General features: G+C 41.2%; 7 protein-coding genes across 23 annotated transcripts; 4 read left to right on the plus strand and 3 right to left on the minus strand.

Moving 5' to 3' along the window:
* The first annotated feature begins 15,090 nt into the window (after nucleotides 1–15,090).
* Nucleotides 15,091–50,701, plus strand: FERMT1 (FERM domain containing kindlin 1). 2 transcript variants are annotated; one of them, XM_060612445.3, is made up of 15 exons: nucleotides 15,091–15,673; nucleotides 19,425–19,593; nucleotides 20,232–20,465; nucleotides 23,988–24,134; nucleotides 25,696–25,909; nucleotides 27,649–27,751; nucleotides 32,712–32,819; nucleotides 33,242–33,373; nucleotides 34,854–34,903; nucleotides 42,181–42,305; nucleotides 43,258–43,364; nucleotides 44,554–44,775; nucleotides 45,398–45,522; nucleotides 46,619–46,760; nucleotides 48,434–50,701. In XM_060612445.3, the coding sequence occupies exons 2-15, from the start codon at nucleotides 19,443–19,445 to the stop codon at nucleotides 48,605–48,607; spliced, it is 2,034 nt and encodes a 677-aa protein (XP_060468428.1). In that variant the 5' UTR covers nucleotides 15,091–15,673; nucleotides 19,425–19,442; the 3' UTR covers nucleotides 48,608–50,701. The 2 variants fall into 2 exon arrangements, with proteins under 2 accessions (XP_060468428.1, XP_060468437.1); XM_060612454.3 differs by lacking the exon at nucleotides 15,091–15,673 and having other exon boundaries at nucleotides 19,464–19,576.
* Nucleotides 50,702–72,076: 21,375 nt separating this feature from the next.
* On the plus strand, nucleotides 72,077–83,485 carry LRRN4 (leucine rich repeat neuronal 4). Its single transcript, XM_060612434.3, has 5 exons — nucleotides 72,077–72,338; nucleotides 73,582–74,224; nucleotides 75,474–75,678; nucleotides 79,672–79,809; nucleotides 81,391–83,485. The coding sequence occupies exons 2-5, from the start codon at nucleotides 73,591–73,593 to the stop codon at nucleotides 82,637–82,639; spliced, it is 2,226 nt and encodes a 741-aa protein (XP_060468417.3). The 5' UTR covers nucleotides 72,077–72,338; nucleotides 73,582–73,590; the 3' UTR covers nucleotides 82,640–83,485.
* Nucleotides 83,486–86,719: 3,234 nt separating this feature from the next.
* CRLS1 (cardiolipin synthase 1) lies at nucleotides 86,720–112,240 on the minus strand. Of its 5 annotated transcripts, none has more exons than XM_060612464.3 (7): nucleotides 111,791–112,240; nucleotides 108,614–108,751; nucleotides 103,442–103,571; nucleotides 93,067–93,152; nucleotides 91,645–91,713; nucleotides 89,792–89,883; nucleotides 86,720–87,705 (listed from the first exon to the last, which is right to left on the minus strand). In XM_060612464.3, exons 1-7 carry the CDS (start codon nucleotides 112,094–112,096, stop codon nucleotides 87,618–87,620), a joined length of 909 nt encoding a protein of 302 aa, XP_060468447.1. In that variant the 5' UTR covers nucleotides 112,097–112,240; the 3' UTR covers nucleotides 86,720–87,617. The 5 variants fall into 5 exon arrangements, with proteins under 5 accessions (XP_060468447.1, XP_060468457.1, XP_060468452.1 ...); XM_060612474.3 differs by lacking the exon at nucleotides 111,791–112,240 and adding an exon at nucleotides 110,930–111,033; XM_060612469.3 differs by lacking the exon at nucleotides 111,791–112,240 and adding an exon at nucleotides 110,919–111,021.
* Nucleotides 111,142–139,685, plus strand: LOC144615893 (uncharacterized). Of its 4 annotated transcripts, XR_013554575.2 has the most exons (5): nucleotides 112,171–112,533; nucleotides 117,290–117,403; nucleotides 122,041–122,116; nucleotides 123,456–123,512; nucleotides 139,601–139,662. XR_013554575.2 is itself a non-coding variant. In XM_078444256.2 (2 exons), the coding sequence occupies exons 1-2, from the start codon at nucleotides 112,171–112,173 to the stop codon at nucleotides 117,296–117,298; spliced, it is 372 nt and encodes a 123-aa protein (XP_078300382.2). In that variant the 3' UTR covers nucleotides 117,299–117,593. The 4 variants fall into 4 exon arrangements, 1 of the variants encoding a protein (XP_078300382.2); XR_013554576.2 differs by lacking the exons at nucleotides 122,041–122,116; nucleotides 123,456–123,512 and having other exon boundaries at nucleotides 139,601–139,685; XR_013554577.1 differs by lacking the exons at nucleotides 112,171–112,533; nucleotides 122,041–122,116; nucleotides 123,456–123,512; nucleotides 139,601–139,662 and adding an exon at nucleotides 111,142–111,215 and having other exon boundaries at nucleotides 117,290–117,593.
* MCM8 (minichromosome maintenance 8 homologous recombination repair factor) lies at nucleotides 126,101–174,173 on the minus strand. Of its 4 annotated transcripts, none has more exons than XM_078444252.1 (19): nucleotides 173,818–174,173; nucleotides 168,497–168,649; nucleotides 168,102–168,185; nucleotides 165,951–166,033; nucleotides 165,389–165,538; nucleotides 163,393–163,496; nucleotides 162,421–162,619; nucleotides 158,725–158,810; nucleotides 150,693–150,844; nucleotides 150,251–150,446; nucleotides 147,088–147,118; nucleotides 146,429–146,569; nucleotides 142,820–142,961; nucleotides 139,565–139,760; nucleotides 137,650–137,869; nucleotides 137,143–137,352; nucleotides 135,777–135,853; nucleotides 131,643–131,832; nucleotides 126,101–126,474 (listed from the first exon to the last, which is right to left on the minus strand). In XM_078444252.1, exons 1-19 carry the CDS (start codon nucleotides 173,855–173,857, stop codon nucleotides 126,397–126,399), a joined length of 2,532 nt encoding a protein of 843 aa, XP_078300378.1. In that variant the 5' UTR covers nucleotides 173,858–174,173; the 3' UTR covers nucleotides 126,101–126,396. The 4 variants fall into 4 exon arrangements, with proteins under 4 accessions (XP_078300378.1, XP_078300379.1, XP_078300377.1 ...); XM_078444253.1 differs by lacking the exon at nucleotides 126,101–126,474 and adding an exon at nucleotides 129,119–129,436 and having other exon boundaries at nucleotides 173,883–174,173; XM_078444251.1 differs by lacking the exon at nucleotides 126,101–126,474 and adding an exon at nucleotides 129,119–129,436.
* A 115-nt stretch (nucleotides 174,174–174,288) lies between these two features.
* On the plus strand, nucleotides 174,289–186,782 carry TRMT6 (tRNA methyltransferase 6 non-catalytic subunit). 5 transcript variants are annotated; one of them, XM_060612565.3, is made up of 11 exons: nucleotides 174,289–174,595; nucleotides 178,083–178,210; nucleotides 179,639–179,748; nucleotides 180,290–180,381; nucleotides 180,505–180,588; nucleotides 180,860–180,984; nucleotides 181,888–182,246; nucleotides 182,703–182,788; nucleotides 183,627–183,729; nucleotides 183,800–183,914; nucleotides 185,278–185,389. In XM_060612565.3, exons 1-10 carry the CDS (start codon nucleotides 174,468–174,470, stop codon nucleotides 183,890–183,892), a joined length of 1,308 nt encoding a protein of 435 aa, XP_060468548.2. In that variant the 5' UTR covers nucleotides 174,289–174,467; the 3' UTR covers nucleotides 183,893–183,914; nucleotides 185,278–185,389. The 5 variants fall into 5 exon arrangements, with proteins under 5 accessions (XP_060468548.2, XP_060468567.2, XP_060468530.2 ...); XM_060612584.3 differs by lacking the exon at nucleotides 185,278–185,389 and adding an exon at nucleotides 184,022–185,262; XM_060612547.3 differs by having other exon boundaries at nucleotides 174,290–174,595; nucleotides 183,828–183,914; nucleotides 185,278–186,782.
* Nucleotides 186,783–199,926: 13,144 nt separating this feature from the next.
* On the minus strand, nucleotides 199,927–212,891 carry CHGB (chromogranin B). Of its 2 annotated transcripts, none has more exons than XM_060612523.3 (5): nucleotides 212,664–212,891; nucleotides 208,472–208,515; nucleotides 207,864–207,957; nucleotides 201,415–203,150; nucleotides 199,927–200,325 (listed from the first exon to the last, which is right to left on the minus strand). In XM_060612523.3, the coding sequence occupies exons 1-5, from the start codon at nucleotides 212,710–212,712 to the stop codon at nucleotides 200,242–200,244; spliced, it is 2,007 nt and encodes a 668-aa protein (XP_060468506.3). In that variant the 5' UTR covers nucleotides 212,713–212,891; the 3' UTR covers nucleotides 199,927–200,241. The 2 variants fall into 2 exon arrangements, with proteins under 2 accessions (XP_060468506.3, XP_060468498.3); XM_060612515.3 differs by having other exon boundaries at nucleotides 208,472–208,518.
* Nucleotides 212,892–227,317: the final 14,426 nt, after the last annotated feature.

The raw sequence follows: 227,317 nt of genomic DNA on the forward strand, positions 1-227,317 counted from the left end.
AAAAACAAGAGTCCAGGGCCAGATGGCTTTCCAGGGAATTCTACTAGACATTTGAATACATAAAGAAGAGTTAACACTTATTCTCTTTAAGCTGTTCCAAAAAATAGAAATGGAAGGAAAATTTCTGAACTCTTTCTATGAAGCCAGTACTACCTTGATTCCAAAACCAGACAAAGACCCCATTAAAAAGGAGAACTACAAACCAATTTCCCTGATGAACATGGATGCAAAAATCCTCAACAAGATACTAGCCAACCAGATCCAACAATACATTAAAAAATTATTCATCACAACCAAGTGGGATTTATATCTGGGATGCAGGGCTGGTTCAAAATCTGCAAAACAATCAATGTGATACATCACATCAATAAAAGAAAATACAAGAACCACATGATCCTCTCAATAGATGCAGAGAAAGCATTTGGCAAAATACAGAGTCCTTTCTTGATAAAAAAAAAAAAACCCTCAAGAAAGTAGGGATAGAAGGATCATACCTCAAGATCATAAAAGCCATATATGTAAGACCCACCGCTAATATCATCCTCAATGGGGAAAAACTGAGAGCTTTCCCCCTAAGGTCAGGAACACGACAGGGATGCCCACTCTCACCAGTCACTCAACACAGTATTGGAAGTCTTAGCCTCAGCAATCAGACAACACAATGACATAAAAGGCATCCAAATCAGCCAAGAGAAGGTCAAGCTTTCACTCTTCATGGATGACAAAATACTCTATATAGAAAACCCAAAAGATTCCACCAAAAAATTTCTAGAACTGATCTATGAATTCAGCAAAGTTGCAGAATATAAAATCAATGCACAGAAATCAGTTGCATTCCTATACACCAATAATGAAGCAACAGAAAGGAAATCAAGTAATCGATCCCATTTACAATTGCACCAAAAACCATAAAATATCTAGGAATAAATCTAACCAAAGTGGTGAATAATCTATACACTGAAAACTATAGAAAGCTTATGAAAGAAATTGAAAAAGAAACAAAAAAATGGAAAAATATTCCATACTCCTGGACAGGAAGAACAAATATTGTTAAAATTGAATTTCAATGCAATACCTATCAAAATAACATTCTTTTGTTATTCATCACAGCATTCTTCACAGAGCTAGAACAAACAATCCTAAAATTTGTATAGAACCAGAAAAGACCCTGAAGAGCCACAGAAATCGTGAAAAAGAAAACCAAAGCAGGAGGCATCACAATCCCAGACTTCAAGATGTACTAAAAAGCTGTAATCATCAAGACAATATGGTACTGGCACAAAAACGGACACTCAGATCAATGGAACAAAATAGAGAACCCAGAAATGGACCCACAAACATATGGCCAACTAATCTTTGACAAAGTAGGAAAGAATATCCAATGGAATAAAGACAGTCTCTTCAGCAAGTGGTGCTGGGAAAACTGGACAGCGACATGCAGAAAAATGAACCTGGACCACCTTCTTACACCATACACAAAAACTCAAAATGGATGAAAGACCTAAACATAAGACAAGAAGCCATCAAAATCCTAGAGGAGAAAGCAGGCAAAAACCTCTTTGACCTCGACCACAGCAACTTCTTACTCAACACATCTCCAGAGGCAAGAGAAACAAAAGCAAAAATGAACTATTGGGATCTCATCAAAATAAAAAGCTTCTGCACAGTGAAGGAAACAATCAGCAAAACTAAAAAGCAACTGACAGAATGGGAGAAGATATTTCCAAATGACATATCAGGTAAAGGGTTAGTATCCAAAATCTATAAAGAACTTATCAAACTCAACACCCAAAAACCAAATAATCAATCCAGTGAAGAAATGGGCAAAAGACATGAATATACACTTCTCCAAAGAAGACATCCAGATGACCAACAGACACATGAAAAAATGCTCAACATCACCCATCATCAGGGAAATACAAATCAAAACCACACTGAGATACCACCTCACACCTGTCAGAATGGTTAACATTAACAACTCAGGCAACAACAGATGTTGGCAAGGATGCGGAGAAAGAGGATCTCTTTTGCACTGTTGGTGGAAATGCAAACTGGTGCAGCCACTCTGGAAAACAGTATAGAAGTTCCTCAAAAAATTAAAAATAGAACTACCCTATGACCCAGCAATTGCACCACTAGGTATTTATCTAAGTGATACATGTATGCTGTTTCGAAGGGGTACATGCACCCCAATGTTTATAGCAGCACTATCAACAATAGCCAAAGTATGGAAAGACCCCAAATGTCCAGTGATGGATGAATGGATAAAGAAGATGTGGTACACACACACACACACACACACACACACACACACACACACTGGGTTATTACTTGGCAATTAAAAAGAATGAAATCTTGCCATTTGCAACTATGTGGATGGAACTAGAGGGTATTATGCTAAGCGAAATTAGTCAGGGAAAGACAAATATCATATGACTTCACTCATATGAGGACTTTAAGACACAAAACAGATGAACATAAGGGAAGGGAAGCAAAAATAATATAAAAACAGACAGGGGGACAAAACATAAGAGACTCTTAAATATAGAGAACAAACAGAGGGTTGCTGGAGGGGTTGTGGGAGGGGAGATGGGCTAAATGGGTAAGGGGCTTAAGGAATCTACTCTTGAAATCATTGTTGTATCATGTGCCAGCTTGGATGTAAATTATAAAAAATAAATTATAGGAAAAAATACTTTTCTGTATACAATTTTCTACATGTAGACAGAAAACAAAAGACTGAATGAATTTATATACAAATATTAACAAGGTTATCATTTCTGAATAGAAGGCTATGGATAACCTGTGTGTGTGTGTGTGTGTGTGTGTGTGTGTGTGTGTGTGTGTGTGTGTGCACGTGCCTAGGATTTTAATTAAGAGACTTTCAAAGACTCAGTTGTTAGCAGATGTGGGGTGCTGGGGTCCTCTCACTGCCACCCTCCCCACTGCTACCTGAGAGCTGTCAGGGTCCCATCAATCACCTCAACTGGAAATGGGCTGAGGAAATTTTCTTGAATCTACATTTGCTAATACCCCTTGGTATGGCCACCCATCCCAGTGTCTCCCAGTGTTGGACTGAAGGTACCATCTTCCAGGGCTGCCATAAAATTCCCTCTTATTTCTGTTTGGTGTCTTCTCAGTAAAGGACTATCCAAGGGGCATAGAAACAGTTTGGCACTCACTTGGGAGCTCTCCCATGTGGAAGAACTCATGTGGTCCTTTGAAGAGAAGAGTGTGAGGTTCCATGCAGGGGGGTCTCTTTTTTACATCTTCTACAACCAATGTGCATCTTTTAATAGAGAAAAAATGCATTTTTAAAAGAAAATATTTGTTCCATAAAAGCATTAAAATATATGTTGAAGATATACTGGAAGCAGTTGCTAACTAGCATCCTGCCAAGCATCACAGTGCTGAGAATAATTTTTCCCTAGCATTTTTTTTTTTCTCTTTGGGAGCCCTTAAAATTCAACCAACTTTGAATCATCTAGTCTGGATTCTTTAGTCTACACATCCTCTCAGTTGCCTGGCTGATATCCTACTTTCACAGAACAGTTGTGAAATCTATAAAAATAATACTTAAGGTAGGTTTTCCCTAATTTCTAAAAAAAAAATTGTCTTTATTTCAATACGCAAAAACTCAAGAAACTACAGAGTAAGTCTGACCCCTCTTTATCATTTAGCAAATATTTGTTTAGTGCCTTCTATGTGACAGGCCCTGGGGGTAAAGTGATGAATTAAAACATACACTCTTCCTGCCCTACAGGAGCTTAGAATCTAGTGGACTTAAACCCCACTCATCTCTAGAAGTGATTGCTTTTGTCATCTTTCTATGTTAAATACTCTGCAAATTTTCGACAATCAAAGATTCCCATGTACCCTGAAGAAAGAGGTATCAGGGGTAAAGCCATTAAGAGAAAAGAAGTTGCTTCATAGTTTAACTTCCTAGAACTAAACTCTGCCTTTGCAACTGTATTTCAAACTCCATGAGAACAGAAACCCTATCTTTTTATTCACTGCTTTATCTCCAGCACCTAGAACAGTGTCTGTCACTTAGGAGGCACTCAACAAATATTAATTTATTGAATGAACCTAGAAATACTGCGTGGCAGATGGTAGGTGCTCATTTGTGAATTGTTCGGTGGATGAACAGGTGGTGGAGCAGATGAATGGGTAAGTGTATTGACGAGTTAATGGTGGATGGGCAGATAGAAGGTTGGGTAGGTTAATGGGAAATGAATGAGTGAGTGAATAGATGGATGGTTTGGGTTAGTGCTTATGTGGGTGAGTGACTTTTAAAATGGCAAGTTTCAGTACAGTGACCAGGATACTTATGATAATGTTCAGTTTGTAGAGGCTTGAATTTTTTCTAGTCAGGAAGATCTCACAGAACACCACCAGGATTTGGAGCAGCGCATGGCCAGGAAGTGGCCTGTACATTGCTGAATCGTCATGCCAGGTCATGAGGCTCCAGCAGCATATGTGGTTGGTGCTGGGAGCATCTCCTGTTTTTGCTATTCTCATCATTTTCCCTGCTCCTAACAACAGCATCTCCTCTCCCCTTTGAAGAACTACTTACTCCTCCAAATATGATCTCATGGGTGGGCATGTGACATAAGCTGGGCTACTCAGATGCTTGCCCCTTGGAATTTGAACCTGGAGCAGAAGAACACTAATCATGCCCTAGAGCTGCCATAACAAAGTACTACAAACAGGGTGGCTTAAAACAACAGAAACTTTTTGTCTTACAACTCTGAAGGCCACAATTCCAAAATCAAGTAGTTGGCAGGGCCAACATGTTCCCTCTGAAATCTATTGGGGAGAATCCTTCCTTGCCTCTTCTATCTTCTGGTGTTTGCTGGCAATCCTCGGCATTCCTTGGATGCATCAACCCAGTCTCTGCTCCCACCATCACATCGTCTTCCCCCTACATGTCTCTGTCTCTCCTCCTATATAGACACCAGTCTGGATCAGCCACCCTACTCTGGCAGGACTTCATCTTAACTTGAGTACATCTACCAAAACCCTACCTCCCAATAAAGATCCCATTCATAGGCATGGAGAGCTAAAACTTCAACATATATTTTGGAGGGACACAATCTAACTCATAGTGACACGAAGCCTGAGAGGATATGGAACTTATTCATCTGAAGAGAGGAGCCTGAAGAGACTCCTTGGATCCTTAATGTGCCTTGGACCCTGGTTTTCCAAAGTCTAATGGGGAGATTTTCCTTGATCCCATGAACTATACCTTCATATCCTTACCATAAACTCCTTTTAATTTTGTCTTTTTACCCTTTGAGACAGAACTGGTTCATGCTGCCTGCTACTGAAATATCCTAACATCTAAACCCAGTCCTCCAAGACAAAGGGGCTGAGTGTGGAATACACACACACACACACACACACACACACAGAGTCATCTCTCCCATCTCCCCCTTAGACCTTGAAAAATGAGTTTGGCAAGAAGAGGCCAAGGGGTCCCTTTATTAACTTAAATGAAAACAAAAGGACTTTCCCAGTTCCCCTTTATTCAACAAGGGCACCTCTTTGCCTCTGTATTTTAGTTCAGGAAGCTCAGATGGTTCACCAGCTGGATTGTGTTGAATTCTTGCCTAAACTTGTCACAGGGCTATCATGACAATTAAATAGGGGAAACCAATTTGAAAGAAAAACATGAGCTACAAAGTACTACACAATAATGAAGGCCCATATCTTCAAATGAGGAGGATTAAGCAGTAACTTTAGATTCAAAGACCCCTTCAGTTAAAAAACAATGCCTTATCCTACTTTATTTCCCTCTATAAACACTTTTATGATCTGAAATTATGTTTATTTGTATTAATTTGCTTATCCACTATTGTTCTTTCTCCACTAGAATACAAGCTCCACAAAGGTAGGGGCTTGGTTTCACTCACTGCTGAACTCACAGTGCCGGAAGGAATAAATGAGGGAATGAAAGCAACAAGCTCCAAACCAGCTTGAATGTTAGCACTGTAGACAAATTACTTAACCTGAGTTTGAATTTCCCCATCACTAAAATGGGGATGGTAAAACCTACTTTGCTAGGTAATTTCAGGAATTAAGAGGAAGTAGTAAGGCTGCCTATTCATAGTGTCATCTAGACACAACAGCATCAGCACCACCTGGGAGCTTGCTAGAATGCAGATTCTCAGGCTCCAACCCAGGCCCACTGAACCGGAATCTGCCTTTTAACAAGAAATGCAAATGACACATATGCACATTATAGTCTGAGAAGCTTTGAACAGAGGTATATGAAAATGTTTTATAAACAATAAAGCAATAAACACATACATAATCACTACCGTATTTTCAGTTGTTTGCCATTAAGTACCCTATTTCACTTATATGTCACAGGCACATGTCCCAAGAGCCTGGTAGAGCACTTACCACAGTTTAAATACTTAATGCAAGGAGCACCTTCGTGGCTCAGTCAGCTAAGTGTCTGACTTTGGCTCAGGTCATGATCTCACAGCTCATGAGGTCAAGTCCCACATTGGGCTCTGTGCTGACAGCTCAGAGCCTGGAGCCTGCTTTGGATTATGTATCTCCCTCTCTCTCTGCCCCTCCCCTGCTTTCTCTCCTCCCCCCTCAAAAATAAACATTAAAAATTGTTTTTAATTTAAAATAAATAAATACTTAAGACAGTGCCTGATAACAATAAATAATAATCTTAGAGCTCTGATATACTGCTGGAGAGTATATTAACATGTAAAATCTTTCTGGGAAAATACTCTTTAAACTTTTGTGCACATGCACACAATTTACCAAGATGTCTAGGACAACCTTCAGTTAGGAAAAAAGAGAGACAACTCAAGACAATATATTTGATGGGTTAAAATAAATTCTGTATACACAAACAACAGAAAGCTCGCAATCACATGATTATGGAAATACTGTATCCCCACTACATTGACTAAGCAAGATTTATGCAGTCTAATTTTTTAAAATCATTCTATTGGGGTGCTTGGGTGGTTTACTCGGTTAGGCATCCAACTTCGGCCTAGGTCATGATCTCACCAGTCCCAAGTTCAAGCCCCACATATGGCTCTGTGCTGACAGCTTAGAGCCTGGAGCTTGTTTCAGATTCTGTGTCTACCTCTCTCTCTCTGCTCCTCCCCCACTCAAGCTCTGTCTCTCTCAAAAATAAATACACATTAAAAAAATTTTTTTAATTACTCTATTTGTTTCCCAGTCTGCCTATTGACACAGGAGGAGGGGTATTTATTCAGATGCCATATGCAAGAATTGTGTCCCCATGTTACCTATACTCTGTCTGACTTGGATACAAAATCAGGGGTTCCCACAACCTCCTTCCCTCAAGGCTTGATAATTTGCTAGAACTCACAGAACTCAGAAAAATGCTGCATTTACTCTGTCAGTTAATTATAAAGAATACAAATGGACAAATGAAGGAGGTAGTTAGAGTGAGGTCCAGAAGGGTCCCAAAGGCAGTGGTCTTTGTCCCCTTGGGTTTGGGGTGCACCCCCCTTCTGGCACGTGGATGTGTTCACCAATTCAGAAGCTCTCCAAAACCCAGAGTTTAAGGGTTTTTATGGAGGTTTCTAAACGTAGGCATGATTGTAGCAGTTAGTGATTAACCCAATGTCCAGCCCACCTCCCTGATGATCAGAGGGTGTTGCTAAAAGTTCCACGATTTTGGGGCGCCTGGGTGGCGCAGTCGGTTAAGCGTCCGACTTCAGCCAGGTCACGATCTCACGGTCCGTGAGTTCGAGCCCCGCGTCAGGCTCTGGGCTGATGGCTCAGAGCCTGGAGCCTGTTTCCGATTCTGTGTCTCCCTCTCTCTCTGTCCCTCCCCCGTTCATGCTCTGTCTCTCTCTGTCCCAAAAATAAATAAACGTTGAAAAAAAAATTTAAAAAAAAAAAAAAAGTTCCACGATTTTAATCAAGGTCTGATCTTTCCAGGCACCAGCCCCCATCCTGAAGCTATCTAGAGCCTCACCAAGAGTCACCACCTTAGACCAAGAGAACATTCCTGTCATTTTTATCATATGGGAAATTTGAGGGTTTTAGGAGCTCTGTGTCAGGAACCAACCAAAGACCAAATATCTTCCTTATTGTACCATAATAACAATGTTTACATTATTTCATAACTATAATTCATAGTTGCTTTGTTTGTAGACGAATTTTTAAAATTGAAAGAGTTATAATTTTATTTTATTTTCTACAGCCACTTGCTTTCCTGAATTTTCTGACTTTATTTTTACTTTTTGCACTATTTTGTTTTTACCATACCCCAGGTTTTTTTTCCCAAACTTCTTATAATACCAGATATTCTATGAGGTCTTCATTTGCCTCAGAGACCTCTTCCCAGGAACCTCAATTCTCCTTCTTACTCTTTTTGGATTGGATTTACTGTTTTCTGCATCCTGGGTCTTCCCCTTTCTGGATTCATTTGATCGTTTTCTAGGGCTCATCTTCGAGAACATTTCTAAGGCAGGTTATGTGAGAATTAAAGTTTGAGTCCTTCCAAATATCTTGACTGATAATCTGTCTGGGTATAGGATGTTGATTTGGGTCCCTTTGTAAGTAACCTGGTTTTTCTTACTGAAAGCTTTTGGGGTTTTTTGGGTTTTTTTCTTCCATAGTGATCTTACATTTCACAAGGCTGTTCTTCGGTTTAGCTACTTCTTTTTCATTTGTTGGGTATCCAGTAGACGCTTTAAACTGGAGGCTCAGGTTCCTTATTTCTGGGCAGTTTCTCATATTATTTCTGTGACAATTTGTTCCACTCCACTTTTGGTCTTCTCTTGTATTAATCTTCCAGGTTTCTTATCTTTGTACTCATTCATTTCTGTTAAATATTGTCATGTCAATTATAGGTCAATAAAACCAGAAAAAGTAAAATAAAGATTCAAAAAACATTTTTTTTATCTGCCTTGCATATTGGAGGATTTTCCTGAAAAAAAAAAAAATATTTGAGAATAGGGAGATTTTTTTTTTTTTTTTAAATCTGGGAGCTCAGTGTCCAAGGTTCAACTGATAAGGTTTGCTAAGGGTGAGTGGAGAGTTGGCCTTTAAGCCAAGTAAACTTTCAAAGGAGACGTTTAACTTCTACAGAGTGAGCGCTCTGTATTTGGGCTAGCAGGGTGGAGATCTGGCATTCACAACTTAGCCTACAGGTGATAGTGGGGGACTGACTGTTCTGTATGGAGGCGTTCTATTCATTCCCTTATTTTTGGCAACACATCTCACAACCACTGTCATACCTGGCATTTCCGAGTCATGAGTTTCTCTGAAAACATTCTGGAAAGCCTCAGTTATACCTCCTTTTCACATACTCCTAGACTATGGATTTCACTGCCCTTCATCATTACCAACCACTCTTCTTCAATGTTCCATCCTATAGAAAATCCTTGAAATCTCTCATTGCCTGATGACCTTTCTCCTGTTAACCTTTGTCATTGTAGGCTTATAGCTTTTTATTCCTATACTATTATTTTAGCAGGGAATTCCATAGGGAGAAATGATAAACAGGAGTAGCCAAGTTAAGTGAGATTTCGAAAAATAAAGAAACATGACTGTTCTCACACTCAGCATTCTAGATTTTTCAAAATCATAGCTGAAACTATAATAACAACCAGTGTTTATTGAGCATCCATTACCAGAAGTCATTCCTGTATTTCCAGAGTACCCTACAACCACACTGGGATTTGGAAAGAGTTCACCGTGGTGCTTTTCCTACTAACCTAGGAGGAAACGATCACATTTTTCCTGTGGTGCCATCTAAGAAAGTTAATAAAGCCACACAGGTTCACCTATATGACCATTTCTCCCCTTGTTTGATCCCCTACCTGAGAGCAAGAAAAGAGGAGAGGGAATACAGTCCTACCTCCCTGAGATGAGATGCAACATTCAAGGAGTCTCCAGTTCCTCCTTTCTCCCCAAGACAACCTGCACTCTTTTTCTTTTTTTTTTTAATGCTTATTTATTTTTGAGAGAGAAAGCATGAGTGGGAGAGAGGCAGAGAAAGAGGGGGACAGAGGATCTGAAGCGGGCTCTGTGCTGATAGCAGAGAGCCTGATATGGGGCTCGAATTCACGAACCGTGAGATCATGACCTGAGCCAAAATCAGATGCAACTGACCAAGCCACCGAGGTGTCCCCAACCCTCACTCTTTTCTTATTTACTACTCTAAATAAACTTACTGAACATTTACCATCTTTCAGGCTCTGTGCTCAAGTGCTTTACAAACATTCTCTCATTTCATAGTACCTTATGAAGTGGGTACTACTGCTCCCATTTTACAGAAGCAGAAACTAAGGCTCAGAGACCAAACTAAAACATGCCCAAGCCCTCTGATCTATTTAGCGTCAGCAATGCAAGCAGATAAACCCAGATTTGTCATTTTCCAAAACCTTTAAACCACCATGTTGTAAAGTCACTGCCCGAGGTGAGAATACCAAACATGGTCCCCAAACCACTATTAAGTTTGAAAACTCTGGGTTACAAGAGTCATCATCTGTAATAGTCTTCCCTCCCCCTGCTCACCAGAAGGTCATGGCTGGCTCCAGTACCCCAAGCCTCCTTACCCTCTTAGCAAGTTGCTTCAGGGTCAGGGCATGCTCCTATCCTCCCCCTCCTCCCTTTTCTCCTCTTCCTCCTCCTGGTTTTAAATAATTTTAGACTTACATAAAATGTCACAAAAATAGTACACAGAGAACCTTATACCTTTCACCCAGCTTCCTCTTGTTAACATCATACAAAACCACAGTACAATTACAGAAACCAAGAAATTAGTATTGAAATAATGCTATTAACTAATCTACTGCCCTATTCAAACTTCAAAAGCTTTCCTTCTGATGTCCTCTCACTGCTCCAGAATTCAGTACAGGATCTCAGATGGCATTTAGTTGCCATGTCTCCTCAGTTTCCTCTTATCTGAGACAGTTCCTCAGTTTTTCTGCCTCCTATGACCGTGGTGTTTTCTTGTGATTAAATTGAAGTTACACATTTGGGCAAGAATGCCACAGAAGGGATGCTCTGCCCTTCTCAGGAGGTGTGTGAGGTCAATGTGCATTACTACCAATGATGTTCATCTTGATCACCACTTTTTTCCACTGTTACTATCTTTCTCTAGGTAATTGACAAATACTTTGCAAGAAGTTACCTTGAAACTGCAAATATCCTGTTTCTCGTCATATTTTCACTCACTAATTTTTAAATCTATCAATGATTCTTGGCTACGATGATTCCCCCAAGCACATCCTGTCTCCAGATCTCATTCACTTCCAAATTAAAGTCACATCTGAGTATACCTGAGGGACAGAGTCCACTTTGTAGGCCTGTGCCCCAGCTGCAGGGGAGGTCAGGAATTTGAGTCCTGATTTCCAGACTGGGATACTAACATAAGGATTTCTACAAACATAAAGAGGACTTTCCAAGGATGATAGGCAGTCATGAATATGACTGATATCCACTGTAATCACCAAGTTATTTTAAAATCAAAAAAGCAAAAACACAGAACACTACTTATACAATATTATCACTTGTACAAAGAGCAAAAATAGTCTACATGCATAGACTATCTCTAGAAGGTTCTAGAAGAAATAGGTAACTTTTTTCTGAGGAAGGGAAGTTTATTATCAAAGAGGGGGAAGACTTGATTACCAGTGTATACTCTTTTGTACCCTTTGATTGAGATGGATGTAAAGGAGGTAAGGAGAAAGAAAGAAGGGAGGGAGGAAGGGAAAGAAGGAGGGAGGGAATGACCATCTTTCTTGCTCCTGTCATCCTCAATGGTGGGCTCTAGTGTGGCCTCCAGCAAGCCCTTCTTAACTTTTCTTTCTCCATCTAGTGCCTGTAGGTACAACAGGACACACCCTTTCCACCCTCACAAGGAGAAAATTATAGAACTTGCCTGGGCATAGAAAGTGCTCGTTACCCATCCAGCTGGAAAGGAGGGTGTAACTTTAATAGGCATATTCGGCTTCTTCGCACCGAACACAACATGTTCTCCACAAACACGAACACAGCTCCTGAGTCCTGAGGACTGAGTGAAAATAAAAATATATTTCAGGAACCAGTTGCCATTTCTTAGTTGCTAGACATTTAGCATGTTCCTAATACTTAACAAAGAAGTTTACATTGGATAACACCCTGTCTGGTCAAATAAAACCATAGATAAAGGAAAAAAAAAAAAAACCCAACAACAAACTCCACCCCTTTCTCCTCCCAGCAGCTTTTTCTCATTCTCTCTCAGTTAATTTATATGGAGGACTGAGGGCTCCTACAGTGGGAGTGCAAAGATGCTGGAGGAAGAAAGTTGTTTGTGTCTACAAGACAAGCAGGACCTTCAAAGGTCCTCTGAGCACTTATTTCCTTTTCCTGTTCAGTGAATAAGAATGTGGTCACATTTCTTATCCAGTCCAATCCACTCATATCCTATATGATAATGCAGACATGACTAACATACCTCTGGAGAACACTAATTGTCACATCAGTTTTTCAGTATCTCAGTGTCTGATAACAGTTATTGTTTTAATATTTGTTTGCACAGTGGACACAAAGTTTTGAGATCAGGAGACAGAGCTCCTCTTTATCCTCCACCTTCTGCCAACAGAAGCCAACCACAACTATCTGCTAACTTAAAAACATCTGAAAACAGGTTTCTAGACACTACAGGTTATTATAGGCAACTATCAAGCTCTTATCCAATGCTTCAAAGTGCATCTCAAAGGGGTGCCTGGGTGGCTCAGTCGGTTAAGCGTCCGACTTCGGCTCAGGTCATGATCTCACGGTTCGTGAGTTCAAGCCACGTGAGTTCAAGCCACGCGTCGGGCTCTGTGCTGACAGCTCAGAACCTGGAGCCTGTTTCAGATTCTGTGTCTCCCTCTCTCTCCTGACCCTCCCCCGTTCATGCTCTGTCTCTCTCTGTCTCAAAATAAACGTTAAAAAAATTTTTTTTAAATAAAAAAAATAAAGTGCATCTCAAAAATCATCTCCTTTCCAAAATCTTTTCTCATACTCCCCCCAACTCTGCAAATTTGAAGTAGATACCCTACTTCTGTATTCTCCAGCATCATAAATAGATCTGAAGATAAAGTCTGTGCCTAGATAATCTGAGTACTTTCAGCACATATCACAGTGTCTGGCCCATGGTAATACAATGGCTGAATGAATTAAATAAACTAATTCATTGCTTGATTAGTATCTGTAGATTAAATAACTGATTCTGTGTGTTTTTTAAGAAAGGGTGATTGTTATATATATATATATATATATATATGCATATATATGTATATATATATATGCATATATATACATATATATGCATATATATATATACATATATATGCATATATATATATATGAAATTTTAAAGCCAGAATACACCTTTTAATTCATTTCTAACCCAGGACCTTAAGGGATGTGTCAGACCTGTGTCATAAGAATGATAATAACCAGGTAGTAAGTAAAAAAAAAAAAAAAAAAAAAAAAAAGTCAAGGACACAAAATATGGATGAAACTCAAACTCAAAAACATAATGTTAAACAAAGGAAACCAGACATTAAATAGCACATACATCCTGTACCATTTATGTACAGTACAAAGATCAGCAAAACCCATGTAAGTAGTTAAAAGTCAGGATAGGGGTTCCTGCTGGGGGGACCGGGGCAGGGGGGAGTTGGGGTGGGTAGCTGCAACTAAAAGGGGGGACTAAGGAACTTTGGGGGACTGGTAATGTTCTATTTCTTAATCTTGATGCTCATTATACAGGTGTCTTCCATATGTGAAAATTCATCAGCTATATATTCATGATTTGTGTTCTTGCATAGAAATATAAAATATATTTCAATTAAAAGCTTAAAAGACAGAGGTGCCAGCGTGGCTCATTCGGCTAAACATCGGACTCTTGATTTCAGCTCAGGTGATGATCTCATGGTTCCTGAGATTGAGCCCCACTTGGGATTCTCTCTCCCTCTCTCTCTGCCCACCCCCCCCCCCCACTCTCATGTGCTCACTCTCAAAACAAATAAGTAAACATTTTTTTAAAAAAGCTTAAAGAATAACAGACCAAACAGAAAGCTTAAAGCCAACTAAATTCTTCAGCAAAACCCAGATATTTTCAACTAAAATGAGACCCCCATTTGGTATAAATGAAACCATTACTACTTCAAGGTCACACAGGAAATCGTAAAGAATGTCTATGTCCCAAGCAGCCATGCGCAGTCTCCACAAAGCAAACCTTTAAACATTTTCTGCCCCAGACAACATATCTGCTTAGTTGGTGTTGGGCACACAGGGAAGTGAGACCAGATGACAGCTGACATCATTCCCATAGTTGACAAACTTTACCATATTAGGAAATTCGGTTTCAAGTTTTAATTACTTTGTTTTAATTATAAAAACCCACATTTGCTAACAATTATTCAACTGGCCTTTTAAAATTAAATGTAAAATACTTTCAAAACCCATTACAACGGCTGAATATGGTAATGTTCAAGCAAAAGCAAAGATTCCACTTCTAAATTTTATAGCATTTTAAATGAAGTTCTTACAAGCGTTATGTACTTGGTGTAAATCGCTTAAAGCCTATATTATACTGCATGAAATTCTGCCATGAGCTGAATGAAATCCCACCCTGCAGTGGCTGTGGACTTTCCATCTCTCTACCCATTTCACAGATGAGGAAACTATCATTGCCTTGACTTTTTATAAAACCACTGCATCCTTAGAGCTCAGCCCCAGGCCTAGCACGTAGTAAACACTCAACGGATGTGCGTAATATGAACCAAGGAGGCTTGGACAGGTTGTGTAAACTGCCCAGTCACCCACCCTTCAGGGTGGCCCAGCCTTCTTCGGGAGTAAATCCGACCGGAGGCGACGGGCTGCACCAGGTGGTGAATCTGAGGTGAGCCACCGGATTCCGGCCTGGGGCATGGCCTTGGGTAGCCCCGGGTCTCCCATTGTGCATATTTGCGGCGCCTCGCCCTTCTCCGGGGTCTACATCATCCTCTTACTCAGAGATAAGCCGCTCTTGTGATCGCAGGTCCCCAGGCTCTTTAAAGGAGACATGGGACTCTCCGGGCCTGGACGTACCCCCGGGGTGTGAGTGACAGGTATACCTGGAGGGCAGGGGACGTAGCCAGTCTAACCACCCGGGCTGCTAGCCCCAGCGGGGCCTCGGGGAACCGGGAAAACTGGAGGCGGCCTGCGAGGGTCGGCTGAAAGGTCGCTAGAGGGGCGCAGAGGGTGAGCGTCCGCCCCGGTTCTCCCCGCCATCCCGCCGCAGCCCTTCGGCCACCCTCGGCCCTCACAACTCTGCGGAGCGCTTCTCCGCTCCGGGAGCGAGACCCAGCAGGCCCGGGGCTGGGCGTGCCCTCACCTGCCTCGGCCCGGCCTCCGGGGGCCGCGCAGGGCGGAGACCGCGCACCCGGCGCCCCGCTGGAGGCGGGCGCCGAGCTTCGGCAGGAGGTCACGGGCGGCTTCCCCGCAGCGGCCGCGCGCAGCACGGCCGGCCCAGACCAGCGGAGCCGCCGCCTCCGCGAGCGCGGGCCCCGGCGCCCCGCTTCGCCAGTTTCGCCACCTTCGCGCGCCGGCGGGGCAGGGGGCGCCTCCGCTCCGGCTCTGGGGGCGCAGGCGTCCACGTGCGCGTCCGCGAGGCTGCACGCCACCCTCGGCCGGAAAGCAGGTGGGTGCCGAGGGCTGGCGGGGGCGGAGAGGGGGACCGAAACGGGCACCACCGATGCCCGAAACCCCTACCTCTTCTTTTCAGCAGCCCCTTTCACGTAAATAGGTGCTGAATTAAAAGTAATGTCCCTGCTTGGGACCACTTTACCCAGGCTTGCGTATCTGGTCTCGCAAAATAAACTCTCCGTCTAGCCGCAGGGGCTGCGCTCAATGGGTCGAGGAGCAGGTTTCTAGCCACACACCACACACCTCCTGGCCCCAGGACCCTGCAGGGCTGCAAACCGACAGGCCCAGGGGCCTTTGGACAGGCACTCTGATCTTCTAGGGGAAGCATCAGGGGCTATTTCCCTCGTTTTTCTGTCTGGCCGCCTGTCTGCCTCTATGTCTGTCCTTCTTTCTTGCATTTTCTGTTTGCAAGGTGGACAGCTGGGCTTCACCCAGGGAAGGCAGGTCTGCTGGTGCACTTTGCTTCCCGTTCTGGTCTCCTTGGATGTACTTTCCCCGTTGGAGTTTGCTGCTCTCCTCAACAAGTAACAGCTTGCTGCAGATGAGAAGTTCTCTCAAAAATGAAGGTGCAGAAAGATAGGAGAGGAATGTGGGGAAACCAGATTGTCTAATTTTAGCCTGAATTTCGCTGTAAGGGAATCACCATGTATTGCCTAGGTGAGAAGTGTTTTGACTGCCCAGGTTAGGAAAAGACCTATGACTGATACTCATGAAACAAGCAGTAAGGAGTCGCTTAAAAGTACAAATTTTTCAAAATACCTAAACCTCAAACCATAGCGTTTTAGAAATTGTGAGGGTCTGTCTTGAAGTCAAATAGTTCAATGCCAAGTTATGGAGTTATCTTTATTGCCTCCTCACTGGGAAAGATGTTAGTAGAAACACTTAGTGAAGGCTCCTGAGAGTTTAGCTCATGTGGTTGTAAGAGTTTTATTTCATATTGGTGTTGCAACTTTGTCAAGGACGTGTTCCAGTGTAGTGGTTGAAAGTTTGGAGCTAGAAACACCTGGATTTCTGTCTGGGCTCCACCATCTAACTTGCTGTGTGACTTCCAACAAGTTGCCTTACCTCTCAGAGCCCGAGTTTCCTCATTTCTAATTGGGATTGCTGAGCAGGTAAACAAGATAACACGTACTCCGTGGTTCACACAGAATACTTCACCGGGTAAGTACAGAATAAATGATACTTGAGCCTGATAATGACAGTGAAGTGAGAGTTTAGGCCCAATTGCATAGCATTCACTGTCCACGCAAGAGGTGTCCGCAGGTGCCTCTGTGCACGCAGAGGTACAAGCGTTACATCGCTGGGCTCCTTCTGGTCATAAAAACACAAGGCGCTGCTTCTGAACTCTTGAACTTGATTTGAACAAATGAAATCTGTCCTAAGCCTGTTCAGATTTGCAGTGTATCATTTTTGTGTATTTTGAGATTCTCTGATGCTTTCAAGCGTGAACAGTTTCAAATGCACACACAACTGGTATAACACTGGTGGTATCATTATTACTTATTATTAAAAGTAATGTTTCTCAGGTATCACCATGGTGCCTGGCTTAATATCGATTTGGGGTAGATTGACGGGGGGGACTGAGTCCTGGAGCTGATTGTTCACGTGGCTGCCTGGACTCAAAAGTGTGAGCCCCAGACCAGTGTCACCTGGAGCTTGTTATAAATGCGGGGTCTCCACCTCTACCCCAGACCTGCTGAACAGAATCTGCAGGTTAACAGATGCCCAGCGGACTTGTGCACTTTCCATCGGAGAAGCTCCTTCTTAGGAGTTCGAGTGCACTGATGTTTCTCAAAAATAGGCCTTAAGTTAAAAACTGAGAATAAACCGAGGGTTGAGGGGGGGCGGGAGGGAGGGGAAAGTGGGTGATGGGCATTGAGGAGGGCACCTGTTGGGATGAGCACTGGGTGTTGTATGGAAACCAATTTGACAATAAATTTCATGTTAAAAAAAAAAAAAAGGCCTTAAAGAAAACATGCATCTCTTATAAGCCGTCTCTATGTAGTAAAATGAAAAAGATGTGTTATCATTTAAATGCCTGATAATTTTATTTTAAATCTTTAAAAAAATTTTTTTTTAATGTTTATTTATTTTTGAGAGAGAGACAGAGTGTCAGTGGGGGAGGAGCAGAGAGAGAGGGAGACACAAAATCTGAAGCAGGCTCCAGGCTCTGAACTGACAGCACAAAGCCCAATGCAAGGCTCAAACTCACGATCCATGAGATCATGACCTGAGCTGAAGTCGGACACTTGCCAACTGAGCCACCCAGGCGCCCTATTTTAAATCTTTAAATAGCCAGGAGAGGTAGTATCATGAGCTTTCTGTTATAAAAAAATTTTTTTTAATGTTTATTCATTCTTGAGAAACAGAAAGACAGGGCATGAGCGGGGAAGGGGCAGAACGTGCTTTCTGTTTTAAAAGTAAGACAGAGCTGGGCTGCCTGGGGGGTTCAGTGGGTTGAGAAACCAACTTCCGCTCGGGTCATGATCTCACAGGCTCGTGGGTTCGAGCCCCGTGTCGGGCTATGTGCTGACAGCTCAGAGCCTGGAGCCTGCTTCAGATTCTGTGTCTCCCTCTCTCTCTGCCCCTCCCCCACTCATGCTCTGTCTCCCTGTCTCAGAAATAAATAAACATTAAAAAAAAAAAACACCAAGGCAGAGTCCCCTGTTTAAAAAAAAAAAAAAAAAAAAGTAAGACAGAGCTGTCATTTTAAGTTCAGCCAATTTTGGATCCCAGTGTTCCTATTTCCCCCTGAAACATGTCAGTTGTGATACTGCTTAGCTCATTTTTATTCCTGTTCCTCGAAAGAGAGGAAAACTCTGAGTCTGAAGTTCTCACCCCATCTGTGTTTTGAAGAGTGGGCTTTGTGTGTCTGTCATTCCTGTTTTCAATCTTTTACCAGAGTTTTGTCCAAAAACTTAATTGATGCACTGAATTTACCAACTCTTATATAATATAAAATGGTAACTCAAGTAAATCAAATACCTGGCAATAATTGTTAATGACCTATATCTTTATATGCATTTAAGGTAAAACTACATATTATATGACTGAAATAGAAACTATTTTGCTATACTTTTGTTTTTTTAATTTTAATACCAGAAGATGTCATCAATATTTGTAGGAGGAATGTAATAATATACATAGATAGATAAAGATTTTCATGGCATCCTTTTCTAAAATAAACTTTATCGAGGCATCATTTGTATATAACAAAGGCATCAAACTGTATGTTTAAAATCTGCATTTCTGTGGTGAGCACAGCATAACATAGAGTTGTTGAATCTTTATATTGTATACCTGAAACTAATGTAACATTGTCAACTATACTCAAAAAAGAATCAGTGCATTTTTATTGCATGCAAATTATACTTCCATGAAAGTGATTGTTTAAAAAGATATCAAGGATTGCCATGATTTGTTGCCTATTGCCACAGTAGTTCAGAGAAAGTCAAGAAAAGTCCATAGAGACAGAAAATGAAGATTGATGCATTGGGCAGGCACAGAAAAAAAAATAGGTCCTGGGGGAATAGAAAGATAAAGTTACACAAATCTGGAAAGCTTGAGACCTTATAAGACTTTTTGTCTTCAAGGTGCAGATGTTAAATTTAATATTGAGCACGGGGAACCCTGCAGAGTTCCTGAAGAAGAGGCTAAAATGGAAAAAAGTTTTGCCCTGCAGGATGTACTGGCAAGCTCCTGTTTCCTTCTCACTTTCTGATCCATGTCTCACTTTTTGTCGGCAGACACCTGCTTTTGCCACGATGCTCTCATCCACGGACTTTGCATCTGCTTCTTGGGAGCTCGTCGTCAGAGTTGACCATCCAAATGAGGAGGAGCAGAAAGATGTCACATTGAGAGTGGCCGGAGACCTGCATGTTGGGGGGCTGATGCTCAAGTTAGTAGAACAGATCAGTAAGTTCCCGTTTCTTGATGGTTTCCCTACCTTTGAAACCCTCTCTGTTGTACTAACAGTAAATGGCTAATCTAGGCTGTCTGATCATCTAAGTTTTTCTGTTTATTTTTCTTACGATGGCTCAGAGAGCAAGCCCCCTCCCCACAGGAGGAAGAGAAATAGACGATCCTGCAAAAGGATGTGTCTGTTTCTTTCACTGTATCTAAATATCACTGTGGGGGTGCCTGGGTGGCTCAGTCAGTTAAGCTTCCGACTTCAGCTCAGGTCATGATCTCGCGGTCCGTGAGTTCGAGCCCCGCGTCGGGCTCTGAGCTGATGGCTCAGAGCCTGGAGCCTGCTTCCGATTCTGTGTCTCCCTCTCTCTCTGCCCTTCCCCCGTTCATGCTCTGTCTCTCTCTGTCTCAAAAATAAATAAAAAACGTTAAAAAAAATTTTAAATATCACTGTGATGAGGTTCAGGCTCTGTTTTCTACCCACCCCACTTTAGAGACTTTGAAGAGGTGCTGAGGCTTGTTAAGCCTTAGGTTGTAAAAGGGAATGGGGAGCTGAAGACCCATTTGTTGAAGTTCTTGCACACAATGGATGGACTCTTAAAGTTCGTTCTTATTCTACTTCATCGTATTTTTCATGTTTGCAGACATATCCCAAGACTGGTCAGACTTTGCCCTTTGGTGGGAACAAAAGCATTGCTGGCTTCTGAAAACGCACTGGACCCTGGACAAATATGGAGTCCAGGCAGATGCAAAGCTTCTCTTCACCCCTCAGCATAAAATGCTCCGCCTCCGCCTGCCAAATGTGAAGACAGTGAGATTGCGTGTCAGCTTCTCGGCTGTGGTTTTTAAAGCTGTCAGTGATATCTGCAAAATCCTGAGTGAGTACCCCAGAGGGGCCCTGTGCCCTTTGGACTGTTAGCAAAGGAGGGCAGGAAAATTATGTGTGCTTTCTGCCTGCAAGCATTTGGCTTTACAGAACATTTCCCTTACTAGGAAGCATACTTTTCAAGCCTGGTTCTGGGGACTTTAGCCATGTAAGTAGAGTTAAACCAAATGGAACATTATTGGAGGAAATCAGATTCACTTCCACAAAGCTTAAAGCTATTTCCAAAGAAGTCTTTAAACAGAAGAAACAGACCCATTAAGATCCCCGCCCCCCAAAAACAAATTCATTTCTCTAAGCCATAGTAATATCATCATTATATTTAAGACAAACAAGCAAGAGTTCCATTAAATCATTACCACCAGGGGTGCCTGGGTGGCTCAGTCGGTTAAGCGGCTGACTCCGGCTCAGGTCATGATCTCGTGGTCCGTGAGTTCGAGCCCCGCGTCGGGCTCTGTGCTGACAGCTCAGAGCCTGGAGCCTGTTCCGGATTCTGTGTCTCCCTGTCTCTCTGACCCTCCCCTGTTCATGCTCTGTCTCTGTCTCCAAAATAAATAAACGTTAAAAAAAAAAAAAAAATTAAAAAAAAAAAATCATTACCACCATAGAGTTGATATATGTTTACTGATTTTGAGATAATAGTGTTGCAATGTCTTAACTGCTTTCCTAACGCTTGGCTCTAGTAAATATTCTATCCACAAAAATTATTTGTGGAGTATAAGGAGAAAAGTACACTTAATTATGGATTGAAAACTAATTCTTATGGCTTTAACAGTCATTAGGGACAACACTACCCAAACCATTTATTTGTGGAACCTCTATAATGGAAGTAAACCCTGCATCATGGTTCTTATTCCATATTTTTTGAAAGCGTGTAGGTACATTCTATGGTTCCAAGGCTGAGATTCAGCATTTGAATATAGTATATACAATATATGAGTGAGTGACCTATCTTTCCCATTAAACTATTCATTCATTCCTTCAACAAATATATATTGATTAGGCAGGCATTGTGTTGAGTGCTAGAGATTGCTTAACAATAAAAATAGGCCTAAATCCCTTCCCTGCTTGAGCTTACATTCTAGGATACAGAGGCAGAAAATAAATAATAAATGTAAACATTAATTTAAAAATAAGATGTTTGGGGCGCCTAGGTGGCTCAGTTGGTTGGGCATCTAACTTCGGCCCAGGTCATGATCCCGCGCTCCGTGGGTTCTTGCCCTGCGTCGGGCTCCGTGCTGACAGCTCGGAGCGTAGAGCCTGCTTCAGATTCTGTGTCTCCCTCTCTCTCTCTGCCCCTCCCCTGCTTGTATTCTGTATCCCAAAAATAAATAAATATTAAAAAAATTTTGGGGTCGGGGGGCGCCTGGGTGGCCCAGTCGGTTGAGCATCCAACTTCATTCGGCTCAGGTCATGATCTCACTGTTCGTGAGTTCGAGCCCTGCGTCCCACTCTGTGCTGACAGCTCAGAGCCTGGAACCTGCTTTGGATTCTGTGTCTCCCTTTCTCTCTGCTCCTCCCCTGCTTGTGCTCCCTCTCTCTCAAAACTAAATAAACATTAAAAAAATGTTTTTTTAATTTTTAATAAAAAATTTTAAAATATAAGATGTTAAAAGGAGATATTTGGTAGAGAAAAAAAGAAAAGCTGTGACAGTATGTTCAGGACTAGGAGTTCCAGTGGGCAGTAGGGGCTGGTGTGGTATTAAATAGGGTGAAGACAGAAGCCATTACACATTACCTGTGTTCTAACACCTAGCACAATGCCTGGCACACATTAGCTACTCATTAACCGTTAAGTGAAAAAATGAATGGAACCTTCTAGTACAGAACTCCTCAGCAGTGCCCTGGTACATGGTGGGCAAATGGCAAGCACCAGGGCACCTTGTTTTCAGTAATATTCCAATGAGGATTGGAAAACAAAGTAAATGATCAAATAAAACCCAGTCCATAGTAGACTGGAAACACACACATCATGGCTGGGACTGAAAATTTGAGGTTCCAAAATATACAGAAGCAGTCAGATGTTCTTCTCTTTTCCAGATTACGTCTTCATAGTAGTCATAAAGGGCTCAATGTGCCATTTTTAGTCACCTTTTTTATATCTGTTCAATTGAAGCTAAATCAAATTTAGTAATATGATGAGTTTTCCCACAAAGATAGGACAAGACACAAATCTTGGGCTTGGAGATGTAGGTTTTGTTTTGTTTTGTTTCTAATGCTTCTACTGGAAATTCTGATTCATCTCCAGGTCTCATATATAAATTATGCATTTGGAATGGGCACAGGTGTGTGTTGCAACCTGACAATCAAGCATCGTTAGTTATAGAGGAAAAGGATGGAGCTGAACTGCTAGCCTCAGCACTAAGCAATGTTTGAAAACTGGCAGGACCTATGGAATCAGTGCATTTGCCTCCCAGAAAGCTGCTCACAGACTCTAACGTCCATATTCCTCAGCTTTCACTTGGAATCATATAGAAGCTCATGGTGGTTCATGGTTATCAGGAGCTCTGATTGGCAATGGCAGTTATAAATATATTGGACTAATGGGAAAAAATGGGAATCATCTTGGTTTGAGTTCTCCAGAAGCAGACCCTGAGATAAGAATTCAAGTACAAACATTTATTTTGGGGGGAGGAGATTCCAGAAAACACTGGTTGGGGGTGAGGAGGTAAGACTGGAAAGAGAAGCTCTTCAGTAAGAGAGCATCACCAATCAAATCACACTCGGGGGCAATTGGGGGGCTTCTGGGAGACAATGTAAACATGCCTCAGAGCTATCCCACCCAATGGGTCAGGGACTGGGGGTATTAATATACCGCTCATGTTAGTCACTGAGGGCTGTTTTTGGAAGTGTTAATTCTCTGAACTTGTGTGGCCTGTTGCATCAGTATTTGGGCAGTGCACACTCTGGCATACAGAGCAAGCCCTCAGGCAGAAAGACTCTTGTCCTTGTTGCCACTGGAAGTCGGGTCAGAGTGCACTGAAATGGTGAGGGCCCAGAAGAGATGGGCAGGACACCAATACTGTCTGCCACAGGGATGAAATTAGCGATTGTGCACAGTGAAAGGGAAAGGTTCTCGGGATCTATGTTCAAGAAAGAAAATGGTGGGGTTCTTGGTTGTTATTTTTAAAAAAACTGAAGAAAGAAAAAAGAGAGGGAGGGGAAATTATAGCCAAATGCTTATAGTGGTTGAACCTGGGTGATGAAAGCATGAGGAGACCATTATACTATTCCTTTTGCTTTGTGTATGTCTGAAATATTTTCATAATAAGTTAAAAAACAACTAGAAATTTTATTAGATTAAATCTTCTGATCTTTGACCCCCCCCCCCCCACACACACACACACACACCCATCTATTTCTTCCAAAGGGATGCAATTTAGTTCCATTTACTTCTCAGGAATTTCCTGAGAAATTATTTCAGATGCCTAGCATGACTCTGAGTCTTAGAAGGTATTTTCTTTTTACTCTTTGATAGTTTTTCTTCCTTCTTTATATTTATTCATTTGTCTGTTAGACATTAGAAGATCAGAAGAACTCTCCTTGTTAAAGCCTTCTGGTGACTATTTTAAAAAGAAGAAAAAGAAAGACAAAACTAACAAGGAGCCCATAATTGAAGATATTTTAAATCTGGAGGGGTCTCCAACGACTTCAGGTCCACCAGGTATGATTCATGACAGGTGTTTTGTTTTATTCCATGCTTGAATCCAAGGATTTCTTAAATCCCTAGAAATCTCACTCCTCGGCTCCTCCCTCCTCTTCTTCCCTCCCCTCCCCTCTCCTCCCCTCCCCTCCCTTCTCCTCCCCTCCCCTCCCCTCCCCCCCCAAAGAAGGACTAAAATTGCAGGATTCCTGTGATGAGGAAAGGATGTGCAATTAATTTTAGAACTCACAGAATTTTTTTAACAAGGTTTTTTTTATATTTCATTATTTTTTTAAGTAGGCTCCACGCTCGACGTGGGGCTTGAACTCATGACCCTGAGATCAGGAGTCGTGTGCTCTACCTGCTGTATAGCTCATTATTTTAACTGTGTTAAATAATGTTACTGATGAAAGCAAAACTTTAGGAGAATTGGCTGTGAATTTGGGGAGAAAAGAGATTAGTTGGATCACTCAAATATACTTTTCCTGATCCTATCTTCATGTGATTCTTTTCTGAATGCAGTTTAAATTTTGCATTGGGCATATGGATGGGGTACCTGAGTGGCTCAGTCGGATAAGCATCCGACTTCGGCTCAGGTCATGATCTCGCGGTTTGTGAGCTTGAGCCCCGCATCAGGCTCCCTGCTGACAGCTCAGAGCCTGGAGCCTGCTTCAGATTCTGTGTCTTCCTCTCTCTCTGTCCTTCCCCTGCTCACGTTGTCTGTCTCTCTCTCTCTCTCTCTCTCAAAAATAAATAAAACATAAAATTTTTTTTTAAATAAATAAATTTTGCATTGGGCATGTAACAGGAGGGCAAGTAAAAATTCTGGAAAGACAATATCCTTGTCTTTTTATATAAAAACAAACTGCTTACAATATCAAAGGTTTTCATACAGAGTATATCCCAATGCAAAGAGTAAAAGGGATTATTTGCATTTTCCTTACACAAACCATGTGATTTATAAGCCATCAACTAGCTATGTTCTTAAAACTGGCAAGTACTATTATTTGTTTAAAGGATTTGCCCAAAACTATAGTCTGTACATGCATTCTGTGAGATCTTCTGTTCTCTAATGGTGCCAAAACTTACTGCTGAAATAGAATTTTGGGGTTTTTTTTAAGTTTATTTATTTATTTTGAAAGAGAGCACACACAAATGGGAGGAGGAGAGAGACAGGGAGAGAGAGAGAGAATCCCAAGCAGGCTCCGCACTGCCAGCAGAGAGCCCGATGTGGGACTTGAACTCACAAACCATGAGATTCTGACTTGAGCCAAAACCAAGAGTCGGACACTTAACCGACTGAGCCACTCAGGTGCCCCAAATAGAATTTTGAATTATTGAGAAGGAGATAGTCCCCAGCCTTTGTCTGGGTTGGTTTTGGAAGCTTTTGCGGCCTGTGAGTTCTCAGCCTTCCCAGGAGGTAAAAAACGCCTCCCCCGTCATGACTCATCTCCTTACTTTAAATAGTGCAAACAATTAAATTCAAAATCCATTTTAGCATAAGCAGTGTTAGTATTTATTTTCCCAAAGATTCCTCCCTCTGAATCTCATGTCATAGTACAAGCTTGCCTCTACCTTGCAGTAAGTCCTGGATTATATAGTAGAACCATGACTCCCACATATGATCCCATCAATGGAACGCCGGCGTCATCCACCATGACATGGTTCAGTGACAGCCCTTTGACTGAACAAAACTGCAGCATCCTCGCATTCAGCCAGCCCCCCCAGTCACCAGAAGCATTGGCTGATATGTACCAGCCTCGGTCTCTGGTTGACAAAACGAAGCTTAACGCAGGGTAAGGACATGGCTCCGTTTTCCTTCTCTGTTAACTGGTGTTGATACAGTAAGAGAGATGCCACAGAGGTGGGGGAGAGGGGGTTGTTTAACTTTTAAGTTAGCATGCCTGGGGATTGTACGCTATTAGCAAAAATCAGCACAGATTTCGGCTACAGAAGGGAGAAATGCCACCTTTGGTCATTGCAAGAACATTTGAAGTATGGCAACATTTATGTGTTCTGGTAACTCAATGGATTGCCCTATGTGAATACTACTCCATCCCTGTGGATGTACAAAGTGTTTTTGAAGGGATGTAGAGCAGTGTATAAGTGGGTTGGTCCCATGGGCCAGTGGGGAGATCCAAGGTGGCCCACCTGGCCCTCATCGCCTTTTGTGGAACACCACATCTTCCGTTAGATGTTTGAATGAGTGAGTCCTTCAGCTTTGAAGTCATCTCAGAACATACACTCAGACTACTTCTCAAACCACCATTTCTTTCACTCCCCACTGTTCACCACATAAAGTCAAGTTTGTTCACAGCCTTCTACTCCCAATGAGAGCTGGCCCAGCAGATGTCTCCATCCTGTGCACTCACATACCCCATTCCCCCTACGGTGCACACATACACTTTCTATCACTACCTTTGCTCTGCTGCAAGATTCTTTTCCTTCTTCCTGCTCGACCCAGCCCCTGCTTGTCCTGTAAGACCCAGCCACATACTGTCTCCTACTCAGAAACACCATTCTGGATGGGTTCACCTCCTTGCACTCCTGTTCTGACACTTACTCGCTCCCATGCCACCATTTCCTACCTTATGATGCTCACTCCCCCACTGGACTATCACTTCCTTTAGGACAGAGGTTGCATCTCAGTCATCCTTATGTTCCCCCCACCCCCGAAAGCCTGTTATAATAGACTTTCAAGCCATCTTCATTCTGTGGTACTGGATGCCACTCATCCCTGCCTCGTTCTGCTGTTAATTTTTCATCTCCACCTCTCTACCCCTCACCATTGCCCAGTACTTATTTTTCAACTCTAGAACTGTACCACCCAGTATAGGAGTCACTAGCCACATGTGGATATTTACATTTAAATTTGAATTTAATTAAAATTAAAGCGTGGCACGAGCCACATTTAAATCTTCAGTAGCCACATGTGACTAGTGGATACTCTATTGGACAGGGCAATATAGAATAGTTCCATTGTTACAGAAAGTTCTGGACAATAAGATAGACCCAGCGTTGAGTCGGACCAGCTGGTGTAGAGGAGAGGCTGTGTGGGAAGTCATCAGGTACAGATTTTCATTCTGGCTCCACGACAAGGCACATGACCTTGAACATATCACTTAATGTCACTAAGACTCCATTTTCTCACGTATAAAACTGAGAAAATAAGAACTGCCTTGGCTCCTTCACTGAGTTACTTTAAAGTATCTGTGTAAACAAAATATGTATACAGAAAGCACTTAGAAAGTTGTAAAAGCTATAAAATGAAATGCAGATACAAGTTATTATCAAGTCCTCTCCCTTACAGGTTTTTGGTTATATTACTCGGACTTTGTTCAAGGAAATATACACACACGCACGCACGCACACACACACACACACACACACACACGTGTACATTTATATATATGTGTATATGTAAATGTAAATGCATGTATATAAATTTAAGTATGTATACAAATATGTTATGTAATATTGTAATATATGTGTGTAAAATGGATTGGCTTTTAAAACCCATCCTATTGTTTTCTAGTTGGCTGGACTCCTCCCGTTCCCTTATGGAACAAGGCATCCAGGAGGATGAACAGCTGCTGTTACGATTTAAATACTACACTTTTTTTGACTTGAATCCCAAAGTAAGATACTTTTTCTCTTCTGTCTCTCCTTTTGCTTTAATGTGAATGCATGGAAGTGTAAAATTGAGTCATTTAGTTATCAGAAGTAGGGTTCATGTGTATAATCTTCTGTTTCGCTATGTAGGGTTAGAACGATCAATGTATATATACTGTCTTTGGATTTTCGTCTTTTACTTTCTGGCAGGTATGGTCAGCTGCCCCTGAGTTGGCGGGAGTTTGTGGGGGTCTTCCCGCCCAGCACAGTGTGCTCTGCCCTTTCCATCTACATAAACAAAGGAACAAGAGGAGAGTGGCTCACAGAGCTGGAATCCTTAATGCTTAGGAAGGAAGCCAAGGTTAAGAGCAGGTTCTCATGAACAAGCCCCATGATGGTGCACACTACACTCCCCACTGCAGTCAAGAGGGACCATCTGTACCCCAGCTGGCTACCAACTCCCATTACGTGCACACCTGCCGCCTGAAGTTTACTAGGACAACTGAGCGGTGAAATAAATCCTCTGAATTTCTGCCCCTTCCTCACTCCTGCATGGCCCTTTTGTGGAGCTGTAAGTCAGCACTTAACTGGCCAAATGTAGAAAATGTAAACTGAGTCACCAGCCTCCACGCGCACAGGGTGGTTTTATCCTAGTTTCATGCTTATTGCTCTTTCCCGTTCATTGCCAGGCACTTGTTTGAGGAGGATGCCTCAGGCCACCTCTTCTGTGTAGACCCTTTTCTCATGCACGGTGGTGATTCTGCCTCTCGTGGCACTGTCTTCTCCTTGATCCTGATTTGAAGTCTGGTCTTCAAAGGCACATCTCTGCTCCCACTTCTTCCTTAACTGGCATCTTCTTCAAAATAAGCCCTATTCCTTGTCATTTCTGTGGAGCTCCTGCTCAGTCTTTGGTTTAGATCCAACTTAATGCCCATGGCCCTAGCTTGTGTCTAGAATGCATAACTTCCACTGAGTCATGGCAAAAGAGCGAGTTCTGGCTCTTTGAAAAAACCAAACCTTCAGGAGAAACTACCCTATGTCTTCTCCTAAAAGGGAAGGGATTTTTTTGTTTTGATTTTTTTTCAAGGGCACTGTGAATGTCATGTTTGCTTAAGTGGTAAGCAGTTCTCTCTGTATGGCTCATGAACAAAACTGATTCGAATCAAACAGCCAAATAGAAGCTGTCCACCCAAAGGTGACAGGAAGACTCAGGCTTTGGGGATACAGCTTTGGGGCATAAGAACAGTGATCCCCAACCACTTTAGCATTCCCTTCTCCCCCTTCTAAAGTAGGGAATGCTATAAATATAACCTAATTGAAGGTTCTTACTATGTGTTGAGTAGATAGAGGGGTACAGAAATTTAAGATGTGGTTCATGTTTTCATAAAACCTACAATCAACTCTAGAAGAACAAAGACATCACCCAGAAAACCATTATAAAGCTGACAAGGCACCCTGCAAATGGGAACCCAACTATGCAGTAGGGTCAGGGAGCTTCTCTTCTCCAGCTTTCAGAAGAGAGATGCAGGCAGGCTGTAGCACTGGGGTAGCAGGTACTGATTGAAATCTCAGATATACAAAAATACTAGAATATACAAAATTTCAAAAATAATATACTTTAAAAATACAAAACCCAGCATCCATAAAAGAAAACATTGGTACATTCATAAAAAATGAAAGTTTTATGCGTGCCAAGAAACTATATACAAAGTTTAAAAGTCTTGGCAACACATACAGATAAAAGGTTAATTCCCCTAATAGAGAGCCCCCAGAAATCAGTAATAAAAGGACCAACAACCCAGTAGACTAATGATCAAAGGATGGGAACACACAGTTCATAGAAAAGGAACTACAATGGCTTTTAGCCTTGTACTGACAAAGATCAAAAAGTTTCATGCACTATCTTTGCAAGAGTGTTGGGAAAATGGCTCTTCGTACACTGCTTGTAGGTCAAAGTACAAATTAATCTGATCCCTATGGAGGGCAGTTTGACAATATGTATCAGAATTACAATTCTACATAGCTCTGACCAGGCAAATCCACTCCTTGGTATTAATACACAGTTATACTCAAATATGTGAATTAACATGTCTGCACAAGAACAGCCTTTGCTACATAATTTGAGGAAGAAAATGGGAAACTACCTAAACATCCATCAGCAGGGAAGTGGTTAAGGACCTTATGATACATCCATACAGTGTTGTAGCTAAGAAGAATGAATCAGGTTTCTTTTGATGTAGAACATATTCAAGGTATATTATCGAGTGAAAAAAAAAAAAAACAAAAAAACAAAAAAAAACAAAAAAACAAGGAACAAAACAGTCTATAGAGAAACTACCATTTGTGGGGGGAAAGGAAGGGAAGGAGACTTAACTTTTTATTGTACATTATTTTGTCCCTTTAGGATTCATTCAAAATGAATTTCTTCATTGTGTATTACTTTTCCCCCATTTAAATGTGTGGATTAAAAAAACTTTTATAATTCCAATAATTCACAGTATTTTTTTTTAAAGGTTCAGTAGAGAAAAGGCACTTCAGTTTCAATGAGAATCCTAGAGGACACTGAAAGTCGCCTCACAGCTAATAGGGAATCCTGAGTGATTAGATCTAAATAGTAACCCTTTCCTGAGAGAGTGAAACTGTGGGAGGCACGTTTTGTTATTTGTTTGTATTGGTTTTGGGTGGAAAGAGAGAGGGGTTCACTGAATTGACTGGAGGGGGAGAAACAGGGATTCAGGCAATGGAGCTGGTAGAAACCACAGCTTCCAGTCTGGGGTTTCTATTTTCAGTAAACCAGAAGACAAAGGAAATCTAGGGCCAAGGAGAAGGCAAGAGTAGCCAATCCCCACCAAGGGAAACATTTGTTTCTAAGTTGGGAAAACCAGGGACTGAGTTCTCAAAGAGAAAAAGACCTGTCAGGGTGCCTGTTAATAAGTGACCTGCAGGGGCGCCTGGGTGGCTCAGTCAGTTAAGTGTCCGACTTCGGCTCAAGTCATGATCTCACAACTCGTGGGTTCGTGCCCCTAATCGGGCTCTGTGCTCACAGCTTAGAGCCTGGAGCCTGCTTCAGATTCTGTGTCCCTCTCTTGGTCTGCCCCTCCCTCCCTCATTCTCTCTCTCTCTCTCTCTCTCTCTCTCTCTCTCTCTCTCTCTCTCAAGAGTAAACATTAAAATAAATAAGTGACCCATAAAACCTGGGACCTTGTGATGTTCCAGAGCCTCAGGGGGGAACGTGAACAAGCCTCCAAAGAAGAAAATCCAGAGCTCTGCTGGCTCCACAGAGAAATCCAGTATTCCTCAGTGGGAGCCAGGCTTATCCTGTCCTTTCTAACATCTTCTACTAGATCCTGTTCTCCTGATGTCAATTTGTAAATGTAGGTAACTTTTTCTTTCAAGGAATTGTTTTACTTGGCTTCAAGGGAGTGGTGGGGAAATTAGGTTTGTTCAAGTGTGGAAGCTTTAATTTTTTTAAATCTTTACTGACTGCATTGGAGAGAAAAGCCTTATCAGGTGATCTGACTTAGTCTCACTAAAAGTCCTACAGCATTAGGATTGTAGACACTGTGAGTGAGTGGCAGACAGACAGATATGATATGACAATCCAATTCAAATTTTAGTGGCTGCACATACTCTTTAGATTTTTGTCTTTAGACTGTTAATTAAGCAGGGGTCTTTGGTGGGGGAGGGGCAGAGATTGTTTAGTTTTTGGTGTGCGTTGTGTGTGTGTGTTTTTTAGTTGTTGTGTCTTGACTGCAGTATAGTGCCGTAAAATTCTAATATAATGATTGTTAGTACATTCACGTGGTTGTGCAACCATCACCACAATCCAAAAAAGTTTTGCATCACCCAAAAAAGTTTCCTTATAACCCATTTCTGGTCATTCCCTGCTCCCAGCCCACCACTGGTCTGCTTTCCCTCTCAAGTTTTGCCTTTTCTGGAAGCTTCACATAGATGGAAGCCTCCAGAATATAATCTTGTGCATCTGAACTCTTTGACTCACCATGTTTCTGAGGTCCCCACTACATATCAGTAGTGTGCTCCCTCTTACTGCTCAGTGGCCTCCCGTCATGCATGTGACCCACATTTTGTTGAGGGACATTCACCAGTTCACCAGCTGAGGGACACTGGAGCGTTCCCAGCTCAGGGTTGCCATGAATAACACTGTTGTGAACATTCTCACATGTGTTCTGTTTGGGCTCGTTGGAGGAGGAGACTGGGGCTAGCTCCTGAGGTGTACCATGACACCTGGCAAAGTTCAGGAAGCAAAGACAGACTTTCTTAAGGTTCTTAGTGTTCCAGCTTCTGGAATACCACACTTTTGGGTTTTCACTTGTCTTGCCTGGCCAGCAGCGTTAGCACTGTTGAGGAGGAGCGTGCCTGTGGACAGGTCCCGTTTCCTGCTGGACCAACAGCAATGCTGTTGCTGGTTTGGGCTTGCTATGGGTTTTTACCTCCCCTGTCACCTTTCTTCTAGTGTGTATAAGGGTAATGCAAAAGGAAAAATAAACTAATGATAACCAACCTTTGATAAATCTGTTTAGGTGCTCTATCTTTCTGTTCCTCCTCCATACTTTCTTCAACTTTTGTTTAGAGGATATAGTAAATTGTATACTCCCTGTGGGGAGTACAATGGATATAGAGCTGCAGTTTTGCAAGATGAAGAGAGTCCTGTAGATGGATGGTGGTGATGGGTTTTCCCTCCAGTGGAAGTGGTGATGAAAGAGAGGGGAAATAACGGAATCGAGATGGGTCTATGTGGCCCCTTGAAGATGCTCTGGAAAATATTTTGAGAAAGTGCTAAGTTCAGAAGTAAAATGAACTGGGGTGGTGGAAAGAAAGAGAGAGGTATTTCCTTCACTTATCTGAATGCAAGTTTATTGTTTCTGATTAACAAGGAATGGCCTCAGTTATTCCAGAATTTTTGTACTGAGGAATATAAATACGTGCCCTCCACCAACACACACACCTACCTGTTTCTTTCTTTAGTATGATGCTGTCCGAATAAACCAACTCTATGAACAAGCCAGGTGGGCCATTCTCTTAGAAGAAATTGACTGCACGGAAGAAGAAATGATGATCTTTGCAGCATTACAGGTATGAGAACTTCAATACGTTTTTTTCTGGAAGAAAATGAACTCGTTTTCTTAAAGTTTCGTTTTCTTCATACTGTTTTTTTCTTTGAAGAAAGAATTGAAAATGAGGGGAGTCTATTTAAATTTAAAATACGCCTCATAACCCACACACATGCCCATCTTATATAAGGTGTTAGTCTTGCAATTCTTATCCTCACTACAAGTTCAACCAGTGGTGGGGAAGAATTGAGTTTGAACACAACTAAATATAAATCTCAAAATAATGCAGATTAAAATGTCATCTTCCCTTCATAGGAGAGAGATCTCCTTCCAGGAGATGTTTGTTACTATGAGGGAGTGGGGGGGATTGCCTTCAAAAAGAAGAAATGGCTAATCGATTTATTTGAGTTTATAACATTTCTAAAACCTCTGTTTGCATTGTAGTATCACATTAGCAAACTGTCATTGTCAGCTGAAACACAGGACTTTACACATGAGTCCGAGGTCGACGAAGTAGAAGCAGCACTTTCTAATTTGGAAGTGACCCTAGAAGGTGGAAAAATGGACAATACCTTGGTATGAACTTTTCTGGTAACTCAGAACTGTGGCTGTGTTCTCATGGATTGACAAACGTTAAATGAGTTGTTTTTTTGTTTTTTTGTTTTTAATTTGAACTAAGAGAAAAATGGCGAGCAAGGGAGAAGGGCAGAGGGAGAGAGAGAAAGCGAATCTTAAGCAGGCTCCATGCCGAGAATATGAAAGCGGTCCCTTCACTCAGGTCTAGAGAGAACTGCCCAGTCCATGGCATGGCTAGCTGTGAGAATGAAGAAGATGCTTTACAGATACAAAGCCTATGATCTACCTAGTCATCATGCGTTGCACCTGGGCAAGGTGGACACAGTGAGGGCCTTTATTCTGGGACACTGTAAAAAGTTTGTGACACCTACTGACTTCAGTAAATAAACAAAACCTTCCGGTGAAACATAAAGTAGTACAACTATTTTATCATATCCTTATCCATGAAATGTGGCCAAACAGCAGCTTTATAATCAGAATGCCTCTCCTATCTGATTCATTCGTTGAATGCCGCCCTTCCTTTAACTTCTTCAAACGGTAGGAGTAAATATTAGTTTAATTCACATTGAATTAGACAGTGGATCCATTGTAACTGAATATAAATAGTAACATAAAAATGAGTCATATGTTCTTAGCTATTTGGTTCATGTTTCCTTATGATTAATTTCCTTCAAATGGGAAATTGGTATCACGCAAATGCAAATATTCTGTACAAACTAAATGCCAAGATTCTGTAGAGATTCAGAGCCCTGTCTCACATTCATGGGAAACACAGGCCCATGAAATTGGACCTCTCTTTTGTCTACTTCCTCCACTAACTAGATACACAATGACCATTCTCAGAATAAATGAAAAATTCCCTCCTCCTTCCCTCGATATTTTCATGCGATGCTAAACAGTAGGCTTTTCACTTAGGAGGCAGGCACCAACAGACACTGCAGAATGAACTTTGAACCAGGTTCCTTTTGAGAAGTTAATCAGTGAACTAAACGTAAGGAGAGCTACTCGCTCTGAGGTAGAATTTGTACAATATTTTATTTGTACATAAAAGTAGCAGTTTCTAACTCAGATTTTTAACTTGAAAGGTAGTGTTTGGTCAGTTTTTTTAACCCCTTTTTTCATTTGCATGACATGTGACATAAAAGTGAAAAAACAAAAAGCAACCTGTAGCTTAACAAATTTGTATTAAATTATCACCCACATCACCACCCAAATTAAGAACTAGAACTTTGCCAGCCACCCAGAAGCCCCTGCACATGCCCCATCCTACTGTCTGCCCTCCTCCACTCCCCAGCCGCTGAGGTAACTGCTAGAAATGTGGCTAGTATGATTGAGGAACTGAGTTTCTCATTTTATTTAATTTTAATTAATTCAGATTTTAATAACTCCATGTGATGAGTGGCTATAGTACTCGACAGTGCAGGTATAGAGTATCAACACCACCTAATTACTGCTTATGAAATATTATCTTTTTCCTTAGGAGGACATTACTGATATCCCTCAACTTGCAGATAACCTCAAATTATTTAGGTAAGTCACCTTGAAGGAGAAAGAGATTGCTCATAACAAAGCCTTGCAGGTAAAGAGTCCAGGAATTTACATTTTTTTTAATGTTTATTTATTTTTTGAGAGACAGAGACAGAGTATGAGAGAGAGGGAGTCACAGATTCCGAAGCAGGCTCCAGGCTCTGAGCTGTCAGCACAGAGCCCAACGCGGGGCTCGAACCCATGAACCATGAGATCATGACCTGAGCTGACGTCGGCTGCCTAACCGACTGAGCCACCCAGGTGCCCCTTTATTTATTTTATTTTTTTTTTTAATGTTAAATTGAACCTCATTAGTCAGGTTCATGGTTCAAAGGTAAGAGCATGGGCTGTGGTATCAGATAGACAATGGCCTGAATCCTAGCTCAACAACACACACTAGCTGAGTTACCTAGGGCATTGTCATGTATTGGAGCCTCGGTTTCCTAATCTATAAAATACGGATATACCTCCTCTTGGATTTATTGGGGGGAATTAAATGAAATAATATATATGAAGCATTGAGCATGGTGCCTGGATCACATTAAATGTTCAGTAAATGAGGGCGCCTGGGTGGCTCAGTTGGTTAAGTGTCCCAACTTTGGCTCAGGTCATGATCCCATGGTTTATGAGTTCCAGCCCATCAGGCTCTGTGCTGACAGCTCAGAGCCTGGAGCTTGCTTCAGATTCTGTCTCTGCCTCTCTCTCTGCTCACCCCACCCCCCACTTGCAGTCTTCCTCTCTCTCTCTCTCAAAAATAAACATTAAAAAAATTTTTAAATGTTCAATAAATGGTGGTGTAAACATGGCCAGTGTTGGCAATTAGTGAACCTATATACTAGACTGGAGTTTCTGTCATGGTCATCTGTGAGGCTCAGGACTTGACATCATTTGAAGGTTCTTTCATGGTTTAAAAATCAATTGTCTCTAGAATGTTGGTGCTGGACTTGCACACAGTGGTCACACAGGTTTATCTACCTCTGCCTGTTAAGGTGTTTCTGAAAAACTCCCCAGTGACCTCAGATCAATCTGAAACTGTTAAAAAGGCAGAGAATTTTTTTTTATTTTGTGGAAAGAAAGGACTGCTACATTTGTGACGGTGCCAGAGTGTGTTAAGATGAAAAGAATAAGACCCCTTTGAAGTTCTATCAGTTATTCATGTCACTTTATGGTTTGTTGACTTTTCTTAACAAGCCGGCACCTCACTGGGTCAGTTGGCCTGAAAAGAAACACAAGTTGCTTTTGGTAATACATGATGCACAAAAAGACTTGGAAAAGTGAACAGTGAATCAGGTATAAATGAGAAACAAGCATCCAAAGGTACCCATATTTGTCACTGGGTTTCTACAGGTTGCTTTTTTTTTTTTTAATGTGTTCATGGGATGTGGTCTCAAACAGTAGGATCATTAATTTAACTTTTGTGGCATAAATGGTTGCAACCACACATATTGTTATAGCCAGAGCTACATAAAAAAAAGTAATCACTTGAATCCACAAATACATCTTTATAATTTTTAAACAATCATTCTATGGAGACAGTAGGTTGCCATGTTCTCTGCATAGAGCAAATCCGGCTCTTGACAAACCAAATAACCACAGTTCCCTTCCTATAGATGTTTTCAGTGAAGGAGACAATATCCCAGAGTTAAGCCCTATATCCACTTCACTTTAATGTGATTGCTTTGCTCAGGCTCACAAAATTGTCTTCATGTTTCACGGTGGTCACTATATCTACCAAAGGTCTAAAGGTGTTGAATTTAATAGACAATATAGTTCATGGAAGAAAGAGAGAGAGAGAGAGAGAGAGAGAGAGAGAGAGAGAGAGAGAGAGAAAGAAAGAAAGAAAGAAAGAAAGAAAGAAAGAAAGAAAGAAGATAAGGAAGAAGGAAGCAAAGAAAAAAAGAGACAGGAAGAGGGGAATGGAGCTCTATTCCTGGTGGGTGTGTGACCCATAAAGGCCCTTCGTTTCCTTGGCCTTCCTTTCTTTATCAGTAGAAAAGCACGGAGCTAGTCCTTTGATTTTTAATGTTTCTTTTTCTTTAACAGTGAAGCTCTTTTTTTTTCCCTAAACAAAATCAGTTGAACCCACTATATAAACACTAGATTTCAGTTTCCAGCAACTGATTTAAATGCACCCAATCTAATGCAAACCTCGGTCTTGCCATAAATACCTAAGAGTGCTAGATAAAGGAAAAATAAAAGAATTGTAAATACAGAGTTGAGGTGAGACTGGGAAAGTCCAGTTTGCAGGAAATGCAGAGGAAACCTAATTCTACAAATGAAGCCTCAGATGCACAGATTATCATGGCCTAGGGCTGGGATTTTAGTCCCTGGGCACAGATAGGAGATGAAGTTTTAGGCCTATTGTAAGGCCTAAAGCACAAGACTAAAGCCCGTGCCTAAAAACAAAAACTCACAAGGGCTGCCTTCTGTGTTTAACAGGGAGAGACTGTCCACCAGCCAGGAAGCAGTAAGTTCATCCTTGCATGGGGTTCCGTGTGGGGAAATGAAAAGTCTCTCCAGAGAAAATGGAGCCAAATCCTGTGTCACCCAAGGATGTAGATTTAAATTTAAGTGTCTTACATGATAGGAGAATTCTGGGGAAAAAAAAAAAAAACAGAAACCAGCCCATGACACAAAACCTGTGAAGCCCTAGCAAATGTAATTGCTACCTGGAGGGAAATATCCACAATCTAGCATGCATGGGCCTTATAGAGAAAATAATAACCCTCTAAAAAATGAGCCCCCAATAAAAACTAACCATGTAAGTTCATGAACTACCATAAAGGAAAGACAGCAGACCCAACAAGCAAGAAGATTAGCAGTTTCAATAATTTTAGGTAAGAGAACAATCTGAAAAAAACATAAAATGAGTATGTTTAGAATCCTTAAGGAAATTAAAAGGTAACAATCAACATGAAAGAGAAGAGGCGATATTGAAAAGGAACCAAATAGAAAATCTGGAAACAAAAAATTTAGTCATCGAAATTTAAAACAGAATAGGTGCATTGAATGTCAAGTTTAAAAACACAGTTGAAGAGAGAAAACAGAAAGGTAGAAATGGGAAATATGTTATCAGTAGAATGAGAAGTTTCATTATATACTAGGAGTTCTATAAGAAAATATGGGAGAGAAGCAAGTATTCAAAAAAGAATGCTTGAGAATTTTCCAGAATTGTTAAAGACAAAAATACCTAAATTCAGGAATGGTAAATCCCAAGCAAAATAAATCACTATAGATGCACATCTTAATAAGGCCAGCCATTGATAAGGGAAAGTCTTTAAATCAGAGAGAAAAAAACAGATTTCCTAGCAAGAAAAACAGCGGAGTGTGTAGCAGACTCTTCGTTGGCTGGGAAATATCTTGAAAGTGCTAAGAGAAAGTAGCAATCAGTCTAGAACTTTATGCCCAACCAGCCTTTCAAGATTCTACCTTATGCAAACCCCTAAATATAAACCATACAAGATACAATTCTATTAGTAAGTTACATATTTAATAAAAAACAATGATTCATGTCCAGACTGTAAGGTGTGACCGGTGTTGGAGAGACTACTTTGGAAACAATTAAATGGCTCCACTAGAGGATACAGAGACAGAAGCCACACATAAAATTCATTCATTACATCATTCACAGACAAGTTACTGTAGGGAAGTAGGCAAGTTACTATAGCAAAGAACATCCCAGGCAGATTTGCACAATGTGCTATCGGAGATTATCAGTGAGAGGAATACAAGACCCCAAAAACACAGAGGAATCTTTATAATACTTCATAAAGAGAGAGTGACTATGAAACCTTTGGTGCCATGAAGAAACACTGGTTATCACATAGAAAAATATCTCTAAGTGGAGTTATGCACTCTTTTTTTTTTTTTTTAATTTATTTTTTTGAGAGAAAGAGAGTGCTAGCAGGGGAGGGGCAGAGAGAGAGGGAGACACAGAATCCAAAGCAGGCTCCAGGCTCCAAGCTATTAGCACAGAGCCATACACGGGGCTCAAACTCATGAACCGCGAGATTATGACCTGAGCTGAAGTTGGATGCTTAAGCAACTTAGCCACCCAGGTGCCCCGATACACTCTTGTTTTTTTAAAAGCTAGTGTTCCAAATTTATGACCTGTGATGACAACTGGCCATCATTAATAAGCCTCCAGATGCTTTCAAAATAAGAAACCTCTCCTTTAAGGAAAAGGTGATTGTGAAATGAGTAAGAACGTAATCAGTATTTGAAAGAGATTAGTGCTATAAAGAGAGCATTATTTGCAAATATTTCCATGGTCATAGTGTTGCCAGTAATGATACTGTCTATTAAAACAGTATTATCTTGCCTTAAATTTTGATCACATCTCTCAGTTAAGCTGACAGTCTGATCAAAAGGGGGGAATTGTTAAAAAGAAAACCACAGGCCCAAAATGGCATCGCTTAGACCACCTCACCAAACTGGGGCTTTATACCTAATTGCAGTTTCAACCTTCCCCAGAAATTAGTCTTAACTGGTAAGTAGAAAATTTTCCAATCAGCACCGCTGAAGTCATCTGTCACATGGGCCTTCCATCTCCCAAAAGATGAGGTTAATTCACCTAACAAGACCTCCTGCCCTTCCGCACCAGGAAGGTGACCTTGCCTAGAACAGCCCTTTCTTTTGCTAATAACTTTCTTACCCCAACTTCCTTCCTATAACAATCCTCCATTTTGTACCATACCTTAGAGCTCTCCTCTACTTGCTAGATGGGATGATGCCCATTTTATGAATCACTTAATAAAGCCAATTAGACTTTCCAAGTTTAAAAAATAATATTATCTGCACACCTTTAAAACTTGGAAACAGAATTTGTCTGCATTAAACACCATCCAAATGAAGTTACAGTATTTTTTTTTTTTTAAGTTTAAGAAAGAGAGCACACACAAGCAGGGTAGGGACAGAGATTGAGAGAGAGAGAGAGAGAGAGAGAGAGAGAGAGTCCCAAGCTGGCTCCACACTGTCAGTACAGAGCCCAATGCAGGGCTCCATCCCACAAACTGTGAGACCATGACCTAAGCCGAAATCAAGAGTCGGATGCTCAACCGAGCCACCGAGGTGGACCGAAGTTATAGTGTGTTTTAAACCCACTTATTAAAAATATAAAAATGCAACGTATTCTGATTAATCTGCATAAGTGAGTGATTGACATGAGGGAATATGGAACTCCGTAGCTTTGTTTCAACAAAAACCTTCAAAACTAGGTAGATGGCACTATACAATGAACATTGTGATTTAGAGTAAGCATGGCCAATAATGTACTTCCTCAACTGGGATTTATGTAAGTGAGTAACAACCTCCCTTTTTAAAACAAACAGAGTTCTTCATATTCATTTTTAATTAATATATTTGTATAGGTTTTATAACGTATGTTACAAATACTACAAATTAACAATTGTAAATATGTTAAGCGAAGGGTATTATATTTACATAATATATATGGGTAATATTGACCCAGCTCTTGCTTACAAGGTGCCCAGCTCTGACTCACCTCTACACTTTGCATGTGCTGTTCCTACCTTCTGAAATTTCTCTTCCCTTTTCTCCAATCAAATTCTTACCCATCCTTTATTCTATATTTAAACACTGTGTCCTCTGTAACTCACCACGCTGCACATCCTTGTTCCACAACGTAGCATATTTTATTCATTGATATGTGCATTTCCCTCTTGACCCTATGGGCTCCATGAAGATTCAGAAGACTGCCTCAATTCTTGTGTTTATCATGCCCCATGCAGCCACCTTCTCCACTTCTTCCCCTACACTGTCCTGCTCCAGCCTCTGGAACATGGAATAGGAGCAATAATCATTAGCTTTGGGAATTAATGGAAGTGCCCTGGAAGATGAACCAACCTGGAAGACGATAGCAGTGGGAATCTTTTGATACTCTTAAAGTCCAGTTAAAATGGAGCAGCAGAGTTTCATTCTTAATTATGAATAGAAATATTTAAATGCCTAGGACGTAACTGAGACCTTACTATCTTTTGTGTAAAGGCTTGTCTTCTGATTCTATTTTGAAAATACTATTAATTTTGGAGATTCTGATTCTTAGACAAATAACCTTCAAATGTGTTCCTTAGAATTATCGTAACTACAGCTTTCAACATAATATTATTTTGATGCAATGGCTTTCTAAATCTTGGAAATGTTACCTGCATATAATGTTTTTCCATTTTATTTTATACTTTCTGTGTTATACACTGGCTTTTTAATGAACATTTTCTCTCTTATCTTTGTGTGAAGTGTAACACATTTTTAGCTAAGGAAAGACGATGGTTGACATGTTAAAAGTCTTGCCCCAAATGATGTATGAGTAGGGTTAACACAAGGCTTCCTCTCTTCCTCTCATTCTTGAATGCAGAAATCCACTGCTCTAGCATGAGATTCACCCCCACAGCCGGGACTGCTCCACAGAACCATGGACAGCCCATGTTATCTTTTCTTTGACTAGCTATACCCCCTTTCCCACTTCCCAGCTCTCTCTCATGTTTTCTATTTTCAGTGACCCAATTGAGACCTGCTATTGGCACCACCAACCTTGTCCAGCCCAGAGTACAAAATGTTCCGGCCCCCACAGATATCACTTTTGGAGATCTTCCCCCAAAACATTTTTTAATAACAGCAGAATCTATACAGATTAGCTGTAGGGTTTTTGTGATTTCCACGACTCGGTGGAAATTCTCTGGGGGGTTTCTCTTAAGGATCAAGAGGAAACCACGGAAAATGTTGCTTACTTTTAGATCTGATTTTTAGTCCTGTAACTTGAAAACTGTGTTGTCCATATGGACAGCTTTTTCAGATACAAGAAGTATACTGAAATTACAGGTGTCCCCAGATTCATGGATGTTTCTCAAATAACAGTAATAGTTTATTGAGCACTTCAGTCATGCCAGGTCCTGTGATAAGCACTTTCAGAGATTACCTCTTTCTATCCTCACAGAAGCCCTGTGAGTTGGAGGCTCACAGGGCAGTCACACAGAGGCAGTGCACGTGGCCCAGGCAGATGAAGTGTCTTTCCCAGGGTCACACATTAGGCATCAGCAGAGCCAGAATGGTCTAACTCCTGAGATTCTGCATTTTCTACATATCATATTAAAAACCCCATTTTTACTTTTTAGAAATGAGTTAGCAATTTGAAAAGTACTTTCAGAAATAAAGAGTATGTCATATGAATGGGTTTCTAGAGCATCTTGATCCACTTAAAATTTGCAACGTGTCCCTGTGTTTCTAGGTGGTTGTTAAAAGGCTAATTGTACTTTAATTTGCAGGCCCAAGAAGCTAATACTGAAAGCTTTCAAACAATATTGGTTCATCTTTAAAGACACATCTATAGCCTACTTTAAAAATAAGGAGCTTGAACAAGGAGAACCAGTAGAAAAACTAAATCTGAGAGGTAAGAGAGTCCTACATGAGGGTATGGGCTTGTCATGACCCAGCTAGCATGCATATGAAAGCCAAGATTCCTACCCAGTGAAGCAGGGTTGACTTCCAGAGGAACCGCTCTATCTCACTGGTTTCCACACAGCAGCCTGTCTGCAGCATTCTGCTGTCCTTTCTTCCCCAGTGTGGCCAAGCCTATGAAGTGGTGGTAATTGCTGTCATCAGTGTAGTACATGAGGCCTTGTAGGATCCCGAAAACTTTCTAAATTCCAGGATGGTTCTGTTTAATTTAGTGTCGCTTCAGTTTCTGTACCAATTTCTGAAAGTGGCTGTGAGTGTACTGGTAACTCCATTAACTGAAAATACTTAACCATTGCACTCAATTTCCTTATCATATGGTGACAGTGAGAAAACTCCCTCTGCCCTGATTTATTTTAAAAGTTTATATTCATAACTCAGTGCTACTATGAGGCAGAATAGCCAAATCAACCTGGAAAATGAATTCAGTTGATGACATGTTTAAAATGATAAGAGGGGCGCCTGGGTGGCTCAGTCGGTTAAGCGGCCAACTTCAGCCCAGGTCATGATCTCGCAGTCCGTGAGTTCGAGCCCCGCGTCGGGCTCTGTGCTGACAGCTCAGAGCCTGGAGCCTGTTTCAGATTCTGTGTCTCCCTCTTTCTCTGACCCTCCCCCGTTCATGCTTTGTCTCTCTCTGTCTCAAAAATAAATAAATGTTAAAAAAAATTTAAAATGATAAGAGAAAATAGTTTTTGTTATCCATGTTAGTTATTCATGAGTCTTACTTAGTTATCCTTTAATTAATGTTGTCTGCTTGCTCCTCAGTTTTTCAAAAGAGAACCAAATCTGAAGGGCTTACGTTCAAAGTGTTTCTTTTAGATGCACATCTGATATTGATATAACAGATTTCTCAGAACTCAGTTTTGTCCCTTCCTTTTATCATTCAGGCTGTGAAGTTGTGCCAGATGTAAATGTAGCAGGGAGAAAATTTGGAATCAAGTTACTAATCCCTGTTGCTGATGGTATGAATGAAGTGTATCTCAGATGTGATCATGTGAGTAAAACCACAAAAATGCTAACTCCCTTCACCTTTATTAAACCTAAGGACAAACCAGCTGAGATGCTTTCTCAAATCAGAACACTCATCAGTCAGCTATTACTTTGTAACAAACAACCACAAAATCAAATGACACATACCAGTAAACCTTGGTCTCTGAAACATCTATGGGCTTGGATGATCCAGCCTTGTGTCAGCTGAACAGATCTGCTTCCAGCCACAGGTCTGGCTAGGCTTGGCTCCTTACTGGAGGTAAGCGCACTGTATTCTGGGTACCCAGCTGCCTGGGGAGGCTCTGCTCATAGTGATGGCGGAAGTGCAAGAGAGGAACTACAAACGTGGCAGACCTCCTAAAACTTGAGCTTTGAGTGAGTACACTGTTATTTCCGCCTACGTTCCATCAGCTAAAGTAAATCCATGGTGAGGCTCAAAGTCAAGAGGTGGGAAATTACACCCTGGCTCCAATGAGACAGATCGTAAAATTACATGGCAAAAGGTGTGGATACCAGGAGGATGAAGATTGAGGTCAGTAATTCAGCATACCATACTCACTGTTGCTCTGTAGAATTCTACCATTCATCTGCATCCCCTCAGCTTCTGAGACCACTCCACTTGGTTCCCTGAGGTGAAAAATGAGCACACACATTAAAGAACAATAGAGGCCGCCACTGACTGGTTCAGAGCCCATCAGTGGACCTGATTCCTACTATGGGATTCAAATATTTACTAAGCATAGGCCAGAGTAGACATTATATGGGAAATCAGTTAATGATTTTTTTCCTCATGTCCTTCTGTCATAGAGATCAGACATGATATGAAAATGGAAATATGCATCAAGGAAGTCTGTCGGGTAGCTTGGGTTTTCATCTGTCTGTGCTCCATGGAGCTCCTGTGTCCTTGGTTTATCTTTAAATGCAAAGTTCCCTGCATGGAATTTATCACAGCTGACATTCCTATTCTCTAGCCCTTTAGCATAGAGAAACTCAACATGGGACTCAAAAGCTTTTGTTGGGTGTTAAATTAGGTGATTGACAGCCACTCAGAACATGTGCCACTTCACATCTTTCCTTGCTTGGTAGGTGACAGTTTTGTATATTGTCGAGATAAGAGCCCACCTCCTGCTCTGTTCCCAGCAGGGTGGCTCTGTACTTGAATTTGTGTCTCAGCCCTCTGATGTTTGCTGCAGGAGAATCAGTATGCCCAATGGATGGCTGCCTGCATCTTGGCATCAAAGGGCAAAACCATGGCAGACAGTTCCTACCAGCCAGAGGTTCTCAACATCCTTTCATTTTTGAGGATGAAAAATCGGAACTCAGCATCTCAGGTGGCTTCCAATATCGAAACCATGGACATAAACCCGGAATGTTTTGTGTCGCCTCGGTGTGCGAAAAAACACAAGTCTAAGCAGGTACTGCTAATCTTGTTTGAGTGATTGTTTGCAGTAAATTCTGTATTTTCTGAAGTAAAATGAGGAATTAAAATGATTGAGGCCATCATCATGAAAAAATCAGCTCATGGGGATATTTGACTTTGGACTCCGTATTAGACCATGTTAAGAGATTATTGTTCATTTTGTTAGCACTGACTTCTGCTACCTAAACATGGTAATATTCCCAGATTTAATTAAAATTATTTAGTCCCCACAAATTAAAACTTTACATTGTGCTCCCATCAGAGGGGGTTAAAAAGTTACGCAAATAGACTGATGTAAGTGGAACCATTGTCCATGGACACTATATAGACCCTAGAAAGAGGGACCCAGAACTCTCCATCTCCATGAACCTTACAAGTTTATGTGTTGGTTGATCTTGTTCCTTCTTCTCCCCGGTGATTTACATGTTTTGTTTCAGAAGGAGAGAGAGGAAGCAAGAATGAATGAATGGGTGAATGAATGAATAAATGAATTCTCTTTGTAGAGCTACAGTTGGGCCTTGCATTTATTTTTCTCACTGGGGATCTGAGCTAAAAGGACGATTATAGAATAGTCACTGTATGCTAAGGACAGTTTGATGTCTACCACTTCTGCTTAGCTGGCAGCCCGGATTCTAGAAGCCCACCAGAATGTGGCTCAGATGCCCCTGGTCGAAGCCAAGCTGCGGTTCATCCAGGCATGGCAATCTCTACCTGAATTTGGCCTCACCTACTACCTTGTCAGGTGATTACAATGTTCACTTGCCTCTCTTGCTCTCTATGTGTTTCTAAGTGCCTTTCTTGGATCCCGGTTTCTTCTCAGTCTAGAACATAGAACTCTTTTTATTTTAGAATATTGTCCTTTCACAAATGGCCCAAACACACTGGCTGCCCATAACAATCTTCTATACCTTCTCTTCACAGACCTACCTGGGCTCCCTGCTTCTCCCCTTGTTCCCTAAGTTTTCAAGTTGGCAGCCTGAGTGATCTGTTTAAGATCTGAGTCAAACCATGGCAGCCTCTGCCCAGAACCATCTGAAAGCCTTCTGGCTCACTCAGTGTATAAGCCAAATCCTTACAATGGTCCTACAAGACCTTAGCTCCAGAATTTCACACCTCTGCTCCTCCTTCACTATGCCCAGCCACACCGGCCTCCTGTGACAGGTCTTTGAGTGCACGCGCACGCACACACACACACACACACAAATACATACATACATACATAAAATGCTGCAGCCTTGCACTGGCTATGCCCTATGCCTACAATACTCTTTCCCCAGATACCCACATAGCACAGTCCCTCACCAGCATCTTTAATCAAGTGGCCTCTCTCACTACAGCCTACAGTTGTAAAACTGTAACCACCCCATTTGCCAGTATCCCCCGTCCCCCTTCTGTGTTTTATTTTCCTTTATGATCTTATCTGCCATATATATTTAACTTACTCATGACCCTGTCCCCCCACTACAATACAAGCTCTATGAAGATAGACATTTTCATACTGAGATCACTACTATATTCCTTGTGCCTAGAATGGTGCCTGGCATACACAGTTGGCAATTTTAAATTAATTGACTTGACCCTTTCTTACTTTGCTTTCCAATGATGTCAGTTTTATGTAAATGATGTGTACAGGGCAGCCTTATTAATTCTCTCCATTCTTCATATGTTCTTCATATCACAATAAAAACACCCTTCTTCTGTAGAAAGCTAATCCTTCACTGTCCATTCTTTGGATGCCATTTAGAAATGTTCATATTATCTTTAAGAAGTTGTATATGAATGAAAATCATATTACAGGAAGCAGTTGCTTCTTTTAATTCATATTAATTTTTTTTTAGATTTAAAGGAAGCAAGAAAGATGATATTCTGGGAGTTTCCTATAATAGGTTGATTAGAATCGATGCAACCACTGGGATTCCAATTACAACATGGAGATTCACAAATATGAAGCAGTGGAATGTAAACTGGGAAATCCGGCAGGTACAGTGAAAGTTTTTGGTACATTCAGCGTTGAGCCTATATATGTGTGTTCCATCAGAATTGTACATTACTCTGTTCATACATTTAGAACTCAGAAACCACAGGCATATGGTCATTGCTAAAATAATCACATGCAATTCTGGGCAGTTTCCTAACAAGTACAGGCCGAATGGTTTTGAATTAACACCATGGGTTGGCTTAGTCTCCATATGGACTTGCCATACAGACTCTAAAATTGCTGAGCAATTTGATTAGTTTCCTTCAACTCAGCATAGGATTATGTAAGACTTAGACTGAATTATTTAGTGGAAACTACCTGAGAACTGTCACCCAAAATGAATCCAAAAAGGCCTCATCTAATGGGCTGCCAAGAAGCCCAACTAGTTGAGGACTCAGAGGCTCAACTGCCCACCTGGAGAGCATTCCAGTCCCAAAAAGTAAAAACTACTAGAGAAGCAAGTGATGTGAGCAGGGATGACTGAGAAAAGCTTTGCCTCTTGAGTTAAGGGGACCCCAAACCGTCTGCCTCCCATTAATGGCACCCCAGGAGCTAAGTTCAAGCCAAAGCTATAAGCTGGGAAATTGTAGATCAAGTCAGAGGCACCTTAGCATCCAGATGATTTAACATATTCTGATATTGATAAAGAATCTTTTCTCCTTTGTTTTCTCATTTTTCCAGTAGAAAGCCATCTACCTAGAGGGATGATAAGAGACATACACTGTATTTTAAATTTTTTTAATGTTTATTTTTGGGAGACAGAGCACAAGCAGAGGAGGGACAGAGAGAGAGGGAGACACAGAATCAGAGGCAGGCTCCAGGCTCTGAGCTGCCAGCACAGAGCCCAGTGCCGTGAGATCATGACCTGAGCTGAAATTTGAAATTAGATGCTCAACCAACTGAGCCACCCAAGCACCCCAAACTCACACTTTTTTTTTAAAGAACCATGGATTCCTTCAGTGGAGCCACTCATTTGTAGAATAAAAGTCTGAGATTAGGTGGCCTCTATGACAGTGGCTCTAAATCCTTGTTGAGTATTAGGATCACCTGGGGAACTTGAAAACACCACTGCCCGGGCCACATCCTAGACCAATCAAATCCCAGTCTCTGGGAGTGGGAGCTTGGCATCAGTAATTTTCAAAAGTCCACTTGGGCAACCAAGGTTTGAGAACCAGTGAAGAATGTTTCTTCTGATTTAGAGTTTGTGACTTTCAGCTGGGAAGGGGTGCAGGGCTGTTGGGTGCAGGAAAATTCAGGGAGGCCTTTTATTCTCTATCAAAAAGTCTGCAAAGTACCCTGCTCCTGGACAGATGGAGTGCTTAGGAACTTCTTAACATCTAAACAAGAGTGACAGAAAGTATCTATGTGTGTTGGGAGTTAGAATGTTTTGCCAAATGTGTAGCAAAGTTGACACCACAAGAGGGCGCAAAGAGAGCAAAGACAAGTTTGCTGTAAGCGTCTAATGGAAGTGGTGATTGTTTTTGGAGTTGTTTTGAGGGGTTTTGTTTTGCTTTTTGTCTGTGGGGTTCTGGGGAGAGAGAGGGAGAGAAATCCCAAGCAGGGGGAGTTATCTGTAAGCCACCTAGGCAGTCCTCAGCTCTGACGCCATCACAAGGCGTTTTTTTCTTCATTTTCCTTGTCAGAGTTTAAGCTTACCTGTGCCTTCCTCTTCCAGGTGGCAATCGAATTTGACCAGAATGTCTCCATTGCGTTCACCTGCCTGAGTGCGGATTGCAAGATTGTGCATGAATACATCGGTGGCTACATTTTCCTGTCCACCCGGTCCAAGGACCAGAATGAGACACTTGACGAGGACCTGTTCCACAAGTTGACTGGTGGTCAGGACTGAACCAAAACAGATCTGCCTACACAGACAGTGAGCCAAGGATGGTCCTCCCTGGACAGATGGGATCCTTGGCTCACCCAATGTGTAGAGTCCAGACTGACAGACAACCATATACTTACCGCTGGTCACTCAGATGAGGATCCTTGCCTCATTTCAAACACACTGCCTAGCATATCCCTTTCCTTTCTTTGCCCTGTCCTACCAGTAACGGAGGAGGCCTCAGTTGCCTTTTCTGTAAAATGGGTAGGTAGAAGACAGGCTAATACTACTATATCCCAGTATGTAGCTACAGTTCTGTGACTTCCAGAACCTGCAAGTGTATGGCTAGAAGTCACCAGTGTGCCTTTCTGCTCCGTTGCTAAGTCAGTGGAAAGACAGAAAGGTTAAAAGCACATGTAGCCAAGGATCTACCTTATTCACTAACTCAGGTACAAAAAGAAATCTGTCTTTCCTTAACAGAACTGCTTTTAGTTCCCATATTGTGAAAATGGCAGAGGGAGTCTACACTCACACTTTTTCCCTTATAGGTCAAGGTCTGGGGGAGGGGAGGGGAGAGGTGGGGGTACCTGGTACTAGTTGGTGACAAGGGGTCAGAGCAGTGGCCTGCAGTGTCATCAGTTCACAGTGACTTCTGCAGAGGTGACTGCTGACCCATCTGGTCTTGGACATCGGTCTCCTCAGGTTACTGCTGCCACCTGCAGCTCCTTTTCCATTCCTCGGCCACCTTTAAGTCCTTCCTGATGACACGGGTGACATAGAGGAACAGGGAAATCCATTCCTCAACCCAGCTGCATGTCTCAACTGCTTCTACTCTGAGCTGGGGCTCAGGAAGATGGGTCTAGTTCTCTCTGTTCATAAAAACCACTTCCCTGCATCCAGGCTTACAATGGGGTCTCCGTCCCAGCTGGTCATGGAGAGAAGGACAAACCTCTTCTCCAAGACCACCAAGTTCAGGGGTTGATGGCTTCCTCACTGGCTTCCATCTACATTTTGTAAATTAGGAGCTGATAATAGACCTTTTTTTTTTCTTTTTGCTCTTGTCATCTCTACATCAAGACATGAGCGTGAGCCAATTAATAACTGCCCTCAATTGTCATTTTCTGTTTTGGTTTGTCAGCTTTGGGAGGAATGGGTTTTGAGAAGGAAAGAAGCAGTATCAGGGGTAGTGGGTAATATCAGATAGCATTTAATTATGTTTTTATAAATGTTCTCCTGTCACAGAAAGGACTTGGGTTGCCAGGGTAAAGCAGAGGGTCCATTTCCATTTTGAAATTCTTTTAAGATCCACTGTGCTTTATTTTCCAACTAAGACATTTGAGAAGAGAGATCTCCACTGCTCCAGGAACCACATTAAGACAGCCCTGTCTAGGGAACCCCAGGCCCTGAGCTGGAAGCTGTTGCTTGAAAGTCCTCTTTCAGCCCCTCCTTTAGAGGTCAATGTTCATGAAAACTCCCCAGGCACCAGCTGAACTTCCAAGGCCCAGCTTAAATCTAGGAAGTGGCTTAGGAACTTGGAAAGTCTGGTCCACATCATAAAGAACTTTGCTTGAAATGTCTTCTATAGAAACTAGTGCTGAGCATACTGTTTTACTTGGTGTTGGTCATTTCTATATAGTCTTAGGCTCTATTATTTTAGAACCTAAGTCAGGTCTTTAATATTATGTCAGGCCCTAGGTTAAAATAATGCTGCTTGAGGCCACATGTCACCTGTCTGCTGTGAAGCACAGCTCTACATAACTTAATCAGAGCTGGACCTTCAGTATAACTCTCTTCCTTGGCTTTCCATGGTTGCCTGACATTTCTATGAAAATACTCAAAGAAGGTGACTGGTCTTCACCAAACTTTCCAGGGAACACTTCTTCCATGACTATACGACCACATCCCAAGTGTGACCACCAAAGCCTAAATGCTGCTATTCCCAGGAGCAATGTAAGGACTCTTTTTACACTGGGTGCAAAAGGTCATCTGACTTCCTATGATGAAATTTTAAATTAATGTGTCTTTCAGCCTCGTTCGCTTTCTTATCTATACTAGATGGGGAAATCTGCATTTTTTACTATTTTTTATGAATTTTTTTAATTAAAAGCTTTATCTGGATTTGAGTATCGTCTAGTTGTGTCCTCTCCAGTCTGCTGTCTCTAAACAGGTGAATATTTTCTACCCCCTGAGAAAGGAATGCAACTTTCAAGTTTAATGCATACTTTTCCACACGGTTCCAAGATTTGAGCTCATTCCTCCCCGTGAGATTGACTTAGAAACCTCACTTACCTGTTGGCTTTAACTCCTTTCCCATTGAAGGTCCCTAGATTTCCTGACATCATAAGCTCTTTTTTCCACATCTACATTTTAGAAAAAGCATGAGAGAGAAAAGAAAAACCCAAAGGTGAAGGAGCATCAGAGGGCCTCTGACTTGATGGATGAATGTCCAAAACATTTGGATTTGATTTAGCTGTAGATGGTCCATAACAGGTAGTAATGTGCAGCTTATAGATGTCCCTTCATACAGTTCTCATGTCAACCCATTGTGGGGCAGGAATGGCTTGCCTTCTCATTTCACAAAGGAGGAAACAGTTTCAGAAGGTGAAATAACTTGCCCAAAGCCACACCACCAGTAAGCAAAACCAGAATTCAAAGCCAGGTGTGTCTTACTAACACTGTCCAAAGACCTACACTGTTGGCATTTTGGGTTCTGTCTTTTCAGCCTTTATACCAACTTGTATACTGGTTTCTGGTTTTGTATTTTAATATTATATCTATTAAGTCATTACACATTCATGGAAATTGAATAAGTCATGAGATATTCACTGAGGAAAAAAGAAGAGTAGCTATTTAACTGCTGGCTGAATGCAAAGTAAGGGGCTATGATCCTGCCTGAAAGCAGCTTAAAACGTCCCCACCTTCACACATTTCCTCCACCTTCCATCCCCCACATCTGACAACCATCAATCTATTCTATGAGTTTGTTTCTTTTAGATTCCACATATAAGTAAGATTATACAGTATTTGTCTTTTTCTGCCTGACTCATTTCACCTAGTATGATGCCCTCAAGGTCCATCCATGCTGTTGCAAATGGCAGAATTTCCCTCTTCTTAGTGGCTGAATAATATTCCATCATGTATATATACATGTATATATATGTATATATACACCTCACATACACACACACACACACATTTTATCTACATCCATTTACCCAGCAATAGACACTTAGGCTGTTTCTATATCTTGGCTATTGTGAATAATGCTGCAATGAACATGGGAATACAGATATCTCTTCAAGACAGTTATTGTATTAGCCTGATCAAAAAGGAAACTGAAACAACAAAAATAGAAAATCCAAGCCCCCACCTGAGAGCATATGTCTCCTCATCTGTAAAACAAGGGTTTGGATTGTGCGGTTTCTTACAGCCCTTCGTCTCCAGCATTCCTTGGTTGTGGTTCATTTTCCCCACAATGCAGTTGGGGTACATCCTCCACTCCTATGCACCACGCACACACTTCCTTCTGAAACTCTAGCATCACTCTGCCAACACGGGCCCATTATTCGAGTCAAACCACGTAGTTCTATAACTCGAATTTCAGGGCAGGTTGACAGGCGGCCCTGACAGTCAAACCACAGGGGCAAAACAGATACCAAGAGGTTAAATGGTTGTGCCAACCAATGTTAGAGCAAGTGAGATCTTGTGTCTGCCTCCCCAGATAATATCCTCAACAATAGAGTTGTTATTACATGGCTAAAAGAATTAGAATGCTAACATGTATTAAGGGGTATCACTGAAGGAGGAGGGAAGATGGCGGCGTAGGAGGACGCTGGGCTCACCGCGCGTCCTGCTGATCACTTAGATTCCACCTACACCTGCCTAAAGAACCCAGAAAACCGCCAGAGGATTAGCAGAAGGGAGTCTCCGGAGCCAAGCGCAGACGAGAGGCCCACGGAAGAGGGTAGGAAGGGTGGCGAGGCGGTGCGCGCTCCACGGACTGGCGGGAGGGAGCCGGGGCGGAGGGGCGGCTCGCCGGCCAAGCAGAGCCCCCGAGTCTGGCTGGCAAAAGCGGAGGGGCCGGACAGACTGTGTTCCGACAGCAAGCGCGACTTAGCGTCTGGGAGGTCATAAGTTAACAGCTCTGCTCAGAAAGCGGGAAGGCTGGAGGACAAAGGGAGGGAGAGCTGCTGAGCCCCCGGACGGCAGAGCTCAGCTTGACGGGGAACAAAGGCGCTCACCAGTGCCATCTCCCTCGCCCATCCCCCAGCCAAAATCCCAAAGAGAACCAGTTCCTGCCAGGGAACTTGCTCGCTCCGCGCAAAAACCCAACTCTGTGCTTCTGCGGAGCCAAACCTCCGGCAGCGGATCTGACTCCCTCCCGCTGCCACAGAGCCCCTCCTGAAGTGGATCACCTAAGGAGAAGCGAGCTAAGCCTGCCCCTCCTGCCCCCGTGCACCTTGCCTACCCACCCCAGCTAATACGCCAGATCCCCAGCACCACAAGCCTGGCAGTGTGCAAGTAGCCCAGATGGGCCACGCCACCCCACAGTGAATCCCGCCCCTAGGAGAGGGGAAGAGAAGGCACACACCAGTCTGACTGTGGCCCCAGCGGTGGGCTGGGGCAGACATCAGGTCGGACTGCGGCCCCACCCACCAACTCCAGTTATACACCACAGCACAGGGCAAGTGCCCTGCAGGTCCTCACCACTCCAGGGACTATCCAAAATGACCAAACGGAAGAATTCCCCTCAGAAGAATCTCCAGGAAATAACAACAGCTAATGAACTGATCAAAAAGGATTTAAATAATATAACAGAAAGTGAATTTAGAATAATAGTCATAAAATTAATCGCTGGGCTTGAAAACAGTATACAGGACAGCAGAGAATCTCTTGCCACAGAGATCAAGGGACTAAGGAACAGTCACGAGGAGCTGAAAAGCGCTTTAAACGAAATGCAAAACAAAATGGAAACGACGACAGCTCGGATTGAAGAGGCAGAGGAGAGAATAGGTGAACTAGAAGATAAAGTTATGGAGAAAGAGGAAGCTGAGAGAAAGAGAGATAAAAAAATCCAGGAGTATGAGGGGAAAATTAGAGAACTAAGTGATACACTAAAAAGAAATAATATACGCATAATTGGTATCCCAGAGGAGGAAGAGAGAGGGAAAGGTGCTGAAGGGGTACTTGAAGAAATTATAGCTGAGAACTTCCCTGAACTGGGGAAGGAAAAAGGCATTGAAATCCAAGAGGCACAGAGAACTCCCTTCAGACGTAACTTGAATCGATCTTCTGCGCGACATATCATAGTGAAACTGGCAAAATACAAGGATAAAGAGAAAATTCTGAAAGCAGCAAGGGATAAACGTGCCCTCACATATAAAGGGAGACCTATAAGACTCGTGACTGATCTCTCCTTTGAAACTTGGCAGGCCAGAAAGGCTTGGCACGATATCTTCAGTGTGCTAAACAGAAAAAATATGCAGCCGAGAATCCTTTATCCAGCAAGTCTGTCATTTAGAATAGAAGGAGAGATAAAGGTCTTCCCAAACAAACAAAAACTGAAAGAATTTGTCACCACTAAACCAGCCCTACAAGAGATCCTAAGGGGGATCCTGTGAGACAAAGTACCAGAGACATCACTACAAGCATAAAACATACAGACATCACAATGACTCTAAACCCGTATCTTTCCATAATAACACTGAATGTAAATGGATTAAATGCGCCAACCAAAAGACACAGGGTATCAGAATGGATAAAAAAACAAGACCCATCTATTTGCTGTCTACAAGAGACTCATTTTAGACCTGAGGACACCTTTAGATTGAGAGTGAGGGGATGGAGAACTATTTATCATGCTACTGGAAGCCAAAAGAAAGCTGGAGTAGCCATACTTATATCAGACAAACTAGACTTTAAATTAAAGGCTGTAACAAGAGATGAAGAAGGGCATTATATAATAATTACAGGGTCTATCCATCAGGAAGAGCTAACAATTATAAATGTCTATGCGCCGAATACCGGAGCCCCCAGATATATAAAACAATTACTCATAAACATAAGCAACCTTATTGATAAGAATGTGGTAATTGCAGGGGACTTTAACATCCCACTTACAGAAATGGATAGATCATCTAGACACATGGTCAATAAAGAAACAAGGGCCCTGAATGATACATTGGATCAGATGGACTTGACAGATATATTTAGAACTCTGCATCCCAAAGCAACAGAATATACTTTGTTCTCGAGTGCACATGGAACATTCTCCAAGATAGATCACATACTGGGTCACAAAACAGCCCTTCATAAGTTTACAAGAATTGAAATTATACCATGCATACTTTCAGACCACAATGCTATGAAGCTTGAAATCTACCACAGGAAAAAGTCTGGAAAACCTCCAAAAGCATGGAGGTTAAAGAACACCTACTAACGAATGAGTGGGTCAACCAGGCAATTAGAGAAGAAATTAAAAAATATATGGAAACAAACGAAAATGAAAATACAACAATCCAAACGCTTTGGGACGCAGCGAAGGCAGTCCTGAGAGGAAAATACATTGCAATCCAGGCCTATCTCAAGAAACAAGAAAAATCCCAAATACAAAATCTAACAGCACACCTAAAGGAAATAGAAGCAGAACAGCAAAGGCAGCCTAAACCCAGCAGAAGAAGAGAAATAATAAAGATCAGAGCAGAAATAAACAATATAGAATCTAAAAAAACTGTAGAGCAGATCAACGAAACCAAGAGTTGGCTTTTTGAAAAAATAAACAAAATTGACAAACCTCTAGCCAGACTTCTCAAAAAGAAAAGGGAGATGACCCAAATAGATAAAATCATGAATGAAAATGGAATTATTACAACCAATCCCTCAGAGATACAAACAATTATCAGGGAATACTATGAAAAATTATATGCCAGCAAATTGGACAACCTGGAAGAAATGGACAAATTCCTAAACACCCACACTCTTCCAAAACTCAATCAGGAGGAAATAGAAAGCTTGAACAGACCCATAACCAGCGAAGAAATTGAATCGGTTATCAAAAATCTCCCAACAAATAAGAGTCCAGGACCAGATGGCTTCCCAGGGGAGTTCTACCAGACGTTTAAAGCAGAGATAATACCTATCCTTCTCAAGCTATTCCAAGAAATAGAAAGGGAAGGAAAACTTCCAGACTCATTCTATGAAGCCAGTATTACTTTGATTCCTAAACCAGACAGAGACCCAGTAAAAAAAGAGAACTACAGGCCAATATCTCTGATGAATATGGATGCAAAAATTCTCAATAAGATACTAGCAAATCGAATTCAACGGCATATAAAAAGAATTATTCACCATGATCAAGTGGGATTCATTCCTGGGATGCAGGGCTGGTTCAACATTTGCAAATCGATCAACGTGATACATCACATTAACAAAAAAAAAGAGAAGAACCATATGATCCTGTCAATCGATGCAGAAAAGGCCTTTGACAAAATCCAGCACCCTTTCTTAATAAAAACCATTGAGAAAGTCGGGATAGAAGGAACATACTTAAAGATCATAAAAGCCATTTATGAAAAGCCCACAGCTAACATCATCCTCAACGGGGAAAAACTGAGAGCTTTTTCCCTGAGATCAGGAACACGACAGGGATGCCCACTCTCACCGCTGTTGTTTAACATAGTGCTGGAAGTTCTAGCATCAGCAATCAGACAACAAAAGGAAATCAAAGGCATCAAAATTGGCAAAGATGAAGTCAAGCTTTCGCTTTTTGCAGATGACATGATATTATACATGGAAAATCCGACAGACTCCACCAAAAGTCTGCTAGAACTGATACATGAATTCAGCAAAGTTGCAGGATACAAAATCAATGTACAGAAATCAGTTGCATTCTTATACACTAACAATGAAGCAACAGAAAGACAAATAAAGAAACTGATCCCGTTCACAATTGCACCAAGAAGCATAAAATACCTAGGAATAAATCTAACCAAAGATGTAAAAGATCTGTATGCTGAAAACTATAGAAAGCTTATGCAGATAATTGAAGAAGATATAAAGAAATGGAAAGACATTCCCTGCTCATGGATTGGAAGAATAAATATTGTCAAAATGTCAATACTACCCAAAGCTATCTACACATTCAATGCAATCCCAATCAAAATTGCACCAGCATTCTTCTCGAAACTAGAACAAGCAATCCTAAAATTCATATGGAACCACAAAAGGCCCCGAATAGCCAAAGTAATTTTGAGGAAGAAGACCAAAGCAGGAGGCATCACAATCCCAGACTTTAGCCTCTACTACAAAGCTGTCATCATCAAGACAGCATGGTATTGGCATAAAAACAGACACATAGACCAATGGAATAGAATAGAAACCCCAGAACTAGACCCACAAACATATGGCCAACACATCTTTGACAAAGCAGGAAAGAACATCCAATGGAAAAAAGACAGTCTCTTTAACAAATGGTGCTGGGAGAACTGGACAGCAACATGCAGAAGGTTGAAACTAGACCACTTTCTCACACCATTCACAAAAATAAACTCAAAATGGATAAAGGACCTGAATGTGAGACAGGAAACCATCAAAACCTTAGAGGAGAAAGCAGGAAAAGACCTCTCTGACCTCAGCCGTAGCAATCTCTTACTCGGCACATCCCCAAAGGCAAGGGAATTAAAAGCAAAAGTGAATTACTGGGACCTTATGAAGATAAAAAGCTTCTGCACAGCAAAGGAAACAACCAACAAAACTAAAAGGCAACCAACGGAATGGGAAAAGATATTTGCAAATGACGTATCGGACAAAGGGCTAGTATCCAAAATCTATAAAGAGCTCACCAAACTCCACACCCGAAAAACAAATAACCCAGTGAAGAAATGGGCAGAAAACATGAATAGACACTTCTCTAAAGAAGACATCCGGATGGCCAACAGGCACATGAAAAGATGTTCAACGTCGCTCCTTATCAGGGAAATACAAATCAAAACCACACTCAGATATCACCTCACGCCAGTCAGAGTGGCCAAAATGAACAAATCAGGAGACTATAGATGCTGGAGAGGATGTGGAGAAACGGGAACCCTCTTGCACTGTTGGTGGGAATGCAAATTGGTGCAGCCGCTCTGGAAAGCAGTGTGGAGGTTCCTCAGAAAATTAAAAATAGACCTACCCTATGACCCAGCAATAGCACTGCTAGGAATTTATCCAAGGGATACAGGAGTACTGATGCATAGGGGCACTTGTACCCCAATGTTTATAGCAGCACTCTCAACAATAGCCAAATTATGGAAAGAGCCGAAATGTCCATCAACTGATGAATGGATAAAGAAATTGTGGTTTATATACACAATGGAATACTACGTGGCAATGAGAAAAGATGAAATATGGCCTTTTGTAGCAAGGTGGATGGAACTGGAGAGTGTGATGCTAAGTGAAATAAGCCATACAGAGAAAGACAGATACCATATGGTTTCACTCTTATGTGGATCCTGAGAAACTTAACAGAAACCCATGGGGGAGGGGAAGGAAAAAAAAAAAAAAAAAAAACAGGTTAGAGTGGGAGACAGCCAAAGCATAAGAGACTGTTAAAAACTGAGAACAAACTGAGGGTTGATGGGGGGTGGGAGGGAGGGCAGGGTGGGTGATGGGTATTGAGGAGGGCACCTTTTGGGATGAGCACTGGGTGTTGTATGGAAACCAATTTGACAGAAAAATTTCATATATTAAAAAAAAAAAAGGGGGGTATCACTTGTGCTTCCCATGAGTCCTCTCAATTCAGCCTCTGCGTAAGGTAAGTATTGTCAGCCTCATTGTACAGATTAGGAAACATGCAGTGGTTGCTGGTAAATACAGGGGGAGACCTGATTCACCCATTTCCTTGGTGTAAAGACTCCCACCGTAGACAGCATGGCATCTGTGAAAACAATTGGGAAGATACCCAGCTCTCTGACAGGGACAAGCCAGCTCTAGCATACACCGGAACTACTGTGTACAGAGTCAAGAAACTTGTATTTTAATAAGCAACTTGTCAAGGTCACCCAACTGGAGTGTTGAAAGCAAGGATTTGAACCTAGACCTCCTGACTTGAGTGGTATTCTCTAGCACCACTCTTGATAATCCTGTGTGAATGGCAAGGCCTCTTGAGTCAAGAGCCCTAGATTGTCTTTATTTGTGATAATCCCTCTTAAGGTGATTTGTTCCCATCCCACCCCAACATACGTCAGTAAGGCCTACAAAACTCCATAGACATTTTTTTTCCTTCAATTACATTATACCAGATTTCAAATGTCAAAAGAGTGAAATTTTCTACTAAAAAAATTTTTCAGATCCCAACGGCTGGCCCACTTGTCCAATATGATATCTGATTGCAAATTTGGGTCAGAGGTGGAATTCAGGAGGGTGGGAAAGAGGTCTGCCTTCTTCCCAGCAAAGAAAACACCAACCCATGACCAGAGAAAACACCATCCACCCCCATCCCCACAAATGGTTGGCCCTGATCCTGCCATTGCATATAAGTGATTAATGCCAATTCCACCACAGAGAGACAACTTTCCCTCAGGGTCTGAGCTCTGTTTTTAGAGGCTGAGTGAAATGTTGTTACTCTGACCTTTTCCTCCCTTTACAAATGGTTCTTTGAATCAGGTAGACATCAGAAGAGCAAATGGGCAGCCAAACACTTGGCAAGAAGCTGTTGAATAATCCACTCCTTATAACCTAAGCAAAGTTCATTCTAGGACAAGGGGCTGCAAATGCTACTGTGTTTGGGGGGAGGTGATGTACACAGACACAGTCAGATATGAGACACAGGGATTTGTGAAGCATGCCCTGACTAGTAGTCACAGATCTTAAAATATGTGAATAATCTCTCATATATCCGAGAACCTAATGTAGCCTATGGGCCTACAGTTGTCAATCCATGCTAGGGTTCAGCCAACTGTATTTCAGCCAATTCAGTTAAACAAACACATACACACAAACACACACATGTATATAATCTATATGTTTCATATAAGCTATATAACATATAAATATACAGTTGATATAACTTACTATATTTATTGTGTGTTTGTATATTTATATATAATATAAATTATATATACATATATATTTCTATCAGTTAAAATTGCTTAGCTACAAGTACATATACAGATATATATATTTATATACACACACACATATGTGTGTGTGTATATAAATATATATATATATATATATATGTAATATATATAAAATAACAGTGGCTCAAACAAGAGATGTTTTTCTCTCTTCCACCTGATACTCCTAAGGCAAGTCTGGGCCAATAAAGCATATATACCATGTCAAGGACCCATGTCATTGCATCTTTTCCATCCACTATGTATAGCTTCTATTCACAAAGTCCTCTCATGATCCAACATGGCTGCTCTGGTTCCAGGCATTATGCCATATGGCTTCAATTAACTATAAGGGAGGTTGAAATATTTGGTCTTTGTTCAAAGTAGCCATGGCCTCAACTACAAATCAGAGTTCCTTTACTGATAAACAGGGTGAGAGTAGATATCAGGAAACAAGTAGCTCCATCTGCCATAAGCACCTACTATGTGCTAGGCACTACACTAGCTGCCAAGGATAATACAATCTAGCAAGAGACAGGCAGCTGAGTAAATAACTCTGTAATGTTGTATAACAGGCATTATTCTTGATACATTAAAGACATATGAGCACAATAGAGAGGGAGTAGTTTTGTTAGAGTCAAGAGCAAAGGAGGAAGGATCTTCCCAGAAAGAAAGGACATTTAGACTGGGTCTTAAAGGATGAATAAGAGTTTTCCAAGTGGGAGAAGGACAGAAATAAGGTCAAGCTTGGAAGAGGGGCCATTAGTGATTGGTGTGTGTGTGTGTGTGTGTGTGTGTGTGTGTGTGTGTGTGTGTGTGTGAAACTCATTCTGAAAGCAATTCCAGAACAAGAATTACAAACATGTTTTCAACACTTGAAAGCATCATCTGTAAAACGACATTATCTACCAAGTACCTCTGCTCAAGACCAACCCCTGCCAGATAATTTTTTTAAATCACTCTCAGGAGGTGATGATCCAAACATCCTCTTCAAGTAAAATAAACATGTTCTCAATTCTCCTAAGAAAATGATCTCAGAGTTCTAATCTTGGGTTCTTTCTCAGGCTTACTTCATGAAACTAATGCTAGTTCCTCCAGCAACAAAATGGAAATATAATATCATGTGATCCCATCTAAAAGGATTGGTCAGCAACTTCCTAGAATTTAGAGTATCTCAGATAGGTTCCATAAACAGTTGGTGTAATTAATAATCACTAAAAAAGTAATTTTCTTAATATATTATTAAGGATTCATCATCATGTACTTACAATCTATACTATTTTCAGTAATGACAAAAAGCCATCACTGTTAAAATCTTTTCAAAAAAATACTTAACATTCCAACTCTCTGATACTACTATTTCATACCTTCTTTTCTTTTCAACCTGCCTCAACACCTACCCTCAGCTGATGATCTGTAACAGAATGACCTGCATGTTACTGAGCACAGTGATGTCATCAGATGGGAAGAGCCTCACCTCTTCACTCTTCATCTGTCCTCACAATGTCTTTCTTCCCTCTTGCCTCAGTTGGAAAAGTGCCTAATCCACAGCCTTCTGAGTACTGTCCCCTCATGACCTCCAAAGCACTCAATTCCTGCAGTTTCCTCCTCTCTCTCTTGCATCATTCTCTTCTCCCCATCTCTTGACACATTCCCATCAGACTGCAAACATGTTCTCTCTCTTTGGGGGTTTTAAAATACAGCTACAAACTCTCTCAGTGTCCTCCCATCAAGAGATGGGATCTAAGTCCCCTCACCTTAAATCTGAGTTGGCTTGTGGCTGGATTGACCAATAGACTACAGCAAAAGTAATGCTATGTGACTTCTAACTGTAAGTCATAAAAGGCCATGTAGCTTCTGTTTTTTCCACAGGATACTCCCTCTTCGAGCCCTGAGGCCACCATGCTAGGGAAGCCACAAGTAGGCACTCCAACTGACAATCTCAGCAGAGCCTGGCCCTCAGGTCATCCCTACCAAGGTGCCAGACCCATGAGTAAATCCATCTTGAAGCCTCAAAACCAGTCCACTGAACAGCTGAATACTACCAATGACTAATCAATGCTAAATGGAACAAAAGAATCATCTAGCCAAACTCCGACCAAATTCCTGACCCTCAAAAATCATGTAATAGAATATAATAAATGTTGCTTTAAGCCACTAAGTTTTGGGGGTACTTACTGGGCAGCCATAGATAACTACAACGATATTCCCCACCTTATAAAAGGTTTGAACTCTGCCCCATTTTTCTGCTCCTGCTCACAGCAAAAGTTCTCCGAATACATAGGAAAGCTAACACATATTTTCTCATGCCCTTAACTCACTCCTCTCTGGCTTCTGTCCCTCCCCCCCACCCCCAATCAACCCTTCTCTTGTCCAGCTCATAAAAGTACTCCATTATTTAGTCTGTCAAAACCTGGCTGGCTGTGCCCCTCTTAATGAAATATTGTTCTCTCTTAACTTTCATGATTCCAAATTTTCCTGATTTTTCTCCTACCTCCCTGGCTTTCTCTCAGCCTGCTAGGCTGATTTCTCTTCCTCTGTTCCACTAGCAAATGTTGGCTTGTTCCTCTTCTCTTCTCTTTCTACACACTTGCCCTAGGTGGCCTCAACCAGTCTACTGGCTTCAAGCACCATCTATATGGTGATGCCTCCCAAATGTAACTTTCCAGCTCTGACCTCTCCCCAGAATTCCAGTTGGATGTCCAGTTATCTCCCTCAGTATCTCCTTGTAGGTCTAACAGACATCTCAAACTTAATATGGTCAAAACAGAGCCTATGATTTTCCTCCCCCAAATCTGTTGCTGTCTTAGACTTCTCTTTCCCAGTAAATGGCCTCTCAGTCCATCAATCCTTTCAATGTCCTCAGGTCGAAGAACTTAGGGATCATCATTTTTTTTAATGTTTATTTATTTATTTTGAGAGAGAGAGAGAGAGAGTGAGAGTGACAGAGTGAGAGTGAGAGCGAGCGAGCGCACCAGCAGGGGTGGGGCAGAGAGTTGGGGGAGAGAATCCCAGGCAGACTCTGTGCTGTCAGCACAGAGCCCAACGCAGGGCTTGATCTCACAACCCGGGAGATCATGCCCTGAGCCTAAATCAAGAGTCAGACACTTACCCAACTGAGCCACCCAAACGGCTTAGGGATCATGCTTGATACTTTTTCTCTCATCCCTCATGTATTAGTTTTCCCTAGCTGCTATAACAAATCACCACAATTAAAACAATATACAATATCCCATTCAGCCACAAAAAGGAACGAAATTTTGATATATGCTACAACATGATTGACCTTAGCATTAAACATTATGTGAAGGGTACCTGAGTGGCTCAGTTGGTGAAATGTCCAACTTTGGCTCAGGTCATGATCTCATGGTTTTTGAGTTTGAGCCCCGCGTTGTGTACTGATACCTCAGAGCCTGGAGCCTACTTCATATTCTGTATCTCCCTCTCTCTCTGCCTCTCCCCTGCTTGTGTGCGCTCTCTCTCTCTCTCTCTCTCTCTCTCTCAAATAAATAAATAAATAAATAAACAAACAAACAAACAAACAAACATTAAACATTATGCCTGGTGACATAAGCCAGACAAAGGACAAATATTGTACAATTCCACTGAGAGGAGGTATCTAGAATAGACCAATATAGAAACAGAGAGTAGAACAGAGGTTACCAGCAGTTGGGGAGGCAGAGAAAGGAGAGTTGTCATTTAATGAGTAAAGTTTTTGTTGTGATGACAGCAATGTTTCAGGCATAGATAACAGTTACACAACATTATGAATGTATTTAATGCCACTGAATTGTATACCTAAGGAGTGGTTAAAATGATACATATTGTTCTATATATTTTACCACAATAAAAACAATGACGTATGCATTTATTCTCTCAGAGTTCTAGAAATGAGCATTCTGAAATCAGTTTCCCTGAGCCCAAATCAAAGTGCCAGCAGAGCCATACTCCCTCAGGAGGGATTGGGGACAATCCACGTCCTTGCCTTTCTAGCTTCTGCATTCCTAGACCCTCCTCCTATCTTCATTATTTAAGTATATTTATTTGTTTTGAGGAAGGGGGAGAGAGAGCGTGAGCAGGGGAGGGGTGGAGACAGAGGGAGAAAGAGGGAGAGGGGGAGAGAGAGAAACTGAGAGAGAAAGAGAGATAGAAAGAGAAAGAGAGAGAGAGGAGAGAGACAGACTCCCAAGCAGGCTTCCTGCTGTCAGCACAGAGCCCGACACAGGGTTCAATCTCATGAACTGTGAGATCATGACCTGAGCTGCAATCAAGAGCCAGATGCTTAACTGATGAGCCACCCAGGTGGCTCTATCTTCCTCTATCTTCAAAGCCCATAGCATAGCGTATTCCTTCAGTCTCCACATGGCCTTCCTCTTCTCTGTAGTAAACTCTCCCTCTGCCTCTATCTTATAAAGACACCTGTGCTTCCATCAGGAGCCCATCCAGATGATCCAGGATAATCTCTCCATCTCAAGACTCTTACCTTAATCTCATATGCAAACTCCTGTTGCCATTTAAGTGACATCTACAGGTTCCAGCAATTAAAATGTGTGTGTCTTTGGGGCCATTATCCAGCCTACCACACCTTACTTCCAACCCACTTACAAGTCTTGTGGATCCCACAACATATTTCACAACATATTTCAAATGTGAACACTCTTCTCCACGTTCACTATCCTCACTGTCAAACTAGCATCATCTCCTCCCCCTTGGACACTTTCAACACCCCCTTAATGTAGCTCTCTTGCCTACAATAGATACAGCAACTAGAGTGACCTTTAACACAACCCCCTTAATCACATCCCTTCCCACCTGTCCCCTCTCCCACCATCCTCTAGCCACAAAGATCTGCTTTCTGTGACTCACACACAGCAGGCTCTTTCCTGCTTCCAAATCTTTGCTCATTTGCTCTGGAATATTATTCCCCATGGCCCTTTGCTTGACAGCTCCATCCCACCCCAGGCCTCAGTGCAAATGAAGCAAGCCTTCCGATGACCACCTCCACTCTCCTCCCCAATTCCTTTACATTACATCAGTCTGTTTATATCCTTTATAATTCTTACTGTAATCTGTAATTATCATATTCACTTACTATTTCCCAATATAGGCACAGCAGCCTCAGGGGAACTCTGGTCTTCCTAAGGACCCAGGCTGACACAACAGCCACCTTCCCAAATACTGCCAATTTTCAGAGGGGAAGAGAGAGCCCTGGAGGGTCTCACACCAGCAGCTAAATGCATTGTATGGAAGTGATACTCATTGGCCAGAACAAAATATGGAAACATTCAACCACAGGGGGCCAGGAAGTATAATCTTACTGAGTGACCAGAAGGGAGAAAAGCTGAAATACGTGGCAAATAGCGCTAATGATCACAACAAAGTCTTTTACAAAATGACCCCCAAATAATGTTTCCGATGTCTTCTCCCTACATTCCTCCACCATGGCTCCTGCTAGTCTCCTACCATATTGAACTGTCCATTCCCTCAACACACCAGGTCTTGTCATACCTCCAATTCCTTAACACATACTGAGCCATGCACCTCAGATGCTCTTCAAAAATAACCACTATTCTGAAGATTGATGAGTTTTGCCTCTTCTTGAACTTCACATAAATGGAACCATATAGTACATACTCTTGTGCCTGGCTTCTGCTGTTCAACAAAGTGTCTGTGAGAATCATCGCTGTTGTTGAGTTCATTGTTTGCTGCAACTGTGCGGTCGTATGACTATGCCATAATTTATGTATTCATTTTCCTACTTATAGCCCTTTGGGTTGTGTTCAGTTTGGGGCCTTCATGAATAAAGTTGTTATAAACATTCTTTTGGTGGATATATATGCTCATTTCTCTTGAGTATCAAGAGTGCACCTGCTGAGTCATTATGTAGATATATGCTTGTCATTCATCAAAACTGCCAGTTTTGGGGAATGCAAGCTGATGCAGCCACTCTGGAAAACAGTATGGAGGCTCCTCAAAAAACTAAAAATAGAACTACCCTACGACCCAGCAATTGCACTGCTAGGCATTTATCCAAGGGATACAGGTGTGCTGTTTCAAAGGGACACATGCACCCCCATGTTTATAGCAGCACTATCGACAATAGCCAAAGTATGGAAAGAGCCCAAATGTCCATTGATGGATGAATGGATAAAGAAGACGTGGTATATATATACAATGAAGTATTACTTGGCAATCAAAAAGAATGAAATCTTGTCATTTTGCAACTACATGGATGGACTGGAGAGTATTATGCTAAGTGAAATTAGTCAGTCATAGAAGACAAATATCATATGACTTCACTCATATGAGGACTTTAAGATACAAAACAGATGAACATAAGGGAAGGGAAGCAAAAATAATATACAAACAGAAAGGGGGACAAAACATAAGAGACTCTTAAATATAGAGAACAAACAGAGGGCTGCTGGAGGGGTTGTGGGAGGGGGGATGGGCTACATGGGTAAGGGGCATTAAGGAATCTACTGAAATCATTGTTGCACCATATGCTAACTTAGATGTAAATTAAACAATAAATTTAAAATAATTAATTAATTTAAAAACTGCCAATTTTCCAAAGTAGCTGCACCGTCTGACATTCGCACCAGCAGTGTCTAATAATTCTACTTACTCCACACCCTTTCACAAACTTGGTACTCTCAGTCCCTTTAATTTTGAGTGGGTGCACAGTAGTATCTCATTGTGGTTCGAATTTGCATTTCCACATTAAGTAATAACATTAACCACATGCTCATATGCTTGATGGATAGTGTGCGTTTTTTCTTTCAACAAAATGTTATCGTGTCTGCAAGTTGCTGTAGCAATGGGGAATAAACAACATCCAAGCTCTGTAAGATTCTAAATTATGACCTTGTGTATGCAACTTGAATACTTTTGCTTCGGGAAGAATCTTCTTTAACATACTAAAAAGTCTATACAAGCAAACCATCACTGTTCTGTGGAAAACCCCAAAGAAAGGAAATATAACTGATCAGAAACAAAAGAAGCGAAGGACATAGTTAATAAATGCTCATTTGTTCAGCAAATGTTTCTTTTTTAATTTTTTTTAATGTTTCTTTATTTTTGAGAGACAGAGTGTGAGCAGGGGAAGGGCAGTGTTAAAGGGAGACACAGAATCCGAAGCAGGCTCCAGGCTCTGAGCTGTCAGCACAGAGCCCGACATGGGGCTCAAACCCACCGACTGTGAGATCATGACCTGAGCTGAAGCCAGATGCTCAACCGCCTGAGCCACCCAGAGGGCCCCTCATTCAGCAAATGTTTCTTAAATACCCATTGTATGCAGGTACTGCCAGACGCTGGGATGCAGAAGTGAACAAGCTAGACACACATTCCCTGGGCTAACAGAGCTTGCATTTCAGCCTTCTGTGACAAGAAGATAGTGTACTCACACTGATGGTGACTGTTCTCTGTCTTCCACCCCTTCTAGACTGGGAACTACTTGAAGGGCATGGTTCAGGTCTTATTCATCTCTGAGTCCCCATTTTATACACCGAGCACCTAGGGCATGTACTGGCATGTTCTCAGGGACGTGTGTGCTGAATTGTTAACCCTGGACTGATTTATTTACTTATAGATGAGAAATATGAGGCAGAAGCTCAAGAATACAGATACTGTATTCTTATAAATAATTCTTATAAAAAATTCTTATAAAAGAATTCTTATAAATTCTTATAAAAGAATAATATAAATAATTCTTATAAAAAAAGGAGCAGCATTAAAATGCAAACCCAGTGGGGCACCTGGATGGCTCAGTCTTTTAAGCATCCGACTTCGGTTCAGGTCATGATCTCGCGATTCGTGAGTTCGAGCCCTGGGTCGGGCTCTGTGCTGACAGCTCAGAGCCTGGAGCCTGCTGGGGATTCTGTGTGTCCCTCTCTCTCTGTCCCTCCCCTGCTCACACACACACACACACACACACACACTCTCTCTCTCTCTCTCTCTCTCTCTCACAAAAGTAAATAAACTAAAAAAATGCAAACCCAATATCTTGCCCCAGTTTTAGGACCTTTCCACTCATGTGCTGTCTCGGGCTGTAATGAATTCCAGAATGTGCTTTATAAAAACAGCCCGTGTACTGTCTTATCCCACTCCCTACGTGCAAAATAAAGGGGCAGATTAAAGTCTGACCTCTCATTTCAGTTTGAATCCTTCCCACTACAATTTTAACAGAATCTCAAATGGCATTTTTTTAAAACTCTAAGCATTCTACAAATCCTTATGCTGCAAGCTTACTGCTGTTGAGGGACACCTCAACAGAAAAATAAACAGGACTCTGAACCCATGACTATTTTATTCCCTGAAGATCATTTCCTCACAGGCAGGTCAGCCACGTCAGTGGAGCCCACTCAGGCATCTTGGTCCCCACCACCTGAAGGCCCCTTTCCTGCATTCCATTCCGTGAGAGCTGGCTGCTGGAGACCTGACAACCTGGTACCATCTCCTCCCTCAGACACTCCCCCATTCCTCCAGCTTATCTCTATCAGAGAAGAATGCAGCCTTCAAGCTAGTACATTCCGGCTCCAGCGCTTACAGGAAGAACCCTCAGCAGAACTGTCTGGCATCTGGAAAGCAGGGCAGAGGCAGCTGGCTGAACAGTCACCTGCCACCTAGGCCGGCATCCCAGGCTGCTACAGCTGTGAACAGAGCTGGACAGGACTCCTGGGGAAGCACCAATTCTGGATCTCTGGGGCAACCTATATTAGGGGTATTCATTTCTGGAGTTCTGGGGATAGGTTGGGGAGAACAGGGGTAAGAACCCCTAGAAATTCTGCCCAGCGACCTGATGCTCATCAGATGTGTTCAATTGGTCAGACCAATGGGGAAAGACCCTGCTAATGCCAGGGCAGGTGAAACCCGATCAACTATGCAGATGGCTATGCAGATGAGCCCAGAATAGAATAGGGAGAATGAGGTCACCCTTCCTTCTCACTAGATTGCTAGGATTCACCTCTGTGACCTCAGATAAGCCAATTTCCCTCTCTAGGGCCATTTTCTCCCTCTAAAGTGGACAGGGGAGGGTAGAACCAGACACGTAATGTCACTCTTAAGGCCAAGAATCCACAAGTCTGATTTTGATCTAAATCCAGAAAAGGAGTGTGACCAAATGTATAATTAATTGCTGGCTCATTTTTTTTCTTCTGCAGGCTTTGGTTTTATTAACACTCTGACCTTGCAATCTTCTTCCATGTGATCTTTCCCCAAAAAATCCACGAGACTGTCGGGAGTCTGAGTTGGAAATTTCTTTGTGACCCAATTCTCTCCTTCCACTTCCACCCCACCCACCATACCCCTTGTCAACCCTCACCTGAGCTCTTTCAATGCTGGGATGCTGGCGGACCTGGGAATTCTATGTTTACTGTTTTGAGTCCTGCCCCATCCACTCCTGGCACTGTGGAGGACACCGTGACTCGCCACATACTCTTCCCATTCATTTAGTGAACATTTCTCCGGAGTGCCAGGTTCCACGCCGGGTACCAGGACTACTGAGAACAACAACGTGGTGCAGTTCTCAGGAAGTTTTAATCCATATATTAGAGAGATGCCATGTCAGGGCGCTTAGATGGCTCAGTCGGTTTAGTGTCTGATTCTTGATTTCAGCTCGGGTCACGATCTCATGGTTTGTGAGTTCGAGCCCCATGTTGGGCTCTGCGCTGACAGCACGGAGACTGCTTGGGATTCTCTCTCTCTCCCTCTCTCTGCCCCTCCCCTGCTTGCACACTCTCTCTCTCAAAATAAATAAAATATTTTAGAACGATGCCATGTCAATCTACCTGATGGCAGTTGGCCTAGGTCAGAGAGAACACCAAGAAGGGCCTGCCTGGGCAAAATCTTGAAGGATGCTATAGCTGAGGCTTTTGGTGCCCACTCCTAGCCCACTCAATCCATGCTCAGGACAAGCCAGGCATGTCAGGGAGTTGAAGCCCCAAGAAGAACCCTCAAGCCAACAAGAAACAGAAGCTGGCAGGTAAATGCCCCAATTCCTCTCCCACTTGATCCTGATCAAGTATGCTCAAGCCCAATGGGATTGAGTGATCAGCTCATTAAGGCACCTGTAGTGGCTTCCCTTCCCTAACTCATTTCCTATTCCCTATCCATGCTCCTTGGGGCCACCACCCCCAATAAACTACCAGCTCTGAAGTCCTTATCTCAAGGTCAGCTCTTGAGAGACCCCAGAGTAGATATGGAAGAGTAAGCTTAAATGGAAAGCCAGGTGGTCAAGGGGGAGAGCACCTAGGCAGAGGGAGCCACTTGGGTAAAGTGATAGAGGTCAGGATGTGGCATGGGATTTGGAGGACACAAACTTATTGTTTCCAGGACTCTGTTGTGGGACCTTATAGCATCCTTGTCCAGATGGGACAAACACTTCAGTCATCTTTTCCTGACCTCCCAAAGGGGCTGGAAGAGAAGGGGCTGAAAAAGATGGCCAGGGCCTTCCTGAGAGGTGCCCAGTGGCCCTGCCCAGGTATCTGCCTCAGTCCTGCGCCCTCAGGGGTACAAGAGGTTTCTTCTGAAAATTAGCTGCTCAACTAGGAAAAGGAATTTCCCAACTGTCCTGGCTGCTTGCATAATTTTGGTCTATCTAAATATTTGGAAAAGGTTCTCTTGTGCTTATAGGGAGTATTACAGTGTCAAATGTTGAGGCCTATGGAAGGCAGTATGAAGGAGTGGTTAAGCCAGAGAGACTAGCTAGTCTAGGCAGCCCCTGTGAACCTGTTTCCTTATCTGTACCATGGGAATAATAGTACCTGGCGAGGATTCAATGAGATCATGCATATGGCATTAGGCTCTGACTATAACAGATGCTCAATTTTTAAAAGATGGTGTGGTGACAAGCAGAGTGCACCCACTGGGGCAAGGCCAACCAGCCACCAGGAAGCAAGCTCTGCCATGAAGCGTCTGCCACCAGACTCTCCAGCTCAAAGCCCAACTGGGCAGCCCACCAAGGGCGTGGGCCAGAGCAAACCAGATGGCCAAGCTCAGACATTGGGGCAGCCTGTCCAGGCCGGGACTTTGCCACCATGGATGAGGTAGCCAGCAAGCAGCAGGGACAAGAAGTTGGCTCAGAAGGCCTGGGGCTCTGGGCAAGTGCAGGGCAATGCCTCAGTGGGCTTGCTCAGCCCTGGTCTCTCCAGACCCCTTACCCCACTGGAGTACAGAGGAGCACCCAACATTGGTCACTGGGATCTTCTTTTATAGGCGTCCATGGCATGGGGGGGGGGGGGGGGGACCACTGCTTTCCTCATCAGGGTCCCTGTTTCAATAGATTTGGCCCCTCACATCTGGGGAGTCCTGCCTGCACTCCCTAAACCCCTGCCAGCCTGTAGTATAGACCTGGCTGGTTTAACTCTGAGAGAAGGTTGGAAGGGAGGGGCACTGGAGCCTAGTCTCTGGCTCCCTGGACAGTGACTGCACTGCCCCAGACAGGATTGTACAGAACAGGCCTCTCCCTGCCCCCCACCTGGGCCAGACGAAAGAATGCTTCCGAGCAGCAAGCCCCAGACTGGCACTTCGGCTGATATTTTGAGGCTGTGGGTAGAGAAGGCCTCAAAGGAGATCCCAAGGGACTTGCAATTATCCAATTAACACAACATGCCAGTCTCGAGGTGTCCTGGAGTTCCTCAGGGCTACTCAGATAAGGACTGACAGGGGGACAGATCCACGAAGTTCTGGTCCTTGTCTGTGTGCACAATGCTGGGGATGATTAACCCCGGGCCTGGGAGCGGTGGCAGGAAGGGGATGAGGGTGGGGGGTGAAGATCAAAGGCTCTCAGATAAAATGGCCAGTCTTGGAACTCTGGGGAAGAAAGGCTCTGCTCTAAACGAAGCATTTTTAGCATCGTCACAGGTTCAGCATCAACCACTTCAGTCCTAAGGCAGAAATGTTCTTTCTGCATTTCTGCCCTCTTTATTTATCTTCACAAGATGGAGAGACAAACATCCATGATGTCACCAAACTGGGTCCTAGAGAAACCAACCCCAGCATTCTTGGGGACTCCTGGATCTGGCTCGAGCCTGCCCCTGCTCCCCAGGATCCTCTGAGGACCTCTTCTCCTGCCACTTTGTCCTCTGAAGCTCTGCAAGCTTTCCTACGGACTGGGGTGCCTTCCTCCTTGGGAAGAGGGCTTCCTCCTCATTCCAGCTGATCATTCAGCCTCCAACCATCCCAGGAGTGGGAACTACCTGGCAGGAGGATCAGATTCCTGGGAGGTGACTGTGCTGCCTCTGCATCACTGCACCCTTGAGCCCTCAGCACTCCCTTCAGCCAAGGAGAGCTGACTCCCTCCCTTTGTCAGGCCCCCAAAAGGCAGTGTCAGGAGAGGTGAAGATGGGGGAGGGCAGGGAGGAGGTGCCAGGCCTAAAAAAGAGCAGGTTCAGGCCCAGTGGGGGAGGAGGGAGACAGGCAGTGAAAGCATGGGCTAAGGACCATAATGTCTTGGTGGGGAGGGAGGGGCTGCAGGGACTGGAGTATCTCAGGCCCTTGTAGTGGGTGGGGCCAGGAGCAGGGGCACCTGGGAAACAGGCCTCCCTCTGGAATTCACAGTTTAGCGGCTGTCTAAGTCACTGACCCCTGGAATCTGCAAGACAAGACAGAGGACTGCAAAGGGGCATCGGGGGTGCTACACTCCTAAAGGACAGCTTAGGGTGAGTATGACGCACTGCTGGATGGGTGGACTCCTGGCCTCAGTTTTCAGGATCCTTCTCATTGCCTTGACCCCCAACTAGCAGGAGGGAAGCCCTTCCCCTGTAGCCTGGCTGCTCTGAAACCTGGTGGCCAGCAGAGACAGCAGGGTAGAGGAAGTGAGGCTATATGAAGCAGTGACCTCAAGGCCAACCCTGGTTAGAAGTAACTTTGCCGCTCCCAAACCAGCCCACGGCCACATGATCTACCCCTACCTGATCTCCCAGCTGCTCTGAGAAATTCTGGGTACTCTAGAAACTCCACACCTAGGAGCCTTCAGCCATCCCTCCAGAGCAAGGCTGACCTCAGGGGCCCTAGCTTTCTCTGGGACCAGCATGAGACCGGGAAATGTTGACTCCATGTTCTTAACCCTCACAGCTTTCTAGGGGCTCTTTTTTTTCCAAAGCCAACCTCTCAGGAAAGAGCCCTGTCAAGAGAAAGTTCTGCCTTCAGAACTTATTTTAAAATAAGGGGTGCCTGGGTGGCTCAGTCGGTTAGGCATCCAACTTTGGCTCAGGTCATGATCTTGTGGCCTGTGAGTCTGAGCCCCGAGTTGGGCTCTGTGCTGACAGCTCAGAGCCCAGAGCCTACTTCGGATTCTGTCTCCATGTCTCTCTGCTCCTCCCCTGTTCATGCTCTGTCTCTCCCTCTCTCTCAAAAATAAATAAACATTAAAAAATTTACAATAAAACATGACCTGCAAACCAGATCACATGCAAAACAGACTCACCTGTGGCTGGGCAGTTCTCAGGGGGAAAATTGAGGCAACTGAGTTTCCCTGGAATTGATAAAATCTTCCAGAAGCTCCATGTTTCTATTCCAATAGGGCTTCTCTTGACGGGGAAGGCTCATTATTAATAGATGTTTCTGGAGCAGCATCTGTGGACCTGGGGAAAGTTTACAGTAATAAAGAGCACAGTCTCTTCCCTCCAGAAGCTCATGCAATGGGGACAAGGAAGGAGGTTACTTGAAAGTTCAAGGCCAGAGGGGACAGATGAAGGAGGCCTTCTGCAAGCGGTCACCTGTGGATGCTGAGCCACACTGGAATTAGGGGGAAAGGCATCGCTGGGAGCAGGAAGGTCAGGTGTCACAGGAGCGTCCCCCACCCTTCGGGGTACATCCAGGGCCTGTGCTTCTCCTCAGAGCCCGAGCGTAGCGGGGGACATTTGCTGGCTTTAAGGGGCTGTCCCGCTCTTCTCTCCCCAGCCACGCACCATGTGGTGGTTCCTGGTGCCGCTGCTGCTGCGCCCCAGCTGGGCAGGACCTCCCCAGGAGAGGGCCCCTCTTTTCCGGCTGACTCAGCAGGGCCCCTGGGAGAGCGGGGCCAGCAACGCCACGGTCTCCCCCTGCGAGGGGCTGCCCGTCGCGGGAGCCACGACCTTGACCCTCGCCAACAGCAGCCTGGAGCGCCTGCCCGACTGTCTGCCGCCCACGCTGCGCAGCCTCGACGGCAGCCACAACCTGCTGCGCTCCCTGAGCGCGGCCGAGCTCGGCCACCTGCCGCAGCTGCAGGTGCTGACGCTGCGCCACAACCGCATGGCGGCGCTGCGCTGGGGCCCCGGGGGGCCGGCGGGGCTGCACACGCTGGACCTCAGCTACAACCGGCTGGCCGCGCTGCCGCCCTGCGCCGGGCCCGCGCTGCCCCGCCTCCGCTCGCTGGCGCTCGCCGGGAACCCGCTGCGGGAGCTGCAGCCCGGGGCCTTCGCCTGCCTCCCCGCGCTGCGCCTCCTCAACCTCTCCTGCACCGAGCTCGGCCGTGACCCCGGGGCGGGCATCGCCGACGCGGCCTTCGCGGGGGTGGGCGGCGCGCTAGAGGTCCTGGACCTCAGCGGCACGTCCCTGGAGCAGGGTGAGTCCGGGCCGCGCCGGGAGTTGGGAGCCGGGCTGGGCATGCGCTCCGGGGCAAGGCCGTGAACTTCCTCTAGGGGTGGCTACCGGGCGCCCTGTGCCGGGGTGGGCCAGGGCGGCTGGAAACTAACCCCACCTCGACTTCCAGAGCCCAGCGGGCCCTGTTCGAAGGGCCACAGTGGGGTCAACTTCCGGAGGCCCAGGAGGTGGGAATTATTATTATCTAACATAGGGAGTTAACTCCTGGAAGCCCAAGAGGTGGGGACTGTTATTGTCTATCTGCTTCACAAAGGAGGGAAGGGCATGGACGGGAAGGCGACAACTGGCCTGTGGTCTCACAGCTCGTTGAGTGGTACGTCCAAATCTGAACCCAGGCATTCTCGATGCAGGGCCCAATCTTAGCCACTCTGTTCTGCTACCCAGCAGAGCTGAAAAATGCTTGTAGAATGGGGAAGTTGGAGGCATCTTGGGGCTGATTAATGAATGTACTTAACACCAAACATGCTAACCCGAAGCAACAGATGTCCTGAGGGTGAATTCATTGATCTTTCTACTTGGTTGGCTCAAATTGTTTCTGTGAACGTTGGGTCTTTCAAACAAGACATAGGAGGGAGGTGAGAATACCAGCTCCCCTGTACTTGGCCGTGTTCTGACTCTAATTCACAAGGTTGGTTTTATTTTAAAAAAAAAACACTTCATGTGTCTGTAATCACCTGTTCCACCACAGACAGAAGAAAGAGCGAGAATGGGAAACAGGGGAAGTGGTATGGTCTCCATTTGTTAAAAGAGCCACGAAGCTAGGTTCTGGGCCCTCATCCAGCCTTGCTCCTCCTCTCCTACTTCCTCACCTCTCTCAAAAATGTCTCCAGTCCTTGTAGCCATCAGAGTGAAGTCTGGGGTATTTCTGTCTGGAGTTTAACAAGAGGGTGGGGCAGCAGAGGCCTTGGAGACAGTGTCCTGGGTTCAAGTCCTGGTTCTGCTCCCACCCAGCTGTGTGGCCCTGGGCCTGTCATTCTCCTCTCTGACCTTGGCTGCCCCAGGACAGGCAGGCAGGCAGGAAGGACGGACTGGCAGTCTCTAAGGGCTCTTCCAGCTGAAATGGCTATGCTTCTAGATTCCCAAAGCTGCTAACTGTCCCCATGCTCAGCAATGACCTTCATGACTCACTTTGTCCCTCTTTGTTTCCTTGATGCTGGGCTAGCCTCTTGATGTCTTCCTGGGTAGTGGGCAGTTCCCTCTCTGTGTTTCAGTTCAGTCCGGGTGGATCAGAGACCTGAGAAAGCTCAGGTCTCTCCACCTGAGGAAGATGCCCAGGCTGAGAACCCTGGAGGGGGACATTTTCAAGATGACCCCTGACTTGCAGCAGCTAGATTGTCAAGACTCTTCAGCACTTACCTTTGTCCACACACACATCTTCGAAGACACTCCTCGCCTACAGGTCCTTCTATTCCAGAAGTAAGTGTTTCTTTCTTTCTTTTTTTTAATGTTTATTTTTGAGAGAGAGAGACAGACAGAGAGCAAGCAAGGGAGGGAGGGGGGGACAGAAGATCCAAAGCAGGCTCTGTGCTGACGGCAGAGGGCCTGATGCGGGGCTTGAACTTGCAAACCATGAGATCATGCCTGGAGCCGAAGTCGGACGCTTAATGAACTGAGCCACCCAGGCACCCCCAAAGTAAGTGTTCCTAAGACCCATCTGAATCACATAACTGATTTCTGCCACTGCGCTAAGTTGAACACATGTAACCATTTTATAGAACTAACCAGACCTTGATTCTTCTCCCTCTGCTCCTTCCCATCCTCTCGGGGCTTCTGTTCTTCCTCATCCTTTGGGTGATATCGTGGTCAGGTACAAGATAGTGCATCGGCCTAATAACCATGGAACTCGGTCTTCTCCAGAGTAACATTAAAACTCCAAAGTCTCATGTATGTAAACTTCCCTTTAAGCCCAGGCTGAGAAACTTGCAGCGGAAACAGGGGATGAGGCATCAGGTTCTTCTCTATCTCTGGATCCACCTGCTTCCCCAGGTGTTTATGCAATTCAGCCTTCCACGGTTTGAACGGGCCAAGGACGAAAGGTGAAAGGCTAGAAGGGTCCTTCTTGCAGTTGGGACCCCAGGTCAGTGCTTTCAGGCCTATTTATCTGAAGTATCACTACATTCACCCTCCTTCTCAACAGGAAGGTGACTTCAACAGGAAGGGCAGTATCACTTTGAAGATGACCCCAGGCTGCCTGCTTTCCTGAGGGCCCACATCTGGACCCTGGGAAGCTGGCACCTTTGCCCTATCATCACTTTCAATGTAGCCATATCTCTCCTTTCTCTGCTAGCCCCAGCCACAGCTGGACTATTCACTCTGGGGCTTGTCATGACAGCAAAACAAATAGAACAGGCACACAGAGCTCTTAGCTCAGCGCCTGGCACATGGCCCATGCTGTAACATTCGTGAAGATGATGGTGGCTGTGAAGAAGGTGATGGGAAGGATGGCAGTAACAGTGATGGTGGTGATGGTGATGATGTGGGTAATGATCGTGGATCGGTGATAGTGGATGGTAATCGTGATGATGATGGTGGTGGTGATGGTGGTGAGTGTAATGTCCTCTCTGGCTCAGACTCCTCTTCTGAGCTTCAGACTTGTGTCTAAGGTATCAGATGTGGAGCCAAACTGCCCCGGCTCAAATCCTGACTCCATCCACTTTCACATACCCTGTCTCTTCCTACCCCCAGTTAAGAACACTGGCAGTTCAGCCAAGAGATTCTTCTTGGCTGAAGAAGCCAAGGGATCTGTCTAAATCATAATCTGATGGAGTCTCCTACCAAATGAAAACACTGCAGTGCTTTATGAAGGACAGGATTTAATTCCTTCTGGCTCATCCTAGGCCCCCCACTGCACCACCTGTGCTCCAACTGGGGGTGGGGAGGAGCCACTTGCTTTCTGGGTGCTCTCAAGCTTCAGAAGCTCATTAAATGCTATCTGACCTACTGGACCCTCTCTCCCCCTTTTCAGCCTGGCCTGCTCTTGGCTCTCCTTAGCTCACCCACAACCTCCCCCAGGAGGCTGTGATAAATCCTGAGTGATGTTTGGCTGCCCTGACATAGGGAGCACCCACTAGAGAGGGGATGGGCACCTTCCTGGCTGCTCTGCCAACCCAGCATGCCCAAAGCCCTCCACAGTCCCTTCTGACATGCAGGAGGGAGGGGCGGTATTTCAGCAAAGAAGTGAAAAGAGAGAGCAAATGGAAACTTCTTTCACACTAGGGCTCTGTCAGTTCAGATGCAGAGACATACAGGCATGCACCAGGGTGTGAGCCATCCCTCAGCATGTGGGTGGTAATTCAACTTGATTTTATCAAGTGCAAGTCGCATTGGTGGCAGATATGACCACCAGAGAAGGAAAGGACACATTTTCCTTATCTGTAAAATGAGCAAAATATTATTACCTCGCTGAACTGTCCTAATGATGTCAACATGAGATAATGGATGTAGAGCACTGGGCAATGTTACCTGCTCAAAAATACGATAATCCTTTCATCTCTCCCTTCAGGCAAAAAGAGCAATATTTCCTTCGTGTGCTGAAGTGCTAAGTAAACTCTCATTCTACTATGAGAGCTAGATTTCTACTCTAGCTCTGTGAGATCTCCTAAAACAAGCACATATATGTATATGCTCACATGTGTGCATATATATGTATATGCCCATATGTGTGCGTTGAATTTCAATATAAATAGCACACACATATGTCTGGTGTCCCACGGGAACAGCTGCCAGGTCCCCACCACCCCGGAGTGTTAGAGCAGATCTGAGGAGTGGTCCTTCCTCCTCTAGTACATGAGTAGCCCCCTCAGAGCAGTTGGGGAAGGCACATGGTTCCCAGGCAGATGGAGGAAAGCCTGCCTTTGGTCAGAAGAAACCTGAAGGGAAAGTGCAGCTCCTGTCGCTCTAGATAAATTGTGACTGAGTATATGTAAAGGAGGCAAGGGGGCTTGGGGAGTTGAAAACATTGAGGCCAAACGCTCTGTAAGACCCTAGGGAAGAAAGAACTGAGTGTTGGGAGGGGCCCTGCCATTGCTGGGTGTTCTAAACCCTTTGCAAAACGGCCCCAATAAGTCCTCCCATCCTTGTAGACACACCCCTTCTCAATGTGACTTTGCAGCTCCCCCTGTCAAGAAGTGGAGTCTATTCTCCACCTCTAGAAGCTTGGCTTGGCCATGTGACCGGCTTAGGCAAGTGTGGCATTAGCAAAAGTGATGTGAGGTGAGACTTAAAAGCAGTTGAGGAGGATTGGAGCTCTCCCCTCTTCGATGGTGGGGACCCCTCCACCACCATATGCACTAGCCTGGGGCTAGCCTCCTGAATGATGAAGGGCACATGAAGAGGGGCCCCAGCCTAGTGGAGGCTCCATGTATGTGAGGCCATCTTAGAACTTCCAGCCCTAGCTGAACTTGCCCAGACCACAAGAACCACAGAAGCATAAGAATAAATATTTGTTGTTTTAAGCTACTAAGTTTTGGGGAAATTCTCTACTCACAAGAGCTTCACTGATACACTTCAGTGAGGCGTGTTCCAAAGGACTGGTGTTGAGTGTCATCAGCTACAGTTCAACTGCAAGAGTATATATTCAAGAGTGTTCTCATTAATAAACAGTTTCTGTCACTTCTTGTGACTGGGTCTGGAATAACAATACCTTACTTTTGTGTGGAGATTTACACTTACAAACGTTTTCGTTATCCCAGACTCTTTTTTGATACAACAGTGGGCAAGAGAGTATTGTCTTCATTTGATATGAGGGGTGACAGTGACTGAATTGGGTTGGTATCTCCACTTTACAGATGACAAAAAATGAAGTCTAAGGTCATTAAGAGTTTTATCCAAAGTAGTATCACCTAAGCCCTAACAGGATGGTTTTGCCATGACACCTCCATGGCTCTCTGGGGATAGTCTTGACTTGATTTTTTTTTTTTTTAATTTTTTTTTTTTCAACGTTTTTTTATTTATTTTTGGGACAGAGAGAGACATAGCATGAACAGGGGAGGGGCAGAGAGAGAGGGAGACACAGAATCGGAAACAGGCTCCAGGCTCCGAGCCATCAGCCCAGAGCCTGACGCGGGGCTCGAACTCACGGACCGCGAGATCGTGACCTGGCTGAAGTCGGACGCTTAACCGACTGCGCCACCCAGGTGCCCCTTGACTTGATTTTTAAAGCCTGACTTGGGGTGCCTCTTTAGGTTGAGCGTCCGACTCTTGGTTTCGGCTCAGATCATGATCTCACGGTTCATGAGTTTGAGCCCCACGTTAGGGGGGCTGTGCTGATAACATGGAATTTTCTGTCTCCCAATCTCTCTCTCTGCCCCTCACCTACTTGCGCTTTCTCTCTCTCTCTCTCTCAAAAATAAATAAATTTAAAATAAAATAAAATAAAGCCTGACTTAATGGATTTTCTGTGTATTTCAGCTGCAACTTGAGTTCCTTCCCTCCTTGGAGTCTGCATTCCTCCCAGGTCCTAACCATTAACCTCTTTGGCAACCCCCTCATTTGCAGCTGTGAATTGTCCTGGCTCCTGAAGGATGCAAAGAGGACTGTCCTAAGCAGGTAATACATTTACAAAGCAGATGACTGAGGGGTGAGCTGAAGTTCTCACAGCATTTGCCTTGCTCACGTTGGGCAGTATAGCAGTGTAGGGCAGGGTGGCCACCCCCAGAAAGTCACACGCAGGGCCCCCAAGGAGAACGGCCTTTTATTGCAGCCAGCCAGAGTAGCAGAGAGCATGGAGGAACAGACATGGTGGTTTAATGGGCCAAGCCAGGAGGAGGGGGGCACTCATCACTTCCACTCACATCTCAGTGGCCAGATGTCAGTCAGAGGCCACACCTGTCACAAGGGAGGCTAGGAAATGTAGTCTAGTTGTATGCCCAGTAGGGGAAAAAGAAAAAAAAAAAAAAAGAATGGGCTAAGTGAACAGCTAGCTTGTCTCTGCCAAGGCAGTCTTATCATTGCCCCATTTTACAGATGAGTGGGTTGGGGCCCAAAGAGAAGAAGTGTTCACTTAGGTTCATGCAGCTTCTGGGCAGAAGAGGCAGGATCTGTCTTCCTTGAAAACTGTGCTCTTAACCACCGGGCCCCTCTACTGAGTCCCCAGTATGTAGCCTGGTCTCCTGCATCGTTCAGTCCAAGACCAATGGGCTCTTATGGGACAGGGGAAAAAAAGAAGTCCTTCAGACTTCCCATTGGCTGTTGGCTACAAGAGCTGTTTTTACAGTGGGGAGCCATGCCCAGGCTGGCCACCTGGAGAGAACGGAGCAGGGTGGGGGGTGGGGGGCGTGGGCAGGGCTGGCAGGGGACACTTCTGATCCTGAATACTCTCAAACCAGCTCCACTAGCTAAACTCTCCTCCTTGCAGCTCACTTTAGGAGACACCACCCCCCCCCCCCATCCTGTGTGTCTTTTTTCTCACGTCCCACCCAAACCCAGCCGTGAAACAGGGCTCGGTCTACCCCCATCCCCTTCGTGTTACCTCCAAAGATAAGTAGCTAGGCCCTTTGCAGTGAAGGGTCTCACTACAGTATTAATAAGGAGGTTGAAAAAAATGAAGACTGAGAAAGAAAGAAGGAAAAAAAAAAAAGAGGTTGAGAGTGCAGCCTCTTCACAGCACTTACTACTATTGATTTTGGCTGCATGGCTTTAACCTCTCTGTGCCTCTATTTCTTCATCTGTAAAATGGGGATAATAACCTACCTCCTAAGGTTATACAGCTTAAATTAGTTGATACAGTTAAGTGCTGACAGTAGTCACTAGCACATGGCAAGCACTCAGAAAACGTTGGCCAGTGTGAGTATTGTTACTGGTACTCAGCCAGGAAGCAGATAGGTGGGAACAAGATGGCAGACCACACTGGGAGAATCTGGACCACCATTCACAGTGCTGGCCCTGGGTTTTGGTTCTGCCACTTGCTGTCTTGGGCAGTTAGTTCCTCTTGCTGAGCTTGGGTTTCTTTCTCTGCCCAATGGGAGTGTCTCCTCCACAGGTTGCCGAGGGTCAGTGAGTGAAGCCGGTAGAGTGTGTAGCATGTTGAGACAGTTTGAGGGGAGCAACTGTCTGCACCGAGGACTCAAAGCCCAGCACACAAGCGGCCCTGATGCCGAATACCCTCTAACTGGTTGGCCTCCCCTCTAGGGCAGCAGACACTGTGTGCACACCAGCTGCAGGATCCCAAGACACCTTCTCAGCCCCTCTTTCGCTGTCCTATCTGCCCAGTATGTGCCATTTGGACCAAAGCACTACCCTCCTGGATTCCAACTCCACCTACTCTGTTCCCATCACCCACGCACTATCAACACAGAGTCCTGCCACCCCACAGAGCACAGCCCCCTTTACTCCACCTTTGGAAGTCAGACAGAGTGTCACCAAGACCCCCTCCTTCCCTGCGGATTCCTCCACAAGGACTGCATGGTCACGCAGCGGCATCAGGACGGGGACCACCCCCTCCGCTGCCATCTCCCCAGCAGATGCCAGCAACTCTAGTGCCCTGCGCAGGGCTGCAAGCACAGCCGAGACAGAGCACCAAGAGCACGCCGCCAGGCTTGCCCATGAGTCTGGCATCCCAGCTGCCGCCACCCCATCCACCAGCAAACACCTTGGGCTCTTCCCCACCTCCTGGAACCCGGTGAGGATGCCCCAGCCCGACCACAGGCCACAGGCCACCCCGCAGGTGCCCCACCCGAGTCCTTCCGAGGACACGATTCCAATCTTGCTGTTGGACGACTCCAGTGAGGAGGAGGAGGAGGAAGGGGCGGGGAAGAAGGAGGAGGTGGGAGCGCCTCCCCAGGACGTCCCCTGTGATTACCAGCCCTGCAAGCACCTCCAGACCCCGTGCGCCGAGCTGCAGAGGCTCTCGCGGTGCCGGTGCCCCGGGCTCAGCGGGGAAGACACCGTCCCGGACCCCCCCACGCTGCAGGCGGTGACCGAGACCACGGACACGTCGGCGCTCGTGCGCTGGTGCGCCCCCAACTCGGTGGTGCGCGGCTACCAGATCCGCTACTCTCCCGAGGGCCGGCCGGACAACCAGTCGGCGTCGGTGGTGGCGGACATCTATGCCACCGCCCGGCAGCACCCCCTGTACGGACTCTCGCCGGGCACCACGTACCGCGTGTGCGTCCTGGCGGCCAACCGGGCGGGCCTGAGCCGGGCGCGGGCCTCGGGCTGGACGCGGGCGTGCGCCGCCTTCACCACCAAGCCCAGCTTCGTGCTCATCTTCGCGGGGCTGTGCGCCGCCTGCGCCCTGCTGCTCGTCGCCACCCTGCTGCTCTCCGCCTGTCTGTGCTGGCGGGCCCGGACGCCACACCCGCGGCGCTACGACACGCACCTGGTGGCCTACAAAAACCCAGCCTTTGAGCACAGGCTGAAGCTCCAGACCGTCAGTTAGCCCAGCGCCCCCTCCTCCGGTGGAACTCAGGCCCCCTGGGTGCAGAAGATACAGAGGGTCAAAGATGGCACCCCTTCAGCTCCGAAAGCCGCTCCTTCCTGTGAAGCCAGCGCTCCTCGGGCACACAGGGAGCTTGCCCCGCTGTTTCTCAGTCCAAGGAACCACCGCCTTCCTTCCTCCTCCTCCCCTCTGTGCCCAGAAACGTGCACACCAGTCCACTCCCGATGCCCGTTGCCACCGGGCATCCTTGTGCGTTACTTGGGTCTTTCAGCAGTTGATGCCGCTTGTGTCCAGTCGAATAGATTGCGTATGGAAGTAGATGGAGATAAAAACTAGTTCACACGATTCAGGCTCTTTTGCCATATTGGAAGTGACATCCTTAAGTCCTTTCAGGAAAGGAAGTTCCCTTCATGGTCAAGCTCTGGCTAAGGCAGGTGTCATTCAAGGAATCAACTCCAGAGGAGTCTTCATCTGAGAACTGGGGATAAGGGAGAACTACTGGTTATGTTTCCCCGAGGCCTCCTGGGTTTATTAGTTGTGTCTCAGGATATGGCACAAAATGTGCTTTTGGCTTTGTCGTTAGAACTGCAGTCTGCTGGGAACACTTGTGAGACACGAGGAGAATCTGTGCTTTTTACTCATTGTTTACTGCATTTCACCTGAGACTAAGTAGTCAGAGGAACTATGGACTCCTTAAGAAAGCATAATAAGGTCACTTTCAGGATTTTGTTTTTTAAGAGAGAAGAAATGAGCTTAGGAGAGAAACTCTGGAGGCCTAGGTGGCTCAGTGGGTTAAAGGTCCGACTCTTGATCTCGGCTCAGGTCATGATCTCCCAAGTGGTGAGTTCTAGTTTGGGGGGGGGGGGGGGCTCTGTGCAGACAGCCTGCTTGGAATTCTCTCTCCCTCTCCCTCTGCCCCTGACTCGTGCTCTCTCAAAATAAATAAATGAAAAAGAGAGAGAAACCTCAAGGCTCCAACTGGAAGCTAAAGCATTTTGCTCTCAGTTGCATCAAACATTGCCTTTATGATTTGTATCTGAGTGTGCATGCAGTATCTCACTATACCCCTTTTCACTGGTATACAAACTTGGTAAAAAGTGATTTTACAAAATTATAGTGTGGGTCATATTTCTAGATATTAATTTTCTGCATTAGAATTTATTTTTACTTTTCTGTGATGACTGCAACAATTACCACAAACTGGATGGCTTTAAAACAACAGAAATCTATTCTTAACAGTTCAGGCCAGAAAACCATAACCAAGCTGTCAGCAGGATTGGTTTCTTCTGGAGGCTCTGAGAATTACTCCATGCCCCTCCTGGTTACTGGCAATCCTTGGTGATCCTTGGCTTGCAGATAAATCCAGTCTGCGCCTCCATTGTCTCATGGCATTCTCTGTGTCCAAATTTCCCACCTTAAATAAAAATTTCTCCCATCTTTATGGGGATATAATTGACATATAACTGTGTGTAAGTTTACAGTGTACAAGGTGAAATGATACACATATATATTGGGAAATGACTACAAAAAGGTTAGTGAACACATCCTTTACCTCACACGGTTACCTCTGTGTGTGGTAAGACCTCCTTTCTAAGCAATTTCAAGTATACATTAACTATAATCATCATGCTGCCTTCTGGGGATCATTAGATCTCCAGAATTTCCTCATCTTACAACTGGAAGTGTGTACCCTTTGACCACATTCACCCATTGTCCCCCACCCCTATGAAGCACCAGTATACTGCTGTTTCTAGGAGTTGTTTTTTTGTGTTTTTTTTAGATTTTCATTTAAGTGAAATCATACAGAATTTGTCCTTCTCTGCCTTATTTCACTTGGTATAATGCCTTCAAGTTCCATCCGTGTTGGTGCAAATGGCGGATTTCCATGTTTATGGTTGAATAATTTTCCTGTGTCTGTGTGTTTGTATATATATACATATATACACATGCATTTTATCCACTCATCCATTGACACTTGAATATAGTTTGAGAGAGACTGAGCAGGGGGTAATAGGCAAAGGAGGGTAGGGAAGAGGGGGAGAGAGAGAGAGACAGAGATGGAGAGTCCCAAGAAGGCCCCATGCTGTCAGCCCAGAGCCCAACGCAGGGCTCAATCCCACAACCCTGGGATCATGACCTGAGCCAAAATCAAGAGTTGGATGCTCAACTGACTGAGGCACCCAGGCACCCCCATGTCCTATGTCCTATGGTAAATAATGCTGCAGTGAACATAGGGGTGCAGAGCTCTTCAAGAGGATATCATTTCCTTTGGATATATACCCAGAAGTCAAATTTCCTTCTTCTTACAAGGACACTAGGCATTGGATTAAGGCCCACCCAAATCCAGTATGACTTTACCCTAACACAATTACAGCTACAAAGACCCCATTTCTTTTTTTTTTTTTTTTTTTTTTTTTTTAATTTTTTTTTCAACGGTTTTTATTTATTTTTGGGACAGAGAGAGACAGAGCATGAACGGGGGAGGGGCAGAGAGAGAGGGAGACACAGAATCGGAATCAGGCTCCAGGCTCTGAGCCATCAGCCCAGAGCCTGACGCGGGGCTCGAACTCACGGACCGCGAGATCGTGACCTGGCTGAAGTCGGATGCTTAACCGACTACGCCACCCAGGCGCCCCCAAAGACCCCATTTCTAAATTAAGATCATACACACAGATACCAGGGGTTCTTGAACATATCTTTAGAGGAGACACAATTCAACCCAAAACAGCATTTATTTCTACTATTAAAAAAAAAAAAAAAAGTTTGATTTCCATGTGTCTTGTTTCCAAAATGTGCTGCAGCACAAAAACCATGCTGCTGCAACTCCATGTATCCAAGTTCAAGTTCGACCTGAATAGGTGTTTGAAGTTTTGAAAAGGCTTCCCAAAATTCTAAGGTGGAGCCTGAGTTTCATCACATATGTAACCAACAGAATCGGACGAAGCAATCTTTTAAGGTAGCTACCAGCTCCTGATTGAAAAATTGGAAAGCAAAAGCCAAAAATGTGACTAGCATAGTCTTCAGACATGTAATAATCTCAATGCCTTTTTTAGTTCCTATCAGGATTGAATCCATTATGTGGAGGCACCAAAATGAGTATCATGACTAACTCTGTACGCATGAGTATACACTCTAACACGTCTGATACAATTCCAGTGTTTTGTCAACTAGCAGAATTTACATTTTGTTACAGCTCAGTATCCAAAACCCTGAAGAAACATGTACCATGTTTCTAACGGTTGAGGTGTACTAACCAGAGCCAGATTAAGACCTTCATACAAAAGGGACTATGGGCCCAACCCGTAAGTAGCTCCAAATAGCATCAACACTAAACCATAAGATAAACACAATGAAGTACAAAATTGTAATTTTTCCCACAAATACTTTATCTCAAGTTATACCATTTTAAAACGTTTGTGTGCTTGCACTTTGCTAGTGCCACGGCGTGTTCAACGTGCTCCTGGGTGTGGATTCCACCTCCAGCTTCACCACCTCCCAAGCTATGAGACTATACACAGGAGGTTCCAGAAGGAGAAAATGGCCAGCCACAGGCCATCCTTCTCTTCCTCACACCACCGTCCATCTGATTCAGTGACCGTGTCCCTGGCTGCAGGCTTCAGTATACTTCAGGCCACGGGCAACTCAGCTGCTAGTCTGGAAACAAGGAAGCCAGGACTGAATGTGACTGAGGGACACACTGATCCAAGGATGCCAGCACCAAGACGCGTGAATTTTGCTTATAACTTCGCATCTTAATTTAACACAGCTCAACAAGCTGTGTTTGGATAATCTCACTGCACACTTCCATATTTCACTTGGGACAGGGGGCAGCAACAGGCCTCCACTGTTAAGAGGAAGAAACCAGCAACAGCCATGGTCTTCCTCCCCTCTCTCCCTGCATCTCCCACTCTTCCAAACATGATGGTGTAGCCAGAGTAAGGACTTGTAAGTCAGATGGTCCCCAAAAAGTTATTTTTACAATGACGGTGCGAGTGATATATCTGAATGGATTTTACAAATCAGAAAACTTACACAAGAGCAAGGCTCATAGCATGTTATACAGACCACCACCACCGAAGGGACTTTTCCAGCTCTTTTATTCCTTTAACATCTTAACAAAAGATTCCCCAAAATTTAAAAAAACTTTTGAAAAATATACAGTTTCATATTATTTACATAACGTGGGTACAGGTTCCAGTAACATACAAACATTGCTATGTTAGAAACAGTGGAAGGCATGATGTAACTCACTGCCTCCTGGATGGTGCAGGCTAATGGACATGCTTTCATATTTCAACCACCTCTGTCACTTGTTATCCTGATACATAAACTATTAGGCACCTGAGAGGCTGGAAGACTACTGAACATGAACTTCAATACCTTCTATTTTGATCCTATAATTTTCAAAACTTACTGCATTTTAAGTCTCTTTACAAGTTTACTTCATCCATAACTAAGCTACCTTTATTGTCATTATCCTAAATGATCAAATATTAACCACGTGAACTATTAATGTATACACAGCTCTAAAAATCAAACATAAAACTGTGTAGCCAAGTTGTGTAGGATAGATACGTAAATCCAGGAAATTCCCTAGTGCTTTGTAAGCAATCTAAATTCTGTTAAACAGAAGTGGCAACTCTTCAGTTTCCATGCTCTGGACTATGTTTTAAAAAAATGTATTAAAAAGTGACTGACAATAATTGGAATAATTGGTACCTTATAAATTAATCAAGAAACCTAAGATAAAAAATTCTAAATTATAGTTTTATTTGTATTTAAAAATACATTGGAAATTCTGCATATGCCCATGATCAAGCTGATTTTCAACGCACATTACTTAAATTCTGACGACATGGTTTGTTCTGACAAGTCCTTTTTCAAGCTGAACACCCAAATATGGAAAGTCCTGTGGGTCTCCACCGGCTCTGCCACCAATGACGCATATTGCTTCCTTGCTAATGATGCTGGATGACTTTCATCTGCCCTTTATCACCTGAACAGTTTTTCGACCATAATGATAGTAACTGTAAGCGGATGCAGCTGTGGTGAATGCTGTAAAACACCTTTTATGGAAGAAAGAAAGTTTAATTGTCAAGTCTAAACAACAGTAACCATGAGAATCACAGAGAATACATTTAATAGTTCTTTAAAAAGCAAACGGGTTATAGGTGGAATTCTTTTAGCTACAACAATCTAAAGCTACTGCTTACAAGATTTCATTTGAACTAGTAATGTCAAACAGAGTTAATATAGTTAATGAGCCTGAAAAGAAATAATACTAGCAACTGTCACTTTTACCCAGCCGTTACTCTAGCTGTCTTATGCTATAGTTTTATTTTCACAACCTTATCTTACAGAGGAGCAAATGGAGTGCCAGAGAACTTTGCTCAGGGCCACAGAACACTGTGGGAGCCTGGCATGGCTTTATCTCTAGAGCCCATGTGCTCTGTCCACTGCTTCATGCTTGCTTAGGATATTAGGCTTTTATCCCCTGCAGAATTCTTTTTTCTTTTAATGTTTATTTATTTATTTTGAGAGAGAGAGTGTGAGTGGGGGAGATCTCAGCAGACAGAGGGAGAGAGAATCCCAAGCAGGCTCTGCTGACAGCATGAATGTGGGTCTCAAACCCATGAACTCTGTGTGAGATCATGATGTGAGATCATGATCTAAGTTGAAATTAAGAGTCGGACACTCAACCTACTACACCACCCAGGAGCTCCTTCCTGCAGAATTCTAGTATCTGGGTCATTTTAAATAAAATCCAGCTTTTTTTTTTTTTTTTTAAACAATTTTTCCTTAAGTGAACAGCCAAATTAACCAGATTCTCTTTGAAGTTACTGAGTGATGCTCATGGCTTGCTGAGTGCTTATGCCCTAACGGGTGCACCTGTGCATGTCTGCTTCCAGTAGCCAAGAGCGAGATCACTGAGACTCTATTTTTGTTTCATCCCAAAGCTGTCTGTGCTAGCTTGGTAATCTAAATTCACACCTAACCAATGAAACATACATGTAAGAAGAGGTGCTATTTCTGAGAACTAAGTTGGATGCCTTGGAAACACTTTATAACAAAGTGAGTTGCTAAAAACTACTGTCAAAGGAGGCAATGTGATTGTTGAAAGGTCAGAAAAAATGGTAAAAATCTAGAAAGTTTCTGTACTTAGACTGCTTTGTAGAAGTCTTAGGAAGCAGCACAGAGCCTGCTTGGGATTCTCTCTCTCTGCTCCTCCCCGACTCATGTGTGCTCTCTCCCTCTCTCAAAATAAATAAACTAAAAAAAAAAAAAAAAAGTTCAAAGAAGCAGCAAGTAAAAATCAGGTTATATTAGGAATGTAGTTTATTCACAGAGGAAAACTCCCACAGATGAAACAATACTCAAAGAAAAGGCATTGGTCCTATATCAGAAGACGTAGGATGAATCAGAATAAATGTACACTTATATTTTAGAAAATAAAATGTTTAGCATGTGTATCATTTTTATGCTTCTTTAGCTTAACTGACTGGTTAACCATTCTCTGGCTCAGACTGCATCAGGAAAGGTTTTAAAGTGTACTAAAATACAGTGCTTCAGTATCATCGTGGCACATCTGGACTCAACATTTGAATTTGACATATTTTCAAGGTGATACGTTAAGGCTCTAAGTAAGGACAATAAAATAAAAATCAAACTCCCTTCTCCAAGTTTCCCTCCCACTACGTCCCTATGCCACTAGGCTGGATGCACTTTCCCCTACCTGCTCTCCTACTCCTGACTCTGCTCAGGTCAGTCCTTCACCTCAATGGCCTACCCCCCACCCCACCCACGCCCGTCTCTCCCTGTATAAACCCACTAGACCTCTTGCTCAAACGCCACTTCCTCCCTGAAGCTTTCCCTCTTCTCCCTACCTGGAACCAAGTATCTTTCCCTCCTCCAAAATCCCAATACTTACTTTATCTATACATCTCAACCCTTTTAACTTTCATGAAAACTGTAATTTCTACATCCCATGCTTGATAGTAAATTTAAGAACAGTATCAATTATACAATAAAATACCGCCCACAGCTTCACCCAGCTGGTGCTCAATAAACACAGTAAGAACCAAGTAATTCTAAGACCACCATAATAAGCCAATTTGCTGACATTCGAAGACAGTAATTCTAAATTTAGCTTACCACAGTATCTGAAGATAAATGCTGTCAGCGTAATTGAAAACTGGAGCTGCCAAAGAAGCTGCCACCAAGATTAACTGGACTGCTGTGTTTACCTAAAAAAAAGGAGTCATAAATGAACAATGCCAACCAGATCCTGTTTCAAGCTCAAAAGACAAAGGCACAGCCCATCACGCTGTAACATGACATACCCTCAGCATGCTTGATGTTGTAATATCCTTGCCAAAGAAGCTGGCATGCATACAAAAGGGTGAACTTCACTAACCAGCTCCTCTGTCTGAACAGCTGCCCTTGACAGTGAGGATAAGGGCATCTGTCAGAAAATACTACTACCTTGAATTTCCATGGCAATTCAATAATGTTGCAAAGTTTTTTGCCTTTTTCAGTTGTCTGTTAAAATAGCCCTGTGAATGTGGAAAGAATAAAGCTACCTCTTCACAGAAAATGTAATGAGCTGAGTGACTAGCCTGCAGTCACGGCAGGTTACAGAACAAACCTAGAACCCAGATTCCCCAGCACTTCATTTGGTGCTCCTTCACTTGCCCAGACAGCAAACCCTATGAGGTCAGAAAACTGAAATGCACTCATCTCCATAAGAGAGGCCCTGGAAGAAATGAGTAGGTTTCCCTACATTACAAGACAGCAGGGAAGAGATAAGGAAGAAAACAGAACCAAAAATGCACTGGAGACTGCCTCCTCATCCTGAGAAGCATGCTGGGAAGTGTGTCAAGTATGAAGCACTGGGAAACATGCACAGAAGCATCTCTGTTCTAGAGTACAATCTGCAACCAAAAGACAAGGACTCCACTTCATCTTAAAAAATAAATAGTGAGGGGAGCCTGGGTAAGCTTCCAAACTTGGCTCAAGTCATGATCTCACAGTTCATGAACTGGAGCCCCACACTGGGCGCTCTGCATCAGCGAGGAGACTGCTTCGGATCCTGTCTCCCTCTCCCTCTGTCCCTCCCATGCTCATGTGCACATGCTTTCTCTCCCTCTCTCTCTCGCTCTCTCAAAAATAAACATTAAAAAAAAATAAAAATAAATAATAAAATTGTCTGGAGAACTTCTTGCACCTCTTTAAGTCACTCTCTAAACAGTGTTACACTCAAACTGCTGTACTTAATACAAATATAAGTCATTTAAATCCAAAAACAAAAAACAAAAAAACCCCACACCATCAGTGTAGATAAAAGTCAACCCCAGGGAGTTTTAGGTATAAAAGTATTTAACCCCTCTGTCCCAAAGATGATCTGTGTGCCTAACCTAGGGACAAGGTAAAAGAATAAAGTTATCAAGGCTACTAGAAAAACAAACATGCCGTGAGAGGCATTAATAGTGCGCTCTCTGTATGCAAAGATTGGCACAGTTACTGTCCTAAGAAGGGCTCAGGAAAAACAGATGGACAACTTAAGAGGAGCAGTGGTTTATCAGTACTGAAAACTTGTTCCTATCTTTTCCATGGAATAATCAATCTTGAAAATGAAGGGCCCAATTTTACGGTGTTTCCACCACAGAAAGGTGGGTAATGAAACCAGAAAGGAACCTCCATTATATTTTTGTATCTCAATCAAGCTGTGATTACATTTCCACCTCCTCCACCTTCCCTAAACAGTGGCCCTAATACCTCATTCAGAAACTTAGATGCTCAGACCACCAATAGAAAATACAACGCATATACTAAAGACCCAAAAAGCTAGAAAGAAAAAAAGAACTGGGTTAATGACCCCACTCTCTATCCCATGCAGTCAGGGCGTTTAAATTTGTCTCATTGTCAGCTGCTCCAGACTGAGGTTTACACTCATTTTAATAACCATTCACAGGGGAGTCACTTAAAAGGACATGTATATCTCTTACCTTGCTGATGAAAGTTGGTTTTAACCTAGCAGTGGCATAGCAAGGATTGAAATACTTAGAAAGTGTTCGCTGGCAGAGGACAAAAAGATAAAGTTTATTTAATTTATCATTCAAGTTTAAAACATTTTGGTATTATATGTAGGTAACAGTTACTATTTACCACATGCCTGGTTCTATGCTAGGCAAGCCCTTTATCTGCATCTTCTTTTATTACCCTAAATGAGCAGTGTCTATATTCCTTTTAAGTCATACACAGGTTGCTGAAAACAGATTTTTTTAAATTTATAGATTACTCAATCCCTATAAAACTCTAACATAGTACCTATCATAAAGTCTACTTGACTACATCTTTTTTCTACATAAACTCAATAAATCTCCCTTATGGTATTTTCTCTCATAGACTAAAAAATAAAATTAATAAAATACTGCCATTTTCACTGCACTGAGAATCAAAAGATGAGGTTATTATGCAATCCCTACGTGCTCAAACATCGTAGATCAATGAATATGCAAACAAACCATTACACTGTGATTTTAAAAACTAGATCTAGACAATCCATAGTAGAGGCTAAATCAGACAGCAAAAGGGGCTTGGTTATACAAAAACTCCTAACAGTTTGCTGCTAGGGACAGGGCTAGCTGGTCTGGGTTTTATGTGCTATCAACTAAAAACGTTTTGACTTATAAACTTATAACTTTAAATCCAAGACAGTTAACATATAGTGCAGTACTGGTTTCAGTATAGTAGTAGAACTTAGTGATTCATCACTTACATATAACACCAAATGCCCATCCCAACAAGTGCCCTCCTTAATGCCCATCACCCATTTAGCCCATCCCCCCACCCATCACCCCTCCAGCAACCCTCAGCTTATTCTCTGTATTTAAGAGTCTCTTATGGTTTGCCTCCCTGTTTTTATTTTTTCTTTCCTTCCCCTATGTTCATTTGTTTCTTAAATCCCACATATGAGTGAAATAATATATTTGTCTTTCTCTGACTTATTTTGCTTGGCATAATACACTCTAGTTCCATCCACATTGTCTCAAACAGCAAGATTTCATTCTTTTTGGTTAGCGAGTAATATTCCATTGTATATATATACACCATTTTTATCCACTCATCAGTCGATGAACATTTGGGCTCTTTCCATAATTTGGTTATGAAACATGCACTTTTAAAAATTGGTCATTCACATGTTCACTGAACAACTACCATAGTAGGTGATTCAAATAGCAAGATAACAGTTGTGTGTGTTTTTAAAATATTCTTGGTAAATGGATCAAAAACTAATGGCCATAAATTACTCCAATAAAGTGAAACTCTGGATTCAATATAGTGGGGTTTTTTCTTTTCTTTTCTTTTTTTTTTTTTGCCTTAAGTTATAAGTAATAGTAAAAGAATTTTTTTTTAAACAAACTCACCGGTGTTGGAAGAGTTCGATATCTGACATAAAAAACAGCAGCAATCAACATTACATCTCTTGAAATTATCATATAAGTAAGTGGAACTGAAAATGAAGTACAAAAAATAATTCTGATTGGGATTTTGAAAATTACTGATATTACACTTACTCTAAAACCTCATTCAACCTTAACATAAACTGGTGTTTCACATACATAAAAATGTTATAATACTTATTGATGGTTTAGGGACCTTGTAGTGAACCAGTAATTTTTACGTTCTTCTTTAACCTATCTCAAGCCAAGTGAAGAACAGACTATGGCTTTTAAAGTCTAAGTCTGCTTTTCAGAATGTTGATCCTCTTGCCTCTTTTCCTTCTTGCATATGTTTTTAAGCTGTAGCTATTAAGTGTCAGCTCTACTCAGTCCCCACAATCTCCTTTGTTACTTCTCAGCTTTGTGAATTTGGAAAAATGATCACCATGATCGCTATACTTACGTGGAACGAATGGGACGGTGAAGACTGGAAAGGTTACTGGAAGACTTTATTATGGTGACTCAGATGCTCTGATGGCTTCTGCATTCTGGACTATTTTATAAGCAGTAAAATTTGCTATATGTACCACTTATGGAGAAGCCAAATATTTTAATTCGTGTCTGGCCAGTTCCTACCCCTGCAACTGCTATTTTTTTCTCCTGCCCATTCATTCAATAAATTCTTATTTAACCTGTTAATAGTATTCTCATTATTCCTAAGGTTCAATAGCATGGCCCCAGAGCAAGAGCCAGCAAAATATTTTAGACTGATACCCAAAGAACTCTCTTGCTGAATAATGGGAGGGCAGAGGTCCTATTTCACTTCACATCCTCTGTGCTGCAGGAAGTCTTAGCCAAGAACATATACTGCTTTTATTAGAAAAAAAAATTTTTTTTTAAGAGAAAAGGGGCAGGGCACCTGGGTGTCTCAGTCGGTTCAGGCTCAGGTCATGATCTCATGAATTGTGAGTTCAAGCCCCGCATCAGATTCAGTGCTGACAGTTGGGAGCCTCCTTGGGATATTTTCTTTTTTTTCTTTCTTTTCTTTTTCTTTCTTTCTTTCTTTCTTTCTTTCTTTCTTTCTTTCTTTCTCTCTCTCTCTCTCTCTCTCTCTCTCTCTCTTTCTCTCTCCACCCCTCCTAAGCACACTGTCGCTCAATATAAATAAACTTTATTAAAAAACCGATAAAAAAAAAAAAAGAGAGAGAGAAAAGTGGCGCCTGGGTAGCTCAGATGGTTAAGCCTTAAACTCTTGATTTTGGCTCAGGTCATGATCTCACAGTCCTGAAATGGAGCCCTGCGTCAGGCTCTACACTGGGTGTGGAGCCTGCTGGAGATTCTCTCTCCCTCGCCCTCTGTCCCTGCCCTGCTTGCACATGCATATACATGCAAGCACTCTCACTCTAAAAATAAATAAATAAAATTGTTTTAAGAAGAGAAAAAAATCCTGAAACTCAGTTAAATTGTTTCAAACTAAAATAACAGGGTCACGAATATCCCTTCCATAATACTTTCAAACAGTTTTTCTACGAATTACTTTTGAGATCGTGTTTATTTATGGTCCTCTCCAGTTCTGCCATTCTATTGGTTTTGCAACTTGAACAAAATCTAACTACAGAGTTAACATTTAAATCTCTGTTGGTTATAGTTATGATGTATGGGTAGATCCTTGGCCTAGTCCTTGATGACAAGACTATTTCAAAGAAAAAATGCTCATGGTACTTGGAGCACACAGAAGACACAGCTGTAGGAGTCAAATAACAGAAGAAGCCAGTCATGATTTTAGGAGAATTTTCGTGTTTGTAAAACAAACTTTTCAACAGCAGTCACTAGCTGACAGAACCCATCAGATTTTAAGATGCAACAAGCTCATGCAAATTACATACAGTAAACGTCCTAAACACAACTTTAGAAGAGAGTAAACACCTGTTACTGTGTCATCATAGAGGAAAAAGGAATATTATCAATCCTAAATAAGAAGCTTCTACAAAAAAAGATGAGGCAATTTAATATATTGCAAAGACGTGCGTTCTTGTTCTATTAACCACCAAAACTACCATTTATTGAGCATCTGGCACTGTTTGAAGCATTTCATACATATTGTCATCTAATCTACATATCAACTCCACAAAATAGGGACCATCATAGTCCCCTTTTTACCAAGAAGGAAAACAAGCCTCAGGCAGATTATATAATCTGGCCAAGGTCACCAGTTAGTAAGTAGTACAGTCAGGAACGGAACCTAGGTCTACAGGATTCACAGCCTATGCTGAGGTCAGTGTATTCAGCTCCAACCCAGCAGTGTGAGTTGCAATTAGCATCTCTGGTCTCAGCTTACCATCTGTAACAGCCTGGAGGAAAGGACTGTTAACAAAAATCAAGTGCTCTCTAAACTGACTGCCCACCACAGTATCACCCTGGGAGGGTTTCATAAAAGCACAGATGAAAGCTCCCTGGGGGATTTTCACGTATGGCCAGGCTGGAACCCTACCGCAGCACCGGGTGATCTCTAAGGCCTCTTATACACTGACAGCATATATACAAGCTCTTACTTTGGTTTGTTGGGCAATTCTATCCAGGTCCCTGGCTTTTGCATCTTCTAACTGCTCCTCTTTTCTCTCCAGCCTTCCCTTCCCTCTTATTCCAGGGCTAAAGCAGCTTCCACTTTGCCTTCAGAGTATGATAGTGTGTTAGTGGGGGTAGAAATGTGTAAAAATGTGTCAGGTATTGTTCCAAGGTTTCCTCCTTACTTGCTAACCCTGTCTGAAACATAGGTGAATGTCTGCAACAAAGAGGTACATCATTGGCAAGTTTTATTAGCATTCAAGGGAAATTAATAAAACAAAGTCACTTTTACATATTACAAGTGGTACTATCAATATCATATACTGCATTGAAAACAATAAAATTTAATTTAGCAGAATAATTATTCCAGAAATGGACTTAAACCAGCAATAACAATTTGCTATACAGTAAACCAGTAATAATATAATGAAAAGGAATGGAAATCACTATTGAATAAATGTGGCAGAATACATACACAGTAGAAATTAACTTAGACTCACATCCCAGACTGTCATAAATGTAATAAATCAGGTAAGTTTTTTTTTTCATCCTTATCTCCCCTCCCATAGAAAGAGCAAGAAAAGTGGAATTACCCTAGCTGAGGAAGGAAGCACATTTTTTACTCTTGGCAAAACAAAGCTATTCAAACCAAGGTGGATGGAACTTTTACAAAGATGCAGGCAGTATAAAAATAACAAAATGCTAAGACAACATATATACATTTCTCCCCCTAAAGCCCTTCTAAAATGACAGTGAAGGAATGAAAAGACATAAAGTCACAAAGAGAATGGGAAGAGGAAACAAATTTCCCCATTCTGTTTGTTAGTAAGAACTACTTTAATTCCAAGTGATTAAGGACATCATAAAAAGCCCAACAAATCCCAAGCAAGATAAATAAAAAAAGACACCCATAACCAGATATATTACTGTGGAAAACCCCAAAGGCAAAGAGAAAATCTTAAAAACAGCCAGAGTAAAAAAGTTAACTTCAAAAAATAAATGGATTAGCAGTTGATTTCTTATATACCAATAATGGAAATGAAAAGATAACTGAACAATATGTTAAATACGATGAAATGACTACCAACCTAGACTTCTATACTCAATAAAAATATCCTTCAAGAACAAAGGCAAAATCAGAGAAAGACAAACACTGCCCAGTATCACTTATATGTGGAATCTAAAAAAATGAAATAAAATAAAAGTTGAACTCCTAGGAATAGCAAGTAAAAAAGTAGTTGCCAGAGGCTGGAGGATGGGAGAGAAATAGGAAGAAACTGATAAAAGGCTGCAAACTTCCAGTTTTAAGATAAATATGGTCTAGGGATATGATGTAGAATATGGTAACTAGAGTTGATTACACTGTATTAGTATTGTATTAACTGAAATCTGCCAGGCGAGTAGAACTTAAATGTTCTTATACATACAAAAGAATAAAGGCAAAATAAAAATATTTTCAGAGAAACTAAAGACAAGAATGTACCACCAGTTGAGTTGTATTAAAAGAATTTCCAAAGAGGGGCGCCTGGGTGGCTCAGTCGGTTAAGTGTCCGACTGCAGCTCAGGTCACGATCTCGCGGTCCGTGAGTTCGAGCCCCGCGTCAGGCTCTGGGCTGATGGCTCAGGGCCTGGAGCCTGCTTCCGATTCTGTGTCTCCCTCTCTCTCTGCCCCTCCCCAGTTCATGCTCTGTCTCTCTCTGTCCCAAAAATAAATAAACATTAAAAAAAAAATTTTTTTTTAATAAAAAAATAATAATAAAAAAAAGAATTTCCAAAGATATACTTTAGACAAAAGGAAAATGATCCCAGATGGAAGGTGTGACATACACCAAAAATATAAGCCAGGAAAAAGTAAATATGAAGATACATCTAAATGAATACTGTATAAACAATATCATGTGGGTTTAAGAAGTATATAAAATCAAAGTATGGCAACAATAATCTAAGTTGAAAAAGGAATAAATGGAGGTAAAGCATTCTCAAGCCCTGCCAGTGCCCAGAGTGCATATTTGTTAACACTGAACTTTGATAAGGATGAATAATATAATTTTGAGAATAACTCAATGGAAACAGAGTGTAACACTTCCAAACTGGCACACAGGGAAAACAAGTATAATGTAAAAGATATATACGAATATAGAAAAGTACATATGAGCCAAATAGAACACATAAACTAAAGACTGCTACACAAATATTAGTAATCACAATAAATGTTAATGGATTAAATGTTCCAGTTGAAACACAAAATAGTGTTAGACTGGATAAAATAGAGAAAACCCATCTATCTATATGCTATTTATAAGAAATACCTAAAATATAAAGATATGGAGAAGTTGAAAGTGAAAGATTTATCTATCAGGCAAACACTGACCAAAAGTAAGCTAGTGGAGGTATAATATTCAACAAAACACACTTTAAGGCAATAATCATTATTGAAGATATGGAGGGTCACTTCATAATAAAACATTCAATTTACCAAGAAGACATAAAAATCTAATTCACATACACTTAACAGGACTTCAAAAGGCACAAAGCAAAAATCGGAACTACAAAGAAAAATCATGGAAAACTTGACATAAAGTAGAAAAACTAACCTACTCTCTCAGTAACTGAGAAACAAGCAGATCAAACAGAAAAAAAGAAGTCAGTAAAGATTTAAACATCAGGATTTAAAATCTGACCAACTGGATGTATATATAACATCACAGAACATCACCAACTAACTACAGAATACACATTCGTTTGTTTTTGTTTGTTTTTTAAATGTTTATTCGTTTTGAGAGGGGGAGGGGGAGGGGGGAGAGGGAGGGGGAGAGGGAGAGGGAGAGGGAGAGGGAGGGGAAGGGGGAGAGGGAGGGGGAGGGGGAGAGGGAGGGGGAGGGGGAGAGGGAGGGGGAGAGGGAGGGGGAGGGGGGGAGGGGGAGGGGGAGGGGGAGAGGGAGAATCCCAAGCAGGCTCTGCACCATCAGCACAGAGCCTGACATGGGGCTGGATCTCAGAAAGCGAGAGATCATGACCCAAGCTGAAATCGAGAGTCAGATGCTTAACCAGCTGAGGCACCCGGGTGCCCCAGAATACACATTCATTTGAAGCACACATAAAATTTTTATAAAATTTGAATACTGGGCTAAAGCACTACTAAAATCCGAGCATGTTCTCTGGATACAAGGTAATTATGCTTGAAATTAATAATAAAAAGATACCTAGAAAACCCCACAAATTATGAAATACATTTCTCATAGCCCTATAAGCCAAAGAAAAAAATTAAAATGAAAATAGATTATTTTGAACTCAATAATGGCAAAAATACTCATATCAACAGATGCAATGCAGTGAAAGTGATACTTAAGACAAAATGTATAGCCCACCCTAAATGTGAACTTTAGAAAAGCTAAAAAGCAATGAGTTAAATATTCATTTACAGCTGTGCTATTCAATACAATAGCCACAAGCACCTGAAATGTGGCCAGTCTGAATGAGAGGTGCTATAAATGAAAACTACATGCTGGCTTTTAAGAGCATAGTATGAAAAAAACTCACTGATTACACATTGAAATGACAATATTTTTCATCTAGTAGGTTAAACATTATTAAAATTATTTTCACTTATTCCCTTTTATTTTTAATATAGTTACTAGAAAGTTTTAAATTTCATATATGGCTCCCATTATACTTCTACTAAACAGAACTGATCTAAAGAATTTAGAGAAAGAACAGCAAAGGAAACCTGGAGAAATAAATGAAAGAGCAAGATTTAGGGGTGTCTGAGTGGCTCAGTCAATTAAGTGACCAACCCTTGATTTCAACTCAGGTCATGAGTTCACATTTCGTGGGATCAAGCCCCATGTTGGGCTCTGCGCTGACAGCACAGAGTCTGCTTGGGATTCTCTCTCTCCCTCTCCCTCTGCCCCTCTCTCACTTGTGCTCTCTCTCTCTCAAAATAAATAAATGTTTTTTAAAAAGCAAGATTTAATGGAGTAAGCCTATCAGACAAAACCTGTAATTGGTTCTTCAAAAAGATTCATAAAACTGACACACCTCTGTTAAGACGATTCAAGGGAAAAAAGAAGAGACAAAGAACTAATAATCAGAATGAAAAGGGGGGCATCACTACATACCCTACAGACATCAAAGTTAATGTGGATACTGAATAGTTAATGGTAAATCTTTATAAATAGAGCTGTAATGGACAAGTTCTTAGAAAAACACCATAACTTACCAAACAGACAAAAGATGAACCAGAAAATCTGAATCATCCTATAACAAAAAAAAATGAATCACCTATTTGAAAACTCTTTCCTAAAGAAAACTCCAGTCCTCAATTCAATAAGTTCTACCAAACATTTTAAGAGGGAATGTTGCAAACTCACACAAACATCTCCCAAGATGGGGAAAAAAAGTAGACTTCCTAACTCTTATTATGAGACTAACATAAATTTGATACTAAAACCTAACAAGGATATTCAGAGAAAAAAATTGCAAGTCAACTTCATGAGCATGGATATGAAATCCTCAACAAAATATTAGAAACCAAATTTAGCAATATTTTCATAATATATCATGACCGTGTTAGATGTATAGCAGGAATTTCAGGGTGGTTTGACATTAGAAATCAAAAATATAATTCATCACATATTAACAGCTTAAAAGGAAAATAAACACAAGTCTCATAATACATGAAGAAAAATAATTTTATAAAATTCAAAACCCAACTGTAATAAAAACTCTCAGCAAACTCCTAAGAGAAGTGAACTTCCATAACCTGAAAAAAGGAGATCTATCTACATAACCCTACAGGAAGTATCTTATTTAATAACAAAATGTTGAGGAGTGCCTGGGTGGCTCAGTAGGTTGAGCGTCAGACTCCGGCTCACGTCATGATCTCACATTTTGTGGGTTCAAGCCCCACACCAGGCTCTGTGCTGAGAGCTCAGAACCTGGAGCCTACTTCGGATTCTGTGTCTCCCTCTCTTTCTACCCCTCCTCCACTCACTCTCTCTCTTAAAAATAAAAATTAAAAAAAAAGAGAGAAAATGAAATAGTAAAAGCTACCATTTAGAAAACATCAAAATTACCCAGCAACTTGGAATAAATTTAATAAAAAATTGTTTATTACCTCTCTGAAGAAAACTAACATACTGACATTATAAAAAGACCTAAGTAGAGCAGATATATCATGCTTGTGAACTGGAAGATCATTATTGTAAAGATATCAATTCTTTCAAATAGATCTAGAAACTCAATGAAATCCCAATTAAAATTCCAACAGGTTTTTCTTGGAAGTTGGAAAAGCCGATTCTAAAATTTACACATGAGGAACACCAGGCTGGCTCAGTTGGTGGAGCATCAGGCTGTTGATCTCAGGGTCATGAGTTCAAGCCCCATGTTGGGTTTAGAGATTGCTTAAATAAATTAACTTTAAAAATATATATTTAGGGGCGCCTGGGTGGCTCAGTCGGTTAATCGACTTCAGCTCAGGTCATGATCTCACAGTTTGTGAGTTCGAGCCCTGCCTGCATTAGGCTCTGTGCTCACAGCTTAGAGCCTGGAGCCTGCTGCAGATTCTTTATCTTCCTTTCTCTCTCTCCCTCCCCTGCTCGCTCTCTTGCGCTCTCTCTCTCTCTCTCTCTCTCTCTCTCAAAAATAAACAAACATTGGGGCGCCTGGGTGGCTCAGTCCATTAAACGTCCAACTTCAGCTCAGGTCATGATCTCACTGCTAGTGAGTTCAAGCCCTGCATCGGGCTCTGAGCTGACAGCTCAGAGCTGGAGCCTACTTCGGATTCTGTGACTCCCTCTCTCTCTCTGCCCCTCCCCTGCTCATGCTCTATCTCTGTCTCTCAAGAAATGAATAAACATTAAAAAAAAAATTATAAAAAAAATAAACATAAAAACAAATTAAAAAATAAGAATATTAAAAAAATAAAAATTACACACAAAATGGAAAGGGGTTAAGAATATCAAAGGTGGAAGGACTTGCTCTATTATTTAGTAAAGCAATAATAATTAAGAATGGTACTGGTGCAAAAATAGACAAATGAGTGGGGAATAACCAGACAACCCAGAAATGGACCCATGTATATATGACAGTATGATGAGTCTGGAAAGTAGACTTTTCAATAAAAAGTGCTGGGATAATTGGGTAACCACAGAAATAGCTAGAAAATTAATTTTTAGGAGAGAATTTTTTTCTAAAACATCAACTAGAAAAAATGTGAATAAAAAAAAATTCCTAAAAACTTTCCAGTACAAAACATAATCACATATCAAGAAAAAGGTATCAGAATGGCATGAGATATCTCAATAGCATGATGGAATTTGGAAATCCACAGAACAGGATTCTTCAAAATTGAGTGAAAATAATCTGCAATTGAAAATTATGCTCAATTCAAATCTCAATCAAGCATGGAGGGCAGAATAAAGGTATCTTAGAAATCTGTATAATAAAGACACTGTGAACCTCTAAAATGCTGGCTGCCACACTGCATCCTTGCACAAGAAATAACTAGAGGCTGCACTCCACCCAAAGGAAGATCTCAACAAGGAAGCCATAGGAGCTTGGAAAAACAGACCCACACAGAAGAGGGACAACAGAAATTCCCAGAATAATAGAAGAGAAGTCTCAGCTTGCAAAGCAACCTACACCAATTATTTAGGTAAAGGTCACAGCAACATTATCTATAATTACTAAAACCTGGATACAAATTCTATGTTCAAAAGTGAAATATCTGGTCAACCTCCATAAAATAATACAACAAAATACAAAATAACTCTAAAAAATCGGAGTCATGAAAGTATGCACACACATGCACACATGCACACACAAGATCATTTGGATTTTAAACAGTGTCAACAGAATGCTCCTTAGGTTCCTTTCCTCCCCCCATACTGTATTAGAATGAGAGTACCCCTACCCCTTCAACACCCCCCAACCATATGTATACCAAAAATCTGACTTTCAAAGAAACACATAAATACAAACATTAATCTGATTTATTTTTAATTTGGTATGGGAATTTAAAAGCCTAAAAGTAAAAGCCTCTATATTGAGGAAACTATACTAGACTGAAACACCATTACACTTCTTCCTATCAAATGTCAATAACATGCTATTTATTGAAGGACCATGTGGCAGCGCTTTCTTTATTCTCAGATTCTATTTCTAACACTTGGAAATTAACAGTTTCATCTGACCCAAGGGAGAAAAACTAAGAAATAATAGCTTAAGTAGAAAATGAACAACCAGAAAAGCACATGCAAAATACAAAGCAAAAGATTATACAATTCTGTTAGAAAGAGTATTCAGATATGAACAAACTATATATGATTTGAAACTCCCTAACAGTGTCTAAGTAATACTAATGTGAAGTTTTATAGACATCCTCAGGATTTCAAAGCGCTCGTTTTTTATGATCAAATTACACTTAATATATAATAGACTTCTGAAAACTTTAAATTGCTTTCAAAAAACTACGCAATAAGGGTATAAAATATTATTTCAAAAAATTCTAGACTGATAGGAATTGGCACTGTGAAATAATATTTGCTTAAATTTAACTTTCAACAATCTAAGAAAACAACAGATTCTACTAATATAACGAGGACATAAATTCTAAAGTAAAATAACAGCCTGACAAGCAAAGCAATTCAATAATTTAAAATTAGGGAAATAGTTTAAAGTTGAAAAATATACTTTTGGAACAAAAATTATCTATCTCTCAATCAAGAGAAATCCTAAACTGACTAATGTCAATCTTCCCTATGCTATTTAAAAGTACTCATGATGGCGTTCTTACCTGGAATAAGATCTGCATAGGTCAAGCTAACATATAAGATACTGATAAGTATTTTATCAGCAAGTGGATCAAGAGCACTTCCCAAAGCTGATTTTTGATTGGCCCAGTTTCGAGCAATAAATCCATCCAACTGAAAATAGAAGTTTTTTTTAATAAATGTCAGGATCCGTACAGAGCAGATACCTTGAAAGTTAATAGATACCAGAAAACAACTGTATTTTCATAAAAAGTTAATAAAACCTCTTCTGTTTCTTACCCCCAAACCTTCTCATTCTTTCACTAGTATATATTCAGCTTCCAAATTACCAACTGGTCTGAAAATAACTTCACTTTTCTACAGTACTTTTCTTTCTCAAGGCCTTCAGGTATTTCTTATATTTTCATAAGGCCCTTTTGCGGATTGAACTCAGACGCAAATTTAAAGATGTAAAGAACCCAAATAAAACTCACAGAAAGCATGGCTGACAGAACAAGGACTAGGAGCCCCTCCCCTTTGAAAGCCTTGGGCTATTTCACTACAGCCAAAATAGCTGCTTTTGCTTGCAAGGCCAGACTTGTGACTCTCACTCCTACCTACTTTTCTATGATATGATCCAACACTCTTAAGTTTTCACTGTTATCATTTTTCTTTTTTTATTGTTTCGTGCAACTGTTAGTTCCAGGTCTGACTGTATGTGAATAAAAAACTCAATCCTCTGTACCTGGCCTACATAAAAATTTTGACATGCAAATTACTTATTAACTATTCCTGAAGGCAAACTGCATTTTAAAGCAGAGGGTGTACATGGTTATCAATGGGCCAAATCGGGCCTGGGAGGACTTTTGTTGAACCTGCCCAGCACTTTTAAAAATGTAAATTAGGGGCGCCTGGGTGGCGCAGTCGGTTAAGCGTCCGACTTCAGCCAGGTCACGATCTCGCGGTCTGTGAGTTCGAGCCCCGCGTCAGGCTCTGGGCTGATGGCTCGGAGCCTGGAGCCTGTTTCCGATTCTGTGTCTCCCTCTCTCTCTGCCCCTCCCCCGTTCATGCTCTGTCTCCCTCTGTCCCAAAAATAAATAAAAAACGTTGAAAAAAAAAAAAATTTAAAAAAAAATGTAAATTAGTTGCCAACATTTAAATATTCAAAAATTAACCACAAAAATCCAGATCTCAAGTTTCACTTGACAAATGGGAAGATCTCATCACCCTGGGGTCACAATATGAATCGAAACCAAATATCTATCATCTATTCCCATTAAGTAAGGGAGGCTATTTTCTGGCTTTCCAAGTCCCTACTTGGCTTTCACTCATTTAACTTCAAGCTTCAACAAATGTCTGGATTTTCTAGTCCTATTTCCAAGGAAAAAGATCAAATTAACTTAGACATAATTTAACATGGTACATTTTAAAGGATAAATAAGTTCTGTAAATCTCAAGTATTCCAGTGAGTTCGAGACAGAAGTACAGGACAATGGTTAAGAACTTGCTCTGTGGCAGAACATAACTGGTTCAAGTCCTGGTTCAGCCATTTATTACCTATGTGACCTTGGGGAAGTTATTTGGCATAAGTTTCCCCTTCCTTATCTGCAAAACCTACCTCAAAGGGTTGATGGTCTTCAGCACATAACGGGGATTAATACTTGTTTAGTACTTGGCAAATCGTCAAAAAAAGCAGTTACTAGCTATTACTACACTAACCAAAATAACATATTTTTTTTTCTTAAGTATACTACAAGTAACAATGTCTAACAGAAAGTACCTAGAACTGGGTACTGGGGCCTTGGAAGATTCAGGTTTCAGTTCAGTTTCTGATCTTGAGGAACTTAATCTCCCACTTTTCCACCACCATTCCATCTGGTCCTCCCCGTTCCTCCACCCACATTAGATTCCAAGGTCATCAACATCACCACTCCTTTGCAAACATCTGTTAACTCCCTTACTTCACTCTTCACCCTGCTTACACACAACTATCCATTTACTCCAGGCCTGCACCTAAGCAGCTGACCATTGCTCAAGAATACATAAATGGGCTAACTGGTCTCACTTCAAATTCAGGACCACAAATCTCCCATGGGCATGCAGTACTGCCTGGCAATCCCATACCTGCCTGTGTTTACCTTCTCTTTTCATACTGTTGTTCTCACCTCAAGCCTAGTCTTCCTTCACTCCAACTCATGTTCTCATCTATACTTTCCTTGAAAAATAGAAACAGGTTGTTAACACTCCCTTATATTCCCACCTGCAAATCCACCACTTACCTGCATCCATTCACATTCTCTCTGCCTTCCCTGATTCCTGATCCTAGGCCCTCTCCCCTTCTGTGATTTGCCTTTCTTCTCCTCCATCTCTCCTGCATCATCAATCTCCTTTTTACCTGGTCATTTAATTAACCAGTTAATTAACCACAAAAATTTCCCCAGTATATATAGCTTTAAAAACTACCTTCCCTTGACCCTACACTTCCCGGTACCCGTTCAAAGCAAAACTTCGTCAAAGCAAGGTCTCTGTCATTACACCTCACATGTGTTGCCAACCCACTCAGTCCCCATTCCTTTAGAGATGGTGGTCAGAAAGGTCACCAACGTATTCTACATTTTTAGCGTACTTGACCTCAACTCAATTGAAGTACTTTCTTCACTTAACTTCTGGGACATCTGATGGCCTAATTTTCTTCCTTGCTCACCAGCTGTTCTTTCTCAGTGTCCTTTCCTGGCTCCTTTTTTATTACTCTACTCACTGCTCATTTCTCTGATCCTATCTCTTCTTTAACCCAGTCATTTAATTTCACCCAGACTTGATCATCCATATGCTGACAACTCTCAAATTTACCTCCAACCATGACTTCTTCCAACTCCAAACTACTATATTCAACTACCCAATTGATACCTCTATGTCAACAAGCATAGATATTCAACAGACATTCTTGGTATTTTTCTACCCTGTCCTACCCTGAGTGCTTCCCATCACAAAAATTATTACCTTCATGCCTCAGTTGTTGAAAAGAAAACAAAACAAAAAAGTAACAGCCTATCACACATATTTCTCACTGCACATATGCAATCCATCGACATCAACTCTATCTTCAAAACATGTCCCAAACCCAATGACTTCTCTCCAAACTCCCACCCCAGGCCAAGCCACTGCCACTCCCCCAGGTAACTGTAAGTCTCCTAACCAGCCTCTCTTGCTTCCACTCTCGCCTTCTTACAACCTATTTCCCATATACAATATCAATCAGGCTTTGCCATCCCCATTTAAACCCTGCATGGCTCCAGCCATCTGCCCAGTGGCCAACCTAGATATCAAAACCTCCACAGAGTAAATGTGAAATATGGTGACAGATAACTCAGGTTTTCACATACACTCTCATATATATTTAGAAATATGGCAAATGAGGCCTGAGTTCAGTGAATATTGCAATCACATGTGGCAGCTAAAAAAAAAGGTACAAGGAGGGGTGCTTGGATGGCTCAGTCAGTTAAGCTTCTGACTTCCGCTCAGGTCATGATCTCATGGTTCTTGAGTTTGAGCCCCACATCGGGCTCTGTGCTGACAGCTCAGAGCCTGGAGCTTGCTCTGGATTCAGTTTCTCTCTCTGCCTCTCCCCGGCTTGCACTGCCTGTCTCTCTCTCCCAAAAATAAATAAACATTAATTATAAACATTAAAAAAAAAATTTTTTTTTAAAGGTACAAGTTAAAGAAGAGCAAATTGAGTAACTAAAAAAGATCTCATCTGTTACATTTAAAAAAAAAGAAAATACAACCCCATTACCAATATAATGGCCTTTGACAGACTTGGAGTGTGTCTGAGTAAAGGCCTTCAGACTTCAGAGGCAAAAGCAGGGATCAAAAAAAAAAAAAAAAAAAAAAAAAAAAAAGATTGTGAGAATGGGGAGAAATAGTGACAAACAGGAGGTAAACTCTGGAAAAAAAGAAATAGGAACCATTTTGAGAGAATTTTTGATGCATATTTGGAAATGCTATATAACAATGCAAATGTTCTCCTTTGTTTACCCTGTAAAATCTTCTGTCTTAATTCTTCTATGTTGCTCACCAATGCCAACGGGCAGGTGGAATTTTGTTTCTGTGAACCTCAAAGGGAATAGTTGACACTACAGACACCATATAACTGTTATTTATAGAAAATTAGTTTCTCTTCATTCTCACTAAGTAAGTATCAAGGAATGCTTTTCAAACATAAATCCGTTTCAAGAGGCACCAAGTCATTATTGACTGTCTAGGTGCTCACATGGATCTCAGATCAGCCTTGTACAAGAATATACTGTATCTATTTCTACAGGCTAACTTTGCTCTGATTTTAAATTTTCCCTCCATCTTTTCACCACTTCCCTCAACTAGGTTTTTGTAGGACATAGTTTTAAAAGCCATTTCAAATCCATTATGCAACAAGGTGGGTGATAAATACAAGTAACGTCATACATGCAGCTGGCTGGTCAGTCCACAAAAGCCTATTTCGTACATATGTTGCCCTCTCTTATAAAATGTTTGCCAAGTTCTAATTTGAAATAACCTGAAAAAATGCTTCCCTCTCCCAAAGCTGAAACAGTGTGTCAAGTAGCTCTTTTCTCACTTGTCTACTAGGGGAGTGGAAGAAGGAAGGATGCCTAATGCCTGGATCAAGGCAGGATCTTCTGCTGGGTGGTCAGAGGGGTGCAGAGCAGGGAACAGGGAACAGAAACCAAATGTGTGTGGGTGCCTATGGCTTGCTCCCAGCATAAACCTGACTAGAGCTCTGACCTCTACAAGTGTCCTGGCCACAACAACTGACCCACGGTCTCTCCACCAGTAAAACCAACTATTGTTGCAGATCAGGTATCACAATAAATAGAAAAATAGTCTCACAACTTCTTTCCTTTATTTCTATCCCTAAAGCAAATACTTGGCTCCTTGGGAATTTCTAAGGGTTTTTCTTTTCCAAAGAAGTGAAAAACCAAGAACAAAAAGCACCCCCTCCTACACCTCCCAACAACTTTCACTTCCTTCCTTAGATCATTTAAAAAATAAGAGTCCCACACAAATGCTAAAGCCAAGTCCTTATACCAAGTACTAGGTCAAATTCATCTTGAGGATTTCCTTCCAGGGAGAAGCAGACTTAAGGCTGTGATATTTCAGTGTAGCAGAGACCCTAATACTTGAAAGGGAAGCAAAACAGAAAAAGTGCATTTACAACTTACCAAATCAGTTAGCCCAGCTAGAGCAAATACTCCTAGTGCAATATTAAAATCCTCTTCAATAATCAAATAGCCCAAAACTGGGGCCAAGCCAATTCTCGTCATTGACAACATATTTGGGATTGTCCATGGGTTTTCATACTGAAACGTAAAGACAACAAAATTTAAATTAAATGCTATGAACTCATACTTTAAATTAAGTATATTAGAAAAATATATATACACCAACTTAGGAGTTAGAAGCTACATAAACTTTAAATTTAGTATTTTGAGCTTTAAAATCCAATCTATTATTTACAGACCATAGCTCTAAAACTGTCTGGAATACAGAAGATGGAGATATATCACGTAACCCACAGACTAAAGTGTCTGCTATACAGAGCATATATATATATATATACACACATATATATATGTATACACACACACACACACACACACACACACACATATATACACACACACACTACCTAAAGAGAGAAAAAAAACAAACGTATATCATCTACCATACAGGTCAAGACTTCATGATTTGAAGTCAAACCTTACAACACTCTGCTTTTAAAATTGTAACTTCAGGGGCGCCTGGGTGGCTCAGTCGGTTGAGCGGCCGACTTCGGCTCAGGTCATGATCTCATGGTCCGTGAGTTCGAGCCCCTCGTCGGACTCTGTGCTGACAGCTCAGAGCCTGGAGCCTGTTTCAGATTCTGTGTCTCCCTCTCTCTGACCCTCCCCCTCTCACATTCTGTTTCTCTCTCTCAAAAATAAACATTAAAAAAAAATTTTTTTTTAAATTGTAACTTCAAGAAGGTCTTGTACTTCAAGTAGACAATCTAAATAGAGTGTTAGGGGAAAAAAGCACCAAATGATCAACCCCAGGCATTTTTTGGTTTAAAACACTAATTGCAAATAACCTCCCTCACTCCTCTGCAAATACCCATCAAAAGAAGGCTAACTGCTATGGTGTATGGACATATGAATGAAGAAGAAAAAAATTTAATTCCATAATCTCATCCCTAAATGGATAACTGCTGGAAAAAAATGGAGCTAGGAATAGCAATTGAGATCCTTAGGAAATACAGAAAAAATCTGCAAATCTGTTCAAAATAGCCATGAAAATGAAATGTTAAGATTCCCACCTAGAATCTGAGTGTTTTATGATTCCTTGAAACTTCACTTAAAGGCAAGGTGTTTGCAGTTGGCACTAACAAAAGGGCTCTTTGGCAGCTACTCTGAAGAACATTCCTTCCTTGCCAAACAAAACGTTTCATGAGAATATTTCAACTTTAAAAAGCCTCAGCCTAGTGAAGCTAAGATAATCTGCCCAACAGGATACAGAAATAATACCAGGAAAATGTCTCCCTAAAGCCTGGATTTTTTTTCCCCACCGGTGAAGGCTGCCAATTCTACCCCATGGGACTGTCTCCTAACAAGACTAACCCTACTCTTAATCAGTAACCAAATAACCTGAACCTTAATTTCGATTTTTTTAAAAAGTGATAGTTTCCATTTCTTTCTTTTTTTTAACTTTTTAAATGTTTATTTGAGAGGGAGACAGAAAGCATGAGCCGGAGAGGGGCAGATTCCTGTAAGAAAAGGCAGTTTTCTAAAGATACTAAATTTGTGTTTATAAACAGAAACTGGCAACACAGGTTCACCTTAGTTTGAAGAGACAGTGGGGTTGTTTTGGGGTCAGATGGCAGAATACTGCCATTGAAAACTACAGAAAAACGTCAAATTCTCTAAGAAACAATTGCCAACCAAGAAGCAGTATAAACCTCCACTACTCAAGGACCTTTTACTGAAGGTGGGCCATATTATGTAATGAAATGGGAACATTCTTGGAACATATTCCAAATTCAAGTTCAAAGGCCAGAGTGTTTCAGAGTCCAGAGAACAAAAGATAAGCCTGTTCACCATAATGTGGTACAGAATAAGTCAAATACTGATCCAATGTTACAGCAACTCAGAAAAAAACAAAAACAAAAACATAGTTCATGACTGAAAAAAAGGAATCACGAGGCAAAAGGTCAGAATAGAGCCCCAAATATACATAAGGCAAATATCCATAATGTCAGAATAAATGACCAAAAATATCCATAGGGCAAAATTAAAAACGAAGCTGCAATAGCCAGATTATTTCATTTGGAGAATTAATCAACAGAACTGTAATGTTGTTGGAACAGTGAATAGTTCTTTTTAGCTCCACATAAAATATTTTAAAGTACCTCATTAATTTCTAATCATTACATTTGTAAAACTTTATAAATTGAATTAAGAGAGCTAATCTCAGATTACCCAACCAGATAACCTGTGGCATACTCGACCAACTACTGCCGTTGGGAAGGACTTCAGCCACGATACGGCGGCAACCTCAAAGCATCCAGCATTCAAACTCCGACATGCTTTAGCTATTAGTGGAGTTGAGACCCCTGCCAGGATGTGGCCACCTCAACCCATGCTGCACAACTGACAAAAGCAGTACAAGGGCCCACTGAAGACATAACAATTGAAGATGTAATAATTGCATGAGTCTTGCTAACATGACATCAAAAGCTCTCCCACATTCATGATCTGGTGTCTTCTGCTTGGGCAATTATTTCAACAGGTAAGTGGAACGATATTTCGTTCCGTTACCTCAAGAAGAGATTTTAATCTTTTTCTATAATTAGAAATTAAAGGGTCTTTTAATTACAACTTAATTATCCTTCATCTTACAATACTTAAGGTTACCAAAGGTCAAATGATAGTGAACCAAACCTGCACAAGCAAAACAGGCTGACATACTTTTCTAAAGATTTCTACTGACTTGCCCTAAACATTAGGGAATGGCTTCGGAGAATTAAAAATAGACTTAATGAGACAAGTGAAGGCTATTTTTACCAATGCAATATCCAGAGGCCGGTCCCGCTAAAGGTGCGGACAGAAAGGCAAGTAGGGAAGGAGGGATTCTAACTTGACCGCCGAGACCGACGGTGGACTCGTCTGGCACCCCTGAAATTCCTCCCAACCGAATAATGACCTGCCCATAACTTCTCTTCGGGAAACGGTTCCCAGGTTCTGGATCGGAAATGTCCGACTTGGGCCGGCCAGGGCACGTTATTCGCGTCCAGGTCCGAGCCCCGAGAGGGCCGGCGACGACGACCCAGTGCTGCCGCCCTCCGCCTCCTCCTCGATACGTACCAGGCTGGCGGCGCTCGCCGGGCCCCAGCGGCCGGCCCGGGCCTCGGCGGCGGCACCCCCTCCAGCCGCGGGCCCAGGGGCCGCCTTCCCTGCGCCCGAGCAGTGGCCTCGCGGGCCGGTCCCAGGCAACCTCAGACCGAGCGCGGCCGGGCGCAGCCACCAACGCTCCACCAGGCAGCCTAGGCAGCCGGGCACGGAGCGTAGCAGGGACCCACGGGCGCGCCCCTTGCCCGGCCGCGCCCCCGGCGCCCATGCGGCGCTGCGAAGGGCCCCCCATGAGCCGCGAGCCACGCGAGAAGCCAGCATGACCCTGCGGCCGCGCCGTGGGGACAAAGGCGGCGAGAGCTCAACAGCCTGGGGCACTGGCAAGCCGCCTCTCCATGGAGTCCCCGCAACGTCGGAGAAGCTCAGCAGCCTCCATAGCAGTTTTCAAAACCCAGCACGCTCCGCTTATACAGGTGGCCAGGAGCCGCCAAGGACGGACGCCTTCGCGACGCTTTTGCGACACCGTCGCCGCTGGGCTTCCCAGCGCCCCCGGCGGCAGCGGGAGGCGAGTGCGGTTAGGCAGCGTGGGCTTTCGGGTAGCGGCCGGTGGGCGGTGCTGGCGTCTCTCCGCCGGAGGTCGGGAGCTGAGGGCCGTGGGGTGGGGAGTACAGGAACGAGCTGGGCGGGGTGAAGGGGCGGCCGATGTGGCCCGAGAGCACCGGAGCCATCGCGCGCCCGGGCTTGAGGGCCCTTCCGAGGTGTGTGCGGCGCTCCGGGGGCCCCCCGTGGGAGGTTTAAAGATCAGTGAAGCGTCTGGTGCAGAAGTCATTAAAACAAGTTTCCCGCTCTCTTCCTTTATCTGGGCGTCTCATAAGCCAAAAATATGGGTATTAGAAAATGCCAATAGTGGCAATTACTAATTGTTTACCAGGAAAGTGTTTACTACAGCTAGGCTCTGGTGCATTCTCCCGTTTAACCCTCCCAGCAACTCCAGAATAGGTTTCATCATTACCTTTACGTTTACAGATAAGGAAATTTAAGCTTAGAGAAGTTAAGAAACTTGCTTATTAGAGGAATATCCCAAAATAATTAAGAATCTGTTCATTGTTAACTGATTAGTATTCTACATTAATTTTTAATATTGCAATGTCGCAGAACTATTTTCTTATTGAGTTCTGTGTCAGATTGGATTTGAATGGTTCCTGCCGCCTTGTCACCATCTCTCCCCCCGCCCCCCATCTTGTCTGTGATGACAGACCCACGTTAAAGTTGTTCTTAAACTCTTACTTCAGACAGCTAGGAAAGGAAAAGACCAGCTGAATTTGAAACTCATTGTAGATCTGAGTATTTATCAAAAGAAATCCTTAATTACTTATGCACATGTTTAAATATGTATGTTGAGAGAAAAATTAAACTGTACTAGCAATGTAAAAATAATTTTCTAAAAAAAATAATCCTATTGGAATCATATACCTACAGTTCTCATTCATAGACATTGGGTAATCCTGTCCAGCAGGAGTGGGCGGTATTTCAGCCTCTCCTGTCTTTCCAGCCACTGAATTGTCTTTATTCACTCTTTCCACTTCTTCCTACTTTAAGACAGTTTCTCATTGTTTCTTGGGATTTTTCTTCTCTCTCCTCCACGGTGTTCCTGCCGCATCTGCCTGTAATAGTTGGCACTAAGGGCATGCCTTGCTTTTTTCTTATTGTGGTAATTATTTCCCAATGTATACTGTTTCAAATCATCATGTTAAGTGTATGAAATGTTATATGTCAATTGTAGCTCAATAAAGCTGGAAAAAATTTTAATATAGTAAACTAATATATTTTTTCCTTTTTTTTTTTTTAAGAAAGCCAACTTTACTATGGAATACTGATATCCCTGCTAAGTTATCGCAAAGTAGTACAGTAAAGTGTCTGGCATTTTGGCCTTATTTGTCATTTGACAATGACAGCTCAATACACAGGACTAAAAAGTAGGGGTGCCTGGCTGGCTCAGTCAGTGGAGCGTACAACTCTTGATCTTGGGGTTGAATCTGAGCCCCATGTTGAGTGTAGAGATTCCTTAAAATCTTTAAACAAAGCAATAAATAAATAAAAAGTAACAGTGCTTCTAGCAATTCATTTCCCTAACTTTTTTTTTTTTTTTTTTTTTGAGAGACAGAGTGAGCCCATGAGCGGGGGAGAAGGGGAGAGAGAGAGATAGAGAGAAGGAGAGAATCTTAGCCAGGCTCTGCTCTTATCAAGGAGCCCAACTCGGGGCTCCATTGCGCAATTTTGGGATCATGACCTGAGCCGAAATCAAAAGTCAGAGGCTCAACTGACTGAGCCACCCAGGGGCCCCTCCCTAACACTTTAAGACAGGAGCATATCCAGGTATCCGTCTCTGATTTCATTTTCTAGGTGTCAATAAATGAACAGGTTAATCTGAGATGAATGATGGAAAAAATGCAGAAGCCTATGAAAACATACAGTAAGTAAAGAGTGTAATGTATTTCCTAACATAGTTTAGAAGAGGGCAGAGGAAACCTAAAAACTCTTCAGTTAGTATTTGGTTTGTAGTAAGTTCATTTTCTGTTTTATAAATTCTGTAATAGTTAATTTCTATCCAATAAGATTAAGTAAGTGGGCAGCTCACATGTCTGAGGGGATTGGGAATCTCTATCACTGGACCTTTTCCCAAAACTGGGAAAAAATAATTAGAAAAGTAACAAATCTACAAATAAAAATCCAAGTGTAAACACTAGGTCTCATGCTTCAAATTAATTTCACATTTTTATCACTCTACCCTTTTTATTAGAATTATTTTTTTAAAAAGCAAACAAAATGTGCTAGTCAGGTATTTTATCCCAACTTCTCTAGCCAATCATGTAAGTGCTAACAGTAAAAGAACAAAAGAATATGAAAAAAAAAGGATTATAAATAATTAATCTTGGATAATTTAACCAGTTGACAGTGTACTTTAGTTCTTTGAAAACATAAATGCTATTAACAGCCAATAATATCTATTGTGCAATCACAGTTATACTGTATTTGGCTCCTTATCCTTTAACTGATACTTTGTTAAGGAATTATAAAAATAAAGATCCTGCCCCTAGAGAGTAGTAGTAACTTGCCACTTTTATGCTTTCCTTGGTAAGCTGCAAAGCACTGAAGGTCTGGCTCTCCTAAATATTAACACATATTACTTCTTTGCTAAAAATTTTACTTCTTTGCTAAAAAAAAACCAGGGGGTGCCTGGGTGGCTCAGTTGGTTAAGCTTCCAACTTCAGTTCGGGTCATGATCTCACGGTCTGTGAGTTCAGGCCCCACGTCGGGATCTGTGCTGACAGCTCAGAGCCTGGAGCCTGCTTCGGATTCTGTGTCTCTCTCTGCCCCACCCCTGCTTGTCCTCTCTCTCTCTCTCTCTCTCTCAAAAATAAATAATACATTTTTTTAATTAAAAAAAAATTCCTGGAGCCTGTGTTTAGGCTTTTGAAAATTCTGCAACCTAATTATTCTTTCTCACTTGTCACTTCTATTTGAAACATAAGCTTTTTGAAAAAAAAAAAAAAAAAAAAAAAAGAACTGTCCCAAATATATTAATATTTTCTGTCTACTGATAAACTGGTGGACTAGAAATATGTTTGCTCTCCCCTTGAGGCATAGGTTTGTTAACTTATATTAAGTTTTTCAGTCTGGGACACACTAAACTTGAGTCACTTTCTGTTTCTTGGGACCAGAAGAAAATAATAATAATAATAATGCAAATACGTAGCTTTGCAAATGGATCTTGTATGAGTAATAATGATTGGAAGTTAAAGCGAACCAGAAAAATGAAATTCTTTCTCTAGGAATCAAGTTAAATCTTGTAGGAGTGAGCTGCTGTTATTGACACTAAAGCCAGAGGTAACTGGTAACCCAAATAAGGCACAGGTCTAAATCATTGTGATAAATACGCCAATAGCCTTAAGTAGGAAGGAATAAAATGATTGGATTTAGATTTAAAACACACCGTTCACAAGAGAGGAAATTAGTGGTAGGGCCAACCTCCTCAGGACTTGAGAGGTTAGCTCTACCTGAACTCTATAATTTAGATTACTCTTTAAATTATTGAGAGATCTAAACTATTCATTTTTTTTGGTCAACTTCTAGTGCTAACTTTCCATCATTCCTTCCCACAAAAGTACTGATGTTACTAGAATAGGTGAACTATCAAGTCTTCACCTAAGAGTTTTTATGTGGTCCATTCTTGTAGGAACCTGTAAAGCAAATAAAAATGCTCACATATCAACAAAAAAGGAAGTAAAAAAAAGGTTAGTTTCAATATATTTACCCACTTCCCTTAGTAATAAACTTGTTTAGAAGTAACAAAGGGAGGGAGGCCTCAGTAGCTCAGTTGGCTGGGTGTCCAACCTCAGCTCAGGTTGCGATCTCGAGTTTTGTGAGGTGGAACCCACATCGGGCTCTGTGCTGTCAGCATGGAGCCTGCTTCAGATCCTCTGTCCCCCTGTCTCTCTCTGCCCTTCCCCCACTCTCTCTCTCTCTCTCTCTCAAAAATAAACATTTTAACAAAAATCCTGATTCAAAGGGGCACATGCACCCCAATGTTTATAGCAGCACTGACAGTGGCCAAATTATGGAAAGAGCTCAAATGTCCATCAACTGATGAATGGATAAAGAAGATGTGGTATATATATATACATGGAATACTACTGGGGGAGCAAAAAGAATGAAATCTTGCCATTTGCAACAACATGGATGGAACTAGAGTGTATTATACTAAGCAAAATAACTCAGAGAAAGATATCATATGATTTCATTTATATGTGGAATTTGAGAAACTCAACAGATAAACACGGGGGAAGGAAAGAAAAAATAACATAAAAACAGAGAGAGAGGCAAACCATAAGAGACTCTCAAATACAGAGAGCAAACAGGGTTGCTGGAGGGCTATTGGGTGGGGGGATGGGCTAAATGCGTGATGGGCATTAAGGAGGGCACTTGTTGGAATGAGCACTGGGTGTTATATTTAAGTGTTGAATCACTAGATTCTACTCCTGAAACCATTATTACGCTGTATGTTAACTAACTTGGGTTTAAATTTAAGAAAAGATAGTTAATATTGCACAATAAGAATATAATATATAAACCACCTCCCTGATTTTTTAGACTGTTTATGTTTCACAAATATGAATATACCATCTTAGTACATAAAATTCTGTGCACCTGTGTGTGTATTTCTATACGAGAGATGCACAAGTGAAAATTCTGGACCAAAGTATATCCACTTTACATATTTAATTCCTGTTTAACTTCCTTTCAAAAATGTTAAATAAACATACATCCAGGGGGCAGGGGAAGCTTTTTTTTTTTTAAAGTTAACAGAGGGATTTTTTAACATTATTTAGTGTATGACTTGCTTTAGTTTCCATTCCATTCCTCCTTCCTGTCAAAAATTTAAGAATCTTGTTCTCCTTTTTTGTAGCTTAGGGAGCCCTGTTTTCATGTTATTATCTATCCTTTGCATTTCAGGACAAGTGACAGAATTTTGGAAAATGATAAATCCCCTCCACTGTCCACCAGAAAAAAATTAAACCAATGCTGTGGACTCCTTCAGGGATTTACTTCTGAGAGAAACCTTCAAATGTGAGCACAAGATAATTTTTTTTCCCTCCACAGAATCCTAAGCACTTCAGTTAATTTTAAAGGAGTTCATACCGGCTGGCTCAGTCAGTAGAGCATGTGACTCTTGATCTGCGCGTCATGAGTTCAAGCCCCACTTTCAACATAGGGCTTACATAAAAAAATAAAGTTCATATAATTATTGCACATGGAATGCAAGTGTGAGAATTTTATTTTTTAGTGTTTTGAATATGGTACATATTCTTCAGCTATTGATTTCCTGCACATACCTCATATTCCTTAAGAATTGAAGTTATTACCGTTCATATTTTCATAAACCGTTGTCTCCATACACTTCAGCATTAATATTTTTCCAGTTACATCAGGTTGTTTAATAACCTTATCTCTGGTGCACATGCTGATATATAGGATAAGAGAGTACAGGGCTGGGAAGCTCAGTACTGACAGCATAAAAACAGTTGTGTTTCTATGTCCTTTCTGCTATTATGAGCAAAGTACAGGGCTGGATCCCTTTTGAAATATTTTTTCACGTTTTTTTCATTAAAACTGAGATTTTACCCAGTAAAACTAGGTATTACCAAAGTAAGGTCTACTTGTGGAGCTGTCCGCCAGAGCTTGGGATGGATTTTCTGGTGCTAAAGCAACACTATGTCTTCTGTTCTTGTCAATTCCAAGCCCATTTCCCAGGAGGCAAATTAGACTAAATGTATTCTTTCCTTTTTCTCCCTACAAATACTTAGAGCATCATTGCATACCAGTCATGTACTAGATTCTAGGCCATCTGCACAAGTTTCTGTTCTCAGAGAACTTACACTATTGCACACTATCTGAATGTCAGCCCTGAAAAGATAAAAAAGTGTCTTCCATGGAATCTTTTCCAGACCTCCTATAGAATCTGGAGAAAGCTATTAAAAAATATGCAACACAGATTTTGTATAAAATTTTAAGAGATTCTTGTAGCCCAAAAGGCCCACTCACCAACCCCTAGGTAATAATCACTAGGCAGCACTCACAGCTCTGTGTTCAGAGCTCAGGTGGTATTATGCCCTTTGCCATGTTCCTAAGGGTCTGGTCTTGTGCTTGTTCCCTACAGCCCCTAATCTCATATATCAGGTGGAGAAAAATACAGGGATATCACCTTAGCTTTTCTTTTAAAGGTATTAACTTAGCAACCCAGAAATGCCCTTTATTCTTGGCCTTGGTGAAGGTATGTGACCTTTCTCTAAGAACTGCCAGAAAGGTGTCTAGTCCCTTATTAAGAACCTCTCATGTCCAGCTGCTGTTTAGTTGGGTAGATTCTGATGGTGCAGAATTACAGCCTAGAAAAAAAAAAAAAAAAGCATTTTATGGTCTCATAGGGGAGGTGTTAATAACAAAATGTTAAAAACCTTCACAACTGAAATGTTAGCTGAAAGTCTTTTTCACGGAGAGATTCTCCAAAATTCAGAGAGCAGGAGACAGCAGACTGACATGACTTGCCTTTTTTTTTTTCTTCCAGCTGTTTTCCAGTGTCATGATCAGATTTCAGCTCCTACTGTTAGAATACCATTTCTAAGAGGCACATCTAGGTGGCTCAGTTGGTTGGGCATCTGACTTTGGCTCGGGTCATGATCTTGCGGTTTGTGGGTTCAAGCCCCATGTCAGGCTCTGTGCTGAGAGCTCAGGGCCTGGAGCCTGCTTTGGATTCTGTGTCCCCCTCTCCCCCTCCCTGCTCATACTCTTTCTCTCTCTCAAAAATAAAAACATTAAAAAAAAATAATACCATTTATAAGCTGGTGTATTAGTGTGCTGTTGCTCTTGCAACACATTGCCACTACTTAGAGCCTTCACACAAATTTATTACCTTACAGCTCTGTAGGTCAAGAGTCTGACACAGGCCTCACTGGCCTTTAAACGTCAAGGCATTGGCAGGGCTGTGTTGCTGTCTAGAGGGTTGTCTCCTTGCCTTTTCCCAAGAGATTCTAGAGCTCACCCATATTCCTTGTCTGATGCCCCCGTCCCTCCCCCCTCCCCCCCAAATCTAAAAGCCAACAGTATTGTGTCTGTTTGTGCCTTTCTTCTGCAGTCAGATCTTCTGCCTGACACTCTCCTTCTGCCTCCCTCGGGCACTTTTAAGGTCCTTTGTGATTGTATCAGGCCTGCCTAAAGAATCTAAGATAACCTCCCAATTTTAGGGTCAGCTGACTAGCAACCTTAGTTTTCCTTTGCCGTAAGCTAACATAGTCTCAGGTTCTGGGGACTAAGATGTGGCGATCTTGGGGGCGGGGGGCGGCGGTTGGTAATTACTCTGCCTACCAAACATGTGAACACAGTATTCTAAGGCGCTTCTCAGAACTTAGAAGGAGGGCCATTTTGGGGCGCCTGGGTGCTCAGTCGGTTAAGTGTCCGACTTCAGCTCAGGTCACGATCTCGTGGTCCGTGAGTTCGAGCCCCGCGTCGGGCTCTGGGCTGATGGCTCAGAGCCTGGAGCCTGCTTCCGATTCTGTGTCTCCCTCTCTCTCTGCCACTTCCCCCATTCATGCTCTGTCTCTCTCTGTCTCAAAAATAATAAATAAACTTAAAAAAAAAAAGCTGCTGAGGATTCAACTCAGTTAAAAAAAAAAAAAAAGGAGGGCCATTTTTAGTAGTAAAGATAATATACAGTCTCTGGGGAAGAGAAGGTTTGGGGCTCTCCAGTGTTTGGGGGATGTCTAGAGAAAGCCTGTTGAAATTATTATTCACTTATGGATGCAAACACAGAGGTCCTGCAGTCTCAGTGAACTATTCAGTGACTTTGCAAGTCAGTGTACTAAGAAGTTTATTTGAATGCCAAAACCTCGCTCAATTTTTAAACATTTTCATTTATTTTGATCGAAGCTGTATATACACCTGGTAACTAATTCCACTGTGTAGAAAAGCCGATGACGGAAATCAATAGGTACGCTCTAACTTTCCATCCCCAGGCCCACTCTCCACAGCAAACCTGAGACAGCTTTTCTGTGTTTAGTTCTTCTGATGGTTACCTCCATAACTTTACATGCAGCTTTGGGGAATTATTATTACCTCATAACTTTAAGTATAGCACACGATCTGGGTGGATTGCTTTGGATAAGGATGCATCAGTGAGGGTTTAGTTGCAGGAAACACAAACCGCTCTAGCCACAGTAAAAAGGATTCCAAAATGGAATTGGGTGCTTGTCCTAAAGTCAGGCTGGAGGAGTGGGAGCTCCATGCTGGGTCTCCAGAACTGACTCCTAGAGAAAAGCTGCAGGTTTGGCTTGGCATGGGAGCTTAGTTTAACCCACGACAGTGAGAAAGGGGGAGAATCGGAGCTGCTACCATCACACCACAGCTGCTGCTTACAGACTGCTAGGATTCACAGAGAAATTAAATGTCTCCTTGGCTACACGTGCCACCAGAAAACGACGAGCAGGAGATAGATGGCTCTCTCTTCACTTCCACCTTCCCGCTCTCACACAGGACAGCTAATCAGGGCAATCCTACTCACAATCAGAACTTTAGCTGCAAAAGGGGTTTGGGAAATGTTTCATTGCTTTCTAGTCTCTGAATGACAGGAAGGCACACTAGGAGGAGGGTGGAATGAAGGTTGGATATCAAATCACTGTGTTCATGACCTTTACCTCTTTGGCTCGGCAATATGCACATTCAAAACTCTACCCATTCATAGACTTGTGTATAACCATAGCAACTATAACACATTGATGCAAGACCCAGATTTCCCACCTTTATAAAAGAAGTGTTATTTATTAAGGTGTCACTGACAGCGTGATGCTTATTCATTCCTCTTCTGTTTCAGCTACATTCTCACCTTGATAACCTCTGTCCCAAAGACTAAATTATCAAGCTGATTATTAACAGTCCACTTAAACCACTAGAGGAAAATAAGAGGGAGGGAAAGCAAAGTGGTTAATGTACAGATACAGGCCTTTCCCCAGCTGGTCATGAAGTTCTAGTTAATGTTTAGAACTATCTTCCCTCCATTCCCATTCCTTACTCCCTTTTTGCTCAGTCAGCATCTCAGCTGGTCTGGATTCTTTACCTTGCAGAGTGACTCAAAGCTTCATTCCTGAGGAGTCTGAGCCTTTAGAGATCCTGCCTGTAGCCTTCCATGACCTTTTCTTTTACTAGTGGATGTGAACGTGGGAAGATTCTCTTCAGTTTCAGAAATGTCCTCCAGGCCCCCATTTGTAGGAGTGACCCAGTTTCCCCTCATTATTGGGTGCAACCCCAGTAACCCTCTGTTTTCTACTTCACAGGTGTTAAGAGCCCAGAATGTTTAGGCGGCAGTCTCAGCCTCCAGTTCAATGGAGCCATTGCTATGTCCTCTGATAGAAGTATGCCTCCTTTGGGGCGCCTAGGTAGCTCAATTGGTTAAGCATTGGCTTAGGTCATGATTTCTTGGTCTGTGAGTTCAAGCCCGTGTCGGGCTCTGTGCTGACAGCTCAGAGCCTGGAGCCTGCCTCGGATTCTGTGTCTCCCTCCCTCTCTGCCCCTCCCCTGCTTGTACTCTCTCTCTCTCAAAAGTAAACATTAAAAAAAAAAAAAAAAAAAAAGTATGCCTCCTTTGGAAGACCTCTAGCTGCTAAAAATTGGGCTTCACTAACAGTGATAAGATACAACGCTCACACCTTCTTTCCTAGGCCTGTGTATCCTGGCTACAGGAGAAACAGAATCATATAGGAGTCACTAGCTCAGAGAAGATCCCAGACTTGCAAGGTATTGTCACCTATCTGGCACCATAACTGAATCGCTGTTGTCCATTCTAATGTTCTCTAGGCCAGATGCTTTTGGCTAATGGGGTACATAGTAAAGACAGCATATGAACTTCAACCCATTGCCTTACTTCTTCAGTTGTAAAATGTCTTCATGAGAAGTAATATTACATGGGATATCACGAAGGTGAATAAGCTGAGTAAATTCACATATAGCATTGCTGAAAGAAACAAGGCAGGAAGGGCAGATATCCAAAATAAGCTCCCTTCTCCCCTCCAGTGAAAACAAATAGCTGCCCCCTCGGGGCCCAGCGTAAATTGATCTCTCACCAAACAACAAGCTAGTCCCCCTGAAACACCGTACTGTGTTGTTTCAGGATAGGTGCCTCCACTGGCAAATTAGATACACAGCAATGGTGATCGTCTGTGCCAGTCTTGGTGAGGGGAAGTTTAGGCTTGGTGAGAGAGCAAGCTGAACTGCCAACCTTGGCCTCATGGTCACTTTGTTCATGAACTCATTGAGCAAGGACTCGGGGGGGGGGGGGCGGCTAGAGAAATAGACTAGCTGATGTTCATGGAGTAGGTGACATCCATTTAATTATGAAGTTCCTTTAGTGAGCATTCACATGGACACAAATATTCTCATACCCAGAGCACATTCTGAGAAGCTCATTCACATGCCTCTTCACCAGACTGACGTTCATTCAGAAAATATCTACCGTGTGCCTTTCACATGCCAGGTACTGTTATAGGAACAGGGGATTTAACAGTGAAGATAGTAAAAATTTCCCATCCCTATGGAGTTTACAATCTAGCTGGGACTAAGGAAACAGACATAAAGATGAGTAAGTTACATAGTATGTTATTTCGTGTTGATTGCTACAGAGAAACACAGTAGGGAAGGAAATTAGGGTGGGGGGAGTGCAGTTTTAAAGTGTCCAGGAAAGATGTCGCTAAAAGACTGACATTTGAGTAATGACCCAAAGCTAGTTGGGAAGATGAGCCATGTGGCTCTCTGGTGGAAAAGCAAACTGGATGGCAGAAACAGCATGTGCAAAGACCCTAAAGATAGGAAATGTGCCTGGCATATTCTAGAACCAGCAAAGAGACCAAATGGGGCTGAAGCAGAGTGAGTGAGGAACATGAGAGCAGTGGGATTTCAGGGGACAGTATGAACATGGGGCAAATGTAGAAGGCATCGTTTTGTTTACTAAACAGCTATTAGCTGCTCCCCAGAGCTCCACACCCCCCCCCCCCCATTCACCCAGCTATAATCTACAGTGGTATTCTGAGTTTCCCGGGATTAACGTCAGCTCACAAGCAACACGTGACATTTGTTTTAGGTGTATCTTGCATATAAGAGTTTGTGAACCCATCTGAAAGTCTTTTAGTTTCAGCAGGTGAGTTGAGCCCATTTGCATTTATTATTATGACATACTTAGATTTAGGTTGACTTTTGTCATGAATATGTTAGTCTCTTATTTTAAAAACTTTTCATGATGTAATGTTTTCTTGCTGTTTTTGTGCTTCTATTCTAAAATTTGTACCTGGGATTTGTCTTAACTGGGCATGGTAAGCTGACAGACACAAGACAATTGTCTTTGAAAGCATTAATTACATTTACCAAGAGAAGGGGGCATATGCCACAAAGGGCCACATGGGGAAGCACCCGGGTTGGTCAGGAGGCAGGAGTGAGGGGAAACCCTAGGCCTTTATTGCTATAGTTGGTGGTAAGTTTTTAGGTAGGGATGTCCCCTACTGGGCAGGAAGTGAAACACTGATGGGGTTTGTGGTTTGTGGTTTAGTTGCAAAAGCTGGGATTGCAGAGGAGATGTGAACAATTTTGGCTGTTAGGTTGGCCTTGTGATTAATGGATGCCAAATGAACAGCACAATATGTAAGAAATCACAGAAGAGTTTCTTCTGATAATTTATTACCTTTTTCCCTGTGATTTTATATAATAGTAATAGCCTTTGATTTTTTAAATAGTATCTATTATTTTCCTCTTTCAACACAATGTCGTATATTTAGACTATATTTATGATGTATGAACATACTACTTATATAGTATATATCCTTTAGTATATTTATACTATATATATAAATATATATAATGTATGAACATACCATTTATGTAGTACATATCCTTGTCCTCTCTCTCATCTACCATTTTATTTTGTTTGCTGTTATCTGACTTCACTTTTGTGAAATATGCTTTTCATTCTATTAATAGATTTATCAGCATTAAATACCTTTTAAGCCTCCACCCCAGCCTTTAAAGATGAAGTTCTCATATTTACACTATATACCTTTTCCCTCCCATCTTTTTTTTTTAAATCAGGACTTAATATTTATATTCTGTTCTGTGGCAGTTATCCCCACATTTATCTTAGTTTTTATCTTACAGTTAAATATCCAATGTACATTGCCAATTTTTCCCCCTGTTCATCTAGTTTGCTATAAGTCACATTTTGGTAGATTCTTCAAGAATGGTTCATGCTTTCTGAGTTCTTGTATGTTAGGACGTGTTTGTTGGCTCTATATACACGAATGATATTGGTCTGGCAGTCTAGTACCACTTGAATAGTCTCATAACAAATGAGAAAGTTTGGCTTTATTGGTCTTGCCTCACTAAAGCAGAACCCAAAACACTCCCTAGCACTCTATGAAAGAGGCATAGAACCTGGCCTCCGTCAGTCAGGTGTTTCTGAATGAGATTTCTATTTTTGAATTCAGCAATTGAAACAGACCCTGTGAATAACTTTTTGTGGCTCTTTTGGTACGTGTTGGGGAGGGGGACATTCTTCCACCTTTCTGCAGGGGCGGTCATTTCCCAGTGTCCCTGGTACAGAAGTGGCATCAGTGGGGCGCCTGGGTGGCGCAGTCGGTTAAGCGTCCGACTTCAGCCAGGTCACGATCTCGCAGTCCGTGAGTTCGAGCCCCGCGTCAGGCTCTGGGCTGATGGCTCAGAGCCTGGAGCCTGTTTCCGATTCTGTGTCTCCCTCTCTCTCTGCCCCTCCCCCGTTCATGCTCTGTCTCTCTCTGTCCCAAAAATAAATAAAAAACGTTGAAAAAAAAAAAAAAACTTTAAAATTATAAAAAAAAAAAAAAAAAAAAGAAGTGGCATCAGTGGACCAGGGAGGCACAGCACTCTCCTCTAGTGCCTCGTGTGGCAGTAGGGTGACAGTGGCTTGGTCTTCAGACCAATCCTAAGGCATGGTTTTAGAAACTGCTCCTTGAAGCTCAGCCTTTGGTTCTCCAGTCTTCCAATAATTCTGTGAGCTAACCAAAATTCTTTTAAAAAACCCTAATTTTCCTACTTAATCAAGTCAGGTTTTTTACTATTTGCAGTCAAGATGCTGCAAACTATAGCCAAATGGGCCAAATCTGACCCACTACCTATTATTATTAAATGTTTTTTTTTAATTAAAATATTTACTACTGTCAACATGACATTTTTCTGAAATTCATGGGGCCTGGGTGGCTCAGTTGGTTAAGCATCCGACTTCGGCTCAGGTCACGATCTTCTGCTTTGTGAGTCCGAGCCCTGTGTTGGGCTCTGTGCTGACAGCTGAGAACCTGGAGCCTGCTTCAGATTCTGTGTCTCCTTTCTCTCTGCTCCTCCCTTGCTTGTGCTCTCTACATCTCTCAAAAATAAACTTAAGAAGTTAAAAAAAAAATTAAAATAAATAAACTTAAAAAAACAATCTTGTAGGCAATGTTCCATTGTTTTACTGATGAATATTGCTTTGGAGAAATTTGAGCATAGCCAGATTTTTTTTTTCCTCCTTCATGGTGGCTTATCAGTGTGACTTCTCATTTAACCTCTCCTGTTCTATTTCTTGTGTTCCAGCAAGATCCAGAGAAGCTGCTGCTGCCAACCTGTATGCCATATTCACACTATTACAAACATGGGGTTTTACTTTTTACCCCCAAAGATATTTAAAGTATACTTTAAGAAATACACTTTGTTGGTTTCTTCTAAGATATTCACCAATAGGCATCGTCTCGCCTCTTCCCTCCTGTAAGGCTACCTGGGTCATCCTGACAGCTTTTGGCAGCTTTTCCTAGCGTGTTGGGGTTTGGGGTTTCAGTTGTTTCCTAGTTCACAGAAGGTGGACTATATATTTGTATTTCTCAGTTTCCTTGTTGGTTTTGAGCAACTTCATAGGAGAAAAAGAGGAGAATGCCTCCATCTTATTAGTAGAAATCCTTTTTATGCTCTTATTATTTTTCATAGTCTTACGTCAAATTGCTTACCTACTTTGGTTAAGTTCTGTGTCCTCATTCACAAGTGGTATAATCACCCACTGTCTGTGTATCCACCTCAGAGGGGTATGTGTCAAAAATCCGTTCCACCTGCTGGGGCAGCAACAGAATAAAGTGGAGTCTTCATCCTTATAAAGCGGTACAAGAGAGGGTGGCTTGATCCAGAATAGTGGAACTGGAACCAATTAAAGATACTGAGCAAACTTGTTGATGGACTGATACAGGGATAAGAGAAAAAAAGAGGTAACGGTAACACCAATATTTTTGGCATGAGAGACCACCAGGATAGTTATTAAACATTATACAATTTCAGGATACCTGGGAAAAGGGAAGATCTAAGCACCTTCTCAAGAAGAAAAAAAGGTCACATGCTATGAATAAAAATCACAATGGCCTTGGATTTCTACACTTGATCTTAGCCAAAAGGCTGGGAAGCGATTGTGGTCTTGGATTTCTAAACAGCAACATCCAATTTTAGTTTTACAAACTAAAATTCTATGCCCAATCCAGAGGTAAGGGTAGAATTTGCCTTATGAACTTTTTCTCAGGAAGCTACTAGAAGATCGATTCTACTAAAAGGAGGGAGTGAAACAAGAAAGAGGACATAGAACTAAATTGGAAAGAAATGGGAAACTGTGTATGTGTATTTATGTACGTACACAGAATAGGAGAACAGCATCCTCACCCTCTGTGTAGTGAGTTGAGGCGGCTTGGTTTTAATAAGCCTTACACAGCTGTTGACTTAATATAGGTACATATTTGGGGCCCCTGGGTGGCTCAATTGGTTGAGCGTCCAACTTTGGCTCAGGTCATGATCTCATGATTTGTGAATTCAAGCCCCACATCGGACTCGCTATCACCGTGGAGCTAGCTTGGGATCCTCTGTCCCCTTTTCTCTCTGCCCCTCCCCAGCTTGTACTCTCTCTGTCTCTTTCTCTCAAAAACAAACATTAAAAAAAAAAAAAAAACCTGGCACAAAAACAGGCACATAGACCAATGGAATAGAATAGAAACCCCAGAACTAGACCCACAAACGTATGGCCAACACATCTTTGACAAAGCAGGAAAGAACATCCAATGGAAAAAAGACAGTCTCTTTAACAAATGGTGCTGGGAGAACTGGACAGCAACATGCAGAAGGTTGAAACTAGACCACTTTCTCACACCATTCACAAAAATAAACTCAAAATGGATAAAGGACCTGAATGTGAGACAGGAAACCATCAAAACCTTAGAGGAGAAAGCAGGAAAAGACCTCTCTGACCTCAGCCGTAGCAATCTCTTACTCGGCACATCCCCAAAGGCAAGGGAATTAAAAGCAAAAGTGAATTACTGGGACCTTATGAAGATAAAAAGCTTCTGCACAGCAAAGGAAACAACCAACAAAACTAAAAGGCAACCAACGGAATGGGAAAAGATATTTGCAAATGACATATCGGACAAAGGGCTAGTATCCAAAATCTATAAAGAGCTCACCAAACTCCACACCCAAAAAACAAATAACCCAGTGAAGAAATGGGCAGAAAACATGAATAGACACTTCTCTAAAGAAGACATCCGGATGGCCAACAGGCACATGAAAAGATGTTCAACGTCGCTCCTTATCAGGGAAATACAAATCAAAACCACACTCAGATATCACCTCACGCCAGTCAGAGTGGCCAAAATGAACAAATCAGGAGACTATAGATGCTGGAGAGGATGTGGAGAAACGGGAACCCTCTTGCACTGTTGGTGGGAATGCAAATTGGTGCAGCCGCTCTGGAAAGCAGTGTGGAGGTTCCTCAGAAAATTAAAAATAGACCTACCCTATGACCCAGCAATAGCACTGCTAGGAATTTATCCAAGGGATACAGGAGTACTGATGCATAGGGGCACTTGTACCCCAATGTTTGTAGCAGCACTCTCAACAATAGCCAAATTATGGAAAGAGCCGAAATGTCCATCAACTGATGAATGGATAAAGAAATTGTGGTTTATATACACAATGGAATACTACGTGGCAATGAGAAAAAATGAAATATGGCCTTTTGTAGCAATGTGGATGGAACTGGAGAGTGTGATGCTAAGTGAAATAAGCCATACAGAGAAAGACAGATACCATATGGTTTCACTCTTATGTGGATCCTGAGAAACTTAACAGAAACCCATGGGGGAGGGGAAGGAAAAAAAAAAAAAAAAAAAAAAGAGGTTAGAGTGGGAGACAGCCAAAGCATAAGAGACTGTTAAAAACTGAGAACAAACTGAGGGTTGATGGGGGGTGGGAGGGAGGGGAGGGTGGGTGATGGGTATTGAGGAGGGCACCTTTGGGATGAGCACTGGGTGTTGTATGGAAACCAATTTGACAATAAATTTCATATATTAAATAAATAAATAAATAAATAAATAAAAATAAAAATAAAAAATAGTAAAATACGAAAAAAAAAAAAAAAAAAAAAACCAAAACCCACAGGTACATATTTAACTTTGGTAATAAAACATAATATGGTTTAAAATTTTTTTCAGTAACTAAGATGTTAAATTAAATGTGTCAATATAAAATATTTCCAAACTTTTTTTGGAATTGAAAGTTGGTTTCAATTTATTTCCGAAAGATATTCATTTTTTGTGTGTCAGAGCTATTTAAACATTAAGATGTAACTTAGCAAATGTTTACTCAGATGGACATTTTATAGAAAAAAAGTAAGAATAAAAGAGGTCAAAAATACAACTATATATAATACATATAATTACATCATTTAAAAATATAAACAATTTATTTTTCTCATCTTTCAGAGAAGCTGTAAAAACTAAACACATGGCTTTATCACTTCTTAAATCTTTTTTCCTATTACATTAATTTTAGGACATCATTTTCCAGACAACAATATATATATATATATATTTTTTTTTACATACTCTTTATTACTGAGATAGTTTTAAATTGCTAATAATCTCAAGACGTCCTGGGTTGGTAGTCATTTTACATAGTTTGAAGTTGGTAGACCTTTGGGCCTTTTTTCAAGAGGTAACCTTGGTCATTTAGTGACCCGATAAAATTTTCAAAATCAGCAACCTGGAATAAAACATCAAAAAACAGCCCATTAAATAATATGCAAAAACATGATTTATAAAATGAATCTCTCAAACCATAACATGCATTTCTCAAGTTTCTTGGGCAAATAAATTTATTTGTACTTCCTCATAGAGAAAACTGCTTACATATGAGCTTTCAATTCTATTGTGAGATTCTATTCTATTTGATTAGCCGAGCTAATCAAAATTAAAAACTCCAGTATCCAGAGTATTTTTTGTATTTGTTTTAGATTAGCTTCAAAACAAAAATTAGAGTAGCTCCAATTTTGAAATTGAGTGGGCAGTTTTCCATATAAACTGTCTTACATGTTTAAAGTCTTATTACATTCATTTTCACTAAAACTTTCAAGTAGCAGAACAGGTGAAATCATGTCTATTTTTTTTTAATGTTTATTTATTTTTGAGAGAGAGAGAGAGAGAGAGAGAGAGAGAGAGAGGCAGAGAGGGAGACATAGAATCCGAAGCAGGCTCCAGGCTCCGAGCTGTCAGCACAGAGCCTGATGTGAGGCTTGAACTCACGGACCCCAAGATCATGACCTGAGCCGAAGTCGGCCCCTGGAATCATGTCTGTTGAACAAACGAGGAAACAGAGATGCAAAGATGTAAGTTGACTTGCCCACAAGAGATTTTGTCAGAAAAACATGGAAAGTGAGTCTCTTATGTTTCCTTCAACTATCAAGATGCTAAAAAAGAGGTAGGTATGCATTTTAGATAAAAACTGCTGGGTTTTTTTGTTTTTGTTTTTTGTTTTTAGGTAGGCTTCACACCCAGAGTAGGGTCCAACATGGGGCTTGAACTCATGACCCTGAGATCAAGATCTGAGCTGAGACCAAGAATGGGATGTGTAACTGACTGAGCCACCCAGGAACCCTAACACTGCTAGGTTTTTTTTTTGTTTGTTTGTTTTTTTAAAGCTCTGAGCAGCTAATTTCATAGCTTAAATAAAGAAAATACTTCAAAAAAGCCTATTCCATTCTTTTCATCCAAATATTTTATTATTTTTTCAATCTCCATTATATTTATTTATTTTAAAATTTTAGTTCCAGTGTAGTTAACATACAGTGTTCATTTCAGATGAACAATATAGCAATTCAACAATTCCATATATTACTTAGTGCTCGTGATACTTTTTTTTGCAAAGATTTTATTTTTATTTATTCATTTAAGCTTATTTATTTATTTTGAAAGAAAGAGAGAGAGAGAAAATGAGCAGGGGAGGGGCAGAGAGAGAGGGAGGGAGAGTAGCTCAAGCAGACTCTGCATCATCAGTGCAGAGCCCAATATGGGGCTCAAACCCACAAACCATGAGACCATGACCTAAGCCAAAATCAAGAATCTAACACTTAACTGACTGAGCCACCATAGGTGCCCCAGCAAAGATTTTATTCTTAAGTAATCTCTGCACCCAACATGGGGCTCAAGTTTACCACCCTGAGATTAAGAGGAGCACACTCCACCAACCGAGCAAGCCAGGTGCCCCTGATAAAGTGTGCTCTTAATCCCCATCACTTATTTCACCCACTCCCTCACCCACCTCCCCTCTGATAACCATCTGTTTGTTCACTATAGCTAAGAGTCTGTTTCTTCGGGGCGCCTAGATGGCTCAGTCAGTTAACCGTTCAACTGGCTCAAGTCATGATCTGCGGTTAGTGAGTTCGAGCCCCGTGTCAGGCTCTGTGCTGACCTGGAGCCTGCTTCAGATCCTGCGTCTCCCTCTCTGCCCCTCCCCCACTCATCTCAGTCTCTCTCTCTCTCTCTCTCTCTCTCTCTCAAAAATAAACATTTAAAAAAATTTCTTAGACGTTTTTATTTATTCATTTTTGAGAGAGAGAGAGAGAGAGAACGAGCGAGCACATGTGCGTGCTCTCTCTCTCTATACCACATCTTCTTTATCCCTTCATCCAACAATTGGCACTTGGGCTGTTTCCATATTTTGGCTATTGTAAATAATGCTGCAATAAACACAGGGGTGCATGTATTCCTTTGAATTCCTTTGTATTCTTTGGGTAAATGTACCATAGTGAGATTGCTGAATCATAGATAGGGTAGTTCTACTTTTAATTTTTTGAGTAATTTCCATACTGTTTTCCATAGTCATCAAAATATTCTGATATTTAAAAATTCTACACTTAATAAAGACCTCCTGAAATTTTCATAAACAAGATTAACTATTTGGCTTATCATACCTGAATGTTAAGCTCTTTGGCAATCTGCCGAAGTTGTTGAAATTGAAATAAGTTATTGTAAGTTCTTTCAGCAATGTTGTTGAGAGCAGAAATAAATCTTTTTGCTGTTGACCTGTTGCTCATTCCAGAACCATGCTGGGATCGCTCAAAATCTAGGTTTCCAAATTCATCAGAATAAGTTCCTAGCATGCTTAACGAGAAGGGAGGAAAACAGAGTTACCCAATGTAGCACGGCTATGGAAATTTTTGTCCCAGTTCATAAGAAGAAAAATGTGGAAATAACCATGAGACTCACATAGCAAAGATTTCAACATGTATTGCTTGAACAGCCACTACGAAATTCACTATGATATGAACTATGTGCCGATAAAAATATTTTTGGACACAGTTGCCACTTTTAAGAAACATCTACATTTGAAAAGAGAAAAGCGTAAGAATACAAAGTTGATAGACTATGATATAAATGCCTGGAACATTCTTTTTGATTCATGAAAGAAAGAAATTCTAAACATACTAAATTTAGGCTTTAGAGGACAAAGATATGTTCCCAGCTCCTAGTGCAGCACCTGGCAGATGAAAGATGTTTAAAAATACTGTGGGAATGAACTAGAACCGTTCTGCTGACTTGCGGTAATGGTGGTTAGATATTAAAGGATCCACCTACTATTTTTAGTTCTCTGCTGCTTCCTCTTATTTTCACAGTATCATCAAAGAAAGACATATGCACTCTTGCTAGTGGATTTTAGCCAGAAGTCTGAAAACACCAGTGAGAGATAAAATTAGCCATCATTTCTAATCCAGCTCTGTGGATGACTCCCTGCCTGTACAATGGGACAGATATAATCTCACACAAAGCCCAGAGGCAAAGGTGTTATTTAATCAGGAATTGGTTAATCATATATAAACTGGTCACCTGCTAGGCAGTAGACTTGCACTGGTGAATAAAACAGATGTAATTCCTGCCCTTAAGGAGCTTACAGCAATGAGTTTATAGGGTTACTAAAAACATAGCTTTGTTTTGTTTCCTGATAAGAGCTTACGTGAAAGAGAAAGCTGTACAAATAGGAATGAATCATCCAAATCAGACTAATAAATGGTAAGAAATGTAATATGATTATGTAAATATAATAAACCATAGCTTATTTTTCATAAGGTACTTGTCAAAAATGCTTTAAACTACTATGTAATTATGGTTTCACTCTTATGTGGATCCTGAGAAACATAACAGAAACCCATGGGGGAGGGGAAGGAAAAAAAAAAAAAGAGGTTAGAGTGGGAGAGAGCCAAAGCATTAGAGACTGTTAAAAACTGAGAACAAACTGAGGGTTGATGGGGGGTGGGATGGAGGGCAGGGTGGGAGGGAGGGCAGGGTGGGTGATGGGTATTGAGGAGGGCACCTTTTGGGATGAGCACTGGGTGTTGTATGGAAACCAATTTGACAGTAAATTTCATATATTAAAAAATAAAATAAAAAAAAATTAAAAAAAAAAAATAAACTACTATGTATTAACAATTCATATTTAGCTTAATTATGTTTAATCACCATATGCTACCCCATTTAGTCCAACAATCCTCTGATCTAGGGACTATTCTTATTCCCATTTTACAGATGAAGAAGCAAAGTGTGGTAAGTTAAGTGACTTGCCAAAGGTTACACAGCCAATGAGTGGAATATCTGGGATTTAAATCTGAGATACATGGCTTCAGATGTGAAGATTTATAAATATCTGAGCCACTTTGCTGAAATAGAAAAAACTCAATGATGTTTCATCTTTGAAGGTGGCTCTATTCTCTTGTGCTTCCTAGTACATTTTTAAAGAAAACTTAAGTGAACTGTTGGCCATAAACATTTAGTTTTTATAGCTATGTGCTTTGATAACTATGATGAACTGTATCACAGTTTAGATTTTATTTTGGCTTCTGCTTCTGCTTAAAATGTAGTTTTATAGATTCAAGACCACATTAAGTACAAACATTCACAACTCAAGAGAGGGAAACTCTGAAATGGAAGAGTTAATGAATGAAAGATGATTCCCATGGTCAACTTTACTATCAATGCAGTACATTTACTGAGGGTGTGCTGTGTGCTAGGTATGGGCCCTGGGAGTACACTGGTAAAGATGACAGATAGGGTCCCTGCTCTCCTAGAGCATAGACTAAGGACAGAAAGCATGGTAAGTATAATAAAACAGGTAATTCACAACCTAGTCTCTGTGTTTAACTGGATCTTGATATCTACCATGGAAATAACTGCAGTCACTAGGAATCACTAGGAAATAATTCCAATCACTAGGAATCAACCTATTCTTTTTATCTGAAAATTTGTGTAAAAGCCAATAAAGCACATTCAGTTCAAGGAAACAAACTAGTAATTTCATGTAGATACTGCTTATATTTAACAACGAGATCTCTTTTTTCAGGAGTTCAGGAGTAAATTGACAGCCTAAAACTAATTCAGAATTACCAGCAAGGCAACTTTGAGAAGTAGTAGAAAAAAATACAAAGTTACACAAAAAAATATGGAAGAGTTCCTCTTGGATGGAAAAAGTACATGTAAACACTGTCCGACATGAAGATTCAGACATGCAGAATCAATATGGCATTTTTATTGAAAAGGTTTAATGTGTAATTTATAATGTGTAATTCTCAGATATGAGAATGAATCAGACCAGTGGACTTATTGTGGGGAAATACTAGATGGCTGCTTGAGGCAATGTCTGGGGTCTGAGGCCTAAGGAAACTAACTTAGGGTAAAGCCTAAAAAGAGAATGTTACAGGTAAGAGTTTGATCCCTGATTTGCTGGATAGCCCAAGTCTATCCATGATATTATTCAGTAGAGCCAGGCACCAGTAGGTCTAAAGGGTGAGAGATCGTTAAATGGAAAAGGAAACCAGGAGTAGCAATGATAGCCCCACTGCCACAGGTGGAGAATTTAAGAGCAGGATGCTCAGGGGAGCCTGGGTGGCTCAGTTGGTTAACCGGCCGACTCTTGGTTTCAGCTCAGGTCATGATCTCATGGTTTGCAGGATCAAGCCCCATGTCAGGCTCTGTGCTGACAGCATGGAGCCTTCTTGGGATTTTCTCTCCCTCTCTCTCTCTGCCCCTCTCCCACTCACGCACATGTGCATCCTCTCTCTCTCATAACAAACTTAAAAAAAAAAAAAGCAGTCTGTTAAGAAAAATTCTAAACTAAGAGGCAACTTTTTATCATTAAACAAGGAGTCCCTACTAGTGGTCCTTGTTTTTAATTGGGAACAAAGTTAGAATCCAAATTTTTTGGAATTTCGGTTAGGTTCAGTGGCTTTGTTTTCTAGTGAAAAAAGAATCTCTGTTGGGGCAATCTCTAGGTATCTTTTTTTTTTTTCCAAGTAAGCCTTACACCTCACATGGGGCTTGAACTCAAGACCCTGAGGTCAAGAGTCACGTGCTCTACCAACTGAGCCAGTCAGGTGCCCTGTAGGCAATCTCTAGGATTCTTATTGGTCTGGTCTGCCAGGAAGCTAGGTCCACCATAAGTCAGGCAGACAACTGGTATTTATGGCCACTCCTTTATTTCACATGCTAGTACACTGAATCCCTGGCAGCACACTGAATGAGACAGTCTAGTAATTCCTAGACTGTCTGGTTGCTGACAAATGGCAACTGAGGGTCTCCAACACAATGAAGTCAACTAGAGAGGGAATGAAGCCAGCTTGGTAAAATTTTCATCTACAAGACCCCTCAAACCCTAGTACTGAATCGTGTAAAAGAGGAAACTGACAGTCCAAGCACAGTAGAATATTAAACCAACAGGATATTTATACAAAAGGGAATGTTAGGAATTGGTTGAAAGGGTTGGTAGTCATTAAGTGTTAATGATGATTTTACCCATTATGAGGCTGTTCCTTTTGAGTATTCTCAAAATATGTATTTTTGAATTGATTTTATAACTATGTGAATGTATACCCATTCAAAACATTTTAATATAAAGATTGTTTCTTTATACAAATATTTTAAACCAAGAAAATATAGTTTGTTAAAAGGATCCAATGGGCTAAGTAAAAATAATTTTGCTTGGCATAATTAAATATTTAATTTGAGATGAAACGATGACTGATATTTCATTTAAAACAGCATTTAAAATTTAATCCTACCTATACTTCATAACTTCAACTATATCCTCAGCATCTTCTTTGGTTGCTTCTTCTCTTAATTCCAACCTTGCTCGTGCCTTTGAAATAAAAAAACCATTTTTAAATAACAATAGTAAGTATATTTGACATTGTTTGAGCAGGTAAAGTAGGTCTAAGATTGTTTCATTTATTCATTTTACACAAAAACTGATTGCAGGAGGAGGACTATAATATCAAAGTCAGAATAAAATTATCTGAAAACTTGAGTATGAAAACAATCACTCATTTTATTTTAAAAAATTTTTAATGTTTGTTTATTTTTGAGAGAGAGAGACAGTATGCGAGCAGTGGAGGAGCAGAGAGAGAGGAAGACAGAGAACCTGAAGCGGCTCCAGGCTCTGAGCTGTCAGCACAGAGCCTGACGTGGGGCTCGAACCTATGAACAAAAGATCATGACTGAACCAAAGTCAGACATTTAACTGACTGAGCCACTCTGGCACCCCAATCGCTCATTTAAAATACGGATTAGGGGCACCTGGGTGGCTCAGTCAGTTAAATGTCCAACTCTTGATTTTGGCTCAGGTCATGATCTCACAGTTTGTGGATTCGAGCCCCACACTGGGTTCCACGCTGACAGCATAGGGGCTGCTTGGGATTCTCTCTCCCTCTCTCTCTCTGCTCCTCCCCCCCAACAACATAAACAAATAAACTTAATAAACTAAATAAATGAACTAAATAAAGTAGGATTAAAACCTATTTTTATCTAACATATATCTTTCTGAGTGTTCATTTCAGAAAATTTGATTATGAAATACCCTTGGTTTTTCCTTGCCTTTTACTTTCAGGAAATCATGCCTAACCAATTTGTTAAAACAACATAGAAGAAATAATCTGATTTTAAAGCAAAAAGCCCAAACTCCAGCTATTTTAACTGCCAGAGTTCTCTTAGCATTCCAAACCTGTGAATAAATGTTACTGCTATTAGAAAAACAGGTACTATCCTTATGGACCTGTCATGTATCAAATCAAATACTGACATATTCCATGCTCCCATATATTCAACTTAGAATCTCAGAATCCTTAATTAACCTAACTACTTGTCACACTCCAGGAGTCTTCAATGTCATTAAAAGGGCGGGGGGGGGGGGGGGGGGGGGGGCGGGGGGGGGAAGTTGCATGGTTAGTAACTGGTTCTGTGCCTAGAAAGAAGTGGCTTGATTGGCTCTGTTACAGATATGGCCAAACATTTTTAAACATTTTTATACATCCATTTCTAATTGCCTCTCAGCTGGAAGAAAAATCAAGTTAATTATGCAGGAAATTGACAGAAATCATACCACCTCTTGCCCCCATTTTTAAGTCAAAAAAGCATGAATTTGAAACAAACCTCTGTTAGACGAATCAGAGATTCCAGCTGCCTAGTAGTGATTGGTGAGCTATTTAACCGCTGGCTCTGTTTCCGGAGCTCAAGGTAAAAATCTTGAAGAATCTGAGCAGCTTCTGTGGACAGCCTTGGATAGACATACTGCCGAGCATAACCAATGTACTTTCTCAATAGCTGGTGGGGAATTAGATCTATTTTTTCTCCAGGAACCACCTGAAGCATGATAAAAAAAGATTACAAGGATAGCAAATAAAATCTTTCTGTTAAAATAACCTGTTTAGATACATATAAAGTTCTAAAAGACTTTCCAAAGAAGCCCAACACTGTAGTTCCAGCTCTGAGTCTAGGTGACAGATTATTTCTAATGCAGTTTATATAAACCCTACTACTGTAATATAAAAGGTTTTGGCATGAAAGCTTATATATTACTACTCTACAATAAGCAACATACTGAACTCTGACATCCAAACAGAACCGAAATGAATGACTAAGGAGCAGAAACATTCATACCTTTAATCTTTCTGATAATGGTTTATCAGACACCACTTCAAGTACGGAAGTATTTGAATCTTGACTATTCATGCGAGCTACAGTGGCTCCGCTAACAGTTCTCTGCTTTCCAGCTCTTATTGCAATCACATGTTCAGAGAGTAAGTGATCATGGTCCTCATTTGGGGTGTCTAACAGGATAAAGACCAAATCAAATCTGGACAGCAGGGCACTCCCCATTCTAAGAGGCAGGGAAGAAGGAAGAAACAATGATTGGAATCAAAACAAGTAGAAAACCATTTACTTATTTACTATTGAAGTTCCATGTAGAACTTTAAAAAAATAAAGTTTATGTTAAAGAAACAAACAATAGCTTTTGTATTCGATACACCCACCAACTCTGGAGAGACACCAGGCCACACACCAGTCATACATGTACCTACCTTTGGTAGGTTAATGATAAGGCCCCTTCTCACACCATGTCTGTGTTCTATATTACTACCTAATGGTAAGTTTCACAATGCCTTTGAATTTTAAAACAAATGCTATATGATACACCAGGGGTTATCTAGTTGGGTCGTTTTAATCTTTTGTATGTTTTCTTTCACCAAGACATTGAGTCTCTCAAAGCATCTATGATTATTTAGATTAAAAAACCCACTTTTTCTTAGAAGTCATTAGAATCATTATAATAAAAATGCTGTGTTCTACTTAGTCATCGTCCCTGATCCCACCAATCAGATTATCCTTCTATTTGAGACAATAAAACTGAAATTCAGAGTAGCTAAAGAATTTGGTCAACACCCCAAAACAGGTTTGGGTACCACTAAAAACCAGAATCTAAAAACCAAGTCCTTGTTCAATAGGATCTTTCTAATATAGCACTTTGTCATTTTAATAAGAAAAACTAATAGATTGACTTTTTTTTTTTTTTTTTTAAAGTAGGCTTCATACCCAGCATAGGGCTTGAACTCATGACCTGAGATCAAGACCTGAACTGAGATCAAGATCTGGCCACTTAACCGACTGAGCCACCCAGGGGTCCCTAGATTGACTTTTTTGGTGGTGGTGGTATAGCATCTCCAAGTACTACTGTATATTTTGCCATGTACCATTTCTGTATTAAAGGTACAAATTATCAAATACTAGGAAATTTGGGTTTTTTCCCTCTAGAATTTAAGCTTCCAATTTTTCACATGAGGCATTCTTTTGTCTTTTTCTCACTTCCACAATCACTTCAACCTATTTTCCCCTCCTTATGCCTTTTGTCCAACCTGTACAGAACAAACTAGAAGACAAAGCATACACACATACCAATACAAACTCTGTTTTGGGGAAAAAGTGGGGTCATACCCCATTTGTAAATATGTAATGTGCTCTTTTCACTTAACAGTAAGCACAGACATGTTTCCCTATTGGCACACACAGAGCTACTTCCATTTTTATACCTGCTATTCTCCACTGTTCGGCCTTCCATAGTTTAACCACTTTCCTACCAATGGGCATTTTAAGCTGTTTCCGCTTTTTGTCTGTGATATACAATGGCATAATACCCAACCTGTAAATGCATCTCTGTGCACTTACATGACTATTTATGTGAGTATGATTCCTAAAAGTAGAACTGGCTAAAACAAATGGAATGTATATTTCAAACAGTGATAATAAACATGCCAGTTGTCCTTCAATACGCTAACCTGAATATGTGAGAACTTATTTTCCCAACCCTTTGCCAATAATGATTATTAATATATAAAATGTTTGCCAATCTGGTAGCTATCAATGGTACTTCATTGCTTTAATTTGTTGTGCTCAACATGTTTTTGTACATTTACTAGAAATTATCATTTCTGTGAACTATTATGTCCTCAGTTATCTTTTTCTTATTGATTTATAAGGATTCAATACATTAAAGGTATAAATATCCAAAGAGACTTACTTTAAATTCTCAGAAACTGTTTTGGCTTTATTGTAGTGTCCTCCAACTGGATTTGCAGCAGCGACGATGGAAGTTCTTGCAGGGAGGCTACAAACCATGCCAGCCTTAGCAAGACTAATACTCTGTTGTTCCATAGCTTCTAACAAGGCTTGATGTTGATTCCCCATCTTATCAAATTCATCTATCCCACAAATACCTACAGTCACAGTAAAATAATACAGACAAAAAGCTTTCTTTGGTTAAGTTCCAAATCTTACAGGATGCAAACTGTTCCACAATAAGGAAATTATTTGTAATTGTTTCCAGCAGTTAAAATTATAAAATGTCATACAGTAGAGAATTTGTGCTTGTTTTACAGCAAATAAAACACTTGTCGTAACTAACTTTTATGTAATATTTTCTCATTCAACATTTTTCATAGGCAAGGCATGTGTTGTGAGTGCTACAAAAATGAAGATACGAATGACCCTCAGAAAGCTTAAAGACTTATGTTCAAACAGGTGAAATAAGAGATATGCATATTCAAAAGATAGTATATTTCAACAACTACATGAGATAGGCATAATTATATAAGATCAGTTTTCTCGGGTAAGGAAAGGACATTTGAGCAAAAACTTCAAGGAGGAAAGGGAACAAGCCTTGTGGACTTATCTGGAGTAAGGGAAGCACAGGCAAAGGGAATAACAAGTAAAAAAGCCTAATGCAGGAATGTAAAATGTGCTGGTGGTGTAACTGGAGAATAAGAAGGAAGTAGTAGATAATGAGGCAAAAGAGGTGATTAAAAGGCCAGAATGTGAATGGCCCTGGACTACTGTCAAGCCTTGAGCTTTCACTCCGAGTGAGATAGGAAGCCACTGGAGGGTTTTGAGCAGGAGAATAACTTTATCTGAGTTTTAACAGGATTGTTCTGCCTTGTTAAGAACAATGGAAAGGGCAAGGGTGGTCACAAGCATTCCAACTAGGAGATCACAGTAATAATCCATGTAAGAGATGATGGTGTCTTGGATCAGGGTAGCAGCAATGGAGAAGAGTCTCGATACTGTATATATATATATATATATATATATATATATATATATATGGAAGGTAGAGCCCACAATATTTGTTAATAGACTGGATGTGGGGTATATGTAAAAGCCAAATATGACTATACATTTTCTGATTTTAGCAAATAGAAGGATGGAATTATCATTGACTGAGATGGGAAAGACTATAAAAATAGGTCTGAAGGAGAATATCGGAGTTTTGATTTCGGATGTGTTAAGTCTGAGGAAGTTATAGAGATACTGTAAAAACAGGCATTAAGAACCCTATGACCCAGCAGTAGCACTGCTAGGAATTTACCCAAGGGATACAGGAGTACTGATGCATAAGGGGCACTTGTACCCCAATGTTTATAGCAGCACTCTCAACAATAGCCAAATTATGGAAAGAACCTAAATGTCCATCAACTGTGGTTTATATACACAATGGAGTACTACGTGGCAATGAGAAAGAATGAAATATGGCCTTTTGTAGCAACGTGGATGGAACTGGGCAGTGTTATACTAAGTGAAATAAGCCATACAGAGAAAGACAGATACCATATGTTTTCACTCTTATGTGGATCCTGAGAAACTTAACAGGAACCCATGGGGTAGGGGAAGGAAAAAAAAAAAAAAAGGTTAGAGTGGGAGAGAGCCAAAGCATAAGAGACTCTTAAAAACTGAGAACAAACTGAGGGCTGATGGGGGGTGGGAGGGTGGGTGATGGGTTTTGAAGAGGGCATCTTTTGATATGAGCACTGGGTGTTGTATGGAAACCAATTTGACAATAAATTTCATATATTAAAAAAATAAAAAAAGAAATATGTGCCTGGGGGTGCCCTGATGGCTCAGTCAGTTAAGCATCCAACTCTTGATTTTGGCTCAGTTAAGCATCGAACTCTTGATTTTGTGAGATTGAGCCCCAAGTTAGGGCATGGAGACTGCTTAAGATTTTCTCTCTCCCTCTACCCCTCCCCTGCTTGCGCTTGCTCATGCTCTCTCTCTCTCCCTCCCTCTCTCTCTCTCTCAAAAAAAAAAAAAATGTGCCTGGAGTTCAAGGAAGAAGAGATATAAATTTGGAAATTTTTGGCATATAGGTAGGCAAAGCCATGAGACTAGATAAGATCATTGAGAAGGTAACATAGACTAAGAAGAAAATAGGTACAAAACCTAAGCACCTGGAGGTGCCAACCAGTTAAGGTTAGGGAGATAAAGACCAAGACTGAGAAGGAAGAGTTAATGAAGTAAGAAAACCAGAAGAGTAGAGTGTCCTGGAAACCAAGCAGGTAAAGTATTAAGGAAGGGGGTGGGTGGGGGCTGCTGATAGGATCTGGATTCAGAAATGTGGATTTGTCGCCAGCAAACAAAGGAATGAATGGCCTTGACTGGACTGGAATCTGGGCACTGCCTGACGCATACATAGGAACATGTTTCCAATAGAGTTACAGCATCACAAAGAGAAACTTAGGTAGCAATGCTTAATCAGAGATCCCTTCTTGCTAAGCCCTCCAACTGGATTTCTTATAAACTCTCCATCAAATCCTGACAAACATCCAATGAGATGGGTTAAAATACAGCAAAATTCTAATTATAATGTAATAGTCTAAATTCTTATTGTAAGTCCTCTGAGAGTAAAGGATAACATTTACCTTATTTTCAGTTCCAAGGCATCTCGAAGTATTCTGAACTAAGTAATAGTAATGCATTCAGCAAGTACTTACTATGCACCTATGTATTAGACAAGATAAATGTGGCAGTCAACAGATAACCATATTCCACCCCACAGGGAGCTTGACGTAAAGCTTTAAAACAGTCTTTTAAACAATTGTGATGGTTGATATGAAATGGGAAGTGCAAGGAGTTATCTATACCTATTTGACTTGACTGACTTGATATATAATTGTGTCTATCACAAGATTCTGACAATGAATGACATTAAGTACCAGTTTCAATTCCGCAGGGTAAACTGCATTTCCGGTTATTTTTTTCTGGCACTCATTCTCAACTCACTGGTCAATACAGTGCTGTCCAAATGCCTCTTGAACAGAATGTAAAGAAATGAACTGGAAAAGACTTAAAAAAAAAAAAAAAAAAACCCAAAAGCCCCAGAATTACTAATTATTTAGATCTGGAATAATACCTTTAAAACCCTTGGCTCAATTTAAAAATAGAAGCTGTAATATTAGTGAAAAATTAAATGTTGTAAACAGTGGAGAGTTTGGTCTCTTACCTTGATCACCGAGTACAAGGGCACCAGCTTCCAAAGCAAAATCTCCAGAGCAACTATCTTTTGAAAGAGTTACAGTCAAACCAGAGGTGGTTGTGGTATTACCACAAACATACACACCACGTGGAGCAACATTGCATACTGCCTAAGGAAACAAAAGGTTTAAGAGAATCAACCAAAGTAAAAGAAAAACAAATAGTGGGGCGCCTGGGTGGCGCAGTCGGTTAAGCGTCCGACTTCAGCCAGGTCACGATCTCGCGGTCCGTGAGTTCGAGCCCCGCGTCAGGCTCTGGGCTGATGGCTCGGAGCCTGGAGCCTGTTTCCGATTCTGTGTCTCCCTCTCTCTCTGCCCCTCCCCCGTTCATGCTCTGTCTCTCTCTGTCCCAAAAAAAATAAATAAAAAAAAAAAAAAAAAAAAAAAAAAAAAAAAAAAGAAAAACAAATAGTAACTGCTTACAAATATCAGCTACATGCCAGAAATTCTTTTTGCTTAAGTTTATTTATTTATTTTTGAGAGAGAGAGAGAGAGAGAGAGACAGAGAGAGAGAGAGGGAGGGAGGGAGACAGAGAGAAAGCACGAGCAGGGGAGAGGCAGAGAGAGGAGAGAGAGAGAATCCCAAGCAGGCTCTGCACTGTCAGCACAGAACCTGATGCAGGGCTTGATCTCATGAACCATGAGATCATGACCTGAACAAAATTCAAGGTCGGACGCTTAATCGACTGAGCCACCCAGGCACCCCTGCCAGGTATTCTTCTAACAGTTTTACTATACAATCTTCACTACCACAGTAGTGAGGTAGGAAGGCATTATTACATCCCCACTTAATCACGTAGAAACCAAGCCCTGCATACACTAACTCACAGTAGCTATGAAGGTGGGAGGTGAGGATTCAATCAAATCCAGGCAGCCTGCCTCTGATGACTGTGGTCATGTGAATATTATACAACTTCATTTTATGCTTCGTTTTCACGTTCAAACAGAAAACACATGAGTACCAATTTTAATTTCAAAGGCTTCAATGCTTCTTTATACATCAGGTAATAAAGTGGCTCAATAATGCTCACCTGAGTAAACAAGCTACGGCAGGTCAGAAAAGTGATTAAATAACATAAGAGTTAAAAGTGTGGACTTCCAGAGTCAAGCAGACCTGGGTTTTTGTTATTATTCTTTTTCTTAAAGCAAGCTCTACGCCTAGGCCCCAACATGGGGCCTGAACTCATGACCCTGAGATCATGAACTGAGCTGAGATCAAGAGTCGGATACTTAACTGACTGAGCCACCCAGGTGCCCCAAGAAAACCTGTTTAAATTTTGGCTCTACCATGTACTGGCTATGCTGCTCTCAGATCTCTCTGAGCCTCAGCTTCCTTGTTTAATCACGTATATCCCTGAGGAATAAATGAGATTTTTGTATATAAGGCACTTAAATCTGGTACCTGGCACATAGTAAGTGCCCAATGCAAGGCCACTGTGCGTGCTGTGCACTGCATAACCACAGGAGACAATGTTCACACTGCTATGTTGATAGTGTGCTCTGGACATGTGCAGTGCCCAACCCAAGGGGCCCTATGATATCTAGCTTATAAACAGTAGCTATCATTTTTAAAAATGTTTATTCTGAGAGTGTGAGCAAGGGAAGGGCAGAGAGAGAGAGAGAGAGAGAGAGAGAGAGAGAGAATCCTAAGCAGGCTCTCAGCATGGAGCCTGATGTGGGGGCTCAATCCCACCACCATTGAGATCATGACCTGAGCTGAAATCAAGAGTTGGATGCTTAACCACCTGAGCCACCCAGGCGCCCCTCACTATTTTTGTTATTTGTAATCCCTTATTAGTCTGAGAGGATGATGATGGCTTACTAAATGGTCAGAGGAAAAGAGGATTAAAAATATAAAGTAAATGATGACTGTTAGTATTAGCCTAATTTTTAAAAACTGGTTTAGCAGGGCTAGAAGACTTACATCCAAATACCCTCCTCTGTTTACAACATTTAATTTCCACCAACATTACAGCTTCTATTTTTAAATTGAGCCCATGGTTTAAAAGGCATTATTCCAGGTCTAAAAACTATGAAAAGTTGCCGATGCCATTTCTTAGTATTAAATTTTTTTCAGTACCATTAAATGTATTCTGAAACCATTATCTGCTAATATCTATTTCTTAAATAAAAAAGGAGTAAGAGGGGGATAAAAAGGAGTAAGAGAGAAAAATGGAACTTTTACACACCGTAAGCAAAATGTATAAACTGTAAGATTTATTTGTATAGATAACTAGCCACTGTGGAAGTTAACCAGGCTTCAACCTATAATACACTAATTCGCTATATACACAATGATATAAAAGACAGAAAAGAAAGCTGTAACAATTCAGGTCCACACATGGACCTTTTACATGCATAATCTGGCTAGGTATCCTGTTTTTATTTTTATCATCAACTGTTTCCCCTAAAACTAGGTGCTGTGTCTCTGCTGTCAGGTTTCTAGCAAGGGCTCAGGACAGAGTTGTTTTTGTTTTTTTTTTTAAAGTAGGCCCAGTTGGTCCAAAGGAACATGGAAACATAAATGAAATGTCAGCTTAGGAATTATAATGATGGCTGATGTAACAATCAAATGTAGGGAATATATAATGATTCTGATGTGAAGGACAGTGGGTTTATAATGCAATGATGACGTCAAAGTCGTTCTCAATCCTGGTTGCTGCACAGCACAATCACCTGTGGTGGGTTATCTGCACACAGACACTAGGACCCTAATCCAGACACTCTTAATTCAGTTGGACTAGGCAGGCCCCAGGATTTTCAAAGAGTTCCAAAGGTGATTCTGATATGCAACCAAGGTTCTGACCCCTGGACAAAGATGCAGTAGCTGCAGGACTACAACTTAGCAAAGAGACCCCTGGTCTGGTCACATTTTTCTACACTGGGGGTGGTGGTGAGGAATGGGGACACATGGGCATTCTCAGAAAGGACATTATGGCTGACTTGCCAGGTGTCACTCAAATGCAACCACAAGCATTCCAACAAGCAGAGCCTTCTAGGGCCATCATAAGCCCTGATGGGGAGAACCACAAGGCTCTGATTGGCAGAGGCAGAATCTTCCTGGGGACCAACAAGAAGTTTTTCACAGAAGTTGCCTTGCTTTAAACTCAGAGCAGTGAAGATGTATAGAGACAGATCTCTTACCTTTATCACACTGTTCCTTAAGCTCAATACACTGTTTATGTAGTTGTGTGATCAGAGAATGTGTGACCTTGCTTCCCTGCTCTTTACTTTCACAAACTATTCTGTTCATAGGTGAAGCCACAACAAAAAAGACTACCAAAACTGATACCATGCAAAAAAAGCAGGGGGTTAGAGAAATGGTTAACATTTCACAATAGGTAATCTCTCAATAGACCAGCATGCCTGCAACAGTCTGTGTGACAGAGACTGACTCGATTTGAAAGGATGGCCAGATAGAAGTGACATCTTACTCACATAAACCCCAATTCACTTATACCACCAGACCAACTATATCCTCTAGAACACAAACACTGCATGCTTTGAGAAAATTCACTTGTGAATCAATCACACATTTTATAAGGAATACATTAAATATGAGATGATTGATTTCCTACCTGTAGCATCTGACTCTTTCCCAAGCCTGGATCTCCAACAACAAGGACATGTGGATCTCCTCGAATTGGAATTCTGTTTTTGTCATCTGCATATTTTTGGCTTCCTCCAAAGAGTGCTAATGCCAAGCCTGCTTTAACAAGCTCAAGTGTGAAAGAAGAGGGGGGGACCCCCAAAGTAAGAAAAACATAAAGATGACTAGCAAAAAAGGGATGTTCTTCCCTCTATATTTACATTTATTTGAGATTTTTTTTTAAAAGCATGATTGAACTTTACTTTTTTTTCTTAAGGAAATTAAAATATAAACTTCCATAATGTAAATGATTAAAAAGCAAAAGGTAGGAAGCACATAAAATCAAAGAGGTATCTTTACTGAGTAAAGACCTACCTTGCAAAGCATGAATCTACTCCACAAAACTGGGAAATATTTGTTAGCTTCTGCTTTAATACTTTACACCTAAAGTCACTTTAAAGAACCTCATTCCTATTAGCTTGAATTAGTAAGTAGCTTGTTATTACAAGAAGCTATAGTTTGCCTTTCACATCATTTATTTCTGGAGAATAATGACCTATTAAAATACAAACATCTGGCTAACAGAAATTAGCTATTTTTTTTGCCAACTTTATGTATTTTTGGGTAAAGATGAAGTAAAATACTTACTTCATGACCAAAAATGACAGGGCAAAGTGAGCTGAAAAACAAAATACAACTTAGAAATTCTTATTTTCATTTCATCAATCCATTAGAGGATTTACTTTACAACTTGCTTAACTTGGTTTATTTAGCATAAAAAAATAAAGACAAACATATAGTTTACATCCCTCAAACAACCCAAGACATTTTATTCTACCAGTAAATTTCTCAAAGTTCTTGGTTAATCCATAAAGGGAAGAATGCTTTAAAAACTGTGCCTGTGTAAGGGAGACAGGATACTTGCAAAGCATTTATTTTTTTAAATGTATTTTTATTGTATTTATTATTTTTTTGAGAGAGTGTGTGTGCAAGGAGGGGATGGGCAGTTGGGGAGGGAGAGAGAGAATCTCAGGCAGGCTCCATGCCCAGCATAGAGCCCAATGCAGGCTTGATCTTAGAACCATGAGATCATGACCTGGGCTGAAATCAAGAGTTGGACACTTAACCAACTGAGCCACCCAGGCACCCCGCAAAGCATTTAAAAAAATTTTTTTTTCAACGTTTTTTATTTATTTTTGGGACAGAGAGAGACAGAGCATGAACGGGGGAGGGGCAGAGAGAGAGGGAGACACAGAATCGGAAACAGGCTCCAGGCTCCGAGCCATCAGCCCAGAGCCTGACGCGGGGGGCTCGAACTCACGGACCGCGAGATCGTGACCTGGCTGAAGTCGGACGCTTAACCGACTGCGCCACCCAGGCGCCCCCCGCAAAGCATTTTAAAGTAACCAAATATATGGTTGATCCATCTCCAGCCTTTAACACATCATAATCATGGTCTTCTACTTTAGGATACAGAATTATATTGCATTTTACATGAATAGGCAGCTGTGTAGCCAAGTGATGGAAAGAAGACTAATGGGTGAATTGAGTAAATGATACTTTAAGAGGAGATAAAATTTCATTTTTTCAGCTCAACTCAAAGGATCAGAATAAGACCATATATGACTACAAAGAGGTATATTTACATTTACCAATTGTAAAAACAAGGGTCACACAGAAAAGGCCAGAGTGGAAGAGATGTAACCAGGAGTTAAGTATAAATCATTATCCCTTTTAATACATGTAAACACAGAAGTTGCTGTCCTGCCACATCCCCCTGGTGCTCACTGTTAAGCATGTTCCCACATAATTACTGCTAGCTTCTGACCACACACCTCCACCTGTCTGCTGAAGGGCTTTTTCTGGCTGCAGAAGCAGCAGCAGCAGGCAGGCAGGACAGGCTGAAAGTGCTGGGTTATAGAATATTCCAAGGGTAGCCCCAAATCTAGGCCCTTGGATAGAAAAATACTGAGGCTAGTTCTACACAGTCTAGTATCTCGAGGTCTCAAGAGGATTAAGCCCTGGATGCTTATAGTAACCTCCTCATTGAGGCACCATACACTACCACCCTTTCTCTCACTCCCCCATTCCCTTTCCAGTATTTCTGGGGATCACCTCCCAAATAAATGCTTACCCAAATCATTGCTTCTGAAGGAACCTAAACTAAAACATAACCTTCCACTGTCTTCTGCATTCTGCTTTCATGGTCTTCTACTTGTTACTCTAACGAAGGTAGACAAACTTTTCCTTAAAGGGCCAGAAACTGTATCTTTTCAATTTTACTGTCTGGGTCACAACGACTCAACTTGTGTGAAAGCAATGTGTAGATGAATGGACAGGGATGTGTTCCAGTAAAACTTTGTTTACAAAACCAGGCAGCCTGCCTAATTTGTCAACCCCTGCAAGGTTAACAAATGAAAACTTCTGGTTTTTGATGCTGAAATTACAAATTTAGAACTGAAGGGTAAAAGCAACCTGTGGGAAGAAAACCTTTCTGTAAGTTAAGTATAGCAGAAGGACCACTGCAAACATTTGTTCTTATTTATAATGGGTAAGAGGAACCAATTGAAGAGGCGTTTTGATCTTCAACCAGGTTACTCCTCCCCATCTGCTCAGAGCCCACATACCACACAGTCACTGATCCGCAGATCACACCCCCACTTCAGCTCAGAGTACCTCCTCTCCCAGGGTGGGTCTGGATGGCTACCCATTCACAGGAAGTCTCTGAGGGTTTAGGGACAAAGAATCCCCTGAGGAACTGCGTACTTTCTTAGTCAGTTAATTAACATATTCAACGCAAAAAGAGTCAAATTCTCTAAAGTGTCCTAAGCCTAGGTGAAGGAAAATGCAACGCATTTCAAAACCTCAGATCTTCACCACCCTTAGGTATATCCAATTTTCAGTCTCTCTTGTTTATTGTTTCTTCAAAACTGTCCAAAAAATTGTCAATGTTTTAAAATAACAGCATGTTGTGTTAAATTAAATATATTATTGAATTTCATTTAATCTTTGGTACAACCTTCTGAGACAGGAATTTATTATTTCTATTTTAGGAAGATAAAAATCAAGGCGATAATAAGTAACATGCATCCAACCACAATGGAAGTTAAGTGGTTGAAGAAGGATTCTAACTTAGATTTATCTTAAAAAAACAAAACAAAAAAACCTCTTAACCATTAAAGCAAAAATGCCTCTACTTTGCTTCTTCTCTACTACATGGCAAAAACATGGAAATAAAAGAATATTATGAAATACTTATTGAAGTGACTTCTATGTGATATCTTTCTTCCTTTTTGAAAGTAAACAAACAACCCCTGACATACCACTAATTGAAGTGACTGGAATTCATAGTCCCATCACTCTTCTGTTGAGTAACTAACTTCCTGTGTGAGATAGTAAATTTTCTTTATGGATAAAACTAGAAATCAGCAAACTTTTCTACAGAGGAACAGACAGTAAATATCTGTGAGCCATTCTCTGTTACTACTCGGCTCTGTCATTGCAGCTGGAAAGCAGCCAGACTCTACATAAATGAATGACTGTGGCTGTGTTCCAATAAAAGTTTAGTTACAGGCAGTGAAATTTGAATTTCATATAATTTTGTGTGTCATGAAATACTCTTTTTTTTTCAGCCATTACAAAATACAGAAACCATTCTTAGCTTATGCGCCATATAAAAATTGGCAGTTAGCTGGATTTGACCTGTGAATTGTAATTTGCAACCATTTTGACTAGTTTTTTTCTTACTAGTAGCCAAGAGCATCCCTATGGTACATATACATAATAAAATTTCAGATAACCTCATACATACTTGACAATGAGTTTAAACAGGTTTTCTTCAGCTTGAATCTCTTGGATGGCATAAAGGTCTTTAAGTGAAAACTCCATCAGTGCTCCATGCTTACACCCATCCTCAGAAGTCTTTGTTTTCTGTCCTTTGCTATTGCTAACAGAATTTGCTTCAATGTACAAAAGGAACATGCATTTGTCATTCTTATTTCGAGAACCTGTAAATTTCAAAGCATGAAGTACAATAATTGGTATTTTCATTTTCCCTACAAAGACTTGAATAGCATGTAAAAGAAAGGCACAATAAGCTACAAATAAACCTTTATTTTGAAGGAAAAGTTTCACCTGTATAAGAAACAAGCCTTCCCTATACTAGTGTAGATTCAAAAGTACTTTAAAAAGAAAAAAGATGACTGCTAACAAATTATTGAGGGACAATCAAAATGAGAAGAGTTATACCATACCTTCTTCAGCATTTGAGACTTTGACAACTCCAGTAATAGTCACTGTGTCTCCTGGGACACAGCTATCCACAAGATCATGAACAAGTTCACACTCTATTGTTCGTGGAATCCGACCAGCTTCTCGCTGATCATCAGACATCAGCTCCTGTATTCTAAAAAGTTAAACAATTTTCAGTCAGTTTATGTACTGACTTTAAGTCATTTCTTCAATATGTCAACTATTTGGAATCCACAAGGTACTGAGCTAAAGGGAAGAGTAGTAAAAAATAAAAAATAAATCAATAATGTATCTAAAATTAATTCAGCTGTTTCCAATTAAGAATGGCAGGATGAGGGGCACCTGGGTGGCTCAGTCAGTTAAGCGTCCCTTGATTTCGGTTCAGATCACAAGCCCCAATCACACTCAGTGCTGCTGGTGTGGAGTTTGCTTGGGATTCTCTCTCTCCCTCTCTCCCTGCCCCTCCACTGCTCTCTCTCTCTCTCTCTCTCTCTCAAAATAAACTTAAAAAAAAAATTAAAAAGAATGGCGGGATGAGTATATACACTTGCCTAGCCTCTCTCCAAAATGTCCACCAAAATGGCAGTCATTAAATAAAGAGAAGTTTTTAGGCATGCAGAGGTGTTACTGATAAACAAGAGATCTTGAAATTTTAGAAAACAGCAAGTGGGAAAGTATTAATGGATAAAACAAAATGAAGTTCAGAATACACACAGGAAAAAGTTACAATGGTACAAGAGAAGTGGGAGCCAATATTCTCAGCAGAGCCCTTGAGAGGCTTCTAGGTTGTAGTCGGCAGGAATGGAGAGTAGGAGTGGATGGCTGAAACGAAACAGGAAAATCAACTGAAAGACAAGTCACAGAACTGTTGATAATTTTTTGGTAGGTGGGTGGATGGGGGTAGGGAAAGAATGAGGGCATCCCAGCAAACCAGGCTTTACTGTTTGGCAAAAACCACAGCACTGTGCTAAAGAAATGGATCCATCTACTCTGTGTGGGGAGCTACCGCATCTAGTGAGGGTATCAGAGTTCCAGAATAAAGCCTCCTTATTCTGGCATATGAGAAGCCCAACTGCAATTCAAAAACACATTCACATAGTAAAATCTGTTAGTTGCAATCCCTACCTTCTTATCCAGGGGGGAAGCCTCATGAGGAGAAACTCCTATCCACAAAATGGCAAAGGAAACCCACCCTACCTACTCCAACTAACGTCTCATTGCTCATCAGATATTTCATCATGAAACGGCAATAATTTAGGGAGAAGAAGAGCATTAGTAACAAACAAAAAGCTGCCTAAGGGTTTTTGAGAAAATCTTACACCATAAAACAAGAATAAGCACCTATAAAAAGGCACCTACTGGAAAATAAGCGTGAGATCAGGAAAACTATAAATATGTTTCTAAAAATCAAATATTAATAGGAGAGAAACTAGAAAAAGCCAAAGAAAGCTAGAAAATGAAAGTTAAAAAGAAAAAAAGTTAAAAGACAGATGAACAATCCAATGGATGTATCTAATTGGGAGCATCAAAAGAAAAAACATATATAAACAGAGAAAACAGGATGAAGTCACATTTAGATGTACTCTCACTGCTTCAGAACACCATAGACAAAAAGATTTCAAAAGTGCTAAATAACAAAGTTACAGTCCAAACATGAAGCACATTAAAATAGGGGATAATTTAGGGGAGTATAAGGAAAGAGAATTCATTTTGATTTTGATGCTTGGATCATTTCCTTTAAGGGGCAGAACACACGAAAAACACATCCCAGTGATATAAATTACATTTCCTTTTCTTAGCATCTGATCACCTTCCTTGGTTCTTTGTTGAACAAAGATCATAAAAATGTAAATGCTCTTGTTTTTGTTAGATATAAACTATAAATTAAACAAAGAAGACAGTTATTATAGGAAAACAGAAGTAACTCTTGACAATGTAAAATTAACATCATAGCTGAGAAGTAAAAGCAAGCACATCGTCTCTAACGTCCATGATTCACAGAAAGTGGGTGAGTAAAGTGAAGGAAGGAAGGCATACAAGGGTGTCATCTAAATTCTGTATAAGACGAGAAATTGTGGGAACTGTGGCCTTCTATACTGATTGAAGGTTTTCTGTTTTCTGTTTTTTTAGAGAGAGCAAGAGCACGCAAGCAGGGGATTGGGCCAGAGGGAGAGAGAGAGAATCTTAAGCAGACTCCACGCTCAGTGTGGAGCCCAATGTGAGGCTCAATCCCACAACCCTGGGATAATGACCTGGACTGAAATCAAGAGTCAAATGCTCAACCAACCAGGCACCCCTACTGATTTGAGTTTTTAAAAACATTTACATGCATTACCATAAAACTTTTTTTTTTTTTTTTTTTTTTTTTGCCACACTCATATTCCAGTTTAATTGTACAGCAAGAGATCAGTAGCTCAGGGCCTCTCATCTGTCTTCTTTTCACCAACTGAATCAGTATCTGCCCCTGGAAGTGCAACTTGGCCTCCCAGGCCCTGGGAATGACCACTGAGGGGGCTCATTTGATGAAGCCAGTGGCACATGTATTTTCTCATTCCACAGGGCCATCTAGACAGCTTCCACAATGACTTCATAAGATCTTCTGGGCCAATAGGATTTTTATTGGCACATGATGGGAAAAGCTTTAAACCGACCATGGCTTTGAAAGCCCAACACTTGTCAGGCTGGCATTTGTGGTATGTTCCTGGCTCCCCCCACTCCCCCACCCCCGCCAATTCCAGTATAGATAACATACATTTATAACACAGTGTTATATTAGTTTCAGGTATACAATATAGTGATTCAACAATTCTATACATTACTCAGTGCTCATCATGATTAAGTATATTCTTAATCCTTGTCACCTATTTTACCCATTTTCCTACCTCCCTCCCTTTTGGTAACCATCAGTTTGTTCCCTATAGTTAAGAGTCTGTTTTTTCGTTTATCTCGTTTTTCCTTTGTTCTTTTTTTTTCTTCCTTAAATTCCACATATGAGGGAAATTATATGGTATTTCTCTTTCTCTGTCTTATTTCAATTACCATTATACCCTCTAGATCTATCCATATTGTTGCAAATGGCAAGATCTCATTCATTTTTATGGCTGAGTAACATACCGTTATATGAGTAAATACACGCACGCACGCACACACACCACATCTTTGTTATCTATTCATCTATCAATGGACACTTGGGCTACTACCAATTATTTTTAATTCTCAAATTTCTTTCATAATTACAGTGGGTTGAATTGTGGCTCTCAAAAAAGATAGGACTGGAAAGTTTCTGTTGAAAAATCAGCTGATAGCCTTACGGGGTTTCCTTTGTATGTAACTGTCTTGTTTTCTCTTGCTTTTAAAATTCCCTTTTTACCATTACTTTTTACTGTGGGGAATAAGCTTAGGAATTCCCTGAGCTTGCACTGATAGGTTAACAAGGCATAAAGAATTAGAAATCCATAGGATGTACACACCCAAGTTTGAGTAAACAATTTAGGTAAATAAGATTAGGTAAACCGGGCAAAGGCCCCAGTATAGGTAAAGCGGGGCAAAGGTCCCAATATAGGACAAAGGTATAGGAATAGGGAATCTCAGGATGAGGATGAGTTAAAAAGATTAGGTGTTCAGAGTGGAAATGCCTCCCCCCCCCCCAACTTAGTACAATAGCAGAAAGCTGCTTTCACAGGAAGGAAGGAACAAATTAGGTAAACTGGTAAATAGGGCTATGGACCGCTGCAGGGCCAAGATGCCCAGAGAGGAGCTAATTAGCTAAAGAGAGGTGCCTTGTTGACCCTGACGCAGCATGCTCTGTCTTTCTTGTCCCCTAGACCAGTTTAGGTAAACAGAGGTGGGGCCTCACATCTACTGTAAACAACCTTCTGCCTGGTGCCAGGATTTTGTTTTGTATTAGCCCAAACCCCTAACACCGCATATCTTCAAAACCCCATTTCTCTCACGCCCATGTGTCCATGATTTCACTGTCTCTTTGTGCACTCCCATCACATTTGTAAGCCTCCTGATCCTAATAAAAATAGAGCAAGGACCCTTACTTGGGATTTTCCTCCATCTTTACCACCACCAACCCTGCACCTTCACCCTCAATACACACTCAAACACTAGCAGACTGCAATGAGAAGTCTCAGAATGACACAACATGCTAAGGATGCCTTGCTCTAAAAAATTAGACATTTAAACTTTTCTTATTAAAACACAGATAAACATAAAGAAGAAAATAACAATTACTCCAATCTTACTTCCTAGACAGTATACTCTCAACATGGTTTTGTATTTCTCACCAGTGTATGTTTTTTTTTATATTAAATATAATTTATTGTCAAACTGGTTTCCTTTTTTTTTCTTAATATATGAAATTTATTGTCAAATTGGTTTCCATACAACACCCAGTGCTCATCCCAACAGGTGCCCTCCTCAATGCCCATCACCTACTTTCCCCTCTCCCCCACCCCCCATCAACCCTCAGATTGTTCTCTGTATTTAAGTGTCTCTTTTGATTTGCCTCCCTCCCTCTCTGTAACATTTTCCCCCCTTCCACGCCCCCATGGTTCTGTTAAGTTTCTCAGGATCCACTTATGAGTGAAAACGTGGTATCTTTCTCTGCCTGACTTACTTCACTTAGCATAATATCCTCCAGTTCTATCCACATTGCTACAAATGGCCAGATTTCATTCTCTCTCATTACCAAGTAGTATTCCATTGTATATATAAACCACATCTTCTTTATCCATTCATCAGTTGAAGGACATTTAGGCTCTTTCCATAATTTGGCTATTGTTGAAAGTGCTGCCATAAATACTGGGGTACAAGTGCCCTTATGCATCAGCACTCCTGTATCCCTTGGGTAGATTCCTAGCAGTGCTATTGGTGGGTAATAGGGTAGATCTATTTTTAATTTTTTGAGGAACGTCCACACTGTTTTCCAGAGCAGCTGCACCAGTTTGCATTCCCATCAACAGTGCAAGAGGGTTCCTGTTTCTCCACATCCTCTCCAGCATCTGTAGTCTCCTGATTTGTTCATTTTAGCCACTCTGACTGGCATGAAGTGGTATTTCAGTGTGGTTTTGATTTGTATTTCCCTGATGGGGAGTGACGTTGAGCATCTTTTCATGTGTCTGTTGGCCATCTGGATGTCTTCTTTAGAAAAGTGTCTATTCATGTCTGCTGTCCATTTCTTCACTGGAATATTTGTTTTTTGGGTTTGGACTTTGGTTATTTCTTTATAGATTTTGGATACTAGCCCTTTATCCAATATGTCATTTGCAAATATCTTTTCCCATTCCATTGTTTGCCTTTTAGTTTTGTTGATTGTTTCCTTTGCAGTGCAGAAGCTTTTCATCTTGCTGAGGTCCCAATAGTTCATTTTTGCTTTTAATTCCTTTGCCTTTGGAGATGTGTCAAGTAAGAAATTGCTGTGGCTGAGGTCAAAGAGGTTTTTTCCTGCTTTTCCTCTAGGGTTTTGATGGTTTCCTGTCTCACATTCAGGTCCTTCATCCATTTTGAGTTTATTTTTGTGAATGGTGTAAGAAAGTGGTCTAGTTTCATTCTTCTGCATGTTGCTGTCCAGTTCTCCCAGCAACATTTGTTAAAGAGACTGTCCTTTTTCCATTGGATACTCTTTCCTGCTTTGTCAAAGATTAGTTGGCCATACATTTGTGGGTCCAATTCTGGGGTCTCTGTTCTATTCCATTGGTCTATGTGTCTGTTTTTGTGCCAATATTACGCTGTCTTGATGATTATAGCTTTGTAGTAGAGGCTAAAGTTCACCAGTGTATGTTTTTAAACAAAGTCAGTAATGTACAATAGATAACATTCTGCGACCTGCTTTATTACTAAAAACACTGTAAACATTTTTGATGTCATTTCAAAATATTCTCCTGCAACATCATAGTTAATGGTTATACAATAATCCTCTGTACCATCTTATTTATAATATTTTCTTCAGATGTTTAGGCTGCTCCCTATTAAAAAAAAAATCAACACTGTGAAAACATACTTTCAGTAAGCTATTTCTTCACATACTGTGACTGTTTTCAACAGATAAACCCCCAGAACTGGGACTGCTTCAATAGCAAGGCCTTTGTAAGGCTTTCACCTTGATTCATTCAGATATTTCAATGACTAGCTCAGAAACAATAATTTAATTCTTTATGGCCATCCCAAGCTAAGTTTCAGAAAAAGTGAAATTGAATTTACTATTAATGGCAGGAAGAGCTTAGGGCAGATAGTCATTTTATAGATCTACATGTTGACAGAATAAAACAATAATGTAAGTTAATATCATACTAATAAATTTTTACTATAACTCATTCAAAATGAACTTTAGCAACATCTTACTTTTAAACATTCAAGAAAAGGATGTAAATGGCATCCCTCTCTGAGTTTGATTTCCTAATATCAAGAGATCATTATTCAAACCTAATTAAAATATTTAAGCCTATTTTCTTGTCTGCTATTTTTACCAGAAAGCAAAGAGACTTTGTTCAAATAATTAAATTACCCTGGATCTTGTGTGCACCTATCCTATTATGAACCTTAGAGCTCCTCTGAGGCCCTCATTACCCCCTCAGTGGTGAAAGTCCTACAGACTTTCTTTGCACATCTGTACACTGAAAGAGCACAAGATCACATTCAAGAGTCTTAAATACAGCCATAAAAAAGAATGAATTCTTGCCATTTGCAACAGCATGGATGGAGCTAGAGAGTATAATGCTAAGTGAAATAAGTCAATCAGAGAAAGACAAATACCACACATATGTGGAATACAGGGGTGGGGGGGGGGGGTTGGGAGGGGAATGAATAAAGAAAAAAAGGGACAATCCCAAATCCAGACTCTTAACTCCAAAGAACTGTTGACTATCAGAGGGGAGGGGATTTGGGGGATGGGTGAAATAGGTGAAGGTGATTAACAGCACACTTCTCGTGATGAGTACCGAGCAATCACTAATATATACTAACTAATTAATATAACACTGTATGTTACCAATGCCGGAATTAAACTTTTTAAAAATAAAATGTAGAGGCGCCTGGGTGGCTCATTCAGTTAAGTATCTGACATTGGCTCAGGTCATGATCTCACAATTTGTGGGTTCGAGCCCCACGTCGGGCTCTGTGCTGACAGCTCAGAGCCTGGAGCCTGCTTTGGATTCTGTGTCTCCCTCTCTCTCTCTGCCCCTCCCCAGCTCACATTCTGTCTCTCTCAAAAATAAACAAACATTAAAAAAATAAAATGTAAAAAAAAAATTTTTAAGCCTTTCTTCTACTGTAAAAGAGTGTTTGTGAAGATCTCAGCATAGTATACAGTTAATTATTGTACATATTGGTCTTAGTTTTTATAGAACAGAAGGAGATAAAGTTAGGACAGGGCTTGGTAGCAATCTACCTCACTTCTCTCTAGGTTCTTAGTTTTTTTTTAAAACCATCTCTATCCTGTTTTAGCCAGGTTTCCTGGGTAGCACTCTGACTTCAAGGGATGAGTTATGTATGGGACTACAGCCAGATAAAATAGAATAAATTATTGGGTTAAAAATATACCCCCCTACACACACACACACACACACACACACACACAACCTGCAAAAAACAGCTTAAAAATAAAAACCTATAGTAAAATGTGTCATGGATAGTGAGAACATGAAACATGCCATTTCTAAGGGATTCTTTATTTTAAATTTCTAAACAATGCTTCTTTCATAGCTCATTATGGAAAGAAAATTATATAGCTTTGATGGCCTACATCCAGTTCAATGAATCACATAAATGAGAAACAAAATGAACTATTGCTCAATAGCAAAAGGATATGATACTTGCACTTTAAATCCTTTCTGGAATCTGATATACAACAAATTTCAAATAAAGGCAATTACCATTTCAAGACAAACTCTTAATGAAATAAATCTTTTACTATACATTGTATCACTGCCTACAGATAAGAATCACAGTACAATACAGGAATATTATAGATTTACTTGGCAGTATGAGAGATCTAAAACCTGTGTTTTATTTGATAGTCTGATTGCTTACTTGATTGACTGCCAGTCCATCGTAACCGTGAGAGGAGAGCTACGGAGAGCAGTGAATGACCTCCCTCGACATATGGGCACAGGACACTGCAACAAGATTAATTCACATCCAGATTTTAATAAACTACAATCACATCTCAGGAGAATTCAAGTTAAAATGCTTCATTTAACATTGTTTTAAGTTGGTCTCAGGATGGTGTTAAAGTAAAATGCACTGAGAGCTTAATGACTTTCTATTTCCTTCTGTATCAATTCTGTACCACAAGCTTTTGAGGTACTTTTGCAGCTGGTCCCTCTTGATTACTGCTCTTATTCTTTCCACTGTGGGTGTGCAAGGCTCCTCACAAGCCTCTCACACTAAGCATTCCTTCCTTCCTTCCTTTGTGCCCATGTAGCCTCCTGATCTTTGAATGCCCTCTCACATGCAGTCCCACGTACCCAGCCCTAATCCTCCCCTTTTCCAAAGGCTTCCTAGGTCTTCCTTAATCCCTAGATCTCCTATCTCACTTCCTTGTGCTCTGTTTATATAATGTTTATTGTATCACAAAGGCAGTCTTCACCATGTGAGTTGTGTTCAAGTTTTTATAAGTCAGTTGTTGGCTATTTGGACCCCAAGATGCATTTATAAATTCACAGATCGTGCCACAGATTGGCCAGTTCCAAATATGACTGCAACAATATCTCCCCAAGAGCCTTTCTAGAACCTTACCACTCCCCCATCAAGAGATGGAGTCTAATATCCCCTTTTTGGAATCTGGACAGGCTTATGACTCACTTTGTAACCAACAGAATGTGATAGAAGTGATGCTGCCTGACTTCTAAGGCTAGCTCAAAAGAGCCAAAGCCATTTCTTCCTGAGAGCTAGATGTCTGTCTCTTGAAGCTGTCAGCAGCCATGTGTGCAGAATGAGTATCCCAAGCTGTCATACTTTGTGTGAGAAACCAAAACCAGCCCGGAGAGACCACTTGGAGGAGAGATGCCCAGCCAGCCCCCAACTACCCCAGCCCCCAGCCACTGCAGCCCCTTGCTGTTCAGCTCCAGCCACCATTGGACTACAACTCCATAAGAGACCCAGGGGCAGAACTACCCAGCCAAGCAGTTCTTCTGAACTTCGAACTGACAGAAACCATGAGAAGTAATTAAATGACTGTTGTTATTTTAAGCCACTAAGTTTTCGAACTGACAGAAACCATGAGAAGTAATTAAATGACTGCTGTTATTTTAAGCCACTAAGTTTTAGGGGGATTTGTTATGCAGTAATAGTGACTGAAACAGGGATCTCCTGGAACAATAATTTTTCTGAGTGCTTCAGTTCACCAAAGTTCAGACACAAGCAGAACCTCTTCACACTAGCACTCATCCTACAGGTCAGCATTACCACCCACGATACTAGAGGGCATGGAAGTATCTTGACCAAACATGGTGTACGGTAAATATCCAGTAAATCAGCATTTAAATTTTGGCCTAAGAGCTAAAGGCAGAGCCTGAACCTTAAGCCCAGACAAATAGTAGGTGACACCCATTTACCAACACCACTGATTACCCAGAACCAATAGCTGAGGGGTGCCTGGGTGACTCATTTGGTTAAGCAATCAACTCCTGATTTCAGCTCAGGCCATGATTGTATCATTCGTGAGATCAAACCCCATTTATGGCTCTGCACTGACAGCACAGAGCCTGCTTGGCATTCATTCTCTCCCTCTCTCTCTCTCTCTCTCTCTGTGCGTCCTTTCCCCATGCACATGCCCCCCACCTAAATAAATAAATAAATAAATAAATATTAAGAAAATATATTTTAAAAAAGAACCAATAGCTGAATCTAACACATCTTGTTCTTCTTGTAAAAGAAGAAAATCCTACAAATTTCAATTTGTGTAAAAATGTAATAAATGTTAAATTTATTAAAGTCCAAGGTTGGTAGAGGCAACCCTGGAAAATAAGAATAGGTATGGTAAGTCTCCCTGCCTTATCAAAAGTTTTAATGAGATCAGCATAAGTAAGATTGTATAGAGCTGGGATAGGACCAGTGAAATGAAAGAGTCACATGTCTATAAAAGCACAGTGAACCACAGAAGCAGCAATACACGTCAGTAGGAATAGAGGGCTTAATTAATAAATGGTGACAACTGGCTTTTCACCTAAAAGAATAAAATTAGATCCTTAGCTTTATGCCATTCCCAAGATTAAATTCCTGATGAACAAAAATCTAAATATAAAAAATATGACCTAAAAGTATTAAAAGGGAATGTAAGAGAAATGTTGATAATGCTCGAGTGAAGAATGCCTTTTTAAGAAGGGCATAAAAAGTAAAAGTCATAAGGGAAAAAAAACAATCACTTTAGCCCTGTCAAAATTTAAAACTATAGAACAAAAAATATACCACAAAGTTAAAAGATAAACCAAATACTGGGAGAAGATATCTATAATGTATATAATCAAAGATTATTTTCTAGAATTAATAAAAAACTCTTACCAATAGTATAAACAGAAAAATAAGCAGAAAACATAAACAGAAAATTCAATAAAGAAGGAAACTGAATGGCCAATAAAGATGTGAAAAGATGTTCAACTGTAACAGAAATAGTAGAAATTCATATTAAAAATGAAATACCATTTACCCCACCAGAATGACAACATTTAAAAAGGCTAATAATACCAAGTGTTAGTGAAAATACAGAGAAATGGTAATTGTTTAACACTCCAGTAGAGGTGTAAACTGGGACCAACACTCTGACAAGTTGTTTGGCAACCTCTAATAGTTAACAATAAGCTTATCCCAGAACTGAGAAATTCCTCTGCTACAGAGATATGTACAAGAATGTTTTCTGCAGCATCGTATGTAGTTGTAAAAAACCGGAAGCAACACAAACGTCCACCAGGAGAATGGATAAACAATCGCTATTCATTCAATGGGGTACTCCACAACGGTAAAGATAAAAGAATTAGGTATGTGTTAAGATAGGTAAACTCCAAAATAACTAAGTGAAAAAAAAGTTGCAGAATGTTACATTCAATATACCATTCACATAAACACACACAAAACAAACCTTACACATATTGTTAGGTAAAAGAATGCAGATTTGAAGAATTTATGCCAATTTCCAAAGAGTGGCTGCCTCTAAGGATGAAAAAAGTGAATGGAACTGGGGAGGGCAATAGGGAGATTTCAATTTTAACTCTAATACTTAGTATTTTATGCTTAAAAAATTAAGCTTAAATCACAAAACACTAATATCTGTCAACTCATAATGGTGGCTCTATAGATATTATTCTCTCGACTTTTCTATGGCTTTAAAATCTATAGTCTAAAGTCAATAAAGATAAAAGGAACACATCATTGTCAAACCTATTAAGTCAAAATATAAAAATATGAATGGAAAGGATACACATTAACTTCAGGACAATGACTGTCTCTGGGAATTGTAGAAGCCAGGGGGCACAAAAGAGACACTAATCACATCCATAATGCTTTAGATCTTTAAAAATATAACTGGAGCCGGCAATATGTAAAATTCTGGGTGATGATTAGAGGAATGCTTTATTGATTTATTTTCTGTACCCTGAAGTATTTCATAATTTAAAAACTGAAAATAAGTAAGAATAAGCTCTGTGCTCAGAAACACTGGGAAATGTTTTCTGTAAACTGATTTGCCTTCTCTACCAAGATACATAATTAAGTAGGTAAATAACATATTACCTTTGTGGGAAGATTATATTTTCCATCTGGAAGAGGAAAACCCTGAACTTCTCCACATGCAGCACAAAGAAAAGCCATCTTAGTGCACAGAGGCTTTATGTTACTGACACGAACCACTGTCCCTCGCAGAGCGATATATTTTCCATAGTAATTTGCTCGGACATTCTTGAGCTGTGTCAAGGGCTCATAGTTATAGACCCTAAAAACAAAAACAAGAATGTATTTATCTATGAATTTACAATAAGCCAATAGTGGAAGTTATCTGTATCTTCACAACTTCCTTTTAGGAGCAACTGTGGAATTCTCCAACCATAGCATCCCTACAGACCAGTAATTTCAGAAGAATTAAATCATTCTTAAAGATTAAAAAATGCTAAATGTTCCCGTTTCTTCTAGTCCCACTGGCTGTTCTCTAAGGGAAAAAGGAAAAAACTACTGTCAAAAGGAAAATTTTGGCAACAAAAAAAGTGACTTGAGTTTCTTCTTTTTCAAGAACTGTTACAAAGTATCTTCTATAAATTCTGAAAAAGAAAAACCCTAGTGATTACCTTATTCAGCTCTTCTAATGAGAATTTTAAATCTTAAATAAAGATGAATTAAAGAAAAACAGAATTCCATTTGTTCTGTGTCTAGTAGAAACCTAGTAACTTCAACAAAATACAATCACACCATTTACTGTATTACATAGATTATTAATTTAAATAGCAGCATCTTGATAAGTATACATCCAAAATCAATTTTTACAGGAATGTACAGGTTGGGAAATCACCTTATTTGGGCAGGGAAATTTATTTTTGTCATGACCTCTTTGAAGAATTCTGAGTGAGTTTACTTGGGTTTGATAATCAATAAGATAGCACAGAATTCAACCTTTTTTACTGATTTCTCTGGTTTTATAAAATGAGGTTTCCAATCTCAAACAGTCTTACATGCCAGATTCTAAATAATACTTTAATACCGGTAAATCCTTACCTTGCATGGATGTGTGGCACATTTACCATTGTTTCCCCATCCCTAGACAATCCTTCTTGGGCTTGTAATTCAGCTGCATGCCTTTCAAGGTCCCTAGTTAATACCTAAACAGTTGGAAAACAAAATACACTCTTGAAGTAGAACTCTTTTATAGAAATGTGAAGTTTATGAATATAAACAGTTCAGAACAGAATATTAACAGAACTCTAATAGCCCTTTAAAACTCTGATATTTAAGGGGTGCCTGGGTGGCTTGTTCAGTTAAGCATCCGACTTCAGCTCAGGTCATGATCTCATGCTTTGTGGCTTTGAGACCCACGTCAGGCTCTGTGCTGACAGCTCAGAGCCTGCTTTGGATTCTGTGTCTCCCTCTCTTTCTGCCCCTCCCCTGCTTGTGCTCTGTCTCTCTCTCAAAAATAAACATTAATTTATTTTTAAACTCTGATATTTAATTATGACTACTTATTTTATAGTGGATTATGTTTTACCTGGGATTTTGTCATCCCTGGACTGGAAAACTCCAGCATCCCTGTCTGCTACTTTCTGTCCAAAGTAAGCTTAATATTAAAAGTCCTTACAGTAGTCTCCAAAGCTATTACTGCCTGGACAGGCTCTGGTGAATACATATTTCATACTTCTCTATATTCAGTGATTACTTAAGATAGAGAAAATAAAGATGACTTTTGAAATATCTAATACCCACTCCCTTGACATTTGATATTAAATATTTAATATCCTCTTGTGTACAAAGCAGTATGCTGACAATCTAAGAGTGAAAATGAGATGCACATCTATAGCTCTAATTGTTATAAAGACCATAAATATTTAGAGACAAATACTATGCAAGTTTTGAAAAACAGTCCTGAGAAAGGTTTACATGAGAGACAATGGAGTTAGGCCCCAAAATCTGGATGCAATGCAAGGGGCATTCCATGGTTAAGGGACGGCATGTGCAAGAGGTCAGAGTATTGAAAGAATTCTGGGGAGAGCTCAGCTTAGCTTAATGGGTAGTAAGTGAAAGTGGAGGAGGAAGATGAACCACATCATGGAAGGCCTTCAACGCCATGTAAAGGATTTGGATTTCACTTGGAAGAAGTCACCAGTTTCCGAAGACAGATCATGTTTCACCAGTATAGCAACAATTTAGGAAAGATAATGAAGGTTTAAGAAGGGTGGAGGGCCAGTAAGGGTGGAAAAGAGATGGATTTAAGAGATGTTTTAGAAATAGGAATGAAAGAATGTGGTGACTTGGATATGGAGAACTAATGAGTGAGATGAGTCTGAAGACAACACCAAGGTTTCGTGTCTCAGGTTACCAGCAATGTACACATCTTTGTAATTAACTATTCCTTGTGCCTGGATACCATTACCTCCTCTGGCCTATGTCTAATTCTCAGAACCCCTTTAAGACCCATAATAACCCTAGCATCTCTACAAAGTCTTCCTCTGACCTCTTCCCATTCCTCCCCAATAGTCTTACTTTTTCTGAATGCACCCAGTATTTTACCTGTTCCTGTTCTGAGATTTACAACTCTTTACCTAGAAGCATTTATCTGTTTGTCAGCCTAAATAATACTGTCACATATGTTGTGTCAACTGACCCTGAGAAAAACAGGCACAATATATATTATTTTCCATTTATATATGGGGACACTCAGGGAGATTAAGTCTTGCCCCATGCCACACAACCTAAATCTGAGGTTGTTTTCCAAGTTCATAACTGATAACAACATGACCCTTGTCTTATCTTCCTTATGAGATTTTTTTCAAGGAGCTCTTCAATTCCTGTATGATCTTTAACAGACTCAACTAATTTAAGTAAATTAAAATAAATGTTATATTTAGATAAGCTGTTGTATATAGAATGAATGCTATCTTTCAGGACAGGATTGAAATTCTTCAGTTCTAGTTGGCTAAAAACTACCTGTTAGGGAAGGTACTGTTACTGTAAAGTCTTCCTTTAAAATTTTGACAAAAGTCAACACAAAAATATTTACCTGATGTATTGCCAGACCCATGCAAGCCAAAGTTTTCTCAGGTGTATCCCTTAACTCATTTGCTATAGTTGGTACCAGTTTAGTCATTTCATCGTCTTTTGTCAGTTCTTTAAAATCCACCAAAATACTTCCCTTTCTTTCTATTTCATCCTATAAAATATTAAAGGCATGAAAACAATGATGGCTTTTTTGAAGTCAACAATCAAAACTAAACATTCAATTACTTTGAAAAAGCATATGTTTATATTGTGATAACAATGAGTATAATAAGCTTTGCGCCAAGCACAGTTATAGTATTTAAAATATATTAATTTACTTATGCCTCTTAACAACACTTTGTGGTAGGTAGTAATACTATATGACCAACTGATAGATGAGAACACTAAGGTACAAAGAACGTAAGTAATACACCAAAGTCCACACTGCAGCTAAGGGGCAGAGGTGGGATCTAGATCAAAGCTGTCTGGCTCCAGCCTCTACTGATCACTAGCACCTCAAACACATCGTTTAAGAAGACAACACATAAAGGTGTACTGGTAGCTTTGTTGTACAGGAATCTTACCTTATCATATAAATCAATACGCCTTGTGAAAAAATTTTCAAACGCTTGAATCTTCTCAATAAAAGGAGAGCTACTGCTGTAAACTAATCCAACAAATATGGCATTAGCACTAATAATCACACACATACAGGCATATTTTTCATGAGACGAAGAAACATTGTACACATGGTAGAGGACTTGTTCCAATTACTTTGCATTTTGATTATATTTACATAGGAATAGTTAAGTATTCTAAAGCAAGTTTAGGTCTGCATAATCTTAAATGCAGAGAAGAAGTGTTTCTCTCTAAAAGCACCAATACTATCTGGGAATCTTTGTACTGAACCTTTGGCGCTTAATAGGACCTGGTAGTTCAAATAGCTTACATAATAGAGCTTAAAATGAAAATTATAATAAAGCCAAAGCTAGACACCTGAATTAAATTCTTACCCAGAAACAGAGCTAAAGACAATCAGTCTTTGCAAAGTAAATTCTACAAGTCCAAAATGCCACATGTCAAATCCCTTCCTGACATTAGGGTAGACAGACCGCTATTTCACTCTGGTCCCAAAACTTTTACACTGTAAAGTTCCATAACATTTTCAAACTGGTCTTCCACAGAGAAACAATACAATGAAGTAGTTTGGAAGTATAGATGGTTAAATCTAAGGCATCTGCTGAACTCCATCTTTAGGACCAGTCTAAAGATCACTTCTGGTGTTCTGGTCTAACTACTAGGGAAATATTGTAGGTGTTGGTAGCTAATGCATCCTAAAACAACAAAAGACACATCACCTAAGAAACATATCTATGTGATAGGAAAAAAAAACCAAACAAACAGACTCTCAATACAGAAAAACATTTGTAAAGCACTTCATTCATTCACCAAATGAATACTGAGTGCCTGGTAGCGGGAAGATCCTTGCCCTCAAAGCAGTACAGTCCAGTGGAAAAAAACCTATATATACATACACATATATGAGTACATATATATACATATAAATGTACATATACATACATATATATGTACATATATACACATATATACATATATGTCTTTACACATACACACACATATACATACACATAAACCATAATTCATAAGAGATATAACATATAGAAAAAAACTGTAAGAACACAGAAAAGACTAGTCTCCACACCTATGATGTTAACTGATATTTTTGACTATAAAAGGGAGAGTCCTTAAGTGTGTTTCTACACAAGCCTGTGTAGGTTCTCTTCGTTTTAAGCCCTCCCTTCTATTTTCTATTCTGTGATGCTATGATTGAGATCTGCACAGTGCACTGCCCAGACTCCTTTAAATTCTGCCAACTGGAGGCATGTTAGAGACTGGAAGGTGGCAAGAAAGAAGGGTTTTATTTTTGTTTCTAATTCTTTTCAGCATCTTGCCAGCTGCAGAGAATTTCCAGCCTCCAGCTCTGAGCATCAATAGTGTCATCCTCCCACCAGAGTTACCAGCAACAACCAGCTTCATTTGCTGCAGTGGTCTGAGCACAGGTGTGAAGAGTACCCTTTGGAGATCCAAGCACAGCTTTTCAGGGTGCCCCTGAGCACCTGAAGCAACAGCTCTTCCTCTGAATCCCTACATCCTGACAACCTCAGAACTTCTTACTTTTTATTCCCTCAGCCATAAGGATGGTTGCTGCTTCTGGAAGTTACTATTATCTGAGGGCTTATCACAGTGTTCCCATTTTGCTCTTTATTTATTTTTTTTATTTGAGAGAGAGAGAGAGAGAGAGAGAGAGAGAGAGAGAGACCTAAGCAGGCTCCAGGCTCAGTGTGGAGCTCGATGCAGGCTCAATCCCATGACCCTGGAATCATGACCTGAGCCAAAATCAACAGTCAGAGGCTCAACCAACAGCCACCCAGGAGCAACCCCCCTTTTGGTCTTTTTAGACTTCCAACTGTATATTCAATTCACTGTATTAAGTCCCCTTTTTGAAATACCTACTGTGGCTTCTGCTTTCCTAACTGATACAAAACTCTAAACATAATACTCTTTAAATATAAACATGATTTAATTGTTTGGGTGAACTAAAATTAAAGAAGGGGATATCTATCAGTAAGCCAAATGTACTATAGTAATAGGAGATGTAACATCCGGTGACAAGAAAACAGAATCTGTGATACTCTTTACACTTGTAACTTTACCTTCAGAGAAATAAAGCCTCCAGCCTTTATATGGTATGAACTGATCCAATGTTGATTGTAGTAGCAAAGACTGTGAGGTTTGTTCTAAAAAAAATAGAATACTAAGTCAGTAGAAATAGTAATGTGCTGCTGAAGCGAGCACTAGGTTAGTAGAAATAGAATATTTTTTTTCCTATTTGCTTCTCCTTCTGATAATGAGAAACTGACATCATATTAGTAGTTACAGGTTAAGTTATAGGTTTCAGTAAAAATTTTGGATCTTAATACTTAAATACTACTTTAAGGAGTAACATCAAATCAAAGACTGAAGTTTAAGTTAAACTGCTCTGCAGGACAAGCATAAATAGCTTCCTTCATGAAGGAAAAAAAATTGAGCAATCTTTGACCTCCCCTACCAGAAGTATGCTTTCTCGTGGTTTTATTCAGGTCAGGTCTGTGTTCTCTCTCTCTCCATTTTCCTGTGAAGCTCCCACCACCTCGTCCTCTTTTCCAGCTTTGAAACCTCCCTCGTCCAAATCCTCTGCCTCTATAGTCGCCATTCATGTCTTCTAAAAGACAAAGACAAAAAAAAATCTTCATCAAAATTATAATGGAAATAGTGCTCCTAAGAATGTATTAACATAGTAAATAAAATTAACATATTCTAGTTTGAGATTAGCAGACAGCACTGCAACATTGTACATCATGGTACCAGCTTCAAACACTCTGCAGTCACACTTCTAATTCCCATCTCCCTCTCCTTAAAGTTTTTACTTAAATTCCAGTTAACATACAGTGTAATATTTGTTTCAAGTGTACAATACAGTGATTCAACACTTCCACACAATACCCAGTGCTCATCATCACAAGTGCACGCCTTAATCCCAATTACCTGTTTCACCCCCCACCCCCCACATCCCTTCTAGTAACCGTCGGTTTGTTCTCTATTGTTAAGAGTCTGTTTCTTGGTTTATCTCTCTCTTTCTTTTTGCCCTTTGCTTGTTTGTTTTGTTTCTTAAATTCAACATATAAGTCAAATCATATGGTATTTGTCTTTCTCTGACTGACTTTGCTTATTTTACTCTCTAGCTAGATCTATGTCATTGCAAATGGTGCCACCTCTTTTTAAGGTATATGTACCATAGGTGTTTAACCAAGTATACTGAACATTCATGGGATAAAAATAAGGTAGTGTACCGGTTTTCAAGGGGCTCCCTCAATAGAAATGAAAATAAGACAAGTAATTAACTCAGAGATGACTTTTTTTTTGTAGTGTTTTAGACTGATTCTAGGGCAGCACTGGCTGACCATAATTCTGACCTGTGACACTATGAATACATCATCATAGACCCTCAAAAACAGTCAATCCTGCATGTCATATCCACTTTTACAAAAGGTACACACATGTTCTTACATAGGCAGCTAATACGAACTTTTCTGAGGATGCATAGGGGTGGAAAAGGGTACATACATGTTTTAATCTTTCTTTCTCTATAGGGGCTAAATAGGAAAGAAGTTAATTTTCTGGGACTTCCAGCTTCTCAAAAAGGCAATGGAAGAAAGATCATTTCTAGGTCAATACTGATTAGATGAATTATTTGCAGTTCTTAGATAAACTCATTGAAATGCAATCATTTTTTTAAAAAACATATTTATTAACATATTCTCATCTTTTTTTTTTTTTTTTTTTGCTAATTATCCCTTCACATTTTTTGTTTTGTACATAGCAAGATACTCATTTTTTTTTTTCTTAACTCAATGATAGATTCTGGCTAATTATCAAAGATTCAAAATATAAGTAACCTTTAAAATAGTTTTTAACCTATAACCAGTAAAAAAAAAAAAATTGAATCAGTAATCAAAAATCTCCCAACAAACAAGAGTCCAGGGCCAGATGGCTTCCCAGCGGAATTCTAACAAATGTTTAAAGAAGAGTTAATACCTATTCTTTTGAAGCTGTTCCAAAAATTAGAAATGGAAGGAAAACTTTCAAACTCATTCTATGAGGCCACCATTACCTTGATTCCAAAACCAGACAAAGACTCCACTAAAAAAGAGAATTACATACAAATCTCCCTGCTGAACAAAGATGCAAAAATTCTCAACAAGATACTAGCAAACCAAATCCAACAACACATTAAAAGAATTATTCATCACGATCAAGTGGGGTTTACTCTTGGGATGCAGGGCTGATTCAATATCCACAAATCAATCAATGTGACACATTGCATTAATAAAAGAACAGATAAGAAACACATGATCCTCTCAATAGATGCAGAAAGAGCATTTGACAAAATACAGCATCCTTTCTTGATAAAAAGCCTCAAGAAAGTAGGGATAGAAGGAACATAACTTAAGATCATAAAGACCATAACAAAAGACTCACCGCTAATATCATCCTCAATGGGGAAAAACTGAGAGCTTTCCCCCTAAGGTGAGGAATGTGAAAGGATGTCCACTCTCACCACTGTTGTTCAACATAGTGTTGGAACAAGTCTCAGCAATCAGACAACACAAAGAAATAAAAGTCAACCAAATTGGCAAGGAAGAAGTCAAATTTTCATTCTTTGCAGACAACATGATACTCTACATGGAAAGCCCAAAAGACTCCACCCCAAAACTGCCAGAACTGATACACGAATTCAGCAACATTGCAGGATATAAAATCAACGTACAGAAATCAGTTGCATTTCTATACACCAATAATGAAGCAGCAGAAAGAAAAACCAAGGAATCGATCCCACTTACAACTGCACCGAAAACCATAAATACCTAGGAATAAACCTAACCAAAGGTGTAAAAGATCTGTATGCAGAAAACTATAGAAAGCCTATGAAAGAAACTGAAGAAGACACAAAGAAATGAAAAAACATTCCATGTTCATAGACTGGAGGAATACTGTTAAAATGTCAATACTACCCAAAGCAATCTACACATTCAGCGCAATCCCTATCAAAATAACACCAGCATTCTTTACAGAACTAGAACAAACAATTCTAAAATTCAGAAAAGGCCCTGAATAGCCAATGTAATACACTGAAAAAGAACACCAAAGCTGGGGGCATCATAATTCCGGACTTCAAACTGTATTACAAAACTGTAATGATCAAGACAGTATGGTGCTGGCACAAAAACAGACACATAGATCAATGGAACAGAATAGAGAACCCAGAAACGGACCCACAAATGTATGGCCAACTAATCTCTGATAAAGCAGGAAAGAGTATCCAATGGAAAAAAGACAGTCTCTTCAGCAAATGGTGCTGGGAGAACTGGACGAAACGTGAAGAAGAATGATACAACCACTTTATTACACCACACACACAAATAAATTCAAAATGGAGAAAGACGTAAATGTAAGACAGGAAACCATCAAAACCCTAGAGGAGAAAACAGGCAACAACCTCTTTGACCTTGGCTGCACCAACTTCTTACTAGATGTGCCTCCGGAGGCAAGGGAAACAAAGGCAAAAATGAACTATTGGGAGCTCATCAAGATAAAAAGCTTCTTTCTGCAAAGCAAAGGAAACGATCAACAACAAACTAAAAAGCAACCAATGGAATAGGAGAAGATATTTGAAATGACATATCAGATAAAAGGTTAGTATACAAAATCTATAAAGAACTTATCAAACTTAACACCCAAAATACAAACAATCCAGTGAAGAAATGGCCAAAAGACACGAATAGACACTTTTCCAAAGACATCAAGATGGCTAAGAGCACATGAAAAGATGCTCTACATCACTCATCATTAGGGAAATACAAATCAAAACCACAATGATACCACCTCACATCTGTCAGAATGGCTAAAATTAAAAACTCAGGCAACAACAGATGTTGGCAAGGATGTGGAGGAAAGGGAACACTTTTGTATTGCTAGTGGGAATGCAAGCTGGTGCAGCGACTCTGGAAAACAGTATGGAGGTTCCTCAAAAAATTAAAAATAGAACTACCCCACGACCCAGCGATTGCACCACTAGGTATTTACCCAAGGGATACAGGTATGCTGTTTCAAAGGGGCACATGCACCCCAATGTTTATAGCAGCACTATCAACAATAGCCAAAGTATGGAAAGAGCCCAAATGTCCACTGATGGATGAATGGATAAAGAAGCTGTGGTATATAAATACAATGGAATACTACTCGGGGTCAAAAAGAATGAAATCTTGCCATTTGCAACAACATGGGTGGAACTAGAGTGTATTATGCTAAACGAAATAAGTCAGTTAGAGAAAGATAAATATCATAGGACTTCACTCATGTGGAATTTAAGAAACAAAACCGGCTGGGGTGCCTGGGGTTGCCTGGGTGGCTAAGTCGGTTGAGCGTCCAACTTCGGCTCAGGTCATGATCTCACGGTTTGTGGGTTTGAGCCCCATGGCGGGCTCTGTACTGACAGCTCAGAGCCTGGAGCCTACTTCAGATTGTGTGTCTCCCTCTCTCTGCTCCTCCCCCACTCACCCTCTGTCTCTTAAAAATGAACAAACATTAAAAAAATTTTTTTTATAAGTTAACAAACAAAAGGAGCGCCTGCGTGGCTCAGTTGGTTAAGGCTCCAACTTCAGCTCAGGTCATGATATGGCGGTTTCCAAGTTCAAGCCCTGCATTGTGCTCTCTGCTGTCAGTACAGCGCTCCTTCTGATCCTCTGTCACCCTTTCTCTCTGCCCCTCCGCCACTTGTGAGGTGCACACACAAAATAAATACATTGAAAAACAAACCAGGGAGGCAAACCATAAGAGACTCAAATACAGAGAACAACCTTTGGGTTGCAGGAGGGGAGATGGGGGGGGCGGGGCTAAATAGGTGATGAGCATTAAGGAGGGCATTTGTTGGGATGAGCATAGGGTGTTATATGTAAGTGATGTATCACTAAATTCTACTTTTGAAACCATTACTACACTATATGTTAACTAACTTGGATTTAAATAAAATTCAAAAAATCAATTCTGTGATGGAAGTAGGAGTAAAAAAATAAAATAAAATAGGTTTTAAAATAATTCATATAAGTGGAGCACAGGGCATTTTTAGGACAGTGAAACGATTCTGTATGATATTGTAGTGGTGGATATATGACATTATGAATTTGTCAAAGCCCATGGAATTGTACAAGAGAAATAGTGAACTCTAACATAAACTCTGCACGTTAGCTGGTAATAATATCAATATCGGTCAATTAATTGCAACCAATGTAACACACTAATAATGCAGGGTGTTAACAAGTGGAACCTGGGCTGTGGGGAGGTAAGAGAAAATATAAGGGAACTCTGCACTTTCTGTGCCATTTTTCTGTTAACCTAAAACTGTTGTAAAACAGAAAGTCAACCTTTAAAAATAGCTCGTATCCTAAGGATAAAAAGAAACAAAGAGTATCTCCGTACACTGTAGTGCAATTCATCACACAAAAAAAACCATATCCGAATCTGTTTAAAGGGATTTAATTAATAAATACGTTAATACCCAAACAAGTTCCTAACGTTAGGACAAGCCAGAACTTTGATCATCGTCTAGACCATATCGCAAGTCAGGAAACTGAAACCCTGAGAAACAGATCAAGATCTAAGTTGTTTGGTGGCAGTACTGAACTCCAAACTCCGTTTTTAAAATCCAAGCTGAAGCGCTCCTTCGAGAACGCTACATGCCCTATCTTTCCCAAATGAGACAATATAGTGGCAATAACTTGTAAAAATTACAGACGCAACATGTAGGACTGTAGAATTGGGTAAAGGAGCCACCTGTAGGCCTGTTGTCCTTCGTTAAACACCCCCACTTCATTTAGTTCTCCTCAGGATGTTCTTACTTGCAAAGATAGACGTCCCAAAGGTCTCCCAGTTCTCAGCAGGGCAGGTTCCTGGACAGCAGCAGATGTGCCCCGCCCCGCTCTCCCTTCCTCCCGGGGGGAATCTAGGCAGGGCCGAGAAAAGACTGAGGCCCGAGCTCCTCAGGCGACCCCTACCCAAGACCTGCGATTCTCTTCAGTCGCAGCTCTCCAGACGTCCCCGCGTGGGACCTCAGTTTCCCCAACGCCTCACGGGCTCACTGGATCTTTAGCTACTGAAGCTAAACTCCAGTCTCCTTCCACGTTCCTTTTTGGCGCGTCTTTGACGCAACTTCCGCCCAGGGTGCTGCGAGACCGGAGGGAGGGATGGAGTGCAGCCAATCAAGGAGTTCGGCCAGACGGAAGCCTTGAGACTCCCGGAAGCTGTCCAGAGGTCCCCTCAGGAAAGCGGAAGCGGCGCGCAGCACGTGGGGGAGGTGCCGGTCCTAGGGTTCTGCGTCCACTTGGTTTGTGGTTGTGAGGCTGGCCTCCGCCACAGCAGAGGACGAAGGGCGGGGCGCGGGGAGCCCGAGAGACGCTGCGGAGCGGGGAGACGGGCTGAGCGCCATGGAGGGCCCAGGGGAGGCGCCGGGCCCACAGCCACCGCATCCCGAGGACCACCGCATCCGCGACGGCGACTTCGTGGTGCTGAAACGGGAAGATGTGTTCAAAGCAGTGCAAGTCCAGCGGAGAAAGTAAGTCAGGTCGCTGGCCTTAAGGGTCCCCGCTTCATTTTCTAGATACCCCCTTTCTCCAGGTCTTCCCACCAGGGTCCAGTTCTTGGATCTGTGGATCCCCAACCTCCTTCCTCGTTTTCTCCTCTTGATCTTCTTACAGAAACCTTTTCCCCCAACATCCCATTCCCGTGTCCCTTCTGCCTTCCTGCAGACTGCCGCTTCCAAGGTTTCAAACCTGGTCTTCTGCCTTCAACATCCCTCTCGGTCTTTCCACCGGGTTCCCTTTCTCATACTTGGCCCTTGGGTGCTCAAGTGCTCACCCCCTTCCTTGTTCTCACCCTTCCCTGTGTCCTGGAGTTGTTCTCCTAGGTTCTTGAGATGTTCTCTCCTGTTATCTCACAGAACTCACCAACCATTCTCTCCTATCCTTGACTCTCGGGGTCCTCCCCTCCCCTGCCTTTTTCCCATAGACCATCCTTTCTCCCTACTCCCTCAGCCAGGATCAGTCCCACAAAAATGAAACGTCTCCCACCTTATCTGACCTTTGGTCTCTTTTCTGTATCCAAACTGGAATAACTGTTTACACATAGTAATGTTGGAAAACAACTTCCCATAGAATGTAGGATTACTCTAGGATTCCCTCACTTAACACACAGGGATGCGAAGAGATCTAGGAAAGTTAAATTACCTAAAAACAGTTTGCTCAAGATCTCAAAACTTGAAATCAGGCTTGATTTGTGAACATGCTGATTAGTTATAACTCTGTTTTAATATTAGAAAAGTGGGAATTTTTGGTAACATTTTGGCAGGAGTGGTGAGGTTGTTAAATCCCAATAGCTTATTAATGCTGAAAATGTATTGAGATGTTTCTGTTAATTATCTGAAAAGTACAACCAAGTTTTCCTTTAAGTTTGGTTATTATAGTACTTTAGACAATGAAACAAGTTGAGTTCAGTGTCAGGAGAACAGCTTTCTGCAGAGCACAGTCTAGGTGCTCTGAGATTTGGAGTTTCTAAGTGCTCCCTTCAGATAAATTATTTTATTCCTGTGTGAACCAAACTGTTGACTGGTATTTAAAGTGAAACAGGTGTCATTAGAAAATAATCAAGTAACAGCCCGCAAAGCACCATGCTGGTGACAGCCAAGTTTTATTGCACAAGAACCAGTGTGGTAAAGCAAAATAAATGCAGTGGGGGTAGGGGGTGGGGGGTTCTTTTAGTCCAGAAATATAGCTGCATCATTTTCTCTAGAATTTCTGATTAGAAATGTGTGCTGGCCTTCAAGTGTATAATTTTGGAAAGAGCCAATATTAATTATTTAAACTTTTTAATTGAAGTGTAACAGTGCAGCAAAATCCTTAGGTTATGCTTGATGAATGATACCAAGTTTACACAGCTGTATAATGACCATGCAGGTGAAATTTTGTTTTTTCTTTTCTTTCTCATTTGCCCTTTTCTCAAGTTGCTTAATTTTAAAAGTGGACGTTTGAGTGTGGTTGTTAATAATGTGCTCTTTTAGACAAGAGCTTTTTCATTACCAGCAATGCGGACAGTAGCATCTTTATTTCTAAAAAGTACTCTGTTCGTACTCTAGACATACTTGTTTGGAAGCACTTTTCATCACTTTTCTTGGCAGAAGCCATTGCATTAGTTTCCGTTTGATTTAGTAAATGATGCTTTGAGCTCATCGAAATCCCAGGTCATACTCTCCCTTTACTGTTCTTCGGGTCTGCACACATCTGGTTGGGCAGAAGCAATCCTGGCTTACTGAAGAGACTGCACATCCCACTCTTTCTCGGTGAAGACATGGCATTGCATTGCTCTGACTGGGCCCCACTTTCCTGACTAGGGCAGTGACGTCTTGTCACGCCGCTCAGTTTGAGTGGCACACCTTTCTTTGCATATCAGACCCCCAGCCAGAAGGGTAAACCCAAACCATCTCAGACTCAGTATTTCACTAGCACTGGGGTGCTCAAGGGATGAGAGTGTGGGTTGCACATCTGGACTGAACGGAGTTTCAATTTCTGATGAGATTTATGTCAGCAAATATTTTTAGAGTCTGTTATGTTCTATTACGTTTTAGAAACTGGGCACACAGCAAAGAATAAGAATTGATCCTATCTGGATAACTTAGGATCTCGCAGGAATTCACTCAGATGGTTCAAGGGAGGAGATTTAATGAAGATGTGACATATACACGTACAGTGGTGTGGTGAGGTTTAGAGAACCAACAGAGAATGGTGATGCACCCAGGGTCTAGCAGTGGTGAGAAACTTTTGGCAAGGGAGCTTGGGTGATGTGGTCTATGCATTCTGTCATAGACTCCTGGGGCACAGAAAAAGGAAGAGAAGGTGTAGGGTGGGGCACAAACAGAATTAATCAGTACATGTCTTCCAGGATTCGGAGTTCTGTGGACACTGGCCATGTCCTAAAACTAGGCAGGGCTTCCTGAGATCCATTGGTCTTTTCTGGGGCAGACTGTGTGGTATAGTGGAAGGTACCAGGCTTTGGAGTTAGTAAAACCTGGATTTTAATCCCAGCCTCCCACTATGTAACTATGAGTCTTGGACAAGATACTTTTCCTAAGCCTTAGATTGCTCATCAGGAAGGAGCTATGTCCCAGGATTTCTGTGAGAATTAAATGAAAAAGCATGAAACTCACTGGTATGTACTGCCCAGCCACTTGTCAACACTCAGTAGGTGTTTTGAAGAAAAAGAAAAGGTTGTTTGTTTTTGTGGGATTTTCCTTTTAAATGGTAATAAGATAAAAATTTAGATAATGAGGAAACCTAAAGTTGCCAGATCCTCAGTAGAGCATTGTCAGCATTAGGCATATTTCCAAATGTATAGATTGTCAGTAATGTTTATTTGTAAACATAATTTGCTTTTACTAGATATTCATTCATTCATTCATTCATTTATTTATTTATTTATTTATTTATTTATTTATTTATGTGTTTGTTTGTTTTAGTAGGCTCCACACCTAATGTGGGGCTTGAACTCATGACTCCAAGATCAAGAGTCACATGCTCTACTGACTGAGCCAACTAGGCACCCCTGCTTTTACTAGATGATTTTTAAAGGAAATAGCCAGTTAGACCAGGGACTTTGTTAAATCCTTGTCTTCTCAATGATTGTTTGAGGGGTGTCACAGTGTCACAGTGTGTGTTCAGTGGCCAGGCAATCTTGGTGACCCTTTATTTAGGAAATCTGCAAACCTGTGAGTTAGGACATCCTGTCAGTGCAAGTTGGAGTCAGACCAATGCCTCAGAAGAGGAATGTCTTCTGTCCTTGTTTCTCATTCCAAATTCACTGTTTTTGTGGCTTCTTATTAATTTTGTCTCTGTCCAACCCAGTTCTCTCTAGTTCATTTGTCAGTTCATGTTCAGAGATAATGTTCAGAGATCAGTCTCTGTGGGAGACCAGTTTTGAAATAAATTTGATTGAGCATATATTTTCTACAGTGAATGCAAATAAGATACAGCTAATTGCATTTTCTTCCCCAGAAAAGTAACTTTTGAAAAGCAGTGGTTCTATCTGGATAACATCATTGGCCATAGTTATGGAACCACATTTGAAGTGACCAATGGAGGAAGTCTTCAGCCTAAGAAGAAGAAGGAAGAGCCTACTTCAGGTGCACTCCTTTGGGTATATGAAATAGGTGCTCTTGAGCTGACTAGTCAGAAACCTGTCAACCCCAATTCTAAAATGTTAACCCAAGCTGTCCTCAAAGAAACTTAAACTCGTAATCTAAGAACTGTAGCTTGATGGAATGAAGCGAGGTCTGCTTTTGACTTTTGAGATACCTGGATTCTGGCTCTAGCCCATCATTAACTGGCTCTCCAACCTTAGGCCAAATTTTTAATCCCAGGAACCCTTGCTAAGAGCAGGTAGAGAGCCCTTTCAGTGCCCAGAAGTTAAATAATTGCTGGAGGCAGTTAGCATGTAGGGTAGAGGTTGAGAGTCTGGCTTCAAAGTTAACTGACTAGGTTTAAGTTTGTTTTATCACTCGCCTTGTCACCTTAGGCAAGTTACTTGGTTTCTCTAGGTCTTAGAGCTTCATCTGTAAAATGGAGCCATATGTACATTTAATGCCCAGGATGTTGCTGGTGTTCAGTCATATAACATATGGGAAGTTCCTAACAGTGCCTTGCCTGTAGCAAAGGCCCATAATTTTAGTAGTTATTGTTAATTAAAATTAAGTACTCCAACATTTGTTAAAATAAATGTACTTAAGATATTTTATTAATTAAAATAATTTTTTAAATCAAATAATTCAAATACTATTTTAAAATTTTTGTTCAAACCAATTAAATGCTTTTCAGTTAACATCCATATTTTTATTGAGCACCAAATATGTTCCAGGTATGATTAGGCAGTGTGATTGTAACAGTTTATGAGATAAACCATCTCATGAAATGTACTTAGCAGTGGGGAACACCAAAAATAAGTAGACAAGCTAAACACATACTTGTAGGTGGTGGTATGTGCTGTGCAGACCATAAAACAGGGAGGTGTGCTGGAAGCTGATCCGGTGAGACTTGGCTGAGATAATGAGTTCACCGCTGAGTGATGGGAAGGACCTAGGCAGAAATCTACCCAGAGATTGTCATAAAAGCACTCCAAGTGGAGGCAGCAGCAAGTGCCAGAGCGCTGCAGTGAGCCTATGTTTGGTGTGTTTGAGGAAGAGAAAGAAGGGCAGAGTGGCTAAAGTGTAGGGGCCAGAGTGTACACAGCCTTGCAGGTCGTCTTTGGAATGTATTCTGGCTGTAGGAAGCCACTGTTTTGTGCACGGGAGGATTAGATGAGCCAGTTTGCATTTTGTAAAGAGAACTCTGGTATCTGGGTGGATTGTAAGGGAGCAAGAGTGGGAGGGAGCAGGAATAGGAGTTAGAGACTGGAGCAGTCATGGCAAGAAAAGAGTGGAGGGAGGAATAGAGGCAATGGAATTAGAAGGCCAAATTTGAATGACTGATGGGCTGGATGTAGACATGAACTTAGAAGAAGAAAGATTTTAACTAACTGCAGATCATAAATGTCATAAAGCAATTTCCTTCCTTAGAGACCAAAGAAGCGGGCACTGATAATCGAAATATAATTGATGATGGGAAATCTCAGAAACTTACTCAAGATGACATAAAAGCTTTAAAGGACAAGGGCATTAAAGGAGAGGTAATATTCAAAGGATGTTGTGTTTTGTTTTTGTATGGTTTTGAGGAAATTATTTGGTTTTTAAAGCAGGATTTACCTAAGGTGAAATGTAAAAATACTTTCTCTTAAAAATAGTTTGAAATGTACATGCAATTCAATATATCAAAGATATCATTTCTTTTATGCAGGAATGTGAGTGACCTTGCTGATATTATTAGCAAAAGAGAATTTAATAACTTAGTGCATATCAGAGCTTAACTTGGTTCATTTTCAGTAAGTTTTCAGCCAGTGTCTTTCTTTTACATCCCTTCTCCCTTTATTATGTATCTCTCTCTCTCTCTCTTTTTTTTTTTTTTGCCCTGTTTTAAGTGGAGTTACGAAGTACTTGTATTTTAATACAAGTTCTAGATAGAGTGAAAAATGCAGTGTATTCATTTGGACTTGTGTGGAAAGGGGCCTGGAAAATCAGGTCTTTGTATACGTTCTAGGGTAAGAAACCTTTGAAGTTATCGTTTCAGTGGAAATAAAATTTCAGGAAATCTGCTTGCTCCTTTTCTTATAGGAAATAGTTCAGCAATTAATTGAAAATAGTACAACATTCCGAGACAAGACAGAATTTGCTCAAGATAAATATATAAAAAAGAAGAAAAAGAAGTAAGTGGCCTTTGTTTGAAAAAGATGAAAGTATTAAATCTTTATAGACTTATAAAATTATTAAAAATAAAATATTTTTAAGCCAATTTTTCAAGACTGATGTCCTCTTTTTTCTTCCCTCAGGTATGAAGCCATCATTACTGTTGTGAAGCCATCCACCCGCATTCTTTCAATTATGTATTATGCAAGAGAACCTGGAAAAATTAAGTACGCTTTGTTTCCTTTCAAAAGTATAATTGGGGGAAAATATATCTTTAAGAAAAGTCATGATTTTAAGTAAAATGAAAACTTGCACACCTGCATAAAGTGTCCTCCTACCTCATGAATTGTAAGTTCTTTTTACTGTTGTCTCCAAAGCAATCTATAGTCTTACCAACATCATTTTTGTGAAACAAACAAATAAAACTTGAGAAATGATGATTAAGATAGCTGTCCCTGCTTAGCTAAAAATAAATGAATCATTCTTTTTTTTCTTTAGCCACATGAGATACGATACCCTAGCCCAGATGTTGACGTTGGGAAATATCCGTGCTGGCAATAAAATGATTGTAATGGAAACGTGTGCAGGCTTGGTACTGGGTGCAATGATGGAACGAATGGGAGGTAAGATTTAACGTTCTCAGGTTCATTAAAGCACCACCATGACATAAGTAGAGGGGCCTAAAAACACAACGCACAGAAAGCGAGGCTGAGTTACTACAAGATTAATGAAATGGCTTGGGTGGGCCTGCACAGCTCCCGTCCCTGGGACCTTCCTGCAGCGTCCACATCTCCCAGCCAGTGCTGTGTTGGTGCCCCTGGATGGTATTTGCCCTTTCCAGCTTCAACATCAATGGGGATGTTTCTGAAGCTTTTTTCTGGCTTGGACCTCCAGGACAGTGATTTCAGTGAATTCTTGGATAGCTGGTGCTCATTTTATTGGCGTGAATCGAGGGGATAGTATGAGAAGAATACTGGGGGTATATTTTGTCCTGGAGGAACGCAACACGGCCTGGTTTGCCTGTCCTCTCTCTAACCCTGTGGAAGATAAGAACTTTTAACTGTCCTGATTGAGGATTGGAGTAGGGGAAAGCTGAGAGCCAGTCACCGATCACATGACATCCAAATTTGCACGATCACAGGGTTTTACCATAGTGTCAAGTGGGGTAAGCGTTAAGACTTCTTGTTCATGTTGGGGCACCTGGGTGGCTCAGGATGCCCTCCCTTCTCTCTCTCTCTGCCCCTCACTGCTCATGCGCGCACTCTCTCTCTCTCAAGACAAAGAAACATTAAGCAAAATAAAAAAAAAAAAAAGATTTCTTGTTCCCGTGTTTTGGAATTATATTTCCTTCACTGGGCATATTCATAGACTGAACAGACCCCAGAGGAGCTGCATCATCTTACAGCCTCTGAGCAGAGTAGAGACCTTCTATCTTCTTACTGTGGCGGACCCTGAGGTTTTGCATAGTCTAGAATCACCTCCATCAAGCAGATGTTTGCTTTTTTTTTTTTTTTTTTTTAATCCAGGCTTTGGTTCCATTATTCAGCTGTACCCTGGAGGTGGACCTGTTCGGGCAGCAACAGCATGTTTTGGATTTCCCAAATCTTTCCTCAGTGGTCTTTATGAATTCCCACTCAACAAAGTGGACAGTCTCCTAAATGGCACGTTTTCTGCAGAGATGTTATCTTCAGAGCCTAAAGACAGTGCTTCAGTTGAAGAAAGTAATGGCACCCTGGAGGAAAAACAGACTTCAGAGCAAGAGAAGGAAGACCGTGTGGCAGAAGCCCAAGAGAGCCATCACCCACAGGAACAAGAAACAATGGAAATTGTCTCTCAAGATCCAGAATATAAGGAGCCTAAAGAGAGAGGAAGCAAAAAAGATTATGTAAGAGTATTAAGAGTCCCCACTACCTTCATAACATTCCCCTCATTATGGCTTTTCCTGATCCTTTTTTTTCCTTTCATGTCAGGATCTATTACTGTGTAACTCCCTCAGTTTCAGTTAACTTAATTTAAGCACTGCGATTTGGCTTGGCTTTGGAGCATCAGTGCCCAAGATAGTGAATATCAAAACAGATGGAGAAAGCGTGTGTGTGGGTGTACACACGTATGTGATGTGATCTTTGGGATGGAGCTTTAGGATACAGAAGCATTGTATACCAGGTAGCTTAATGATGGTTTTATAACATATGGATTTATGTGTTTGCAACTTTCTTATGAATGACCTTCTGTTGCTTTAGTTTAAGTTGCTAAATATTGTTGAAATGTTCTGACAGACCAGCGTTTCCTAAACCTGACTGAATGGCCTCAGTACATTAGTTTCTTCTTTTTCTTCTTGAAGATTCAGGAAAAGCAGAGGAGACAAGAAGAGCAAAGGAAAAGACATTTAGAGGCTGCTGCTCTGCTGAGTGAAAGAAATGCAGATGGGTGCGTTGATGAATGCAGATATCTGGGTGCTCATGGGTTTTGCTTCAAACAGATTAGAATTGTCTGTCTGCTTGTCTGCTTTGATTATAGTGGGAGCTGAGATGATGATTCTGTCTTGGGTTTTTAAAGAAAGGAGGCTGCATCTAGTGGAGGTGGGAAAGTGTGCTGGTTTCAGAGTTTTACAATAAGTTTGGAATTTCTCTGATGACCGTGTGTCAGATGGGTCTGTGTGGTCCTGCTGCATACAGGTGGTGGGGCATTCAAACTGGTGTGATACTGGCTACCCGTAAGGGCTAGGGGAAACCTGACAGTCGTAGATTCAGATATCCGTAAAGCCAGTAAGTACCATGTTGGATTTGTTTCCAGATTTTTTTGTTTTTAAATCAGGAGTGTCATTAAATGCAACTTAGAGTTGCCGAGCACCAAAAGAGCTTTTTTTTTTTTTTTTTAATGTTTATTATTGTAAGAGGGGGAGAACGAGCAGGGGAGGGGCAGAGAGGGGGGGGAACAGAAGATCTGAAGTGGACTCTGCACTGACAGCAGAGAGCCTGATGTGGGGCTTGAACTCATGAACCATGACATGGTGACCTGAACTGAAGTTGGACGCTTAATTGAGCCACTGAGTCACTCCCAAAAGAGCTTTTAATTCATTTTGTGTTTCTTGGAAAGTAATAGCTTATGATTTTGTTTGTTTGTTTTTTTGAATATGTAGAATGTTTTATATCAAGCTCTTCCTTGTGCAAGTCATGGCAAATAAATGATCATTTTAAATACATTTTAAAATCTGCGCTCCGCCTTGCCGAGCAGAGAAATAATTTGTCTAATGTTTTCCTTACAGTTTAATTGTAGCTAGTCGTTTCCATCCCACTCCACTCCTGCTGACTTTGCTGGACTTCGTGGCCCCTTCAAGGCCATTCGTGGTCTACTGTCAGTATAAAGAGGTAATACTGAAATGAAATGGATGAGAGTTCTTGCGTCTGCATGTTAATACTCAAATCACAGCCCTCAAAGTCATCCTCAACTCTTTTTATGCTTTTAGCCGCTGTTGGAATGCTATACAAAACTGCGGGAAAGAGGAGGGGTCATCAACCTCAGACTGTCTGAAACCTGGCTCAGGAATTACCAGGTACGTGTTCTTAGAGCCAGTTCCTGGGAGCTACTCTCCTGAGTTGCTGGCTCTTTGCAGTAGTGCCAGAAGTTGTTAAATAGAAATTTGCCTATTTCTGTCTACAGAGATGAAAGAATCTCCTGCCTGTAACTCAGAGAAAGTGCCTTGGCTTTTCCTGACCCTTTTTTCTCCGTTCATGTCAGGGTCTATTACTCTGTAACTTCAGTCCAGAGACATTTAAAATGTAAACAATTATGATTCATGTTTCTTCAAGGCCTCGAGATCATTGTGGAGGAAATAAATGATAATAGCAAATTCCCTAGGCCAATAAGAAAGTGACTCTCTTCTCTCTCCCGGGATATCTTTTCATCAGGTTTTCAGGATTTACTTCTGGGCTCCATGTCAGTTCAGGTCCTCTGGAAGGCATTTGCTAAGATGGAATTAGCAGTGGAAGGGATTTATTGGGGGAAAATGTCTTTGAAAGATGAGAGAGGAAGCAGGATTAGATGGGAAAGCCCTCAGACCATGGTGGAGGTCTGATGGCTGTGAGAGAATGGGGAGAAAGGAAGATGGGCGGGAAGATCCTGCAGTGCTACCCTCAGAAGGTCTCAGCCAACATAATGGGGAACCCCAGAGCAAAGAGTGCCCATTAAAGGAGCCCTATGTTGAGCAGAAATGTTGTGGTCCTGGTACCCATGCTCAGTAATCGACTTGGAGTGGCCCATGGCCTCCCTGGCTGTGAATGCTGCAGAGGATCCCAAAGGAGCAGCACCTAGAGGCTTTCAGCTGCCTGAACTCCTCACAGCCGGTTCCCTCTGGAAGATCTGAGGGAGCACCGCCATGGTTGCCACGGGCACCGCCCTGCTGCTTGGACATCGTCCTACTTAATCTGGGATACTTAAAGCCCTGAGCGGACCCTGCCCTTCATGACAGTCATCTTATTGAGCTATGGTAACGGCAGAGAAGAGATCTTGTCAGAGTTAACAAGGTATTGGGGCAGGGAGGCTCTGGATATGTGTCCAGTAGCTACTTCTCCATGGACTGAAACTCCACTGTTGGCCATGAAGCTTCCTGGAGCCAATAGAAAGAAAGTTACGCACAGGCCCAGGAGTACTACACCAACCATTTGTTTGTTTGCCACCGGAAACTTGCGTCAGGTTTGAGAGCAGCAGCTCCAGCTTTATTTTTCAAAAGAAAACCACTTAAACCAGTTTCTATACTCTTATCTGCACTATTATGTGAAGGAGGAGCTCTTTAGGAATTGATCCAATTAAATCTTCAAGAGAATCTGTGTCGTTTAAACTCTGATTTCCAGCATGTGTATTGTTAGTATGTGCTTTATCTGCTTAGGAAAACATGAATGTCTTTCTGTCTTGATTAGGTTTTGCCAGATCGAAGTCATCCCAAACTACTGATGAGCGGAGGTGGGGGGTACCTTCTCTCAGGCTTCACTGTTGCCATGGATAACCTTAAAGCAGACCCCAGTCTCAAATCCAACGCAAGCACTTTAGAATTACACAAGACTGAAGAGCCAGCAGCTAAAAAACGGAAATGCCCAGAGTCTGACTCTTAAGCTTTCAAAAATTGCTCTGATTTTTGTCCTCAGGCACTATACAGTTAGTAATTAAACTTTAAATGCTGTTACTAATTGTTTTCTTACATTCAAAAATAAGAACATGTCTGTACACCTGCTCCTGGGAAGGACGAGTAAGCCTTTTGTCCACTTCTGGCACAGATAGATTTGGTCTGTCAAAACGTCGAGCCAAAATACCTAAGCCTGGGGTGTATGCAGTGGACTGGTATATATGGCCAATCCTGTTTATTTCACAAAACTCCTCTAAGTACATTTGGTACTCTGTGCAAATATCCTGAGAATTTAGACGTCCTAGAAATATATTTATACAAGACTTTATGTGTTAAGCTAAGTGGAATAACACAACATAGAGAAAACTTAGGTACTAAAAAGGAATTTGTGGAAGACATTTCTTGTGTTCATTCCGCTCTCTTTAACCTAAGCAATATGGATGTATGAGTGTCTGAGATTTACAGTACCAAAAATGCCCTCCCTGTTTTCTCCAGTGGAATAAACTTTTTTAAAATGCTAGGTTTTTTAATTTTAATAGTTGATAACTTAGGAAAGTTCTGAGTATTTATTTTACTGCTTTTTTTTGTCAACACAGAAGTGTAGTAGGGTACTTTTTTGGGTTAATTTGCCAGTCCCCTCCTTCTTTGTTCGAAATGAAGTGACTAGAATTTTTGTGTACTATTCAATTAAAGGCAACAACAAGGGTTTTTTTTCCCCCTACCCAGACACTTGTGGAGAGATATATAAATATATGTATATATATGTACACACACATACATATGTATATGGTTGTTGGTATATACGCATATATATATTTATATATACACATATACACGGAGACAGAGAGAATGCACTATCTATATGAACTATGACAGTTTAGTGCAGAGCTTAGACCAGTTCTCATTGCATTAGTGTCACTCCTTGTCAGTTGTATTTTAAAGTGCCTTTTTTGGTGATTATTAATGCTGGTTTGTTGAGCTCTGGCATGATTAGGTGGTTAGCCTTTCTAAGCTCTGAAAACATATAATCAAATTATTTGGTCATCTATAGCCAAGGAAAGTGTTTAGAGTAAGCCACGGCTCTTGTCTTGCTTACTAAACATGCTCATAGTGTGTATTGTTCACATCATTATAGCACAGATGCTGATCATCCAGCAAGGAGCATCTCAGAAAAAAAGAAATTACATTTTCCTAATAGCATGTACTATCCTGATAACGGTCAATGTGATTACCAACAAGTACAGTTTTGATTCCTTTTTCTTAAAACAATTCCTTTTAAAGAATAAAAGTGTTTCCTACTACGATTCGTCTGATTTACATTAATGATGCCGTCAGTGACACCACATTCACTGGCTTTCAGCTGATTGTGACATGTGATCTGTATAAGAAAACGTGCCCAAATTGATAACCTCTCTGAACACGTCCTTGCAAACAGTCCTCACCCACATACAACCAGTCAAGTTTTGTCAAGGAGAATACATGCACAGACTGGATTCTGTAGCAGCTGCTCTCCACGGGTCATTGTCATTAGAATCCTCTCATACTTGTTATTCATTGAGTTTTCAAGTCCCATCCCATTTCATTCATTCTGCAAGTCTGCACTACCAAGGCCCTGTGTGCCCATGTAGCTGCCCTGGAGTTTCTTGTGAACTCATATACCAACAGTAAAAGTTAACCTAAACCAAGTGTTGTTGTTTTTTTTTTTTTTTTTTTCTCTTTCATATTATTCACTTCATCTTTGAGAACTGATGCTTAATTCAATAACTTGAAAACTTAGTGTGCACCAGAATTCCCTGGAGGGCTTATTAAACACAGATTGTTTAGCACCTCAAAGTTTCTGATTCAGTAAGTCTGGGGTGGGGCAGAAAATTTGCATTTCTAAGAAGTTTCCAGGTGATGGCTGGTACTGCTGACCCAGGGACCACTGCTTGAGAAACACTCCTGTGTGTATACCCACATCAAGAGCACGCCAAACTACATGATGCTTTTTTTCTTGTTTGTAAAGTAGACATCCACCTTTGGAGCAGATGAGTGGATAATTCTATGACTTCTGGACATGTAGCCACCAAGAGTTCTGGACATGTAGCCACTCCAAGAGTTATGTGCAATAACACTTTAATGAGTGGCAGTCAAAAAATAAAGACAAAAATCAGTTTGTAATGTCCATCTTATTTCTTCATTGGATTAGGGTACTTGGACATATACAGTGGTGCCAACGAGATGATTTTTTAGCTTAGAGGTGTGAAGCAGATCCCCGCCCCCCACTATTTCTTTGAATAAATTTCTGCCTCTTTCTTTCTGGGACCCCTGTAATGTGTATATTGGTCCACAAGTCCCTTAAGCTAACTTTTTCATTATTTAAAAAAAATTTTTGCATCTCTGATTGAATGAATTCCACTGCCCAGTCTTTGAGTTCATTGATCCTTTCTTCTCTTTGACCTATCTGCTTTTGAACCCTTATATTGAATATTTTAGTTCACTTATTATTTAGCTCTATGATTGCTTTATGGTACTTATATTTTCTCTATTTGTTGAAATTCTCACTTTGCTCATGAATTGTTCTGACCATGGTGAACATCTTTATGATCATAATTTGAACATTCTGTCAGATAAATCACTTATCTCTGTTTCATTAAGATCTGTTTCTGGAGATTTAGCTTGTTTTGTTTGAAACCTATTCCTCTGTTAATTTTTTTCTCTCTATATGTTGGTGCTTGCATATTAGATATGACAGCAGCCTCTCCCAGTCTTGACAGGTTGGTCTTGTGTAGGAGGTAAACCTCACTAACCAGCTTAGTCTGAGCTGCTGGTTGTCTCTTCATGATTGCCTAAGCCACTATCTTTGTTCTTAGTGGTCCCTGGTAATTGAGGGTGTGCCAAGACCTGCTATTAATCAGCTGGTCCTCAGGCAGCAGGTGGCGATGTGTGTGGTTAAGGCCCTTCCAGAGAGAAATTGGGAGATTGGCATGTTTGCCTGCTTCCTCTATGCTGACCCCAGTTGAATAGCTGCAGGGATGTGTTCCTGCACCTGTTTAAAAACTGATTCTTTGCCTTTGTGCTGTAGGACTCATGAATGTAAGTCCCATCAGCTTTAGAAGTGATCCAGGGTCCCTTAGGTGGCATCCACAAAAGCTGGGGTGCCAGACACATGTACAAGCTCCTTTCATCCAGGTAGGTGCTGGTGATCTGATTTTATCATTGGAGTGAACCAGAGGGAGAAGGTAAGGGAGGTGCCCACTGGCTCCCAGGGCCTCTTGGGAGGATGGCAGCTGGTTTCTAAATGTGTGCTACATCAGAAACTGGACCCTCAGGCAGCAGCTTGTAAAGTATGCAGTCATATCCTTCAGGGAAAGACTGTGAGATGAGCATTTTTGCTCTACACTGAGCCCCAGGGCAAATGCTCTTGTGGCTTTGTGAACTTCTTTGCTCCAGTCATATGGGTCTCATGGACCCAAGCGCTATTGGCTTTCAGAGATAAGTGTTTGGGGGGGTCCATTCCTTGAGTGGGAATCAAAAGTTGGGGTGCTTATATGTGTGGTCCAAATCCATCACTCAAGAGAAGCTGGGAGTTAGGGTTGGGGATTCTCTTCAAATTGTCTTACTGTGCCCAGGGTAGAGTTGGTGGTGAATGTCTCAGCCTTCCCTACTTGTTTTGATGTGGGTATTTTTTCATTCCCCTGATGTGTAGGAGGAGTCAGTCATCTAGTTTCTGGGTTTCTTTTATTTATTTATTTTTTTAAGTTTATTTTGAGAGAGAAAGTTTATTTTGAGGGGGGAGGGGTGGACAGAACAGGAGAGAGAGAATCCCAAGCGGGCTCTGCATGCTTGTTAGCACAGAACCTGATGCAGGACTCAGTCTCACAAACCGTGAGATCATGAGAACTGTGAGATCGTGACCTGAGCCGAAATCAAGAGTCAGAGACTTAACCAACTAAGCCACCCAGGTGCCCCCTAGTTTCTGGATTTCTGTCACAGGGAATTACTCATGTGTAGCTGTACATTTGGTGTATTCATGGGAGGAGCAAAGTCCAGGACCCTCCTATGCTGCCATCTTGGTCCTGTCTTATATGAAGCAAGTCTTAATAGGCAATCATTCATTCATTAGTTGTATATGGAAAAGCCAAAAATACATTCTTCACTAATATGTACAAAATTGGGGGGGGGGGTGGAATTGGGTGTTTTCATCTTGTTTTAAAGCATTGATTTGATTATAAATATTGCAAGAGCAATGCTAAAAAAAAAATTGTTCTAGAAATTCGATATTTAAGGTTAATATTTAAGGTACCTGGGTGGCTCGGTGGGTTAAGTGTCAGACTACCAGCTCAGGTCATGATCTTGCAATTCATGGGTTCGAGCCCCACATCAGGCTCTGTGCTGACAGCTCGGAGCCTGGAGCCTGCCTCGGATTCTGTGTCTCCATCTCTCTCTGCCCCTCTCCTGCTCGCACTCTCTCTCAAAAATAAACATTTAAAAACATTTTTAAAAAGATTAATGTTGCTCTTGTGTGTTCCTAATTTTGGAATGTGTTTAAGTGCACTGCTAGAAGGGATCCTGGTGTATCTGATATCTCTATTTGAAATATAATGCTGCCTGGAAAGTAGTGTTAATTTTTTGCAAAAATAGATTACAGGTTCTTGGATTTACATAGCACAGGACAGATGGTGAGAAATGTGAATCCCTGAATAGCTACTTAAAGAGTAACTGATAAGCTGTTACCTTATTCTCCTCAACATTTATTAGACACCCTCTGCTTTTTAACCCTTTATGAGGACGTATCAAATCTTTGAAGCATAGGAAATTAATATGTACCTTCCTCCCCCACTCCCATCTCCCCTCCTTTTTTTTTTTTTTTTGGCCTCTTTTACAGTTCCATTAATAACCTGGGCTTTTGGCATCTAGTTAAGATATGATTAGGACAAGACTGGAAAGATTTTTACATTTCATTTTCACACTGACAGATAACAAGGCAGTAAGGAAATTTTGGTTTTAGATGCTAGTGGGTTCAATCTGTTGCATGTTTGGTCGGCTTAGTGTTACCATTCTAAATCAAAAAATTTAAAAAGTAGAGAAATTGATCCAGACAGTGGAGGAAATGAGATCCTTTGCCTTCTGGGAATGCTCTTCTCCAAACAAGTAAGTTAGTAAAGCAGGTTTTCACAGTTCTTTCCCATCACCTGTGAGTGACACAAAGTAGCTAAAGCCATATGGTGACAGACTCAAGGAAAGAGGAGGCAAAAATAAGAAAGAATATGATCAATTTAAGTCAATGGTCAGGGGCGTCTGGGTGGCTCAATTGGTTAAGCATCCAGCTCTTGATTTCGGCTCAGGTCTTGATCTCACAGTTCATGAGACTGAGCCTTGCATCAGACTCTGCTGACGGCATGGAGCCTGCTTAGGTTTTCTCTTTCTCCCCTCTCTCCCCCTCCCCACCCCTCCCCCACTCCCCACTCATGCATGTTCTCTCTCTCTCTCTCAAATAAACATTTAAATCAATCAAATCAATCAGTGGTCAGAAGACTACAACCCACAGGCCCAATCTGGCTCACAACCAGTTTTTTGTATGGCCTCCAAGCTAAAAAAATGGTTTTTACATTTTTAAATAGGTGGAGGGATAAGCAAAAAAAGAATAATTTTATGACATGAAAATTACATGACATGCAAATTGCAGTGCCCACAAATGAAGTTTTAGTGGACTACAGTATTGTCTGTGGCTGTTTTTGTGCGTTGGCAGAGTTGAATAGTGGCAGAGAGCGTGTGGCCCTCAAAGCCTTAAATATGTGCTCTCTGGCCATCTAAGAGGTATGCTGACCACGAAGTAAGTGAAGTGGTGAGAGGGATTGTAGGGTGAAGGGATCAGGAGAGCAGAACTTTGGAGCAGCCGCAGCAGACAACTGGTCTGGAGCCAGCAGCAACAAAAGATGTGAAATCTAGAGCTCCTTTACGGTCCTCTAGACCAATGGGCAGAGCTTGACATGGTTGACCCCTTTCCTTATGACAGTTTTCTCACTTGGCTTCTAGGACACCACTCTTCTGGTTTCCCTCCTATCTTTCTGGCTGTTCTTCCTCCATCTCTGTTGGTGGTTCCTCTTCATCTCTGAGATGAATGTTTAGAACGGCATTGGCCTGCCCCAGGCCTTAGCAGTTGCACTCTTTACCTTTTTTTTTTTTTTTTTTTTTTTTTTTTTTTTTTTGTCTACACACTGCTAGGTGTAGGCTGTTCGAGGGATTTGGGATCTGATCAAAGAAAAAGATATGACCATGAGTTGGCAGTAGCACCCACATGCTTCATGGAGTGATGGGACTGCTCTGACAGGTTTACAAGGGAGGGGATGCTGTTCACAGCGGGAATCTGTTTAGAAGCTACACCAAGGGAGTTGCTTCAAAGAAGGGGAGGAGCAGGGGAACCCTTAGGGAGAGGGGAATTGAAGAGGAATTGAAGAGGGCCCTCTCCCATCTAGGTGGAGTCCCTGGGTCCAACAACTCTGAGGAACAAAGTCTTATAAGGCTTGGGGTCTTCTAATTAATGGTCAGCAGATGCTGGAAATTTGCTGAAGGTATGCAAAGCAGATGAACCTTAAATGTCTAAAGATTGGCTTATTTGGGCTCTGTTTAAAATAAGTGGGTGTGTGGAGCACCTGGGTGGCTCAGTTGGTTAAGCATCCAACTCTTGATTTTAGCTCGGTTTATGATCTCACTGTTCATGGGATTGAGCCTTGAGTTGGGCTCTGTGCTGACAGTCCAAAGCCTGCTTGGGATTCTCTCTCTCCCTCTCTCTGCCCCTGGCCCACTTGCGCACATGCTCTCTCTCTCAATAAATAAATAAAATTAAGTGGATGTGTAAAACTTGAATTTGTCACTGGCAGGCTTTTGAGCTAACAGTTCTCAGTCTGCAGTGAAAAATCCTAGCAGCCAATGCATAGGAGCTGTCTTTGACTCACTTATATAAACAATAGGTGATCTTACTCAGTTTTCAGGATTTGTTTTTATTGAGATATAATTGACATCTAACATTATATTATGACGTTACATAATATATAGTTTCAGGGCTACAATATAATGATTCAGTATTTGTATACACTGAGAAATGATCAACCACAATAAGTCTAGTTACTGTCACCATATGTAGTTACAAAAATTTTTTTGTATGATGAGAACTTTTAAGATTTACTCTCTTAGCAACTTTCAAATATGCAATATAGTATCATTAACTATAGTCTCCACACTGTACATTATATCCCCAAGACTTACTTGCTTTGTAGCTGAAAATTTGTACCTTCTGACCCCCTTTACTCATTTTGCCCACTCCCCAGCCTTTTTCCCCACTCTGGCAACCACCAATCTATTGTCTGTATCTATGAGCTTGGTTTTTTGGTTTTGCTTTGATTTGTCTTGTTTTTTTAGATTCCACATATAAGTGAAATCACACAATACTTGTCTTTCTCTGACTTATTTCACTTAGCATAATGCCTTCAAGATCCATCCATGTTACACAACGGGCAAGATTGCATTAATTTTCATGGCTGACTAGTTTTACGTTTTATATATTATATAAACTTTTTTGTCCACTTACCCAATCAGTAGACATTGAGGTTGCTTTCATATCTTGGCTATTGTAAATAATGCTGCCATGAACATGGGGGTGCACATATCTTTTCAAATTAGTGTTTTCATTTTTTTTCCAAAAGTGAAGAAGTGAAATTGCTGGATCATGTGGCAGTTCTATATTTAATTTTCTGAAGAACCTCCATACTGTTTTTCACAGTGGCTGCACCAATTTATATTCTCACCACCAGTGTATGAGGGTTCCCCTTTCTCCACATCCTCATCAACACTTGTTATTACTTTTCTTTTTGATATTAGCCTTTCTGACAGGTGTGAGGTGATATTTTGTGGTTTTGGTTTGTATTTCCCTGATAATACAACATCTTTATTGAACATCTTTTCATGTGCTTATTGGCCATCAGTCAGTCTTCTTTGGAAAAATGTTTATTCAAGTCCTCTGCCCATTTCTTCATAAGCTTGTTTGGGGGTTTTTTTGGTATTGAATTGTATGAGTTCTTTATATATTTTGGATATTAACCCCTTATCAGATACATGATTTTCAAATATTTTCTCCTATTCAGTAGGTTGCCTTTTCATTTTGTTGATGGTTTCCTTTGCTCTGTAGAAGCTTTTTAGTTTGATGTAATCTCACTTGTTGATTTTTGCTTTTATTTGCTTTGCTTTTGGTGTCAAATCCAAAAATCACCACTAAGACTGATGTTAAGGAGCTTACCGTGAGTGTGTGTGTGTGTGTGTGTGTGTGTGTGTGTGTGCATGCGCGTGTGTGTGTGTTTAGGAGTTTTATGGCTTCAGGTCTTACATTCATGTCTTAAAGCCATTTGAGTTTATTTCTGTGTATAGGGAAGACAGTGCTGCAGTTTCATACTTTTGCATATGGCTGTCCTGTTTTCCTAGGACCATTTATTGAAGAAACTGTCCTTTCTCTATTGTGTATTATTGGATTCTTTGTTGTAAATTAATAGACCATGTATTACTGAATCCTCTAGTCTGTTCCATTGATCTATATCTCTGAGGGGTTTTTTTAAGTTTATTTTTTTCATTTTCAGAGAGAGAGTGTGTGAGAGCCTGTGCGTACACCTTCATGAGCAGAGGAAGGGCAGAGAGAGAGGGAAAGAGAGAATCCCAAGCAGGCTCCATGCTGTCAGCGCAAAGCCCATATATGTCTGTTTTTATGCCAATACTAATTTGATTACTATAACTTTGCAATATACTTTGAAATCAGGGATGGTGGTGCCTCCAGCTTTCTTTTTCTTTCTCAAGATTGCTTTGGGATCTTTTGTGGTTTTATACAAATTTGGGGCTTGCTCATTCTATTTCTGTGAAAAATGTCATGGAATTGGGTGGGGATTGTATTGAATCTATAGATTCCTTTGGGTAGTGTAGACATTTAAATATTAATTCTTCCAATCTATGAGCACAGAATATCTTTCCATTTATTTGTGTCTTCTTCAACTTCTTTCATCAATGTTTTAGAGTTCTCAGTGGCATCCTTATCTTATTCCTGATCTCCGAGGAAAAACTTTTAGCTTTTCACCATTAAGTATGATGTTAGCTGTGGGCTTGTCACTTATGGTTTTTATTATATTGAGGTATGTTCCCTCTATACTTATTTTTTGAGGGTTTTCATCATAAATGGATGTTAAATTTTGTCAAATACTTTTTCTACATCTATTGGGATGATCATATGGTTTTTATCTCTCATTTTGTTAATGTCGTGTATCATGTTAATTGATTTACAGATGTTGAACCATCCTTACATCCCTGGAATAAATCCCATTTGATTATGGTGTATGATCCTTTTAATGTATTGTTGAATTCAGTTTGCTGAGGATTTTTGTATCTATACTCAGTGGCGATATTGGCCTGTAATTTTCTTGTGGTGCCCTTGTCTGATTTTGGTGTTAGAATAATACTGACCTCATAGAAATGAGTTTGGAAGCATTTCCTTCTCTTAAATTGTTTGGAACATTTTTAGGATTGGTATTAATTCCTCTTTGAATGTTTGGTAGAATTCACCAGTGAAACCGTCTGGTCTTGTACTTTTGTTTGTTGGTAGGTTTTTGATGTCTGATTCAACCTACTTATTAGTTAGTAATTGGTCTACTCAGATTTTCTAATTCTTCATAACTCAGTCTTGGAAGGTTGTATGTTTCTAGGGATGTCCCATATCTTCTAGGTTGTCCAATTTGTTGGCATATAATTATTCACAGTAGTCTCTTATGATCCTTTGTATTTCTGTCTGTTGTAATGGCTCCTCTTTCATTTATGATTTTATTTATTTGAACCCTCTCTTTTTTCTTGGTAAGTCTAGCTAAAAGTATGCCAGTTTTGTTCACCTTTTTAAAGAAGCAGCTCTTTGTTTCACTGATTTTTTTTCTTTTGTCTTTTCTTTTTTTGTCTTTTTAGTCTAATATCATTGATTTCCCCTCTGATCTTTGTCATTTCCTTACTTCTACTAACTTTGGGCTTCATTTATTCTTCTTTCTCCAGTTTTTTTTTTTTTTTTTTTTTTTTTAATTTTTTTTTTTTCAACGTTTTTTTATTTATTTTTGGGACAGAGAGAGACAGAGCATGAACGGGGGAGGGGCAGAGAGAGAGGGAGACACAGAATCGGAAACAGGCTCCAGGCTCCGAGCCGTCAGCCCAGAGCCTGACGCGGGGCTCGAACTCACGGACCGCGAGATCGTGACCTGGCTGAAGTCGGACGCTTAACCGACTGCGCCACCCAGGCGCCCCTTCTTTCTCCAGTTTTAAGGCTTTAAATACCATCTCTGTGATGATGACTCCCACATGATGTCTGTAGCACATCCTTTCCCTTGAGCTCCAGGCCTATATACCCAACTCAACACCTCCAGTTGGGTATCTGGTCATGTTTCAGACTAAATATAGCTCAATCTGATATCTTCCCTCCTAAGCCAAGCCTCCTCACCTCTGCTCTTCCCTGTTGCTCAGGCCTAAAGCATTCGTCCTTGACACCTCTCTTTCACTCATGCCACACCAAATCCTTCAGCCCTACCTGTCCTCTGTCTTCAAAATAGATCCATAGTTTGACCACTTTTCCCTACCCCCTGGTTCAAGTGTCACATCCTGGTTCAAGCCATCACAGTGACCCACCAGGATTATTGCAATGATCTCCTTACTGGTTTTTGTGTTTGTGTCCTCACTTCCCCTACAGCCTTCTCTCAACCCAGGAGCTGGAGTGTTGTTATTGTATAAAGCAAATCATGTCAGTCCTTTGCTGACAACTTTCCAGTTGCAAAGGCAAAAGTGCTTACCAGGCCATACAAAGCCCTGTGTGATCTGGCTAGTGCCACTTCACTTTCTACGTCCCCCACATGGGCCTCCCTGCACTTCTTCAAACATACCAACCACATTTACTGTCTTGGGGCCTTTGCACTTGTTATTCCCTCTGCCAGAAGTGTCCTTCCCCGAGAAGTCCACATGGCTGACAACCCACACTTTTTTTTTTTTAGGGTGTTTCACTTTCTCCCTGAGGCCAGTTATGTATCCAAGAGGCTGGTTTCTGAGCTACAGAGTAATAATGATTTCATTTTCATGAGTTAATTATTTTAGCACCTGAGATCTCCCAATTATACTATATTTTACAATGATATGTTGTACATTTTCATTTTGTTAATTTTTTTTTACTGTTTATATTTTTGACAGAGAGAGAGACAAAGCATGAGTGGGGGAGGGGCAGAGAGAGAGAGAGAGAGAGAGAGAGAGAGAGACAGAATCTGAAGCAGGCTCCAGATTCTGAGCTGTCAGCACAGAGCCCGATGCGGGGCCCGAACCCACGGACTGCAAGATCATGACCAGAGCTGAAGTCGGCCGCTCAACCAACTGAGCCACCCAGGCGCCCCTGTACATTTTCATTTTGTAATGCTAGGACCCTTTCTCCCCTCCTGTTCCATCACTGTGCTTTAATTCCTCCTTGATAAAATATTAATTAGAGACCATGACAATTCAAATATTCAAATAGGAAAAGAACTCTAAATACAGATAGTTACATCTGCAAAAGGATTTGAGAGGAGAGGGTTAGAAGCCATTTGTTTCTCATTGTATTAGATACCCAGGGCTGTCCTAACAAAGGACCTGGAGGCCAGAAGTCCCAATCAAGGTATCAGCAGGGTCATTCTCCTCCTGACAGTTCTAGGGGAGAATCTTTCCTCTTCCAGCTTGTGGTGACCCCAGATGTTTGACTGGTGGCAGCCCACTTTTAATCTCTACCACCATCCTCACATGGCCATCTTCCCTCCATGTTTATGTCTTCAGATGACATTCTCCTCTGTGTGTGTCTGTGTCCAGATTTCCCTCCTCTGATAAGGACACTAGTTGTATTGGATATGGGCCCACCCTAATGACCTCAACAGAACTTCATTGCATCAGCAGAGACGATTTTCAAGTAAGGTCGTGTTCACAGGTGCTAGGGGTTAGGTCTTCAACATGTCATTTTGGAAGACACAATTCAACCCAAAACACCCACTGTATGCCTTTCAGGACTACTTGATGTTTTGCCATCAATATATACTACTTTGATTAAAAGAGGAAAAAAACAGTGGCCTGGATTTGTCTCAAATAAATGGTGAGTTTGTCTTAAATAAATGGTGGCATCGCATTTATAGAGGTCCTAATCACACTCTGCTGGCACCATGAGTCAGGTGGGATTCTCTTGAATGTCTCCTGTATCCTTGATAGGTCATCTGTGCCTACACATTCTCCTGCCCTGAAGAATTTGCAAACTAAAATGAAAGGATGTGCTAGTGCACAGGACATCCACCAGAGGCCAGGACCATGTGTTGCTAGGCTCCATCTGCCAGCAGCTTCTCATGAACAGTGGTGTGTGTGTGTGTGTGAGTGAGTGACTTGCCAGGCTGGCATTTGGTGCACTGCAGTGTTTTGCCTTCTCTTATCCGGTGAGTAAGCTATTCATCTTGGACCCTTGAATCTTATTAGGAAGTGATTTTTTCTACTGAACTGCAATAGAGAAAAGGGAGAGACATTGTTGTGTCTACTGCAATGTGTTAAGAATTTCTTTTTTTTCCTTGTTTTGTTTTTTTAATTTTTATTCATTTTTGAGAGAGAGAGAGAGAGAGACAGAATGTGAGTGGGGGAAGGGCTGAGAGAGGGGAAGATACAGAATCTGAAGCAGGCTCCAGGCTCTGAGCTGCCAGCACAGAACCTGACACAGGGCTCGAACCCACAAACTGTGAGATCATCACTTGAGCCGAAGTTGGACACTTAACTGACTGAGCCACCCAGGCGCCCCTTAAGCATTTCTTAGTAACTTGTATCAAGATTCAATAACACAAAGGGTTACAATGGCAGTATATGAAACTGTAGTTGTATTATTTTCCATAATACAAGCTTGGCTTGAATGGTTTCTTAGGTTTGGGTCCCCCAGAAGCAAACCCTAAGGTAGGAAGTTGAGGACAAGTAGTTTATTTGGGAGGTGATTCCAGGAAACACCAGTTGAGGTTACCAGTAGGAAAGTGGGACAAGGAGATAAAGGCAGCCTATAAAGCTATATTACCAAGCAGGTTGCTGCTGTGGCACCTGGGGCTCTATCCCTTGGGAGACACCATTGGTGAGGAATGAAATGACAGGTAAAAGAAGAGGACATTTTCCACCTGTCTTGCTGTAGCTAGCTGCAGGGTCAGTGGTAGCAGCCAACATTTCCTGCATCATGCCATATGCCAGGCACTATTCTAAGTGTCTTGCATACTCATATCATCCTCATAACAACCCAGTGAGGCAGGTATCCTTATTTTGCTGATGAACTTGAGGTCCAGAGAGGGGAAAACAACTTGTCCAAAGTCATACCTTTACTTAGTAACAGAGTCAGAACCCTGTCTTCTTACAGAGTAGAAATCAGACAGGCCCTGAGGGTCCAGGGATCTGTCTGGACCGGCCCAGATGTTCTGATTTTCAGTCCAGAGTGCTTCCCATGATCCAGGCTCTCCTTGGCCCTGAAAAGTGACCCTTGGCTTGCTATTCCCAGAGCTTTCCAGATAATAAGATTTAAAAAGTAATGTCTTATGATCATTTTTGAAACAGCTTCTTCAAGTCTACTTAAACTTTCTTTATCCTGGGGGAACAGATGTCTTTTCTTGAGCTCTTTCACTTTATATCCTGGACATTCTTTTACTTAAAGTTTTGCTTTTTTTTTTTTTTTTTTCTTTTTCCTATTCTGCACCCAGAGACAAACAAATCCTAGTGCTATCCTCTCAAATTTATTTTTATTTATTTAATTTATTTTCTTTTAATTTACATCCAAGTTACTTATGCAACAATGATTTCAGGAGTAGATTCATATTAAGGAATGCCCCTTACCCATTTAGCCCATCCCCCTCCCACAACCCCTCCAGTAACCCTCTGTTTGTTCTCCATATTTAAGAGTCTCTTACTGGAAGGGGCGCCTGGGTGGCTCAGTCGGTTGAGCATCCAACTTCGACTCAGGTCATGATCTCACAGTTTGTGGGTTTGAGCCCTGCGTTGGGCTCTGTGCTAAGAGCTCAGAGCCTGGAGCCTGCTTTGGATTCTATGTCTCCCTCTCTCTCTGCCCATCCCCCACTCATGCTCTGTCTCTCTCTGTCTCAAAAATAAACATTAAAAAAATTTTTTAAAAAGAAAAAAAAAGAGTCTCATGTTTTGTCCCCTTCCCTATTTTTATAGTATTTTTGCTTCCCTTTCCTTATGTTCTCTGTTTTGTATCTTAAAGTCCTCATGTGAGTAAAGTCCTATGATACTTGTCTTTCTCTGACTAATTTCACTTAGCATAATACCCTCTAGTTCCATCCACGTAGTCAAATTTACTTCAAAGAATGGATTCGAAAATCACACTCCACCCTGAGATGCCCAAAGGAAGCTAAGAACATGAAGCTTTGGTCTCAGATGAATCTTTTATTGTTTCAAACCAAGACAAACATATTTTTTCAAAGATGATAGCACAATCATTGTCACAAGCATGTTAATATGTCTATTTTGCAAGAAAGGATATGCTACAAGTCATGCTATTCATATTTTCAATAGCATTCTGGCAAAAATTAAAGCATTTCCAAATTGTGTCAAACATTTAATGAATAGTGAATTCTACTTTCTGCTCTTGGGTAAATAAATGGTGTCTTTCAGTGAAGTGGGTGGAAAATAGATAATGTGAGAGTTGCTTCTTTAAAACTGCCCTTTGCTCCAACAACCATCAGCCTCTTCGGTTGCCACTGAACTTCTCAGCTATTTTCTGTAGTTCCAAATCCATTGCAGCCAAGTTTTCAAGTTCTTTTTCCTAGAAAATACAGAAAAGTGGAGGCATGAGGTCTCAGATCAATTAGTTTTATTGTAGTTTGAAGGAGTATGAACAGAAAGGGGAATATTTGGTATGTTAGAAGTCATATGAGACACCCTACCATCAGTGGTGCTCAAAGTGTGGTCCCCTCACCAGAAGCATCAGCATCTCCAAGGAACTTGTCAGAAATTCAGATTCTCGGGCCTCACCCAAGGACCTACTCAATCAGAAACCCTGAAGGCTAGGAATCTCTTGAGATTCTTATGCACGTTCAAGTTTGAGAAACACCAACATAATATTAGGAAAAAATCATTGTTCAGGCTGGTACAGTTCTGATAATGTTAACTCTCCAAGATGTAAACTAATTGTTATAGTCCAGTAGCTGATAACAAAATGGGGTGATATCTTTAGCTGATAGACTAAAATGGGGTGCCTGGGTGACTGGGTTAAGCGACTGACTTCAGCTCAGGTCATGATCTCACGGCTCATGGGTTCAAGCCCCGCTCTCGGGCTCTGTGCTGACAGCTCAGAGTCTGGATGGAGGCTGCTTCACATTCTGTGTTTCCCTCTCTCTCTGCCCCTCCCCCACTCATGCTCTTTCTCTGTCTCTCAAAAATAAACGTTTAAAAAATTAAAAATTAAGATAGACTAAAGCAATTAATTTCTATATCATCTGTTCTTTCTTCCCCTGGGAAATAGTGGTGAAAAGTTAAATGACCAAGAAGACACCAAAATAGTGGTTGTCAACCTTGACTGAACAATGACTGGGAGCTTTGAAAAATCCTCATGCCCACGTAGTACCCAGTACCAAATACACAGAATCCCTGGAGGTGGGTCCAAACATCAGTAATTACTCAAGCCTTGCAGGTGATTCCAATGTGCAGCAAAGGTTGAGAAGCACTGCAATAGGGTGAGTGCACAGGGATATGGACAATGGACTCAAACCCAGAGGTCATCTCCACTCTCTTATGGGGGTAGATTCTCATGGTAATTGATTCCCACCAATTTCTCCACATTAATATCAGATAGTCTTGAACATATCAACATTAACCATCTAAATTAATTTTAAGCAAAAGCCCCACACTGTACCTCTTCCTCTGTCAGAACTCCCTGGCTGGCCCTGTCCTTTTCATTTTCTGCTGCATGGCGTGGGCTCATCTGCTCCTCAGAGTCATAAAAGTCTGGAAATTCAGCTGACTTCTTCCTGTAGTGAAGGAGCTGGTCCAGTTCAGCCACTCTGTCATACTGCCTTTTCAGATCCAGTTTGGGGGGGAGATTTCTCTTCTCATAGCCCCAATTCACGTCCTCTTCGAAGGGCTTTTTCTCCCACAAGTCATAGTTGTATTCCGGGAAGAAGTTCTTCTCATTCAAGGTCAGCCCATTTTCTTCTTCACCCTCAAGAAAATTGTCATCCATGTTGTCTTTTCTCTCAAAATGGCTGCTCTTCCACTGAGGAGGGTCATAGTATGTGTTGAGCAGCTCCCCTAATCTCTTCCTCTTGTCAGTGGTGTGAAGGGGAGTATACTGTTTGCCTTGAAGCCTAGCTTCTTCCCTGCTCTCTTTAGCATCTTCCAGGTCCTCCTGCTGCTGCCACTTCCCTTGGGCTCCTTCTTCACCATAGTTGAGGTAATTTCTGTCCTGCTCTTTCCACTCGCCTTGTGGATGCCTCCTTGCCTTGTCCATCTGGCTTTCTTGAACACGGTAGTGTCCTTCACCCAAGAACCGTTTTTCTTGTTTATTGTCTGGAATGGAATATGCACCTGGTTCCCCTCCTCTTGTTCTATAGTGGTGTCCCCCTTCTCGGACCCTCTCTTCCTCACTTTCTTCATTATATCCATGTGCCATCTTGTCAAGCTCTGAGCTGGGGCCATTTCTCTTGTCCTCTTCCTGGCTCTCCTCACTGGGAGGTCTTGGAGCCCTGTAGTCCTCACTTCCTCTGCTGCCATATTGTCCCTGCTCCAGGTCCTCAGGAGCCTGGACAGCTGGGTAACTCCTCACTTCTTCCCCATATTCAGGTTCTTCTTCCTCTGAAGCCCTGTAGTGGGCTGGATGATGGTCCCTCCTTTCCCCTACACTGGACATGCCCACGTTTGACTCTGATTCCTCACGAAAGTGTCCCCTCTCATCGGAGGGAGGTTTCCCTTCTTGAGAGGACCTGTCAGGCCTGCTCCTCCCATGGTGGTGTCTTGGCTTCCAGCGTCGTTTGTCCACCTCAGGGCCAGCATCTTCCTCACTTTCCTCAGATTCTTCCTGGCTCCCAACTTGGTTTTTAGACTCTTGAAGGTGTTTCTCCTGGCTTCTTGTGTCCTCATGACTCTCCTGGCTACTCCTCTCTCGACTGTGTGTCATCTCCTCAGGAGGCCCAGCAGAGTGTATACCATATCTGGCAACTAACTCCTCTTTTTTCTTAGCAGTAGCCTGGTTTCTTTTGTTGAGAAAGGCATTTTGTGTCTCTTCTGGCTCTTCCAGGTTTTTCTCTTCACTGCCATCTTTCCCATGCTCCCTTTTCTGGTATTTCTCTCCCTCCTCTTCTTTCCTGTCCTCTTCCTCGGTTTTCTCAGAATGGTGTGTCTTTGCTTCTTTGGAGACTTGACCGTTAGAGGGGTAGAGGCCTCCTTGGGGTTCACCTGCTTCTTCTCGGCTATGCCCACCTCCTGCTGTGTCTGCCATTGTCAGGCCTTGGGTATCCTCCCCTGGGGTTCTTGTTTCCTCCCTACCAGAAGGCCTGTGGGCTTCTGAGGCATCAGCTGGGTTTCTTAACAACCTTACTTCAAATCGTGTGTTTTCATTTTCATTTTTCTCTTCATCTTTGACCTCTTTTCTACCTATCATGAAAATAAAAAAGCATAAGCATAACTTCAGAATTGCTTGTGGTTCAACAAGCACCAGCCTCAGTGATCACTGCAAAACGTAAGGACCTGAAAAATCACTTGAGCAATTGTTTGAAGTTTATTTTTGAGAGAGATAGAGTGAGCGGGGGAGGGGCAGAGAGAGCAGGAGAGAGAGAATCTCACTGTCAGCGTGGATCCCTGATGTGGGGCCCGAACCCACCAACCTCGAGATCATGACCTGAGCCAAAACCAAACGTTGAATGCTCAACCGACTGAACCACTCAGGCACCCCACTTGGGTAATTTTTTAAGTTAATGAAAAATATACTCAGATTACTTTTGAAAGCAAACGGTATGAAAGCTCCTTGGCTGTGTTAAATCTAATAATAAACTCCTTCTATTTTTACTTTTTTCATAGCACCCAACCAGCATTTCTCCGTACTATTAATGATAAAATGGAAATCCAAATAGAGATTTATGAAATGTTAGACTTTAGAGCCAGAAGAAACCTTTGAATTCATCTTGTTCAACCTCCTCTTTTTGCAGACAAAGACAGTGAAATTCAGAAAGGTGTATTTAGGGACCCTTCTTTCTATATTGGCTGTAAGTAAGATCTAAAAAATTAGCATTATGTAAATAGCTCTAACTAGAATCCAGCTAAATGAAGTTAAATAGCCAAAGGGAAACATGAGGATTCAAAGGAGGATGTAAAATTTTAAATTATTAGTTTATCAGCCTTTTTTTTTTTTTTTTATTCAATCAACTGTGTAGACCCAAGGTAGCAGTAAGTGACAATATAACTTACTAACTGGTGACAAGAAGTGGGTATATTTCTTCCCTTAGAAAACTGTACAGCAGTAGAAAGAACCATTTCTTCCATCACTCGGGTCCTATCTGCCCAACATATTCTCAGATGTTCAAGATGAAAATCAGTATACTGAGTTATCTTTGTGTTTCATTAGTCAACAGTAGATGGTATAACTGGTATTTCAATTGAATGTGTTCTATCTTTTCCAGATGTCAGTAGCTCTTTTACTAAATCCTCCTTAATTCAGGGGAGTCCCATGAGAGGAGATATGCAGCTAACGCTGTCTGAATGATAGCTGGAAGGCCTTGAATTTCAACTTGTCACTGAGTTCAGACAGAACTGAAGCCCAAGCCTCTCATAACTCTGGGGCTACATCTGCACTGTCCCACTGTGCTATCAGCCTTTGGTGGCTACTCAGTATTTGAAATGCGGCTGATCCCAACTGAGATGAGCTATAAGTATAAGATGCCTACCAGATTTCTAAGACTTTGTATGAAAAAAAAACCAAACATCTCAATTTTTCATATTGATTATATATTGAAATAATACTTGGGATGTATTGAATAATATATACTATAAATACATTAGGTGTGGGGGCACCTGACTGGCTCGGTTGGAAGAACATGCAACTCTTGATCTCGGGGTCATGAGTTTGAGCCCCATGTTGGACATAGAGATTACTTAAAAAAAAAACTTTAATAAAATAAATAAATCTATTGGTTGTATAAGAATTATATATTGAATAAAATGTATTAGATAAAAATAAAATATATTATGAATATTAATTTCACCTGTCTCTTTTTACTTTTTTAATGTGGCCACTAAGAAATTTGAAATTATATTTGTGGTTCACATTATATTTCTACAAAACAGTACTGATGAGTCATTTTGAACTGACGTTTGCAAAACTGGGTCTTTGTAAAAATGTCGAAAAAATAGCAGATGGTCTGTACCTCTCTGCTTAAAGCCCAGCCTGGCATGATAACATTCTCATGTTTTATGAATCAACTGAAATGTCTCTGACCTTTCACACCCAGACACCTAAGAGCTGGCGCCTTTCCAGTGATTTTGTCTTTTAAGAACCAGTGCAACATTGAGGCAGGTGAGGTTGTCCAAGTAGGCATAGGTATGCAAGGAGGCTTTGGGCAGAGACTGACATCATTCTGAGAGTCAGATGACATAACCCTGATCAGACAGGATCTCAGCTTTCCAGGGCAGGGGCTTTGTCTCCCCTTTCCTACTGCCTACTGGTCAGGAACAGAAGTATTTTTCTTTTTCCCCAGTTATATGTGTGCTCCCTGTAGCAGCTTGTGACTGAGGCTTAGCACTTCCTCCTAAATTTAGCTTTAAGTCCCCACAGGTGAGATCAGAGTACTGTGATTAGCAGCACATAGTCACTGTCAATCTGTAAACCCAAGGTGTGAAGCCCGTCCTTACTTTCAAGTAAAAATGGGGGAAATGTACCTTCCATCCCTAACTTTCATGTTGCAAGGATAACCAGATTAACCTGGACAAAGAGATTCTCGTACCTATTAAGAAATGGACTATGTATTCCCCGAGGTCTCTTCAAGCCACAAACAGTGATTCTCTTCCACTCTCCCAGTGCTCATTTACTCAGTAAGCGTATGCTTGCTCCACAGACATGCTGAAGAGCGTGGGGAGTGGAGATGGAGATGAGCTACAGGTGGGAGGGAGAATTCATCCATCCAGCCGGCCAAAACCTCTACCGGTCTTCTGATCAGCTTAAGACATATCAGCAGGAGAGAAAACTAGAATCGGGCAGAAGCCACAAACTAGTAACCCAGAGGTGAGTTCTTTTTGGCCTAAATAGCATTTTTAGCAATTTCGAATTCAGAGGCAATACTCAAATACCAGGAGATATTGCTTACAAAACCAAATTTTCACTTCTCTTGAAAAATCCCCAATCTGATAATAAAGTCTATATTTCTCGGTTGGAGCAGAAAAATATCTCCCCCTGTACCCTCACCCCCTCCAGAAGGGACATGTATCTTCCAGTCTGTGAGTTACTTCCTATTCTGCCTTATTCCTTATGCTATCTGTCTGGCCCTGGCTGATGTCTGAGTCTGCAACCCAGAGGAGCTCTTAAACCCTTGTGTAGTTCTTGGGTGCAGTGTCACCAGGGTCCTGTTAGACATGAGTCATTAGATTTTAACCAGTTTCCCTGAGGCTGTCTCAAAGGACATCAAAAGACCCCAGGGCACAGTCAGTGATAAGGGGAGGCTAGAATTGCCATGGCCACAAAGTAAGGGCTGAGCAGGCAAGCAGAATCCGACATTCAACAGCTCTTCCTAAGCAATTACAGTTCTTTGATGACCTAGTATGGCAAACCCCACACTTTTGCATCCATCTGGTAAACGAAACAAAGAGAAGGGAGATAGTGAGATGGGTCTGCCCAGAGGAGCTGCCTTTTGTCCCTGCCTGAAGATTCATTCTGTTTGTACACATTCCCTGTAATGGCTGGAAAAGAAAGTTGGGGAGAAATTCAGAAAGAGATGTCTAGGCTGGGATTGGTAGGGAAGCTTCCTCCCATTGTTCATGGGGCCCTTGCAGACTCAGGTCCCCACATCTACTATAATTACCCTGAAGCCTCCAATGGTGGATTGAGTCCTGCTAGGTTACTCTTTTGGTCAATTGCCAATACTTGTTTTTACCATTTTATGTATGAGGGCTTGTGTGCAGCAATAGCAAGAGTATTCTCCTGCAACAAGAGATTTTGGAGGTGACAAGAAAAAAAAAAAAGATCACCATTCCCAGCCTCACTAAAAATTTAAAAGCAGAGAAGGTGTTGAAGAGAACAGTGGTTTTTGGATTTGTTTGCATCAGTTTGACTTCATGTATAAAGGAGGCAGCATAGGGGCGCCTGGGTGGCTCAGTTGGTTAAGCATCCAACTTCAGCTCAGGTCATGATCTCTCAGTTCATGAGTTCAGGCTCCACATCAGATTCTGTGCTGAGAGCTCAGAGCCTGGAGTCTGCTTCAGATTCTGTGTCTCCCTCTCTCTCTCTCTGCCCTCCCTACTCATTCTCTCTCTCTCTCTCTCTCTCTCTCTCTCAAAAATAAATAAATGTTAAAAAAAATTTAAAAGAGACAGCATAGTTTTGAAAAATTGATCTTTTAATGTCAATGCCCAATGGATACTGCTTGCATTACTGTTCAGATTTTGTCTTCGACAGAAGTTGATTTGTATAGAGAATACATCCCACTCTAGATTCAGAAGGTCATTGCTCTGACTCACTGAATGCTCTGCTTTTACCCTCCCCTTTTTAGTTTCAGGCCTAACCTCTACCATTTGGTAGTACCTCCCATTCTAATCAGCTGTAAATGAAAATGGCTTAAACAATCTGTCGTGTAAAGAGGGCAGAAGTTTCCAAGTCGCCCTTCAAGCTTCTAACTTCTCACTGTCAGAAGAGCAGAAGGCAGGGAGAAGAATAATTAAGATCTACTTCTATCTTTTTGTCTTCCAACACTCCCAGAACACTTAACCCCTACTACCTAATAACAAATAAGCACTCCCCACACCTCCCTCCACCCAAGTAAAAGCCTGTTCTAAAAATCCAAACTCTGGAACCAAGGAATTTAAGAACTGATAGACATCTCAAAGACTATCATTGAGTTCAACTCCCTTATTTTACTTTGAGAAAATAAGCCCAGAAAGGCAAGAGGTCTTTCCCCATGGTCACACAGCTATTAAGTGGCAGATTGGGACTAGAAGCCATATCTTCTATCTCCTCAGATACTAGTCTAGTCTGTACTCTTTCCATTGCATTACCCACTCCCCTGATTCTCCCCTCATTTGGAGGTAAAGTGGAAGCTGAAGTGGAGCAAGCAGGAGAAAGGATCACCTGAGGGACAAAGATCTCCTGCAGTGTAGGACACTTACTCTTTTTCAGGACTTGGCGACACTCAGGGGTGATGGGTGGAGCATTGGACTTCGACAGGGCATTTGAGAGGACCTCGATGATGCAGCGAGTCACCTGGGGGGAAACCCAAAAGCAGGTTGGCAAAAGCTGGTGTCACTGGGATGATGGCCTAACCCAAACCAGAGCTGCTGTAGAGAGAGGGTTGGCTCTGTGGCCTATACTGGTGTGGGATCCTTGGGGCAGAAATGTAGATTTACAGGACCATCATGAAATATCCCAGGCTTTTCCACAGAACACTGCACAATGGCACTGGGTCAAGATTACACAAGAGAAGAGAACTACCTCCCCACCCACCCCCCCCACCACCATTTCTTGCAGATCCAAAGGAAAATAGTGGTGACAGCTATCCTCAGGAGCACTGAAGACACTGGGAAGGAAGTGAGATCCCAAGGCAGGAGGGACATCCTTTGCCCCCATTCCCTTAGGGATGAAAACCTGGCTTTGTAACACTATTTTGTAGGTTTTTTATTCTTGTTGTTTCTTTTGTTTGTTTGTTTGGTATGATAAGGAGTGGGAGAATCTAGAGTCTAGATGAAAGTCTACATTCTAGACTTCCATTTCAACTTACCATTTCTTCATTGTGGTTCCTGTTATCCACTGGCATAGAACTGACTGCTTTGAAGGAGAAAAAGAAAAGGGAAATGACTTGAGCTGATTTTTGGAAGCTGTGTGACCCCAAACTCACAAAATCACTCCCACTCCCTGCACATTACTTGGAAAGAGTGGCAGAGTCACAGCTGAGCAGAGTGGAGATAGCTGGGTAAGATTGGTCCAGGAGCCATAATTGCCCCAGTTGCTCATGTACACACACACACACACACACACACACACACACACCTGTTTTCCCTAGCAATGTCTTAAACATGATTTAGAAATGAATACTATCTTATATGCAGTATAAATCAAATCCAGACCACAGACAAGGAGAGCTTCTGAGATACTGGCAATGTTCTGTTTCTTGATTGCGGTACTGATTACGCAGATGTGCTCAATGAGAGAAAAATTCATTAATCCATATACTTATGATCTGTGCAGTTTTCTAATTGGATATTATACTTCAATAAAAAATTGAAAACCTACTTTAAATGAAACCAGGGTACCCTCCTCAACCCTTATGCCTACCCAAAATGGGCAAAGATTTGCGATTCCCTCTACCGATTGCTGTCCCCACCAAAATATCCTCCCCACAACTCATTTCATTTTTGAAGTCATGGTTGTGACTATTTTACATAACTAATTACCTTGTTTTTACCCCCAGTCCTTTTTCTGAACAAGCTTGCTTACGCATGTGTATCAGTGTTGTGTTTCCCTTTCCCCATGTTGGCTGTAAACAGCAGGGGAGGGATCTGATTCTAGTTAATAATATCATATATGAAATAGGTGTTTAACAACTGGCTTATCAGAATATTTTTAAACAGTATATTTTAATTTATTTAAATTAAATTTCATAAGATTTTGCTTGTTTTGAACCAGCGATTAAAGTGTCTTTGTCTTCTTAGGAAATGCTTCAAGTGCTTTTAATTTTCCAATGTCATTTTTTTTTCTTACAAAGCTGCTTTGATTCTTTTATCTTTCGCATTGACTCTGTTCTGTCTAAGCCCTTTCCATTGGAGAAGCTCAAAGCATTTACATGTAGGCCCATCTCCACAGTTCTCCTGACACTCCCTGGAGTGTACAGCTGCCATTATGGCTGAAGAAGCTCAGTGCACAAAATTCTTCTAGGTCCCTGAGACAAGAAAAGAGCTAGCTGAAGGAAGAGCAAAACTCAGACATCAGAGATGAAAGCTACTCAAATGCAATTTATTTTTAACCAGCAATCTGACCTCTCCTCCCCAAATGTTTACTCTCCAAGTCTCTTTAACTACCTGTCTCTAATCAGTTACACATCATCCCAGGCTCAACCTAGGAATAAAACACCTATTTCATGTACTTACCTTACTTAATTTTCTTTTTTAAAGCATGACTTGGGATATACTTCAATTGTTTCAAGAAGTCCAAAGCTATCCAGCATATTAAAACCATTTGAAAAATGTTTGAGAAGTGCCTAACAAGGTAAAAAGACCCCACTATCTTTCTAAAACATAGTTCAGACAAGATCCAGATGTCCTACCTTTGGCACCCAGGGCCCAATATACTGGCTAGATCATTATTTTATCTCCCAAATGGTTGTTATTGGGAAACATTTTTACTTTGGCATTTATTCTTTGCACCTGAATCTGTAAAATTCTCTAGAAAGAAATGACTGAATTACTCCTCTAATAAACTAGAAGGTGCCTTTTTAAAATCTAGCATTACTAAACCTTCTTTGGTAATGCAGTTTCTTGCTAATAACTTTTCTTTTTTTCTCCATATATGTAAAATAGGTGCTTTTATTAACTACTGGCATTGCCAAAGTATTAGCAGTTATCATATTTGGGAGGAGATAAATATTTTTTTTATCACTCTAAACAATTTTTGGTATATGTGCTGCTGAAGCGAGCACTCACTCTAAAGAATTTATAGCTCATGTTTGTTATTGCAAACAGTCCTATTTCTCTGATTGAGGCTCTTCAGATTTATTTTTGATGGAAAGGAACTAAGGTCTCCTTATAAAAGTGCATTACGCACCTTGATGAGACACCTAAGTTCCACTGTATTTTTTCCAATGGAATCTGTAACAGCAAAGTGATAGTTAAACACACATTGATTCCCCTAAAGCAGTTTAACTTATTTTTGTATAAAGATTCAGGAGGCACCAAAGAAAACCCAATAATTATGATAAAAGTGAAGTAATCAGATGATAGAAAATCTTCAAATAATATTGTATGATAAACCTGAGAATAACTTGAAACATATGATATTTCATAAGACTATCAAACTAAGGTTTGATTCCAGAATAAAAATACAGCTAAAATTTTTAAAAGTTAAGCAACTTCATCTGAATGAAGAAACCATTTTACCCAGTATAATATAGATATCACGTAGTAACTTCACTTATATTAATTTTTAGAGTGCACATGTAGCTACTATGGAAAGGTATGGATCTCCCTTCAGAAGCTCTTAAGGGGAGGAAATGAACCAAATGGTTTCCTGAGGTTTTCTTCATCCCTGTGATTTTGCTAAATAACAAACTTTGCTTGAAAGCTACCATGTTTCATTTCCAGGCATTTGTGGATGGCAGGAATGGGCACAGGGGTTTCTTTCTAGAGTAATGAAAAACTTCTGACATTTGATAGTGATTACACAATGTCAGAATATACTCAATTCTGCCCTTTAAAAATGTGGGTTTTATGGCATGTGAATTATAGCTCAATAATTTTTTTGAAGAATGTGATGTCTCCATTTTAGCTGATATTAAAATATGAACCCATCTTAAAATATTCTCTTGCATAGGAGAGCTCTAAGTGTTTTACCACTATAATAAAATAAATCTCTGTTTTGTTGTCTCTAGCACAATATATATAGCATAGCAATAGCATTTTAAGCAATTTGTTTCTGAAAATATTTAAATTAGGAACATTTATAGGTAATTTATAAGAGTGACAAGAATGTTAGAAAATTTGAAATGCTTGTAGCTTGCAGTAAAATAAATTACCACTGGCTTTCATTTTATGTTTTTACATTTGGTATCCAACAATTGCTGTCAATGAAAGCTTTATATTCATGGATGGCAATACTTCAATTCCAGGTAGGAATCTCAATCTCAGATAAAGAACAATATCCTATGGAGTCATTAAAATAGCCACAGAAAACCTCCAGTTTAATCTGGTGGTGCATATTTACCTCCCAATGGTCTCAATACTCATAGAAATTTTACTTCAATACACATAAATACACACACACACACACACACACACACCCCACACATTTTTTCCAATCTCCAGAGATCATTTCTTCAAGATTCAAAGTAGTTTGAAAGATTAATCCTGCAGTCTTCCACACATAAAGAGACACTGTCAGATATCTACTACTTTAAGTTTCATCCTCCCAAATTGACTAAAATGATTTTTTTAATTTCTCCAAGGATATTTTGTGGTTATTTTATACTTGTTATTTTCCTGCAGTACAAAAGACAAAATATCTACTGCACTTTCCATTCATAACTTAAAAATGGATTAATTTGGGTATGAAATTACCTCTTCCCAGAAATGGAACTATAAAATAAAAAAAAATTACATTAAGTTTGTACATAACATATACATGAACACACACATATAGATGAACATGTTAATTAAAAGATATAAGAACACATACGAGACTTACTTTCATCTCATCATGTTTAAATAATAATAATAAAGGAAATTACACAGGTGCCAACTAATATATAATACATGGACTCTTGTGTCTCTGTAGTCCTCTGGCTTTAAAAAAAAACAAAGAAATACTCCATTCCAGTTACATATTAAGGCTTTAACAGCGTCTAGACAGGTACAGAGAGAGTGACATTTTAGGAGGTAGCACAAAATGTGGGGTTTCCGCGGAGACACTGCACGTTTTCTTTCTATCTACAGGAAAACTCAGATATGAAAAGACTGAGACTCTTCTGGTTGGGCTAAGAATACCTCTGGCTTTTTCCAAGTCAGACGATGAAGCGGGGAGTTGAAGGAAAATACCCAGCCAAGAGAAGAAATTAAGAATGTCAACCAAGATGGAAAAACCTTCCTTCCACTCAACCAACCCTTCCTCTCCCCCAGTGTCTACAAGCCAAGACTCCCGGAGCGCCCTGGAGGACCAAGGCTAGCGCTGTCCGCGGTGCTGAACAGCCCGCCGAGCCCACTCACCGGCCACCAATGTCGCTGCCAGGAGGCCCAGCAACACGGCCGGCCGCATGGCCCCGCTCTCCCGAATCTGCGCGGAGAAGAGGATGGCGACTGGACCGGTGAGTGGGATGCGGGAGGAAGGCGAGATAAAGATGCTCCGGGAAAGCAGCTGTGCGTCCAGGTCCCCGCGGTGTGGCGCGGTTGGCGCAGGCCCCGCTCTTTTAAAGGGCAAGCCAGGGCCGCAGGGCCGGGAGGGGCGGGAATCCAGGAGGCTGCGCCCCCTCCGCTCAGCGCTGACGTCAGGAGGCGGCCCCGGGGCCCGCGGCGCAAGTGGGAGGAAATCTACGCCAGTCCAGTCTCCCGGGTGCTCGAGGTCTGGAGCGGGTGTGGGAGTGAGGCGGACGTCGGAATGAAAGTTTGAGGGGAGGCAGTGCAAATCTGACGCGAGGGGAGAGGCAGAGGTCCCGCATAGATTGCCCCAGCTTGTTCCTCATCTCGCTCCACGCCACCTTCAATGAGGCTGTGTATCGTGTGCAGTTTTGTTGAGAGTGTATCTAGGACTAAGTCTGGTTTGTGTCGCCACTACCCAGTGAAGTATCAATAAGACTCCTGCTAACTAGAGAGTACTAAACGGTGGGGGGACATGGAAGGAGCAATGATGGCTTTAAAAATAAAAGGTGCAGAGGGAGAATATGGAACCTGCTGTTCTTTTAAAATTTTAGTCTTAAATCTATCTACCCATTTTTCCATCTGTCCGTATCTATCTACCTTTCTGCCTACCTACCTATGTACTATTTGTGATTATCTCTCTCTCTGAACACATAACATACACACACAGAGAAAAAAATTTTAAGTCACATGGCACAAAAGAGTTTACTAGAAACATCTCCCTTCTACTTCTATTTCCCCGCATTCCTAATTAACCCCCTGCAGAGTCTACTCTACCTAACCACTTTCTGCTGTTTAGGCTTAATTTATTTTGGAGCATATATAGCTACATCTTCTTTCAGATGGCGGCACTATATTACATTGACTGTATTAACTGGAGTTTATTTAACCAGTTCCCTTTCTGATGGGCATTCATTTAGGTTATTACCCTTTGGCCTTTAATTACTCCTTTACAACAGAGCCCTAGTGTCAGGGGCAGGTAATGTAATAACCTGCTTGTAGAATCTAGTATATCTCATAAGCACTGTTCATCCTCTCTGGCTTTAAAATTGAAATAGGAAGGCATTCTGTTTTATGTGAGAGGAAGGTGAAAACATCTTCCAGGATATTTTTAATGTGACTTCTCTTAATCTAATGAGGAATCAGGAAAAAGAAGCAGGCATATGGGCACCAAAGAGAAACAGCTCAGAATCTTCTCTGATAACACAGGCTTTGAGGAATAGAGTGAACCATCATGTGGGGTCTTTTTTAGAGAAGGCAGATGTCTGCATGTACAACTAAAAGGAAGTTTCAGTGTCTTTTTCCTGAAAATCAATGAGGCTCAAATTCTTTATGCATGAACTACATCTTCCTGAAAAGGCTGGGAATGGTTTCCCCAGGACCATGGCTGCAGGATATTTAAGAGAATAGTCTTAAAAAGGATATTAGTGGAGCAGTTGGTAAAATTTGAATAAGATCTGTAGATTACATGATAAATATTGTATCATTACAATACAATACAGTGTTAATTTCCTGATCTTGAGAATTGTTCTTGTGATTATGTAAGAGAATGTCTTTGTTTTTAGGAAAGGCATGTTGAAGTAGCTAGAGATAAAAGGTGTCATATATACAACTTACCCCCAAATGTTTTAGAAAAATATAGAGTTAGAAGGAGGAAAAGAAAGAAAGAATACTAAGGCAAGCAGGGCAACATTTGGGAAATTGGGGTGAAAGGTATATGGGAATTTTTAATACTATTTTTGCATTTTTCTGAAATCTGATATTATTTTCAAACAAACAGAAAAGAATATTCTTGGCACAAAAGAGTCTTATAAAACCTCTGTAAAGAAGTGGGTACAGAAAAAGAAGGTGTTGAGTAAAGGCCTTTCTTTGAGTGCTGATCTGGGGGAAATTCTTCTACTATTATTGAAATTATATAAGGGTTCCAACTGCTGTTTAAAATGCACTGATTGCCAATAGTACTTAAACATTGCCACCTTCCAGGAGCATCTACATTCCAGTATTTCATCAATTTCCCTTTTATCTTGCTTTCTCATAAAGTACAGGGTTAAAAATATTAATGTCATCTTGTGGCTTCTCAGACAGGGCTTGGGCTGAGTTTATTACTCATCAAGAAAAGTCTTTTCATTATTGTGAATTGGCCCACAGCCAGTTCCTATATTCAGACTTACCTTTCTTTGTTCTCATTATTTGACAAACTTTTTATTATTTTGCCTTTCACATTTAGATCTCGATGTACTAAGGAAAAAAAAAAAACCATTTGGCAGGAGCGTTTCTAAGGAATTCTTTCAAAGCAGGATGACAGAGGAAAACATATTTTCCTTAGGAACCAGGGCTTACAATAAACATGGAATGAGATAGGGGTACAGTCACACTTTTTACCGCTTTGCCACTTAATTGTTCTGAGAATTTTTTTACTGACCATCCTTACCCACCTGCTGTTTAGTGTCACTGAACACACACACACACACACACACACACACACACACACACCACACACACAACCCTAGAGTTCATCATCTCATTGGTCTATTTGTTTATGCTTGGAGAAGTATCACACTTTCTCTATCACCACAGCTTTTTAAGAAGTCTTGATATCTGGTGGAAAAGGTCTTCCCACCCTGTTTTTCTTCAGGAGAGTATCTGTTATTCTTGGCCTTCTGCATTTTCATGTAAATTTTAGAATCAGTTTTCTATCAATTGCATGAGAAAAATCTGTTAGGATTTTGATAGGAATTGCATCAAATCTATGGATCAATTTGGGAGCAGCTGACATCTTTACCATATTGGGCAGACTTAGCTTTTTGATTACTGATAATGTTCTGGATATAATCTTATCTCAAGTAGTATAAATACTATTACCACAGGAAAAGAAAAGAACCCATGGGGAAGAGCATTTCTCAGGAATGCTCTCAAAGAAAAATAAGGGGGAAATATATATCTTTTAGGAACCAGTGTCTAGAATAAACCATGGTTTTATACATGGCTTCCGAAATAGGTTATCCATCAGGGTCCAGCCAGTAAAAAGAAATGACTAGAAGGAATTTATTTTGTTTATTTTTTTAGAGAAAGAGAGAGAGAGAAAGAGAGAGAGAGAGAGAATATGTGCACAGGGTGGGCAGGGGAGGGAGGAAGAGAGAGAGAAAGAGAGAGTATCTTAAGCAGGCTCCATGCCCAATGTGGAACCCACGTGGGGCTCAATCTCACTACCCTGAGATTATGACCTAAGCGGAAATCAAGAGCCAGATACTTAACCAACTGAGCCACCCAGGTACCCCTAGAAGGAATTTAATAAAGGAAATAATACACAGGAATTAAAAAAGCTGAAATAGCAAATAGGGAAAGAAGAGGAAACCCAAAGATTGGTAAATACAGGCAGCTGCTACACCCCTCGGGAATGGCAGGATAAAAAAGAATGTGTCCACATGGAGCCCAGAAACATGAATCACTTGGTAAGAATGGAAAGTTCTACAGGCTAGGAAGGCAGAATTTGAGCCATGGAGGAAGGGTTGTCTGGTAAGAACTAGACCCACAGAAGAGAAGCAGCCTCTGCTACCCATGCATCCCCCTCTTCCAGTGGAGAGAAAGGGGGAGAACTATTTTGGCTTCTCTTTTCTTTCAGTGTATATGCCTCTTAGTGGCTGAACATACCTGGGTATGACTGACAGGGAAGCCTGAGCAACATAATTTTCAAGGAACAGTCCCTCTAGTGATACAGAACAGAGCATGGAATCAGAAAGCAGACAGACAAATGAATGGCATATAGGTCAAAACCACCTAGCAGTACAGTCACTGAATTTATGTTTTCCCTCAAAACTCATCAGTTAATTTCATTTGTGCATATATATCCTTACTACATGTCAAGCCCTGTGGTACATGCATATTACTTTGTCTATAACAAATTATGTGGTCAATCCCAACATTAATGGCAAAAGGAGATATATTCCATCCACTCTAGCAGAGTTCACCAGGCAGTCAAGGAAAAAAGGTGGGAGAGGTGTAGGGTAGACTCCAGGACTGCGGAGGAGGGTGAGAGAGCATGACATGCCAGGAAAATGGCACTACCATGGAGACTGCTGCCTTGCAAATGTACATCTCTAGAATTCTGAGATTTCCCCCAGACTCCCAGATCCCTCTGAGGTATGTGTTCCACACAGGCTCTGAGAGTTTCCTGGTGGGACTCAGCTTTAGTTACCCACAGTGGAAACTTCCTTGATAGCAAGCTCTTTACAGCTCTCTTTCCTTCCCTGTTTTACTTCTTGTCACTGTTTCCTGGAATTATCTCCAAAATAAATTATTTCCAGTCATATTTTTGTTTCAGGGTCAACTTTTGGAGGAAATTGAATGATGACGCATATATTCACAAACCCATTGCAGGCTGTTCAATAGAATTTTTCTTAGTATGTCCAACTTTTGGTTAATGCCTCAGAGTGAGAGAACATGGATTTTAAGTGCTCCCATGATCCAAAGAGAAGAGTCAGGCACCTCACTATGAGATTCACTAACACAGGCACAGTGAAGTGGCACAGTGACTGTCACAACGTCTGTGTGAAGGAGAACTAGAAATGCAAGAGGGACTGGTTGGAGAAGGAATCTATTTGCTACGGAGCCCTGTACTGTTTTATGATGGTTCTTCCTACCTTAGCCAGGTGAAAGACCCCTAGAAAATAGTTCACAAAAAATGGGGCTGTCTGAAGGAAGAGAGATGACATCTCATTTCCTGGCTGGATGCTTACTGAGCTGCAGCTATAATGCTACTAGAGGAGAGTGGGAAGGGACCATACGGCAATTTCAAATGAGAGTTCAAGAGTTAAGTGAAGATGGAGGCAGTGGGAGGTCAGCTGGAGCAGCTTGCAGTGGCAGGTCGGGGAGGACAGTGGTTGGAGCATCTGCATATCTAGAGCTCTTCCCTGGCAAGTGGACTACATGCACCCAAAAAGGCCCCTGCTTGCTGGAGCAAGGGAACTCCAGGTATGTACTGATTATGGTAGCTGAGAGGTGTTGTAAAAGGCCAGACAGGGAGCATCACCTCTGTCAGGAATTGGTGGAGTGAGGAGGTTGCCCTGAGGACTCCAAAGAATTGATAAAGGTCTCTAATGAAAGGGCAAGGCAGCATCTGGACATCCTCTGGGGAACTACAGAGGACACTGGCAACCTCTGATCCCTTCTTGGACTTCTTTAATCTTCCACCCTGTTCCAAACCAGAAGGAGCTAGGTGGAGGGGGTGGAGGGTGGGGTGGTTATGATAGGAAAGAAAGAAACCAGGAGAACAAAAGAATGAGCCCATCCTTTCCCTCTTTTCCATGATTGGTTCTGAGTCAGGCAGCAGCTGGGCGCTGAAGGAGCTTTGAAGTGGGTGAAAAATAGAAGTCTGTACTGTTATAATGGTCCAGAGTTAATGAAAAGCTGTCGTTCCTGCCTAAGATATTGTTCAAGGACCAGGAAAGGAGATTTGACAGAGCATGCTTGAAGGCAGTTGTGAAAGAAGATTGAAGCTGTTTCCTGAGTGTACCTTCCAAGTTCAGCATGTTCAAAATGATATACGTGCAATATAAGATTGAAAAATGCTTCCACATTGTTTACATATATGAGTGCTGCAGTATAAGAGGGAATGCTCCTGCTGGACCAGAAATCATGAGGAATCCCCAAAAGATGAAAGCAGATGGGTTCAGAGTGAAGGAGAAAATTCACATCCCCTAAAATAGAACTAATGCAAAAGATTGGAGTTGCTTTGAGGTTCCTCCAAGCCTAGAAGCAGGAGGGAATCTGTGAGTAACTGTTGAGGGGTATGAACGGAGTACCTGGTGGAAGCACATAGGTGGTGTGACCCTCCCGTCCTCCAGCACTTGTGCCAAGCAGTGGGTAGCAGAGATGTCAGGACCTGCCTCCTGTTCTGTTGGGTTCTTCCCACTCTTAGTAGCAACTTCTCTCCACCTTGATGCCTTGACGTCCACAGTCTCTTTGTCCTCTTCCCATCAGAAAGTCTTCTGTCTGTGGCACTCTTCATAGGCATTTTTGAAATTTGTTCTCAAAAATATGTATTTCGGTTTCTGGAATTTCCAGCACCAAGCCAGAAATGGTGGTCATAACCTTGAAGTCATACCACCCTCGGGCCAGCGTGGCTGTTACTGGACCAGTCCTTTGCAGGGTGTTTTAAGGCCTTACTCTTGTGCTGTCTGCTGCATTCCCCTGGCCCTTCTCTCTGCACTCATCCTCAGGAATCATGAAATGTAGGTTGGTTCTGCCTCTGTGATTCTGAAAAATCTGGCAGACTTAATAAGCCTTCTTTGCACTGGGAGGAGTCATTCTTCTGCTGATGCTGAATTTTTAATTATTTATGGTGAAATTAGAGCACATCAACTCCTAGGCAGGTCTCTTCTCTACAAAAATGTATTCTGTGGATGTAAACTCTGGGAAAACTCCATGTAGGCTAATTTCGGTTTAACACCTATGAATATTTTATTTCCCAATAATTCATAATGGTCCTCCAGGAGCCATTACTATTAAGTTCATATATATAGTCCCAAACCTCCCAAGATGTAATTGTCCATATTTTTGTTCTGGGTAACAAAGATACATATATATATATATATATATATATATATATATATATATATATATAGGGGGTCACTTCTCATAGGTTTTATTAAAGGATTGCTCTTCACCTCTTTTTCACTCTCCCCTAGCTGCCTTTTCTTTCTTTTGTACTCAGTCATAAGGCAGAGAAAAGAGCACCAAATAGTGATGATGATGATGATGATGATAATAATAATAATAATAATAATACCATATAAACATGGTACTACCTGGAACTATAAAGTACCAGTGGATGAGCCACTCTCAACTCAAATCTTTTTGTTTTTCAGAAGGCATATTATCCTATGAGGTATGAAAATAAGCATTGGAACATTTACGGGATTTGGTCTTTTCCCCCTAGAAGTATAGTGAAGTAGACTTTATAGCTAATTTAGGAAAAGAGAAAGAACTTTTGCTGGAATATGACCTGAGGGACAGAGTAGTACCCTAAGTCCTGCATACTAAAGCGGAAGCCTCAGTTCATTGGACCTGCATCTCCTGGAACATGGGCCAGTTCTTGGCCTGGAAATGGAAGAGGAAATAAAAGGGCATCCAAAAGACCTCACTGAATCTATAGCCTAAGAAAATGTTGGAGAAAGGTCAGAGCAGCACAGGAGTTGCCTCAGGGGAGATGGTTTAGTCACTGAAAAGTGAACCTGAATCCTTCAACTCATGAATTCACCCAAGGACTTCATGAAATGGATAGACAACGTTCTTCAAAATCTAGAGCAATGGTTTGTTTGCATAATAATTCATTGTCTTATTATGATACTCTGGACACTGTTTTGACAGTGGGGATGTGGAGGGAGAAAAAACCCAGGAAGAATATATAAGAGGCAGAGTATCATATGCACAAGTTCCTACCCCTGCTCTAGGTAAACCCACATGGTGGCATTCTTGGATGCTGCTACTTCCTCATTTGGGGGAAAAGGGCACATTGGAGGTAATTCAAGCCTCAGAGCAGGCATCAAAATTCCAAGTCAGTCAATGGCCCCCAGTCCTCTCCTTTCCATACCCCTTTTCCATTTCTCCTTATCCCTCCAGATTAAAGAGAAAAACCAAAAGAACTTTGGGTGGCGAGGGGGAACTGACTCAGGCACCATGTTCTGTCTTCTTGTCATTCTGCTCTAGAGTAAGTAAGCATTCACATGGCTCAGCTTCCATCTTTTGTCTGTCTTTCCAGTACATGATTAACATCCTACCATACCAGATTTAAAATTGAAGAGGTAATTTGTACAAAATATTCTATTACAAAGTGCTAATGAATGCTGGGAGACTCCAAACCAGTATTACCCCTGGGGACATTTCAGAACAATTCATCCCTTGGGCGCCTGGGTGGCTCAGTTGGTTAAGCATCCAATCCTTGATCTTAGCTCAGGTCTTGATTTCAGGGTTATGAGTTCAGACCTTGTGTGGGGCTCTGTGCTGAGCATGAAGCCTACTTAAAAAAAGAAAAGAAAAGAAAAGAAAAGAAAAGAAAAGAAAAGAAAAGAAAAGAAAAGAAAAGAAAAGAAAAGAAGAACAACTCATCCCTGAAGACATCCAAGAGGAGGAAGTCTATGAGTGGAATTTCACCACAGTGCAGAGGTTCCCCAGAAACCCACTTCAGTTAAGAACCTTCTTGGGATCCCTCAGCTCATACATTACCTGTGAATCAAGGCCCACTCAGTGGACCAACTCTTCTCTTACTGACCATAAAAAAAAATAGCTCCCATGATAACATTCTTGGGATCGGGGGCTGCTGCTGAAGTGAACATTTATGTGAACACTGGTGGTTTGGAAGACTTTCCAGAACTCCTGGAAGGAGGGTGCAAGTCTTTTTTTTTTTTTTTTTTTTTTTTTTTAATCTCAGACCTTGACAGCATCTGGCCCAACCTTAGTGGGGTAAGGAGGTGTTGATCTTGAAGTGTCTTTTGACTGCCTGTTGCTCTCAGTCTACAAGTAACACGCTTTACCCTGTGCTCAACCTTGAGCATAGCTAACACACTTTACTCTGTGCCTATGGGCTCAACATTGCCTGAGTCTTTGGATCTCCCTTTGCCCCTATTAAGAGAGAAGCACAGAGTTCAGCATCAGGCCACATTTCTTGTTGGTCGAGCCCAATCTGGAGTCTGACTTCTTGTGACTGGTCTTGTTTCTGATTCATCTCTGACCTTCCTGAGCCACCTCTACTATAAGCCAAGATTATCTAATGTATGATAAGAGTTTGGGACCTCATCCCAGTAAAGGATGTCTCTATACTTGCAGGTACTCAGCCACAAGCCTGAACATCACCCTTAACTCCTCTTTTCTCTTACATCCAACAGCTGATCTTTTGGAAAATCCTGAAGACTCAGACTTGAAAATATGTCCAGAATCTAACTGCTGATTTCCAACTCTAACTCCTACCACCACTGCTGCAAATCACCATCTTCTCTCAGCTAGATAAATGAATGGCCTCCTCACTGGTCTCCCTGCTTCTCCCCTGTCTCAATAGTCCATCCTCCATACTGCAGCCAGACAGTGAGACTAAAATGTCTATTCAGGTCATGTCGTATCTCTGTTCAAAATGCCCCAAGGTCTCTCAGCTCACGCACAAAGCCAGAATCTTACACTGGCCACCAGCCTTTTGTGATTTGGCTCCCTTTACCTCTCTCACTTCTCCTGCCATGCACCCCCATGCACTCTGCTCCAGCCATGCTAGTTTCTGTGTTGTTCTTAAAACATGCCAAGCATCCTTCTGCCTCAGGTCCTTTGCGTTTACTGTGTCCACATGGCAAAGGCTTGGCCTGTTTCCTTTTATACTCTATTCCTCGTACCCAGAACAATACCTGCATATAGTGGCTGCTCAGTGCATATTGTTGAATGAATGAATGAATGATGCATAACCAGATATGGAACCATTGTTAGGGAGGACATCCAACCAACAGGAGAGTAGGTGGTCTGCTTTTGGGGACACTAAAATGACATTGTTTAGTTCTGGGAAGGATACACTCAGTGCCTGCTGTGAGCATAGCAGTGAGAAAGACGAAACAAGATATAGGCCCTGACCCTTTCCCTCAATTTGACCATTGAGCAACTGCTGAGTCTAACATTGTATGAGTTGCTGGGACTCACGGACGGTTAGGACAAACCATAACTTCCCCCAACGAGCCTATCAGGAGGTTTGTCCTAACTCAGGAGTTCAGAGGTGCAAATAAATAACTATAATACAGGGTTCTGAGTGCTTCCTTAGAGGAAATATAAAGTAGGGCCAATAAAGAATTCCAACAATTGGCAGGGGGGCCCCAAGGCTTCCACTAGAGCTGATTTTAAGCTGGCTTTTAAGTAAACATATGCCAGAGAAGCTTATTATTTCATAGGATGATGAATAACTTTAAAGACAAAACAGCAGTTACAAGGCACTGTGCCACTCATGCTGGAGCTAGCTTGTTCGGTTCATGAGAGGTGATTGTTAAATTTTCAGGAATTTCAAGAGAGTTGGCTGACATTACATTGGCAGCTTGAACTCAGCCATGGTGGGCATATTACAGCACAGAAACCATATGTATATATGATTTCTATATATATCTGGTCTCTGTCTCCCTCTGTATATCAGATCTTCCCTTCCCCAAGAGAGGTGGTTGCTAAACACCCAGGAACATACCAGCAGGCACAGAGCAGACACGATCCTAGGTTTCATATGATGGGATGGCCATAGCAGCTGTCACAGTCAAGGACTGTGGTGATGGTAAATGAGCTAGGCCTTCACAGAGGATGAGATTTGGATGTGCCAAAGTGAATGTACTGGGTGAAATAATGTCCCCCCCCCCATTCATTTCCACATGAAACCTCAGAATTTAACTTTATTTTGGAAATAGGGTGTTTGCAGATGTAGTTAGTTCAGTTACAGTGAGGTCATATGAATTCAGGTGTGCCTGAAATCCAGTGACTGGTTTCTTTACAAGAGATAGGAGAGGGAGATTTGGGTATGGAGAGAAAAGACCTGGGAAGAAGGCACGTGAGGAGAGACACAGAAGTGGGGCAGATACAATTTAAGGAGTGCCAAAGATTGCTGTAAACCACTGGGAAGTAGGAAGAGGCAAGGAAAGAGTCTTCCCTACAGGATTCAGAGGGAGCATGGCCCTACTGACACCTTGATTTTGGACTCCTAGTTCCAGGACTGTGAGACAATAAATGCCTGTTGTCTTAAGCCACTAAGGTTATGGTAATCTGTTACCATATTAAGAACTAGGTTACCATATTGGGAAACTAATACAGAACTACATGAACAAAGAGAATGAGGTGGGATGTGCACGAGATATCTGAAGGAGAGGAAAAGTAAGAACTGTTGTCATTCATTTATTGAGGGCTTTATATGCTTCCTCCATTCCTACAGTCAGCATCATTTCTGTTAATCCTTAAAATAATCCTATGAGGTAGGGTTCATTATCCTCGTTTTGAAGATAAGAACTTCAAAATTCAGAGAAGTCAAGTTATTGCACAAGAGTACACAGAAATTAATAACAGAACTTAGACTTAAAAAGCAAGCTTGTCTGGGGCACTTGGGTGGTTCAGCCAGTTAAGCAACCAACTCTTGATTTCAGCTCAGGTCATGATCTCACAGTTGTGATATGGAACCCCGTGTTGGGCTCTGTGTTCGGCATGGAGCCTGCTTAAGCTTCTCTTTTTCTCCCCCTCTCTCTGCCCCTCTCACCCTCTCATGCTTGCTCTCTCTCTCAAAAACAAAACAAAACAAAACAAAACAAACCCCAAAAAACAAGCTTGTCGAGCTTTTAATGCTCACCTTCATGTTCTCTCCCAAGTGGGCAAGAACCATCTCAACAATCATAAATGATGGAGACAGTGATAAGATATTAAAATCCTCATTATCTACATCAAGGAAGCAGGGCAAGGAGATTTTAGGATCCAAGTAGAGTTCAACACCTTTTGCACTGTAAAAAGTATTGATCTGGTAGAAAGACCCAGATGTCATTTTTAAAATGGAATTTTAAATACAGACATGCTAAGAAAAATGCTATAAGAGAACTGAGACCCTTTATGTGGAAGGAAACCACCATCACAGTCAGAAGAGATCCAAGTGGCTGACATTTACATTGGTTAGAATCTTTTCTCCCCCCAAATCGTGCCTTTTATCTGGCATCATGGTTTGAACTTAAAGAAATAAAGATCTAGCTACTAGAAAAACAGTCAATAGTCACATAACATTCTACACATTTGTACACTTTAGACAAGCTTTGGTTTAAAAATAAAAATAAATCCAGGGGCACCTGGGTGTCTCAATCAGTTAAGTGTCAGACTCTTGGTTTTGGCTCAGGTCATGATTTCACAGTTTGTGGGTTTGAGCCCTATGTCAGGCTCTGTGCTGACAGCACAGAGACTGCTTGGGATTCTCTCTCTCCCTCTCTTTCTGCCCTTCCCCCACTCACTCTCTCTCTCAAAAATAAATAAATGAACTTTAAAAAAATAATTCCACCAGCGTTTTAAGGGAAGATCACATTGAACAATTGCAGCTATATTACCAATGAGTCCCCTTCCCCCCACCTCAAGTAGATTCATGTAAAAATGTTTCTAGGTTATATAATACTAGGATTGTGTTTGAACTTGTATATTGATAAAGATAGTCAACCAGTTATCTAATAAAAGGGAACTTACTAACATAAGTGCAATAGTTGAATGGTGGAGAATATAATGGGTTCTATACATTACCTTGTTTACAAAAACACAGCCTTCATATGAGATATAATATTCTCATATGATTATTCAATTTATTAAAAGTCTAAGATTAAAAATGTCATTTTGCCTACTTGGTTTTTGAAAATTATTATTGCTTCTAAATTGTGGTTGGTTAGGATCTTTTATTGATTTATTTTTAATGTTTATTTATTTATTTTGAGAGAGAGAGAGTTTGCAAATTGGGAGAGGGGCACCTGGGTGGCTGGGTCAAGCGTAAGACTCTTGATTTCACCTCAGGTCATGATCTCACAGTTGTGAGATTGAGAACGACATCAGGCACTGTGCTGACAGCACAGAGCTTGCTTGATTAGGATCTTTTAATCTGTGACTTTAATTGTTGAGAGCTGAAGTCAGCCTAGCAACTGGAATTGATTTCCGTTAGGTCCATACTTAGTAAAAGGCTATGCCTGTATTTCACTGACTCTGCATTCTAGCCTTTGGGAAAATACTGTCCTCAGTCTTTTGAGGTGTGACTGCGAATGCAGGGTGCACCTACTCCAGGGACACTAGGCCCCACTGAAGCATTCAGTGCAGAGATCCCAAACTGGCAGAGCCTGGGCCTCAGTGGATGGTTTGACTTATACCAGTTGGTTGTTTTAAATATTTGAATTTGAATACTTTTATTTTCATTATTTTTTTTTAATGTTTATTTATTTTTGAGAGGGAGAGAGACAGAATGAGAGTGGGGGAAGGGCAGGAAGAAAGGGAGACAGAATCCAAAGCAGGCTCCAGGCTCTGAGCTGGCAGCACAGAGCCTGACGCGGGGCTTGAACTCGCAAACCGTGAGATCATGACCTGAGCCAAAGTCAGACGCTTAACCACTTACCTGACTGAGCCACCCAGGCTTCCCTGAATTCGAATACTTTTAATTGAGGCTTGCACTCTCCTGTTTGGCCACTCCCAGTCTCCACCACTTCTGGTTTAATTCTTAGCCCGGTTCCCACAGTTTATCACCTTTGTGTCCCTTGGAAGCATTTGCTTCTGTGATCCTTGGAAAGAATGCCTTGTACTATTTTTCCCACACTTGCAGAAAGTTTTCCATTCTCTTGATTGCGCTTCTAACCCCCATGGGAGATATATTAGTTCTTCACATCCCAGGATGAAATCGTTCAATCAGATTGCTTCCCTCCTGAAGCCTAACACCAACCCAGAGAGAATTGAAGTTTTGCTGGTGGGGAGTGTGTATCTTTGAAGCTTAAATGATATAGGAGAAAGGGCAGGTTTAGTGGGATCGGGTAGAAAGGGGCTGTGGGTAGTCAGAGGGTACAAGAGGTAGTACCCACTGAGGAGCTGCTAAGTAATGTTTCCATGAGGGAATTCCTTCCCAGCGTTTCTTAGACAATTTATATACTTTCCAAATAGAAATTGGGAAAACAGGAGAAGGTATTACAATTCTCCTGTATGAATTAAAGCTTAACAATGAGCAGAGAGATATGACTGGTCTAAAGGGATCCACTGAAAGACCAGGAGCCACCAGAGCCCAGGAGTTGAAGGTTAATGTAAACATTTTTGGAGAATGTCACAGAGAAGTCACAGTTTGATGGGTCTGCCTGTGTGTAGCTGTTACTGTGTGTACTGTGTTCCTGGTCCTATCTGCTAACTGAGAGACACTCTTGCAAACAAAATAAATATCAATACCTTTATACTTATTATGGTATACTTTATACAGATCCTAAGAAATAACAACTTTTGAAAGCAAAGTAAGCCCATAAATTAGTGATTTTGAATTGTGATTTTTGGGTGATGATGTCTATATTGTTGGATTACATTCAAATGTTAGATTATTTAAGAACTACTCAATTATGTTCACTGGCATTTTATAATGTTTGGATATTTGCTATGGGCTACAATTTTTTTTATATATATAAGCTGTGTATTTCTTATTTATTAAAAATATTTTAATAAATAGGAGTACCTGGCTGGCTAAGTCAGTAGAGCATGTGACTCTTGACCTTGGGGTCATGAGATCAAACCCCACGTTGGGCATAGAGTTTACTTTAATATATATATATATATATTTTTTTTTTTTTTTAAATAAATCCATAATAATGAGTAAGGAATTTTGGATTTTTTACTTCCAAGTCCCCAGGATTCATATGTTTTTGAGAATTTAGAAACACTACAATGTTGAGGATTTTAAACGGTGGAGAGAGTCTGTTTTGAAATTCTGCCCAGGGCCAGTCTTACTCCTGGAGGAAAAATAATGGTCTCCAAGA

Source organism: Panthera onca, chromosome A3 (assembly GCF_046562875.1).
Source record: "Panthera onca isolate mPanOnc1 chromosome A3, mPanOnc1 haplotype 2, whole genome shotgun sequence".
Classification (NCBI taxonomy): domain Eukaryota; kingdom Metazoa; phylum Chordata; class Mammalia; order Carnivora; family Felidae; genus Panthera; species Panthera onca.

Coding starts and splice junctions, on each gene's coding strand:
- FERMT1 (XM_060612445.3), top strand. CDS start 19,443: ATGCTCTCATCCACGGACTTTGCATCTGCTTCTTGGGAGCTCGTCGTC. Junction 19,594..20,231: donor CAAGTTAGTAGAACAGATCA/GTAAGTTCCCGT, acceptor TCATGTTTGCAG/ACATATCCCAAGACTGGTCA. Junction 33,374..34,853: donor GAAAAATGGACAATACCTTG/GTATGAACTTTT, acceptor CTTTTTCCTTAG/GAGGACATTACTGATATCCC.
- LRRN4 (XM_060612434.3), top strand. CDS start 73,591: ATGTGGTGGTTCCTGGTGCCGCTGCTGCTGCGCCCCAGCTGGGCAGGA. Junction 75,679..79,671: donor CAGGTCCTTCTATTCCAGAA/GTAAGTGTTTCT, acceptor TGTGTATTTCAG/CTGCAACTTGAGTTCCTTCC. Junction 79,810..81,390: donor AAGAGGACTGTCCTAAGCAG/GTAATACATTTA, acceptor CCTCCCCTCTAG/GGCAGCAGACACTGTGTGCA.
- CRLS1 (XM_060612464.3), bottom strand. CDS start 112,096: ATGCTGGCTTCTCGCGTGGCTCGCGGCTCATGGGGGGCCCTTCGCAGC. Junction 89,884..91,644: donor AACCAACTTTCATCAGCAAG/GTAAGAGATATA, acceptor CCTTTTTTTTAG/GTAAACACAGCAGTCCAGTT. Junction 87,706..89,791: donor ATTTATCTTCAGATACTGTG/GTAAGCTAAATT, acceptor CTTCCATAAAAG/GTGTTTTACAGCATTCACCA.
- LOC144615893 (XM_078444256.2), top strand. CDS start 112,171: ATGGAGTCCCCGCAACGTCGGAGAAGCTCAGCAGCCTCCATAGCAGTT.
- MCM8 (XM_078444251.1), bottom strand. CDS start 173,857: ATGAAGTGGGGGTGTTTAACGAAGGACAACAGGCCTACAG. Junction 168,650..173,817: donor GAAGGACAACAGGCCTACAG/GTGGCTCCTTTA, acceptor TTTGTCTTTTAG/AAGACATGAATGGCGACTAT. Junction 163,497..165,388: donor TGGGTCTGGCAATACATCAG/GTAAATATTTTT, acceptor CCAACTGTTTAG/GTATTAACTAGGGACCTTGA.
- TRMT6 (XM_060612547.3), top strand. CDS start 174,468: ATGGAGGGCCCAGGGGAGGCGCCGGGCCCACAGCCACCGCATCCCGAG. Junction 178,211..179,638: donor GAAGGAAGAGCCTACTTCAG/GTGCACTCCTTT, acceptor TTCCTTCCTTAG/AGACCAAAGAAGCGGGCACT. Junction 180,382..180,504: donor ATAAAAAAGAAGAAAAAGAA/GTAAGTGGCCTT, acceptor TTCTTCCCTCAG/GTATGAAGCCATCATTACTG.
- CHGB (XM_060612515.3), bottom strand. CDS start 212,712: ATGCGGCCGGCCGTGTTGCTGGGCCTCCTGGCAGCGACATTGGTGGCC. Junction 208,519..212,663: donor GGCAGCGACATTGGTGGCCG/GTGAGTGGGCTC, acceptor TCTCCTTCAAAG/CAGTCAGTTCTATGCCAGTG. Junction 203,151..207,863: donor TCGCCAAGTCCTGAAAAAGA/GTAAGTGTCCTA, acceptor TTTTCATGATAG/GTAGAAAAGAGGTCAAAGAT.